The following is a 288,358-nucleotide window of genomic DNA, read 5'->3' on the forward strand; positions in this document are numbered from 1 at the left end:
GCCTCCTGATGGAAGAATACAGCCTCATTAGGCACCTGTTCATACACAGTGTCCACACGCACAGCTGCTTTTTCTGCACAAGTAGTCCCCAAAGCTCCCTTGCTTTTCTCTGAGCTGTGAATGATGGACTTTGTACATTAGCTCAAGAGCCATTCTTGGGCCTGTCTGGGGACCTGGGTATCTGTTGTCCTCAGTGGTTCCTGTAGATACCAGTTATCCCTGGAGTAAAAAGGTTCTGTGTTAGGGGAGGAAAGTTTCCTCTACTGTAAACCCTGTTCTTTTCTGTCTTCCTGTCTCCCAGCACCGTCACTGCCTGACAGGACATATGCCATTATGTTGGACTTCCTGTGTTTGTGTCTTGCAGGAATTTTGTCATGTTACGTATTGCCTGAATTAGGTCACCCTCTATTTGGTTAATAACATTGGTTAAATTGAACTCTTTTGAAATGACATTCATTTGCTGTGCTGGCATTTTGTCCGATGTAGCACATCTGGATAGACTACACAGTATAGAAGGGACTCCAATGTTCATGCTTGGTCCTCTTCATCCCCACAAGTAGCTCTTCAGCTTTTATACAAAACAAAAAAATGAGGGAACTCATTTTCTCCCGGCTGGTCTACGTCATGCATTCAATTCCACACACAGATATTCAAATCACTTCAGATCCAGGCACCAACCTCCATGAGGGATGTATAAAGCCAAGCCACACCTAGTCCCCAATACTGGAAGCAACAGTCAGTAAATGTGCACCAGCCTCCCTCGCCATCTTGGCTCAAATAATTAGTCTCATTACTATCTTAATTATACGAGAGTCTCTTGTATAAAAATCTACCTCCAAATACATATGCACACAAACTATGTGATCATCCAACTTCTCCACCGTAGATTTCTTCCCATCTGTAGGCGCTGGGGTGTCAGTATCTAATAATTTGGGGACTATTATTCTAGACATCCCAGAGTTGGTTCATTTTTCTTGGTGCCGGGGCTTGGACACAGGGCCTTTTGTACATGCCAGGCAAAAACTCGATTAATGAGCTATACCAATTCCATTTTTTTTATTTTTTTTGGTTCTGGGGGATTCAATCCATGGGTGCTATACCCCCAGACCTTAATTTATTTTTTATTTAAATTCTGAAACAAGATCTCACTAAGTTTCTGAGGCTGGCCTTGAACTTGTGATCAAGTAAAGGCTGTAAACTGTCTTATAAATTAAAGGGGCTATTGTAAAGTACTTAATGTAGACACTGTAATATACTTATATGCTTGAACACGTAGCTTTCTACAGTGAAGTACCAGGCAACTGAAAAGAAAAAAACTCCTGATCTCTGAACTGACATTGATTTTCAGCACTGAGTATTTATTTTGGGGTACACCAGGGATTGAACTCAGGGGCATTCACCACTGAGCCACATCCCTAGCCCTACTTTGTATTTTATTTAGAGACAGGGTCTCACTGAGTTGTTTAGTGCCTTGCTTTTGCTGAGGATGGTTTTCAACTGTCGATATTCTCAGCCTCCCAACCCTCTGGGATTACAGGCATGTGCCACCACGCCTAGCCTAAGTATTTATTAAATAATAAATTTACCAATATTAAATATCTTGAGTTTGATAAGTGAGAGATACTTAGGTAAAAGACCATCCTTTTCCTAAGAGACAAAGGCTGAAAGAGAGCGAGTGGGACAAGATGTTAAAGAAGTGTGAATCGGGTGAAAGGCTGTGGAGTTCACTATACCAAACTTTTCTGAATGACTAAAATTTTTCAAAATAGAGGTTAAAAAAAAAAATCAGGGCTCAGTTTTCCTATGCAATATTTATTATAATTTTTGGCAGAAAGATAAATCTAGACTCTTAATCCTTGCACATACAGCTTGTTAAGCCTTCACATTCCCTAAGATGCAAGAACCTGGTTCACTGCATAGAAGCTTGCAACCATGTTTATTAGAAAAATATTACCATTTGGAAATTCCTTCCGTTGAAGGTTTAAAATTTGCTCCAGGGCATCACTCTTTCTGTTCTCCTCAAATTTCCATTGACAAAGCAGAAGTTCCAGCTCTGGATGCTCTAAGACAAAGGGTGGCTCAGTCCCGCCACAAACCCCACACAACACTGGGAGTCATGCAGCAGCACCGCGAAGCTCGGCCTGTCATTTCCACCCAGATGGTTCTAGGAACAACACAGTTGGGGGAATGAGACAGCAGAACTCCTCAGTGACTGTGATCGAGTCTGCCTGCAAAAGCTCACACTTCACCTTTTCTTCACAAACTTCTTTCGAGAGGCATTGGGATTTAATCGTCTTCGCCCAGCTCCCAAAGTGCTGTCCCGGAGCTGCAGGGTAGCTGAGCGGCTGGAGATGTCATTCTCTGCAAAGGGAGAGACCCCTGCTATGTAGTCAGGGGCAAACACATCGGTCTTCTGCCTGGCCTTGCGGGAGAGTCGCAGCTGAGGGAAGCGCTGATCCTCAGTCAGGTGGGGGTTGATGGCATATTTGCCCCCTTTGGGCATGGGAAGTGAGTACTGCAAGAAAGAGGAGGGAAGGCTGTCAAAAGAGGGAGCCAGTCACATGTTTATAGACTCTGTGTACCACTCTCACAATAGGAAGTGTGCATGAGCAGCTCTGAAATGGCAGTGTGTGTTCTAGGGCCACGCAAATAACTTAAGAGTGATGGGAAATGGTTCTAACGGGTATCATTCTGAACATGGTTGGGCAGGGCTAGGATGCACTCTGTGATGTGGGGTTGACATTGAATGTACCCAGGCCCAGATCTTTGCTGCTAAAAATCATTCTCTGTAAAAAGGAGCAGAGCCGGGCTGGAGTTGTGGCTCAGTGGTAGAGCGCTCGCCTAGCGAACTTACGAGGGCTTGGCTTCGATCCTCCGCACCACATAAAAAATAAACAAATAAAATAAAGATGTTTAAAAAAAAAAAAAAAAAAAGGAGCAGAGCCCCTGAAAGAAATGGCTGACTCTAGGTTAGGGCAGGAGAGCCTGGGAACAACTTCCTATACCAGAAAGTGAGAACCTGTTCAAAGAATAATTGGGACATGTCAAAAGGACACAGAAGGCAGCTTGAAGGGGCTCTCGGTGATCAAACATGAAACAATTTGAGCCTCAAAATGATGACTATAGTAGGATCACAGCCAGTAGATTAAAGTATAAATTCACAGGACCATACTCATAAATGGAATAGAAGTATAAGTTCCTCTTTATGAGTAAAACACTAATAATAAACAGAGAAGAGTTGATGGAATTAGAAAATCACCATTTGGGACTGGGGCTGTGGCTCAGTGGTAGAGCACTCACCTAGCAGGTGTGAGGCATTGGGTTTGATCGTAAAAATAAATAAATTATACGTATTATGTCCATCTACAACTAAAAAAAGAAAGAAGGGGGATAGGAAGGACAGCAGAATAAAATAGCACTACTATTGCTGTATGTATATACGTAATTGTAAGGCCAATGTGATTCAGCAATCTGTACACTCAGAAAAAGGAGTAATTATACCCCATTTGATTCAAATATATGTCAAGATCACTGTACTGTCATGTTTAACTAATTAAAACAAATTAAAAAAAAAAAAAAGAAAATCACCATTTGGCAATCATCACTGAAATAAATGATTTAGGCACCTTTAACTAGAGTATGTTCCCACAGATAAATTATTAATTATAAATAATTTTCTTTTTGATAGTGGAGATTAAACCAAGGATTGTTTTACCACTGAGCTGAGTTCCCAATTCTTTATATATTTTTTTTATTGTGACGCAGGGTTTCATTAAGTTGCTGAGGGTCTCACTGAGTTACTGAAGCTGGCCTTAAACTTTGTGATCCTCCTGTCTTAGCCTCTTGTGCCACTAGGATTACATGTGTATGCCACTGTAATTAAAAATAATTTTACAATGTATCTATTAGAAACTACCTTAACCAAGTGATCAAAGTTAATATCACCAGTAACTATGCAACTAATGTACCCTCTGCTATAATGCACGAGAACACAATATTATCACTTTGTGGGTATTCCTGACCAACATGCATATAACCTGAAATGATGAGTAATATCAGACAAATCCGAGAGAGGGGAATGTCAAGGTCATGAAGGATGAAAGATTTGAGATATCACTCCAGTTTAAAAGGGACTCAAATGCGAGGAGTCATGGTAACACCTTAACTCCAGCTATTCCAGAGGCTGAGGCAGGAGGATCATAGGTTTCAGGCCAGTTTGGGCACCTTAATGCAACCCTGTCACAAACTAAAAATAAAAGAAGGGCTGAGGTTGTAGCTCAGTGGTAGAACACCCCCAGGTTTAATACCCATACTGTATTTTTTTTTTTTTGGTGGTGGTGCTGGGGATTTGAACCCAGGGCCTTGTGCATGTGAGGCAAGCACTCTACCAACTCAGCTCTATCCCCAGCCCTCCATACTGCAAATTTAAAGTTGCAAAATAGTGCAGAGAATTAATACTCTCCCTTCACCTGGATGTCTGTGTTGATCTTTAACTATATCTGCTCTATCATCTTCTTTCTAAATATATATACACATGTCTATTTTTTTCTGAACTACTAGAGTGTATACACATAATGATCTTTTGCCCTTAAAACAAAGACTGATTTTATATACTGTGTTACAGTACAGTTATCAAAAATGTATATTTCTGTGTTCAGCTTTTCAACTTACCTATAAATCTAAAATTACCTCAAAAACAAAGTTAAAATATTCTCCTCAGGTACTATTGGCACATTTGCTGCTTGGGGGACACTGGTGTCAAGGTCACCTGACCTTGTGTTTCCCATCTCTTCATTCACCTCTCCAGATTTCCTTGCAACAAATCTGAGGCTGCTGTGTCCAGCCCTGGCCTCTCTTCCATGCAGGGCCTTCACTGTTCCCTTCCTTGCTGCTTTATGGGGCTTCTGCAGATTGTGCCCATCCCCCAACTCTTGTACCAGCCTCCTCTGTATCCCAGAGGCTCTCCAACATGTGGCCCCTCAGCATTCAGTGCAGAGTTACTAGCTACTTCTCATTAGATTGCGAACTCCTCAAGAAACGCATGAGGCTGGCGCACACTGCCTATTGGATACCCACGCCACAGGCTTTTAAGCCTGTATCTCCTGGACATGGCTGGACCAGCTTTTCTTCTGTCCTCTGGTCATTCTGATTCTGGTGTTAGTGGCATGAGGAACATGTGACTCACCTGGAGGCCTCGAGGATTCAGCACCTTGGGGTTGCGGGAGAAGTGCATGTGCAGGGTGCCGTCGTCACTGACCGTCACAGACACTTTCTTCAGCGTCTTGTTCCCACAATGTGCACAGAACTCTCGGCTCATATCAGACGTTGTCCTGGGAGACCCAAAAGGACATGTTGTATACTGGCAGCACAGGTAGCAAACTCAACCCATAGCACAAGGCGAGTTCATGCCTTTTAAATGGAGAAAAAGCTGAACCACATTATTCTTGTCTTTATAAAAACAAAGGCCGCTGATCTCCTGAATGAAGATACAAGTGAAAAGCTGCTGTCTTCCTCAGAGGGGAAAGGCAAATGCCACATGGAGCAAGTCACCATGAAAACCAGCAGGATGCTGTTACATTAATAACGAACTTTTACTAAACGTTGCCAGGTTCTATTTTCCAAGTTTAACGTCAAAATAATCCTGTGAGGTCCATACTATCTCAATTTCACAGAAAGGGAAACTGAAGCAAGCTAAGGCACCCTGCTGAAGGTCACATCACATGGCTAGTAACCAGGCAGTCTGGCTGTAAAATGATAGCTCTCGACATCGTTGTCCTTTCTCCAAGTGCATATTATCTACCTTGTTCCCAAATGTCAGTTTGGGCGTTAACTCGGGAGGTGGCAAGAATTTCTTCTTAATGCATCGCAGAGGAAACACTGTGTAACCCGGCATGTTGATGAGTGTGGGTGCAGAAGGCAGACCCGAGGCCTGGCCTCCTCCTCTCCGCTCAAGCTCCTGAGGAGGACCTTGGACAGTAAAACTGCTATTGTCAAGGGCTAGGCAGGAGCCTGCATCTGTCTCTCAGGGCTCCCCACGAACTCCTAATGGTCTGATGAGGGCTGTGTGAACTGGCTGGAGAAGCCAATTCCCTCATCTGCAGTCTCCTGAGTGAACTCAATGCCTCTACACAGATGCTGGAACTAATTATTCCACGTAAGAAACCATCTAGTCATTGTACTAATCTCACAAATATGCAGAATACTGCCAAGCATTTCTAAGAACGAGCATTAAATATGGGAATAAGGGCTTTTGTACAAAGGACAATGGGGGAAATTGGGATCTTATGAAGCAAGCAGCTTTACTCTGAAAAGTGTGGTTCATTTAGGTACGAGGAGACAGAAAAATTAAAGGAAGGTTCAGAAAAAGCATGGGCTGATGAAGTCCCTGACAGAACTGCATAGGATGGTGGTGAGCTGGACCTCTGGGCCATCAGGGAAGGGTAATTTTTAAGCCTCAGGGAAACAAAGTCACACCAGGTTACTCCCCAGTGCGGCAGCTTTGGGGGCCCAGTGAGAGACACCTTGATGTTCCAGAACTGTCCCTCACAGGCCTCTGCAACATACAATCTGTAAAATGACCAGTTCCAGCCACAGATGTGGGATGGCTAGAAGCTAGCCCAGGCTAAGTCCCTTCTACTCCAACCAGAACCCTGCCCACAGAATACTAGTCCCACCACAGGAAGACAATTGGAGCCTGGAAAGAAATGCAGAGAAAGGAGCAGTCAATAAACTACAGTTCACCCGGAGGGAGCACTTCCTACGTGCCAAATACCCTGCCAAATTCTTTAAATGATCTACCTTCCTAGTTCCTCACAACCCTTTCAATTTTATTTAAGAGGAATCTGAAGCAGAGAAGGGAAGCAACTTTTGAAAATCACACAGGTAATAGAAGGGATCTGGATGTGAACACACATACTCTGGGTTCTTCCATCTAATAGAAAAATTTCAGGTATAGAAGCAAACAGAAGAGCAAAATGACCTCCAAGTACCTCTCACAACTTTATCAACTACCAACTGATGGCTCATCTCACTTCATCTCTACTCCTACCCACTCCTTCCACTTGTGTATTATTTCAGAGCAAATCCTAGACAGTCCATCCACAAATGTTTCAGTACATATCTCTAGAGAATCAATGTTCTTTTTTCTGGAACCCACATCCTTAATGCTAATATCACTGAAGATAAGGTGGGAGGTCACTGGCAACCTGTCCCAGGGCTTCACTGGTGGAAGTGGAACGCAGGCCACATAGGAATGATGAAGTGGAAGGAAAAGACCTATAACACAGGGTTCTCTTTCAGGAAGTCTGTAGTAGGGGTAGGAAGAGAGTATTCAACAGAGGGGCCCTGGCCCCAGATTATCAGCTACCTACTTGAAACAGCCATGACAGCGCAAAATGTAGCTCCGAGCCTCCCGGATCAGCATGCCGTTCACCGCCAGCACATGCAGCCCCATCTGCAGCAAGACATTCTGCAACCAACAAGTTAAAGAATAATGAAAATAAGTTTTAACAATGGCTTTGTAAACTAGTTAAGTGAACTCTGCATACACTGATTTGGCTTGTGATCTGTGGCTTTTGTTAAGGGAAGTGAGCTTGGCATGCCTTGATACAGAGAGGAGGACCCAGGTTTCTCTCTAGCTGCAACCACTGGAGCCTGTGCTCACCATTAGCAATCCTCTCAAGAGAGACGTTTATTTTGTCAGGGGAAAATATTCTCCCTGTTATCGTTACATACCTAAGCCCGGAACTACACACACTGAAAGGAAAGCATCAACTGACTGTGAATCTTGGTTTGTTTTTTTTTTAATGTATTTAAATTTAAATATATTTTTTAGTTGCAAATGGACACAATACCTGTATTTATCTTTTTATGTGGTGCTGAGGATCAAACCAAGGGCTTCACATGTACTAGGCAAGCAATCTACCACTAAGCCACAACCCCAGCACCCTGTGAAACTTAAATACTAAAAATTCAACATACTGAGACTGGGGTTGTGGCTCAGCTATACAGCACTCATCTACCATGTGCAAGGCCCTAGGTTCGATCCTCAGCACCACATAAAAATAAAAAAAATAAATAAAGGTATTGTGTCCAACTACAACTAAAAAATAAATATTAAAAAAATTTAACACACTACACAAATTTTATTACTATATGATATGATTGTGTGGCCTCTAAGCAAAATTTGCAATTACCAAAGAGCACAGGTGAAGTTTCTAGAACCAGGAAAATTAGCAGGACACAAAAGCAGCTCTGTATACATCACCAATCTCCACAGGATCACTGCTGGTGACAGGCCCACCATCCTACCCACCTGCATGGCGAAGTCTGTAGTCACACAGCCAACCTGCACATCCTTCGGGACATCGCACTGTTCTAGCTCTTGATGGATCTGCTTGATGTTGCTGGGGGTTATCCACCCACCCCCGTCATCACTATCTTCATCTTTCCTTTCTTCAACTCCCTCCTCCTCATCTTCCTCCTCTCTGTCAATCTGAAACATCAATAGAATTCACAAACTGCCAGCCCACAGGAACGGTGAGGAGAATTTGCATTGTTACTAGAAAGAGATTTTAAGTCAGGGCCTTACCAGCAGCTCCTGTAGTTCACGTTCAATATTAGGCAGAGGGTTCTTCCAGAACAAGAAGGAACTGAATTCTAGGTTCTCAGGCTCATCAGCTGGGTGTCTATCTGTCTTTTCTTGTGGGGGTTTAGGCTGAGATTTTAAAAAAATAATAAAAGTAAAAATGGAGTTATAGGTGACTGCATGACATACAAGTCAGACTACACAGAGCTGGACAAACTATGCTGTTGGCCCAGGTAATTCTGATTTGCTATAAACAGACTGTGGCGCTGGGACATGTGGCAGCAAAAAGCCTGATGAATGGGGCTCATCTAAGGAATTACCTTGGAGGGCAGATGAAAACCGGAAATGTGCAGAGGAGTTTCTGGATGCTGAATTGAGGAGCTCACTTTAACCTTAAAATAAATAAATAAATAAATAAAAGTAATTAGAGCTGGGTGTGGTGGCGCATGCTTGTAATCCCGTGGCTCAGGAAGCTGAGGCAGGAGGATCACAAGTTCAAAGTCAGCCTCAGCAACTCAGCGAGACCATATCTCTTAATAAAATATGAAAAAGAGCTGGGGATGTGATCAGTGATTAAGTGTCTCTGGGTTCAATCCCTCATGCATGTGTACCCCCTGCCCCAAAGAGGTAACCAGGAAAACCCACTATTATTTTCCCCTGGTTATAAATATCAAAGATATCTAACATTAGCCAGGTGTGGTGGCACAGGCCTGTAATCCCAACAACTTGGGAGGCTTAAGTGGGAAGATTGCAAGTTTGAGGCTAGCCTTGGAAACTTAGTGAGACCCTATCCCAAAATTAAGCTAAAATAGAGCTGGAGACATAGCTCTGTGTTAAAAAGCATCTCTGAGTTCAATGTTCAGTAACAAAAAGGGAAAACATTAAAAAAAAAAGGGGGGGGGGGAATAACAATATTCAGTGATCTTAACACCACTAAAATGAGTACTTCAGAACTTTTTTTTTTTTTTGCATCACTGGGGACCTCACCCAAGATCTTGAGCATGCTAGGCAAGTGTTCTACCCATTGAATTACATAACCAGTCCTTTTAAAAATTTATTTTGAGACAGGGTCTGTGAACTTATGATCCTCTTTCCTCAGCCTCCCAAATACGGGTGTGTGCAACCAAGCCTTGGACACCTGTTTTTTAACCATTATACACAGACCTGTAACAAACATGATTACCTGTACAATTTGGTTAAAATAGTTAACATAAGTGGCTTAGAGTGGAATTGCTCAGTTAAAGGATATGCTTTTGATATGGAACATGTAATTCTTTGCCAAATGCTGTGGAAAAGGATGACTTTTAGAAATCATAGTTGGGGTTGGGAATGCAGCTCAATGGTAGAATGCTTGCATAGCACAGCATGGATAAGGCCCTGGGTTCAATCCCCAGCTTGAAAAAATATATTAAAAAAATAAACCAGAGGTTGACAGTTACCAACCAGCTACACTGTGTTCAGAAAATCAAAGTCAGAGTTTATATAAAACCACTAAAATATTCCCTTCACCATCATCCTGCCAAAATGTTGTGGAAACACAAAAGTATGTATTCTAGGACTTTAGACTCTGGATTGGAGAACTCTAAACCTGCTAAAAACAAGCGAGGACAGTTATGAATAGGTACAAATGTGCGCCACCAAAGTCTTAACGACAGAGGAGATCAAGCAATTCTTTGTCAACACTATTAGAATTAGATTATTACTGTTCATTATTTGGTTTCCCCAATCCTCTGGCCTGGAAAGAGGTAATGGGACCCAAGCACAAATATGCCATCACTCTCTTCAACCTAACCAACCTCAACAGAATCCACAGTTTTGAAGGTAGGAAGGATTGAAAGAAATGGCAAGTACACGGTGCTCCTTCTTTTTTACTTCCAGAAAGAATTCAGTGATAAAACCCCCAACCCTCCTGATTTACCTTTTCTGGTTCTTGTTTTAGATGAGACACCCCAACAAATTCTGCTTCCAACTGGTAAGTGAGTGCCAGCACTTGGATATCTGTGGCAGAGAGGCTGGGATAGTCTCCAGTTTTCTTTGAAAATTCAGTCACTGTAAACAAGAAACTGACATTAGTTAAGGGTGAAAAACAATACAACCTTGGGTAACCAAAACAAGTATGAGAAAAATCACTATCACATAAAAATGCCAACACTTTCATCCATTTTCTAACTTATTTCTAATTATGACTAAAAAATTTGTATTCTCTACCAAGAGTTAGGCCAAATAGGTTTACTATAACATACTTATCAAGCGCAGATGAAGGAACAGAAGAAAGTTAATAGAAACTCATTGAAAGCCAGCATAATATTTGACCATGATTAGAGTTCCTTACTGAAGCTTTGGTATTACCATTATTTTTGTGATAATGAGGATTCAACCCAGGGGTGCTCTAACCCCTTTATTTTTTTGAAATAGGGTCTACATTGTTGAGGCTGGCCTTGAAACTTGTGATCCTCCTGCCTCAGCCTCTCAAGTCACTAGGATTATAGGCACACACTGCTGTGCCCAGCCTGAAGGTTTGGCATTATGTAAGCCCTCTTCTCCCCTACCTCTAAAATTCTTTGATTCTAAGTATAACCATCTACATTTAAAAAATGGACAGTCATATTTCAAAAAAGAGTAGAAAGCTGATTCAACCATATGTATAGTCTGATGAAACAAAAATATTTAAAAACAGCCAGTTTTTTGAAAAAATAATTACAATATGCACAATACATAGTAAATGCCAGCTATTACTACTGTATATACTGTATATACTGACAAAACACAATAAAATATTCTGGTAACAGATGCCTTTTGCTACAACAACACAAAGAACAAGTACACTGATAATATTTTCTAAAAAAGATAAATAGCAACTACAATTTATTGTCCACTTACTATGTACTAGATACCAAGTTGAAAGCTTTACATGTTAATTTCATTCTCAACCAGATCCTACTAAGTACTATTAGTACTTTCTCAGAAAGATTAAGTACTTTGCAAAGATCCCACAGCTAGTAATCTGGGGGAAATCAAACTAGCAGAGAAGCAGTTTGAGCAGCCTCCCAACCGCTAAAATACTTCCAACCACAGACAACCTTTCTTGAATATCACTGCTTATTAAGCCAAGGGATAACTAGTTTTTAAAAAAAATCTAACGCAAGGCTTAGCAATATTCCTTTCTCTGGGCTGAAGCTGACCTCCTTAACAGCTATCACCCTAAGGAAATGGACAAGACTGAGAGATCTGTGTTCTTTGATTTATTTAATTTTTGCGTGGAGATGGAACTCAAGGCCTTACCCATGCTAGGCAAGCCATCTGCCATCTTCTACTTAGAATCCAAATTAGTTTAATGCATTCTTACAAAGTGCTGGACACGGTGCCAAGTGACAAATTACTCATTTAACGTCCACAGCAACCTGGTTGGAAGGTGCTATTATTCGCGTTTTACAGTTGAGGCCCACAGTCTGAGTGATACACCCGACAGCACAGAGCTAGGCAGTGGTAAGGCCGGCTGAGTTCGGGCCTGGGAAGCCTCTCTCACAAGGGTCTAGAACGTGCTGTCGCCAAGTCAAATACTCTGACAAAGCAACCAGATCCGCAGGCAACTCGCACCCAAGCAAGTCGCCTGTGGACTCTGGGCCCCGGCTTCGAGGACGATGCTGAGGCAGAGGCACTCACCCAGCCGCACATACTCCGGGAAGGGCTGTTTGAACCGCAGCTCGTAGGGCAGGACGGCGAGCCGCCGGCGCGTGGCCTTGTCCCGAATCTCGCTGACCACCTCCCGGATGGTGTAGATGTTCTTCCCGATGTCCTGCGGGGAAACCAGCCCAGCTCAGCTCACGCTCGCCCGCTCCAAGTCCCGCCCCTCCCGATCCCATGCGCTCCCTCAGGGGTTGCCAGCTGAGATTCCACTCTTCGGGGCTGGAGCTCCCGTACCTGCAAGGCAGCGTCCCGCAGGAAAGCCCCAGCATCCGCCACAACGTGCTCCACCGGCGCCATGTTGCTGGGGCGGGCACGCAACGCGCTTGCGCCCGCCCCTACATCGCAATCCAGGCCTCGGGAACCGGGAGGTGCGGCCGCGATTTAACAGCGCCCCCTGGCGACCACGCCCACGTCACCGGACTCAGTGTTCCCTTTGCTCGTAAGCAGCGACTCTCCAACCCAGCTAGGGAGGTGAGGGGCAGTGTTCAATCTTGGGATTTGAGGGAAGGGACAACTAAGGAAATCTGCTTCAACATCCACTCCTCAGTACTTTTTAACTTTTTTTTTTTTTTTTTTTTGGTACCAGGGATTGAAACCAGATATGCTTAACCCCTGAGCCACAACTCCATACCTTTTTATTTTGAGACAGGGTCTCAGTAAGTTGCTCAGGGACTTGCTAAATTGCTGAGGCCAGCTTTAAACTAGCAATCCTCCTTCCTCAGCCTCCCCAGTCTCTGGGATTACAGATGTAAGCCACTGTGCCTAGCAGTAACTTTCTTAAAATTTCAAGTAAATATATACAGATATATATTCAAGTACATATATACAGATATATAAAAGTTAGTCAATACAGACCACCTAATTTAATTGTAACGATCCTATGAGATAGGTACTATTTTCAGGTAAGTAATAGTTACTTAAGACCAAGAGGCCCAGATAACTTACCTAGGAAGTGGTGGTAACCAAGTAATCCTCAAACTGACTTGGTGATACATTCTTATCCATTATGCTATATGGCCAGTGTTTATGTACCCCCACTTCATTTTGAGCAACTCAGGTTCAGGGTCTATGTTTTATTTATCTTAGTATCCTCATCCCACTTCCTTAAGCAAAGCACAGAATTTGTTAGAAAATAGTTTCTTACTGAATTGAATGGAAGGGATAATAGTTTCCACATTTCCTTTCAAATTAGAGAGTCCATAATTATGAGAACTAGCCTAATACATGCTAGCAATTTTAGCAGAATGTTGACTTGAGTCTGTATATTCTATCTTTATCCAAAATCTATTCATCAGGTTTCCACTCCAATTTTATATCTTACCTGTGATTTATCTGACCTCAAAAGTCCTTTGGTGCCCTGATAGTATTCATCAGCAGCTACCCACATCCCTTTTCCTTCCTTTAACTTTTTCTGTATCCATCTTTCTTAACCCTCAAGTCAGTCTGTCTGTCTGTCTCTCTCTCTCTTTTGTAGTAGGGATTGAACTCGGGGGTATTCAACCACTGAGCAACATCCCCAGCCCTATCTTGTATTTTATTTAGAGATAGGGTCTCACTGAGTTGTTCAGTGCTTCACCCTTGCTGAGACTGGCTTTGAACTTGGCGATCCTCCTGCTTCGGCTTCCTGAGCTGCTGGGATTACAGGCCTGCGCCACCATGCCCAGCTCAAGTCTCTTCAACCTCTAGAGCCTACCTGTGCTACCTACCTATCCTAAAACAGTGCAGCTAAAGGCGATTTCCAGTTTTCTAGTATATCCTGCTGTTTTGTTTTTTTATTTTTCAGCTTTCCCAGATTATCTGCAGGATCTGAAATTACTGAGCACCTCCTTTCTCTGAATTGTCTTGCTTTGCCTGGTTTGGGTGATTCTTTGTGATCCTGGTTTCTCTGCCTCATGGATGGCTTTTCACCCTCTTTCATTGACTCTTTTTGTCTTACAACCATGGTACCCTCCATAGAACCATCTTAGCATTTTTGTTTATCCACCTCTGCATTTGTTTCAGCAATACTATCTATCTCCAAGACTTCAATAATCACATTTGAGGATCTCTTTTCCCAAATCATCTCCTCCTCCTCCTTCTTTTCTCTCTGCCCCCGCCCCCTGCAGTACTGGAGATTGAAGCCAGGAGCACTCTACCACTGAGATCTATCCCCAGCCCTTTTTCTTTTATTTTTGAGACAAGATCTTGCTAAGTTGCCCAGACTGTGCTCAAAATTACAATCCTCCTGCTTCAGCCTCTCCAGTTGTTGGAAATACAAACTGTGCATCAAGGTGCCTGGTAAACTCCTCCCAAATTCTTTGTCCAATCCCTGTCTTATTTCCTAGCCCTCTTTTCCATGAAACTTCCATCTGAAAACTTCTGGCATCTTCACTCAGGAGGAAAGTTTAAACTGATATAATTATCTGTTCCCCTCAAGCTTTTTACAATTGCTAGAGTCCCTATTTATTATCATTATTATTAAAGGCATTACCAACCAAAGCATTCAAGTTAAGAATCTCTGAGTCATCCTCATCTCCACCCTCACTCTCAACCAGTACTCATTTCTCTCAGAACACTGTGTTGACGCCACTCTGAAATGTTTGTGGTATCTGGATCCCTTCCACATCCATTACCATTACTCTAATCGAGTTTTTATCTTTTTCCCAGAAAATAAAATTCCTTCAACACTACTATTGCAGTCTCTAATTTCTCCTTTCCCAGTTGATCATCCACATTGACCTAAAAGTGGAGGAAAGATGTGGGAACTTGACTCCCTACTGAAGGAGAGTTATTGAAATTTGCAGGTTATCGCTTTAAATGCTAACGAATGATCTAGGTTTGTGATTCTCAAACTTGAGCATCAGAATCACCTGGAGAGCTTGTGAGAACAGATTACTGGCCCCCATCCTCCGTTTTGGATTTAGTAGGTCTTGGCAGGACTTGAGAATTTGCAATTCCCTTAAGTTTCAGGGGATGCTGATGCTACTGACCTGGGGGCCATAACTGGAGAGCTACCTTTTTTCTCCCTTTTGGTGCTGGGGCTTGAACGCAGGGTCTTGTGAATGCTAGGCAAGTGCTCCACCACAAAGCTATATTCTCAACTGAGAGGCCATGTTTTGAGATCTACTGATTTAGATGAATAATCTGAGAAATTTCAGATTTGAGCTATTTCCTAGTAAACACTAAGAATACTTAATATAAAGGATTTCTTGGCACTTAGAAACTTCTGTAGTACTTTTTTGTAGCATTTTAATCCCTTTTCTGTTTCCCTTTAACATTTTACAAGCCCCGGAAAGCCTTGGCATTTCCATTTATTCAACAAACATGTACTGAAAGCTAATACCGTGATAGATAAGCTTATATAACAGCCATGAGCAAATGGATAATTTGTGCAATGTCTAGGGGCACCTTCAGAGTTTTTGAGTTTGAAATTGGATCTTGAAGCACTACCAGGGTAAAAGCACTACTGAGGTGTGAATGTTCAGGGAATTAAGGGTAGTACCTCTGGGTAGCACAGGGTATCTGGGGGAGAATTTCTCAGAGGGTGGGCCCCTGGGACAAAAATTGTTTTTTTTTTTTTTTTCCACCAGGGATTGAACCCAGGGGTGCATAACCACTAAGCCACATCCCCAGACCTTTTTAAAAAATTTATATTTTGAGATGGGGTCTAAGTTGATGAGGTTGGCCTCAAATTTGAGACCCTCCTGCCTTAGCCTCCCAAATGCTGGGATTACAAGCATGTGCCACAACGCCCAGCACCCTGGGACAATTTTTGAAGTTTGTGGCTTTTTAGAAGGCAAAGGACTCTCAAAACACCACTCCCAAAATTATGATCACTTAAAAAAAGTTTGCTTAGGGCTGGGGATGTGGCTCAAGTGGTAATGCACTCTCCTGGCATGCGCGGGGTGCTGGGTTCCATCCTCAGCACCACATAAAAATAAAAAAAAATAGAGATGTTGTGTCCACTGAAAACTGGAAAAAAAAAGTTATTTGCTTAACAAATAACTAAGGATCCATCCAAACTTGAAGACCCAAAAGTAATGAAATAATTAGTACATAGTCCTTAAGACTAATCAGATGGTTAATATTAAAATTTTAATTTTTTTTTTCAACACTGGGGATCAAACCCAGGGCCTTGAATGTGCTAGGCAAGTGTCCTACCACAAAGCTAGATCCCCAGAGCCTCCCTCCCCTCCATTTTAAATTTTATTTTGAAACAGGGTCCAAGTTGCCTGACTGGCCTGGAACTTTGGATTCTTCTGCCTCGGCCTTTCAAACAGCTGGGATCCTAGCATGGACCACCACACTTGGAGATTAGTATTAATTTTAATCAGCGTGACTAAAGGTGAGAAATTGAGCCCATACAACTCATCAATGTTGAGGGTCCAGATCATCAGTAAAGAATGTTGATTCAAAATGTTTTACTAATTCATACAGATCTATGTACTCTGTAAAGGGAATGGGGTTGGCTTGGTGTGGCAGGTTATTTTATGGACCCAGCCAAGTGTTTTGAAGTTTTTAAATTTTTGTTGCAAGAACTGATGTGTCACAAAGTCCTGGACTTTTGTTTTTAGAGCCTAGGACAAAGCTTGACACATGGTAGGTGAAAAGTTGCCAGAACTAGCAAATGCAAATAAGAGATAATTAAATTTGATTTTCAGATAATCAGCAAATACTTTCTTTTGTATAAATATGTCCCTTGCAGTACTTGGGACATGTTTTACATTCTTGTTTATATGAAATCAAACTAAGTACGTCCTGTATTTTATCTGGCAACCCTACTAAGGAGCTCAAGTGATGTCTTAACTGGAAGGTCTTCTCTCACCTGGAACACGGGGTTAATAATTGTACCCGCCCCCATAGGGCTGACAGAAAAACTAAATAAAGCCCGTGGCACTCAATTTACATGATTGCTCGGGGATCACCCATCGAGCGCAACACCTTTCCGCTGGCGAACACTCGGGCGATAAGAAGGCGGCCTTGGGGGTCACAGGTTCCTGGGCCCAGCCTAGGTTGCCCGCACCTGCGAGCCCGGCCAGCCTCTTCCGGGTCAGGTGACCGCGCGCGGCCACGTGACCCGGCCCGAGTGCGGGCGGTGGAAGGCGGAAGTGGGAGAGGAGTTGGGCGCCGCTTCTGTGGCCGCGGCAGGTAGCGAGCGCGGGCGCGGGGGGCGCGGTGGCGGGCGGGCGGCGCGAGGCGGGCCGGGGGCGGCGGGCGGCGCGGGGTGGGCCGGGGGCGGCGCGGCCCGGGCGCCGGGGGGCGGCGGCTTCCTGTGGGAGGGGCCTGGCGCGGCGGTTCCGGCCTCCGAGGAGGGGTGTCCCGACTCCCGCCGGAGCGGGGTGGGCGCGCCGCCGGCCGTGCGGGGGCAGCGCCGGAGCGGGCGCCGGGGTGGCCGCTCTTGTAGTGGAGAGCGAGGGCTTCCGGAAGGGGAGAGGAGCGATCTTAGTGGAGGGATCGGCACCCAGGAAGGGGCGACTTGGGACCGAGCAGGGAGGGGGTGCCTGGGAGTGGGCGTACGGAAGGGAGCGACCGGGAGAAGTCGAGAAGAAGATGTGGCCTGACCCTCCTCTGAGAGTGTCTGTCTTCCTTCCTCTTCGGAAATGATTGCTACCCGCGACTTTGATTTCGGTCCCATTCAGTTTTTAAACTTCAGGAGGGATCACAGCATCTTGATCATCTTCCTTTCGTCACACCCACTTAGTCCTGCTGGTGTAGGGTTTTTACTTCTTGGAAAACTAGCCCTTCGGATCATATTTCTTTGAAAGATTTTCCCCTGATCTGGTCATCTTGGAGGCTAAAAACTAAAAAGGTGTGGGCACTTCGCTCTAGTCATAAAAAGGCTTTTAACCTACAATATTGACCGCGACCTACGCAAGTGTTAGCTCAGCAACATAGAGGTTGTTGGAATCTTGGACGGAGAAGTGTCAACCTATACTGCTTTAAGACTTTTCCGCTTTCTTAGGCTTAAATTATTCAGCTTTTCTTACCATGTGACTGCTTATCTTGACAAACTGTAACTAGATAGGGTGACTGAAAGGTCTGCGTTGTGTTCTTTAGAATTGTGACCTGGATCATGGTTTTGAGGCTAAATAGCTGTGTTAAATTGTTCCTTCTCCTTTCCATTCGTGTTTGCTAAAATTTGCAGAAACGAAATGACTTTAACGAATGCTTTATAACTGCAGTGAGTGTTCAAACTGAACTCGCGCAGGAGCCAGAGTCGTTTTGGGTTACAAGTAGGGGGAAAGAAGTATTTTGCTAGTGTATTAGGAGTTAAGGTTTTTTTGAGTATTTGACAAACATTTAAAAAGTTAATATTTGTGGCAGCCCCTAAGAGTTAGGTTGGTGAAATGGTTATTTCCATTTCACAAGGAACAAATAGACCTAAGAGAACTCACTTGATTTTTTTTTTTTTAAACAATTAATTGCTTTCTTGGTTACTAGTCTTTCTTCCTGCTAGACTGCATATCCTTCAAGGGCAGGGTTTCATTATTTGGCTTCCTTGGCTACTGCTCTGGTGCTTGGTATGTTGTGGGCACCTGGTCAATGTTAGGTGAATAAAGAGTTTTTAAATCATACAGCTGTAAGTGGTGAATAGGAATTCCAACTCAAATCTTTTGTTCTTTCAGCACACAAGCTTGCCATTTTCTGTGTTATTGGACCATGTGAAAATGATAAGGGTGAGAAAAAGGCATGGATTGACTTGTCTCTCACTTTTCCATTTGCAAAGATCTTATACTAACATCTCATTTAATCTTCATGATCTTGTGAAGGTTGGTATTGCCTTTATTCTAGAGATGAGGAAACAGGCTTATTGGAATCCTTTGTTTAGATTCCAGAGCTAGTAAGTGAGCAGGGACTCAATCCCAAGTCTTTTCAATTTATAGGAACAAGAGAAAAAGTTTTATTTTTGAATATTTTTCAAGTTAAAAAGTATGATATTTTATGGAAAAATTAGTGTTGGTCACTAAAAAAATTTTAAATGTGTCTGAAGTTTAGAAAATCCTTTATTGAACTTTCTTAGTCCTTTTTGTGCTGCTACAAAAATCCCATAGACTTGGTAGTTAATAAACAATGGAACCTTATTTGGCTCACAGTTCTGGAGGCTGGGAAGTCTGAGTTCAAGATTGTAGGGGCTGCATCTGATGAGGGCCTTCTTGCTTTGTCATCCCATGGCAGAAGGCATCACAAGGCAAAAGAACATGTGTGTAGGGGAAATGGAACGTGTGTCCAACAGACTTTTTTTAAAAAAAATTTTTAGTTATTGACAGACCTTTATTTTATTCACTTATTTATATGCGGTGCTGAGAATCGAACCCAGTGCGTCACACATGCAAGGCAAAATGCTATACCACTGAGCCACAATCCCAGCCCCTGCAACTGACTTTTATAAGAGACACACTTTCAAGTTGACATAATCCACTCATAACCTAGTTAGCTCTTAAAGATCCCATCTTTCAAAACCGTTGCACTGGGATTAGGTTTCTAACGCATGAACTTTGGGGACACATTCAAATCATTGCATACACCATAGTTGCCTCTTCCTGGGAAAATATTGTTTCATTCAGTAATAACATAAGCCTCTGTCCTCCTATGCCAGACATTATTCTAAAGTTGAACTCAACTGTCCAGTATGGTGTCCACTGGCCACATGAAGCTGTTGAGCAAGAGATATGCTGTGAGTGTAGAGTACACACCAGATTTTGAAGACTTGGCAAGAAAAATGAAAATGTCTCTGATATTTTTTATAGTGCAGTAAAATAATCGTATAAATATATGGTGATATACAAATACACTATAAATGATAACATTTTGGATTAGATTAAGTATAATATGTTTAATTTCGCCTGTTTCTTTTTAATTTTTAAAATGTGTTTCATAGAAAATTTATGTGGCTCCTTTTTTATTTCTATTGCACAGTGTTCTACTAAATACTGGGAATATAGCAGTACACAAGAAAGGCAAATGTCTCTGCCCTTTTGGATTTTTTTTTGGTACTGGGAATTGAACCAAGGGACACTTTACTACTAAGCTACATCTCTGGCCCTTTTTATTTTTTATGTTGAGATAGGCTCTCATTAAGTTGCTTAGGGCTTTGCTAAGTTGCTGAGACCGACCTTGATCGTTTGATCCTCCTATCTCAGGCTCCTGAATTGCTGGGACTATAGGTGTGTGCCACTATGCCCGGCTGTGTGTATCTTAAATTGTAGTGGGGAAGGACTCAATAAGAGAAATAACTAAGTAAAATGTTTATTATATTGTAATAAAGCAGAGAAAAGGGATGTGGAATGTTGGGTGGGGTTGCAATTAAATTTTTTTTTTTTTTTTTTGTACCAGGAATTGAACTCAGGGGCACTTGACCACTGAGCCACATCTCCAACCCTATTTTGTATTTTATTTAGAGACAGGGTCTCACTGAGTTGCTTAGCACCTAGCTGTTGCTGAGGCTGGCTTTGAACTCACAGTCCTCCTGCCTCAGCCTCCTGAGCTTCTGGAATTACAGGCATGTGCCACCGTGCCTGGTGGAGATGTAATTTTAATTTTTTTTTGGTAGTTGTGTATGGACAACATGCCTTTATTTTATTTGTTTTTATTTTTATGTGGTGCTAAGGATCGAACTCAGTACCCCACACATGCTAGGCGAGCACTCTGCCACTGAGCTACAGCCCCAGTTCCTGGAATTGTAATTTTAAATAGGGTTCTTAGAAAAGTTTCTTTGAAGCCAGGTGCCAGTGGTGCATGCTGGTGTAATCCCAGTGACTTGGGAGGCTGAGGCAGGAGGATTGCATGTTCAAAGCCAGCTTCAGCAATTTAGCTCTGCCTTAAGCCACTTAGTGAGACCCTGTCTCAAAATAATAATAATAATAATAATAATAATAATAATAATAATAATAATAAAAGGGCCAGGATGACATGCAAATTCATGGAGTGATCCACATTTTTAATAAATTATAACAAACTGTTAAAAAGAATCAGGCTCAGTGGTTAAGTGCCCCTGGGTTCACTCCCAGGTACCCCCCCCCAAAAAAAAAAAAATCTGAGAAGGTGACAGTTGAGTAAAGATCTGAAGCATGTAAAGGAAGGGGCCACGTGACTGAATGGGGGCAGAGTGGCCCAGGCAAAGGGATGGGCAAGTTAAAAAGCTGGGAGGAAGGAGCTCACCTGGCGTGTTTTGAGCCAGCCAGGAGGCTAGTGTGGCTGGAGAGGAGTGGTTGAGCGAGGAATGAATGGGATCAGATCAGAGTGGTATTGGGTGTGGGATAAAAGGTGGGCAATTGTTAGAAGGCCTTGTAGGCCATGAGAAGGTTGTTGCTTTGCCCTTGGGAGGTGGGTTCATTGGAGGGTTTCTTTTTTTGGGGGTGGGGTGGGGTACCAGGGATTGAACTCAGGGGCACTCAATGAGCCACATCGTCAGCCCTATTTTATATTTTTTAATTTGGAGACAGGGTCTCACTGAGTTGCTTAGCACTTTGCTTTTGCTGAGGTTGGCTTTGAACTCTGGCTCCTCTGACCTCAGCCTCCCGAGCTGCTGGGATTACAGGTGTGTACCACTGCACCTGTCTCCACGGGAGGGTTCTGAGGAGTGGAGTGGACACAATTCATCCTGCCTTTTCCCAGACCCACTCAGATTGCTATGTGAAGTAATGGGAGCCAGAATAGAAACAAGAAGAAAGTGAGGAGGACACCGTCACACTCTCAGTAACAGATGCCTCCTGGATGTGTTTTGAAGCACAGCAAAGGATTTGTGGATGAATTGACTTGATTTAGAGTATTAGAGGAAGAGAGGAGCTGGAGCTAACTCCAAGGTCTTTGGCATGAGCAGTTGGAAGAATGGAGTTGTCATTATGGCGGTGGAAGCCTGTAGGAGGAGTGGGTGGGGGCTCAGTTTTGTTCTTACTGATTGTAAAATGCATAATGGAAATTCAAGTGAAGATACTGTGGGCAGTTAGAAGTAGAAGTCTAGCAGTGATAGGCCTGGGCTAGAGATGTACATGTGGGGCAGTTCTATGGATGGTTTGGAAGTAAGGTGGATGAGGTCACTCAAGAAGAGTGCATCTTGCTAGAAATAAATCTCAGTTGATACTCTTATACTAGGAGGCTTTTTAAATACAGCAAAACATTGTACTATGTTTCTAGAAACTTGGGTTTCTCTCCTTTTCACTTCTCATTTAAAGACCCTTTTGAAAACCACAAGCTAATGGGTTCTTTTTTCTTAAGGAAGCTGTTCTTCCAACAGGGCATCTCTGTAGTGCCACTGCAATCAATTCAGTTGCCAATTTCTGGTGGGTTGGCAACCAATTTAGAGACCTCTGGGGAGGGTGAGAAGGAGACACAGCCAGGCAGCAGGGATAATGGGTTGTTAATGTTTAAAATATTGGTTTCACTGAATAGGTATTGAACATAGCTTTTTGTCACATACCCCACCATTTTATAGATTTAACACAAATAGAACCAACCCTAGGTGAAGTGATCTGTGTGAGGTCATGTAGCCAAGAAATAGAAGAGCTGGGATTTGAATCTTGAACTTGTGAGTTCGGAGCTGATGTTTCCATGAATAAGACAGTTGGTAGCAGATGTCTGAACATCATCTCCCATTGGGATCAAATCTGTGAGCTACTTTTGAGTGACTTTGAGTCACTTAGAACTATTATGGGTTCTGGAATTTCTGAGAGGTGGGAACAAAAGGGAAGATTGTGTTTCCCTTAGATTTCAATTAGAATCTTTTTCAGAAGGCTGCAAGTTCCCTGTTTTTTTTTTTTTTTAATTTTTTATTGTTGGTTGTTCAAAACATTACAAATTTCTTGATATATCATATTTCACACTTTGATTCAAGTGGGTTATGAACTCCCATTTTTACCCCATATACAGATTGCAGCATCACATCAGTTACACATCCATTGATTTACATATTGCCATACTAGTGTCTGTTGTGTTCTGCTGCCTTTCCTATCCTCTACTATCCCCCCTCCCCTCCCCCCTCCCCTCCCCTCCCCTCCCCTCCCCTCCCCTCTTCTCTCTCTACCCCCTCTACTGTCATTCATTTGTCCCCCTTGTATTATTTTTCCCTTTTCCCTCACTTCCTCTTGTATGTACTTTTGTATAACCCTGAGGGTCTCCTTCCATTTCCATGCAATTTCCCTTCTCTCTCCCTTTCCCTCCCACCTCTCATCCCTGTTTAATGTTAATCTTCTTCTCCTGCTCTTCGTCCCTACTCTGTTCTTAGTTTCTCTCCTTATATCAAAGAAGACATTTGGCATTTGTTTTTTAGGGATTGGCTAGCTTCACTTAGCATAATCTGCTCTAATGCCATCCATTTCCCTGCAAATTCTATGATTTTGTCATTTTTTAATGCAGAGTAATACTCCATTGTGTATAAATGCCACATTTTTTTTTTATCCATTCGTCTATTGAAGGGCATCTAGGTTGGTTCCACAGTCTTGCTATTGTGAATTGTGCTGCTATGAACATTGATGTAGCAGTGTCCCTGTAGCATGCTCTTTCCAGGTCCTTAGGGAATAGACCGAGAAGGGGAATAGCTGGGTCAAATGGTGGCTCCATTCCCAGCTTTCCAAGAAATCTCCATACTGCTTTCCAAATTGGCTGCACCAATTTGCAGTCCCACCAGCAGTGTACAAGTGTCCCCTTTTCCCCACATCCTCGCCAGCACTTGTTGCTGTTTGACTTCATAATGGCTGCCAATCTTACTGGAGTGAGATGGTATCTTAGGGTGGTTTTGATTTGCATTTCTCTGACTGCTAGAGATGGTGAGCATTTTTTCATGTACTTGTTGATTAATTGTATGTCCTCCTCTGAGAAGTGTCTGTTCAGGTCCTTGGCCCATTTGTTGATTGGGTTATTTGTTCTCTTATTGTCTAATTTTTTGAGTTCTTTGTATACTCTGGATATTAGGGCTCTATCTGAAGTGTGAGGAGTAAAGATTTGTTCCCAGGATGTAGGCTCCCTATTTACCTCTCTTATTGTTTCTTTTGCTGAGAAAAAACTTTTTAGTTTGCAAGTTCCCTGTTCTTGTCCCCAATCCCCCTAGCTTATAAAGAGTCAGTGATTTAAGAGGTAATAACTACTGGGAAAATACCAAGGACCAAGACAGGGAAATCCTGACCTGAGGCCAGTTGTCTCCCTCAAGTCACCTGTGCCTTTTGCTTCTTGTTTTGTTATGAGATTGGTTTTCCTATCTCTTTTATTTTATTTATTTATTTTTTTAAATATTTATTTTTTTAGTTGTAGTTGGACACAATACCTTTATTTTATTTATTTATTGTTATATGGTGCTGAGGATCGAACCCAGGGCCTCGAATGCACTAGGCGAGTGCTCTACCGCTGAACCACAACCCCATTCCCATCTCTTTTATTTTTAGTTTGTACTTTCATTGTGCTTCAAATGCTATTCCTCCCCATCCTCCCCCACCTCTATTTTTCTGTGCTTTGTCTTTGTTCTGGTGTTATTTGGCAAAGTTCACTTCTGTTTGATTATTTTTCAATATGGGCCTTTGGAGAATGGACAGTAATTCAATCCTGGACAGAGGAAAGAGGCCAAGAAAGAAGCCCTAGTATTGGAAAGACCTGGAAAAGCATGAGAGTATAAAGGAAAGGAGAGACTTTTGGATAAATCCTTCTATTGCAAATCTTTCAAGAAGTGGAGGCAGGGTTGATCTATAGTTAGAAATAAGCTCTGCCTTTTTCTGCAGCTGGTTAATTAGAAGGAAAATCTTGGTGCTGTTGGGTAGTTTTTGCTTTTTCCTGGTTCATTTTTCTGCTCGGTTCTTTGCATCTCAAGATCAGTGTTTACTGTTTTTTTTTTTTTTTTTTTTTTTTTTAATTCAAAGCTGGGTCAAGGGTTTAGCAATTGAGGTTGAGTTGCTGTATTCTCAGAGTCTAGAATTTTGATCTCAAGAATAGTAGTGTGTGGATGGTATTTCAAGAATACTTCGTAAGAGCTGCCTCTTTACTTGAACACATTTAATTGGCACAGTAATCTTATGAACTAAGTATTCTTTTTTCCCCCAGGACTGAGGACCAAACTCAGGGCATTGCGTGTTAGGCAAGCGTTCTGCAACTGAGCTAAATCCCCAACCCTGAACTAAGTATTCTTACAGATTCACTTTTCAGTTGAGGAAACTAAAATTTAGAGAGAGTAAATAATTGTATCATTCAGTGGCTTCTGCATGGTTAAGCCTGTTTAAGAGATTGGTATGAAAGTTTCTTGCTTTAAGAATGGAAAAGCACGATGCTGAGAGTGTGGCTCGGTGGTAGAGCATTTGCCTAGGATGGGGAAGGCCCGGGGTTCAATCCCCAGCACCAAAAATAAGATCAACCCATTCTTACAGTCCAAATGTTCATCAGCTAATGAATGGATATGCAAAACGTATATCCATGCAGCTGAATATTATTCAGCCACAAAAAGGAATGATGTTCTGATATATGCTGCAACAAGAATGAACCCCCAAAACATGCAAAGTGAAAGAAACCAGTCCAAAAAGACCACATATGTGTTACATGATTCCGTTTATATGAAATGTCTGGAATAGGCAAATCTAGAAAACAGACAAATGGTTTCCAGGGTCTGAGGACAGGGAAAAGTAGGGAGCGACGGCTGATGGTGTAGACTTTCTTTTGGGGTGATGATAGTATAACTCTAAAATAAAGTAAAACCCACTGAATCATATGCTTTAAAAAATGAATGTATTGCATCTGAATTATATTTCAATAATAAAGAATGGAGCAAGCTTTGTGCAGTGGTGCATGCCTGTAATTCCAGTGACTCGGGAGGCTGAGGCAGGAAGATTACAAGTTTCAGGCCAGCATCAGCCGTTTAATGAGACTCTTAGCAATTAAGTGAGACCCTGTCTCAAAATAAAAAGGCCTGGGAGTGGGGTGGGGGGATGTAGCTCAGTGGAAAATGGCCCTGGGTTCAAACCCCAGTACCCACACAAAACAAACAAAACCCAGAATGAAGTAGTCTTATTTCAAATGTGCCCTCTGTGTTCTGTGGAGGCCCAGTCAAGATTCTAGTGAAGAGACTGGGGTGTGGCTCAGTGGTAGAGTGCTTGCCTAGCATGCACAAGATTCTGACTTCCATCCCCAGTACTGCCAAAAAAAAAAAAAAAAAAAAAATTTAGTGCAACACCAGCAGCCTCTGCCCTTCTGGGTTCTGTGACACCACAACACGTGTCGTTTTCCTTCCTCTATTGTTTCCAGTAAATACATTAAAAGTTTTTTCTCCTTGCTCTTTTGACCTTAGATATTTCAAGTTTTTTTGACCAAGAACAACTGTGATAGGTCTCTGTTGTCTTTCTGGATGTCTGTGGAAACTGAGCAAGTAGGTGGACCTTGAAGTGCTTCTTTGTGCTAATGAGAAAGACTGTTCTTTTTGCCCCCTACCCCCTTAAAGGAGTTTCTTACTTAAAAGTTGAGGTGTAGGGGCTGGGATGTGGCTCAAGCGGTAGCGCGCTCGCCTGGCATGCGTGCGGCCCGGGTTCGATCCTCAGCACCACATACAAACAAAGATGTTGTGTCCGCCAAGTACTAAAAAATAAATATTAAAAAATTCTCTCTCTCTCTACCTCTATCTCTCTCTCTCTTTAAAATAAATAAATAAAAAAAAAAAACAGTTGAGGTGTAAGGCCACTATTTGTTCCCTTCAGCTGATTAGCCCTGGGCTGTATTTTGGATCTGGACTGTGCTCCAAAGCCCATGTGCCCAAGACTTGGTCCTCAGCTTGGTGCTCTTGGGAGGTGCTAAAATCTTTAACAGCTGGGGCCTTGTAGGAGGTTTTGTGGTCAACTGAGGGTGTGCCCTTGAAGGGGATGGTAGGACCCATCCCTTCTTCCTCTCATTTGTGTCCAGCCCATGAGGTGAGGGGCTTTGTTCCACCAAGAGCTCCCTGCCATGATATGCTACGTTGACCCTTAGTCCAAAAGCAACTGGTCAGCCGCCTGGACCAAAACCTCCAAACTGTGAGCCAAAGCAAGCTTTTTCTCTTTAAAAGTTGACCTCAGGTATTTGTTAGAGTGACAGGCAAGCTGACTACCACAGTCTGAAGTTGGTGGTTCATTCAAGATGATTCCATGGTCTCTCAACCAGGGGGTGGGGAGCAGCTGCCTTCTTGGTGGTGGGCCCCCATGATATCCACGCAGGGCCTGGGGTATATTTATGACCCTGATGGGAAAGGAAGTTGGAGATAAGGAAGGAGTAGACAGTGGGAGTGACAAGGAGTCCTTTGTGTGAAGACCAGAGACAGGCTGCCTGCTGTCTACCAGAGCCCTTCATGCTTCATTCTGTTTCCATTCATTAAAATAGATATTTTGTTCTCAGATTCTCTGAGAGTCCACAGCAACATGCACGGTTGTTGGGTGTGGCATTATGCTGTAGTGAAGCTGACACTTGTGCCCCGCTTCTCTCATGGTTTGGGACTTGTACATATGATTAAATTCACATCTTTCAAGTATGAGGGAGCATTTTAGAAATATATCATAACTTATCCATTCCCCCACTGATGAGCACTTAGGTTTGTTTACAGATATTTGCTATTGTAAGCATTGTTTCTTCTGCCTGTATTGGGAATCCCCCAACCCCCTTCAAATGCCTGGGGATGGAATCCTGGGGGTGGGGGTTCTGTATATGCATCTTCAGTGCTTCCAGAGGTTCTGAGGTGTCATCTAATTGCCATGACCTCCAGAAGCCTATGAGACTTCTCACCAACACTTATTGTCAGACTTCTAATCTGATGGTTAGCTGAAAGAGTTGATCATTTTACTGCTTTCCCAAAAGAAATTCAGTCTAAGGGAGTAAAACATTTTTTTTTCCTCATCTTTGTGAGGCTCTGGGTTTAATTCCCAGTACTGCCAAAAAACCAAAAAAATCAAACAAAAAACAAACAACAACAACAAAACTCCAAACAAAACAAACAAAAACCAAAAAATAACAACCCCAGCCCAAAATGATGCAGTGTTAAGTGTTTTTGTAAACAGAATATATCTTATAAATAAGGGAAATTCTATTTTGCCAAAAATCATAAAGCATAAAATTGTTTGACTTAAGCTGTGGAGAAAGTGTCAAGGTCAATGCCGCTTTGCTGTAGATACATTTAATTCTCATTATTTAATTCTTCCTGGGGCTGGGGATGTGGCTCAAGCGGTAGCGCACTCACCTGGCATGCGTGCGGCCCGGGTTCGATCCTCAGCACCACATACAAACAAAGATGTTGTGTCCGCCCAGAACTAAAAAATAAATATTAAAAAAATTCTCTCTCTCTCTTAAAAAAAAAAAAAGGACTTCCTTTCTTAGAGTAATATTGAGGGTTAATAATCATGTTTAGGGGCTGGGGTTGTGGCTCAGAGGTAGAGAACTCGCCTAGCATGCATGAGGCACTGGGTTTGATCCTCAGCACCACATAAAATAAAGATCTTGTGTCCACCTATAACTAAAAAATAAATATTAAAAATAACCATGTTTAGGCCAAACAACTCATTAAAATAGGGCTTTAAATAAATTTCTAAAATAGATTGAAAGATAGTAAAGGATGTTGAATAGGACTGGAATTTTACAGTGTTTTTATAGCAGTAGATTTCAAGCATGATTATCAGCTATCTGGAGGCCTCCTGGACGCTCTGGGTCTTGCAAGGTCAAAACTATTTTTCATAATAACACTAATTCTTTATTTACCTTTTCATTGTAGTTGTACTTGCACTGATGGTGTAAAGGCAAAGGTGAGTACAACTGTAGGTACCACAGTCGAGACAAAGTGTACTCTTGTCATTGTATTCCTATCTGGACACCTTCTTGTTAAGAAGAAAACATCCAGTTTCCTTTAAGAATGTTCTTGCCTGCTGAGGTGGTGCACACCTTTAATCTCAGGAGGCTGAGGCAGGAAGATTGCAAGTTTGAGGCCAGCCTGGGTAGCTTAGAAAGACTCTTTTTCTCAATAAGAACTGTAGATGTAGCTCACCTAGCATGCCCGAGGCCCCGAGGTTCAATCCCAGCACCGAAAAAAACAATGTCTTTGATAAAGTAGTAAAAGCTATTACTTTTATTAAGTTTTGACTTGTGAGCACACGTCTTTTTCACATTGTGTGTTGAAATGGGAATGGGCCTAAAGTGCTACTAACTCGGATGCATAAAGGCTGCTGGAGAGTAAGCACTCGTACAGTTATTTGAGTCGAGAGCTTAAATAGTGGCATTTTTCATGAAATACCATTTTTACTTCAGAAAACAACTAAGATACAACTAAAGTTACTAAATTTGGGAATTTGGCAGACATTTTCCTCCAAATGAATGAAGTGAGCCTGACACTTCAAGGAGAACAACTGGCAGTGTTTGCTGCCAGTGACAAAATAGGAGTTCTTCAGTGAAAATTAGAATTTTGGAACGCTTACATCTCCACCAAGAGCTCAACAGCTTCCCAAGCTTGGAGACTTATCTGATGAGATCATTGGTGACATTCACAAATGTGATTTTTCTTTGATACCGTATAATTAAATGTGTCAACATTTGGAATATCTACATGGCTCAATGAACCAATATTTTCCAAATGACAAATGACAACATTCCAGAATCTTATTTGAGCAAGAGATCTGTTCAGAGTGCCAGTTAGACTTCTGCTTCTAGATGGAGTGACAGGGACACCCGATGGCTAAGGATGTTTAGTATCTTTTCTTGGGTTTTTTGGCCATTTGGGGATCTTCTTTGGAGACCTGTCTATTCATATCTTTTGCCCATTTGAAGATCAGACTAGTTGTCCTTTTGTTGTTGAGCGGGGGCTTTCTTTTTTGGAGATATTCTGTTAGCCCCTGCCTCCTCCAGATTCTGCTGTAACAGTCCTGTTGCCTTCCTAGGCTACCCCAGGCCTTTCCACATTCAGTAGTCATTGCAAGACAGACAGACAACACCGCTGAAAAGCAGCATGGCCACAGTGGCTTGGATGTTTGTATTTTTTTCTTTGTCTCTTTTTTTGTCTCTGCCTTTTTGAACTTAAATATAAAAATTTAGTTCAATTCGTTGGTCTTCTCAGACAGTCTCTAAACCCACTGTTCTGCTTATCTTGCAGTTTCATGGTGATGATATGGCATCTGCCAGCTCCAGCCGGGCAGGAGTAGCCCTGCCTTTTGAGAAATCTCAGCTTACTCTGAAAGGTGAGTGGCTTTGTGTGAGGTGTTGTGTCATTGGAGGTCTGTCCCAATCTGGAGAAGAGGTAGAATTGCACACCACCTCATGATCTGGAGAGCCAAATTTTCTAAAGTAGCTGTTTATTCTCATAGGATTGTCAGCAGAGCTCTAATTCTTAAAAAGGAAGGAAAATAACTTGAGGAAGATGGGGGGAAAAAAGTAACTGAAATGGTCCGAAATGGTGATTTCTTCATGTCCCAGAGCTGTTTTCTATCTGTGTTCGACCCTTAGGCCATCTCATACAACCTCTCTGGGTTTCAGTTTGCTTGTATACTTTCATCTCTTTTCTCAAAAGTCACCTTCTTTACGGAGGCCTTCCTGTCTCCTGATCTATAGCCACCTCCCTCCCTGACTTCCTCACACCTGTCTCCTTCTCCGTTACATTTTTCTTCTCAGCCCTTGTCACTGTTTAACATACTACACATTTTCATTTTTTGATTTGTCAGCTGTGTCCCTCAATAGAATATAGGCTCCATGAGAACAGAGTATTTGGTCTGTTTCGGTCCCTATTGAGACCCCAGCCACAGTGAGAACTCAGTGTATATGATGGGGATCCAAGAGTGTAGCTCTGTGGAGTCAGCAAGGAGCAGGTGCCTGGAATGGGGTGTGGCACTCAGTACCTGAGTTCAGGCCTGCAGCATGGTCATTGGGAGGCAATTTTTTTTTAAACTATTTTTCATTAGAATTTCTGAGATGTAAATGTTATTCACTTATTTAATACATTCATGTAGTTCAAAATTATTTCCTTTCCCCAGCCCTTCAGTACCCTGCTTGGAGGAAACTAACATTGGTCATTTCTTTTGTGCCCCTCTAAGACATACCCAAGGGGAAGCATTTTTATAATTTTGATCACCAGATTGCCTTTCATGGAGGGAATGCTCTTAGCACTGTGCGAAAGTGCCTATTTCCTCACAGCTTTACCAACCATAGTGTGTAGGACTTCTATTTATTTTGTGGTGCTGGGGATCAGACCTACTGCATGTTAGGCAGGTGCTCGGCCCCTGACTTATGCCCCCAGTCCCTGTTGTTTAACATGTGTTTTTGTCATTTTATTAGTAAAAGGTTGTGTTTTGGGCTTGGGGTGTAGTTCAGTTATGGTGCTTACCTACCATCTGTGAAGCCCTGGGTTTGATTCCCAGCACTGGGGGCAGAAAGATTGTTTTCTCAGTGTAGTTTAATTTCCTACTTCTTTAATTATAAACAATGTTTAGCATCTATCATATTCAATGGCAATCTGTGTTTCCTTTTCTTGTGGCTTGCCTATTCATATTCTTTGCCTATTTCTGATTGAGTTGTTGAGTGTGTGTGTGTGTGTGTGTGTGTATGTGTGTGTGGTCTTGAAACATTTTAACTATTTTTCTGCTGTAGTCCTGTAAGTAGGGAAATGGGTTATAATGAACTGAGAAGGTTTTGACCTTGGGTCTGCAGCCTTTACTGGCTTCCCTAATAATCAGCAGGCCTGGGCCAAAGCAGAAGCCTGCTTATAGAATCTGGTGACATTCCAAGGTCCCTGTTTTGGGGGCATATTATTCATGACACATAATGATTCCTCAATGTTTCTGTGTTGCCTTTCCTTAAGGCAGGTTTTCTTACAAGTGTGGAAAGAGCTAACTTGACTGGTGTGTCTCTTATATGCATTCAGTAGGGATTCCATAGTACCATCCAGGAAAACAGTGGAGAGAGAGACATGACAACGTCATTGACATTGGTGGTTCTTACTCCCATTTCATTGATCCAGCCAATATAGTACAATTGAGGGGCATTACTAAGTGGTTCCCTCTGTTTATCCCGGTTGCCTTGTGTTTCTCCATAGTGAATGTGAGCATAGAGTCTTAAGGTTCTTTTTAAAATGCATCAAGGCCCTTAAACATAAACCATCATTTTGTCTGATATTTAACTCAATTAAAAAATCATAGCATAATAAAGCAAAAACTGGCTACTTAAAACCTCTTGAAAGGTAGTAGGCCAAATACTATCATGGTGCCTTTCTGATAGTATTTTTTCTTTTTACAGTGCTAGGGATTTGACCCAGGGCTTTGGTAGAACACTTGCATGCTAGGCAAGGGTTCTACCACTGAGCCATAGCCCCAACCTTCTAAGAACCTTTTGGGGGTATAAATTTTTGCATTTTTTTTTTTTTTTTTGTATTTGTGGTAATGGGAATGAATTCCATACCTCAAGCATACTAGACAGGTGCTCTCTGTACCACTGAGTACAACCTAAATGAAGATGTGAAGCTGGCATTTATATTTCATGAAACATTTAATAACCTTTCTACATAAGCTTGCTCAAATCTTGAGGCTTTTATTTTGACATATCTTTTGTGTATGTGTGTTTGTGTACTGGAGATTGAATCCAGAGGTGCTGTACCACTGAGGGACATCCCCAACCCTTTTAATTTTTTATTTTCAGTCAGGGTCTTGCTAAGTTGCAGATGCTTACCTTGAACTTGTGATCCTCCTGCCTCAGTCTCCCAGGTAGCTGGGATTACAGTCATGTACCACCATGCTTGGCTATTCTGGCATGTCTTGTAAGAACAAGAAGCATTCAAAACATAATCCCACCAATAACTATAAATTATAGAGGGGAAAAAAGTATCTTTGTACAAGTGGGATTTGACAGACTCTATGCCAACCAAGGGCCAAACTTAGCATCTCCAGTGGGAGGATAACGTAATGTAAATAGGAGGTACAAAATGAAACCTGTGTAAAGTCCTTGATACAGATGTCTACAGTGAGAGGCCAGGGTGTAGCTCAGTGATAGAACACTTGCTCTAAGCATGTATGAGGCCCCAGGTTCCATCCCTGGTCTACAAAATAAGCAAACAAAAAAAATGTACACTGAGGAAAGGATCAGAAAAATGAAAATTTTGGCATATTCTATAAAACATCAAGTCAAGTTTTTAAAAATAATCAGGGGGGTACAGGAATTGTAGCTCAGTGGTAGATTGCTTGTCTAGCATGTGTGAAGCCCTGAGTTCAATCCTGTCACAGGAAAAGAAGGGAGGGCATTGTAGATTTTAAAACATTAAGGAGACAACAGCCAAGTGTAATTTGTGGGTCTTGATTGAATCTTGGATTGGGAAAACCGGTTGTAAAACTGCTTGGAAGAATTGGGGGAAATTTGGATATGGTATGGCTCCCATGACAGAAAGAGTGACTAAATTTTTTTTAGGTATGATAATGGTGTTGTGGTTAGGTGGGAGAATGTTATTAGAGTTGGCATTCTGAATGTATTTAGGGCTGATCCAAGATAATGTCTATAACTTTCTTTCAAATAAAGTATATATATATATGTATATATATTAACATACACATGGACATACATGCCATGTTTCTATAACCTGTCCAATAAGGGTAACCTTTGAAGTCTCAAAGAATCATTTACATTTTAATTAAAATTAAGTAAAATTTAAAATTCATAGCTGACACACCAGCCATCTTTCAAGCTCTCAGTAGCTACATGCATTATCATAGAAGTGCATCAACTGGTGGAATGTTTCAGCCATCAGGGAATTTCTTTTGAATGGTGCTGACGCAGACCGTATAGAAATAGAACAAAAGCAAATGTGGCAAAATGATATCAGTTGGGGAAAGGTAGCCAAATATTTATTCTATTCTTTCAATTTTTCTGTGGATTAGAAACTTCCAAATGAATCTCCTAAATACAACATGTGATCTCAGGGCCTGGACCAGAAAAATAAAACATTTCTTTGTTTTTTGCTGTGATGGACATTGATAGGACAGTTGTAACAATTTTAATAAGGTCTGTAGAGGAATTAATGGTATCATAAAAATGTTAAGTTTCCCAAATTTGGTCATCGTTCTATTAGTTATGTTAAAAAATGTCCTTGTTCTTAGCTGGGTGCGGTGGCAGATGCCTGTAATCCCAGCAGCTTGGGAGGCTGAGGCAGAAGGATCAAGAGTTCAAAGCCAGCCTCAGCAATTTAGCGAGGCTCTAAGCAACTCACTGAGACCCTGTCTCTAAATAAAATACAAACAAAGGCTGGGGATGTGGCTCAGTGGTTAAACACCCCTGGGCTCAATCCCCAGTCCTCTCAAAAAAGAAAATGTCCTTGTACTTAGAAAATATGCTGTGTAGTATTTAGGAGTAAAGGAATACTTCTACTACTTACTCACAAAGTTTCAGGAAAAATTGTTTACAAGCAAGGTAAGGGAAAGGAGTTGTAAGGCACATATAGAAATAGTCAATATTGGTTAACTCTGAGTGATGGTTTAGAGGAATTATTTGTATTTTTCCTGCAAATTTCTATAAGTCTGAATTTATGTCAAAATCTTAAAAAACTTAAGGGAAAAAGGCTAGAGGATAGAAAAAGACACATCAGGATAGAGTTGAAAGATTTTAGATAAGTTATTTCACTTCCCTGAATCTCAGTTCTCTCAATTGTGAATTAAAGGGCTTGTTGATTTTAAAGAGATTGTCAGCCAGGCACAGTGGTGCATGCGTGCTAATCCCAGTGACTTGGGAGGCTGAGGCAGGAGGATCACAAGTTCAAGGCTGACTTCAGCAATTTAGTGAGGCCCTAAACGACTTGGTGAGAGCCTCTCTCAAAAACTAAAAAGGACTAGGGGTATAGTTCAGTGGCAGAGCCCCTGTGGGTTCAGTACCAAAAACAAAACAAAAAGATTATTTAACTCAAAATTATGAGACTCTAATTAATTATATTAAACTATTGCTCTGTTTTTTTTTTTTTGTAAAGGCACGCAGAGCTGATCTCTCACCACCAGGTGGCCTCAGCCAACCTTGGGCTATGTGTAACATGCTGCGTGTTTTTACTCTGGGTCCTACTTCAGTGCTGCAAACCTGGATTCCTAGTACCACCCCCTGTTGCTTCTGAATCTTAGCCACAGCTGGGCGTTTTTTTGTTGTTTGTTTCTTGCTTCCTCCTTGCTGTTCCTTTTGGATCTGGGGAATTATAGCTAAAAACAACCTGGTGGTCCATCTGAACTTTTTAAAATTGTAGGTTTTTATCGGGACTGCCACCTCTCTAAAGGCTCTGGGAGAAAGACTTGCTAACGCTCCCCCTGGGGGAGTTCAGGCAAGGGTGATCTTGTCGTCATGGGCGAGGAACATCATCGAGTCTTCTATTCTGGGGCACAGGATGGAAGGCTGTGACTGGGTTTCATCCTAGTGACCTGGAGCTCCCACCATGGGTCCTACTTGTTAGCAGACGTGTGCTCCTGGGAATAGCACTTGCTTGACTTTGTGCTCTGGGAGTCTTTGGCTTGCTGGTGCCATTTCTGTGAACACCAGAAATGCTGCCACATGAAGGCTGTGAACACAAGAGGAAATGCAGATGGCCAAATAGCGCATGGAAAAAATTCAACCTCACTAGTAATTTTAGAACAGCAATAGGACAGATAAGCAAAGTCTGGCAATGACACACAGTGTTGTGTGGAGTCAGACTGGCTGGGTATACATTCTGGCCCTTGCTCCATGCGTATGTAACCTAGGGTAGTGACCTTGCTTCTCAAGCCCATTTTCTCCTGGGTATAGTGCAGGCGATGATATATTCTCTGCTTCATGTGTTTGTTGAGAAGATTCAGTTAAACCATGTGTGCATACCAGCATGTCTGTAATAAGTGCTCATTAAATCTTAGCTATTTCAAGTTATTATTCTTTAAAGTGTATCATTTGCAAAGAGTAAAACAAAAAAAATAGTACTTAGTGCTTGGCAGCAAAATGGATATGCTCACATAGCCCTGCTGGAAGGCTTCATGGTTTACCCCTTAGGAAAGATTTGAGCAGTTTTAAGAACTTTAAAAATTTTTTCATATCGTTTGGGGGATGCTCAGGGATACATGCAAATATATGCATTTTTGGTATCTTTTCCAGGGCAAAAAACTGAAAGCAATGTTTTCAACAATGAAGAAACATTTAATATATCCATAAAATGGGCTTATATTACAGCCATTTAAAATAGATTAGGGGCTATAAATAAGTGATAGAGCACCTGCCAAGTATGTACAAGGCGCTGGGTTTTTTTTGATCCCCAGCACTGCAGAGGGAAAAAAAAAGGTTTTGGAAAGAAAAGAATATTTAAAGAATTGGGGAACTAAAAGTCTGGAAGAATTACCAGTGATAAATTGGTAATGATAATTATCTTAGTGGTTTCGGGTTAGGAGTGATTTTTTTTTTTTTAGGCTTCATATTTTTTTAGTATGCTCATATTTCTTTGAAAAGCTTATTTGGAATCAGAACAAAACAAAATTTAGTTTTTTAAAAAACAGCCATAAAGAGCCAGAACATCTGCCACAGGGGGGCATCTGGGAGCCCTCTGACTCACTTTGACTTTTTCTTCCTCTCCCGCCCAGTGGTGTCAGCAAAGCCCAAGGTGCACAATCGTCAACCTCGAATTAACTCCTACGTGGAAGTGGCGGTGGATGGACTCCCCAGCGAGACCAAGAAAACTGGCAAGCGCATTGGGAGCTCTGAGCTTCTCTGGAACGAGATCATCATTTTGTAAGAGAAAGTCGCTTGTTTTGGAAAGGGAAGCGTGAAGGTGCTCAGAGGGGTGCAGGGATTCCAGGTTCCTATGTAGCCTTAAGGCTCTCTGCCCTTGGTCCCCAGAGTGCCTGTGTCCAGGTGTTTGTACCTCATCGAGCTCACAGAGTGTTCATTATTAGCTAGAGGATTACAGGCTCATTGTTGTGGGGGAAAGGGTGTGTGTGAGTGTCTTCCTGCTTTGTCCCCCCAAAATTTTAGCAGTATAGTTGGGTTGTTTTCTTCTAAGTTATGGGAGTGACTGAACTTGCTCAGATGTGATGAATCAGGTATTTGTTTTTCAGGAATGTCACAGCCCAGAGTCATTTAGATTTGAAGGTCTGGAGCTGCCATACTCTGAGAAATGAACTGCTAGGCACCGCCTCTGTCAACCTCTCCAATGTCCTGAAGAACAATGGAGGCAAAAGTACGTATGACACGGGTGACAGACGTGATTCATTTGTGGGCTGGGGAGGACATGGCAGGTAAACGTGGTAACACACTTCCCTCCAGGACCCAGGGGCTGCAGTGGTTCTGCCCCTTTGGATGCTGTCCATAAAGTTTTAGGAAGGCTGAGAGCTCCTTTCTCCTTCTACTGGGGTTCAGCCTTCTCTGCCCAGGGCCTCTGGTAGTGGGATGCGGTGCCATGTCCCCTGATCCTTCCTGTGGAGTGGAGACTCCTACCTCTGCCCCTCTTCTGACTCAGACGTTGTGAGATGTTGAGTTAAACTGTCAAAAGCCTCCAGCCTAAATCATTGCTTTTCTCAGCTGAGCCCAGAACAGAACAAGGGAGCTGTGTGTGTGTGCGTGTGTGTGTGCGCAAGAGCGTGCTAGCGTGCTTGTATATACGTGTGTGTGTGTGTGTGTGTGTGTGTGTGTTCAGGACAGTGTTACATATGGTGTCCTGTGCTTAGTAGGTGCTCAGGAGATGGTTGAGATGTGATGGCAGCTCCGTCTTAATTATCGAAGGTGCCTCTGCTGCCTAGTCTTATAAATCCTCATGTCTGTTCCTTGCTGTTTGTGGTCATTGGCGTAACCCGCGCCTGTGGCCGTTGGACCCTCCCTCATAAAGCCTCTATTCAGAGCAGTACCATATGTGGCAACTGAATGCCTCAGAAAGAAAGACTCCTTTTTCTCTTGATGTCTGCTGTCTAGAAAATATTTTCGGAAAGCAGATTCAGCTCAGGAGGGCTGTGGGGGTGGGGGTGTTGAGTTCCAGGGAGAGTATTGCATTAATTCAAGAGTCTTTTCTTTCTGAGCCTGTCCTTTCTGCTGGGCCACTTGAGAGGCGTTTGCACCTCCTCTGGTCTTTTCCTTTCTGCTGGGCATGTAGAAATGTGGTGAACCTTCTCTGGCCTGAGAAATCGGCTAGGATCAGAGATGCGCCTCTGGTTTGCTCCTTCAGGGAGCTCCCCACGCGCATCTTCTGAGTTGACCTTTACTTTCCAGACCCTAGCCTGCTCTTTGAGATTTGATTATCAAGGAATTATCATTATTATGTTATTCGGAAATATACTTGTGAATATTCTCACATCAGGATGTAGCACTAGCACAATTGGTCTTTTCTTTCCTTTTTTGTTTGTCCAGTCAACATTCCTCAAAAATTTTTTTTTTTTTTTGTGGTGCTGGGGATCAAACCCAGGGCCTCATGCATACCTTAAGCATGGCAACTAGTGATAATTATTGTTAATATATATATTTGTGTGTATGTGTATGATACTAGGGATTTACCCTGGGGGAATTCTACTACTGAGTTATTTTCCCAACCTTTTTAAACTTTTTTATTTTGAGATAGGGTCTTCCTAAGTTGCTGAGGCTGGCCTTGAACTTGCCATCCTCCTGTCTCAGCCTGCCGAAGTGATGGGATCACAAGTGTGCACTGCTGCACCCAGTTTATTGTGAATATTTTGATATGTATACCCTTTTGGGCTTTTTATTTCTTTGCATGAGTGTGTATTTTTTTGCATGAATGTGTATTAGTATTTATGACATCACAGAAACAAAGCATTGAGATTATACACAAACATATTGTATTGCAACATGCCTTTTGTCTTTCAAATGTATCCCTATTTATGTTACTATATTTACTTATTTAAAATTCTTTTTTTTTAAACTTTATTTTATTTATTTATATGTGGTGCTAAGGATCGAACCCAGGGCCTTGCACGTGCGAGGCGAGCACTGTACTGCCGAGCCATAACCCCAGCCCCATGTATTTATTTTTAATTGTGATAAAATCTTTCTTCTTAATCATTTTTAGTCTGAAATTGGATGGCATTAAGCACATTGACTCGATGTGCCACCATCACCACCATCCATTGGCAGAACTCTTTCTCATATAAAAAAACTGAAACTTTGCCTCCATTAAATAAACTTTGCTCCCCATTCTCTCTTTCCCTGGCCACCTCTATTCCACTAAAATCTCTATAAATTTTGTATTCTAGGTACCTCTTATAAGTGGGTACTTTACAGTATTTTCTTTTTGTGACAGGTTTATTTTATCAGCTTAATGTCCTTGAGTCTTAATCACGTTTTGCCTGATGTATCAAAATTCTCTCCTTTTAAGGCAAAATGATATTCCACTGTATGGCTATACAACACTTTGTTTATCTGCCCATCTGTTGATGGGCACTTGTGTTGCTTTTCACTATTGTGAATAATGCTGTTGTGAACATTGCTGCAAATATTCCTTCAAGACCCTGCTTTCAATTATTGTGGCTACATACCAGAAGTGGAATTGCTGGATCTTGCGGTACTTCTCTTGTTGTTGTTGTTAGTAATAGTATTACAGTGGTAGGGATTGAATCCAGGGCTTTGTGTGTGCTAGGAAGTACTCTACCACTGAAGTATATCCCTGGCCCTTGTTTTTAATTTTTTGAGGAACTCCTATATTGTTTTTCATACCTATTGCATCATAAAAATATATCAGCATAGTTTTAATTATTTTTATAAAGCCAGTTTTTGATGATTGCTTAGTAGTAGTCTGTCATATAGTTGTGAAAATACAAAGTTGAATGTCAGTAGTTTTTGATATTTATATCAAAATATTTATATAAACTTACAAGTTTATAAATCTTTGTGCTCATTGTTTAAGTTTACTTGGGATAAAATATTGAATATGGACTTGCCAGGTTTAAATAGTTTTCAATGTTTTTGACCCATGTTGCCAGATTACCCTCCAGAAAGTTCTACCAACTTACCCTCTCATCAGCAGTGGTTGAAATTGCTGGTTTCTATTCCACCCTGGCATGTGTTGAATTTTATTTATTTTAAAAAATCTTCTTTATGGCCTATTTGATAATTTGCCAGATTTGCCTCTGCTTCTTTTTGGTCAGAGTTTTAAAAATGATACACATTCAGACATCCTAGCTTCTTCAGCACATGTTGAAAAAAGGACATTTTCTTATATAACTACCATACTGTTATCACACCTAGTGGTATTGACATGAATTCCTTATTTTATGTAATACCCAGTTACATTCAATCATTTTTTGTCTCAAAAACATCATTTTTGCCTTTTTCTTGACCCTGGGCTTAGACAAGCCCACTGACTGCATTTAGTTGTTAGTCTCTGAATCCCCTTCACTTCCACCCCTCTCTTATGCCAGGATTTGTTGAAGGATATTGAATGTTTTAAAAGTGTGTTTATTGCCCTATTAATGTCCTTTGCTCGTTTTTATATTCAAGTGTGCATTTTTCTCTTTTGGTTTTGAAAGAGGTCTTTATATATTAAGCCTATTATTCTTTGTCTTGGAATCTGTAAATGTTTTTTTTTTTTCCCCAGTTTTTCATTTGCATTTTAACTTTGAAGTTTTTTTTTTTTCTTTTTTCCATACAGATGTTTTAAACCTTATATTTTCATCATTATCTTTTATGCTTTGAAAGGTGTTCCCCATTCTGAGTTCAGCTAAATAGTTTTCTCTTGTTTGTTTGTGATTTTATTCATTCACATTTAATTCTTCACCCAAATGAATTTAGTTTTTAATATGGTGATGAGAGATCCCATTTTATTTCCTTCCTTAATAGTTAACTATTTTTTAGCACTAATTATTGAATAATCCACCTAACACTCCCAATGATGTGGGTTTCTACTTTCAGCATATATATTGGGCCTGTTTAGAGACTTTCCATTTCATCCATTGTTTTATTAGCCTTTCCAAATCATGCTATACAAGATTATGTTTTAATATCTGGTAGTTCAAGTTTCTCTTTCTCTCTCTCTCTCTCTCTCTCTCTCTCTTTTTTTTCCCTCAAATCTTCTTGCCTTTTTTCTTTACATGCATGACATTCTCACATTATTTATTTTGGCATGTTCTCCCCTTTTCATACCTGCCTCCAATTTCTTGGGATTTTATTCGAATCCTTTCATTATATTATAAAGTTAATTTAATGGAAAATTTTCATACTGAACCTTTCTACTCAGGAACATAGAAGGTTTCTAAATTTGTTCAAATAAATTTGAAGTTTATCTTTGGATGAACTCTTGTTTTGTTTTCTTTTGGTGTTAAGAATTGAGTCCAGAGCCTTGTACATACTAGGCAAGTACTTTCCCACTGAACTACATCCCCAGCCCTATGTTCTGTTTTAATTTTGACAAAGCTTTGGTATTATTTTCAGTGAGATCTTTTTCTTGTTGGGTCTTCTGACTTAGTATCGCTGCTAGGTGGCTATTAGTTTCTGCATTTTCTTGTTATTACTCTGCCAGTGGTTTTGGCTAACACAAGTTTTCAAAAATTTTCTTTGGAGCTTTCTCAGTAGACATTTATATGGGTCTGAGACTGATACTTTTGCTTGTCCTTCATAATAATTATGCTTCTCTTTTTTGTTAGTTACTTTGTATGCGACCTTGTGTTTTGGTGGTAACTGGAGCAATGCCTCTAGTCACTCATCTCTAAGTGGAAGATTGGGTGTCAGTAACCTTTTTACTTTATTAATTATTGCTTTTTTTCTTCTTTTTTTAATCAGAGAGGGTGTTGAATTTTTATCAGGTATCTTTTAAGGAACCATTCATTGGGGTGATTGCATGATTTTTCTTCTTTAATTTGCTATAGTAATTTCTTAATTTTTTAATCTTAAGTTCTAGAAATTCTGAGACTGTTAGAAATTATCTAATTTCTCAAGGTAGATTATTCCTTGACATTTTTATTAGAATCGTTTATTAAAATTTTATTTGGAGGCTTTCTACCTCCGTTCATCCCTGAGATTTCTCCATAGCTTTGCTCTATTTTTGTCAACCTTGGGCTCAAGGCTGAGCTAGTTTTATGAAGTAAATTGAAGCACTTTCCAACTTCAGGGGCAGACTGCGTAGCCTGGGAATTATCTGTTCCATGAGTGCAGGAAAGAGCTTGACTGGGAAACCAACGAGGTCTGGCATCTTCCTTGAAGTCATTCTTTGATGACTTTTTCAGTTTTTTTCCACCCATAATTATTGGTTTGTTCAACTTTCCTGATTCATCTTGAGTCAGTTTTGTTAATTCATTTTTTTTTCTGAGAAAATCGTTTCATGGGATTTTCAAATTTATTGGTGTATGGATTTTATTTTATTTATTTCATTTATTTATTTATTTATTTATTTAGAGAGAGAATTTTTAATATTTATTTTTTTAGTTTTCAGCGGACATAACATCTTTGTTTTTATGTGGTGTTGAGGATCGAACCCGGGCCGCACGCATGCCAGGCGCGTGCACTACCGCTTGAGCCACATCCCCAGCCCGGTGTATGGATTTTAAATAACATTATCATTTTTTTCAAACTTGTATAATTTTTCTCACTTAAAATTTTTTGTGTTTATATGTTTTTTGGCAATATTTTTCCTTGACTAGCTTGAACAGTTTTGTTTTTTAACTTTTGGTTTTCAATTTACTTTCCACAGAATAGCTTCTTGGATTTATATATTATATTTATTTATTATAGTCCAATATACTATATTTTCTAATATTAATTTCTGTTTTTAACTTAATATTAACTTTTTTCTATTATCTGCTCTAGATATTTTTACATTTTATTTATATTCATTTATTCATTCATTCATTTATAGCTTTTCAACTTGAAAGCTTAGTACATTTGTTTTTTATTTAATTTTATGTAGTGCTAGGGCAACGCTCAACCACTAAGCTAAACCTTTAGCCCTAATGCATTTATTTTTATCCTTTCTTGTTTAAATAATGAAAACATTCTTGCTTTGAATTTGTCTTTTTTTCCTCTCTCTCTGGGTATTTAAAATTTTCTTTTAAAGTAAAGTACATAAATTTGAAGTTTCATAGCTCAACAAATATGTATACATATTCACATCTGTGTAATCTCTTTTTGGATCAAGATACAGAACATTTCCTGCATTTCCAGGAAGTTTCTCATGTTTCTTGCATTCAATATCCCCTTCCCCAGCCCTGAGATAACCACTATTCTGACTTTTGTCATTACTGATTAGCTTTGCCTATTGAATTTCATATCAGTTTTCTTGTGCCTGTTAGCTCATCATTTCATATCCATGAATTTCATCCCTGTGTTTGCATGTATCACTAGTGCTGGTTTTTACAATTTGGTTATACTATTGTTAATTTATGAATAGACCACAATTCACTTACCATTCTTGCATTGATAGACTTTGGGTTGTTTCTAGTTCTTGGCCTTTATGAACAAAATTGCCGGGTACATTCTTACACACATATTTGGAGGTGTCTTAGTCCTGCATCTCTATTGGGTATATATATATATATATTCAGGAGCTTCGGCTCATAAGGTGCATATGTGTTTAGCATTAATAGTTTCCATTAGTTTTCTATTGTACAAATTTGTTATCCCATAAATTTTGCTATATTCTCCTCGCTGTTTGTAATTACTGTTGTGATTTTCTCTTCCAGTCCAGGGTTATTTAGGAGACTGTTTTCCAGTGGTTATGTTGTTTGTGATATTGGTTGCAGCTGTTGCTGCCTCCGCCCTTACTGGCACTAGCTGTAGCGCACTGTATGTGTGGTTGGGTTGGGCAGTAGGCACATCAGATTAGAATCTGATGGAAAATGTAGATTGTAATAGGGCAGTGGGCTGCTTTTTCTTAGAAAAACAAATCTAGAATGACAGTAGCATAGCCTGTGTATATAATATTCTGATCATGTTTCATAAAGCCTTCTGTTTAGAGCAAGGCTATTTCTAGATATATGATTATGTTGCATAGAGAAGTGGTTAATAACATGTAAACTCTGGAGCCAGACTTCCTGGATTTGAATATGGATTCCATCAGCTTTGTGACATTGGACAGTTATTTAATCTCTGTGCTCTTGTTTCCTTATCTGTAAAATGTTTTGAGATTAAATGAGCTAATGACAGTACGTGGCACATGTAAGATATTGTAAGAAGTAGTAGTAGTACTACTACTAATACTACTACTACTACTAGTAATAGTAGCAGCAGCTATCTCTTCTGATATATTTCTTCCCAAAGATTGAAAGGTTTGAGTCCCAGATATGGACAGCAGAGTCCCTGATTTCTGCTTGGTGTCGACCTTCTTGCTTAAATGGGAGGCACTCCTGAATTGGTTCTAAGAGAGAATTCCAAGATTGGACAAATGCAAAAGCTTTGGTGAACATAGAGCACGGAGGCTGTCATTGACTCAGGACATTTCAGCACCATAGACCATAGTCTTGGTTCCTTGCTCTGTCTGGAGCTGTGAAGCCGGAAATGCTTCTAGAGTGGTGTCCAAGTATGAATACAGTTATGTAGGGTAAGTGGGTCACAGTATGTTAGGAACTTCTCCCTGTGGCCTGGTCTTTCTGAAATAGCTTTTTTTAAGGAAAGAACGTAATGGGCAATGGTTGTCCTAACTGGCACTCTTCTGTTCCATGAACATGATTTGTTCTTTCATTTGCTCCCTTGTTTCCTCTGGGTGGACTTGCAAGTTGACTGGGAAACTCAGCTGGCCTTTCATGCCTTCCCTTGGCAGAGGGAGGCAGTGATGGAGGGTTTTGCTGCAGTCTGGCACTTGTGTCTGGTCAGCTGTGGCTGGGTTTCTGCAGGAACATTGACCTGGCTAGACTGCGGAGAGGACTAGACCAAAAAGTACTGATTAGGTTCCTCGGGATAGCTATGGACATCTCTTTGTAGCAGCCAGTTTTTGAGGTTGCATATTGATAGTTAAAACCTTTTTTTTTTTGAAGGGGAAGTTTTAAGCTGCATCTTCATCACTTGGCTTTACAAGTTATCAGTGTGGTTCCTGTTTGCTTGCTTTCTGGGTGACTTTGATTTCTTTCTGAACTGGTGGCCCATAGGGTCCAAGACTCGATGTTCCAGGTAGTTCCCGTCTCCTGCAGCTGGCCTTCCTGTCAGTGCAGACGATAGCACTAGCAGATTCTGTTCCTTTTAGGAGGGAAATATAGCTAGAATAGATTAAAAAAAAAAAGAAACACTTCTTTAAGATAATTTCAAATTCAGAGAAAAATTATAACAATAAAGAACTACTCTCTACCCTGCATCCAATTGTTAATATGTTGATACAGTTGCTTTCACATTGTTTCCATCTGTACATACCTGTAATTGTTTTATGAATCGTTTTTAGTGTAAATTACAAATCTTGTGGTTCTTCCTCCCTAAATACATAAGTATCTATTTTTGAAGGAGGATAGTCCCTGCTCTTATATAGCAAAATAGAATTAACCAAATCAAGAAATTTAACATTTTTTACAGTGGTGTAATCTAATTCAGATTTTCTGATTGTCCCGACAATGCACTTTAAGTGAGTCCTCCCTGCTCCAGTCCAGGATCACTTGCAAGGTATGCAGGCCAATTTGTTATCATGTTTCAAATCTGGGTTAGTCTCTCAGACTGTATCTTTCATGACTTTGTCATTGTTGAAAAGTATAGGTCATTTTGTACAATCCCCTCAATTTGGGTGTGCAAGATTATGTATTTTCCATAGAAACACTCAGAAGGGATGTTACCTGTCTCAGTGCGTCATATCAAGACACACATGACTCAGATGACATTAACTTTAATCATTTGGTTGAGGTGTCAGATTTCTCCAATACACAATTACTCTTTTTCCTTTGTAATTAAAAAGTAATTTATGAGGAGATACTTTGAAACTATGTTCCACTAGGTTTTGCATTCAATAATGATTTTACTGTTATGGTGGCAGATTCTTTCGTTTCTTTGTTCTAGCTTCATCATTCCTTTTGTCCTCACTAGTTGGCACAGTACTGCAAGGAGTTTTCCCTCTTCCTTGGAACTTGCACATAGGTGTGTGTTGTCAGGCTCAAGTCATAGATTCTTATTTTATTCAGAGGAATATGATTTATAAATGCCTTTGGTTTATTGCTAATATTATTCCTTGCACCATCTCTTGAAGAGGATAGAGAGGAACATATTTATTCTTTTCAGGGATGGGTATCTCTTTGAGCTCACTCCTATATCTTTTGAGGTGTCTCCATCGTGTGTGTGTGTGTGTGTGTGTGTGTGTGTGAGAGAGAGAGAGAGAGAGAGAGAGAGAGAGAGGAATTGAACCCAGGGGTGAACCAAGCACTGTGCCACATCTCCAGCCCTTTTAATTTTTTATTTTTGGACAGGGTCTCACTAAATTGCTTAGAGCTTGCTAAATTGCTAAGGCTGGCTTTGATCTTTTGATCCTCCTGCCTTAGCCTCCTGAATCCCTGGGATTATAAGTGTGTGCCACCGTGTCTGGCTGCATCATATGTTTTTGTTCAACTGTAAGCCACTATAGACAGGACTTGCTGTATGGCAAAGGTAGTACTAAAAATTAGAGGAAAAAAAGCATAGGAATGTCACTGGGATCGTCAGCTAACCTAGTGGTTTGCAAAGTATGGTCCTTGGACCAGCAGAAAGTGCATCTCCTGGAAGAAATTTAAATTCTCAGACCTATTCCAGACCACAGATTCAGGAACTGGGGGTGAGGCCCAGCAAGCTGTGTCTTAGCTATCATTCCAGGAGATTGGGATGAGCTCAAGTTGAAGAATCACTACGCTAACCAGTTGAGAAAAAATAAAGTCAGATACCTTCCTTATATCAACATGTGTCATGGGGTCTTGGGGCTCCTGTTATTCAGGTGTTTGTTTGGTGACCAGAGACTTAATCCTCTCCTCAGCAATTTAGACAACTTGCTGAGAACAGTTCTCCCACTGCCTTAAATCCTGAGCCATGGAACCAACTGGAAATGCAGCTTCCTCAAATGTACCAATTTTGCCTTTCCTCCTTGTTATTTAGTTGTTTAAGCATTTAATTCTTCAATATATCTGGAGTTCATTTTGGGATAGGGATCTAATTGTGTTTTTCCTTACTGGGCTTTACACATTCTCAGTTTTCATTGGAGGGAGAGTCCACAGCAGTTGGGATGTTTAAGAACATTTTTGGCTCTTTCTGATGGGCTTTGTTTATTTATTTATTATTTTTGTGATACTGGAGATTGAACGCAGGATGCTCTACCACTGAGCTATAGCCCTATCCCATTTTACTTTTTATTTTGAGACAGGGTCTCGCTAAGTTGCTCAGGTTGGCCTCCAAACTTGGAATCCTCCTGTCTCAGCCTCCTGAGTAGCTGGCATTACAGGTGTGCGGACCATGTTGGCTCTGATAGATCGTACATTACGCATGTGTGCATGTACACACATACGTGCACACATCATAAGTACTCACAAATATGCAAGTCTCTTTCTTTTACGTATTAAACACCAAACCTTCCAGTTCCAATTCATACTCACAGGCTTCCCTTGGTCCTGTTTGAGAGCCTTGGCTCTCAGCACCGTCTGTATGTACTTACTCATTCCCTCAAATCTACCACGCACAGAAGGCCTTTGAGAGTCACTGCACCCATACCATGGAGAAAAATGAAGTAGGCTTCGAAAGGCTTTCCTCTGTGCCCTCTGTATTCTATGTATGGCTCTTTTTTTTCCCCCATGTGTGTCTCTCAGATTGGAAAAAAGAAAGAAAACAGTTCCATATTTATTTAAAAATCTTATAAGCAGAGGCTTGTTACGGCACTTTACCTTCTGAGAACAGGCGGGCTAGTCAGGAACAGCAGCCTCCGCCCAGACTCCTCTGCGAGGATGGAGTGTTCTGGTGGGTGGGCCGCGGGGCCTGAGAGCCCGCCTGACACAGTGCATGCCTTTATTTTAAAGTAAACACAGAACTGTTTTTCTGCCTTTTCAACTAAAAGAGAAATAAAACTACTGAACCTTGGAACTTGATTCAGAGGGAGAAGAGAGAAAAATTTTTAAAAATTTTCATTCAGTTAAAAATGACTTCAAATTTAAATTTGAAAAATTGTTCAATTCTTAAACTGAGGGTGGTGGATTTGAGGGAATGAGTAACTATATACAGGGAGGTCAAGGGACAGAGGAGAAAGGCAATGTGATTCTGTAAGCTGGTAGGGAGGTCATTTAGGACATAACTACAGACCATAGTGCCTTGAGTAGGCTGTGTGGTAGAAATGGCTAAACCAATCCTGCATAGCCAGTTAGTTATTTTTATGAACCTGGTAAGCCACTGCGACCAACTATTTCAAACTCATGAAATGCTCACAATATTAGATTCTGAGAGTTGCTTTCTTGTTCCCGAAACTGAAGATTATTAGTATTTTTTTCTCATCATAAAAGGAATATAAAATTTGGTCATGTGTGTTTTACTACAATTTAAATAAGAAGCAGGAGAAATATAAAAAGTAAAAAGCAATACATCTAAAATTAAAAATATCATTGGTATTTTTTATTATTATTTCATGCTTATTATAAAAAAGGAAACGAAAATATTCTGAGTGTTTAGTGTGTATCAGACATTGTTTTGAATTTCCTCCCTCTGTGTATTTGTTTGTGTAAAAATTTGTATATACATACACATGCAAGTTCTCCTTGATTTATGGAATTATGTCTGGATAAATCCATCGTTCAGTTGAAAATGTCATAAATTGAAAATGCATTTAATTCTAAGCAGTATACTGATATGTCATTCCCCTTGTGATCTGGTGGCTGACTGGCAGCTGTGGTTCTCATCCCTGCCCAAGATCTTGAAAGAAGATTGGACCACATGTCACTAGCCTAGGAAAAGATCCCAATTCAAAATTTGAAATATGATTTCTACTTCGTATGTATCACTCTCCCACCGCAGTAAAGTTGAAAAGTCCCAGTCTGAGGCAACATAAATTGGGGACTGTCTAAACATGTACTCATTTAATGTCCTCCATACTATGAGGGAGATCTGTTGCTATCTCCCTTGTTGAGGAAACAGAACAGTTAGATAGCTTGCCCGGGACCATGCTGTTGGGTTGCAGAGCTGGGATTTAACTAGGGCCTCCTAATGCCAGAGCCGTGCCCAGAACCTCTATACATGCTGCCTTCCAGTGAAGGGGAAGTTAAAATAACCTGAAATTCTGTAATTCAGTCTTGCCACCTATTCATAATTTGTTAAAGATTTGTTAAGATTATTTTTTTCATATAATCATGTTGGTGTATATGTATCCCCAAAGGGAACTTGTTATACATATTGCTTTGTAACTTTTTCCTACCGTTTCCACATCATGGAAATGAGGTCTTTTTTTTTTTTTTAGTTGTAGATGGACATAATACCTTTGTTTTATTTTTTTATGGTGCTGAGGTTGAACTGAGTGCCTTACATGTGACAGGAAAATGCGCTACTACTGAGCTACAACCCCAGCCCCTAGGTCTTTTTTTTTAGTTGTCAATGGACCTTTATTTTATTTATTGATACATGGTGCTGAGAATTGAACCCAGTGTCTCACACATGCTAGGAAAGCACTCTGCCACTAAACCACAATCCCAACCCCCTGGATCATTTTTAATGCTGCAATAATAGAGTTTTTGTTTTTGTAAGAATGTACCCACAGTTTAACCACAGCCTTTTCTACTTATTTATTATTCTAAGCAACACTTTTTGTTGAATTCTTGTAAAGATACCTTTGTGCTTCTGTTCTTTTCCTTTTTTATAATATTTATTTTTTAGTTGTAGTTTGAGGATCGAACCTAGGGCCTCACATGTGCTAAGAGAGTGCTCTACTGCTGAACCACAACCCCAGCCCCTGTCCTTTTCTTAGGGCAGATTCCTAGGCAGGCAGTTGCCAGGTCAGAGGGCAGGTGTGTTTCCAGGTTATTAGTGTCTGCTTTGAAGTCTAGACTGGTTTTCATGCTCACTATGAGTGTGCCTGTGACTTCAGTGGCCCTGAGTACTGTCAGTCTTTTTTACCTTATGCCATTCTGTTAGGAGAAAGCAATTTTCTTTTGCTGTTTTAATTTGTATTTCTTTAAATTTCTTCTTGTTAAAAAAATTAAAAATTAAATTTTTTTCCCATATTTTTGGGTACATTTTATTATCCATAATAATGGGATTTGTTGTTACATATTTGTGTATACACATGATACAACAATATAATTTGGTCAGTATTGTTCCCCAGTATTTCCCTTTTCCTTCTTCTCCTTCTTCCCTCTGGTCTCTTTACTGGTCTTCTTTTGATTTTCATGAGATGACCCCCATCTTTCTTTTCCTTTTTCTTCTCTAGCTTCCACATATGAAATGGAACATATGACCCTTGACTTTCTGAGTTTGGCTTATTTGGTTTAACAATGCTCTCAAGTTCATCCATTTTCCTGCAAATGATATAATTCTTCTTCTTTTTTTATTATTATTAGTTGTTTAAAACATTGCAAAGCTCTTGACATATCATATTTCATACATTTGATTCAAGTGGGTTATGAACTCCCATTTTTACCCCGGATACAGATTGCAGAATCACATCGGTTACACATCCACGTTTTTACATACTGCCATACTAGGATATAATTCTTCTTTATGGCTGAATAAAACTGCATTGTATACATATACCACATTTAAAAAAAATCTCTTCATACATTGACACCTAGGCTGGTTGCACAATTTGGCTATTGTGACTTGAGCTGCTGTAACTATGGGCAGACATGTATTGCTGTCGTGTGATGACTTAAACTGTTTAGGACAAGTACTGAGGAGTGGTATAGCCGGGTCATGTGGTGGTTCCATTCCTAGTCTTGTCTTGTCTTTTTTTTTTTTTTTTTTGGTACCAGGGCTTGAACCCAGGGGCCCTTACCCACTGAGCCACATCCCAGCCCTTTTTTTATATTTTGTGATTGTGAGAGAGAGGGTTTTGTTGAATTGCTTAGGGCCTCGATAAGTTGCTGAGGCTGTCTTTGAACTCAGGATCTTCCTACCTCAGCCTCCCAAGATGTTGGCATTACAGGTGTGTGCCTCCGTGCCCGGCTTCCATTCCTAGTCTTTTGAGGAACCTCTATAGTGATTTCCATAGTGGTTGTACTAATTTACAGCCCCACTAACAGTGTGAAAGTGTTTATTTTTCCTTGTCAGTATTTATTATTGTTTGTTTTGTTGATGGCTCCAGTTAGGTTTTTGTCATTGGGGCTGTGTTACGATTGCTTGTACTCAGTTCAGCGGTGACCTCCATGTTGCTAAACCCAGTGGTCAAGTCTCGTGCTCAACTCACTTGTTTTATAGATAAATACAACTAATCAATTCCTCCTCATTGACATACTTTTTTTCTCTTGATTTTCAGGATGCTACACTCTACTGGTTTTCTGTCTGTCTTTCTGGTCAATCTCACTTAGTATCCTTTGCTGAATTTCCTTTTTGCACATGTTGAAACACCACGATGTTCCAAGCTGGCTTAGTTCTCTGTCCCCTTAGCCTACATGCCTCAATTTAAGCCATGGCTTTAAATTCAATATGGGTGCCTCTGATTCTTAGCCTGAGCCTCTCTTCTGGGAGCCCAGGACAGTTTTTATGTTTGATTAGTACCCTGAAATTAACATGTTAAAATCTGGGCCACCCTTTCTACAGAGCTTAGGCTAAAATCCTTGGTGTCTTCCTTGATGTCACTTTCTGCTACAAAGGAGCCAATCCTTGAGGATGTATTCTGGGATTGGATCATTTCTCACTCTGACTGCTGTATTGCCCATGTCCAAGACACCATCACCTCTCCTCTGTCACTGCAGAGCCCTCTTGACAGGCCTCCCCATCTCCGCCTTTGTCTCTTGACAGTGTGGTTGTGAAGCCAGCAACCAGAATGATCTGAACCGCAATTAGATGACGTCACTTCTCCAGTACTTCCCTTTCTCACTCTGAGTGACAGTTGCAGTCCTTCCTTCACAGGCTAACAGGCCCTCCCTGATTGTCCTGCTGCCTCCTCTGCCTTCTTGCTGGCCACTAGCCCCTCTTACCTCAGGGCCTTTGACTGGCCTTACCGCCTTCCTGAAGCACTTCCCTCGCATCCTTATGGCTTGCTCCCTCACTCTCAGTGACAGTCTACTCACATGACATCTCATCGAGGCCTTCATCACCCTGCTTTTTTTCCTCTTTCTCTCTCTTTTTTTTTTTTCTGCACTGCTAGGCCTTGAAACTGAGGCCTCACATATGCAAACACATGTTCTTCCATTGAGCTGTACCCTTAATCCCAATCACACTGCTTTCTGAAAAAGTATACAACTCGGTGGGTTGTGAAACTAACACCTGTGAACTTTTCTTTCTTCCCAAGAAGATGCCCTGTGCCCATTTCCAGTTAATTCTCATTCCTGTTCCCAGTCCACAGCAACTAGTGCTCTACAGATCTGCCTTTTCTGGACATTTCCTACAAACGGAATCGTGTATATGGTGTGATATATTATGATCTTGACCCCGCCCTGTCTTAACCGTGGCTACCCCTCTCCAACATTCCCTTTTTCCTTGCCCTGCTTTATTTTCATTTTAGCGTTACCTCCATGTAATAAATATTTGCTCATTTTTTTTTCATTTATTATATTCTACAATCAGAACATCAACTCCTTGGAGTGGGGCTTATGTTTTGTGAATTTTGTTCACTCTTGTGTGCTACTTCGCTTGGCTTCAGTGCACATGCATGTGCACACGCGCACAGCATGTGCATACCTGAGGCTAGTTGGAAGATGGACTTGCTTCTCTGGCAAGCCAGTATGAATGTCTTTTCTTGTGACTGAGGTCTTTGTGGCCATGTCTAACTCACCCTGGAGGCAGAGAGTGGGACAGGGGAGTGTTGTGTGCCCACTCTGGGGAGTGTGGGCTAAATCCAGCCCTGGCCCCCAAATGTAAGCCTTTGCCTCATTTTGCCCCCATCTGCATGCGTTTACATCAGACTACTGTTCTCTTGACCGGTACCAGATGTCAGGCTCTGGGATTTAAGCTTGTCATTAATGGTCTCTGAAAAGCCCTCTGTGTGTTGCCCCGTCATCCTGCACCTCAGGCAGATAAGCCCAGGTGGGAGCCTCAAGGAGTTCCTGAGGAAGCCAAAAGCAGTCCCCAGCCCTGGCCCTGCACCCCCCAACTTCTCAAAGTTACAGACCAGGTCCATTTCTTTCGTGGCTTTGGTGTCAACCTAGAGCTGTTGGAAAGAAAGGTCCTTTTAGCTAGGAGTCTCAAAAAGTAAACACACAGGCCCTGAAATGAATGTTCAAACAAACCCGGCTGAGAGGCTGCTTTGTGAAGCCTCATTTGAGGAAAGAAGAAAAGCTTTCTGTTAGGAATGCCTCCCCCTGGACAGCCAGGCTTGGCTGCCACCTCTAGAGTGTCCTGAGAGGGTGTTGGCGCTGAAGCCCCTGAGTGTCCTGTGAGGGTGTTGGCTCTGAAGTCAGTCAGCTTCAAGGGAACACATATTTGACAAAGGGCAATTTCACCCCCCAAAGTGCTGAATGTTGCCTCTCCCTCTTCCTATAGATAACGTTGGGACCTTTTCTGTTTTCCCTAGTAGGTGGTCAAGACATTCCCCTCCTTTTTTTTTCTTCCTTCTTAGACTTAAGAAGTTCTCAGTGTTGGGTCAGGGTTTTGTGTGAGAAGAAATTTCCTTTGTCCCTGCAGAACGTGTTCTTAGGATTGTGAGTCCTGCCTGGTGAGGGAAGGGCCTGAGGTCTGTCTGTCAGCACTCAGAGGTAACTCTCCGTGTGCCAAGCCAGCTGCTAGTGTTGAAGCTGTGGACGAAGCAGAGGACACCACTGTCCTCTTGGAATTAAGAGTCCAGAGAGGAAGCAAACTAACAGTGCAGGCAGTTCCATCTGGGCAGATGGGGGAGAAAGTACTGGGTCCTCTGGGAACCATCCCAGGGACTTCCTCTAGCCTGGGGGAGGAATGTTGTGCATCAGGGAAGGCTTTCCATAGGAAGTGACTCCGGACACCAGAAGGGTGAGAAGAAATTGCCCTGGGGAACAAGAGAAAGCCTTCCAGGCTGAAGGACAGGGTGTGGGAAGCTTTGAGGTGGGAATGAGCAGAGAAGGCCCGAGGACCAGGCAGGGTAAGTGAGAGAGCCTCAAGACAGTGACCAAATATGGCAGGGAATAGGGCAGGCACCAGATCTGGGGAAACTGAATGCAAGCCACATATGTAACTTAAAATTTGCTAGCAGCCACATTGAAAAAAAAGTAAAACAACAGCACTTGTATATACACACACACATACATATCATATATTACTAATTTTATTAATATATCTTACTTAGTTCCGTATATACAAAATGTTATCCTTTTAACACATAATCAAAATTTTAAAACTTTCACTGAGGTATTTTAGTTTTTGGGGAGATATCAGATCTTTGAAATCTGATTTGTTTTTTTACACTCACACCACATCTCAATCCAGAGTAGCCACCTTTCAAGTGCTCAGTAGCCTCATGTGGCTGGTAGTCTCCAGGTGGGACTGTGCAGGCCTAGAGGTTAAGTCAACTAAGGAAGACTTGGGAAACTTCTAACTGTGGTGATTGTTGGGATAGGACTGTACTGTTTGTTCAGTTATAGAAATGTTTTCTGTTCCTCTTGGGTCTGTCCCATGGAGGACCAGGCTTTCTCATGAGGCATGTAGCCTTCACGTTCTAAACTGACAAATGATACAGGCATGAAAAATGTCCTTGAATTGGTGGTAGGAAAATGAGTCTGTTGCCTGGATATGAGCTGTTTCCTTCCCTTGGACAAAAAAATAACACTGAGATATTTTCTCTGGTGTTTAGGCCTCTGCTCTGTGCCCAGAGAGCTGTTCCCTCCAGATTGTCCCTTCCAGTCTCTCTGGATTCTCCCCAGGGGTAGTGGGAAGGTAGAAACAGCTGGAATAGTATAAAGATCAAACCTTGTTTATCTCCATGAAGTGTTTGAATTTTTTTTATCTTTTTCAATCTAGCAATTGGAGTAGTTTTCATAGAATAGAAGAATTACTTTGATAACAGAGGGAAGGGGATCTTGGACCAGAATGAGGGTGCCACAGTTAGGTACTGTAGGGATTTTCACTTCAGTGCCACGCCTGGCCTGGGAGCTGCTATTCATCAAATACAGGCTGGTAAGACATAGTTTCTTGGAATGTGATATGTGTCCTCTTTCCCTCCCTCCCCTTCCTTCCTTCTCTCTCTCAATTAATGTTTATTTATGTATGTAAATGCACATTATCATGTATTATATGAATTCATTCTTTTGGAGGAGTGCACACTACAGGAATGGCTAAATGAGTCTTGAACACTCACTGTCTTGGTCCCCAAACTCGCCTCAGCCAATAGATTGCATTAACATTTTAGAAGATTCATAGACTAGACTACATCAAGTGAAGAATCAGGGGTAGAACATTTTGGTCTTGGATGACCTCAATTTCACAGATAGTTTTTTTTTTTTTTTTTTTTTTTGTACTAGGGGATTAAACCCATGGTATTTAATCACTGAGCCATATCCCCAGCCCTTTTTATTATTTTTTAAATTTTATTTTGAGACTGGGTCTTGCTAAGTTGCTTAGGGCCTTGCTAAGTTGCTGAGACTGGCTTTGAACTCATGATCCTCTTGCCTCAGCCTCCCAGGCTGCTGAAATTTCAGACATGTGCCACTGCACTGGCTCTCGCACCTGCATTTTTTTTTTTTCTTTTTATATAGTATATATTTTATCACACCTGTAGTATTTTTTAATGTGTGCATTTCTGTTAGCATTTGCAGGTACAGTGACTTTATACAAAGTTGTTGAAAAGTGCATGATCCTGTGGGGAAGGGATTTGGAATGTGTGTAATCTTTTACCTTTCTGTATTTTCTGGATTTCTTATTATAGGATATTGTTATTTTTTCAGTTAATTTTATTTATTGTGAAACAATATTGTATAGAATAAATGGGAGATGTTTTAAAAATCTTTAGGAAAATTTCAAACATAAGTTCAAGTAGAGATACCTGTGTATTGTACCGACCATCCTGGATCTATTGCCCAGCTGTGATGATGATCACCGCATGCTCAGTTGCTTTTCATCTTAGGCCTCACTGTTTTGAGGAGTATTTGAAATAATACCTTAGACATCCACTGTCACTTGCTGGCACTTCCATATACTTCTGTAACTAAAAAGGAAATTGTAAAAAGAAAAACAAAACAAAACAACAACAACAATGAAAAACTGTATGCACTATGCAATTAATGGGAATTGAAAAAAAAATAAAACCTCTATTCCTTATCTTACTCTTGAAAAAACAACTTTCCTCCTTGGTTCCTTTATTTCTTTGTCCTTGACCTACTTGTTTTTACATGGTTTGAATAACAGGTTCATCCTATAACATCATTTCTTTTAACTTAACATTGTAGTTTGAATAATTTCCCATGTTGTTTGTACTCTTTAAAATCGTTAATTCAAATCTTAATTGGGGCAAAAATATGTCATGCATCTGAAATTTGAATTTCTAAAAAAAGCTAGTTTTTAAAAAGAGGAATGTTTTAAAAGCAGAATTTTAACCATAAAAATAATTTTCCAGGAGAGCTTGTACGTTTTGCTGTGTAAGAAACTTTTAAAAGGAGGTTTGTTCTTTGTAAGCCTGCCTCTACTATGTTTATAAACATGGCTTTGATCCTGGGCAACTGGGAGAGGTGGTTGTGGTTGCTGAGGTTCCCTGAGGGCAGAGATGAATGATCTGTGAAAGCTGGCTGGCCTGGGAATGGAGATTAATGGCGTGAGGAGGCCTGTCCCTCCCCTTGGGGCAGAGGGGTGCTAATGAGGAGGAAAGGTAGTTGAAGTGAACTCAAGGTTTAGTCTAAAGACTTACCTTTCCAAGATCTGTGTTTATTTCCCATAATTCACTTTTTAGAAATTTAAAATATGCTACAGCTTCACAAACAGGTTTAAGATGAAGCCTTTGATTCTGTCTTTCAGGGATCCTCAGATGGCTCTGGAGACTCTTTGTCTGTTATCTTATTGGATGGAGAAAGAGTCATTGCTGAAGTGTGGATGTCTGCATTTTTTTTTTTTTAAAGTAAAGGAAAACTTGTATAGCTTTGTGGGCTTTTGCTCTTAACTTTCTGACCTTAAATCAAAAGAAACAAGGATGACCAGGATTGTTGGGCCTGTCTGTACCAAAATGAGGATGTGGGGGCCTCATCTATGCTCCTTCTGTCTTGCTGGAGGAGGGTATTGTCCATCTTCTTCTTATCAAGGGGCCAGCTCCCCCTCTGTGCTTGGGGCTGCCCGCCTTGGACTCATTCCTGATTCCCACCTCCTACTTCTCCAGGTATTCTTCTCTCTGTCCCTTGCAAGGTAATTTGACTGTTAAAAGTGACAGTTTCCTACCATTTTGTCCTCTTCCATGATCTCCCCCTCATCCACTCCTTCTCTCTGTATGACTACCGTGTGCAGATGACCCCAGATTTGATCTCTAACTTTGTCCTCTGTCTGAGCCCTGCTTCCATGTAGCTGATGACTCTCTTGGTACCTCTTTGTGGATATATTAGAAGCATCTCAACGTGTCCAGCCAGTATCCAATTTGAAGTTATCACCTTCTCCTGAGGCTTAGTCCTCTTCCAGTATTCCATATTTCAAGGCACAGGCCCTCTATTTGTCCAGAAAGGTCAGTTTCAGAGCCAGGAGTTGTCTTTGAGAACCTCTGCCCCTCTTGCCCAGGCCCCCTTTCTAACTTCACTTCAGATCCTTCATTTCTGGTCTTTCCTTTGCTAACCTGCCTACCTTTCATCTCTCCCTGCATGCTTTCCCTGTCCCTCACATTTTCATCTGAGGCCTTCTTTCTGCTCTGTCTGTGCCCTTCATTCCCTTCAGCTGTTTTCTACACTGCAGACAGAATGATTTTTGAAAATGTGAAGCAGATCTTATCAGGCCTTGATTAAAAACTCTTTAAGTTCCATAGGTTACTCTGAGGATAGAGAAAAATTCTTTAACATGGCTGTCCCGCAAGGCATTCCAATATCTGACCACCATTTAGCTGTCCTCATTCAGATCACACCCCATCCCAGCCCCACTCTCCTCTATTCAGTTTCCTGAATGCAGTCAGCTTATTGTGCCACAGGGCATTTCCTCTGTCTGGAATGGTCTTTCTGGCTGCCCCACCTGCAACCTGCTAGGTGTCTGCATGAAACTTCAGCTCACAGTCGTTGTACTTGGGTTCTTGGGGAATATATCCTGATGGACCAACCAGGCCAAGTGCCCAGCTGCTTGTGGGACCATATATTCTCTGCAGGAAACCTTTTCTCATAGTCGCAACTATACATATGTGAGATCATGTAGAGTTACTTGTGCTTCTTCTTCTGAATCATGAGATTCTAAAAAGCAAGGATCATGTCTCTTTTCTTTTTTGTGTACTGGAAATTTAACCCAGGGGCGTTACCATGTTGGTTTTTTTTCTCCATTATAATCCAGCTTCTAGCTGTGTCTGGTAGATAGTGGGTGCCTGATAAATGTTTCTCAAGTAAACGAACAAGAGAAGTCTAGAAATTGGCTTTGTAAAATGAAGATATTTTCTCTAGAAGAGTTACTGCAATCCTCAGTAGACCAAAACTGTACATTAAACACAATAAAGGGTGGACTCTCAGTAGGAGCAGAAAGAAGAGGGTTTCAAGACCAAGCTCTACACTCTTCCTTACCTGCTCTGTCCTAGGAAGACCCCACCAAGCAAGGCATGAGTGTCAGGGCCGGAGGGGATGTGGGCGAAGCAGAGTGATCCTTGTTACTGCAACAAGAATGCCAGTGTTTACAAGCTTATTCCAGTTTGGTAGGAAAGACTTCACTTGTTAGGCTCTGGCTTTGCTTGGAAACCAGAGAGACCTCGTAAAGGTAAATCCTGGAAGCCTCGACTTCCTTTACTGCAAGGGGATGTGAAAGAGCAGTCTCTTTCAACCTGGGTAGACTCCAGCCTGTGTGTGTCTGAGTTATGGGGAACCAGGGAGTGGAAAGGAGACCATTTACTCTCTGCCCTTCTGGAATTTCCTCCGGTTCCGTTCCTGTGTGCACCAGTGTTTCTCAGTTATGTGTAGAATGAACACTGAGCTGTTAATGAATGCTCTGCTTATTTTCACTTTCTTTTGATGGGCCTATGGGATGAGGGCCGAGGGAAGCAGAAGGGAGGAGGCTGGTTCCACTGAGCAGCTCTATTAAGGCCAAATCAATCCCATCTTCATCAGGCTTCAGAGACTCTTAACCCTCAAATACTTTGTCTCCCCTAAGTGTATCCTACTTTTTTAAAAAATATATTTTTTAGTTGTTGATGGACCTTCATTTATTTATTTGTATGTGGTGCTGAGAATTGAACTCAGTGCCTCCCACATGCTAGGCAAGTGCTCTGCCACTGAGCCCCAGCCCCACTCCCTGTATCCTACTTTTTTTTGCTAATGGAGATTGAACCAGGGGTGCTTAAAACCTTAAGGTCTTACTAAGTTCCTGAGGCTGAGTTTGCACTCGTGATCCTCCTGCCTCAGTCTCCCGAGTGGCTGGGATTACAGGTGAGTGTCACCACACTCCACCGTATCCTATTGTGTGTCATTTCATTTATCTCAGATTTCCAAAAAAAAAAAAAAAAAAACAAAAAAACCCAGTTTTTCTTCCTTTTTTTTTTTTTTGTACCAGGGATTGAAACCAGGGGTACTTAAACACTGCGCCAGATCCCCAGCCCTTTTTGATACTTTATTTAGAGACAAGGTCTTGATAAGTTGCTGAGGCTGACGTTGAACTTGCAATCCTTCTGCCTCAGCCTCCCAAGCCATTGGGATTATAGGTGTGTGCTATCGTGTCCTGCATAGGACCAGTATTTCCTTTTAAAAAATAAATAAGTGTATTAGGGTGTAGGGGTATAGCTCAGTGGTGGAGCCCTTGTCTAGCATGCATGTGGCCCTGGGCTTGATCCCCAGCACTACAAAACAAAAACAAACAAAAAGAGCCCTGTGAACATGCACATACATTTTGTTGGCATGAGAGTGGGGAGAGACTGTGATAATGATAAAAGCCCCTAAACTGGAAAATTGTTTTATACACTACTGTGAAACTGGGCTGGGGTTGTGGCTCAGTAGTAGAGTGCTTACCTAGCATGCACGAGGCACTGGGTTCAATTCTTAGAACCATGTAAATGTGAAATAAAGATATTGTGTCCACCTAAACTAAAAAATAAATATTAAAAACAAACAAACAAACAAACAAAAAAACAACAAAAACCACTACTGTGAAACTGTCCAGGCAACAGTTCTGGATTTCATAATGGAATTGAATTATAGTAGCAGGGTTTGGCAGTTACAGTTTATGTAGTTCTTTTCTTTGTTGGAAGAAGGATGGCAACTTTCATGCCCTATTTATCTATATTTATTAGTACCATATGCAGACAACATGTTAAAAAGTCTAAGTCAAGAAAGGGAAAAAGTAACTTTCAGAAAAATATTACTCATCCTTGTTGCATGTACCAACTCTTTGCAGTAGGAAATTATTAACCTGAAGCCACTTGCAAATGTGAGGTTCTGAAGTGAGGGGAAAAAAGAGTAGGAGTAATTTTCCAAATATTTTCTACTTTTTTTGTTACCTTTTTTTTTTCTTTTCATGACTGAGAACCAAACTCAGGGCCTTGAGTGTGCTAGGCAGGCACTCTGCTACTAAGCTACATCCCCAACTCTTATTTTCTACCTTTTCTGTATTTTAAGCCATCTATGTACCGTTGGATTTTTGTGAGCTTTCTAGTTAGCCTGACCTTGCTGTTGGTGTGTTGGGTGTGTGGGTCTGTGGGGAGGGCGTTATAAACAGAAAATGTGCAAATAGCAGAATCTTGTGGCCCCCTCACCCAGCTCAACAGCGGCTCTTGCCCAACTGGGTTAATTTTGTAAATCCCAGATATATTTCATCTAGGAATATTTCAGTATGTATCTCCAAATATAAGGACTCTTAAAAATCATGTTCTGGGCTGGGGATGTGGCTCAAGCGGTAGCACGCTCCCCTGGCATGCGTGCGGCCCGGGTTCGATCCTCAGCACCACATACAAACAAAGATGTTGTGTGCGCCAAAAACTAAAAAATAAGTAAATATTAAAAAAAAAAAATCATGATCTTATGCTGGGATAGAGGATTTGCCTGGCACTGGGTTTGATCCCTAGCGCTGCAAAAAAATCCTAACCTTAATGCTAGTTTCTTACCTTTAAAAAAATGGTAGTTATTTAATCTTGTCAACTATCTAGCCATGTTTTGTGTTTCTCCAATTGTCTTTTGAAAGTTTCTTTTCTGTGATTGGTCCAATCTGCAGTTGGTTCAGGATCTAAACAAGATCACTGTCACTTATGTCTCTTTTACCCAAGGGTCCCCTTCCTCGTTTTACCCTTTGTAATTCATTGTTGAATAAACAGGACAGTTTCCCACACTCTGAATTTTTGCTGTTTGTGTCCCTGAAGTGTGGTTTAGTGTGCCCCTGGGTTGAGCCTCTGTGCTTCCGTAAACTCATGGTGGATTTAGAGACTTGATCTGTTCTTTGGTCTTCATCTTGGTGTGGTGTGCATTTCTACCAGGAGGCAGCTGGTGTCTGGTTGTTGCTTTTGATGTGCTGGCTAATCCAGGGTTCTCTGACATGGCTCTGAGATTACCCAGATTCTTTCTCCCAGCCTATTGCTGTCTGTCAGCCTCCATGAGGTAGCATCACAAGGTATTGGTAGTTGATTGGCATTTAGAACAGAAAGGTGCAGTGCTTAACTGAAGAATGTTTGCTGACTACTGAAGTTAGCGTGAGCCCAGGCCTTTGGCTTTCTTGGTGGAACTGCAGTCTCTTGCCAGCGGAATATTTTTATTACATATGTTCCATTTTGCCATAATCAAATCTGACTTCCTCCAACCATGCTCTCAGTTGGCCCTTTTTTGCGGTCCCTGCCTATAATTTGAAACTTTGATTCCCAGAGACTAGTGGGCTGTTGGGCCTACAGATGTGCTTGGTGGGGAATTGTGGGTCTCTGCTAACCTGTGCCAGAGAAGAAGGCAAAGCCAAGTTTTCTTAGACACTGTGTTCCTGGAATACACTGCCATTGCCTCAGTCCGGGCCGCCATTTGCTCTCGCCTTGACTACTGCAGTGCCCCGCTCTTGCCTGCTCCCGCCCTTGTTTCTCCCGTAGCCGGAGTGATTGTGCTTCAGAGGAGTCCTGTCACTTCCTTGTCCAGGCCCTCTTGGGGTGCCCCATCTCATGCACAGCAAACACAAAGGCTCTTATTCATGGGCTCAGTCACCGACTGCCCTGTTCCTCTTCCCTCTCTCTATTCCAGGCACACTGGCCTCCCTGCCGTTTCTCAGACAGGCTAGGTGTGCTCTCACTTGGGCCTTCAGGTTTGCTTTTCTCTCTGCCTGGGATGTTCTTCCTGTAGATGTCTACATTCCTTCCCATGTCCTGCTTTAAGTCTTAGCTCCATTGCTACCTTCCTGTGAGACTTTTCCACTTGAAATCGTCTCCCCCAGCACTCTCCATCCCCTATTCCTGCTTCATTTTTTTTTTTTTTCCTACTGCACTTGCCATCTTCTGGCAGATTATGGTTCGTTCCCTCCCTCCCTCCCTTCATCCCTCCCTTCCTCCCTCCCCCCTCCCTCCCTTCCTCCCCCCCCCCTCCTCCCTTCCTCCCTTCCTTCCCTCTCTGGGGATTGAACCCAGGGCCTCACACATTCTAGGCAAGTGCTCTACCACTAGGCTACATCCTTTTTAGTTTATTTTGAGACAGAGTCTTGCTAAGTTGCACAGGCTTGGGCTTGAACTCATGATTCTTCTGCCTCACCCTTAGTTGGGATTACGGGTGTGAGCGTGCACACCGATTGCTTATTGTCTGTTTACTCCCAGTTAGATTATACAAACTCCAGGAACACAAATTTTAGTCTGTCTTGTTCTGTTGAATCACAGTGACTATAGAATAGCAGTACTAATGTGAACTGCTAGAATTCAGATGAAGCGGGACCTGCCAAGGTTGAGAGTAGTCGGTGAGCTTTGTGCTAACTCCAAGTCTAGTTGTGGAAATCGCCCCACTCTACCCACTCTTTCATGGATGGATCCCCCCCATCCCCACCCCAGTGCTTGGGTGTCCTGGTCTTGTCTGCCCCCACCCTCGCTTCTCCTGCAGCTAGAGTGATTGTGCTACAGTAGGATTCCTGTCATTCCCGGAGATGGAGCCCAGGGCCTCATTCATGCTGAGCACTCACTCTACCACTGAGAAACACCCCCAGCCCCACCGGTTTCTTGATTCTTGAGTAATACCCTCTAAAGGTAATAGAAACAAGTACTGGAAGTAAAAGGGCCTTTGTAGAGTTGTCAGTGGCCCAGAGGTGAGGTGGTGGGAGACGGCTATTTATAACTAAGATTCCAGGATATGTTTTCCAGTCACACTTAGCCTTTCAGCCTGCTTGTATGCTCCAGTCTGTCACTCAATTAGCTAATGGTTTCTTTAGTCCCATTATGCATTGTAGGGCTCCCCTGGCTCCGGCTTTTTTTAAAAATTATTTTAATTTTTTTTAAGAAAATAATAGGGTATTCTGTTCTTAGTGGTTTAATTTTTAAAATATTCTTGCCAATTTAAAAAAAAGTTCTTCTTTCCAACCCTTTATTATAAAATTTGCAAACATGCAGAGATTTCAAAGAGTGATACAATGACCATCCGAATGCCTTCCACCTAGATCCTACAGTTGACATTTTACCACATCTCGTACTGGTATGTGTGAGTGTGGGGCTGTATGCATTTTTCCCTGTGAACCATTTGAAGATAAATTGAAAATTCCATGACACTTCACTTCTAATATTTTCAGCCTATTCTCTTGGAGAATAAGTGTGGTATCCTCGTAATCCACTTGGCATCTCCCAAGAATAAGGATGTTCTTATCTAAAATCATAGAGTTACTGTCAAACCTAAGAAAAGTAATAGTAACTTCAGGAACCATCTAATAATATCTAGTCTGTTTGCAAATTTATTTAATTATCCAAAGAATTTTTTTTAAACTAAGGTTTAATACAAATTCATAAATAGTATTTGTTGGTTTTCTTTCTTTCTTTCTGTTTGTTATAAGTTTGTTTTAGTTGTTGGTGAATCTTTATTTTGTTCATTTAAAGAGTCCAAAAGAGTTATCTGACAGATGTCCCATATTCTGGATTTGTCTGGTTGTCTTGTGGTATCATTCAAACTGTTTCTCTAACCTTAGTTCATGTGAACTGGAAAGTAGGTTTAGAGGCTTGATTAGATTCAGGTTAAATGCTTTTAGTAAGAGAACTTAAAAGTGACCTTGTGTACTTCATACTGAATCCCCTCAGGAAACCTGTGGCATCAAGGTTTTTTGGTGACACTAAACTTGATCACCTGCTTATGATATGACCAGAGGGCTCTCTTTGTAGTATAATAGTGGAGGATTATGTTCTCAAAAACTTAATTAAAAGGAAAACACACGTGCTCGTGCATGCACGTGCTTGTGCACGCACGTGCACACACACACACACATACACACACACAGAAACAAAAAACAAAACCCCACTTCTCTCACCGGCTGATTTGGAAGGTAAAATGTGTCTTAAAGTGCTATAAAGTAACTTCTGAGCCTGTAAGAATATGACTCTGCTGAAGACATTAGTGGATAAACTTAATAGAAGAGCTGGATTGGAACTTTAAGATGAGACCATGGAGAGAAAAATTCAAGTTACATCTGTGATTTTAGAGAACCATGGCAGTGTGATCATCATGGAGGGCAGAATTAGTAGCTTAGGCCTTTTGTTCCTCTACCTTTCCATTAAACATTATCATCCCTCCAGGAAGGAGGATAACATGCCCATATTCCATTTACAAATTGATAGGCTTTGGGATGTCAGGGGGAGAATCCAGGGAGCCTTTCTAGAATGTTTATATCAACACAGTTCTAACAGTGGTGCTGTTGAATCCAAAAGGCTGAGTGTCTTTGGGAGGTGTTCTAGGAATAAGACAAGACAGTTTGTCCTTTGGTAGTTATGTGGCTTACCTTGGAAGATTTTGTGGAGTTTGTTGTTATAACCTAATAAAGTCTGAGAAAGGGCTAGAGTGACCATACAAGGAATGCTAAGTTAGACCAAAGGAAATCAAATGATGAGGATGGCAGCATATTAGCAGATTACCAGGTGCTGCTAAGTTCTCGACCTGTGTCTTCTACAGAAGGTGCAGGCAGGGAAATCAATGCTCAAGTTGAGTACTTTGCTAATTGCTACTGAGTACTTTAGTGGTAGCTAGCACTGAGACTGGAACCATGGGGCCTGACTGAGCCTACCCACTCAGTGCTCTTGCTATGTTGCTAGAGACTTAGGTGCTGGGTTGTGCCTGGGGATAGGAGTGGGGAGACACTCCCTGACTTTAATAAATAAATAAACACACACATACTTACCATTGCATAGTTTCAGTGATTCAGGATTTGGCAGCAACTCAGCAGTGTGGCCTGGCCTGGGATCTTGCACACCAAATTGCAGTGACATGTGGACTGAGCTGCAGTCACCCGAGGGCTCGCCTGGGGCCTTAAGCTCCTCAGCCAAGATGGTGCACTCACATTCATGAAGTGGGGCTGGTGGTGAAAGCCTCTCTTTGACTCTAGAAAGAACTGGTTTCTAAGGTACAAGTGTTATTTTATAGAAACATTTAGAACTTACCAGGCCCGTGGCCCAAACTGTCTGAAAATAGCACATGCAAAGAAGAATTGGAGAGATCAGTAGAGGAAAGAGAGATGAAGGGATGGTAGGAAATATCAGGAAAGCCCAGAGCCTGCAAGGTAACTGATTCCTATATTCTGTAAGAGATCCTTGAATTGATTCAGACTTTTCTGCTAAGTTCTTAAGGTAATGTCTGTTTTTTTAGAATTGAAACTGACTTTTTGTTCTATTATTTCTTGGTGGGGGGTGTTTATCCTTGGAAAGTGCTCAAATTCACCTTTATGTTTGTAGAAACACTTACCTAGACACACTGAGCCTTGTTCTGGAAAACACGTAAGTTAGATTGTAATAGTACAGTATCAACTAGGAAATGAAAGGAAGTGGTGGATTGGGTGCAAGGAGGAAGGTTCCAGGGTGTGGCACTTTCTTCCATCGGTTTAGTAAAGCGTGGGCAGGAGTGGGGGGGCTGTAGGCCCATGGAGAGCTGAAGCTGCTGCTTTTGGAGGTTACAGCTCCTGACCGGATTCCACTGAACAGAACTGAAGTGTTCAGTGTGGACAGAATATTTATCTGGATGGAAGCTTTTCAGTGTGCCAGGCCTGGTGGTATGGCTTTAGGGGTGTGTGCAGTAATTTCTAGTCCGCCTAGGGTTAGTGCTTCTGCTGCTTCTTTTTGTTCCATTTTTCTGCCATGATTACCCATCTTTTTTATTTGCCCCCAGGACTGATTCTGCCTAGTAGCCTAGGGGCTGGGTGACCAAACTGCTTCTTACCTGGTCTCATAGTTGGCTGGTCTCTCTCTCTTCATAGGATTGATGACACTGACTTGTCTGTATTGAGCTTTTATTGTTTTAAAAATGTCCTCTATATTCCAAATGTTATTTTGTTTGTTTGTTTGGATTTTGAAACAGGTTTTACTGTGTTGCTGAGGCTGGCCTTGAATTTGCAATCCTCCTTTATCAGCCTCCTGATTAGCTGGGATTACAGGCATGCATCATCATGCCCAGCAGGATTAAAAATTTTAGAAACATTTGGGGCTGGGGGTGTAGCCTAGTGATTGAGCATGTGCTTAGCATACATGAGGCCTAGGATTGCTCCCCATCACCAATAGAACAGAACAAAACAAGACCATCTTTTATCACAAAAGAGAAAAGAATAAGCCTCTAAAGAGGTCTCTTGCTGAAGTTTCCTTAGGGTCTGGCCTGTTTCTCTTCCCTTCATTCTTCTATGGGTAGTGGGATGCTCTTTGCAATCAGTTTCCTCCTTAGCAGGCCATCAATATCCCTACTCTCTCCTCACAGTCCTGCAACTATATGCAAACAAATCAGTCATGTAGAAATTGTGTAGTTAACCTAGTGATAGAAAATGTTTAGGAAAAAAAAAGAAAACTGTTTCCCCTCCAGCTTAATGGAACCACGATTACCATAGGCAGGTTTCTTCCCGCTCTTTATTTTTCCTTCCACAAGATAGATTTGAAGACGAGGGAAAACGTTGCTAGGGAAGCCAGAGTAGGCCAAGTGGAAGGTTCTGATACACAGAATCATAACTCAGGGTGCACTTGATTTAGTCCATCCATGTTGCATTTTGTACCCAACAGTGGAGAACACGCAGCTGACGCTGAACCTGCAGACGGAGAACAAAGGCAGTGTTGTCTCAGGCGGAGAGCTGACAATTTTCCTGGACGGGCCAACTGTTGATTTGGGAAATGTGCCTAATGGCAGTGCCGTGACAGACGGTGAGTGCCGCCCTGTTCCCCAGGGCTGTGCTGGGACAGGGCGGGCCGGGCAGGGGGCAGGAGATGCTGAGAGCTGGGTTCACCACCAGACGTCTTGGTTTGGGAACTGCTTAACCAGTCCTGGCTCACAGCTGGCCCAGACTCTTCATAGCCTCCCAGTTCAAAATCACGACATGATTTTTCAAGGACTGCTTTCTGATCAAGGACCAAAATAAATGTCACATCTTTGTGTTATTGTTTGGATTGAGAGCAGAGAAAAACATCTTTTAATTCCACATGGACTTTGGAAAATAAAACATCTTTAGCAAAAGTGAGTTTGGTCCATTTTTCTTCTCCCAAATACTGTTAAATCCCTGGAGACGTTGAGGGTGTTTTTATGAGATGGTGTTAGCTGGAGAGGGGACTGGGTGCCCTGTAGAGATGCACACTAGCAAAAGACAGGCCAGCATAGGAAAACTGGAGAGCGTTCCCTCCTACCCGTCCTGAATGTTGGTAGTTTATTTCTTTTTCTCTAATCTGAAATTGGTCACCTTTGGATCTAGCAGGAAATTATTTAATGAAGTCTGAGGTCTGATATGGGTTGAATTTCTCCATAATTTTTCTCAATAAATCTTTTGTTAGATGTGACGTAACTGTGGTACTTTTAAGGGCCCCAGAGAGGTGTTCTGTACCTTTAAAGGGGTGAAATTTGAATTCTAATTCAAGGGCCATTAGACGAATCTCAGTGGTTGGCTGGACCTTGGCTGCTGGCAAGAATTCCTCCACTGGGCTGAGCAGTACTTTGGGCACTTTTGGTGCATGGAGAAAAAACCATGTATCAGTCACTTCTTTAACACAGAAATACATAATTGAGCCCTGATGTATACTACGTCTTAGTCCAGGTGCTAGCCAGATGGTAATGGGCAAAATTCATATTATTTCCACTCTTTGAAGTTTATAGTCTACTTGTTTGGGACAGGACTTTTTTGGGAAGTTAGATGTGAAATGAATAAATATGTAAATAATTATCTGTCAGAAGCCGTGGACGAGAAGGCACAGAGTAGTATGAGATTCCTCTGCTCTGGGAGATCTCGTCTAAGCTGGGGGATCAGGGAAGTTTCCTTGAGGAAGTTGAAATCCAGAAGATGAGAAGCTTAGACAGATCAAGCTGGGGGCATGGGGAAGGGGCATGGGGAAAATGCATGGCTGCACCTGTGATGGGAACAGAGGTGCCAGGGTGACTGGACCTGAGAAGCACGGAGGGTGGTGGAGGTGAGGCTGGAGAGGCAGGTCCACTCAGGTCATGCAGCCTAGAGCCCATGGTAGGGGTGTTGAACCCCCTTCCGAGAAGCGGAAAGCTCCTGAAGGGCTTTCAGTAGAAGAGTGTCATGGTCTGATTCAGCTTTAAAAACTCTCTGGTTGCACTATGGAGAAACGTCCCCATTGTTTGCCCCCACTTTGCATGGTTACCATCTGTTCTCTGTCATGCTTGTGAGGTTGAAATTCACTTAATTTAGAAGGCATCTGCCTGTTATTACCTTGGGTGTTCTTGAATGTTTTGGAGAAGAAAAGGTGTTCCTGTTCCATGTGGCAGATAAGATCTCACATAATTGTCCCTATTCTTTCTTGTGCCAGTGGCTACAGCAGGCACCATGTCCATGTTCCATCATGTGGGTGACTAATACAGGGGAGTTCTGTGCCTGGTAGCCAACTTTCAAACGGGTTGAGCTTCTCAATGTTGCCATCCTTTTCTTTGATTGATCCCCTTTCTAGGATCACAGCCACCTTCAAGAGAATCCAGTGGGACAACTGTAGCTTCAGAGAACCGGCACCAACCCCCCAGCACAAACTGCTTTGGAGGGAGATCCCGGTAAGACCCCCCTTGTTGATGAGAAGAGAGTTGGACAGATGCCTGAAGCTATTGAAGAAACACTGGGAAGTTGCAAGAAACAATTTATGTTAGAAACTACTGGAAATTTTCAGATATCTTATACCTGATTTGCTATGATAAAGAGATCCAGAGGGGAGTAGAGACCTCAGGATTCTTCGAAGGTTCATTGGTTCCTTGGCAAAGATTGGGGTTAACTAAATTGGTTGTTGGGATGAAATTTTTTTTTTTTTGTGGTCCTGGGTGCTTTACCACTGAGCTATATCCCCAGTCCTTTTTATTTTTCACTTTGAAATAGGGTTTGTTAAATTGTGATCCTTCTCCCTCAGCCTCCCAGGTCACTGGGGTTATAGGTGTGTGTCATTGTGCCAGGCTGAAAGAACCTGTTGAACAGAGAACTTGATTGTTTTTTTATACATCAGGGGCCATGGTGAACCTAGTTGTCCTTCTAGCATACGTATAAAAGTACTTGGAACATGGTCTTTGGCTGTGAAATTTTCTGATCAAGCATTTCTCTTTTTGGAGGGTGGCCAGTGGATTTTTGTTTAGGGGCAGATAGCAGGGACTGAACCAAGGGGCACATGACCACTGAGCTGCATCCCCAGCTCTTTTTAGAGATAGGATCTTGCTGAGTTGCTTAGTGCCTCACTTGAGTTCTTGATCCTCTTGTCTCAACCTCCTGGGCTGCTGGGATTGTAGGCGTGTGCCACTGTGCCTGGCCAGTGGACCCTTTTGAGTGTTGGTTAAAACCTTGTGTACTTAAGAGTCTGTGTTATATAATAATTGCTATGCATATCACAAATTATGTAATTTCTTTGAATGGAATTCCCACCTTTACTTGAATTAATGGTGCAAAACTCATTTCCATGGCAACCTAATTTTTAGGTAGGAGAATAGCTTTAAGTGTACTAGAGAGCCGCAGAATCGGGTTGGGCCCTGTGCTTGTTTGTTTATAACAATGCACAAAATCCCCAGACATTCAAGGGAAGTTTAAAGAAAAGAATAATCATATGAATATAGTTTGTAAATTTTATTATCTACTAAGAGTGGGTGAATAACTGATAATTTTTTTTTTCCAAATACATCCCAGAGAATGGGAATAATGATTTGAAAAATGGAGTTTAATTTCAGCCAACACCAGTGGCATCTTTTTAAAAAAAAAAAAATATATATATATATATATTTTTAGTTGTAGATGGACACAATACCTTTATTTTAATTAGTTAATTAATTAATTAATTAATTTTTATATGATGCTGAGGATCGAACCCAGTGCCTCACACATGTGAGGCAAGTGCTGTACCACTGAGCTACAGCCCTAGCCCCTACCAATGGTATCTTGACATATTCCTCCGAGGACAGCAATGAACTTCTCCAGAGTGGTGGTTTTGTGGGTTTATGAAGGTGTGGTAACTGGAAAGTGTCTGGGTGGGATGGGCAGGAGAGGATCTTTTGTCTGTAACATCATTGGAAGCTGAAGGGCCATTCCCTGTTGTCATTTCTCCAAGTCTCTGCAAAGGTGTTACATAACACTCTGAAGACCATTCTCACTTTCCATGACTTGCTAGATGGCTTACAAGGTGGAAAAATTAGTCAGGTCTTACAGGGTTAGGATTGGCAATATGATTGCAAATCTTGTGTCAGCAAAGGAATGATCCAGAACTGTTATTGCCTTGGTGTTCTTGAACATCTTGGAGAAGAGAAGTTGTTCCTGTTCCATGACGCAGATGAGATCTCACATGATTGTCTCCTCAGTGGTGGCCAGCTGGGGCAAGGAACGCTCTAGAATTTCTCTTCCCGAGTGATGCCATTTTAGCTTCGGTACTTAGTGACCTCTGCTTGGTTTTTTAGTTGGACTTGGAAAGTTTGTGTCAAACACACTGATGTTAATTTTGCCTCTGGGAGGCAGAGTCTAGCTCTTAACAAGTTTAGACTCTCAATTGTCAACCTATTTGCTAGTCTCTGAATTTCTCTAGTTTATCAACCTTGAAATTCATAGATCCTGATAACCCTTCTTTGCACTGAGGATTGTTGCCTGTTAAAACAGCAGCCAGAGTTCAATGGATGGGATGCACTTGTGCCCATACTGCATGGTAGACGTTATTGGTGGTTAATGTCCAGTGAATTATTGGTGGGCCAGGGACTTCTGGAGAGCTTAGGTGGCATGGGAGTCTTCCTCAGTTGGCTGAGCTGTTGCAGCACTTTAGTGGACCCAGTCTGAATTTTTCACATGTCTCTGACATCTAAATGTTTAGTCTGTATTCATATAGAGCCTGCTGCCATTCAGCAGCAAACATTTTTTGGAAATATGACCCAAAGGCAGTATCTTCTGCATGTGTAAGGTCACTGTGCACATATGCTTACTTCTGCAGTTAATAGAGTAGTCTGCTGGTCAAGAGTATAGGGCTTTGGAACCCAAAAGTGTAGATCAAATCCTGGCCTGTTATTTACTTGCTGTATGGTATTGGAGAAATCACTAAACTTCTCAGAGCCTTATTTTTTTTTTTTTTTGGCATGTAAAAAGGGGATATCACCTGCCTCCCAGGGTTATTGTTGGAATCAGCTGAGATGAGGTGTGTCTTTCTAAGGGCCTCCACCCCCAGGAGCCCTTGATGAAGGTGGCTTTGGTTTTTCTTTGCACCTGGAGGCTATTGCGTGCAAACCCCCCCAAACCTGAGAAGTGAGGCATTGTCAGTGAATTTATCAAGGGCGGAGGGTGGGAGGTGGTGAGTTGAACCTTTGAGATTCAAGGGCAGTACTCTGCTTTCTTACTTCTCTGGGGCAGGGAGAATGATGGGCTTCTGCCTGCTGCTTCATAGACTAAATATTTAGCTTTCACTGTCTGAAGGGTAGGCTTTTCTTGGACTTGGTTCTGTGCACCATGATCAAGCAAAGGTGCTCTGACGTGTCCATGAAGGTGAGGACTGCAGTGTCAAAGCAGCCTCTCCTTTCCTCTCTGTCCTTTGTAGAGCTATGGAACTGGGACTGTGGAGGGTTTGCTCTGAGGGATTCAGCTACCAAACTTACTTGGCAGAGCTATCATCTGCTTGCTGAGCCAAATCTCAAAACTCCCTGGGATCTTACTTTTTTTTTTTTTTTTTTTTTGGTGCTGGGGATTGAACCCAGGGCCTTGTGCATGCAAGGCAAGCACTCTACCAGCTGAACTATATCTCTAGTCTGGTATCTTACTCTTGAAGAACAATCGAGTGAAGCATCTCTAATTGTCTACCATCTGGTCTGCCACATGGAAGCCAGCATGGCACTATAGCACAATTCATATGACATAAATTTGTTTGCAACCAGATAGTGGGTCTGGTTGAATTAATAAACAGTTAATATAACTTGTATGCTTCTACAGTGGAATATTTTCCCATAGTAAATGTGGTTGAAAGTCAGTTAGGTCAACATGGTAGAATCTCAGAAAAATGTGAACACGAGAACTAGATCACAGGAAAAAAAGATTGTGTAATGCCATTTATATGAAATTAAAAAATGCTAAACTAAACAATGCATTTATTCTGGATTCCTTCATAGGTGGTAAAACTATAAAAAATGGATGGGGAAGCTGGCATGTGGTAGTTCCAGCTGTTCAGGCTTGAGCTCAGGAGTTTGAGGCCAGTCTGGGCAACATAGCGAGACCCCATCTCAAACAAAACACAGAGCAGATCAAAGAAATGGATAGGAATAATTCACCCTGCATTCAGGAGAATGATTATCTTGGTGGTGAGGAAATGGGAATGAGGAAAAGCACATAGAGCAAGTTTCTAGGGCCACGTCATTTCTTAGCCTGGGTGGATCTCACATGATCATTTTCTTCTTCTTTAAAAATATATATTTTATATATTCCTGTGTTCACATGTTATATTTTATGATAAAAAAATAAAAGCATTACCTACCAATCTAAGGAAGCTGAACAGCAGTGATGGAGAAATTGTCATTTGCCCTTGAAGAGACAGATTTCAGGCCTTTGGGTTTCTCTAGGTTCAATAATAGCCACCTATTTTTATTCTACCCGGTGTGTGTGTGTGTATATATATATATATATATATATATATATATGTATATTCTAAATCAATACTTCACGTTGGCCTCTGAGCCACACTTTTGTCACTTAGGAATCTTAGATCTGAGAATTTTGGGGGGAACTTGAAGGAATGGGTTCAGAGATAAGCTGGTATCCTGGTCCTGTATCACAACAGCACCGAGCTTGGTGTCCCGAGGAGGCTGGTTTGATGCTCTTCAGTATTTGATTGGAGTGAGGACAGCTTTGTGTTGAACCCCAGGATTATGCCTGTTAATGTGCCATCCTGTGCGGCATCCTTCTCCAGTGTTCCTCACCCTAGGGTCACGGTGGCTATGCCTCTTACATTTTGAAGCCCCTAGAACAGTGTGTGCGGGTTGGCGCTGGGAGTACCTCCAGTACCCTTTAAAGTTCTCTCAGTTTTAGCTTCTTTTGCTGGAACGAGACCCCTTGGGAAGCTTGCCTAAGTGGGTTTGGGCTGTGAAGGTCTTGTGTACCTGGTATTGTGTGTATGCCCCACCAGGAATGTCGGAGCATGGCCTCCACTCTCTACAGTGAGTCTAATCTTCATGAAGTAACAGAGACTTGTCAAACAGGCGAATAAAACTATGGGAGAGAAGAAACCTGTGTGTGAGAGGGGAGGACCAAGGAGAGAGGGGGATGGAAGTTTGCAGAGATGGTCATTCTTGTCCAGTGGTTCAGTACACTGTCTTAGGAGCCCAGTGGAGTGTATATGGGGTAGGAAAGAACCCAGAAGAGGGTCCCTGCTGGTACTGGCCACTCTCTTTGGAGTTACCGTTAGATTACCGATGGTTGTGAAATTTCATGCTGAAGAATGGAAAGCCAGGATGTCTTGAGTGTTTTTGTGGTTTGCTGTTTCTTGGTTACCTGTGACTTTTCTTCCCATTTCCCATAGACTGTCTGTGGCTAGCCATGCTGCCCTCCAGGCACTGCCCAAGGCTCCCTCCAACAGCTGGTTCCTCAGGCTGGAGTTCCTATAAAGTTTCCATAGTCAGAAAGGGAAGCGAATAACAACAACAAAAGGAAGAACACACTTAATTTGCTTTAAGCATCATAAAGTTTTTCATTCATAAGTCTGAAAACAGTATAAAGGACCTTGGTTAGGAAGCTGTATGTGGGGGCTTAACCACCTTATTTTCCTTTATTATGTTCATATGTGATTTAGTATAAAAGTGTAAGTGAATGTGGGGGTGGGGTGAAGGGCTGGAGGCCTTGGATTTGCCTGTGTCCCCCGCCAGCCGTCAGTATTGGCTACTCTGGGTCTAAACCTGCATTTTAACATGCTCCTCTTGGTGATTCTCTTAAATGTGAAAGTTTCAGAACCTCTTGTGATAGTTCTCACTCTTTCTCTTTTACTCTTCTTTGTTGTCCTGCTTTGATGAAAATATATCATATTTATTGTCTGCCTTGCCTTGGCATTAATGATCTCTGAAGATTTAAAAGAGCTATATTCTTGGAGCCTTATAAAGCCCCAAGGTCTCTGGTGAGCTCTAAATAGCTCATCGGCTATGTCTGCAGACAGCCTATCCCAGAAAGGAAAGAAAAATAAACTTGTCCAGTGTGAGCCTGCTGGGAACACTTCAGGAAGTTCTGGAGGGCGGGGGTAGGGGTGGGTGATGTGGATCAGGAAGCATAGCTGACAGGGAAAGAGGGGTGGTTGGGAGCTTGAGCCTTGGGAACTGGGCCATTCTCTCAGTCATTGTTGGCCATTGCCACCCCTTCTTCCTTTGAGACAACTAAAAGCTTTATTTGTAGATACAAAGGAGCATGAAACTGAATGTAGCACCTGTACAGTTTCCATGTGGGCCTCCCGCCCACCAGCTTTTCCTTAAGACCTGGCTGTGGCCTCATTATATAAGAGAAAGGAATCTGCGAAATTCATCTATTCCTACAGTGATAACCAGGACACCATCCCTGCTCACAGGGAGCCTGCACCCTTGTTTCTGAGCAGTTGGTGTGTATGGAGTAGATTCAGATTGTGGACAAGGGCATTCTCCAAGCCACACATTGAAAAGTAATCATGGAAGTTAATCACACATTAAATTATATATTGATATTATTAATTATGAATTAACTATAGTGACGCATGCTGCATGATACATTTATTTACTCAGACCTGTTTTTTTGTAGGTATTTATTTGGCATTTCCTCTGTATGAGCCTAGCGGGATGTGGCGAGTACCAGAAAGCTGGCTAGGAACTAGGAGGAAGGAAGGCAGTTGAAGGCAGTAACCATTTCCCACACTTTGAATGCCAGGTGCTGAGCTAGGTCATGATCACAAAAAGATGAAAAGTCTTGGTTCATGATATCAAGGACTGTCTCTAGCAGGAAACATATTTGGGTGAAAAAAAATCACAGTCCAGTGTGACGGATCCCATGGTGCTGGTATGTACGCATGCAAGAGGGACATTATGGGAAGTGTACCTAAATCTACACTGGGGATTTAGAGATGTTCTCACACACTTGAGCAGCATTTCAAAGGACTTTGCTGGACCAGTGAAGTTGGAGTCGGGGATGACACTGCAGGCAGAGTGTATAGCCTGGGCAAAGGCAAATGGGAGTAAGAGAGCTTGGCATCTTCGAGGAAACAAGAGTCATTTGGTAATGTTGGTGTGGATGTGAATGATCACTATAGAAAACTATGGTTTATTGGCCAAATCCAGCCTGCTGCTTGTTTTTTTTTTTTTTTGTTAATATTTTTTAAGTTATACATGGGCACAATATCTTTATTTTGTTTGTTTATTTTTATGTTGTGCTGAGGATCGAACCCAGGGTCTCACACGTGCGAGGCGAGCGCTGTACCACTGAGCCACAACCCTAACCCCCTGCTGCTTGTTTTTTAAAATATTTTTTTAGTTGTAGTTGGACATAATAACTTTATTTCATTTATTTATTTTTATGTGGTGCTGAGTATTAAACCCAGTGCCTCACATATGCTAGGCAAGTGCTCTGCCTCTGAGTCACAACCCCAGCTCTGCTGCTTGTTTTTTGTTTGTTTTTATTTTTATTTTTTAAGAGCAGTTTTGCAAAGTTGAACAGTAGGAATGGAGTTCCCATGTGCCTCCTGTCCCCACCCATGACCTCCTCTGTTATACTCTTCTCCCACCAAAGAGGTATGCTTATTAGAATTGGCAAACCCACATTGACACATGATTGTCACTCAAAGTTCATGTTTATGTTAGGGTTCCCTGTGGGTGGTATCCATTTTGTGGGTTTTCGCAGATGAACACACTAGTACTGCATCATAGAGTTTCACTGCCTGTGCTTATCTATTCATCCTTCCCTTCCCCCAGCCCTGGTACTGATCTTTTCACTGTTTTCATAATTTTGCCTTTTCCAAAATGACATATATTTGGAATCATGTGATTTGTAGTCCTTTCTGATTGGGTTCTTTCATGTAGTAATATATATTTTTTCCGTGTCTTTTCATGTCTTGATTTCTTTTTAATGCTGAATACTATTTCATTCTCTGAATGTACCACGGTTTATTCACTCATTCACTTGCTGAAAAATATCTTGCTTGCCTCCAAATTTTGGCAATTATGAATAAAAGTCTTATTAATATCTGTGTGTAGGTTTTTGTGTGGAGAGAAGTTTTTTTTACCTTGCTTAGCTAAATATAAAGGAATGGGATCTCTGGATTGCATGGCAGGAGTGTTCTTAGGAATTTTTTTTTTTTCCCCCCAAAGAGACAGGGTCTCTCTGTGTTGCCCTGCCTGATCTTGAACTCCAGGGCTCAAGCAGTGCTCCTGCCTGCTCCTTCCTCAGCCTTCCTAGTAGCTGTGAACATAGGTGCTCTTAGTTTTATTAGAAACTGTCAAACTGTCTTCCAAAATGGTGATGCCATTTTTCCACCAGCAATGAGCAGAAGTTCCTGTTGTTCTACATCCTCTTTGGCATTTGGTGTTGTCAGTGTTCTGATACTGCTATTTTAATGAGTGTCTACTGGTATTTCATTGTTTCAATTGTATGATATATCAAATGAAGCATCTTTTCATATGCTTATTTGCCATCTATGTTTTTTTTTTTTTTTGGAAGGTGTCTATTCAGATCTTTTGTCCCATCTTTTTTTCTTTTTTTTTTTCCCTTCGGTTAATATATCTTAATTATGCAGAGAGTAATGTGTTTTGTTGTGACATATTTATACATGCACATTAACATACTTTGGTCTTTTTGTTCATTTTTTTTAAAAATCAGGTTATTATTGTTGAGTTTTAGGAGTTCTTTGTGTTTTGTATAGCAAACCATTATCAGATGTGTGTTTTATAAATCTTATTATCTTCATTACCTGTTTTTATAAACAAAATTTTATTGGAATTTAGCCATCCTCGTGTGTTTACAAATTGTCTCTTGCTGTTTGCCTGCAATGATGGCAGAGTTTAGTTGTGACAGAGACAGTTATGGTTAGCAAAGCCTGAGAAATACACTGTCATGGTTTGGATCTGGAAAGTCCCTCAGAGGCTTGTGTGTTAAGGTCTTAGTCCCCAATGCAGCAATGTACAGAGGTGGGACATTTGGGAAGTGACTGGATCAATGGATTAATCCACTGATGAAGTTGGAGTCTGAGTGGACTCTTGAGAGGTAAGCGGTGGAAGCTGTAAGAGTGGAGTCCAGTTGCAGGGAGAGGATCCTCGGGGACTGTATCTTGTCCCTCTGCTTCTTGGCTGTTAGAAGTTGAGTAGCTTTTCTCTGCCACACCCTTCTTCCATGATGTGTTCTGCCTTACCTCAGGCCTAAAGCAATGGAGCCAGCCAACCACTGGCTGAAACCGTGAGCCAAAATAAATCTTTCTTTCTTTGTTTCCCTCAAGTATTTGTTCCAGTGACAAAAGGCTGACTAACACTTTTATTTTCTGGCCCTTTACAGAGAGTTTGCTGATTCCTGCTATAGGAGGTGGTAAAAGGTAAAACCAGCTCACAAAGGGCCTGTTAAGTTTTACTGAGGACTTTAGATTGGTTCTTTAGAGATGGGAACCACTGGATTTTGAGCAGTGTCATGATTTTTCAGAAAAGTAGTCTGATGGATGAATTTGAAGCTGTATCAGTTGGGTTAATTGCAGGAAACAAACCATTCTAGGTATTTCAAGCAGAAAGGGATTTAATATGGGGAATTAGGTGCCACTGAGTGGCCTGGTGCAGCAGAAGTGAGGGGTCCTCCCTGGTCTTTGGTTTCAGGGTCACAGCCTTACAGTTGTAATCCATATGTCAGGAAACTGCTGCTACGCCTAGAATCACCTTACATGCATAAAGCTTTTGTCTAGGTGTTGAGGCATTGGGTCTGCTGGAGCCCCTGCCAGTCATTACCTCTTCTGCCATTTGTCCTGTAAGAACCTCTCATTGTCGGATCTAGAATCATCAGATCTAGAACTTTCCTGCAAGGGAGTCTGGAGATCTTCTAGGCCCTAGGTGCAGGGGAGCCATGTGGAATTCCCAGAACAGTGGATGAAGATTGGAATCAGAGACTAGTTAAGAGGACTTTTGTAGTGACTGAGGAATTGGAAACTAGTCTCTGGCAGTGGTAGAATAGAGAGAAGACAGGAGAAATATCTAGAGCTACCTACATGTAGTCATGGAGGAAGTTGGAGAGTGGGGAGGAATAGGAGACCTCCCAGACTCTTGGATTGTGATGTCATTCTTAGAGATGAGAAATGTGGTAGGGGAAGAGCTTAAGGATCTGTCCGTTTAAAAATCATATTCCCTGCTATGGCTGGCTTGGGTGTTTAGCTGCTCTGTGAACAGCAGTGCTGCGTGGCTCTGGGGCAGTCTTTCCTCTGAAAGTATATCCGTAGAAGGAGGATTAAAAGCCGAAATTAAGAGACACAGAACAGAACATTGTATTCCTGACCATGGACAACAGGGCCAAGATACTGATGACCAGTTTAGAATGCAGGAGTGATATTTCTACTTTTACTAGATCAGTGTCTGGGTTCTGGGACTTCTAGTTCTAAGAATTTGTGTCTGAAAGGGAAAGGGTGTAGAGATAAACCAGTCAAACAAACAAACAAGAAAGAGTCTGGATGACTCTTTAGACATGAGAGCTTGGGCAGCTTGGGTATGTGGTAAGGAAAGACCAGAAACAGAACTGAATACAGATGCTTTGGACAGACGTGGATGGCGAAGAAAGGAGTTGCTTGAGCCAGTGCATTTGTGGCTGTGGTTTGGTGTGATGAGGCTGGGCTTTTCCTCTACAGTTCTATTGGAACTAGATGGCTCAGAGTTTCGAGTTCGATGGAGGTGGTGATTTGGGGTTTGGTTTAGTGACTGCCTTTGTGATGGCATACTCGATAGTCTAAGTAGAGTGACTCCTTTTAAATGCTGAAACAACTCTATATTTAGGCTTTTCATTTTGTATTAGATAAAAATAGACACAGAACTAAAACCCAGAATTTATATTGCTTTATGCTTCACATGTGCTGATTTCATAAAGTTAGGTACCTATGACTTACTGGAAATACAGTGGAGGTATTGGTCTCAATATTTTTTGATCCTCTCGTCCTTATTTCCTGTTTGTTATGTCACTCTGGCATCTACTCCTATTATTCTGCCCAAATTGCAGCCATCAAAACCCACCTGATCTATCTGCAAGTGGCCTAGTCCTTTCTGGAAACAGTCTGTGCCTTGACTTCCACTTTAATGCAGAGTGTCTCCCCACCCCCTTCATGGATCTTTGTTTAAAAAATAAGTTCGATTCATGTAAAAAATATATATTCCATAAGAAATGGGTTACAATATTAAGTAGGGCATTTGAGGATGGCATTACGGGTAAGGTGACCTTGTAGTAAAGATTTGAAGAAGGCGAGGGATTTAACCCTAAGGGTAGCTCTGGGGCAGGGGAAGGTTGTTACAGAGGCTGAGATGGAGTGGAAAAGCAGTAAGGAAGCTGGTCCATTTGCAGAAGAGGGGGAGAGAAAGTGATCAGAGGAGGTGACAAGTGGTAAGAGGAGGTGACAAGTGGTAACAGGAAGGACCAGATTGTTTCCATGAATTTCTGCTGTATGTATTTCAAGATTCTTTGACTAAATAGACAGTAAAATTTGGGCTGGGTGCAGTGGCACACACCTGTAATCCCAGCAACTCAGGAGTCTGAGGCAGGAGGATTTCAAGGCCAGCCTCAGCAATTTATCAAGGCCCTAAGCAACTTAGTGAGACCCTGTCTCAAAATAAATAGAGTTGGGATATAGCTCGGTGGTAAATTGCCCCTGGATTAAATCCCGAGGACCAAAACAAACAAATAAAAAACAACAAAACAAACAAAAACACAGTGCAGGGGCTGGGGATGTGGCTCAAGCGGTAGCGCGCTCGCCTGGCATGCGTGCGGCCCAGGTTCGATCCTCAGCACCACATACAAACAAAGATGTTGTGTCTGCCGATAACTAAAAAATAAAATATTAAAAAAAAAAACAAAACAAAACAGTGCAATTTTTAGTATGTCTTATGGCAAATTGAACTTTTATCTTTATCTTGTGATCCTTGTTTTTTTTTTTTGTTTTGTTTTGTTTTTCTTTTTCTTTTTTTTGATGGTGTTGAAATTAAACCCAGGGCCTCTTGCATGCTTGGTAATTGCTCTATACTGAACTATAATTCCAGCCAGTTTTTTTTTCTTCCTGCTTTTTTTCTTATACATTACTTAGTCTGAGCAGTAAAAAGGGACAACCTACAACATGAGTGATTATTACAAACATTATGTTAAATGCGAAAAGCCAGACCCAGAAAGTTAGATTCTGTATGATTCCATTCATATGACATTTTGGGAAAGGCAAAATTATAGGGTTAGAAATCCAATCAGCAGCTACTGTGGGTTCAGGGGAGTGAGTGACTGCCAACAGGCCCAAGGAAATTTTGGGGGTCAATGGAAATGTTCCATGCCTTGATTGTGGTGGTGACAGCATGACTGTATATGTTTGTTTAAATTCATCAAACAGTACCCTTTAATGAATTTTACTGTATGTAAATTATACCTTAATTTTTAAATCTTAAAAAACAAAAAGTATTTGTTTAGAATTAGTGCAGCTGCTCCAACTACCTTTTATTTTGGGCTTTTTGGCATATGTTTTCCTCAACCACTTAGTTTAGCCATTTTGATCCTTACATTTTAGGTGGAATTTCTTTTAACAGCACTTAACTGGATCATTTTCCTGTGGTGCTGAGGATTGAACCCAGGGCCTTGTGCGTGAGAGGCAAGCACTCTACCAACTGAGCTATATCCCCAAACCCCTTAATTTTTTTTTTTTAAGCCAGTAACTTTCATCTTTGTCTATCACAGCTAGTCCATACATGTTTTTTTTTTTTTTTGTTGTTGTTGTTTTGTTTTTTATGATTCTTGGTATCTTTGGAGTAGTTTTTGGCCTTTTGCCTTTTGGTTTTTCTCTGTCCTCTGTTCTTTGTTTTTCTTCACACTAAGCCTGTGATGAGCCTCCCTTTTAAAGAAGAGCCTTGATGAGTTGTAGGCATCTTTCACTCACTGATTATTTGATAGTGGAGTGTCAAATTTTGCACCCATGGGTGTGAAAAGAGCAAGAATTTACTCACTGGCTCCTTGTCTGCAGATTTTGTGTTTCTTTTTTTTTTTTTGCTGACTTTTGGCACATCTGTGGGTTGGGTCTGTTTTGTGTGTTTGCAGATGGCCTTTGAAGATGCAACACTTTAATGACAAAATGGCAGTAAAAATTTTCAATTTTTTTTTTCTTGTGCTTTTGGGGATTGAATCCGAGGCCTTGCAAGTGCTGGGCAAATGCCCTATCACCTAGCCACACCCCTAATCCTAATGGTAAAATTCTTACATGAAAACCCAGAGTAGGATACGGTGCAAATACTTGTTATTTTGTAGGGGAGAAAGAAAGAATAGGTCCAGGTTGATTTTTAGTTTTGTTTTGTTCTAGGATGGAGTGTAGGGCCTTAAGCGCTAGAAGCACATGCTCTACTACTGAGAGATATTCCTAGCCAGAAAAAGTTTTATTTTAAATCAAATCATACAGTTTTTTCTTTACATTTGGAAAAGAATGATGAATTGGAGACTCCCGAGGAATTACTTCTTCTTCTGCCAGTTTGTTGGTTTTGCGTGGGGAGGCATGCGGCGGGAGAGGCTCTTGGCCAAGGAGCATTGAGGGTTGTGTGTGTCTCATTCATCTTTGTGTCTTTAGCAGGACCTAGTGTAGTGCCTTGCTGCATGTAGCAGCGGTTCAGTAAATATTTGTTGAATTGAAAGAAGCTTGTATTCCTGCTCCTCATTTGCCAAAACTTTGGGGTGGGTCTTCTACTGGTTTACATTCCTTGGTGCCCTGGCTCCTGAGGTGCGGTGGTTGCAGGGACACAGTGGGGGCAGGGGGTGCGTTTTATCAGGACTGCCTTGTGCTTCCCAGGCTCTGCCTCACCACCAAGAGGGTGGTGGGTCTCCACTGCCTGTTCAATTCTTCTTGTTTCATCAGGGTTTTTATTCCCCATGATTGATATTTCCATACTGAAGACTTTTCATGGACTCTTCTTTTCAAATCCTTGCAACTTTAAAAAAGTTGATGTTGGAATTAGATGACTTGATACATAAATAAGTCTTCTTTGGGAAAAGAATGTGTGAAGTCCCTGTACTTTAACTCTACCAGAAAAGAATGTTGCTTACTCTCTAAGAATAATAGTATCTCACTTATATATAGTTATTCAAATTCTCATGTGACTGTTGAATCTTGGAAGTGTGGGTCTCATAAAGGACAGGAGAATCATGGCAATGCTGTCCCTTTTTGACGGACACTAGATTCCACAGAGCAGCGCATAGCAAAGGGGACCCTCTCGGCTAGGATGAGATAGGGTGGTCTGCAAGAACTGGGCTGAGGTCATTATCCAGCCACATATTTGAGAGTCGGTAGTTTCCTTTGCATTCCTTCTCATAGCCCCCTCCATCTTCCAGGCAGGAATGGGGTGTCAGATCTCCCCCAGCTTCAAATCTCTCTGATTTTCTCTTGTGCCACTGCTAGAGAAAGTGCTCTGCTTTGAGATGATGCAATTAGATGGGGCCCACCTGGGTGATCACCATTTTTAAGGTCAGCTTTGCCATATGACTTGAGATAACCAGGGACATGGCACCTTCTCATACATTTTAGGCATCAGGGTGGGTATGTTTGAGAGAGGAGATCGTTTAGAAATTCTGCCTGGCATGGATGGCCCCTCTCTCTGTTCCCATGTGTAATCACTTACCTGGTCTTTTCCTGTTGGCATGTGCTTAAAAATCACAGCTGAAATAAAATAAAAACATGCCAAAAAAAAAAATTTGGATTTGGAGGGCTGGGGCTGTAGCTCAGTGGAAGAGTGCTTGTCTAGTATATGTGAGACACTAGGTTTGATCCTCAGCACCACATAAAAATAACATAAAAGGTATCGTGTCCACCTACAACTATAAAATAAATGTTTTTTAAAAAATTTGGATTTGGAGATGATGCGGGCACAATGAGTCTAATGAAATGAGTTTTATTTCTAGGTCCTGATCCTAGAGGATGATTTCACATGCCATTTTGGGTTTAGCCTTTCTGGAAGACACTGGTGGATTGTGAAATTCCATCCTTTGGCACAGTTCTCTTTCTTTCTTTCGCTTGTTTGTTTATTTTTGATTGGTGCTTTCTACATATACATAAAGGTGGAATTCGCGGTGGTGTATTTATACATGCACATAGTGTGATTTTGTTTAATTCATTCAGCATTTCCTCCCCTTCCCCATCCCTCCCTTTCCTTATCCTCCCTTGACTTCACTACTCCACAGGTCTCACTGTACTGCCCAGACTTGAACTCCTAGACTTAAGTGATTCTGTTGCCTCAGCCTCCTGAGTAGATGGGACTATAGGCAGGCCACCATGCCGGCAGATTCCATTCTTTAAAGAAGTGAAGGAGGTGACAAGGGATTGGATTGGAAAGAACATACAAAGTATTAGAGATCACAGGCTGGAGAATGCTTTTGAACCTGACTGTTTATTTCTTGAATGCTCACTGTGGGGTCAGGTGCATGCTAGGTGCTGTATATATGAAGGCACACAAAATAGATATGGTTCTACACTCATGGACCTTTTTGGAAACAGACGTTAAACAAAAAAAAAAACATGCAAACCAATATATTTGCAAATGGGACTTTTTTCTTTTTTGGTGGTGCTGGGATCAGACCTGGTGCCTTGCAAGTGCTAGGCAAGCACTCTACCACTGAACCACGTTCCTAGCCCTCTAAGAAGTTGCCATAGACAGAACAGTTGGGATACTGTACAGGAGAATGAAAATGAATTTCCTGTAGTCTAGGAGATCAGGGACCTTCAGACCAAGCTTTGACTCAGGAACCAGGTGGGTAAACAGTCCAGGGATTAGTATGCCAGGCATGTAGGTCAGCAAAGGGCCTACTGCATTGTCCCCAGAAGGAGCTTAGGGGGCTGTCTTGAGGAATGTCCACCAAACATATTCTTTGTAGAGCTTTCCTCACCCCTGCTGAAATCTTGCCTTTTTGACGTGTCGTGTTGGAACATTTAGAAATAATACTCTAAGATACTGTAGTCCCAAGTACAGTTGTCCCTCACTCTCTGTGGGGGACTGGTTTCTAGGCCCTCCTTGGATTCCAAAATCCCTTATATGAAACAGCATGGTATTTGGTATATTACCTACACATGAATACTAATACTATATACTCCTATATACTTTAAATCATCTCTAGATTACTTATAACACCTAATTACATATAATTACTATTTAAATAGTAATTCTGAATCATTCAGAGAATAATGCCAAGAGAAAAAAGTATGTACATGTTCAGTATAGACACTTTTTCCTGAATATTTTTGGCTCGCAGTTGGTTGAAACCGTGAGGTGGAAGTCAGCAGATATAGAGGGCCTTTCAAGACCCTAGGTATTCCCTCAGGCCTGGGACCTACTTACTGAATGGGGAGGGAGTTGGAAGAAGGTGAAGATGCTTTTCTGTTCCACCTGTAGAAGCTGGTATTCCGCATACCTTTCCAGGCCATCCCCATGCAAACTCCTCCTATGGTAGTGCAGGTTGGTGGCCCCAATACTCATCTCTTTACCTGTCCCATGCACTTATAATTCAGGTTCAGATGGTCTCAGATCATAGGACAAATCACATGCTGCCATCTCAGCTGTGCTGAGTAGGTGAACACTTGCCCTCTGAATCGTGGCTTTCTCTCACAGTTGGGAGGGTATTTGAATGTTCTTTTTAATTAATCCCAGCATCCAGCCTGGAATTAGATTAGATGAGTCACAATTTATTATACATTCTCTCTTAAGGTGACTCTCTTAATCCAATAAAGCCACCACCCTTGAAAGAATTGCTCTGTACTCCAAGTTGAGCAAAAGTAAATCATTTGTCTTTGTGGAATTTAGAATGGACTTGGCAGCAGTTTATTTTTACCTTCCCTGTCATCTCTGAGGCTGGCAGCCTAGAGGGAGGGTGTGGATTGGAGCCATAAATTACCCTGGAAATGGCTAGAATGGTCCCATTTTAACTGTAATTGTGCCTTTCCCAGTTCACCTCTATCCCCACCCCCACTTTCTAACTCACTGCAGAGTGAGGGAGGAGAACCTGAGGGGTGAAAGTGGAGTCCGCTTGCTTGTTGGTATCTAAGTGGTGGAGACCATTTCTTTTCCCATTTTTCTCCCCCGTGCTTCTATTTTAATGCTTGTTTCTTGCTGGTTATGTCTTGCTGGAAGCAGGCCCAGCTCCACTCAAGTTCTTTTCTTTTTTTTCTTTTCCATGCTGCTATTAAAAGACAATGACCAGTTAAGTGTGCTTGCAGGAGAGGGGCAGACAGGAGCCCTCTTGGTTCTGGTAATCCCAGGCAAATAGCAAGTCCGATTCTGTGGTTAGGAATGAAATTGAAGTGAAGTTTGAATTTAAGTTTATTAGGCAACTTTCACTTCTGTGCTTGTTTTATTAAAATGGAGGAAAACCAGTCATCAGTTATTAAACTCTGACATGTCTCTTTCCAGAGCTTGAACACCAACAGGACTGAATCTGAAGTCAAAGAGCCTCCTTCCATGTTCTGGGCCTCTTTTGCCATGGTAGACAGCTGTGCTTGGCACCTCATGTTCAGCCAACTGTGAATTCTTGATATTTGGGAGGATGTGTCCCTAGGCTTTAAAGAATCTCCATATTCACTAATAGAAATGGCTATGGGGGTCTTGGGTTTTGTTTAAATCACAATCTTCAATCTCATCTCGTTTTCTGTGTGTTTGTTTTGGGGTGGGGGGCATATTTTCTCTCCATAGGTTACCTACCTTCTAAAACTTTTGATCACTTTAATTTTTTTCCAGATGTTTTTGTAGTGGATAAGACTCAAATTGATTTTTTTTTTTTTTTAAATTATGAAGTTAAGTTTATTTGGATAAACTTTACAAACAGTAAAATTCATCCTGTGCGGAATATAGCTCTAAGTTTTGACAAAAGCCTTTCAGGTGGTCTCTATCATCACAAGATATAAAAATGCCATCATCCCAAAAAGTTTTCCTGTGCTCCTTTGTAGCTAGTCCATCCTTTGACCCTTAGCCACTGACAAACCCTCATCTGTTTTCTTTCCCCAAAGCTTTGCCTCTTCCTGAATGTTATAAAGATGGATTGACCCACTGGGTAGCCTTTTGAGTCTCTTACTTAGCATAATGCATTTGTGAGTCATCTGCTTTTGTGTGTGTCCATGTGTTCCTTTTATTTACTGCATAGTATTCTACTGTATGTCTGCACCATGGTTTGTCTAATCATTCACCATTAAAAGACTTTGGGTTGTTCATGGCTTTTGGAGACTGTGAATAAAGTCACTAAGAATATTTGCATTACAGATTTTTGTGGAAACATATTTTTCATTTCCCATGGGTAAATACCTTGGAGTAGGATTGTTGTTTATATGCTAATGACTTTGTAAGAGACTGCCAAACTTTTCCATAGTGACCAAACCGTGTTGTATTCCCTCAAAGCAAAGTAAGAAAGAATTCTAATTACTTTGCATTCTTGGCAGGACTTGTTACTGTCAGTGTTTTAAAAAACTTTGCCCATTCTCTAATAGAAATGTAAAGGTATCTCATTGTAGTTTTAATTTGCATTTCCCTAAGAACTGATGATGTCAAATGTCTTTCCCGTGTTTGTTTTCCATCCACAGATGGAATGAAGTGTCCACAGCTTTCAATTATTTTAAAAATTTTGGGTTGTTTTCTTATTGAATTTTGAGTGTTCTATGTAGTCAAGATATAAGTTATTTATCAGATGTGTATTTGCAGCCTAAGGAATGTCCTTTCCTTTTCTTGACAGTATCTTTGGGAAATCAAGAGTTTTAAATTTTTATGAAGTCATAACCCAAACTGCTTGTTTGGGGTTACATTTAATTAGATGTTTTATTCACCTTTCTTCCACATTGCCTTCTCTCTTCAGCTTCTTGCCCCCACCATTCTATTTTAGACCCTATGAGTTTGGTTACTCTTCTGGACAAACCAGAAGATTTGTCCTTCTGTGACCGGCTTATTTCAGTAGCATGCTGTCCTCAAGATTTGTTTGTGTGATAGCACGTGTCAGAATTTCCTTCTTCGTTGAGAATGGGCTGCTTACACCTCTTGGCTACTGTGAACAGGCCGGCTATGCACACGGGTGTACAGACATCTCAGAGACCTTGCTTTCAGTTATTTTGGGTATATATCCAGAAATGAATTACTAGATCATGTGGTAATTCTATTTTTATTTTATTTTTTGAGTTCTAAGGATTGAACCTAGATCCTTGTGCATGCTAGGCAAGTGCTCCTCTTGAGCTATATCCCCAACCCTTTTTTTTTTTTTTAAAGAGAGAGAGAGAATTTTTTTAATATTTATTTTTTAGTTTTCAGCGGACGTTTGTATGTGGTGCTGAGGATCGAACCCGGGCTGCACGCATGCCAGGCGAGTGCGCTACCGCTTGAGCCACATCCCCAGCCCCCAGCCCCCAACCCTTTTTAACATTCAAGAAATTTTGAGATAGGATCTCACTAAGTTGCCCAGGGAGGCTTCAGATTTACAATCCACCTGCCTCTGCCTCCTGAGTAGCTGGGGTTACAGGTGTACACCATCGTGCCTGGCTTTATTTTTAATTTTCTGAGGAACAACAATACGTAGTTTGCCATAGTGGTCCCACCATTTTACATTCCTCCCAACAGTTCATAGGGGTTCCAGTTAATTGATATCCTCACCAACACTGGTTCCTTTGATAGTAGCTATCTTAATGTCTGAGGTGATACTTAGACCTTTGGTTTACATTTCCCTAATGATGATCAGAGTTTAGCATCTTCACATGCTTGTTGGTCATTTGTATACCATCTTTGGATAAATGTCTGTTTAAGTCCTTTATCCATTTTTAAATCAGATTTGTTGTTGTTTTGAGATATAGGAATAAACTGCCTTTTAAAATCAGTTATATTTAAGGTGCAAGATAGATTTATTGATCTCAAATTCTGAGTCACCCCCAAGGTTTGGGTTCTACTTTTTAATATTGAAAAAAAAAAATGTTTTCTGGCTTGGGAGCCATTACTTATTTAGACTTTTTACTTTGTTTTTCCTTAGTTTACTAAGGTTAAGCTTGGCTTCCTTTTCTCTTTTTCTCAAATTGTGGTTAAAAAGCACATAATGAAGTTTACCATCTTAACCATTTTTAAATGTGCTGTTTAATAGTATTGTCTCTTATTGTTGTGAAATAAGTCTTCCTTTTTTAGACCAAAGACACAAGATTTTTCTTTATTTAATTATTCTATATAAATTACTGCATATGTGACCATGTTGACCATGCTGCTTTGAGACGACCATGCTAAGTAGTCAGCTGGGCTCGCTCACTAGCCAAGAGGCTCCCACACCCAGCATTTTATGGTATGATGGAAATCGTGAGCAAAATCACAAATTACTGCATTTCCACTAAGGCATTTAAGCTCCTTGGGGTCAGGGACATTTTCTGCTTTGTTTCCAGCTCTAGAACTGGCCTTCATGCAGGGCAAGAGAAGATGTTCCAAGGCATCTGAGACTCAGGTTGTCAGGGTTCAGGTGAGGACTGAGGCTGGTGCTGTGATGTCAAAGCTTAAGTACCAGGAAGGACAACCAAGAGCCTGCTCCTGGGACCTCATCTGTATCACAACAGCTTTGAGGAGTGTGGAGAAAGAATCCCAGAGCCCTGGCCTCCATGGTCGCTCCTTGGTGGCTTCAGTTCCTGAGGGAGGAACTTAGGTAAGGACACAGCAGCATTCTGGGAAGGATATGCTGTAGAGAGAGCTGAATTTCTGTAACTAGGTGACTTGAAATCATTTGTGGAGTTTGGCCTGGCTGGCACAGTTGGTTGGCCCTCTGCTGACTGCCAGGGGCTGCAGAACTCCTCCCTGCCCCCAAAATGTCGAGGGGGATCAGGCCAAGGTTGAAGTCATTGGCAGAGCTGAAGCCAGACTGTCTGTGGTGGAGGCTAGCTCATCTCCACCCCATCACCCCAAGTTTGTCCTAGTGCTATTTTGGCCTATGGTGTGTGGTTTCAGCATGTGGGCCAGTGTTTAATCACGACGCAATCACATCTTTTAAGGGTTGAGTGAGTCCTGAGAGCGGAAACTGCCTAAGAGACTGGCCTCAACTGTCAAGGCTCCCCTACACTCTCCCAGTATCCTATTTGAAAGGCGATAAAAGAACAAGAAGCTGGAAACTCCAGATTTAGGGCAGGGGGAGAATAGAGAAAGGGTGTGTGTGTGTGTGTGTGTGTGTGTGTGTGTGTGTGTGTGTGTGGCCTGTGTGGCTGTGGGGGCGGCTGTGGTGGCTGGCCTCGGGCAGGGAGGCAGCAATTCATGCAAAGTGGTCCCAGCTGCCCCTGCTTCACGGGCTTAGCCCGGCCCTGCTCCAGCCTGTCATTCAGGGTAAGCTGCTATCATTAGTGGTTAAACATTTCTGAAAGTATTCTCTCAACCCTGACCGCATGCCCTTTTGCGGAAGGGAGGGAGGAGCCAGGAGAGTACTGGGGCCCACCCTGTCATCCTGCCCAGTTGCTCTGTAGATGGACAGGGAGCCCTGGCCACTGGAAGCAATCATGGACTTGTCAGAGGCCATGCATCTGACAGGATTAACATTGCATTTGAGTGCTGCCCACGTGGCTACTGCTCCTTGAGGGGTGCAGCCTCTCCTGGGGGCTGTGAACACCAAGCTGGGGAGGCCATTTTTGTCTTTGTGAAGCAATTCTTGGCTGAAATAAGCCTTGTATTAACCAATTTTACCTCTCGCAAGCTCTGTGCCCTCAATACATACACAGACACATGTTGGCCAGTTGCTAGAGACCGCCTTTTCTTTGTAACTAGTTGGTGTTCATTCTGCTTTCGATGAGAAGTTGTGGTAAAGTGCTTAATACCAATGCTTCTTCCCGTGAAGTGGGGACTTTGCAGTATTTTTCTTTGACTGAGGTATGGTTGACAGCTTTTTGATTTATGAAATTAGCTCAGGGAAAAATACGGTGGAAAAAGAGAGTCCAAACTGAATCTTTATTTCCATAGTTCAGTCTACCCTCTCTCCATTTTTAACTGCCACGTGGTCTTGAGGTACAAAGGGCTCCAGAGTTTGCTGGGAGTTGTCTTTTCTTGGCCCAAGAAAAACTGCTTTTGTTTGCTTGTTTTGTTTTTAAGTTTTCTTTATTCCTCACTCAAAAGTAAACAGGCTCAATGAAGGAAACTGGGAAAATCCAGAAGAGCACAAAAGGCAAAATCAAAATGTCCATGTCCCCAGCATTTAAAGATTATCACTGTTAACATTTTGGTTTATTCTTCTCTTATCTGAAAATTTGGTGCTGCAGGCTCACCCCAATACACTGGACTAGAGGCCCTCACCAGCAGGGGTGCCCTTGCGGGTGTGGATCTCAGCAGGGAACTTTCTGTTACAAGTCTTAGTGTTGCCATTGGTCAAGTGACCAATGAAAGAATAGTCTATAGGAATTCAGCCTAAGCCAAGCTTCCCACTCCATCCTCCAGCCTAGTGTGGATACTTGAAGTCACACCTCCTGGACTTGAATCTGTGTTCTGTGGCTTACTTTCTGTAGAACTTTTTTGCGTGTCTGTGTTCTTACGTGTGAAATGGGAATAGCATTAAGCTACCCATAGGGTGGCCTTGCCAAATGAGCTCATACATGCAAAGTACACAGCTCCGACGTGTGATGTTACAGCTTGATGAATATTGTATATTTCTGAGGTCGTCATTATTTTATTGTTTGTAGTCATCTTACTGCTCCATGTCAGGTAGTTTAAGTTGCTCTCAGGGCCTCTTTCTCTGCCTGGAGAGCAGTGGCCTTTTCTTCACTGGATGGTGTTTAAACCATATCACTGTTGTAAAGTGGTTTATAACTTCTCAGTAGTGGAATAATGCCCTTGGGTGCAACGGCTGAACTGAGGAACAGGGAGGCATAGATGTTGCTGAGTGAGTGAATGAAGGCAGCTACATAAAGAATGCAAGAGCTCACCTTGCTCATCGCCTGTGTGCTCTGAAAGTGTCCGATAGGTTTTCTTCTGCTAGATCCCACAGTGTCTTTGTGATCAAGTCATTTCTGTGTTGGTTCTCACTTACTTGGATGGGCTGTTGAGTCATCTTTTCTAGGTAAAAAACATGTCACCAGACACATCAACTAAAGTTGTTTAACACCCCTTGACTTCTGTTTCCAGGGGAGTCATCTTTCTAGCTATACAGAAAATTGATTTGGAGACGTTTGGGCTCCTTTTGCCTAATGGGAAAATGTCTCCTCTGTAGCCTGTCCAGTGATTCTTGTTTATTTCCAATAAAAATAGTGAGATGGTCACAGGCTATTTTGCCAGTTATTTCAGATGTGGGGGTAAATCACTCCGAATTTGTTTACTTCAAGTGGAAAAGTTTACACAAAGCAGCCTCCTGGGATTCTACCAAGAAGGAGGCTTCCCTGGGCCTCTGCTTGGAGCCAGCTTCTATTGGGTCAAAAACTACAGGGGCTGTTAAAGTCCTGTTTCCAATAAATAGCAAAAGAGGGAGGACACTGGTTTAAGGAAGACATGCTTCTTTCTTTTTCATCATGCCTTATGTCTGTCTGCTTTACACTTTGAACCCCTAGGACACACAGACATTCAGGCGGTTCAGCCAGAACAACCACAACAGCCGGTGAACAAAGTCCTGGTACCAGGAACCGACACCGCCAGCCCATCAAGAACCCAAGCCACAGTGGCCTGGCCAATGGCACAGGTGAGTGATGACACAGCATGCCAGCCTGGACGAAAGCACCGTGCTCTTACCTGTCCTGTTGTGGACTTGGGACTCTGCCTGATGTGTCAGAATATAGGGAGGGTGTGAGAAGACTCCAGTACTGAAGGGAGTTTGAATCCATCAGTCTTTCCATTGGCCCACCTTCTTTGATCTCTGGCTAATTCAGACAGTGTTGCACCTGTCTGAAATATTCCTTTGTGCAGAAATAAAAAATTGTTTTTCTATTCATATCTTATCAATGTTGGATTTCTTTGGGGGAAGATATTTTGTGTACACATGACTCATTTTTAAAAAATTCCTTAATGAAAGCAAATTGTCAAACTAGGGGGAAAGAGAAAACTAAGTTTGTTGCTGAGAGCTGAGTTGGAGAATATGGTAGCACTGTGGAGGGGTCTGGGCACAGACTGGCCACTGTGAAGCCAGATTACCCCTGGGGAGCATGCTGTCCCCACTCCAGTGGGGCCCATTTGATAGTCCTATCCACACACAAACAGAATTTGGTTCTGCTTCCATGTAAGTGGGAAGGGAAAGACCTCTATCAAAACAAATCATTTTTTGTTCTGCTTCATCTGTGTCACATCAGGACAGTATCAGAAAGGAAATTTTTTTAAAAAAATTCATTTTCTAAACTTCTTGAAGATGGTCAAAACTTTAGTGACCACTGGTCTGTTGGTCTTTTGTCTTAATTTGGGGCAGATGGGAAGGGTCATGAATATTTACTTCCATAAGCCATAGTCAGGCGAATGCAGGTGTTTTAATTGATAAGTGACACTGACATAATTTTGTAGTTGCTTGTTGGTGATGGCAGAATTGTAACATGAAGGACAAGAGATCCAGAACTAGTAGTTTTGTCACATATGCATTATTTTTGCATGGGTACTGACCTATGTGTGACAAACTTCCTGAGAAGAAAAAATCCACTTGTCGCTTGGTAAGAACTTTCAGTTCTTAGCAGCATTCCATGAGGGCTCTAGTAGCTTATGTTGCCTGGTTACTTCATTGTCTATAAGGGACAGGTAGTGGGGAATGGCCTGTGTCCAGCAAGGCTGACCGTGAGCACAGTGGCCTGACTTTCTTCCTGGAGGGTGGGACCTGCCTGAAGGAACCAAGTTCACCCTGGGCCTTGGGGATGCAGATGAGCTGCAGGTGAAGAGCCCAGCAGCTGCTGTCTCAGTCTGCCTGGCTCTCCTGTGTCAACCATTGTATCCATCTGCATAAAGGTGACTGTGACCTGGTAGCTGTAGGTAGACTGGTATTGAGAACTGTGTATAGTTTTTTTTTTTTTTTTAATTGTGTAATTTATTTATTTTTATGTGGTGCTGAGAATTGAACCCACTGCCTTGCATGTGTCAGGCAAGTGCTCTACCACTGAGCCACAACCCCAGCACCCCCGTGTGTAGCTTTGTGATCATCAGTAGACTTAGAAAAATAAGTTGCTCATGGAGGAGAGCCAGCATTTACAAATGGAGAAAGGGAACTGGCTTTTTGGAACCAGTTGTTTCCCAGGTGTAATTGCTGAGCTGTGAACCACTTTGTCCTTCCTGGGGTCTACATGTTTATGACAGTGGTTTCCTCTGCTTTTCTTATAAAAACTGTTGGCGAATGGACTTTATATGGCGATGATCTTTAAGTCATTCTCCTTGGAAATTTGAACAGATCTTTATTTCCCCTACATTTATTTTTAGGTACCTTTACTGTTTGTCCTTATATCCAGGAACATTGTGTTCTAACAAACAAGTCAGGTGCCTGGCCATGTCCTCAGAAAGCCACACGTCCCTAGCCCACACTGCCTTGGAAACGTTCTTTGGTGGTGTAAGTGAATGCCTCAGCTGGTCTTACAACCATCTACGAAGGGCAGTGGATGTACTTCAGGGCCTTCTGCCCTCTAGAATATTGGCCCCTGCCTCTCCCCTTTCTGGCATGGGGATGGTTCACCTTTACCTGGACTTCACAGGCTCTTTCATGTGTATCCAAAGGGTGTCTGAAGATCTCCTCTTTCCTGTGGAGAGCAGGCAGAAGCTCCCTCTTAGGCAGTGTAGGACAGAAGGGAGTTTGAGGATGCAAATGGAGATATTTTCATCCCTCAGTGTGCTGCTGGTAGGCCTATGAGGACCATGGTCAGCCATGCCTCCTGAATAAGTGTTCACAGACAGGATTTCTTTAACAGGCCTTTTGGGCTGTGTGCTGTAGTTATGCATGAAAAAGACATTTTGGGCAAAACCAGAGCTGAGTTCCAGGTGGTTTTTTCATGTTGTCACAACTGTAAAGTATCCATTTTCATAAGACAAGAGTGAATGGCAGCCTGTCTATATAAACATAATATTTCTAAGTTTTAGAAGTGGTAGCAATTGAGAAATAGACTAATGGTATAGCACTTCATTGAGACTTTAGAATGATTTATTTTCTAATTTCTTACTGAGAACTTTACCCAAAAAAAGTCATGTGTTACTTCTCCCATAAATGTAATTTCCATGCATGTTGGTCACCCTGGCTGCAGTCAGATCCTGACTACTCAGGTGCAGTATGTAGAGGAGGCCCAGTAACTCTCTGGGCCTTGCTTTTCTCACTTTTAAAGCTAGGGCAAGACTATGTATCTTTTGAGTTGTTACAAACAATATAAAAATGTAGAGTGCTTGGCCTGGTACCTAGCACAGAGAGTTAGTTTATCTTTGTGAATAATTTCCTACAGTGATGGCTATGCAGCATGGATATATGTTTTTATTCACTATGTTATTTTTTTAAACACACTCCATACATCTATGTGGTCCTCTTGTTTACTTTTTTAAAAAGTGGCCTCTTTTTACAGTTAATTTGCCATAATTAATTTAGCCATTCCTCAAATCTTGTATAACTTTTCCTGTCATAAAACAAAATTTTACTGTAAACATCTCTGCATATAGGTTTATTTCTTCTTGCGTGAAATTTATTTATTTTGTAGAGACACAGAGCCTTATTGTGTTGTGCAGGCTGGCCTTGAATTCCTGGGCTCAAGCCAGCCTCCTGCCTCAGCCTCCCTAGTAGTTAGGAGGACTACAGGCATGTGCCAGTGTACCCAGCTCTTGAGTAAAATTCTTTTTTTTTTTTTTTTTTAAAGAGAGAGAGAGAGAATTTTTAATATTTATTTTTTAGTTTTCGGTGGACACAACATCTTTGTATGTGGTGCTGAGGATCGAACCCGGGCTGCACGCATGCCAGGCGAGCGCGCTACCACTTGAGCCACATCCCCAGCCCAATGAGTAAAATTCTTGAGTCAAAAGAAAAGAATTTAAAAAAATGAGATCTACTATGTATTATCACATTATCTTCCAAGAGAATCATTTTTATATGTCCAAAGCAGTATAATATTTTTTTGTAAAGTGATTCATGAGATTTATTTTTTTCTGCAACCTTATAAATATTGGCTTGTCATTTTTGCTAGTGGTAACTCATGATTTGCTCTCACTGCTTTTCCTTTCATCTTCTCTTCCCTTCCCTTTTAGTTTCTTTTCTTTTCTTCCCTCTTCTCTCTTTCATTTTTCTTTTCTTTTTTTGGCACTGGGGATTGAACTCAGGACTTTGTGTATGCTGGGCAAACACTGTACCGCTGAACTACGTACCTAGCCCTAAATTAATTTTTCTCTATATTTGAATCCTATTATCGCAGGACAGCAATTAGTCTTTTTCCACTGTGATTTTGCTTAGTGTTTATTATCACATTCTTATATACAGTGAGAATTTCTTCATTTCTTGTGTTTGAGCAAATCCCATATGGTTTTGATTATTGATGTACTATAATGTGGTTTTTCAATGTCTGTGAGGGCTAAATCTACTTATTACTCTTTCTCTTTGATAGATTTTCAAAACAAATTTTGGACTTTGAGGCTTTGAATTCCTAGAAGCTTCCTGGAATGGAAATGGAAATTGCATTAATCTATATATTAACCAGGGAAGGATTATTTGGGGGGCGGGACATATTACTGGGGATTGAACCTAAGGATCCTCTACCACTGAGCTACATCTCAACCCCTTTTTAAAATTTTTAATTTTGAGATAAAGTCTCACTGAGTTGCTGAGACTAGCCTTGAACCTGTGGTCTTCTTGCCTCAGCCTCCCAAGCTGCTGGGATTATAAGCATGCATGACCATGCCTGAGTACCAGGGAAGGATTTAATTTTCCCATCAGTCAGTTAGGGTGTGCCTTTGTCCATTTTTAAGTCTTTTTTCTTTTTTGCCACTAACACTGTTCTGTGTGAGCCTTACCATTCTATGGCATGCTGACAATGAAATTTCTTTCTAGTTTTGGTTGCTCTCCTGCAGAGCTGAGCAAACATCTGCATTGGAAGTGCAGTTGATTATAAGTCATGGTGAGTGATGCTGGCTGCTTTCCTGCACATCATGTTGGGAGCTTATCTTCTTTTTTAATGAGCCATTGTTGTTGGCAGTTGCTCCCTCATATCCGAGTATGGGGACTGAAGAGACCCCAGGTGTGTGCACCATGAGCCTGTGCTCTACCTCCCAGACCTGAACATCCAGGAATGTGCATCGAGCTGGCATCATGCCAGGATTAAGAAAAAGAATTTCCAATTCCTGATCTTTTTTTTTTTTTTTTTTTTTTTTTGCTACAGTGACTAGAGCGTGTCTTAGTTCTGAGTGAATATGTGATTCATAAAGTGAGTGTTTAGCCAACATTGCAGAGGGAGCTTGGGAAACACCCACAGTTGCAGAAACCAGAAGCTGTTCAACTGCCTTTCACCTACTACCCCAACTACCCTTGGAGCCCAGATTTTCTTCCCATGCAATGAAGTCATCTAAGCCAGCTTCATGTCTCCTTCTCCACTGTTTTGACTTCATGGTGCTCTGGGTGGGCAGCCTGGTTCTGCTGCTTGCTGACTGTGTGGCATCTCTGAGTGGTCCCTCCAGACACCTCAGTTTTGTCCTTAGTGAAATGGGCATTATAGTATCTTCTTCACGAGGCTGTTGGGAGATTACATGAGTGAATAGAAATGTGCTTGCTAATGGCTGTGGATGATACTGGACTGGATGGATCCTGGATCAGAAAAAGGACCCTAGTAGGAAAGCTGGCAAAATCCAAATGATGTCTGGACTCTAGTTCTTAATAATATTAATAAGTCTAGTTATTAATATATTAATACTTAATACGAATAGATTATTTTGCTTTGACATGTGCCATGGTTATATAAGATAGTATTATTAGGGGAAATTGGGTGACGGGCATACCAAGTTTTCAACTTCTAAATATGTTATATTATCCCCCTAGCTTTTCTTTAAAGAACCTGTTTTGCAAACGATAAGTGTCTCACAGTGTCATATATTTTTATTTTGCTAGGTTATTAGGTTTATTGAACAAGTATTTGTTGAATAGATATTTATCAAATGCTATTTTGCTAAACAGATTGACAATGTAATGTAAAAAAGTGTAAGATAAGTCCTCTGCCCTATAATCTCTTTCTGGAAGTTGAAAATACACCTCAGCTAAGTTCCAGCACAGATGTCACAGGGGCTCTGGGATGAGGAGCTGAGACCACAGGGGCTGTGGGCTCTGCATAGGGGAATGACTACTTGGGGCTGCAGTGGTGGGGAGGGGCCTCCAGGGAAGTACAGTTGATTATAAGTCATGGTGAGTGATGCTGGCTGCTTTCCTGCACATCATGTTGGGAGGTAAGAGGTAGAGGAGATGGAAAGGGGAAGTAGTGCAACAGGAGGTAGGCAGATGTGCCCTCACTCCCAAGAAGGGTCTTGGGGCAGATGAAGGGTGCACATCAAATGTTTAGGGTTAGAGGTGAGAAAACATGGACTGTATTAAGCAGAGCGACAAGTAAAACACAGCGGTTCTGCAAGGCGTGATGAAATTGTGACTGTCCAGGTTTTCTCTGTATTTGAAGCCCTGTCGTGCTTGAGTATGTGCCCTGTCACTAGTTTACCAGGGTGATGATATGGCCAGTAGGTACGTTTTATTCTAGCTGGAAGCTGTGATGGGGGTGGATTTACCTCAGAGGTAAAGCTCTCAAGTTCTAAGAATAGGCATATACAGTTACATGTTACTGAAGGATGGTATGCAGTCAGAGAAATGTGTCTGTGATTTCATCATTGGACAGACACTGTAGACTGTACTTTTACACTGAGATGGTTGTAGTGTCACTGGGCAGAATGATCTTTTTTTTTTTTTAGTTGTAGATAAACAGAATGCCTTTATTTTGTTTATTTTTATGTGATGCTGAGGATTGAACCCAGTGTCTCACACTTGATAGGCAAGTGCTCTGCCACTGAGCTACAGCCCCATCCCTAGGCAGAATAATCTTATGGGACCACTATCTTATGCATCCTTCTTTGACTAGAATATTCTTATGTGGTGCATGACTGTCCACCCAAACACACACACACATACACAGTGGAAGAGTGTCAACATAGGTGTAAAAAAGCTCATGAGGGTTAGGATATCTGGCTTTCACATTTCTCTATTTCCAAATCTGAACTCAGGTGTGGCACAGAATTCTTCAACAACTGAGCTCCTCTGGTGAGTCCAGTGGGCAGTTGCAGATCTGCTGGGAACCATTCTAACTAGGTTTGCAGCTGCACGAACAGTCAGATCCAGATCGTGTTGATTAAAGGTGCTTCTGCATCAGCATGCCCTGGACTCTGCTCTTGTCTTTTCCCAGCCAACAATTTCATAATCATTATTTAAAAATAATAGTACATACACATAATTAAAACTTTAAAGGTATAGAAACTTACACAGCATAAAGAATGTTTTCTCCCTGTTTTGCCAGTCTTCAGTTACTGTTGTTTCTTGTGATTCTTCTAAAGATATTCTTTGAATACATCTACATATGTATAGATGTTCTTTGAAAAACCACATATATCTTCACAGTGAAATGTAAAAATCTGCTTAAAGAGAATGGCCATCTGTTGTGTGTTACTAGCTTGGCTGAGCTAGAATAAGGAACATAAATACTACTAAACACACAAATACTACAATGTAGATGTGTGTACATATATGTATATACACACATCTGTGTATATGTACACACACAAACAAATGCATACACTGTTCAGCATTTTCCCATTTAATAGTTTTTCTATAGAACTTGAAGCGAACTTGAGCTTTGCCCCCTTGCTGTGTGCCCACTAGCCACAGCCAAAGATGGGGACAGTTTTAGTATCAATATGAACATTATGGTAATAGATTGAAATACTTTAAATGTTGAAGTCTAGAACTTCATAATGATTTTTAAACAAAGTGAAACTTCGTGTTCATTTTTTTAAAAGTTATTTTTTGTAGTTGTAGTCAGACAGCATGCCTTTATTTTATTTGTTTATTTTTATGTGGTGCTAAGGATCAACTCAGTGCCTTACATGTGCGAAGCAAGTGTTCTACCACTGAGCTACAGCCCCAGCCCCATGGCTCATTTTTAAACAGTGCAAGGAAATCAACTCATCATTCTGCAGACTGGTAAATAAAAGAAAAGAATCAAGCATTTGTTCTGCTTTTCCTTCACAAACTAAACCTCAAGGTGGCCAGAGATTTGCTAAAAGGAAGTTCCTTTTTTTCAAAGTATTCCAGCCAATAAATGAAGACAGCATGATAGAATGAGAATATGACTATTTTGCAAACTCCATTGGATTATTTTAAAAATCTGGTTCTGAGCTTTCTTATTTATTTAATTGATGTCTGCCTGTTCATGCATCTGTATCATGTTTTAATTGTTGCAGTTTGATCATATGTTTCAATACTTTAGAGAATAAACTCCCCAACAAACATACAACTCTCTTCTCCTTTAGAGTTTTCAGGGCTACTCACTCATACATACTTTAGCTTTCCTTATAAATTTGTGAATGAATTTATCTAGCTCTGAAAAAAGCCGCTATGGGATCTTTTTTTAGAAGTTGGAATTGAGTAAAATGTATAGATCTGCCTAAAGAGAATGGCCATCTGTTGTGTGTTACTAGCTTGGTTGAGCTAGAATAAGGAACGTAAATATGAAGTGTTGCATTTATGTTGGGGAAACATTAATGACACAAGATTTATTCATTTACTAAACCTAATTTAGCCCTCACATGGGGAAAAAAGCAAGTGAATAGATCGGAGACGGCTCCAGCTTAAGCTGTAATGCATTTGTTAAGATCAAGCTGGCGTCAGGTCCTGTGAAGACATTTTAGTTTCCCCTGACCCCCAGGCCAGGTAGCCAGTAGGATCTAGTGATTGCTCAGAGTTGTAGTCTAGGTCACACTAAAGGACCTGCAGAGAAGTAGTAGAGTGTAGTGAGTGAGTGACTGGTTTAAACCTTGGAGGCAGACAGCAGGGTGGGAATTAGATGCTCTGTAACCCTAGTGGTTGATTTCCCTCTTTTGTCCTTAGTTTCCTCAATGTAAAATGGGGCTCATCAGTGCTACCTAACTTGTAGGTTTGTGTGTGAAGCTTCAATGGGATAATCCAAAGTGCCTTCTCCTTGTTTGGGATGTACCCCAGTGTTCTGTAAATATTAACTAGTCCCATTTAAATTGGTAATCTGACTCTGCTGTTTTGATGGCATCTGATTTATTATGTTTAGTTTTTATGTTCAGTTCTTGATATCATTGATTAGTAGAGATGGCAGAAGGTATCTATGGGAGAGCGCTAGAGGTTAAGGAAAGGTGGTTTAGAAACCTTGAGGAAGTAGTGAGCCTTCTTACTGGAAAAAAGAAGACTAATGAGAAACAGAAAATATACCACATACTCATTGTGAATTGCTTTGGAGGTGAGAGACTTAGACTCGCTAGTGGAATTCTGCTTAATATTAGAAAAACTTTCTTGAAAGTACATCTGCTCCAGCTGGGTCTGTAGCTCAGTGGTAGAGCACCTGCCTCCCATGTATGAGGCACTGGGTTCAATCCTTAGCACCACATAAAAATAAAGATATTGTGTCCGTCTACAACTTTAAAAAAAAGAAAGTACATCTGCTCAATACTGGACTGGTTCTGTATGCCCTGTCAGAAGAAATGTTTGAGAAGAAATCTGGATACTCTTTTTCTTAGGGAAACTTCAGAATGAATTTCTGAATTAGGAAGATGAGACTAAATGACGATGTTTTCTCATGAAGTTCTAATAAAAACATACACATATGCAGTCACATATGTCTAAAAACTCTGTGCATGTGCCTCCTACAATTGTAATTCCTTGAAACCTTGTTTGATCCTTTTGGAGTATTGCAGTACCTTGAGGTCCTTGTGGGCATAAGTGATTATCAAAGACATGAAGACATGGTGAAATAAGGAGACTTGGGAACTAGCTTATTTCACTTCTATTTCTTTGTCTTGTTGCTACCTTGGAGACAAGACCTTTTGAGCCCCTCTTTTTCATCCAGAGTATTTTCACCTTCCTTCTTGGTAGAAGCCTTTAAAAGACAAGTCCATGATTAGGGCTTGCCTCTTCCTGTGTTTGGAGTTGTTTGAAGGGAGGTGCCATTTGTGTCTAGCAGACAGATGGCAGATTTAAGGAAGAGGATGTGACCCTATAAACTTGGCCTTGGACTTGCTTCATTTGCCACCAACATGCTTCCCTGTTATCTTCATCCTTCCTACTATTTTATTGTAATGAATGTAACCATAGCATGTTAGAAAAACCTAATAGAATTATTTAAAAGATAATAAATACTATATTTATTTCAGACTCATCCTCCAGTTTCCTTCAGACAAGACTTGCTGTATTTTCTTTTTTAATATTTTTTTTAGTTGTTGATGGCCCTTTATTTCATTTATTTACTTATATGAGGTGCTGAGAATAGAACCCAGTGTCTCACACATGCTAGGCAAGTGCTCTACTGCTGAGCCACATCCCCAGCCCTGCTGTATTTTCAGAGTTCTATTTTGTAAAACTTTTTACTATTGGCCTGATCTACCAAGGGTAATAATGTAGATACTTTGTTAGCGAAATAAGCGAGAAAGACCTAGTAAATGTAAATGTAAACAGAATTGTTCTTCTTCATTGACTTTTAAAGTATGGTTGGGTATTTTCAGTGAATGATGAACCCACTGCAGCCTCTGATCCTGAAGAATCTTCTGTTGTTGGTGTGACGTCCCCATCTCCTGCAGCCTTGAGTGTGACCCCAAACTCCAACACAACGTCTCTGCCTGCTCCAGCCACACCTGCTGAAGGAGAGGAACCCAGCACTTCTGGGACACAGCAGCTCCCGGCGTCTGCCCAGGCTCCCGATGCTCTGCCTGCTGGGTGAGTAGCCTTCTGTCCAACAGAAGCCTTATCCTTCTCAAAGACTGAGCCCCCTTCACTGGATCAAAAGAAACATGATTATTTATTACCTAGTAGCCAGTTGTCCCAGGGGAGGCCACTGTGCATAGAAGCAAGGGAAGTGGAAGAACTGCTTGTTCTACGTAAGTCTTAAAAAGAATCTAAATCATCTGGGCAGAATCAATGCTACCTTATGCCATGGCTTGAAATGAACAGCTTTACTCAAAGAGAGTGGCTTTTATGGAACAAGGAGCTCATTTTGCCTTCTTGGATTGTGGGAGGGTGTTCCTCTGAATTCTGCCAGAAAACAGCTCTTTTCTTCAGCTTTATCTTAACAACCTCTGGAAGACTTGGGCTTTAAGTACTGAACATTCGTGTACGTTATTCCCGTAGCTGGGGCTGATGTTAACACGGACTACTAGTTTTCTGGCCATCTTTTAGTTTGAAATTAAATTTGATGCTAAAGACCTTAGATGAGAAGATAATAACCCCAGTAATCCAAAAAGAAGTTCAAGTTTGAGTATATAGTAACTGGAGATTAAGAGCAGGAACCTGGGAACCATATACCTGGGATTGAATCCCCTGCCACCTCGGTTGTATGGCCTTGGCGAAGTGACTTTAAGCATACACATCTCTCCAGGAAATTAAGGGACTTAAATAAGATGGTGTATGTGAAGTGCTTGCCAAAAGATGGGCATTATACCCAGTAAGGGCATTTTTGAAGAGGTTTTTGTGAAGGAGCCGTAAGGAAGAGAATGCCTCTGGCCTGGAAAACAAAGTCTTGGTGACTGCTGATCATAGCCAGAACTGGTCACATTGTCCATCCCGGTTACCAGTTTGGTACTGAAGAAGCCATTGTCCATATTGCTATAATGACTGGTGATCTGGCTGAAGCTGGCTTGGTGGTAGTGTGTGTCCTCTGAGCCCTCATGATACAAGAAAGTTAAGCCTAACTCTGTCATTCACTGGGTTGACTGACAAATACGTGTCTCTCACAAATCAGAAGGATGTGAGGTCTTTTGCTTGATGTGCAATGTGCCATATTGTTCTTAAAGGTGCTTCTGAAAATTCAGTTGTTAAAATATGAAGCATGAGGGCATAGGTGTTTTTAACCCCAGCACTTGGCATGCTGCCTAATTCTTATCCCTCAATAAAGTGTGTCCATCAGACGGAAAGTATTGCAACCCCTGTGAGGATTGGAGGTGTTAAGAGGTAGCTCAAGTTTTTGATTTTGCAAGATGGTTACGATCCAGCTAGTTATGGTTACTCCCTGTGGAGATGTCTTTTCTATTGTATGTGGTACAGAATACTCGAAAGACCTTTCGTTTGTCATCTCAAATCTGTATGGCATAGTTTTGGGGGAAAACAGAGCAGAATCATTTTGGCAGAAAGGAGAGAAAATGGCTGCCTGTGTCCCTAGTGAGCTGTTTGTTTTCTTTCTGCTGAGCCAATGCCTGGAAGGCCGGCCTCACTCCTATGTCAGTCACAGGCAATTAGGGCTAATGGCTCAACATGTCTTTATGTAGGGCGTGTGTGAGGGTTACTGTTCTCCTGGATTGGGCACTTCCTGTTTCCAGGCAGCTGGAAAACTCCAGACTCTGAAAACACTCTTTATTCTCAGTCTGGCAGATTGAGCAGCCCAGGGAAGCCGATTCCCCTCCCTCCTCTAGCCAGAGGCTGAAACACTTTTCTGAGGTAGCTTTTGAATAACGTCTTTTCCTTGGAGCATTTGGAACGTGACAAAGCCCATGTGCGGGTCTGGGGTGGCTGCTGCCTACTTTAACATGTATGATGATCCGGAGGAGGATACCGGAGTGCCACTTTTCCAGCCCAGACAGGCTCTCAGTGCCTTTCTCTGAGTTGACTAGAGTACTCAATACCTTGAGGATTGTCTCAGGGCCTAGAAATGGCTAGCTACCTAACTGGAGTTGGCCACCCACACTGTTGAGTGGATGGTAGTGAGGACAGCAGGCTTTGGTTGGCTCATATGTATTGGAAGCTAGAAAGACATGGTTTCTACAGTGACCCCAGCTATTTACAAGTTTAGAAGATTCAGACAAGGTGGATTATTAATTCATTCCTGGTACCTTGATTTTGGGATGTCAGGGACCAACAAGAGAATGAAATCTATCACACTAACCCAAATACCAGCAGAGATTATGTTGTGGCAGAGTGTCACCTCATAGGAAATGCACCTTTTTGAATTTGCAGAATGCTTTCATCTTTTTTGAGGATATATAAATTTGTAGCATTTAAATTAAACATATTCTAGTGCCCAAGTTCAACTAATGATTTCATATGATCCAGTTTGTCATTAAATAAAATATCGGTTACCATTTCAGAGATGGCAAGTCCAGGGCTGGGCATTGCAAATGCTATGCTAACCAAGAGATGATCATCGTACTCAGAATGTTTTGCCGGGTCTGCTCTGGGCACTCAGTGTTCTCCCTCTGGTTTCCTTGTCTATTCCCTTGCCTTCCTTTGGGATCTGACGCCAATTCTCATTTCTATCTCTCGAGCCCCTTGCTGCACCTGGGTATATTGACCCTAGCTGTCTAAAAAGGAACTTATCATCCTGCCTTCCCCATCCAGGCTAGAATCGGTTCTCTCTTAATAATGCCACCACCATCTGCCCAGGCAACTGTCAGGCCATCCACATGTCACTCCTTCCTGACATCCATCTAGTTATCAAGCCCTGCTTTCAGCTCTCCATGCTTCCTTCCTAGCGTTCATCACAAGTGTAATTAAAAAAATGATGTAATGAGTGCTGTCTCCTTTATGATAGTGTAGGTGCCACATGGGTAGGGATGATGTCTTTTAATTTCCCACTATATGGCTGTGCCTAGCACAGTGCCTGGCACATGGCGGGACCATAGGAAATGGTTAAATGAAAGAATGATTCTCTCTCTTACATAACGTGGCTTCATGTACCACTGCCTGTCACTTAAATGACTGTTCTTACCCTTTCCTGATTTATTTTAACCCTTTAAAATGAAATTCTGAGCATGACTTTACATTGCTTAGAAGGCTAATTTGTCCTTTGGGTTAAATTCCGATAAGACCCTACCTCCCTACCCAGCCCTCAGTGGAAGCCACTCTGCTTTGCTCACGGAGCTGTAGCTATGATAATTTAGTTTGACGAATGCTCCACCCTCTCTCTGGAATAAGGACCCTACCCCAAGCTGAAAAGCGTCCTGGACATTTTGTCCATTTATTCCTGTACATCTTCAAGTCTCACCTAATCGGTAATTCTTCAGGGAATCCTCCCCTTACCCTTGGTAGATGAAGGTAAACCTCCACATGTGTCTGTTTGCGTCTGTAATTGCTTGTTCATGTCTCTGCCCTGCTGTGCTATAAATGCCAAGATGGCAGGGTGCCTGGCACAGAGTAGCCCCCCAAGACATATTTGTAATGAATAAATGAATATATGTTGTTTTTTCCCCTCCTTTCCTCCACCGGGATGAATGTTTTATGCTTCTGTGACGCCTCAGAGAAAGAGCAACTGTGACTAGAATATTGCATTTTTGTCCCTAGAGCAAGAAAGTTAAGCCTAACTCTGCCATTCACTGGGTTGACTAACAAATCCGTGTCTCTCATAAATCAGAACACTCTTCCCTGTTCACAAGAGATCCTCATGTCCTGGCAGATACATGCAGCATGGCTTCTCTTTGCTAAGGCATTTCTGAGTTAAACTAGGTTGCTTTCTAAGGCCTCCAGTGGATTCTGTTTCCAACTTTATCTCCTCAACTCCTCAATCTCTTAACCGAGGGATGGGAGCAGGATTCACTTGGAGATCCCATGGATATAGGTTTTAGATCCCACATTTCCCTCCGGAAGTTTGCACAGAGGGTCATAGGCCACTGAAACCTGGACAGCCTAAGTCCAAATAAAAGTCTCATTCTTTTCTTCTCTCCCTGTCTCTAAACCCTCCTGATTTCTGGAGTTTTTAACTTAATTAGCACAAAAGAAGCCACTGGAAGGGTGTGGAATTTCCAGGTTGCAAATTTCTATTAAAGAAGGACTGGCAGACCCTTTGGGGAGACATGCGAGATAGTGTTCCAGGCAAGGGGCAATGAATGGGAAGTGAGGCCACTTTGGTCCACTGGCCCTGTATCTGGTTTTTGTCAGCTCTGAGCCCACTTTGGGGACCGAATGCTCATTAACAGACTGTGTGTACATGGCTTCAATAAATTCCAAGTGCGCCTTGGTCTCTGCAGCTCCCTCCTTCCCTCGCGCACAGAGGCGCATTATTTGAGCCTGGCAGCCGGCACACTGCTGTGGTTTCTTACATAAGGCAGGGCGTTGTGTTTGGACTGCCGACTTACCTCAGCTCTGCCACTTCACACCAGCCTTTTTCTCCTGCAGTCATTGGCTGCCTTGTCTGTTTCCTGCCTCAGAGTAGAATTAATTGAGGAGGGGTGTTTTCTAGATCTTTGGGATTTGCCATCTGCCCTGTCCCCAAGTCCAGTTATGGAGGTCCAAAGACACTTTCTTGAAGTGGTCCTTAAGACACTATAAAGGGCGACCGTCTCTTAAAAGAGTTGGTACTTTGTTTGTAGAGACACCCTACAACTGGAATTTGGAACTTCTCTGCTAAGCTATAAACCAGCCACTGCCATCAAATTCCATTCCAAACTCAATTTCAGTGGTAGCCAGTCTTACCCAAGGAGTTTTAAAACAGTGCTTCTCAAATTGCAAAGAGTCTGTCCTTTGTTATTATTGTTGCTGTTGTATTGTTTTAATTTTAAATTTCAGTCTGTTGCAAACCCATGCTTTTGTTCTATACTCTGTTTAAGGGGAAGACTCTATAGATTCTATAATTGGATGTTGTGACAGTGTCAAAGCCACCAAAGTTTCTAAGTGCTGAGAACCTTCTATTCTTTTCTGCTTGCAGAACTGAAAGAGTTTGTACTGTGGATTACTTTGCACTAGATGAAAGAATACTATTGGGGAATCTGTGTCTTTCTCTCAGCTTGCTTATTGCTGAATATGGGTTAGTCCTTGATTTTGCAAGGATTATCACAGGCCCAGGGCTTGCTGAAAAGTATGCACTCTGGCTTCCTTTCCTTGTCTCAGAACACACACGCCTTATTTCAGAAGACTCTACAGCCTTATTTTCAAAGGCTCACATGAATGTAATCTCTCATTATTGCTAATTTTCATTTTTGCTGAGCTTTCTTGAGAGCTCCTTCAGAGCAGGGCTTATTGTGTTTCTCTTTCCATCCTTACCTCCAGGGAGATGGAGTGATAAGTGTGCATCTACTGAGTAGATACGTGATTTCACATTTTCAGTTGCCCTTAAAATTTTAGTGTCCTTTTTCATTTGATTATAAAAGCCATTGATAGAAAACTGGAAAAGAAATAGAAGAAGAGAAGCAATGACAACAATGACAGTAACAAACACCCACCCAAATTTTACCATTGGTGTTTTTTTATACAGTTTGTGCACGTTTTTTTCCTGAACCATTAATAAGAGCCACCATTTGTTATAAACCTTTACAGTGTGTTGGGGACTGCTAAGTTCTATATATGGATTATTTCATGCAATCCTCACAATGCTTCAAGGTAGCTACTTTTATCTGCATCATGCAAGTGAGGAAACATCAAGAAATTTGCCTGAGGCCACATATGCAGACATTCACATGTTGGCACACATCTACCAAAATTTGATCACCTTACAGTATGGGCTTTAAAACCGATTTATTTATTTATTTATTTATTATTATTTTTTAATATTTATTTTTTAGTTTTCGGCGGACACAACATCTTTGTTTGTATGTAGTGCTGAGGATCGAACCCGGGCCGCTCGCATGCCAGGCGAGCGCGCTACCGCTTGAGCCACATCCCCAGCCCCTGATTTATTTATTTTTAAAAATATTTTTTAGTTGTCAATGGGTTGATTGATTATTTATTTATTTATTTGTGGTGTTGAGGATCAAACACAGGGCTTCACACTTGCCAGGCAAGTGCTCTACCACTGAGCCACAACTCCAGCCCCCAAACTTATTTATTTTTATGATAAAATATTGCAAACATTCATATAAGAATGGTGATACATTAAAAAGTGCTGAGGATATAGCTTAATGGTAGAGTACTTGCCTATCATGTGTGAGGCCCTGGGTTCCACCCCCAGTACCATGAATAAAAGAAAATTCCTGTGGGCTTGCCAGTTAGTTTTATCAGATTTTAGCTTTACACTGCTTTTGCTAGAGTTCTCCCTTAAAACAACAACAAAGAAATAAAACCCTTGTGAATAAGACCTTGCCAGTACATTTGACAGTCCTGTGAACTCCTCTCTGATCCAATTCCCTATGTACAGTGAAACATGGAACTTGGGACGTCCATTTAAAATTCTACGTGATATTCTGTTGTATGAACAGGTAAAAATGTATCCATTATCTTGTTTCTTCATAATTATAAACAGTGCTGGCAATGATGGTTTTCTGTGCATGCCTTATGGTGTACATATTTGTTTGTTTAATATGTCCTGGAACTAGAATTTCTGTATTGTAGAGGATGAAGATCCTCGATGTCGGCAGATAAACCATCAAGTGCTTTCTCAAGTCAGATCACCAGTTCACACTCCTTTGAGCGTGTGTGAGCATTCCTGCTAAAGCTGAGATTTTTTTCATTTTGGCTGGTCCGATGCGTATTAATGGTATCTTCTATGGTTTTGAGATTCATTGATTACCATTGATATTGAACCTCCTTTTAAGGTTTTTATTTGGTCCTTTGGTTTCCTTTTTTGTGAACTACCTACTCATATATTTTTGTCCATTTTCCTCTTTGGCTTTTTAACTTGCAGAATTCTCCATATATGCTAGATAGTAATCACTTTTCAATTACATGCATTGCACATATTTTCTTTCAGTTCATAGCTTGTCTTTTCACTTTGTTGGGATGCCTTTTATTTTGCAGGAGCTTAAAATTTTAAATAGCCAATTTTTTTCAGAGGCCTCTTGTAGCTTGTCTAAAATTCTTCCTTATTCTGAACTTGTAAAAGTTTTACACATATACAGACACCCCATGTTTTTGTTGATTTTGATAAGCAAGACTTGTTTTTTGTAGGGCGTGTAAAGGTTCTGGCTTGATTGTTCTCCAATGGAGAAAGTGTCTTTTGCTTGAGAGTCATCTTTACTAATGCCCAGTGCCTGGGGAATAAAAAGTGAACAAATTGATGACTAATACAAGTTAATAATTCCCTTACTAAGATTTGAATTTTTGAGCATTCCGACCTGTGCATTTATAAGAATCATTTAAGGAAAATTCTGATACTAACCTGAGTTCCTCCCCCCACGTCCCCAATCATTCCAATTTTATCCCACTTTTGGTGAAATGTTTCTGTCCAAACACAGGAGGATCTGAGTAAGAACTATGTTGACCAGGATGGGTGGATACGTGCTGCAGTGGCAGACCACGGAGGATTAACTTCCTAAAGACCTTTTAGGAAGTCTGCAAGAAAGTGTGGTTCAGGTGACCAGACATTGTCCTTTCAGATAACATAGGATAGAGATGATCTACCTCCTCCTAATGATGGGATTATTTTCTAGCCCTTAACCTTTTAATGGTGGCTATCATTGGGAGATTGAGTGTGGAGAAGATGCACAGAGGAGTAAAGGGCACCCATAGGAGCAAAGATAATTTAGGCAAAATAAAAATTATGTCAGATTAATTGAAATTGGAGACTGTATTTAATTTTTTTCTGACACAAAGACCCCATGTTGTCTACCATCTGACTTAATATTATTTATTGAAGGCCAAAGAGCAACGAGTTGATGGTACCTGAAACAAACCTGATGTTTTAAACCCTGAGAGCATCAAAGAAGGCTATTTAGCAGGAGCAGGTAGGGCCCGGGTGACTGAGATACAGTATTAAGTGAGACCTTTGGGCTGTTAGTTAAAAAGCTTTTTAATCTTAACGTGGAGAAGATGCTATAAGGGACATCACCTTCTTGCTGTGGGGAGACCAAGCCAAGCTAGTTGGAAGGCTTCATCCAGCAGCTACCAAGAAGGGAGAAGCTGGAGGCTCATGTGGCTGATGGTAGAATGACTGTCCGCTGCACATGAACGAAGGGAAGGCACTTGTATGATCTGTGTGTAGCTGGCAGGTCAGGGAGTTAGAAGGAGTTAAGAGTTAGAGGGAGGCAGGCCAGAGAGTAGGGAGGACCCACATGGATGATTAATCTGAACAGGAAATTTTTATAGGAAAAATGTAGATATGAAAAAAGAAGGGAGAAAAGAGCTTGTTTGTCTGATAACTATATTTTTCTGTCTAAGCCAATTAAGAGGATTCATAGAAGGGTGCCAAGATTTGCTGGACAATAGCAGGCACTAAAAGAGAGACTGATTTCTAGAATCAGCTGCAATTAAAGATGGGAAGAAAAGATCTTGTCTAAGCCTGCATGCTCTAAAGAGCTGTTGGACTTTGTGGAATACAAGGGAAGAGGAGAAAACACCGATTCTATTCCTGGCAGTATGTGGCAGTTCCACTGTGCCAACGAAGGACTTTTACTTCGTGGAATTTGAAGTATTATCCTATCTTCAAATTAAAATATTAGCCAAAGTATAAAGAAACCAAGGTTTTTCCCTTGACTCAGATTAAACATAAACAAAGTCAAAAGTGGATTCTTCTTACAAAATGAAAATTCTAACAAAAGAACTTTTTAGATAAAAGAACAATGTGTTCAGTTTTTTTTAAAATCTCAGTTGCTACAATAGATGATTTGTCTTTATAAATGGGCATCTCATCCAAATATTATGGACAGTTTTCCAAATAGTGACTGCAGAATGGGTAAATTAGTGGTGGTACTGGGGTTTTTGTACTAAAAACTGCCTAGAGAACCCGTTTCTAAGGAAGGGAAGGCTATAGCTAGCTTCTTGGGGAATGCTGAAGTGTTCTCAGGTACTAAACTGTACTAGGGTCAGAGGTTTGCTTTCATTGTCTCTAGGAATTTCCATATTTCAACACTCTTTTATTATCTTTTTGTAATATGGGGATTGAACCCAGGAATTCTGTGCCATTGAACTACATTCCTACCCCCCCCCCCTTTTTTTTAAAGTTGTAGATGGACACAATGCCTTTATTTAATTAATTTGTTTTATTAAAATTTTTTTTTTAGTTGTAGATGGACACAGTACTTTTATTTATTTATTTTTATGTGGTTCTGAGGATCGAACCCAGTGCCTCATACATGCTAGGCAAATACTTCACCACTGAGCCATGGCTCCAGCCTATGTATTTATTTTTTTATGTGGTTCTGAGGATTGAACCCAGTGCCTTGCATGTGTTAGGCAAGTACTCTCCCATTGAGCCACATTCCCAGCCCCCTAACTCCTTTTATTTTTTTACTTGGAGACAAAATGTTTCTAAGTTTCCTAGACTGACCTTGAACTTAATGATCTTCCTACTTCAGCCTCCCGAATTGCTGTGATTACAGGCATTAAGCTGTGCTGGCTTTAATGCTTACTTTTAAGCTAAGTATCTTCCTCTTGGCCTTTCTTATTTCCAAATTTGGATGAATAAAAAGAGTATCAGATTTGCTACTTTTTCCTAAGTAGGCAGAAGGTGATTGGTGACTTAGCGAATGGCTCCATGTGCCACCTGCTTTCTTTGCTCACAAGTTCTACCAGATCCTCACAGGTGAGATACCAACCTCTGGAGCTGCAATATTTGTTACTCTTCTTTTTTTTTTTTAAATTTTGAAGGGCATTCAGAGAAAGATCTTTTCCTTGTCTTACATTTTCATCTGCCACTTTGCTAAGAGATTCTACGCTTTTAACAAATATTAATAAAATACCAAATGGGGTCCTGAGGATCTTCCTTGTATTCTGGAAGGAAGCAACGCATCTGGGTCAGGTCCCCAGGAATCTGTCCAGTTAGAACGTGAGCACACATACCCAGGAGAGGAAGTATTCCTGAGTGCATTTTAGTGGTGTCAGTACAGATAAGGAAGTGGGAGATAGCTTGAGACTGTCTTATACTTTGAATTTCTCCAGAACAAATTGCAACTTAACCTAGTGTGTAAACCAACTAAAATATAATTTAGGAGTATATTTTTTGGTAACAGATATTTGGGTTTCAATCAGCCACAGGTAGACAACTGATCAAACTCTGTGTAAATAAGGCAGAAGCCTGGCTGTAGCCCTTCAGATGACTTCTCTACTTTGCACTTGGCCTATTGAAGGTCACTGCTCACAGTGCTGGGCTGAACTCTCTGGTCCCCTTCTGGTTCTAAGTGCTTCCTGATTCATGAATCATTCTTTGTTCAGACAAACTCTGTGATATTTGATTTGTCTAAAGTTTTTCTTTTAACAGTAGCACTCTAGTACTTAGCCCCGTAGCTGACCCCTCTTGGTTGTGTGTGTGTGGAACCACCAGACATGGCTGCCCTCACAGATGGCCCTTCCTGTGATGGAAAAAGTGCAGCTTCTTTCAGTGGATTGTATCTGAGAGGAGGGTTGAGATTAAGACAGCCTAGAAATCAACCCCATGGTCCCATTATAATACCCCCAGCCATCTTGGTCCTGCAGGGTCTCCTCCCTTGATGTCAGTGCTGGGGATACCTCTTTGATTCTGAGATCAGGACGGGGAAGATAACTTGTTTGGTCCCTATACATTTCATTTCTTCCTCCCTTTCTTCCTTTCAGCAAGGTATGGTCAAACTCATGGGCTTCTGGGGCAGAGCTGAGTTGCTCTGAGCTCCAGTTCCCTTGCTGATGGTGGCATTCCCACCAATGGATGGACACAGGGGTTGCGTGGCGGGAAGCATTGGTTCACAGCTCACTGCAGAGTCTCATTCTTTGCTTTAGAAATTTCGTGCATCTCTGTTTCTGAACGAGTTTCTAGGGGCTGACCATGGTAGCATGATGATCATACATCCCTGTTTAAATGAAAAGTGACACTGAACATAGCTAACATCTATCATAGTAGATGCAGCAGGCTTAATAATAGAGTAAGGACATGCTTCAGTATGCAGTCATCTCTGCTGTAGGTAGCATAGGTGGTCCTAAGAATCATCCCGCTAAGCAAAATCACGCAATAAAACCATAGCCCTTCTGGGAAGAAATGGGTAAAATGATTAGCACTCAAGAAATTTGTCAGTGCCACATAAACCATCTAGGAGCTTAATACTAATGGTAGCACAGCTTTACACATGTTCATTGATTAAGAAGTACAGAGCCCTGCTGCCAAATGGCAATTTCCCTGGACAGTTCCTGGAGTTACCATGTGGAAGCAGGTGGTGGGAGGGCAGGGGCTTGTGGCTATTACTGTGAGCTAAGTAACTCATCCTGAAATCAGATGGAACATGTCCCATCCATACCATGTGGGACCATCTGGTGCAGAACTTGAGGAGGTAAATGGAGGTGGCTGGTGGATGACTGCGTTTTGTGTACTTCTGTGTGACCATGTTTAGCAGAGGGAAGTTTCTGTGTTCATCCAGTCTTTCTCACATATAAAAATCATGTATAAGTGAACACATAATTCTTATTATATTATTCTCTCATGTATCAGTTACATTGGAACAAAATGGCATGTTCAAAACAAGCATCATAGCAGAATAGACTGTATGTAAGCTTCCTTGAAAAGGCCACCTTCCCCACAATTCTCACTTTTTCTAATAAACTCCTGCTTGTTACTGTGGGGGAAAAAAAAGAAAAAGAAAAGGCCACCTTCCTCTAGGCAGTACCTAAAGGAGAAGTAAATGAAGTCAATGTAAAACACAAAGGCTCATGGGACCATTAATATCCTTTTTTAAAGTGATAAGCAGAGCAGGCACAGTGGTGCACGTCTGTAATCCCAGCCACCCAGGAGACTGAGGCAGGAGAATTGCAAGTTTTGAGGCCAGCCTCAACAAACTAAGTGAGGTCCAAAGAAACTTAGCAAGACCCTGTCTCAAAATAAAAAGTAAAAAGGGCTTGGGCTTGGGTTGTAGCTCAGTGGTAAAATATCCGTGGGTTAAATCCCCAGTAGCAAAGAGGTGGGGGGGGGTGATAAGCATTATAAAAAAATGTTTGTATTCTCTGTGTATAGATTGCTGTATTCCAGGTTAGTGGTTATAGGGAGGGTGTTTCAGATAACAAGAATGTTGGGGTGGTGCTACTTGGCTGTATTTGTACTGTTCATGCTCATGGTTTCTCTGAGTCACCTGCCACCTTGTCATCCTTCCTTTAGCACAGATGAGCCACTCTTAGCACCCAGTTTCATATTAACTTTCTCATAGACTGGCCTCTTGAGTGGTCAGTAAATAATAGTATGCCGTGTTTCTCGAATCACCTGGATTTCTTGTAAAGATCTTCTGTGAATGAATCCCATGCTTTAAACAAATTTGATCACGAAATATATGATGGTAGGAGAACATGGTTGGTCAAATAATTTGTGCCTTTAACAGAGTGTGTTCCCTGAACAGGCAAGAGGGTCCATAAATAAACTTTGGAGAGGTCCATAAAACCCAGAAATTGCATATGTATTTTTGTCCTAAGTGTATTTTGGAAGGAAAGGAACCTCAGCTGTCATCACCTTCCTAAAGGGATCTTTGACCCTGATATGACCAAGAAATACTGATTTCAAAAATCCACAAATGTAGACTCATGTGGGTGGTTTAGGGGATTTACAGGGTACTTTTTGTGACCCAGTACACTGATCCCACAAAGAGGGGCTACTGTAGTTTCCTCAGAAACGTTCCTGGATGCCACATTTAGCAACAGCAGGGAGCTGGTGTGACCACTGGGTCAGTGTGATGCTTCATCTTTACTGCTTTTTCTAAATTTAGTGGTGAGGGGTTTTCTGGCTGGTGGGCTCTGCCTTACAGCCATGCATCTCATGTCTCCTTGGCTTTGTTTTCCAGATGGGAGCAGCGAGAGCTGCCCAATGGCCGGGTCTATTATGTTGACCACAACACCAAGACCACCACCTGGGAGCGGCCTCTTCCTCCGGGGTAAGGCCTGAGATTCTAGAGTCACTCAGGGGCTTTTCCACCACTTCCTACCACAGCTCTTTCTCCCTGTTCTCTCCTTGGTTTTCTTTCCCTTCCCCATCAACTTTCTCTCCTTTTTCCTCGGTTTTCCTTTCTCTCTACATGCATTGCGTTGGCCATGACTGATGGTGATGGGCTGTATTAAGTGGGGTTCAGAGCTGACATGGAGGTAGGCGGGCAAGGAAAGCCTTCTGGGCCTCAGCGTCTTGATGCCTTAGTCACGTCACCATACAGAGACATCTCCTTAGGGCCAGGTGTTCAGTTCATTTCTTTGAAGGTAGCAAAGCATGGTGATATTGATCTTGGATCATTTGACTTTTTTTTTTTTTCATCCGTTTCCTTAATCCTGCTCTCATTCTTAGAATGGACTAGAATTTTTAGAGAATCTCTGGGGAGTAGGCTCAGTGGCAAAGTGCTTGCCTATAAGGCATTCAACCCCAGGCATCAAAGACAGACAGACACACACACACACACACACACACACACACACACTCACACACTGAAGAGAGGGAATTTCTGAGGGATAAAAAGGCACGAGAAGGTGGATAAAGAAGGCTGATGAGTTTCTCTGCACCAACGTGCCCCAAAAGGCAGAGTCTTCTCATTCAGCTGGACTTGGTGAGAACACAGTTGGGTTCTCCAAAACCAAAGGATGAGAGCGGCTTCCAGGGGAGGGAAGACTGTCCAAGTTCAAGGAGAAGGGGTTAGATTTCCTGTTTGCCAGGGACAGAAAGTTCTTTGCACATGTATCTCCCAGTCCTGAGAAAATGTATTCTGCTGCCAGGAGAGAATCACCCCCGACTAGAACAGCCACGAAAGGTTCCTGAATAAAATATGAGCATTTCCCCTTCCAGAGTGTGCCCAGGAAGGGTGTCAGTGGTAGGGAGACTGGGAGAGCCCCGGTGCTTTGTTGGGCTTAGCTGTCAGGCGTGTGCCAGGCAAACACCACCTCACCTTCTGGCCCTACAAATTTCCATGGATGGGCTGCTTTTAGCTTCAGTTTCCAGTAGAGTGCTTGAGTTTTCCTCCTCTTCCTTGCCCGCCTCAGAATGGAACTCATAATTTGTCATCGTTAGTGCTCACTCTGTTTTCTGCTTTGACTTGAAGTTAAATAAGTTACCAGAGTTAAACATTGACTTCTTAATTTAAAATAATACTAAAACATTGTGTTGTGTGGCAATGATGGAAAATATCGTATTATTTTGGAAACTTTCAAGTATAATAAGCCCCTACAGACTCAACGTTCAGCTTCAGTTATCAACTCATGGCCGGTTTTGTTTTATCTGTACCGGGAGCCAGCACATTATAATGGCATGTGGACAAAATCTGGTCCTCTACCTGCTTTTGTAAATGAAGTTTGTTTTTTTTTTTTATATGAAGTTTTATACAGCCCTATTCATTTTTTGTTTGTTTGTTTGTTATTTTGTTTGCAGTGCTGGGGATTGAACCCAGGGCCTTGTGCATGTTAAGCAAGTGTTCTACCACTGAGCCATATTCCTGGCAGTGCTCACTGTCTAAATATCGTCTGCTTTCATACTTCAAGCAGAACTGATTAATTGCAACAGAGACTGTATGGCCTACAAAACCTAAAATATTTATCTTGTGGCCCTTTGTAGAACAAAATTGCTGGTTTCTGATTTATAACCCTCATCCACCTCCCCAACACTCTGATCTAGATAATTTGGAGCATATCTCATTATATCATTTACCCATATTTTAATATGTATTTGTAAAAAAATTATCATTAAAAATGATAAACCACAGGTTTATTAATAGTATGTTCTTCATATTGTCAAATACCTAGTTAATATTTGAATTTCTCTAATTGTGTAATAAATCAAACATTGACATTAACAGTATGTATCGCACACTTGCACTTTGTGTATTTACAAGGTGTGTGTTTGAAAGCAGTAGGAACTCTATGAACCTGCTGTTACTGCCCCTTAACTCTCTAGTCTGTAAGGTATGTAGACCTTGACCTGGTGAGTGTTTGTATGGAACTGAAGTAAAGATACAATTCTAAGGAAGGTTGGAGATTAAATTTTCTTTAAGTAAATTCAGTTCAGGTGGGACACTAGATGAATCTTTGTTCTTCCTACGACAGTTTTAATGTTCTCCTCCAACTTATTAGTTCTTACTGAGTTTTAGGCAAAGAGCTTTGAGCCTCTGGCTCTTAATTCACTAGTAATAGTAGGGAACCCAGAGAGAACACAGTGAATTCTTACGATTTTATTGCTGAATAATGGGAGAAGTTCTGCCCTAGAGAAGTGTAAACCATAGTGAGAGCAACTTGGAAATTATAGATAGAGCCACTGTCTCAGCAGATTTAGTCACCAAGGAGCAAGATTGAGCAAGAGGATTCACTTTAGTAGGGCCCTCCCTTATAGCAAATCTCTGGGAAACATGTAGGCAGACTGGTCATTTTATCCAGGAGCAATGAATTGGACCTGGTAGGATGAATGTGGTCACTTGCTCCTTAGTCACTCTTAAGCAGTGCTCAGAAGTAAGCAGAGAGAGAGATCACTGTAGAACGTCAGGGTAGGGAGAGCCTCACAGAGAGTGGATCAGACTATTGCAGGAAGGGCTGGACTTACCTAAGAGAATGGTAAGGCGATCCAGGTTGAGAGGGAGAGTGGAGGGGCAGCATGTATGTGGAATGTGAAAGACATGTTTGGGGAATGATGCCTAGAGCAGTTTTGTTGGAGTGAGTGGTTGGTGTGAAACAAAGATGCTCAGAGTGTGTCCAGTGAGGCCCTTGGGTTTGGTGATGCCCACTGGAGTCAAAGATGGCAAAAAGACTGAAGGGGTCCCCAACCACTGTGCCATTTTTATGTATTATGAGTCTGCATTAGATTTCATCTGAAACGAAAGGTGGGTTATGCTGCTTAGAAGTTTGAAGTCCAGAGGACTTCTAGTTAAACATGTGGGTTGAATGTTTGTTTCCATTCTTCTTGAAAACCCACAGAAATGGCAATAAAGGTCTGAAAAAAAAATCAGAAAACTTAAAAAATAAGGACTGAAAGAGGCAAACAGCATATGGAGGAGATGTTAATAAGTTGAGTTGCTGAGAGATAAATGGCAGAGCTGAGAAAGCGGAAACCCAAGTCTGTAGTATGAGGTGTCCAGCAGGAAGCTGGCCAGCATGCCCCGGGGAGCCCTGGGAAACCTCAGCTATTACAGACACCAAGGAGGGCTGTGGAATGAGATTGAAGCCTGAAGGTTGAAAATTTGTGCAGTGAGTGGTTAGATTGTCAGGTTGTCGGCCATCATGCCATTCCTGGCCAACCATGCACACGCAAACATACAGGCACACACAGCCTCCTGCTGACCCTGAGAAGCTCCTCAGAGAGCAGAATCAGCCTTAGGGACAAGCCACAGCTGTAGGAAGGAATGAACTGGAGAAAGGGATTAAGTGAGGATGTGGTATTCAGCCCTCAGGAAAAAGACTAGAAATTTTTTATTGCTAAGAAAAATGATCAGTCTAAAGGAAAGAACTACAGATTGTCATATGTGGGGACCTTTTGATGAAACAGCTGAGCCTCTGCCTGACCACTGTGCAGAGGAGCTACAGTCAGCAGCCCCACCTGAGCACTCTGAGCTTCCAGTCGCATGGTAGTAGCTCTCTTGTAAATGCGAACAAGCAGCCAACAATCAGCAGAAAGGGACAAAAAGGGACTTGATGAAAACAGTATAGAGAGCTGAAAGCAAACAAACTGCAGCAAGGAAAACCCAACTGTGATTAACACCCTCAAAGATTTGGGGAAGAAATATGGGCTCTGTGCAACAAGAACAGGGGGCCATGAAATGATCCCTTCAGGAAGCAAGAGCTGTTAGAAGTTACTATGTGTGACAGCAGAAGTAAAGAATTCAGGGGCTGGGGAGATGGCTCAGTTGGTAGAGTGCTTGCCTCCCATGCAATTCAATCCTCAGCACCACACACACACACACACAAAAAAAAAAAAAAAATCAGGAGAATGACTGAAAGATAAATTTGGAGATAAGAAAATTAGAAGTTGAATTTAGGAGATCTGGCATCTGAATACTGGTTCTAGCAAGATCAGAAATAGGATAAGAAATGATCAAAAAAATTTTAAAAAATCAAGAAAGGATCAAGAATTAAGAATGCTACAATAGCTGTAGAGTGAGTCCATCACAATGCTGACAGAAAATGACTTCCTGTCTTGAAACCAACTTCTAAATCACCTTTTATTCATTTTAACATTGAAGTGTGAGGGTACAAATAAAGGCATCTTTAGATATTCTGGCTTTCAAAATATTAACTTTGGTGTGTCCTTCATGGGAGTCTCCTAGATCGTTTATTCCACCAAATGAGAGGAAGCAGAGGAAGAAGCAGCCATGGGATGTAGGACACAGGGGCCTCAACTGAGAGAACGTGGAAATTTCTAGCAGGAAGAGGAGAGACAGCTCAGGACGAGGATGGAGAGCAGTATACAAATTAGATGAAGAGTGTGGAAAAGATGTGGCTGGGGGGTTGATGCCACCTAGATTATATCTAGACATTACATCTAGATGACATCGAGATTATGTCTAGAGTCAGTCCTGATTTCAAGTGAAGCTGGATCTAGCGGGGCAACGATGTTATGAGGGAGCTGGCTTTTCTTCTGTTCTTCTGCTTTGCCATCCACTGGCTCAGCTTCATATTGTATTTTAATCTGGGGCTGAATTAGTGATAGGTTCTTGAAGCCAAGCAGAAAGAAACAAGGCAGTTCTTACCTCCAGAAGAAAAGCAAAAGAGTTACCTGAGTAGGAAGTGTGTTTCTAGTATTCTGTGTCATCACAATATAAATGCTGAATATTGATTTAATAATGATTTTCCATATTTAAGGATGAGGAGAGGAGATGGCAGTGTGTGTAATGAGGGATAGAATATAATAACTTGATTCTCTTATATAGTGGAAAGTCCATAAGGAACAGGGAACACGGGGAAATAAATAATGGAACAGCATGATGTTTAGAGGCATGGATATACATACATACATACATAGAGGAAGCGGGTGAGAGTCGAAAGTAGTTTCCTCTGGGGACCAGGAATGAGCAATGGGGCTCATATTTTTCATTATATACCTTGTTGTCCTGTTCACATTTGAAAGCCATATAGAGGTGATTTCTTTGATAATAATACAAATGACTACTTTGGAGAAGCTATGAGAGTGGTGGATAGCTCCACATTGTTGTGAGTCTTGAGTGCTAACTAACAGACCTTGGCTTATGGGTGGTAGGAACCTATAGTGTTTTTGAGCAGCAACAGGACCTTGAAGCCAACCCAATGTGGTAGTTCTGATGGCTGTTTATAGTCTGATTCTGCATGGGGAGATTAGCTCAGGTTGGCTGCTGTAGTCCAGGGGTGAGGTGGTACAGGCTGGATATTGAAATGGAAAGTCAAGGGCAGAGAGACAACAAAACAAGAAGCACTTGGACTAAGTGATATTCTGAAGTCAGCAAGGACAATGTGGTACAGTATCATCCCTGGGAAGAAAATGTGGGGAAGACTTAGATATGGGGAGAGCTGTAGCATTTAGTTGAATACAAAGGGACAGTAAGTTATCAAGGTACGGCTGTCTGGTGGCAGGTAGGATCCAGATCCAATCTGGGAGCAGGCCATTGGGTCTGGGAACTGCTTGAGGGGAGACCACTTTTAGTGAGGTCATGAGTTTTAAATTGAAAAGATTATTGAAATGATGGCAAAAAAGCCAATTGAGAGGCTAACTCAGAACATCAAGGATCATTATGAAGGGATCATAATGATTATGCAAGTGACATAAAACTCCAGATGAGCAGAAATGAGAAAGGAGTCAGGGAGCAGGATCTGCAGTTGTGTGGGGTGATACCGTGTAATCTCCATTAGCTTCCCTTTGCATAATCTTAGTCCTGTTTTCTTCTGTTGGTGTCTCTTTCTTTCTTTTTTTTTAATCCTTTACTTCCCTCTTGGTTTTTCAAACTTCTGATGGAAAAGTTCAAGCATATTTCAAACTTGAAAGAGTAGTACAGTGAATCCTTTGCAACCCTCTTCTGGTTCTAACAATTAAAACCATTTTGTCTCATCTGACTTCCTGCTTTTCAGGGGAGGACCTGATGAATTTTAAAGCAAATTCTAGACGTCATATCCATCAATCCCAAAATATATCATGTATGTCTCTAAAAAAAAAATGAGATTTTTCAAAAACACTCATCTCACCCACCACAATTATTAACATTTCTTTATGTTATGTCATACACAGTCATGTTCCGTGTCTCCAGTTGTCTTAAAAATATTTTTATACTTGACTTGTTTGAATCAGATCCAACCCCAAGGTCAACACATTGCTTTTCGCTAATATGTCTCTTAAGTCTCTCTTGATCTATAAGTTTCCCTGTTCTTTGTTATTTTTTTTTTTCAGTCCATTTATTTGTTGAAGAACCTTAGCATTTGTCTTGTAGAATTTCTTTTACTTCGGATATGGCTGATTATGACCTTGTGGTGTTGTGGAATATGTTCCTCTGTCCCTTGTCTTTCCTATAAGCTGGTAGCTAGATAAGCTGGCTTGATTAGATCCAAGCTCACTTTTTAACTCTGAGGTATTATCTACATACAGTGAGAGGCACAGTGCTGTATTTCCCAGGTTTGACAAATGCATTCCCTCGTGTAACCCACCCCCGTCAAGATATAGAAAACTAGCTGGGTGCCGTGGCGCATGCCTGTAATCCCAGCAGCTCTGGAGGATTGCCAGTTCAAAGCCAGCCCCAGCAAAGCAAGGCGCTAAGCACCAGTGAGAAACCCTGTCTCTAAATATTAAAATTCAAAGTAGGGCTGGGGATGTGGCTCAGTGGTTGAGTGTCCCAGAGTTCAATCCCTGGTACTCTACTCGCCCCCTCCAAAAAATAAAAATAAAAAAAGATGTAGAAAACTTCCATCTTGCTGGAAAGTTCCCTCCTAGTTCTTTTGGTCGCTTCTTCCCCATGTGTGTGGAAATCAAGTTATGCTTACCAAGTGCAGCTGAGACTTTCTGCTTTCTGACTGGGGCCCCTCCCTGTCTGTGGGTATGTTAGAACCAACTTTGGAAAGGTCGCTTCCTCACCAAAGATAACATGAAGAGTCCTACTCTTCTTCCCAAGACCATACAAATGTTTCCATGGACACCTTATATTGGGATGATTTCAGTCACAAGTAACAAAAATTAGTATCTAATTGCTTAAATAATGAAGGAAATTTAATGGCTTATATAACTGAAAATTCTAGATATAAATCCTGATTTCATGTGAAGTTTGATCTGATGGCTCAACAGTATTACCCAGGAGCTGGTTTTTCTTCCATTTTTCTGCTCTGCCATCTTCTGGGTCAATTTCAAACTATGCTTGGGTTCAAAATGATGACCATTGGCTCCCAGGACTGTATGCTTCCTCACTCGAAGTTAGATAGACCCAGAGACTATATTTTTCCCCGATACTAGCAAAAGTGCCGAGCTCCATCTTGATTGTTCCAGATTGGATCACATGCCCACTCCCTGTCCAGTTGTTCATCTGCGGCGCTGGGAACAGAATCAGTTTCCCTAGAGCTACAGGGATCCCCAGATGGAAATCAGGAGGCTGCTGGGATAACCACAATCTACCATGATCATCTAAGCCCCATTGGCCTCTGAAGGAGGGGCCTGCCTTGCTGTGCATCCAAGCTCCTGTGCTGCACTTGGCCTTCCCTTGGTCCCTCCTTGACATCCATCCTGAGATTTTTCTAGAAATTGGTGAGGGTGGGGTAGTCCTTATATTCATTCTAAACTGAATATTTCCAGCTGGGAAAAACGCACAGACCCCCGAGGGCGGTTTTACTATGTGGACCACAACACTCGGACCACCACCTGGCAGCGACCAACAGCTGAATATGTGCGGAACTACGAACAGTGGCAGTCACAGAGGAATCAGCTCCAGGGGGCCATGCAGCACTTCAGCCAGAGATTCCTCTACCAGGTGAGAGGACAGGGGCCTGCTACAAGGGAGGGCAGCCTCCCTGCACTTGAGAATGTACAACCTCACGTGTTCTTTGTAGACCCAAGTGGTGAGCACAGAAGCAATCGCTGGAGACGTCAGTGCTCTGACCCTGGGGATTTTACTCATCACCGTGAGATTCCTCAAATTCCAGTGTTTCTAACTTAGAGACTCCATGTCCAGCCTCTGGTTTAAGAAATAAACATGTCTGAAGCTAAATTCACAGACTTTCTTTCAAGACTGACTTTCTTTTCTTTCCTCTTCATTTCAGTCCATTCTCCCTGACTTGAAACCTGAAAGTCAGTTTTGACTTTGTCCATTCCTCACCTTTCTGAATGGAAGCAGTCACCCAGTTCTTCTTTTTCTACTGCTGCTATGTTTTTTTTCTTTAGATCTTTCTATGTGACAGATTCTCAAGGATGGAGGACCTTTAAAACAAACGATAGCCCAGGGGCCAAACTGGCCCATCACTTGTTTTTTTTTTTTTTTTTTGTAATTATAGATGGAACAGCATGCCTTTATTTTATTTGTTTATTTTTATGTGGTGCTAGGGATCAAACCCAGTGCCTCACACATGGTAGGTAAGTGCTCTGCCACTGAGCTACAGCCCCAGCCCCCCCACTACTTGGTTTTGATAATAAAGGTTTTTTTTTTTTAATTTTTTTTTTATTTTTTAGTTTTCGGTGGACACAACATCTTTGTTTGTATGTGGTGCTGAGGATCGAACCCGGGCTGCACGCATGCCAGGCGAGCGTGCTACCGCTTGAGCCACATCCCCAGCCCCAATAATAAAGTTTTATTGGGACACAGTCACACCCAGTTTATATGCTGACTGGGGTTGCTTCCGTGCTATTGCAGTGGAGTTGAGTAGTCATCAGAGATGGAATAGCCCTCTAAGTCTTAAGACATTTATAGAATGGCCCTTTACAAACTTTGTAGACCCTAAGTTTAGATCAGTCTCCTAGCTGGGCATGGTGGGTGCACACCTATAATGCCATTGGCTCCTGAGACTGAGGCAGGAGGATCACAAGTTCAAAGCCAGCCTCAGCCAAAGCGAGGCACTAAGCAACTCAGTGAGACCCTGTCTCTAAATAAAATACAAAATAGGGCTGGGGATGTGGCTCAGTGATTGAGTGCCTGAGTGCCCCCGAGTTCAATCTCTAGTATCTCCCCTTCAAAAAAACAACAACAACAACAACAAAAATACAGTCTCCTATGTGATGCTAAATCTTTCTTTTTTCCTTCCTGTCCAGTTGTCAGAGTCGCCTCTGCTGGCGTTCCCTTGTCTGTCCTGCCTGTTCCCAACCAGAACAGTCTTCAAAAGCCTTACTCTCATTGCATCACTGTGCTGGCTCAAACCCTCTGTGGTCATTACCCACAGAATAACATTTAAACCTTCTAGTCCAGAATTCATGGTGTGCTGGTCCCAATCATCTAATGGTCTCCTACACTATGCCCTGTAGAAGCCCCCAGCCCCACTTCCTGGAGCCTCCATCTCACTGGAGCCTCCACCAGTGACCTGGAACTGGGAGGAGTCCTGCTACATAGGCTCTCTGCCAGGGAGAGGTGGATTTCCAAACTGGAGCTCTGATTGTGTTTTCCAGGGCACCTAGAGCTCAAGGTCAGGTTCATGGAGGCACAGGATGGGTCAGTGTATTGCAGACTGATGGCATTTTGAGCTGGACCAGGCCTTTTAATTACCACGTATAACCTTGTTTCTATTTGGAATGAATTTTAATCCTATAATCCATTTCTAAGTTAAATTCTATCCTAGTTAGATACTCAGAAAATCTTTAATTCTATTTAATTGAATAGCAATCTTTTTTTAAAAAACAAATTTAAATCACTTTTGCCTTCATTTGTGGCTCTTCCCCAATCATCCAAAGCAGGAGCTCCATCATCAGCCTTAAATCATGGGAACATCTCCCTTGGTGACCTAGTCCCTTTTGTCTATGGGGCCTGATTGCTCATCAGAAAGTGAGGAAACTGAGAAGGACCACAATTTGATGAGCAGAAAGTGAGGTATTTATCATATGAAGTTGCTTCCAGGGTCCTCCTACAGCTGCTGATGCCCTGGTGGTCTTGCCAAGTACAGCACTGTTTTTGTCCTTATGCCATGCTGCCCATCCCACAGCATGCCTGGCATCCACTTCTGGCTTATTTCAAAATTGGATGCAATCTCATCACTCTCTGCATTTCAGAGATTGTTCCTCTTGAGCCCATTCCCAAAAGCTTTGCCTGCCATTTTCTTGGGTGGTCCTGGCTGCAAAACTGGAAAGATCTGGAGCATCTTTCTTTTTTGATCTGTCCTTTGACAAGGATACATCTTGGGGTTTCACATGGTTTTCTCTCCCTGATTGTCCAACTTCTTTAATTAAGAAAAAAAATTCCTTTAATGGATACCATACATCAAAGAGGTTCCATAGGTTGACTGAAATGTTTGGTGTTCTAGAGGTAGGATCCACAGCTTCTGGTGCTTACAGCCCCTTGGTCTTTATGGAACATTCTTTGTGTTGCCTGCCTCTCATTTCTGTGACATAATTTCAGGCTTATAGAGGTAGAAGTTTGACTTGGAGGGCTTCTAAGAAGTAAAAATTCAATGCATTTTTTTTTCCCTTAATCTAAAACGGTTTTCTCAGCTCAGCTGGGGACATAGGAGGGTTCTGCCTAGGGTTAGGGGTTACCTTTTCTCTGAGAAACAAGGCTTATATTGAAAAATATGGTGGGAATCTGTTCTTGGTCTGCTCTCAATGTCTCTCTGTTGCTTTTTCTCCCCCTCTGGAGTTGGTTTTCCCCTCTTGTTTGCTATGGTGCCATGTCCTGGTTACAAGCAAGAAGGGTTGCTTTCATACAGTTATTTTGGGGTTTGGCCTTGGCCCAGGGTTTGACTCGGAAGACTTAAGAGCTGATACTGTACTGGCAGTTTCCCCTCCTCCTCCGTTCTTTGCTGCACTGCAGAGAACATGAAATACAGTTCAAAATGGGAGTCAAGGGAATCCCAGATTGCAGTCTCCTGTCGTTCCTTCCTGCTGTCTGCCTCCATGCACATCTTTTTCATGTTCTCTAAGTTGTTGTTCTCCATATTTCTGGCAGGTTTTCCTTCCCTGACTCCTAATGTGCCTGTACTTTTGTTTCACCCTTGCACTCTCCTTTGGTCCCACGTTTGAGTTCCTGCTGTGGTCCATTGAGGATGCTGGCACACATGACTGTGTGCTGTGCCATTGTGCCAGGACCCATCGTGCAGCCTACTGTTTCCAGGGCACCTCTATTTTTATTTCCACTTTGTCCATCTCCCACCTTGTGACTAAAAGAAGAAGCCAGGGTCTGCAGGGCTCATACTGATGGTTCTGGGGCTCCTATCATGTGGAATCAAATTGCACTATTCAGAAACTGACAACTTGCTCCTTATTCTGCAGAGAGCCCCTCAGACGGAATTCTCCAGAACCCGTGTTTTGTTCTGAGTTCACTGAGTGCATCCTGCAAAAAAACAACCCTGATGCCTTCCTTCCTCGTTGCAACCTTTACGCCCTTCCCAGAACCTTTCTTGCCCTCGGCTGTGTTTGCTAGACATTCTTTATTTCTGAATTTGTATCTTAAAATATTACTGGGACTTTGTGCCTAGTTCCCAAGAGACTTGAATTCACGTGAGCTGTTTGGCTCATGGCCTGCACCCCAGATCTGCCAACCCGGGAACATTCCCCGGGAAAATGGTTCAGCTGTACTCCTTTTGAGTTCCAGTCATAAAGGATGCTGACCTATCCCTTGGAATTACCTGCACATCCCAGGATCTTTCTTCTGGTAGTAATCCTCCTTGCTCTATTTGTGCATTTTTACGGCTCTGCACCATGAGACACTTTGGATTCCCTTATTTCAGGGAAGTATGCTTAGAAGAGAAGGGGCTGATGGTTGACTCATCGGAGGCATGGGGTTTTTAACTTTTCTGGCCATGATGGCTTCTTTATTTTTTTGTTTCTCCTCAACTTCTAATTACTTCTTTCCTTCAGGTTTTCTTTTATTTCAAGTTGTAGTAAGTACCTTAGGGAAGAAATATCCAATATAGTCAAGTGCTTTGCTAGTAAAGTCCTAGGAGTAAAGTCCTAGGAGCTTGAGCCTCCATTGATTTTGATTTCATGTTATTTGTGCTCATCGATATCTGGTCTTTCTCTTCCCCATCTGTCTGCTCTTCTCTTCCCTTAAAGGTGGGGAGGGCAGCTAGCAGGGCTCTGATTCGGTGAGAATGGAAGGATACCAAGGAAACTACGTGAAAATTCAATTGAATGAAAGAGAACCAACGTTGTGTGTTGGGATATTAAAAAGAAAGAAAAAAAGACAAGGATCCAGGAAAAGGCTGATAAGCACATGCCTGTAGTCCCATGTGCCCAGGAGGCTGAGGTGGGAGGATCACTTGGTATCAACAGTTCAAGACTAGCCTGGGTACCGCAAGACCAAGTCTCAAGAGGAAAAAAAAAAAAAAAAGAAAGAAAAGAAAAAAACTAGGAGTGGTGGCCTATGCCTCTCCTCTCAGTTACTTGGAAGGCTGAGGCAGGATGATTGCAAGTTTGAGGCCTGGGCATCTTAAGTGAGACCCTGTCTCAAAATAAAAAGTGCTGGGGGTGGAGTTCAGAGGTGGAATGCTCCTGAGTTTGATCCCTAGTACTGTTAAATGGTTTTCTGCTGTTGTTTTTGTTTTTTAAAGGGCAGGGATAGAGAGGCTCAGGAGTAGAGCACTCGCTTAGCATGTGTGAGGCCCTGGGCTCAATCCTCAGGGACAAAAAAGACAGATAAATACTTTTTATTCCTGGTTCAATGCTGTCAGCAAAGACCTTCTGGTCTGTTGATTTGTAGAGTTAAGCAAAAAATGACTATAAGCTCACTGAAGCTCAGTTGGAACCAGGTGGTAGCTGATTTCTCCCCAGAGTTGAAGGAACTTGGATTTGATGAGATGCTGTGCCCCATCACCCCCAACCCCTCCAGCACCCAAACACACACCAAAATGACTGTTGTGAGTTGGGGGGATGCTTTTCAGTAGTTAGATAAATGTGAATTGTGATGGAGATAATTAAGCCCATCCTGGAGGCTGGTGGTAACTGCCCTAAATCCCCTAAATCAATCCCCTAAATCCAGGCCAGCTTTCCCGGCCTTTGTGCAGTATCATTCCATGTGGGAAGGAGAACCTGAGCTGAAAGGGGGCCCTGTCCCATGAAGGAACCTATGGCTTCAAGACTTAAACGTCTTTGTTGGAACTTGCTTGGAAGAGGAGCTTGTGTTGCCACCTTGGAAAGAAAGTTTCTCTGTCCTTTCAGTTGGGATGGAGGGAGGGCTGCAAAAAGGGGTTCGTTGGCAGTCGAGCTCTACCAATGTTTGCTCAAGCCAACACTGAGCTCCATTCATCCTCCTGCCCGTGTGTGGCTCCATCACCCCAGATGGGGCCAGCCCGGCAGTCTGAAGTCTGCATTTAGAACTTGATCCCCTAATATAACGATTAAATTTTAGTAAGTGAAATAAAAATGCTTCGGGGTAGGGGGAGAATAAGCAGAACAATCCTTGTTTTATTTAACTATGAAAAGTTTTTGACAGCACCCCTCTTGCCCCGGAGGATCTGAGAACCTCCATCCTCTGCAGCCCTTCCCCAGAGACCTTGGAGCAGAATTAGGCTGGGGGTGGGGGCTCTAATGTAAACAGCAACCCTGAAGTCCTGGAGCCGACTCCCCCTTCTCTCTCCTGTCACCCTGCCCCCGTCCCCCTCCCCAGACAGGCAGACAGAGAACACTAAGCAACTTGAGGTTCAGGCAGGGAAGAATAAAGGTGCTTTGTGAAGGGGAAGGAAAACATTCCTGGGGGAGGTGAGGGGCTTGGGGCATGAATGTACCCTCAGTCTGGGTGGATGCTGCACACCCAGGAGGCGGTGGGGGCTGGACCTGAGGTAGAGGGAGGAGGGTCCCGCCCCAGCCAGGAAGCTCTGGGCGTGGGCAGGGCTTGTGGGAATGATTTCATTGGAAAGGCCTGCGATATTTTTTCCCCTCCCGTGTGTGGTTCTTGGAGAAAGTTGGAGGTGGTGGTGATTTCAGTCGCCTTGGCCGTCGCGGGCAGGAGCACAGCAGAGGCCGTGGGCGAGCTAGCTAGCTGGGCTGCCCTGCCCGGAGCCCTCCTGCCATGCCCGGCTGGTTCCTGCATCTGCCGCCCTGGCCCACCTTCCTCTGCACACCTCTTCCTCCCCCTCGCTCACCCTTCCCCAAACTCATTTGGGCTCTCTGTGCAGAGTTCTTTTTTTTTTTTTAAACAAAGACTTTCGAGAGGAGCAGATGCCACCTGAGGCTCCCTGCATCCTCTGTGAAGTATTGAAATGTGGAAGTGAGTCATTAGCATTTTTATTTTTATAGATTTATTTATTTTTAACTGGTGGCTTTTTTTTAACCTCTGTGTTCTGCTGTGTTTCTTGTGTTTAGTCTTCGAATCCTTCAGTTGACCATGATCCCCTGGGCCCGCTCCCGCCTGGCTGGGGTAAGTACTGAGTTCTTCTGTGCCCTCAGCCCTTGGTATGAGGACCAGATGCTCTGTCCTCTTCTCCTGCGTGTCTTCTGTCCTTGCTCCCACCCCTAAGTTTCCTGTGTCACTTACCTCCAGCACACACTTTGGGGATGCCCAGCCTGAGCCATGACCAGTAATGGAGCTGGCAGCATGGAGGAGAAGCCAAGCTCCCATGTGCCTCTGTAGCGTTCACCTGCCACAAGTAAAGGAGTGTGACCCTAAGAAAGACATCCCCAAGTAGCTATAGGACTGTTGAGTTTGGGTCCTGAGTTTCTAGGTGTCTCAGGAATCTATCCTGTCACTAAAATATTTTGACACTGATTTCCAGATGGCCATGTTTTGGGTCTGTAACTCTGGCTGGAGGGAGAGCCACCCTCATGACCCTTTCTTTGCCTCTGACATGTTGGAAAACTTCAGCCTAATTTTGACTAATAGCAGCCACTTTCTTATTTGTGACACAGCTCTGAAAGAGGCCGCGGGGAAGCAGATTGAGCACGGGCTAGTGGTTCTGAAAATACAGTGTTGCTAGTTAATAACACCATGCTGGGTTTTCTTGTCATTGCTAGCTCCTCTTACCTCTTCCGAGTCCTGGGTGCAATTTGCCAAGAATGAGTTAAGGGATGGGTATCCATGCTTTAGGAGAGATTACGGGCTTCAAGGCTATTCTAGGAAGGAGTGGCCATGCAAAAAGGGATCATTAAGGATGGTGAGACTGGGGTAGCTCTATGAACTGGGCAGGGTTTTATTCAACCCTGCAAGAGCCCCTGAGCCTGAAGAGGGCAGTTTTCACAGGAATCAGCAGGTGTGATCTTTAATTTATTGGAGAGGCCAGCAGAAGACAGTTGTTGCTGGTTGGTGGTGTTCACAGTTGGTGTTAAGCTGCATTGGGTACTCTTTCCCACAGAGGTGGGCAGGTGTGTTCTGGGAGGAGGACAATGATAGGATGGGCACCTGCCTAGAGAAGTTCTGTTTTGGGCTGTATCCTCTGGATGCAGACACAGCTGCTCTCTGGTAGTAATTTAAGAGGTGAATCAACTCCCCTGAACCCGCAGGTATCACTTAGCCAATTACCACCATGCTCCAAGAGGACCTTCTTCTGTCTTTCCAGTGGGAGATATCAGTTAGTGAGGCTTCCATATGTTTCTTGATTTCCAGTTTGGGAATCCCTGTGCTCACAGATGATCTGCCTGGCTCCCAGGACCAATGGGTGGTCATTGTTATCTCAGGGATTTGCAGCAAGTCTAGTGTGAGAAGGCAAAGCCTCTTCAGTCCTTGCATAGACAGGGAAAGCGCATCAGCCTAAAGAAGAATCTATAATGCTGTTTGGCAGTGGGTGACCTGGAGCCAGGGTCCTGCATTTGTTTCTGGCTCCGTAGAGGCAGGTGGTAGAGCCCAGACAGTGCGTTTATTTCTGTAGCAATTTTGCTAGATGATGGTCACCAGTAAGCCCTCCTAGGTGCTAAGTGGGAAAATATTTGAGATGGGAATAGGGGAGTATTGGTTAGACACTGCTGTTCATAAACAATCGGAAAACACCACATAACGCATGATGGTTCAAAATGAGAAAAAGAACATTGTGACCAGAGTCCAGGAAACCTTCCTTTGGGCTCCATGTTGACATCCCCTGGTCTGTGGCAGGGGTTGCTGCCTCCCTAGGGAGGGGAAGAAAAGATAGAGAGAGCAGCCAGGTCAAATAGAGCATCACTGAAGGCCAGCCTGCTGGTGTTCCTGCTGCCCTCAGATCCTGGGTTCCTTTCTGCCAAACCAGGGAAGACCCCATGGTGGTCCCCACACACTCCTCTGGGAGTTGGGACACTGTGGGGTTAGATCCATGTCTGCACCTGGGCAGTTCTGCCCTTGGGCATGTGACAAATGCTCTGGAGACCATTTGATCCTGGATCCAGGTGGAGCTGTGCTCATCGAAGGGCTCACCTCTCATTGCACACAGTGAGGCTGCTCGGTGGGCAGAGGCCCCTGCATAGAGGCAGTGCCAGCCATGATGAACCAGGCCTCAAGCCTGCTGGACAGATCCCCTGGCCTGGTGGTTGGCCTTGGCTTTGGCCCCTTGCAGAGCAGCCATGGAGGAGCTAGTTCAAAGCAGTAGCTCCTGGACTGAGAGCGGCTTGTCCCTCAGGAACCTCTGGCAAGCCTGCCTTCTGCGCTGGTCCCATGCTGTCTGGTAGGGGAGCTCTGCAGCGTTCCAGCTGCCTCCTGTTCTTTCTACCGTATTTTCCCAGCTTTGCTAAGGTGTGATTGACAAATAACGTCTGTATGTATAGAAATCCAGTTGTGTACTAGATAGCATTAAGGCAGAACGGAGATGGGTTGGGGGCCAAAACTGGGACTAGTGCAGCCTGGTCCTGGGGTGGGGGCTTCAGAAGAAGTTCTGCTTCTTTTCAGTTTTTGGGTTCCCTGTAGTTTCTGGAACTGATTATTGTCTTTTCTTCAATTTCACTCTGTCTTTGTAAAAGAGAGAGAGCCATCAGCATCATTTGTTTCTGGGACAGACTCAGGAAAGGAAGGCTCAGAAACTTCCCGAGGAAGGTGACTTTGTTGGAGTTTGGAGCTTTGCCTCGGTGTTTTCTCCCACCCACTTGGCACTGGTGGCTTACCCCACCCTCTGGGGCTGGGGGGAGGCTGGCAGGGTGTCCCTACTGCACACAGCTGGATGCAATTATGCCTCTGGTTCCGCCAGGCTGCCCCCCTCAGTGCCGCCACACCACCCCTTCCCTCCGACAAACCAAACAGTCGCAGAGGTTGGAACTGTATGTATCCCTCCCGTCAACGACAGGGAAAGATTCTTTTTGTCCTTTATCCCAGAGCCAAGTGTGAGTGAGCCAGGCTTTAGCAAGCTAAACTTCTCCAACAGGTTGACTCCTGGGGCAGAGATTGAGACCCAGCGCCCAGACAGGGGAGCTGAGGGAAGGTACTGACTTATGATGTTTGACTCTGATTGTGCTCGCTCTCCTTTCTTCTCCCATGGCAGAGAAGAGACAGGACAATGGACGGGTGTACTACGTGAACCATAACACGCGCACTACCCAGTGGGAGGACCCTCGGACCCAGGGGTGAGGACTGGGTCAGGCCATGCTTCTGTGCAGCTCTAGCATTGTCCAGGGGGTCTGGGACTGCATTCACCCTGCAATGCCGATGTTGGGAGACTTTAGCCATATACAAGTGCCCTGAGACCCTCAGGATATAGTGTCAGCTTAATGAGAGCTGGAAAGTGTTTCCTCAGATAGACCTTCCCAGTGGGTGGAGGGTGGCCACCAGCAGGTGCTGCAGTTCTCAGTACTGATTGAGTAGGGTGCTGAGAATTTGATTGAAAAGATATGAAGGAACCCCCAGCTTCCACAAGAAGCAGGGCTGGGCACTTGGTGTCATAGGATTTCTGGTGTCCACTCAGACTAATGCCATCCACCCAGGCTGGTATTTTTGCTTATGTCTTAGGTCTTCACAAGTTGGGTCATGCCAGGTACCTACCTTTGAGGGCCCTGTCACGGGCTGTACAGATCCTGATTGAAACAGAGAAGCACTTGGAGGACCCCAGCCTCCTAAACAGAGGCCCAGAAGGTAGGGCTAGCCTTTGCACCCTCTTTTCTTATGCTTCCAGGATGATCCAGGAACCAGCTCTGCCCCCAGGATGGGAGATGAAGTACACCAGCGAGGGGGTGCGGTACTTTGTGGACCATAATACTCGTACCACCACCTTCAAGGATCCTCGCCCAGGATTTGAGTCTGGGTAAGAACTTTCACAGGCAATAGCAGCGTCCTTCAGCACAGGCCTCTGTCCTGTTCAGCTGGCTTGGGGAGGCCAGCTCTGGTTCCCATGACCACTGTGCTGCTCACTGCTCTCTAGTGATCAGTGTTGTTCTCACCTCAAAGGGATGGGAGGAAGGGGCAGTCCTATTGAGGAAGGGGCAATACAAACAGTACCAGTAATATTTCTCTGAAAGCAAGAGGTCTGGCATTGTTTCTAGATATTCTTTTTGACTCTTAGGCGCTCTTAACGGCGGACACTTCCTTTCTCTTTTGCTTTACTGTACTCATCTTTAAATTCACACAGCATCACCTTTCCCTAGGGCTGACAAAGACAGGTTGTTTATATTTTTGAAAAATCACAAAGATTCTCGAACACCTTTGCTCTTCCCAGGACCAAGCAAGGATCCCCCGGTGCCTACGACCGAAGTTTTCGGTGGAAATATCACCAGTTCCGCTTCCTCTGTCATGTGAGTTCTGGTTCTGGGGCCCCGTTGAGGTGGGCTATTGCAGTCTCTCAGCCAAATTTCCCGGCCCAGCTCAGGCCTTGGAATGCCTCTGTCTTAAGGGAGCAAGCCCGTTCCCATCCTTGGGGAGATGCCTATTTCTACAGACAGGAGACCACAGTGAGCAGATACCCCATGGGATTCTGATTTGAAGTTTTTCCTTTTCTTTTCAGTCAAATGCCCTACCCAGTCATGTGAAGATCAGTGTTTCCAGGCAGACACTCTTTGAGGATTCTTTCCAGCAGGTTAGAGAATAATCATGGTGTTGAGATTTGGGGCAGGAGCTAGCCCTCCTTCTGCTAATGCCTCCTCTGTCGCACGACCTGTTGAGCCCACATTGTAGGGTTTCCAGGCCTGAGCCTTGGGAAGCCTGTCTGTTAGACAGTATGCCTCAGTGTCCCCTGTCTCCCCGCGACCCCCGCACCCCCTCCCCTACTTGCTGGCCAGACGCATTCTCTCTCCAGATCATGAACATGAAACCCTACGACCTGCGCCGCCGCCTCTACATCATAATGCGTGGTGAGGAGGGCTTGGACTATGGAGGCATTGCCAGGTGAGCTCGGGTGCCCTGGAAGAGCGCTGCCTCCCTCTTCCCTGTGGCCAGAAGGCCACCTTCACCTTACATTCATTCCCAAAGCTCTTCTGCATCTTCAGTAGGGGACACTCAGGTGATGTTCTAAATGTCACTCTGGCCAGTCCCAGTGGGTGCTGGAGCAGGGTCAGGCATTAGCCCTTTGGTTACTGGGTCCCAAGAGGCTGGGGCTCCTGGGGACGGGCTCAGGACATGGCTCTTTCACCAGCCCCCGTGTTATTGTTTCTATTAACCAGTCCAGCTGTGTCCATGGACAGAGGCTGAGCAGCTGTGTGGATGTCCCTTAAATTTGGCCCTAGACTTCCCTTCCTCTCGAGGCATCCAGAGCAGGGAAGTCAAGTGTCTGAGAGTGCATGGCGTGGGAGAGCTGTCGTGATCAGAGGTCTTGATCTGTACTCAGCTGCACGTCAAGTGTCCGGGGTCAACAAAGTTAAAATGGCTAATGTAACCCTAGAAAGAAGTCAGAGCACTATCTTACCCTCACCCCAATCGACCTGCAAAGGTCCACAGGCTCTCTGGGAAAGCACTGCCTTGGACAACAGGGCACAAGGCTCAACAGAGAGGAGCATCTTGGCCGCGGACCGCCGGGCTCGCTGACCCTCACGGTGTGGGCTGTCTTCTCACTTGGTGTTGGGTTGACTCGCTTCTGGTGCTCTGTTTGCTGGTGGTGTTGCCTTCTGCACTGGCCCTGTGGATGGCCTGTTCTTTTCCCATGGTGACCTCGGTCCCAAGCTCTGCTAGGTGGCTTCTGGTGTGGCTCCCGCCCTGTGTTTCTTTCTCTCTGTGTCCTGCCAGTGGTTTTACCCTATGGTAGGTTACGTCATGCTGTTCTACCACAGGGTAGAACCACGGACAGGATACTGGGGCACCCTCTGCATCGGACTCCTCGTCGACCCAGCCACACACAGCCCAGCAGCCAGGGACCAGCCCCTGGGGTGTCCCCCAGCCGGCTTAGTTCAAGCCCAAAAGGACTCTGAATTCTAACTTGAGGCTTGTACATAGGGTGCAAATAAATGCTGAGGCATGGTGTTGCTTCAGATGCATGTGGAAGTGTGGGAAAGGGTGTGGTGATGGGGTGGGGGTGAGGGGGTGGTGAAGTGTAAGAGCAAGTGGGAATGAGGTCTGTGACCTGGAGGTAGCATGAATCACAGAGTTGTCGTGGTTCAGGACTCGGGAACATGTAACCACTGTTCACCTATGCTGCCTACTCAGGTAGGGTGGAGGTTGCTGTCATATAGCACTTTTGCAGAAAAATTGTAATAAATGTGCATGTCTATGATACTTTAACATAGGGCCCTTTTGCAGTGCACAGCCAACACAATTGTGCATGGTTTATCGGGGTGCAGGGAGCCCCTTTGCCATTGGAAGGTCTGGTTGTTGTGAAAAAAGTCCTGGAATGTACCACCTGGAGCTGACAGGAATGCACACAGGTTTTCCTGAGCATCATCTGAAAGTGCTGTTGTCCTGGTTCATACTTGGTTGAACCAAGTTGGCTCATGGCCCAGCTGATAATATTGCATAGTCTGGGCACTGACTGAGGTGGACTCCGCTTCTCAGGACACGGTCTCCAGACTGCCTGAGACACATGGCAGAGTCACAACTGCTGTGCGGGTGCATGGAAGGCTCCATTGTTCCTGTTTTCTCTCTTCCCTCACAGAGAGTGGTTTTTCCTTCTGTCCCACGAGGTGCTCAACCCCATGTACTGCTTATTTGAATATGCGGGCAAGAACAACTACTGCCTGCAGATCAACCCCGCCTCCTCCATCAACCCCGACCACCTCACCTACTTCCGCTTCATTGGCAGATTCATCGCCATGGTAAGGGGGCCCCAGGAGTGCCTTCCTCCTCCCCTCCCCCTCCTGGTGGAGCATGCCGAGGGCGCCAGGGAAATTCACTCTTCACTGAGGCTCCAGGAAGGCAGCCTCTGAGGAGGCCAGCCCTTGGCCACCCGAGGCAGTCCAGGCCCAAGGAGCAGTCCCATGGACTGGCACCCCCACTGTGGATCGCACCCCTCTTCCTCATAATCTCCTAAGCTGAAAATACAAAGAGCTAGAGAGAGTTCTGGAGAAATCGGAACTGTCAGTGGCACCAGGGGTGGGGTACCAGGGAGTCATTGAAGGATTTCTTGTGTTGATTTGCGTAGGTCCCTGGGCCATGGGCTTCACTTACCTTAAGTGAGTCCCCATGGCGGAGGTGGGACAGTGGCTGAGTGGAGTGAATCCGTAACTACCTCCTACTGCCTGTCTCTGGGAGGTGCCACCGTCTGTCCTGAGCAGTGGGTGGGAGTGTTTGGGAGTGTCCCACTGAGACACTGAGGGATTCTGGAAGGGGATTTGGAATTAGCATGGGCTTAGAATAGAGCTGCTGTAGACAGGTCATGCCAGGTTAGGTGGCACCCATCCTGGGGCAGGGCTCATGGTCTGTGTGTATCTATCTAGAAATAGGGGCTCGGTGTGACTGTGGAGAGAGGGTCATGCCAATTCCCCATAGTGAGCATCTTCGGAGAGCCAGCCCTGCTGCCTGCTGGGTGGCTTGAGATGCTTCAGAGCTGACTTTCCTCCGTTCTTCCCCTAACTGCCTGAGTGTCTTGCCCCGCTCCCCTCTCTGGAGGACCCAAGGGCCCTTAGGGTTTGTGACTAAATATGGTGCTTCCCCTCCTCTGCAAGTTCTTGGCCAAGGTGCTAGGCTCCGGGAGTGGGCACATTCTTCCCAGGTCTAGAGACCTGCCTGGCCCAAAGCTGATGGGACAGACTAGTGAAACCCTAGACTATTACTCACTGCTGGCCGCCAGCTGTCTCCATCCGTGCGTCTGCATTATTTTTGGCCACCTCTGCCACCAGTTCTGAGCACCAGTGAGTCAGGGCTGCCACCTGGAGCTGTTTTGAACAAGTCTTCCCTAAGACCACGGGGCAGGCCACTGCTGGCCTGGGAGTAGCCTGGCTGGCGTGCTGTGCAGGCAATGAGCTGGCTCCACTTGTCCCTGTGGCCTGTAGGGTGGAACGAGAATCCATCCCAAGGTCCAAATCAGGACAGAGTAGTCCTTATTTTCCGGGCCCTCCCTTTGCCTATGAGGCACCTGGCTGCTCGGGTTCTATCAGGGAGGGGAGGTAGCAGTGGCCTTCGATGTGGAGCATCCACGAGCTTGTCCTGGGCGCTGTCCTAAGAAGGCCAAACCTCTTTGCCATGTGTCTTCCTTCCTCAGGCCCTGTACCATGGAAAGTTCATTGACACAGGCTTCACTCTCCCTTTCTACAAGCGGATGCTCAACAAGAGACCAACCCTGAAAGATCTGGAGTCTATTGACCCTGAATTCTACAACTCCATTGTCTGGATCAAGTAAGCCCCTTGTTTGCCCAGGGCTGAGGGAGGCAGGGCTCTGTCTGGGCAGTGGGTACCCGTAACCTTGAGCTCCTCTGGCAGAAGCCGATGAGCACTTGCCCAGCCCCTCCAAGTGCCTATGGAGATAGAAGCTTCTAGGTCCCTTGTAGGATGGTCCTAGAGTTCTCTCCTTGCATCAGGAGATGTCCTGTGCCACAGTTCAGGATTCTAGGCCACCTTAGTTCCCTGTGGGCACTAAAAGTGAGAGGTGGGGCAAGACACAGGAAGACCCTGCTAAGATGGACATCTTCCTCCTTGGCCTACTGTGCTCCAGAGAGAACAACCTAGAAGAGTGTGGTCTGGAGCTGTTCTTCATCCAGGACATGGAGATCCTGGGCAAGGTGACAACCCACGAACTGAAGGAAGGTGGCGAGAGCATCCGAGTCACAGAGGAGAATAAGGAAGAGTACATCATGTAAGTCTCAGCCCCAGGGAGGGATGGGGAGGGGTTTGAACTTTGAACCCAGCAGGTTCTCTCATCTCCTGGGTGCCCTCTTCAACTAGGCTTCCACTGGTTGAAGTGGAGCCCTCCTGGGCTCTTGGACACCCCAGGTTGCAGGAACCTCCCAGTCACATCTGCCTTGGTGGGTGGCCTGTGGCTGGTCAGGTGATGATGCCACGAGGGTTTCTGGAGCCCCAGACGCTTGGTTACCTGCTGCTGGTTGCTCTGCTAGGCATGCGGGGGACTTCCCGACTGCAGGGAATTTCTTGGACGATGCTTAGCTCAGACATTGCCATCTCTCCCCTGATCAGGAAGATGGCTGTGTCCTGTGTTCTTAAATCCATGGTCTCAGTGCTAATGTGCAAACCTCCTGTGTACGACCCTCAGTCCTCTTGGTCTAGTCCTTTAATCTTCCCATTTCCACACACTTGAGGTTCAGCGAGTGGCAGTGGGAGGGGGGACCTCGGGGTCACCGTGAGGTTTGTGAGGCTGTGCCCAGGCCTTCAGCACACTGGTTCTGGTATTTGACTCTCAGAGCCTTTGTTGCTGCTGTGTCATATGGTCACATGGGCAGGCTGGGAGCGCATGGGGTCCTGGGCTCCACCAGTGACTGGTCTTTGGCTTTAGGCTGCTGACTGACTGGCGTTTCACACGGGGCGTGGAAGAGCAGACCAAAGCCTTCCTGGATGGCTTCAATGAGGTGGCCCCCCTGGAGTGGTTGCGCTACTTTGATGAGAAAGAGCTGGAGGTGAGTGTTGAAGGTCGTTAGGACCCGCAGCTCCTGCTCCTTGAGGTGCTCCCTGTGCACCCACAGAATCTCACCAGCACTCTTCAGCAGGATGGAGGCAGCAGGGAAGATGGTTTTCATTGGGGTCCTCTGCCCCCGCCCCCGACACTAGGGCTGGTGTTACCCATGGCATTGAAAGAACCTGCAAAAGTAGCTGGTTGAATAGGCTGGGGACTCTCACCTGCGAGTGAGAAGTGACATGGTGTACGGGCCCCAGGCCCTTCCGGTGGGTGGCGGCTGGCACTGGGGCCACTGACATCTTCCTGGCTGCAGCTGATGCTGTGCGGCATGCAGGAGATAGACCTAAGCGACTGGCAGAAGAACACCGTCTACCGGCACTACACCAAGAACAGCAAGCAGATCCAGTGGTTCTGGCAGGTGGGTCCTGGCTCCTGTCCTCAGTGGATCGGGGACAAGGGTTGTGACAGGGAGGGATATTTTTTTAGCAGTCACCCAGAGGAAACAGGACCTGATTAGACCTCAGGTTTAAGGACCCTTTATCTTGGGCATGCTGTTCACCTCCCCCACTTGCAGAAGGGGATACACCGCCTCCAGCAAATGGAGGCTGTTGTGGCTGGACTGGGGCCAGGACATGTGACAAGAGGTTGGTTATGGTCAGCCTTGTGCTTTGGGGGAGAGTGGGGGGACCTTCATGCAGAAAGTACAGCTGCCATTGGTCATATGGCAGATGAGATGGGAAGACAGGTGTTAGGCTCCAGAGACATGGGATGAGCTTGTCATCCTGTATTTAATGACTTCCGTTCTTTATATGTGTGGGTTCCATTGTTGTTATGAAATATAGCATACCTAAAAAAGAAAAGTAACATATCTTTAGTATATGTGTCTGTATGCACGTGCCCACGTGTGTATAAATTTTTGGGGGAGGTGAAATTCACATAACATTCAGTTCATTTTAAATATCTATGTGTATTTTTTGGTACTGGGGATCCAATCCAGGAGTTCTTTACCAATTTGCTACATTCCAGCCCTTTTTAAAATTGTTTCTTTCTTTCTTTTTTGTTTTTTAAATTTTGAAACAGAGTCTAGCCAAGATGCTAAATCTAGCTGAATGGCTGAGGCTGGTCTCGAATTTAGAATCTTCTTTTCTCAGCCTCCCCAAGTCACTGAGATTACAGGCATGTGCCACCATGCTTGGCTCATTTTAAATATTTTAAGACAAACAATTCAGTGATTTCTAGAACCTCCACAGTGTTGTGCAACTATCACCACTGTCTTGTTCCAGAATACATTATTTCCCCCAAAAGAAACCTTATACCCATTAAGCAGCCACTCCCATCTTTAGTCTATTTTTTAAAGTGGAACTTGGATAGGAAGAGGATGCCTGACCCAAGGTGTCTCATGGACACAACCTCTTAGAGAAGCAACTTTGAGGTTTCCCAGGTTGGTGGCTGTCACCCTGCCCAAGGTGGCTTTGTGTCCTCATCCCCATAGAGGGCCCTGGCTGGGTAAAGCATTGCATGTTAAGGGAATCACAGACCGAGCGGGTTTCTTGACTGTGCCTTGGCTTGTGAAATTGCAGGTGGTGAAGGAGATGGACAATGAAAAAAGAATCCGGCTATTACAGTTTGTTACTGGAACCTGCCGCCTGCCTGTTGGGGGATTTGTTGAACTCATCGGTTCGTTTTCCATTGCCCTCTTGGTGCCTTGGCTGGGGACAATAGTCACTGGAAGCAAGTCATTGGGAGAGGGAAAAGCTGGGGCCCCCTTGAGCTGGACTGAGCATCTGTGGGTGGAGCTGGAGGGCCCTGCTTTGGGAAGGCTACTTCTGTTGATGCACGGTTGTCTTGCCTTGGATAACAGGGAGCAACGGACCACAGAAGTTCTGCATCGACAAGGTTGGCAAGGAAACCTGGCTGCCCAGAAGCCACACCTGGTGAGCATGCTGGTTGGGTGGAAGTGATGGATCCTCACAGACCAGATGAGCTCCTTCCAGCCCCAAATGTGTGGCAGCTCCAGAGCCTTGACTCTGACATTGGCATGGCCATAGGGGTTTGGGTTGGAGAGGTGGGCCGTAACATGCCAAGTTCTACACACTGAAACACTTTTGTTCCAGTAGGCAAGAGCTTCTTCCCCAAGTGCCCACTTCTAGTGTTGTTCCCACTGTCCCATTCCCTCTGCTAACTCCCCGAAGGTCTAGGAACCTAGATAGCACTGGGTCCTGGCATGGTGGGCCCTCTACCGCCCTAACCTGGGGTCTGGCTAACCAGTTCTGCTGGCGCTCAGCCAGGCCTGGGTAGAGCTGTTGGAGTCCTGGCTACATGATGCTACATGCTGCTCTCCCTCCCAACAGCTTCAACCGCCTGGACCTCCCACCCTACAAGAGCTACGAACAACTAAAAGAGAAGCTGCTGTATGCCATCGAGGAGACTGAGGGCTTCGGACAGGAGTAACAAGCCACCTCCATGCCCCAGCACACATGTAGTCCTGAGTCCTACCTGCCTGGAGGCCACAGGCCATGCAGCCCTTGGGAGGCCCCTGTAGATGATGGTCCTGCGTGGAACCACACTGTCGTCATGCTGGTGGCAGAAGAGCCCGACCCTAGGAGGCCCTGCAGCCCCCTCCCTCCTACCCGCTGGTGGTAGTCTGGAATAAAGCCCCTCATCACCTTTGACCCCATCACCCATTGCAAAGTCTGAGGACTGGCCTCTGCAAAACTCCCTCCCGCTCCCCTAGGACCATCCTGGGTGTCTGAGTGTGGAGGGAACACACCCTGCCCTGATGGGCTGCAGCAGAAGCCCAGGCCTCACGGGCTAGTTAGGCGAGGAGGTTGGCTACTCGGGTGGCTTCTTCTGCACTGAGAAAGCCAAGGGTCTTTGCCAGCAAAAGAGGTTCTGTCTTAAATAGAACTTTCCAGGGATCCGTATGAAGCGTGGTTCTGAGGGAAAGCCTGTGTCAAGGCCATCTTCACCTCACTTCCCTTCCTGGCAGGTTCCAGCCACAGAGAAGCCGCAGGGACTCGGTGCCATCAGCTCAGGTTGTCTCTGCCTGGCAAACCAAGGATTGGACAAGCTGCCCGCCTGGGTCTCAGGGGGAGGGGGAGGCAGCAAAGTCCCTCAGACTTTTTTGTCCTTTACATAAACTTGAAGCGTTTGTGTGTAGGGTTGCTTTCTGTTTTGTTTTTGATATGCTGCTGTCACTTTCTGTCAAGGAGCTGGTGCCCCAGATGTCCTGGGGCCTTGAGGGCCCTGTCCCCCTTGGTCCAAGAGTTTCCAGAAGAGCTGCTCCTCTCAGGAGCCTGCTTAGCAGTTCCATGAACTCAGGTGGGCTTGACTCCGTGGCTCCACTGCACAGCGTCCAAGTCCCTGAACTTGAAGGAAAGGGTTGGTGTCCTGAGTTCCACCCCCAATGTCACACCTTTGTTAGAGACAAGATCCCTTTGCTAGATACAGTCACCCCGCTGGCCCCCAGTGAGGAGTAAATGGGTCTGGACTGTCCCTCCCTGATAGCCCCTGGAGCTCCAGGTGGCCTGTTAGTCCCCTGCTTAGAATGAAGCACATCCTGGCCCCGTTGAGTGTGTTCATTCTGCATAGATGTGAGGCTTTATCTGCAGGTGGGAAATGATGCCATTGAAACCCACAGCAGGAGCTCCCAACGCTGGCAGACCAGACGCCTCTGCTTTGGGGATTCTGCTTTTGAAATCTGCAGGTGCTTAGGCTCCTCCCGGATGCTGCAGGAGGGATGGTGGTGTACTCCTTAGTCCAGGCCCCCAGGGTTCTAGGATGATCCCCCAGCTACAGACCTGCTTTCTGAGTCTCCAGGCAGGCTCTCAGACTGGTCGTGGGAGCCTTCTGAGGACATTCTCTCCTTCCCACATCTCATTCTTCCCCAGCCCGTGGAGGTGCAGCCTGTGTCCACCATGTTGCACGTGCTGATTTGAGTGGCTCAGCTCGCTGCAGCTCAGCCCTTTTCCTCCCTTCCAGTCACTTGTAGTACTTCCCAGCGCATGTCACGACGAAGGCTGCTCTGTTGGGTGGGTAGGGATGCAAGCTGCCAGGAAGGTTTGGGAGCATCAGGCTCACGGCTGTTCGTGTGTGTTTGTGTGTGTGCGCGTGCAAACGTGTATATAACTGAAGTGTCTGTGCAGAATGCCCCACGGTAGCCCGGGGTTGGTCACTGGGTTGTTTTGTAATGCCCACCCCTGCCTTGGTATTGCCAGTTTCTTGTGCAATAAACAATCAGCAGCTGTGGGTGGTGTCGGTGTGGCTGTCTACAGAATCACTGTCCTCCAGCCAGAGGCCGCTGGGCCCCCAAGGCCTGCCAGGATAGAATGGAAATTCCCCGGCCTTGCTGGTTCTGAGAAGCGTGCATGCTGTTAACTGGGACAGCCTGCTTCTGAGGTGGCCAGCTGGGATCACTGGCCTCAGCCCTCGGTCTCTGCCTCACTACACCCTTTTGGCAGCCTCAGCCCTCCAGCAGGATGGGGCTGCTTCAGGAAGTTGCTGAGGGAGCAGAGGTCCATTCATGAAATGCTGGGGATGCGCAGGTCCTGGGACGAGTGAGGGACTTCTCATATTGAACTCATCGTCACACACGGGCTTGCTACCCACTTGTTTTTGACACTTGAGGGTTTAAAGGTGGAACAGATCACCACACTGAAGGGTCTTGATACATTTGACTTAGAAATGACTTTGTTGTAGACCAGTTGTCCTCATTGTGCCACTTCTCAGGGATGCAGAAATGTCCAGAGTGGGCCCCCTCCCTGGAGTTCATTGGCTGAATTCACGCCCCCCAGCTCCAAAGCCCTTTTTTCTTTTCTGCCTTTTTGGTGCTGGGGATGGAACCTGGCACCTCATGCATGCCCAGCCCGTGCTCTATCACTGAGCTAGGTGGCCTGCACTTCCAAAACCATTTTTTCACTTGACAGGGCAACACTGTAATTTGACAAAATTATTGAAGAAAGTCCATGTGTTGTGCAGACATCTCATAGTAAGTTAAATAAGAAATCCTCCCGTGGAAATTGTTCTCCCAGGTCTTATCCCAAGGGTAACCGCTATTTGAAGTTGGCTGTGGTCCCTCCAGACTCTTTTGTGTTCATAGATGTGCACATATAATTTTTAAATATACTCATCATATCCTACATGTTGAGAAACTCTTTTCATTAAAAAGAGATATTAGGGATGCCTTTCTATGTTGGCCAGTATAGGTCTACTTAATCTTTCACTGTGTGATGTTCATATCCTACCCCGCTATTGCCGTCCCGAGGTGTGGTGAAGCTGTGTGCAGCAGCTTGCTGCTATCTGCACAGCTTTTGTATAGACCCTTGGGTAGGTGACAGTTCTGGAAGCTGAATCATTGATTATGCCCTTTATTTTTGTTTTTAAAATATTAATGTTCAAATTAAAAGATAGGAAGGCTCTTCAGTAAAGGGCCTCCCTCCCTCTTTCGCCACTCTGATCCCTTCCTGGAGGTAACTTGTTGCAGGCTTTTTTTTTTTTTTGTACTGGAGATTGAACTCGGGGGCTCTCAACCACTGAGCCACATCCCCAGCTCTATTTTGTATTTCATTTAGAGACGGGGTCTCACTGAGTTACTTAGTGCCTTGCTTTTTGCTGAGTCTGGCTTTGAACTCGTGATCCACCTTCCTCATGGTGCAGGCTTCTTTTGGATCCCTCTGGATAGATTAAAAGTCCCGACAGGTTCTACCAAATTGCCCTTCAAAAGCATTCTTGCTAGCTGGTTGTGGTGGTACACACCTGTATTCCCGATTCAGGAGGGTGAGGCAGGAGGATTGAAAGTTCAAAGCCAACCTCATCAACTTAGCAAGACCATGTCTCAAAATTAAAAAAAGGGCTGGGGATGTGGCTCAGTGGTTAACTATCCTGGGTTCAAACCCTGGTACCAAAAAAAAAAACAAAAAACAAAAAAATTAAGCATTCTTGCTTTACCAGCCTCACCATCATCGACAGGGTCTCTTGTCACCTGCTTTGCAAACTGTCCTTTTCCATTTCTAGCTCTGTGCACCTGCCTTTTCACTTTTACACAATCAGGTATTTAAAAAAAAATTTACATTCTATTGTATAATGATAATGAAATCTTCTGTACTTTACCTAAAGGTTTATTTTAAAAGCTGAAAAACAAAGTGTTTCTATTACTAAAATTACAAGGATAGTTTACTAAGTAGTATAATGCCATGATTTCTCACACAGCTCATCCCTTCTAGGTTCATAATTACCTCTATTTGCTTTTATTATGTGCTCTAAAATGTTGAAAATAAAATTAGGTAGGGAGACTCCAACCCTGATAGAATTAGCCATAGAGACACTATTATTTTGGAAGTGAAGAGCAGGAGGACTGCCTTCGGTGCCCAGATGCCAGGAAGCCTGGATAGGAGGCAAGCCCTCACCAACTCTGGAAAGATTAGTTCTCACGCCATACCACTGCCCTGCTAGATGCTGGAGCTCGTGTCACCTTCCTAGGAAAACTTATGCAAAAGATCTATGTGTTTGCATTTAAAGGAGGCCTCATATGTAGTGAACTCTCCTGGTGGTTGGCCAGACTCAGCATCCACAAGGCCCCAACCTCCTCCTAAGGAACCTTGATAATGGGAATTCAGATTCTTAGGGCAGGCTGTAGGGAATGCTCTTAGGTCATGACTTTGGGTATTGACCCATTTTCTGGGGTTGGTCCAGGTAGGTACCATAGTCAAACCCCACTTCCCTATAGTCCGTGCCTATGTGAGGCAGACATCAACTGATGGATTCAGATGGTAGCATGTTTTCTCTTTGACACACTTTCTAATATTTGTAACTTGCACATCATCATGGACCCAGGGTCTAACTTAATCTCAAAGGATTCTAGTGACTCATTTAAAATTTTTTTTTATTGTGATAAAATACAACAAAATTTTATTATATCAACCATCTTTTAGGTGAATACAGTTCGGCGATACTAAATGCATTCAGAATGTGCAGCCATCCCCATCATCCATCTCCAGTGCTTTTTCATCTTATAAAACTGAAATTCTGCATCCATTAAACAATGACTCCCCAGTCCTCCATTCTCCCCAGTCCCCAGCAACCAACATTTTATTCTCTACAATTTTGATTACTCTTAACTACCTCATACAAATGAAATCTCAATGTTTTTCTTGTTGCAATTAGCTTATGTTACTTAACATAATGTCCTCAAGGTCAATCCATATGTAATGTCAGAATTCCCTTTCCTTTTAAAACTGAATAATAATCTGTTGTGTGTATAGACCACATTTTTGCTTATCCATTCTCCTGTAGTTGGTCACTTTGGGGTTGCTTCCGTGTTATATCTACTGTGAATAATGCTACTATGAATATATCTCTTTGAGACCCTGCTTTCATTCTTTTGGAAATAACCCAGAACTGGAATTGCCGTATTACATGATAAGTCTGTTTTTAATTTTTAAAGGAACTGCCATATTGTTTTCCACAGCAGCCCTGCCACTTACATTCCCACCAACAGTGCACAAGTGTTCTTTTTCCCACATCATAGCCAGCGTTTGCTATTTTTTTTTTTAATAGAAACACCCTAATGGGTGTCAGGTAGTATCTCACGTAATTTTGATTTGCCTTTGTCTAGTGTTTAGTGGTGTTGACCATCTTATTAACCATTTATCTTCAGAGAAATGTCTATTCGAATTCTTTGTGACCATTGCTTTCTTTTTGATGTTATAATTTGGTTCCTTTCATTGACTCTGCTGGCATCCCTCTGGATATCTTTCCAACTAATTATACTCCCAACTTTAGTTTTCTTGTCTGAAATAGAAATAACTACTCTGATTGCCCTTTGTGTTAAAAAAATGTATTAGAAATCCAAAAAATGGGATTATTTCAAAATGGCACAGTGAATTCACATTTGATCATCTTCTACAATAAAGGCACACAGGACTGAAAAGACTGGTCCAAAAAGAAGGCAAATGGTTCCATGGGCCAGAAACAGAACCAAAGTGCAACACATTGAGCAAAGTTGAAGCTGTGGCCTGCTGCATCTGGAGCTTGGTGGTGGTGGTGGCTGAGAATTCCTTTCTGTGGGTGAAAGGATCTGAAGAAGCTCCAACATAGACAGGAGATGGGGACAACTGTCACTGCTTCCACCCAGTTCATGAAAGCAGGTCAGCCAGCAAACAAAGGCACACTGCCCCTGCTGTGCATCTGGGCTGTGGCTTTGAGAATGACAAAGCAGATATTCACCAACCCAAACCCATCCTGAGCTGGGTCTGGGCTATTCCCAGGTCACTTCACTCCAGGGCCCCATCTGCTTGCCATTAGAAGATCAAGCTGTAGAGTGTGGATGGCCAGAAGGAAAGGAGGAGGCAGCAGCAAAACCCTTATCAGGAAGGAACAACTGCTTACAATTTTTGGCTCTCCATATGTCAGAGGAAAACAGGCATAGGGTGTCCTTTACCTTCTGGTCCTCTCTATGAGGGTTTTAGGTGGAAAGTGGGCCTTTTTACTGAGGCCCCCAATGTCATTGTATAGGGGTCTCTTGTGAGTGACCAGTTACTCTAGAGATAGAATACTAAGGTTTAAATGTGTCCATGTGTTGGAAAATGTAATCCCCAAATTCTTATGTTCATAGTATTTGGAGTTGGGGCCTTTAGAAGGTGATTGGGATTAGATGAGGCTAAGAGGGTGGGGACTCCATGGTGGCAATAAGTGTCTTTATAAGGAGGAGAAGAGACCCAAGCTGGCAGGCTTGCTCTGTCTTACCATGTGATGCCCTTTACCATGTTATGAGGCAGCAGGAGGGTCCCCACCAGATGCTGGTGCCATGCATTTGAACTTCCAGGTCTCCAGAACCATGAGCCAAATAAACTTCTTTTAGTTCTTTTTTATGTGTGCATGTGGGATGGGATACGGGGATTATACCCAGGGCCACTCTACCACTAAGCTACATCCCCAGCCCTTTTATTAATGCTTTATTTTGAAATAGGTTCTCAAGTTGCTGAGGCTGGCCTCAAACTTGCCATCCTCCTGCCTCAAGCTCCCAGGTTGCTGGGATTACAGGTGTGTGCCCAGCCTAACTTCTGTTCTTCATAATGCTGATTTCCCAGTCTCAGAATTTTTTTGTTTTTGGGTTTTTGTTATATCAACAGAAAATGACAGCAAAGTGAAGAGGAGGAAATCTCTGAGCCAGGGTACACCTGTCTGTGGGCTTCCTGAGAACAAAGAGCAGAAGGGAACTCAGGCCACTGGCTTTACCCTTCACCCCACTCTTCCACCCTGCAGCTTCCCCCCGGCCTGTTGCTTTGACTTGCTTAGGTCCCCAAGTCTGGAGCTCCACTTGACCTCTGGTCTGCTGCAGCCAGGCTGCTGGGTAGAGGAGGACCTGGTGCTCTGCCTTTCATATAGAAACTTGTAAGTATCCTAGTTTTCACTTCACCTCTCTGGCGTATTCCTGCTGCCCTGGAATACTGAGCCTCCCGGGGTTCTGCAGGACTTTGCTCCTTTCTTGTATGCATTTCTCTCTGCAGTGTCTTGGGCTAAAACTTTTGCTAGACAGTACAGTCCTCTACTTTGTTTCCATCTTTTCGAACATTGTTAAACATCCTTATCTATTAAGGAGTCCTTAATGGATTCAGCCTTCTCCACACCTGGGTATGTTGGTGTGTGCCTGTAATCCCAGCTCCTTGGGCTGCTCAGTGGGGAGAACCACTTGAGGCCAGAACTTGAGGCCAGCCTGGGCAACAGGGCAAGGCCTTGTCTCATTAAAAAAAAAAATTTATGTATATATTAAAAACTTTCTATACTGTCCTTTTAGTTGAGCTGGAGAGGGAGAAGAAATGGCTAATCTTTAATCTCATTAAACTTTATTAGATGTGTCTGGGACAGGGACAGCAGGCAGCTGGCAACTGTGCATAGAGGGCTTGAAGGCCTGACTTTTCTATGAGGTTGACTTTCAGCTGCTCTGTGTGCTATTCATTCCATCCTCTGGCAGGTCTGAGCTCTTCAGGGCTCTGTGGGTCTTACCAGAACCTTCCTAGGCTGAGCTCCCTTTGCCCAGCCATTCCTGCTTTATGTCCTCCAGAAGTGTGTTGGAATTCTTTTGTCTATTTCTGAAATACTACCTCTCAGACTGGGTCAGATGGCTATAGCAAAATGGAAAGTCTATTATATTCATTCACTGTCATTTTGATAGGGTCTTGAGGGGAAGAAAAGAGAAATACATGTCAGAATTAAGTTTTATTAATTAGCCAGGACTAAGCCCATCGCACCCCTGCTGTCTGAGAGCACTAACTAGGTTTGATTTGTTCAGGGTGGAGAAGGAGGTGTACTCTGAGGTGGGGGTGAGGGAACTGGGGAATGGGGATGGGATGGGTTTGCTCTGTTGTTGTTGTTTTTTTTTTTTAATCTCCAAAGACATGGTGGTAATGTCATCCTGTTACATATAAGAGGGATGTTTTACTTCTGCATTTCCCACTAACTTTATTCTAATTCTGAGTTAAGTGTTAAAATTAACAAAAGCTCAGTGTAGCCTATTGTTGATTACCCTGGTGAATACCCTAGCAAAAGTTTTGGCCCAAGACACTGCAGAGGGAATTGCAGACAAGAAATGAGCAAAGTCCTGCAGAACCCTGGGGGCTCAGTATTCCGGGGTAATTGCTGATTACCTTGTGTGGTAGGTAGAATTCTTGGATAGCCCTCAGTGATCCCTTCTAGGTAGTCACAGCCTTGTCGTGTGACACCCCTCCCCCTTGAGGATGGCTGGTCTGGTTGTTGTTTCTAACCAATAGAATGTAGCAAAGGTGATGGGGTGTCACTGTGTGTGTGTGTGTGTGTGTGTGTTACTAGAGACTAAACCTAGAACTTTGTGCATGCTAGGCAAGCATGTGCCACTGAGCTACACATCCACCCCCAGGATGTCACTTCTGTGTCAAGTTGTAAGGAATTGTGATCTACTTCTTGCCAGTGGACTCTCCCTGTTACCTTCTGGGCTTATGAACTTTGATGAAGTAAGCTGTCATGTCGGAGGGGCCCTCAGGGCAAGGGACTGAGGGCAGCTTCATGTCAACAGCCAGCAAGGAACCTCACAAGGCCCTCAGTCCAACAGCTATGAGAACTTGAATCCTGCAGCAGCATGACCTTGGAACCAGATCCTTCTCTCGTTGAGCCTTGAGGCCCTCAACCCAGCAGATACCTCCATTGTAGCCTGCAAGCTACCCCAAGCAGAGGAGCCAGGTAAGTCATACCTGGACTCTTGACCCACAGAAACTGTAACATAACAAATGTGTGTGGTTTTAAGTCACTAAATATTTTTTTGTAACTTGTTACGAAGCAATAGGTAATTAATACACTATCCTGGGTTGGATCATATATCCTTAGTGTCTTCCATTTCCTGATTCCTGAATGTGACCAGGATTTTTAATAAATGAAAGAACTATGGCATGGTGATTATCAGTAGATGAGAAAAATCACACTAACCAGAAGTACAATAGAAAGGTAGCAGCCTTCCCCTCCTCCCTTTTCTTGGGGAAAGAGAATACTGGGAAGTGGGTGTCACTTCAGGCCCTTCTCCTGCCCTTGTCCCAACCCCCACCTGGCACCCTTCCCTGGGATTGGGCCCAGCCTGCAACTGCTGCTCCCTGCCTTGGATGTCCTTAGTGCTTGTCTGGGCCTCCAGCCAAACCCAGTTGGCAAGAGTCACGTCCAGTCTCTCAAGGACAATTTTGGGGCTATTTCCTGTGTAATTACAGGGTGAGCTGCAGGGTAGACAGTGCTATTACAGCAGTAAATTAGCCTGAAGGTTGCCTTTGCTGCCCCAGACTCCCACTGAGGGTGGCTTAGGGGCACAGCTCCTGCCTCAGTAGTGGCCTCCCTATGGGTGTCCAGGCCTTGGTGTACCATGAGTGTAGAAGCATTGCTTCTTCCGGGAGAGAATTCATCTCATCACTGAACTCACAGATTTCATGGTCATAGTGGTTTGCCAATTGCCTGTAATTGGTTCACACTGATTAAAAATATGGGATGGGTTCTGCCTCTAATCTCCAAAAGGAGTACATACCCCTTGGCATCAGCTTTAGGAAGCTGCTGGATCAATATAATGTGGCAGGAGAATATGGGATAGTGGGGTGGAGGTGGAAGGGTCTCCTGAACATTGAGTCTTAGGGAAAGCTTCTCTGAAGAGGTGTTTCAGCTTAAAGACCTGAAAGACATGATGGAGCTTAAGGAAAGTGTAGAGGAAGAACATCCAGGTTGGGACCATCAGGTGAAGTTGTCCCAGTGGGAATGAGATTGGTGTGTCCTAGGAGTGGGCAGGGGCTGGTGTGGTGAGAGTGCAGATTAGGGGGGGTCCAGCTCCCATGGGAACCCAGGGGCCCTGGTGAAGAGCTTGGCTTTTAACTGAGAACAGGGGGAGCCCCTGGAGGCCCACACACAGGAGTGTTGTGACTCAGCTGAACAAGATCAGCCCAAAGGCAGGTGCAGTGTGGATGTTCTGGAGCTGGAGGGAAGCAGGTGGGCAGCCAGGCAGTTCTGCTGTCATCCAAGAGAGGCCATGGCTTTGGGTCAGGCTTCGCCTTTGATGTGGGGTGGAAAATGAGCAGACGCGTGCTACCTTTTGGAAGTGGGACTGATGTGATTTTCCCCCATGGATTGGAAATAGGGCATGAGGGACAGACGAAAATCAAGGATGACTTCTGCATTTTCATCTTTTGAGAAATTGTGACTATGACAGTTCCACTTACTGTGATGAAAAAGGTGGGGGACGGGGGATGGTCACTGAGAGAACAAAGCTGAATTCCTCTCCTATATAAACAAGGTGCAGAAAGCTTCATGAAGGTCTTAGCTTGGATGGGCAAAGAGAATGCGAGGATTCACTGGCTGAAGGGGTGGTCTGCACAGTTCGACAAGGTAGAAAGCAGAGAGAGGACTGTCTCAGTAAGTTACGCTGCAGAGGCTGTGCTGATGCCACATGAGCCTCTTGGTCTAACAGAACCCTTGAGCCTCAGTATGTGGGGGCAGCAGGAAGGCAAGGGTGACATTAGGGACTAAAAACAGGCAGAGCAGTTAAAAGTCTGTATGCAAAGGAGCTAGACACCATGTCCTTCCTGGTTCCTGGACCATACACACTCACCATTCTCCCAGCTACAACAGAAAAGAAGTGGACTCAGGCTCAAGGCTTGGAGACCCACAGGGCAGCAGCAGGCTCCGGGAGGTGCGTGAAAAAATCTAGAGGTGACAATGTACAGCTAATCAATATGTATGGATGAGAATAGATTTGGGACCTTGAACTGGGAAGGACTACTGAAATATGATTCACAAAGTACTAGCAGTAAGGAAAATTGATAGGTGTGTCTCCATCAAAGTAAGAATCTTTGTCCCCTAAAGGTTCCTGCAGATAACAGATGTGACCAAGACAGGTGCCACACAAAACTGAAACAGTATTTGAAGTATTTCTATAAATCAACAAGAAACCCAATAGAGGAAAAAATGGGCAAATGATATAAGTAGCATTTCATAGGAGGGGAATTATACATGACCTGGGCGAGGAAGTCCTATCAAGATAACATGGAATACTATTGTATTCATAAGATTTATAGAAGTTGGAAAGGTAATTATGCAGCGTTAGGCCAGCGAGTTTAACACTGATGGTAGAAACAATAGTCCTTTCATAGTGTATAAGTGTGTAGGCTCTGCTCCAAGCCCCTTACAGCTAATACTTTAATTCTCCTGACAACACTATGAAGTAAGTAGTTTCATTATTCCCATTTTACTGATGAGGAAGCTGAGATAGAGAGTTGCCTTAATAGCTAGAAAAGTTGTATGTCTTGGATTTAGAGATGGCAATCTGACTCCAAGGTCCATGATCTAACTCACTGAATTCTACTATTGGGAAAAGTCACTCTCAGGAACTATAAGCAAGAATATAAATTACCTCAGTTTCTCTGCAGTTCACCTTGGCAGTATGAGTGACATCACATATACCTATATTTTATGTTCCAGCAAACTCCTGGCATAGACTCTGTAGAAACTCTTGCTCAGACCGGGGGCAGTGGTGCACACCTGTAATCCCAGTGACTTGGGAGGTTGAGGCAAGAGAATGATAAGTTTGATGCTAGCCCCAGCAACTTAGCAAGCTCCCCTCTTAAAAAATAAAAAGAGTTGGAGATGTAGCTCAGTGGTAGAGCACCCCTGGCTTCAATCCCCAGTACTGGAAAAGAAAAGAAAAGAAATAAAAAGAAACTTGCTCAGGTCCCATTGAGGACATGTGTTGACTTTGTGTTGGTGAAGAGCAGGAGGCATCCCAGGGTCTATCTAAGGAGAGCAGATGAATCATTTCTGGGGACGTTTACAATGGACTGGCCAGTGTAGACTAAATTACGTCGGGTTAATTATGGCTCTGAAATCTCAATGGCTGAACACAAGTAGGTTTTATTTCATGCTTATATCAAGTCTAAGGCAAGGCAAGTGTATATCTCTAGGACATCTCTGCTCCTTAAGGGAACTCAGCAATCAAGCTGTACCCTTATGGAGTGTGTGACATCCCATCTCATCATGTCCCTCCTGTCAGTAAGGCAGGGGGACAGAGGCTGGACAGGCTGTTCACCTCTCTCAGCCTGCTCATATATTTTCACTGTCTAGAACTAATCTTGGGGGCTTCTCTAATAGCAAAATGGGCAGCAAATGTAGTTTACCGAATGTTCAGGAAAGAGGAATTTGAAGGGAAACACATAGAACTGTCTCTCCTTTGAGCAGTCAAAAGCTACGAACTGAATAGCTGTATCCATGCAGCAATGAAGACAGATTTTTTTTTTTTGGGGGGGGTGCTGTGGATTGAACCTGGGGCTCTACCAATTATACCCCAGCCAAAGGCAGATCTGAGTGTTTATGCACTGAGGGTAAGAAGTAGGGATAAAGCTGGAATTGAAAATGAGGAGAGGGACACGAGGCGGACCAAGGATCCTTGATTATTTTGGTGAAAAGAGCAGCCCATCACACTAACACCAAGCAGATGTGGTAGCATATACACACAGGGTGGGCAAGGTGCTAAGCTGCAGAAACTGCAGAGAAGGAATTACATCTATTACATTCTGCGGAGGGTAATAGATGTGGATGTAGGAGCCTAGGTTTGGGGTTTTTGAGCTGGGGAAGGACTGCTTAAATATGACCCAGGAGCATTAACCATAAGGCAAAAATGTGATAGATTTCTCTATATCAAAATAAGTAGATAAAGTCCTTCAGCCAGAACTGCCATCTTCTAGTAATTCACCAAAATAATGAAGAGAGAAGGAAAGAGGTACCTGCTCTGTATTCTGTAGACCTTCTGGAAAATATGAAGTTATTCCTTTGGTCACATACATGTGAATCTACAAAAAAAAAAAAAAAGGTGACGATGTAGACATCGAGGGAATAGGCACTGTTGAAAAAGGTGTGCCCCTCAGATGTCATCTAGGCAAGACTGGAAGAGTCTACAATATGACCCAGCAGCATGTTGTTGGTATTGGAAATAAACAGGGGCAAGATTCTTTTTGTATTTTTTATTTTTTATCTTTTGGTACCAGAGATTGAACCCAGGGGAGCTTAATCACTGGGCCACATCTCCAGCCCTTTTAAAATATTTTATTTAGAGACAGGGTCTCAGTGAGTTACTTAGGGCTTCACTAAATTGCTGAGGCTGGCTTTGAACACGCCATCCTCCTGCCTCAGCCTCCACTGGGATTGTAGGTGTGTGCTACTGCCACCGACAAGGGTAAGATTCTTGCCAAGAGAACATTGAGCATACCAAGCACTCAAAGAGCCAAGATCATGTCTAAAACTCAAGAAGCAAAATGATCAGAAAAAGAAAGAAGCCAAAGGAAAAAATGTGCTAGGTTCACCAGCACATAGCCAGCCTGCTCCACCTAGAGCGGCACTCTGTGACAACACATAGGAAGGAGCCCTATTTGGGCTTATGGCACCTTTGTACTGTGAGTTCATGGTATAATAGGTGGAAAACAAAACAAACCCCAAATCTTTGGTTATACATTAAAAAAAAAAAATCTGAATGGCAGAGAAAACCTTGTATATTCATCCTCAAAGCAGAAGTGGGGGTAGAGTACAGTAAGGGTGGAATTTTTTTCACCCGTACACTCTCCAGATCCCTTTACAATCTTGCCTGGATGGTTACAGCCCAAAGAAATGGCAAGAAGTGACCTCGGGGGCAGCATGGGGGAAGGTCCCCAATTCTAAACTGAACTGGGAATCTAGTATTTCTCTTGCAAAGAGGTGAGGTTGTCAATGGCGCCATCTAGTGTCAAAGAACAGACTGCCTCCAAAGGCAAAAGATTGATTAGAAATCTTTTGGGACCTGGAAACATCATTACTTCTATAGCTGCTTCTTCCTTTCTGCTTTCTTATTTTCTTTCCACACTTTTATTCCCTGCTTTCCGAGTTAATTTTATCTAGTCCTCCAACAAAAGTAGTTATTAATTTTTTAGAAGATCTCAACTTTCTGTTGCTCCCAGGCAAAAATGCATAATGTCAAGAGTTGAATTGGCACATGAATATGCAAATCAGTACTTGTCTGTATTGTCTATAATATTGGAATGAAATTCCTTAGGATAATTGTAGAATTTTTCTGCTGTGGATCACATGAATTATTTCTTCTTCTTCTTCTTTTTTTCTTCCCAACACGTCCCATATTCTTCCCATTTCCTGAGACAGGATAGATGAACTCATTTTGTTGGTGTATTGTAGTTCAACAACCCTAATTTACTCTCAAGCTTTGTAGATATTTTTGTAGAAGAAAATGGCTGCTCATAACTTCTTGTGAACATCCTGAGGCCCAGTGTTATAATTTATTTGAAGTGAAATAATTATATATGGTTGTAAAGCGTGTTCCAGAAATTGGAGTAGAATTCTGGATCTCTAAATCCTGCTGGAAAGATTTGCTTTGAGAAGATTTTGCTTAGCACATTGAAAAATAATATGTGAGTCACACTCAATGATGACTTAGCTTTTGTCCCTTTAGTGATTGATGACCTGAGCCAAATTAAAGAAAGTTAAACTGGACCAAACTCTTGTTCCACTTCTGATAGTTTTCATTTTTTTTCATTAAGGGTAACCCATAAGCTCAGGAATATATCAGATATTTTGAAACAGAAAATGAACTCCCTGTAAGGTGTAATAGTAGTAGCCAGGACTCTTAGTCACTCTGAAGATGTTGGAAAGTGGAGGTGATGCTAATGTGCAGCTATGGAGAGGAGAGCCATCCTTGGGATCTGACTTCTTCCAGGGTACTTATTCGAAGTTCTCAAAAATAACTGAGAAATCTCATTTTGAGACACTGAGACTGCACAAACACAAGGTTCCATTTTAGGTGTGGGTCATGGGTTTTTCAGTTAAATCAGCTGCCTTTTGTAGAAGGAGGACTTCATCAATAGCCTACTAGGCTCATCCTTTTATACACAATGAGAGCACTTTGGCCTAAGTGCCTAGTGGCTTTACTGGCTACAAAATATTTTCTTTAGAACTAAAGATCCTGTTAGGAAAAATATCAATTTTGCCCAAATGTGGGCCAGACTTTTAAATATTAACAAGACCTGGGCATTCTCATATTCTTACACACTCAATATTCCAGTCATCAAACTGTAACAAGCTTTAAGGCTTGTGGTATTGTGCTGTATCACTGAATGTGATAAAGCTTTTTCCTCCAGATTACACTATTAAAGGCACATCTGAATCCTGTGGCCTCAGTTCAGGTGTGCACTAACCACCTTACCCTTACTTACAGGACCCACTCCTTAGGTGACTTTCCACATTCCCTTGCCTCATCTCAGATCCAATGGCCTCCTGGTTCTTCTCCCCATACCTGCCTCACTCATTCCCTGAAAGCCAATGGTTCAGTTTCCCTTTCTTATGTCAGTATGTTCTAAACATGGCAACCAAATCTCAGAAGCTTCTTCAACATTCCCTTGATTTTTGGATCCATCTGATGTTGTTAACACGTGTATTTCACATTTCTTTTATTCAGTTAGCTGTCAATCAACATGAAGTCTGACTGCTAAGAGTCACTCCCTTTCATTTTCCCTTATTTAAGAATCTTAACCTCAGTGACTTCTGCTGTGGGCTGCTTCTCTATTTATATTTATTTATGTAGAATAAAAGCTGAGCTTTACATAGCAACTCCCAGCAGAAGACTAGCTCTTTGGTAGGTCTACAGACTAAAAATTGATGTTTCATCACCTTGAGGCAAATAACTTCATGAACTGGTTTGAGACTCATTTGACTTTTTATTATTTTATGGTATTTTAAAGGTTTTATTTTTATTTATTTATTTCTGGAGATTTAACTCAAAGGCTCTGTACCACTCACCCACATCCCCAGGCCTAAGTTGCTAAGGCTAGCTTTGAACTTGTGATTCTCCTATCTCAGCCTCCCGAGCAGCTGGGATTATACATGTGCATCACTACACTTGAACATTGATAATCCACATGGTGAAGTTGAGAACTTTTAAGGAGGTTCTAACAGCTCAAGAAAGGAAATTAATGATCAAGATGACTGCTGTGTGTCAAATGATTGTTACCTTGATTAATTGGTTTCACTGGAGCCCTGTGCACGCACTCTGGAGAAACTGTTCCATTCTTAGTAACATCCCAGTTAACCTTGAGCCTGATATACTTCAGACCTGTTGCTGTTGCAAATCAATGTGTTTCTGTGGAGCAACTGTTCTATGGTCTTGAATCTTATTACTTCACAGATGAAGAATCTGAGGCACAACCTAGAACCTGGGACTTCCTTGAGACAGGGTCTAAGTTGCTTAGGGCATTGAGGTTGGTCTTAAACTTGTGATCCTCCTGTTTCAGCCTCCCCAGCTGCTGGGATTATAGGTGTACACACTGTGCCTGCAGAACTGGGACTTGGGGACAGTTCTCTCTCTAGCAGTCTGCCTGCTTTATTTTTATTTCAAGGACTGAGACCCTTTCTTTCATAAAAGATATGTCTAAAAGAATTCTTCAAGGCGGTTTTAATTAAACATCATCTTGCTTCTGAAGACAGTGGACCTTTACTCCCAAAGCCAAAAACCACTAGAACACAGACTTAAAAACCAAGCCATTTAATTGTGTCTTTGAAGGTAAACAATACATGAAGCTGGACCCCAAGCCCTGATAATGCCAGAGCTGCAGGTCCAAAATGTGGTGTGGTTCTCAAGAGTTCAGAAGTGTCAGAACTCAAGGTTTACAAGCCAGAGAATGTACAGAATCCACACATTCCGTTTAGCAATTTTGCCAATTATCAGAAAGAGACCCCCCCCCAAGAATCTCTCAAGAGGGGAAAATTCAACTCCTGTTTATAAAGTATGAAGAGTACCAAAAATGTTATGTTGTTGTTTGTCTCTTCACTTTTCTCACAATCTGAAGCCTGAGCTATCATAATCCCCAACGCACAGCAGCTGAGGCTGCAGTCTGAGTTGGAGATCAGTCCCTCTGTCATTTTACATCACATAATGCCACAGCAAGAATGATCGGAGGCAGAGAGCTCTCATCAGGACAGCCTTTTAACAAGCACTGAAAGTGAAAAAGAACCCTCTAGTGGCACATTGATTTAGTTTATAAGATTTTAATTTACAAATTAAAAAAAAGCTACATGTTTTACTTTTTCTCCTTTTTCTCTTCTTTCTTCACATCACTCTTTTCCTTATCTTTATCTTTCTCTTTGTCATCTTTCCTATCCTTTTTGCTCTCTTCTTTTTCCTGCCCTTCTTTCTTCTCTGCATCCCGGTTGGCAATCTTGTTGTTAATGAGGTTGTGCAGGGCAACTACGGAGCGGATCAGCGAGGCCAAGTACACCACCACCATCTGGTCGTTAGTCTTCAGGTAAAAGGCCTTGACAAACTCCTGCAGGCTGACGTCAGGCAGCAGGTTGAAGACGTCCTGCAGCTGGTAGATGATCTGGTGGTTGATGGGCAGCTTGCCTGTGGCTACTTTTTCCAGATAGCTCCTGATATCCAGAAGCTTGGAGTTCAGTCCCTTCAAACCATGGACTTGATTTGTGATTCGCTGGGAAAGAGTGCCCACTGTAGTGTCTTTGATGTCTCTGTAAAACCATCACAAGGAAGGAAAAAGCATAAGGATATCTTATTACTATGTAGGTTTTCACATTCTAAGAAAACACCCAGATTTGTAGGGAAGGGCAAGCTTCAAAGGAAAAAAATGTTTCTTCCCATTTGATAGAGTTGAATATAAAGCAACTCGATTCTGTTTTCATTTGAGGGCCCATATTTTATCTTTCTTATCATGGGACCTTTTTCAAAAGATGCCTGTAACAGCTAAAATGAAACCATTTTTACTTAAATAATTAAAAAAAAAAAAAAAAGATTGTTTAGGCCAACAGTTCAGATCTGCCAATAACTTTCTGGATAACCTTCTTATTAAGGAGCTCGCCACCTCAACTTACCTGTTCCTATGAAGGATAGAATTTTCTCTACCTGCACTTCTAGAATGTGAAGCTTCAATCAGTTATTGTAATTTTCAGAATTAGAAGGCTGACAAAAAGTATGACCCTTTTCAAATAAGGATTATATAGATGAGAGGATTAAAAAAAACAAACAACAACAAAAACAATCCAAATAAAGATACTCTGTAGAAACTGGACTGTTAACTGGAAAGGACATCAAGTAGAGAACAGACCTGCGTTCACTTCACACACCTGCTCCTATTACAGACTTACATTTTAACTCAAGATACATTAGAGCACCTCAATTTATGGGCAAAAACCCAAAGGCCTCAAAAGGGATGGTGATTTGTTCAAAACTAAAGAATTGCTAATGGACAGCCAGGACCAGAACCAGAACCTGGGTCTCAAAACTCTTAAGTCTCTTCTTCACACCCTGCATCATCCTGGGCAGCTAATGATTCTGATGCTATAGGAAGACCTCACCGTAACAAGTGTTCGACCCCAACTTCCTCAGCTTCTTCTGCTCCAATTTCACTGGTCACATGCTCAAATGTTTTCGAAGTTGGAGTTCCATCCTAGCAGAAGAGGCATAGCAGTTGTTATTCACCTCCAACAAGCAAACTGGCATGCATTCCTTTTCACACCTTGAGTCTTCTCTTAGTCAGATAATTTCATGTGCATTTACCAAGCTGTCCACAGCAAGAGTGGGTCAGGTTTACTTTGAAAGCTTAGCCTCAAAGCTAAAATTACCATGTTGGCATTCAGTGTTGAGGTCTGTTGGGGCATCATGGCTAGGTATTTGTCTGTTGTAGTGGCCACTGAATTGTTTTCTGAGGAAAACCTTTTTTGTTTGTTTTTAAGAAAAATTCCTGATAATTCCCTCAATTCCACACTGGAGATGAATGCTCATGGAAGTCTCAGGTTGATTTTCAAAGGATATTGTTCTTTCTAGAATGGACAAAATACAGAGTACTTGAAGTAAGCTCATACTGGAAAATATGAATTTTAGCCACAGCACCAGAAATAATGCAATCAGAATAAGTGGTTTTCTGGTGGTCTTAATGAAAGGATCCATGGAGGATATGGTTCACTGAATCATCTAGTGACTAACTGATGAGATTCAAGGGATACTTTTCTTAGACCTACTGCAACAAAGGGGTATGCATCTCATGTAAGGGCTAAGAAAATTCTGTAGCCAGAATGCTTGGCTTCAAAATCTGGCCTGCCACGTATAAAATAAGGGAGCTGCAGGATCTTGGGCAAGTCACTTACAATATGTGCTATAAACATTAGCTGTTGTTTCTTTTCTGGTCTTACCTTCTCATATGACCCTTAAGTGCCTTTTGTCCTCTATTAAGCAACATCTTCACTGTTATGCGTATGTGTGTGTGTGTGTACACAAACGCAGCCTCAATTCCTTTTCTAAAGAAGCAGTGTTAAAAATTAACTAAAATCAACTGGATGAAGATCAGGGATGAAAGCATTATTGCAACTAGGCAATAACTTTGGATCTAAATTCCCTGGGATTATACAAAAAGAAAAAGAGAAGGATAGGGCTTAGTGCAAGTAACATTTACATATTCTTTTCCAAATTTTGAGAATAAGGATAAATATTACATATCTAAATCCAAAAGCAGTCTTTAATCCATTTCTCAAACTCTTGGCTTTCGAAAGTTAAGTCTGAGCTTTTTGGCAGATACCCTAAATGTGAATATTTTGTGCTCATAACATATTTTTACATCAAGTCCTACCCTAGAATTTAAGTTGTTTTCCTAGAAAGAGGGAAAAACTACATTCTGGCAACTATGCACTTTTATATCAATGCAATTCAGATGTCAATGATCATAGAGGTGTGTCTTGGCAGCTCTGAATTATTCCATTTGGAAACCCAAGATTTAGTCTACAGGAACTGGGAATCCTCAGGGAGAAGAAAACACCAGCACAGAGGAAGCTCCACAGTAGATACTGTATGAGATTAGGGCCAAACTCCCTAGATCCCATATTTTCTTTGCTGTGAATATTTCTGAGTAATCTTTTGACTATTCTGAGCCTCCATTTCATTTTTGAAAATAATTTTAAATTTCCTTGGTCCTCCTATTTCTAAAATTTGGTGATTCAAAAACTCAAGGGGAGATGGGTGTGGTGGTAGGAGACAGGATGATTTTGAGTTCAAAGCCATCCTCAGCAATTTAGCAAGGCACTAAGCAACTCAGTGAGACCCTGTCTCTAATAATAGAGCTAGGGATGTGGCTCAGTGATCGAGTGCCCCTGAGTTCAATCTCTGGTAGCCAAAAACAAAAATTAAAGCAAAACAAAAACAACAACAAAAAAACTCAAGGGGAAAAAAATTCTAAGAGCAGACTGTTAGCAGAAATCAACTATCTTCTTTTTGTTAAAAAGATCTGACTTGGAAATGGAAAAGAAAAATTATTTATCACCCAAATGAGATGCCAGTCTCATTTCCTGAGTTCACAGCAAGATGACTTACATCATGAACTTCTTCCACTGAAATATATGCTTCTGTGGGTAGCCCCAGGTCCTTTGGCTTCACATCAATAATGACCAATACCTGGCAAAGAAACACAACTTAGCCATCTACATTACATTTCACACAAAAGGGATAATTTCAGCCACTCTTGTGATGGTTACTAAAGCTATTTCATTCATTCAATCAGAAATGAGACAAAATATTAAGCAAAAATGAATTTATATTTCAAATTATTCCATTGTTTGCTCACTCTGTATTTCCCTCCATGAAAAAGCTGAGGTCATAGAATGTGGTTGTTGAGCACAAGGAAATCAGAGTTAAGATGGCAAAAATTTCAATCCCCATCTCAGAATATATTAAGCACTGCAAACCTCTGTGTTCTTGTTTATAAAGAGAATATACAGTTACCGAAAGTATTGTCAGTCACATACCAGGTACTTAGCAGGCATGTGTTTACTAAATCCATAAGGCTACAGAATACTGCACAGAATGATAACAATCAACACAACAAACTTACAGAGAAAAGCGCAGTGAACTGACTCACTACCCAAATCTATCTTCAGATGCTCCTGAATTGGCTGGCAAAGAATATCATTCAAGAGTTTTAAAAAGAGAACACTTACTGAGTTAGGGCAGTATCTTTTCATAAGTTCATTGATGGCAATGTCATTCTTATGTAGTTTAGGGCCTGTGTGGTACCATCCAACTATTCTTTCTCTGGCTGGGAAGAAAAAACTAGGTTTTAGTTGTTTCATCACCATCTATACAATTTGCTTACAAGTTATGTCCTTTACCTTTTTGAAATTCCAGACATCTATTTTAAACCTTGAAATTAAACTTATGAAATCTAAAACTCAAAAACAGAATTTTCAAAAAATAGGCAGTGTGTGACCTAGAGATATCTATATCCTCGACTAGTTTACGAGACCAGTCATTCATGAAACAACTAGAGAACAATTCCAAGGCAATATATAAGCAAATGCAAGTTCATGTCACATATGCAATAACTGCAGAGTTGTGGGAATAAAAATTTCCAAAGCAATGTGGCTGCTGGGATGAAATAACATGAAAGTGACATATGTGAGAGAGGTATTTATGCTGGCTGGTGGTATCAAATCCCCTGGGGGCAGGTGATGTGATAGCCCTCGCTTTTCTGATGAAATCAGAGGACTATCTCCCAACCTCCTGCTCAATCCTAGTACACAACCTGGCCATAAATTACTATTGTGGTTTTTCATTACTCTACTTCAACTTCATTGCTCTACTATCACCAATCTTACTTAAGTTTAGCTAACTGAAAGGGCCCTTGACATTAAACAAATAGATTAAGAAAATATACATATACACGCATACATAAGTCAACATCATGCCATAACACCTTCTTAGAAACACTTACCATTAACCTTCTTAAACATTCCATACATGTTTTCCAAATAATCATGATCTAAGAACCAGACAGAATCATCTTTGTCATCTTCATCAAAGGGGACTAGACAGAAAAAAATTAAGATTTAATTTAGGTGCTAGATAGGAATCCAGAATACAAGTCACAGTGAATAGATTGGATTATTTTTACATGTTTGATTTGTCCAAAACAGCATTAAATTTTATTTTATTTAGTCACCCTCAGTAAAAAAAATCTAGATTTTTTTTCAGCTATCTTCAAAAAACTGTTAAGACCTGGCAATTACTGGGTAAAGCCTATAAAAAGGACACATACTCTTCAGTTTTAAGGCCCATCCTTTCCCAGTATTTCTCATTTGGCAAACTGCCTCACTGGCTGGTTCTTTTAGACACTAGAGTTAGTGACTTCTAGTCCAGAGGTCATACCAGTATTTGTTGTTGCTTCTTTGATCATAAAAAAGCACATGTAGTACTGGGCATGGTGGCACAAAGCTATAACCTCAGCTACTTGGGAGGGTGGGGCAAGAAGACTGTAAATTCAAAGGAGGACTGAGTAACTTAGCAAGATCCTTTCTCACAATAAAAATAAAGGGGCAAGGGATGTACTTCAGTGGTACAGTGCTTGCCTTGCATGTGTGAGGCCCTATGTTCAATTCCCAGTACTGCAAACAAACAAACAAAACAACAACAAAAACAATAATATATGGAACATAAAAGTAAAGTTCTTGTAAGGATTCACGGTAAAGTAAAAGGTTAAAGGTCTCTGTATCTCCTCTTGCTCTACCCATGGCCAGGGTTAAAAAGTTTTGTACAGGGGCTGACAGACTACATGGTCTGTTCTAATGGAATACAGCTACATTTGTTTGTTTACACATACTCTGTAGATACTTTATTTTTTTTATTTATTTTTTAGTTACGGGCGGACATAGCATCATTGTTTGTATGTGGTGCTGAGGATCGAACCCGGGCTGCACGCATGCCAGGCGAGCGCGCTACCGCTTGAGCCACATCCCCAGCCCCCTCTGTAGATACTTTTGAACTTCAACAGAAGGAAGAGCAGTTGAAATGAAGACCACAAAGCTTGCAAGTTAAAATATTTAGTGGTCTGGCCTAAAGTGTAGCCTTTGGTCTAGTTCAGCATTATGAAATAGAATCTCAGGGCTGTAATACACAATTGTAATAAGTATTTATTTTGAAAAGTAAATCGACATTTTAATGATGCTCAGAAAAATTTAAACTTTATCTTTTACCTGCAAAACTGTTGGACACATCAAGTACTTTCTTTTGCCATGACCCCAAAAGCACACCAACAACGCGCTTCTGGTTTCCAACCTTGCCGATTCTAAATGAGAAAACAGGTGGTCAGTCTGCACAGACATACAGTTACAGGACCCCAATAGTTAAGATAGTTAATGGCAAATATCAACAGTTCAGATACAATTTGGTTTACTTCATAATTATTCTCTCTAAACAAATGTAATAACATTAGATTAGTATGCAATACTAAATATAAGGAGTAATTCATAAACTTTTGAGCTTTTACTTACCATCGACTGCAAAGTAACTTATGCTTGGAAAAATTTAAACTTTATTTTTTTCTTTACAATTCTCCTATGCGCCTCTGAACTTTCCTCATCTTCTCTATCCTGAAATATCTTCAGGAATAAAAATGCTAAAGTAGTACCGGTATTGTGGCCTGGGTTCTACATTGCAAATTTTCTGGAATGTTCCCCCATGCCTACAAGCCCCAGTAGATTAGATTTACTTTATTCTTTGTAAAGAATAGGTGCTTATAAAGTGATTTCCAAACAAAGGCTTGAGTGTGCTACTTGTGGCCTCTCTTGACTGGTGTAGTGGGGAGAAGTCAGAAGTGAGCTGGTGACTAATCACAACGAGAAGAGGACTGAATGAGTTAGATTTTACTTTAGAATCTCTAAATCCATTTCAAACCTCCTCAGTGATTTTCTAAGAAGCTACAAGTGTATCACTCTTCAAGAATTCTTTAACCATTAGTAAATGTTAAGGCACAACACAACTCAACACTAAAGAAAGACAGAAGCCTACAAAATGAATTACATTTCATAAACAGTTGGTAGTTTCACATTGCTTTAACTGCAGTATTTTTCTTAACATACAGTTTGGTAAACCTATCAGTAATAAGTTTGGATCAAAGTTAAGGATTCTGTATTTCTGGTGGCTCTTATACTTTCTGAAGCTGTAAACACTTCAAAGTTGAGTTTCCACACTTCAAGGGAAACTTCCACTGGCTTTCTTTGGGTCTACAAAAATCCATTAAAAAACAACAAAAAACTTTACATGTGTTATTTGGCACAGCAGCTAGCAGCATCTGCCTGACCTATGCTCTTAACCAAGTGTCTCATGGGAATAAAACAGTAATTACCGTACAGTAGAAAAGTCCACATATCCTGTTAGGCTGAGGCTTCAAGCAATGGAACTGAAGTGGGTTTTGTAAACCTCATTAAGTCCTGAGTTCGTGTTTGGTTCAATTAGTCGTACAAAGCAGGAAAATGGGCACACGGTAACCAAGACTTTACAGCAGATGCTCTCAACTGAGTCTTTCCATTGCTAATTAATTATCTTGTAAAATTTCTGAACGTGTGCAACAGGTCCAGCAGGATAGACAGCTCTAAAAAAGTAAAGGTGGCAGGCACTGGGAGCTTACCAAGTGATCTGTGGGATGTTTTCTCACCTTATTTATTAATGCTCCATCTCTAACTGATCTCGTTGTTCAAAGAGAAACTGACACCTCGTCTACATTTTAAGATAGCATCAAACCAAATTCCCACCTAGAAAATTTCAGGGGTTATCACCACCGCCCATCCAGGATGCTATTCCGGATGCGAGAAAAGAATTCCGGTGGCAGCTCTCAGCGGCTCAGAAGCGCGGGGCTGAAGCGCTTACTAGGACACCAGGTCTTTTTGTTGAAAAGGGATGGGCGAGGTGACGGATAGGCACGAGCCTGGAGGCAGGCGGTCAGTGCCAACCGAAGCCTGCCCTTTCCTCCATACTCTAGCACCATCCAGCTTTCGTTGAAAGGAACAGGCAGCCCGGGCCCCCGAGTGGCGGCGGGGACGTGGAGCCGGGTCACTCTGGCTTCATGAACCGAGGCTGGTCTGCGGCCGTCTCACCTGCGTCCCCAGCCTGGCCGCGGCCGCCGCGCTGTCCCCAGCGTGCCGGTGACTCAGCAGCCCCAGCTCTGCCGGCCCCGCTAGGCCGCCCCGGGCCGTCCACTCACCGGTTGAAATGATCCACCACACTAAGTAGCACCAGGGGGTGGACCACCACCTTCTGCACTGCCAGCTCCGGCATCGTGACACACCCCGCACGCCAGGCTCGGCGCCCTAAGATCCGCAAATACCGGCAGCGGCAAAAACACCCGCGGATCCGCCAGGCCCAGCTCCTCCTCTTCCGGTTCGGCAGTCACCGCGCAGTCTTCTTCCGCTTCCGGAGTGCTTCGCGCAGATTGCCCGTACTGTAGCTAGGGCCGCCATGTTGAAGAAGGGAAAGGGCCGGAGAAGGGCGGAGCTGTCCTGACTTCTGCGGCTGGCGCTTCTCCGGACTTCAAACCTAAAGGGACACTGGAGATTAGACTGGGTTTGGGGTACCAATGATAGAGTGACTTTAATGTAGTCAGGGTTTTTAATGTGTCTGCAATTTGGCTTTCTGTTCAGGTTTTCCACTCTATCTACAAGAAAGTTAGAGTTCTAATCTCATAGTTAGAAACTCAGTGTTATCTTTAATGAGAAATATATAGTCATGTTAAGGGAAAGAGAACCGTGAATTATCGAGTTTATCTATTTCTATAATTTGTCAGTCCTAATACAGGTATTTAAACATTTAATCCTTTGAATTAATGTTTCTGAAACTTTGATTATGCTTATAAATCACCGATAGGTCTTGCTAAAATACAGATTCTGATACTGTAGGGACAGGTTGGGACCTGAAGTTCTGTGTGCCTCACAAGCATTCAGGTGAAGCCTATGCTGTGTTAATAAGGCTTGTAACAACCTTAGGAAGTAGGTATTTTGTTGTTTTACAAATGAAAGATACTGCTCCCAAGGTGTGCTTTTACTGACCACTTTGTTTAAAATTCTATTTTTTGCCCAGTAGCATATGCTTATAATCCCAGCTACCTGTGAGACTGAGGCAGGAAGATTAAGGTCAGCCTAGGCAATTTAGTGAGATTCTGTCTCTAAATAAATAAAAAGGGCCGGGGATGTAGTGCAGTGGTGGACGGTTTTCAATCCCCAGTACTTGAAGAAAAAAAAAAAAATCCATCTTTCTCCCACTACTTATCTCTGCTTTAGTTCTCTATGGAGTATTTACCAGTTTTGAGCAGATGGTGAAGTTTACCTATTCTCTCCTTTTCAGAAGATAAACTCTTGTGCAGTTCACTTTTATATTTTTCAGTGTGTTGAAAAGTGCCTAGCATATACGACGCACTCAGCAATTATTACATGAATGACTGATTAATTATGCAACTGATATGGAAAAAAATGAAGACCCAGAAATCAGAAAGGACCTTTCCAGGATTCCATATCTGGTAAGGATCAAGCCAGGTTTCTGTGATCCCTGTTCTTGTGCTCCTGATTACACTATTCTGAGGCAGAAGAATAGCATCTGTTTCATCAAGATGCTGAATTTCAAACTGTAGCAGTTGTATCTTATTTTACCTTATGTTCACATTGCAAATGTAGATTAAACAAGTTCTTTAGAGACTTCTTGGGAATCTCTAATCCTGATTCACTTGAAACAGTGTGACTTTGAATTTAAAATTCATTCAAGTTACGGGTGATCACTGTGGAAAATGGAGAATATTCAGATATAAGTAAAACCACCCCAAATCTTTCCACTTAGAGAAAAGCCCATTATTGACCATGGTCCAAACTGCTAAACCTCTTCTTCCAGGAACTTGGGTGTTAGCTTCCTAATTGATTTTCCAGCTTTCAGTTTGATCCTGTCCCATCTGCATTGCCCTCTCTGCAGCTGGACTTGTTTAAGAAACCCTTTAATGGAAAATTTCAAGCCTTCAAGAGTAGAGAGAATAGAATAATGAACCCCACAAACCCCCCTCACCCGAGCCCCCAGTTCTTCTCCTCAGAGCTGGTCACTGGTTACTGGTTACCAGTTTCTGGTGAATCCTTCAGGAAATTAAAAAAAAATATGTACCTTTCGGCAACTTTGCACATTTAAATGGAATTAGTTAAAATTCTGAACAATGAAAATTTTGTTAATCATGTATCACCAAGACTTTTTGTTTTAAAACAGCAATTCTAGGTCTATATCATGGATAGATGCATAGAATGGATTGGATTTAGGGGCCCAGCTATAACACCACAACCTTGCAGCCTTTGTAAACCTGGAATGGGCAAAAGCTGTCTCAAAGGTGTGTCTAGAATAATTTTTCCTCTGTCATATAACTCTTTTCCACTCTAAATTTGGTATTCTTCTATAAGGAGTGTCTCTCAAGTTTTTCTCAGTATTCATTTAACAAATATGTATCAGTTACTAACTGTGCCAATGTTTTAAGCACTAGTTACACAGAAGTACACAAAGTTCTTTGAACTTGTGGTCTTGTGGAGGGTGATAGACTGTAAACAAATAATAAATATAAGTCCCATATAATATCCTATATATGGTAGCAGGAGCTATGCCAGTTCAAGTCAGAGCTGCTTGCCATGACTTGCTGTGGTGGCTCCTGACTCTGAGCTTCAGTGTGTGACTTTTTTTTTTTTTCTGACCACTAAGATTAATTAGCAAGTGTGATGCTGATAGAGGATTCAGAAATATTCCTACTTTTCTGCTTTCTGTCTTGAAATGCTTATTCTTGGAACCCTGAGCCATCATGAGAGAGGTCTGTCTACTTGGCAGGAGAGACCACATTGAAAAGAGGAGGAATGTCTGGGGCTGGTTCCCAGCTGTTCCAGCCATTTCAACAGAGATGGTAAAAATGTGAGTGAAAAAGCTCTGTGGATGTTCCAGCCTAGGAGATGCCACACGGAGCAGAAGACCTGTCCAGATGAATTCGACCCAGAGTGTAGGATTCTGTGAAATAATAAATCAATGTTGCCATTTCATGTCATTACATTTGGGTGTTTTTTGATGTAGCAGTAGGTGACAGAAGCACCAGGCAATTTTTGAAATCTCCATGAACCTAAGTTTTTTGACAATACATTATCTGCCACTCAAGGCTTTTTATAGAGTAGCTGCTCAATAAATGCTGTTTCTGGCATTTTCTCAGTGTGCTGTGCTTCTTCCACTTTCTTATTTGAGGGTTATTTAGGTCTGTCACGGAACATTAGTCAGCTCAAGTGCTATACTCTGAAGTTGAAGAGATTCCTAAAGTAGGCAGATTTTGGAAGCTCACTGGAGCATGGAGAAACTGGAGCAGCCATCTGGCAAAGGATAAACTCTTGACGCCTCTGGCATCTTTCCCTAAAAGTTTGCTTTCTTTTTCCTCCTTCTAGGAAGATAGGCAACAGAAAATAGCATGGGCTGTAAGTTAGATACAGATTTGAATTTTGCCTTTCCTATTTACTGGCTATGTTATTTTAAATAGTTGACTCATTTTTCTAAGCCTCAATTTCCTCCTTTGTAAAACAGGGATGATAACAGTGACTGACTCACAGGTGTGGGAGCCAAGATGGTGAGATGACTGCTCTCCTGAGCAGAGGTACATGTCAGACAGTACAGGCTGATTATCCCTAATCTGAAAATCTGAAATCCAGAATGCTCCAAAATCCAAAACTTTTCAAGTGCTGATGTGATGCCTTAAGTAGAAAATACCACACTATGAAACTTCATTTTAGGCATAAAATTATTTAAAATATTGTATAAAATTACTTTTAGGCTATGTGTATGAGGTATATGTGAAACATAAATGAATTTCATGTTTAGATGTGGGTTCTATTCCCAACATATGTCATTATGAATATGCAGATATTCCAAAATCCAGAAAATCTGAAATCCAAAACACGTCTGGACCCAAGCTTTTGGATTAGGGATATTCAAGCTGTAGTGAGAAATAAGCTTTAACTGGTTGGACTGTAAAAGCCCAGAATTTTTATTGTAAGTTAGAAAGTGATATGATAAAATGGTATTTGGGGGAAGATTAGTCTGAGAATAGTATGCAAAATCGATTCAGAGGAGGGGAGCCAGGAATTAGGAGGCATTTCAAGTAATTTTGGCATGAGATGATAAAGACCTGGGGTGGCAGAGGGAACAGGGAAAAAAAAAAAAAGAGAGAGAGACCCACTTCAGAGAAAAAAATGGGGATTGAGTGAAGAAGAAAGATGAAGGAGTGGATGAGTGAAAAGCCTCTTCTAGGTCCATGACATCATTGCTCTCTGCTGATTCCCTCCTTGAACTCATGTTTATTTTTTTATTCTTATTTTTCGACAGTGGGATTGAATCCAAGGGCGCTTTAACCACTGAGCTGCATCCCCAGTCCTTTTTATTTTTACTTTGAAACAGGATCTTGCTAAGTTGTTGAGGGTTTTGCTGTGTTGCCAAGGCCAGCCTTGAACTTGCGAACCTCCTGCCTTAGCCTCCCAAGTTGCTGGGAGGTATGCGCCAGGCTCTTATATCTATAGTTTTTTTTTTTTTTTTTTTTAAAGTTTTTAATATGAGCATTTCGGCTAGCGTTTGCAGGCACGGTGAGTTTATACAAAGTTGTTTAAAAGTGGATGATACTTGGGGCTGGGGATTGGCTCTAGCAGTAGCGCGCTCGCCTGGCATGCGTAAGGCCCAGGTTCGATCCTCAGCACCACATACAAACAAAGATGTTGTGTCCGCCGAAAAATAAAAAATAAATATTAAAAAATTCTCTCTCTCTCTCTTAAAAAAAAAAAGTGGATGATCCTCTGAGGAAAGGAATTGTGTGTGTGTGTCTTTGTTCTGGGCTTCCTAGACTTGATAGCACTTCTCACTTTAAAATTTTTATCCCTCTCAACTTCATAATTAATAGATATAATTACTTACCTATTTTATGTTGGAGTCCCACAACTTCTCAGAAATTTTGACCTCCACGTCTCTGATGAATGACTGGGAGACAGACATGTGCTCTGAATCTTCTCCTCCTGGTGTGTTTAGGGAGTTTTTTTCCCCCTTCCATTTTGTTTTTTACTGGTGCATTATAATTGTACATAATGGTGGGATTTGTTGTTACATATTCATACATGCACACAATAGAACAATATGATTTGACCAATATCATTCCCAGGTTTTCCCCCTTTCTCTCTCCTCTCTGCCCCTGGTTCCTTTCTTCTACTCTCCTGGATTCCCTTTGATTGCCATGATAGTCTCCCTGCCCCACACCTTTCTTTCCTTTTGCCTCTAACCTCCATATGTGAAAGAAAACACATAATCCTGGATTTTCTGAGTTAGGCTTGTTTCACTTAACATAGTGTTCTCAAGTTCTATCCATTTTCCTAAAGATAACATAACTTCATTCTTCTTCATGGCTGAATAAACTCCATTGTGTAGACATGCTAGATTTTATTTATACATTCATCCATTGCCAGGCACCTACGCTGGTCCCATGGTTTGGCTATTGTAAATTGTGCTGTTATAAGGATAGGTATTCATGTATCACCATAATATACTGACTTTAATTCTTTTTTAAAATTTTATTTATTTATTTTTATGTGGTACTGAGGATCGAACCCAGTGCCTTACAAGTTTCAGACAAGTGCTCTACCACTGAGCTACAACACCAGCCCTGAATTTAATTCTTTAGGATAAATATGGAGGAATGTTATAGCAAGGTCATGTGGTGGTTGCATTCGTAGTGTTTTGACAAACATCCTTTCTGATTTCCATAGTAGTTTTACTACTTTACGGAGTAAAAGTGTTCCTGTTTCTCTACATCCTCTTTAGCATTTTTTATTGTTTGCATTCTTGACAGCTGCCATTCTAAATGGAGTGAGATGAAATCTGTGTAGTTTTGATTTGCACTTACCTAATTACTAAAAGTATTGAACATATATTTCTTGACCATTTGTATTTCTTTTTTTTAATATTTATTTTTTAGTTGTAGTTGGACACAATACCTTCATTTTATTTGTTTTTATGTGGTGCTGAGAATTGAACCCAGGGCACTCACACATGCTTGGTGAGTGCTCTACTACTGAGCCACAACCCCAGCCCACCATTTGCATTTCTTTTGAGAAGTGTATGTTTAGTTCATTTTTGTTTGCATTAGTTTTTTTCCAAATCAGATACAAATCTCAAGGCCCTATTGGTCATTTAAAAAGAATTCAGCATTCTCCTGGGAATAGTCCTTTAGATTTTTCTATTACCTCATAAGAAAAGTAAAAAAATAATTAAAACATTCTAGTCCTTTATGAATCAAGGTTGATGACTTACAAGAAAACATCAGGGAATGAAAGATAAGATTTTTATTGGTAATATATATAGGCAAAAAGCATTTTAGAAAGATATATGTGTGTCTTTGAGCACTGGAATGTGATTATGCTATAATGAACTTGTCTATCCGTTTTAATGTATGTAGGTTATTGTATGTATGTAATGGAGGTAACCTTTGGGAAATTATTAACATGCTTTCTGTCTTTTGCTTTTTCCATACAAAACATTTACTCAAGTTTTTTGGAGGCATCCATCTGTGGAGAAGGTATGTATCAAGAAGTAAGTCAGAGAAAATATTTAACTTCAGACATGAAAAATAGAATTATTCAACAAATTAATAGTTTGGAAAACTAGGATGTTGTCCTCAGAAATAATTCTCTAAGTCTTTGTATTCTTGTTTCCATACTAGGTTGACATTCTCAGTTTGTAGGTCTTTCTACAGTTTAAACAAATGCCCTGCATATCACTAAGGCTTAGTTGAAGTCAGTAAAAATGAAGTAGGATGTGAAGGAGTTAAAACAAAACCCCAAAACCATTCCCTTTCCTCCCAAGGGAAGCAAAGAAAGAGGAAGAGCAAGGTTGTTTGATGTGAGAATTTTAGTTTTCCTTGTTTGGGTTTATCTCAGAGAGCAGGAGGTATGTGAGATGGATGAGGGTACCAGAAGGCCAGGAAGAGTTTCTGTCTTGCGCCTTGCTTGGGACTCTAGAAGATCTTAGATTGCTCTTGTGTCCATTGGGGCACGGCTCTGTTCATTTGACAGCACAGTGAGTGCAGTGGAACGAAGACTCAGGTTTGGCTGCCCACAATAGCCCTGGTTACCATGTTGCATGGACAGGACACTCAGATAGCAAAAGTAGATGGCCCTGGTGGTGGGGGTAGATCTCTGCTCTGCCCCTAATTCTACAGCACAGGATGCTTGAGACTGCTCTAACCAGAATCGCACATAAGTGGCCTTGTCAGAAATGTGGATGCCATCCTAGATTTTCTATTCCCTTTTCACAGAAACACAATCACCTATAAGCTCCTGCTTGTCACTTTCTGTCCCTTGTCTCTTCTAGTTTCCTGATGCATCACCTGAATGCCAGCCGTAGTGGAAGTTCCCCTGTTGTGCTTGCTCATACGTGCCTTCATGCCTTTGCACACGTGTTGCCTGTGTGTGTGCAGTGTCCTTCCCTCTGTTGTGTGTATACAGAACCCCTAACTCATCCTTTAACTCTCAGTTCAGGAACATCTGTGAGGACCTTGGCCCCCAAGACAGTTAGACTCCAGCACTTCCCTTACAGTCTTCTTGTGCTTACAGTCTTAGCCAGTCCCTGTTTGTTTGTAGACTCCCACAGTGGAATGAAGGGGAGGGATTTTGTGGTGTTCAATTTTTTTTTTAATCTGCTGTGGTTTGGATATGGTTTGAATATGTTTCCCGTAAGTTTGTGTGCTAAAGTTTGGTCTTCAGTGCGAAGATATTGAGAGAAGATATGAACGGGACTTTTAAGAGGTGGGGCCCATTGGGAGATTAGGTCCCTGGGGGCATCATCTTTAGAAATTAATGTTGTTCTCATGGCGCTCTGGTTAATTCCTGTGAGAGCAGATTGTTATAAAAAGACTGAGCTGGGCGCAGTAGTGCATGCCTGTAATCCCAGAAGTTTAGGAAGCTCAGACAGGAGAATCGTGAGCTCAGTGCCAGCCTCAGCAATGGCAAGGCTCTAAGCAACTCAGTGAGATCCTGCCTCTAAATAAAATGCAAAATAGGGTTGGGGATGTGGCTCTGAGGTTGAGTGCCCTTGAGTTCAATCCAGGGACCTAAAAAATAAAAAACTGAGTCTGGATCCTGAATCTCTCTGGCTTTCCGTCTCATCCTATGATCTCTCCTCTACCCCACCATTGTGATTACATCTGCCCTGAGACCCTCACAAGAAGCTGAATCAATGGGGCTTTTGTATCTTGGACTTTTAGCTTCTAAAAGTGTGAACTAAATAAACCCTTTTCCTTATAAAATACTCAGCCTCATAGTATTGTATTAAGACAACGGAAAATGGACTAAGACAGTATCTCAAGGCAGGCTGATGTCAAATATTTAATGACTCTTGGTCTTAAGTGTTTGTTGAATGAATGAATTTAATAAAGCCATGTTTTTAGAAACTTTTAATATTTTTATGTTTTACTTTTGATTGTTCCCAGGAATGTAGGTAAATTAACATTAGTTTTGCTAAGAGACTTGTGCAAACTGTGCTGATTTTTCAGTCGATTCTGAATGTTTTTAATCTTTCCTTACCTTTGAGGAAGCCTGAATGATTCCATATTTGGCCTTCAATTTGTCTACTCTCCTCTGCTGACAGTTCAACCTCTTTAAGGGTAGGCTTTCTGTTTGGCTGTATATGGTATTGTACAGTGGTGTGGGGCTCTTAATAAATATAAAAAACATGAAATACCAGTTTAAAAATAATACTTTGTGAATACTCAAATACTAATATGAAAACATTACTAGATACTTCTTCAGAAAAAAAGCCCTGAAGGAAATTGATCAAATTATTAACAGTGGTTGTCTTGAAGTAGTGATAACAAGTAATGTATTTCACTTTTTTTACTATTCTGTCTTCTAATTTTTTTCCTAATAATGTTTTCAAATGAAATCACTGAAATTATGTTTTCCTGTTAGAAGGGTGATAAAGGATAGTGGTTAATAGTGTAGCATTTTAACATCCTAAACTGTAAAAGAGGGTAGTGATACAAAGGCTAAACATACTAATATACCTGTGTTTTAGTCAGCTTCTTGTCAACATGACCAAAAAACCTGACAAGAACAACATAGAGGAGCAAAAGTTTCTATTAGCTTCAGTGTCAGAGGGTCAGCCCACGGTTGGCCCACTCCATTGCTCTGGGCAGGAGATGAGGCAGAACATCATGGTGGAAGGGTGTGGTGGAGGAAAGTAGCCCAAGGCATCGCAACAGAAAGCAGAGAGTGCTCTGCTCACCAGGGACAAAATATAAACCCCAAAGGCATGTCCCCAGTGACCCACCTTCTCCACCCACACCCCACCTGTCTACAGTTACCACTCAGTTAATCAGTATCAGTGGACACCTCATATCTGAACCATACCAACGGTATTAGCCAGACCACTCTTGATTGCTAGTAGTGGGCCCTACTCTGATGAGTTAAGACACAAAGGAAAAGTCATTTCTCATCTGAATCCAGAGCTTTACATGAAGTGTCTCTCCTCACCTCTCAGCATCCTTTGGTGTTTTGGCTCCATTTTCAGATCAGTTTCCTACTAATGACCAGGAAACAAATGGCTACAGATAGTTATAGGTTTAGATTTTTAAAGGGAGGGAGACCTTGAACGCCAAACCTTTATTTGTGAAACTTAATTGGCCTTGCCAGAACTGGGGGCCATCTCTAAACTAGCCATTGTGCCTAGGGGAATAGAATTTTTCAGTTTGGAATCAACTTCGGGATGGGCCAACTGGAATGGATTAGGTCACCAGGATCACATGGAATGGAGAAGGGCAAGGGTGCTGACTCCAGAAGGGGGAGTGAGAGTGGGCAGTCAGACAAAGCCTATCCTGTGAGGTGCATAATGAGCTTAGCACCCTTCTTGTTACATGGTAAGAGCTTAACAGATGCTAGACATGGTCATTATTAGAGTGCAGAGGTTTACCTGTTATAACAGGTAATAAGAATTTTGTGTTTTTATTACCTGGTGTTTACTTATTTTTAGTAACTCAGCAGAACAAGAGGTGAAATTCACTCTTGCCTTTACCAAGTATTTCTTTATTTTTTGCCTCAGGTATTTTTAGTTGATGAAAATTGTGTTTTTTTACAGTTCCTTTCTCTAAAAAATTGCACTCATGATCATTTTAATCTTTCCAATGTCTGCTTGTTGTAGAAAGACTTGATTTGTTTAAAGAGGTTTCCTTGTTTCGTGCCTTACTGCAAGTGATGGCCCTATATGTTGGCCTTGGATACTGACGTAGCTGTTATTCCTCTTCCTGTTGTCATATTTCATTTAACTGCAAATTAAAAAGAACTGAAAAAATTACAGCAATTTCTAGTTCACGTCCAGGAAATAGAACTCTCTGCAGGAATCCTTACATGGTACAAATATGTTAGAAAATCATTTCCATTGTGCTTGGAGGGCCTGGATGGTCACCATGGAGCACAGTTCACCTCTCCCAGCTGAAGCCCAGACCGACCGTAGAGCGGAGACTGTAGGAAATCTCCCATCTGAAGAGTTAATTTTCTTTCAGGATCAGTGTTGGAGGCTGCTATGATTAAAACAGGACACTTTAAGAAGATTGATATAGGAACATTTGTAACAGCTGACTATAAAAAGAAAACCCAGGAGGTCAGGTTCAGTTTTGGGAGCCACTTTGACTTGAGTCTTACAAAGCCTTTATTTTGAATTTATCTCTTTCTCCCATTGCACAAGCTTTTGCTTTACTAAAATTGATCCATTAAATTAACATAAATAAGCAAAAAACCCCCTTTTTTTTGGTGCTAGGGATTGAATCCAGGGACCTCTTATATGCAAGGCACTTGCTCTACCACTTAGCTAAGTGCCCCTGGACCATAATTTAGTTAATTTAATGTTTTAAGGTCACTTTAAAAAAATCGTTGTTGCCATTTTGATTCTTTTCAGAGTTGTTATCCATGATTGTATAAAATTAAACAGTTTTTTTCCTTCTCAAGTTTTACCTGACTTTTAGATGTGATCTGTGGATTTGGTACCAAAACAAGTTCAAAGTTTGAAAACAGATAAAGTTTTTCATAACTTTAAAGAAGGAGATGTTTTTCCTTATTTTCTTCAAGATAGTACATGGAAGAAACATTTATTGGTAATTTGAAAACCTGAGCAACAATATTAAGTGACAGCCACTGGATGAAAACTACAATCAACCATAATCCTGATCTCTAATGTGGCGGCTAGTTTCTGGGGCACAGGCACACACTCCTGATTTGATTGGAGTGTACATTTAAGCATCATTTTAATGCAATTAGGAAAACTATTGAGAGGGACTTTGAAGCCATTTAAATCACATTGAACTTGGTGTACTTCATGTTGTGAGTATATTTAACAACATGGTATTTAATAATACCATGTATATTTAATAATATCATGTTGCTAAATATACTGTTTGCTAAGAAATTGGATCTGAATCCTTTTCACTGGACATAAAAATTTAACTATGTAAGGTAATGGCTATATTAATTATCTGATTGTGACAGTTATTCTACAATGTTTGTGTATTTCAAAGCATTGCATTGTACACCTTAATTATATATGGTATTTATTGGTCAAGTATACCTCAGTAAATCTGAAAGAAATAGAACAATGTTTGTCAAAAGTAATGCTAAATTTTTGCTCTTTGCAATAATAAAAAAGGGGGAAAATCTTTTAAAAATCAGTACACTGCTCATATAACTTAGGAAATGTCCTTCATTTTCACACAGAAATCAGAAGAGAAGAAGGAATTAGTATGGGCTCTGGTAATGCCTCGTTATCCCTGACATACTCTCCATTCTTCTAAATTTCTGCAGTTTGTTTCATATCTTAGTAATTATCTGCTGTTTTTTATCATCAAGATTATTGCAGGTAATAATCAGTAATCAATGTCAGAGCTATAAAGTACAAACCAGCTTTATTTAGGGTCTTAGGATTTTCAATTTTGGGAGAACCAGATTTAGGTAAAACCAAATTGTGTTCTGAAGAGAGAGAGCAATCGGCTTGGGTTGAAGAAGGAAAAAGCCTACAGATCTGTGGCCCACAGATGGCTGATTCACTTGGGGTCATGGCTGCAGGCAGCTTGATTCCGGGTCAGTACAGCCTGTGGAATGGTCTCCTGGATCCATTTGCTCTCTCTCTGACCAAATTGATTCCATCTTAGATAGACTTTTCCATAATTTTGCAGTACCTCTTACCTGCACTGTTCCTGCACACTGCCCCCCCCCCCCCCGCCCCCAAAGCCAGGATCTTCACACCATCTTCCTCATTGCTGGCATTTTTACAACCCCCCGCAAGTGAAGTGCTTATGTTACTTCCTTAAAATTTTATTAAAGCCTTTCTAATGCCTACAGGATAAAAATCTGAATTTTAGGAAAGTATCTGGGACCCTTCCCAACCTGATCTCAACCAATCCCTTGGCTTCATTTCCTAGGGAACTCACCCTCTGGAGAACCGATCTGGAATTTCAGCCATTTCAGTTAGTTGCTCCTCTGTGATCATTCAGGGACCCCTTACACCCCCAGAGCTTTCTAGGTCTTTCTGAGGGCTCTTCCCAAAGGTCATCGCTTTAGTTGCAGCTTTCCTTGCCCTCCCCAGGCATCCTCTAGCGGCATAGCACTTTGTGCATACCTCTGTTCAGTTTGCTAGCAGTGGTTCATTATATCTGTGTCTCTTCTGTCCTCTGTGTGTATGTGTGAAGGCAAGGACCACAATCTTATCATCTGCACCAAGTAAGAGTCAGGCATTTGTTAACCATACTGTGTGACTTGGGTATGTTACAAACCACAATATGTCCATCATTGATTCTTCAGCATGCCAAAAAAAAAAAAAAAAAAAGAAAAGAAAAAGAAAAAAGATATTCTCTGTCATTCATTCTCTCTCTCTCTCTGTCTCTCTCTGTTTCTCTCTCTCTCTCTCTCTCTTTCTCATACACACACACACACCAAAACTCATATAAAGTGAGCAAAGCTCTTTGATTAAAATTTTCTTTTGTCAGTGCATGCAATTTTGTATGTACCGATTGTTTCAAATACAAATGATACATGTGGCATGTGAGTAAAAAAAAAAAATAGATGAACCAATAAACCTTTCAAAATCAGAATGGTATATTCTGGGGAACTGTAATTTTTGGAAGGTACTAGGCACAATTTTAGGTTAGTGTCAGATGACCTCCTCACCTTCATTTCTCTTAACACCTTTTATCATAATTTCTGAAGCTCTGCTTTGTAGCTGGAGTTAAAAGTCCTGAGGCAAGCTCTTCAGAACTCCAACATCTGCTTAGGGCTGAACTGGCAGGGGGAGAAATTGAAAAGCAGTGGAGAGTCTTTTTCAACAAAGTACTTAGCATTTTAAACAGTAGATGTGCTTAAAAAATGGTAATGATAGTATTGGAAACTGAAACTGCCTCATGCAGGTAGAGAAATGTGAAACTGTTTAGTGGATCCATACCTTGACTTCTCAAAAACCTTTTACAAAGGCAGTTCAAACTTGGTTTTGATCAAATTAAACTACTAAGAACGTAGACTTTTCCTTGAACATAGATTTATAAATCTCACCCCCTTCCCTCGGACATCAAAGAGAAAGGATTCAAGGCTTTTAGAATCTCATTTCCAATATAGCAAAAACCCTAGAATAATATTTAGAAAATTAAGAAGAGAGTTTTGAAATAACTAAATTTTGGTACTCATTTGCTATTTGGTACTGCATATAAAATACCATATTCTAGGTTAATGGCTATTTGAAAAAGTGTGTGTATATTTAGCTCTTCCTGATCTCTATTATTCCCACGAATTTCAAGAGCTTTTTTACAATTCAGAAGCCTCTCATGGATTTTTTCCAGGTTGTATCTTTAATTTTTGCTTTTTGTTCTGAAACTGGAAATTGTTTCATGTGTTTTTCCAGCAGAGGGAGACATCTGACCATGAACATGGTATTGCTACTTGCCAGGAGTATTCTGTAGCCCATTTTATCAATATACATAAAAAACTCAATGTTCAAATTAACTAGTTCAATAAGTAATTTAGCTCATTGATTTTTGGGCATATCCTAAGTGCCATTACAAGCTACGGATATTTTAAATGCCATTACCTAATAGAAGGAATGTTTTAAGCACCTTTTATTGATTTTATTACTGCTTTATTTTGCTGTCTTGGTTTAAAATCATTTTAACCACTCCGTAATCAAGAAGAAATATATCGTTGGTGAAATACAGTCAATTTCCTAAAAACCTTTGACATCGTTAAATAAGGAATTACAGTTGTTAAATCATGTCAGGCAATAACTGAGGGACAGAAGAGATATAAAATTTGGAGCAGTGGGCCAGCATACCAGTGAGCTGCCCTGACCTCTTGCATTCAGATTCTGCACGTGCCAGTCACACTCAGGTTTGCTTACAGTTTTTACATCAAGAAAGATTTAAAATCCCAGGTAGCAAGGAAGGTGGAAGAAAGATAACAAAATGTGATCCAAGGGCAATTACAGAGTTTTTAATGACCTCTTGTGACTTTCCGTTAAAATGATTCTCTAAGCAATTTTGTAATTTCATTTGCTTTTCTTGCTAGATTATAGCATATTGATATTCTGCATAAGAGGGAACTGGGGCACTCACAGTTTTTTTTTTTTTTAACCACTTCCTTCTTCTGCTCATTTGATTTTATATTAGTGGTATTACTGAGCTGATCAGCTGAGAGACAGACGGGGAATATGGTCCATATACTGCTTAATCAAAGAGGTACAGAAGTGGGTAGTGAGCACTGAAGCTCAATACAAGCCCGCTAATGAGTTGATTGCATTGACATTTGATGTAATTTAACTGTAGAGTGGCAAATATCAATACCTGTATATGATTTGGCAGATGGTTGTTGAACTGTGATTAGAAGTTTAGAATGATTCCTGGTAAAAGACCACCTGGCAGTAACCCAAGAGCAGAGAACTGAGTTTTCCTCATTAAATGGACTAGGTCCAGAAAGTCAAGTGTTTTGATCATTAATAGAATCTTTCCTTTTCTTTTAGCAAATGTTAGCTTCAAGAGGAAATTGATAATTATGCATGGGTCTATTAAACGATCTTAGGGAGAGCTTTTTTCATTCCTTCAAATGAGCTCATATCTACAGTTGCAGCAATTATTCACTGTCAAGGAAAGAAAACTAGTTAAGCACTGATAGGCATCATTTCCAATATGTTGGTGAGGCTGGAAGCAACTGGATGAAATTAATCTATTTGAGGCTGAAAACCAGGTTTGTTTGTAACACAAGTGATTATTATATTTTATAAACTTGTAAATAAGTTGTAAGAGGAAATAATTTAAGCTGTATTAAGCACATGTTTAGGATATGCAAGATGCTGTTGTAGGTGCTCCAAGATGACATCTAGCTTTCCCTCAGCAAAGGGTGACATGTACAATGTATGTCCCATAGGAGGGTAGGAATAGGGATCCAATGTTGTGGCTGCATAGATGGGAGCCATGGAAAGAGGAAATGGCAGGAAAGACCTCATGGAGGTGTCATTCGAAATAATCTTGAACAGTTGGTAATGGATATTTAGAAGTAGACTAGCTATACAAAAGCATAATATACTTTCAAATATTTGGGAGTGAGTTTCTTAAAAAATAAAGATCACTAGCTGGGTGTGGTAGCATACACCTGTAATGTCAGTGACTTGGAAGGGTGAGGCAGGAGGATCACAAGTTTGAGGCCAGCCTCAACAACTGGTAAGAGACTGTCTCAAAATAAAATAAAAAGAGGGCTAAGAATGTAGCTTGGTGGTAGAGTGCCCCAGTACAGAAAGAAAGATCTCTTTTGCTCTGTTTCCTTCTTTTTTTCATTTTAACTATTAAAGTGTTTAGTATACCAAGGATTGTGTGGGTTTATGTGTGTGTGGCGTATAAGAACAATGAGATACAAAAAATGTGTTCATCCCTCAGCTGAGATGCAGAATATTACTGAAACACTGGTGGATTCCTATCTGACTATTCCCTCCCACCCTGTCAATATTTCAAATTAATTACTGTTCTTAGGCCCACTTGCAAAACACAGGAGCATCCATATCTCTCAAGATCCACAATTCTGTTATTCTTACCTTTGGTTAAATCAATGAGAAATGAAATGAAGGGATGGGTTGATATTTGTCTGATGATTTCTAATTTTTTAGAGGGAGGGATAGGGAACAAAGAGAGTCCCAGATAACCTAAGTGGCTGTCAGTATGGTTAAATAAATAAGGAAGTAGCCTGATTTATTCAAATTATAACTTCTGTTTCACTTTGAGCTTTATAGACCTCTCTTTTCTTGCCCAGTGTATCCAGATTGAATGAGTACTCCCAGTGCAGGCTGGTCAAGCCACTAAAGGAGACTCATTCACAATTTTCAAGCATATAGACTTCCATGACATATGGAAAATTCATTTTTTAAAATTTAGCAACTAGTATTTTCGGGCTTTTTAATTTTGCTGGTGGACTGTGCTCTTTCCCTTTTCACTTTCTAGTTTCATAGAGCTATAGGTGTATATGTTCATGTACAGGTGATGGTAGGTAGGGAGAGCTGAACTCTATTGTAAAGTGCTTCCTTCCTTCCTGTCTAGCCTGCTCTGGGGACCAGTTCTTTGCCTGATTATGGATGAACTCTCAGGCTTATCCCTCAGCTTGTCCAGCCACTCTTAGGCTCAAGAAATACTCTGGTTACTTTTAGTCATAAGAATGATCTAATTTCAAAAACAAAAATGACTAGTCCAGTGTAATATTCTGGCCTCCATTCAAAGTCCCCCAGCTTTGGGTGGGGACAGTTGGGTTTCCATTTCCCCTCCTAGTACTTCTGTCCTCCTGGTCCCACCTCAGGGTAAGGGGTTCCTGATGAGAAGGGGGAGGGGCAAAGGACAGGAAGGAGTTCCATGGCAGGGGCTACCATCACTTCCGGGTGTTGTTCTCTGGGCTTGACAGGAGTTCTTACTCTCTAGAGGTGTTTGTGGGTCCCCTTCTGGGAACAACATTTGCGGGTCACATTACTGTCTTCTGGCACATTCTGCCTTCCATCTCCTCTTTTTATTCTGATCTTTTGGGGGTTGGGATCCCCCCTCAACCTTGTTTTTTCTTTTTTCAGTGCTAAGGATTGAACCTAGGGTTTTTTGCATGCCAGGCAAGCACTCTACCACTGAGCCCTGGGATCTCTTTTAAAATGTCCCTCTGATTATTCCTGAAGGCCCTAAACCTCATATATATGATGTCCTACCCTGGGCAAATCATACAGTTGTTGGAAGATTAAATGAAATAATGTATGTACTCTACCTGGCATATATCTATTGAATAAATTCGTGAGTGATTTATTGGGTGCTGTCTTTGTAGGACACTTTATAAACCTTATCATACACTGGTCCTACAAGATAGGTTTAAAAGGACTCAGATACATTAAATCATTTTCAAGGTCACAAAACCACAAAGTGGCTAAGCTTGGATTTGTACCCAGCTCTGTCCAATGCCAGAGTTTCTGGTCCTTTGAATATGGTTCTTATTGTTCCAAACATTGGGAAATCTGGTGAATCCCCATGGATCCTATTTCCATTCCATCTTGTCAGGTTCTTGAACGCATCTAAGGGGAAGCTCTCTTGGACACTTTTACTTGCTCATGCTTATGTGACATTTGGACCGATCTGACTTCCTCCGTATGTATCCTTTACCTCCAGGGACTGTGGCCAGGTTTCTAGTGAACTCAATGTGAGAGTCCAGGAAATTCATCCTGGATTCACACACAACCTAGAAATGCCTCGGCATTCCATTGGAGGCCATCATAAATGCAGGGTTTTGGGTCTTCAGGAATAATCTCTGGAGGGAGGGAGATGGTGGTGGAGAGATAACCCCGTCCTGTGTCAGTTCTTCTGATGGAGTTTAAGCAACCAAAGCTTTGCTGTGCTGAAGGCTGTATAACTCTGAGGGTGACCTGTTCAGATTGGAAATCTCTATAGAGAGCCCCAGAAGAATATGGCTTTGTGTTCATTCTCATTCACATAGGCCAGTGGGTTAAGAATATCTGCTTTGGAAAGAATCAGTTAGACTGGGATAAGTCAAACCATGGAAAGAAACCCAAACCGCCAGAACATTAGCTCTAATTTGTTTCAGTCAAATGTTATTTAATGAAATCCCAATGTCAAATCAGTGTCGTGGATACACACGGTCATGAAATGTGTATTTAGTCAGAATGCTGTGAAAACTACACTATAGTTATCTAGCTTCTTCCCTCTTTTACTTTATGCCTACCAACCAGCAGACTTGGCCATGGGTAGATATTTTGAAAGTCCAATTTTTATTTATTCTTGTTGCTCTTCGACAAAGTGAGGTGGAACCCCAGATTGTAAACTGGTCCATTTCTGGTAGGTGCTCAGCCTGTGTGGATTCTTCACCCTCTCATACGCTGCTGTGGACATCTTGTCAGGAAAATGCCTTTAAAAAAATGTTCTTTTAAACTGTAATATTAAGTGGGAATCTTGTATGAGAAAAAAACTGAATCTAGTCCTGTTTTGGGCTCTATGGAGGATTTAGCAAAAATCAGAAAACTATATCCTTTGCTTTTTATATTTCAGTTTCATCCCCAAGAAATTACAAATGACAAAACCTGCCCTTTTAGGATTTGGTACCATTGTTGTGGCGAAGCATCTGGAGCTCCTTGGAGAAAAAGGCTACTCAGTGAGATAGCATCGTTAGTCCTTTTAAGTCAATTATACTCTGAAATATGATTTCAGAATTTCAGGATCCTAGGACCTGTGATCCAACTGGCAGCTGATCAATTCAGTGGAATTTAGAGTTCTTGCTCTCAACACTGAACCAAAATTTGCTTTGTCTAAACGAGGTAAAGCATACAATTATGGTCAGAAATGTAATAATAAATCTACTGTAACAACCTTCTTTCCACCACATATCTTTTCTGGTATTTACCTGAATATCCAGCTTACAAAACCCAGAAGAGATTGCAATTTCAATAGCGCCAGCCAAGCTGTGAGTATACGAAGCCTTTTAAACTATGGTCTGTTTTTATTTTTCTAATGTGCGTGTCTGAGAGCTTTGCTTTTCTTTCTGCTTTGAAAATTAAAGAAAGGAGACAAACAGTTAAAAGTATGGAAGGTCCATGTGTGCTGCTTTTTCTACACCTTGAGGACTAGCAAAATCTTTAATATGAGACTTTATTTGTACAAAGCAAAACTTCAAAACCACTCAAAAGCTTTTCTTATTAACTGCTGTCAGTCCTGTGATTTACAGAGGCAATAAAGAACTAGAGGGGGCACATTTATCATGGAGTTCCACACACCAGAAGCCATTTTCTCCAGCGGTAAAGGCAAGTGATAAAACGAATTCTTTTGTTCTAAAGGAAGGCGCATTCCCTGTTCCCTGTTCTCTAAACTTGGGCACATCAGGCTCCTCAGGTGGCAGCGTGGCACCACCTCACCCACACTTAGTGATAAATTGTAAGCATGAAACATTGATGACATACCTGGAGCACCTGGCTCTGGACTGAGCTCTGTGTTTCACCTTCTACACATGATGGTTAGCGGCCAACATATCTATAGTATTAATTCTTACTTTACTTTGAACAATACTTGTGTGTTTGTGGGTGTGTGCTTTCTTTCCTTTTGGGAGAGAGTAGATGAGAATGTTAAATATTATAAATTTTTTGTTCAGTTTAATAAAGAACATAACATTTGGATTTTGAGTCCCAGTTTTTTTTTTGTTTGGGTGTTTATTATTGTAGCAAAGAATGCCTCATCTGAATTCTGATGTCAAAATCAAAAACCAGCATCAGGACACATTTTTTTCACTTTGCTTTGTTTTTTGATTTTGATTTTTGTTTTGCGTTCTGGGCAGGCAGATATGATATACAGAGATGCTTTTAAGCTGTCTCTGAGCTTTGATTACACATTTGTGGGCTTTTGAAATGAATTAGGCAGGCATTGGTAAAGCTGGACATAAAGGCTACAACGGTTTTGCTGTTTGAGAGATTTAGAAAAATGGAGAAGTTTTGAATTTTCTATAATTGAGTACATCCATCATCCAATAGTATTTATTAAGCACCCACCTGTGCATGACAATGTGTCAGCCACAAAGATTACTGGGAAAAAATGTCAATGATTTGGAACCAAAGACAACTGTAGTGTTTGTGCTTATGGGAAAAGGAACACAAACGTTAAATTGTGAATGTTATTCCTGATAGAGAAGGTTACGTAGTTAATTTAGTCTCAGAAAAAGACAAGGTTGCTCAAGTAAAATCTCTTGGTATCACCCAATTCTCCAATAATTCACGATGCTCCTTATCAGTGTATTAATGAAAAATAATATGTTCAAAAGATAGGAGTAAGGCAGAGACCATGAGAAATAACAGGAAAGAAAAATTAATGTCAGATAGTACTTTTGTGACTTCTTGGCCATTCTTAAAGACTTGTATCTGGGAAGGAATTTGGAATGGTATTATGTGGGAGTTTCATTTATCCATCCATCCTTTGCAATGTATAATTTAGTGGTTAAATTTTTCTCTTGCTTCTGTCACTATCCGTTGCTTTTCACAGGAATGGGAAATAGGTCCTTCTGTCAGTAATTTGGCAAAAGTGCTGAAAAGCCCATTATCCCTGTTGGAGAGAAAGCAAACCAGCCCTGGAATGTGAGGACTTGGCAGGCTTCGTAGTGATGAGCCCAAGCAGGCAGCTTCCAGGGAGAGCTGGGTTTCTTCTCCTAGAGTACTGACCATTAGACATTCTTCTTGAACCCACCTACCATTTTCTCACAGCAAACTTATTTTCCACCCCCATTCCTTCCTTTAAAAGAAATTCATTGCCATAGAAGGCATGGGATGGCAAAGAACAAAACAGAGCAAAACTCCAGGCATTTGAATAAAGAAGTCCTCTCACCTACATATTTTAGGAAGGGACTGCATCTGTCTGGAGAATGGAGGGAATATATGCATTTTTGTTTTGTTTGTTTCCCATAAAAGATGGGGTCTTTCTATGTTGCCCAGGCTGGCCTTGAACTCCTGAGCTCCAGGGATGCTTGTACCTCAGCCTCCTGAGTAGCTGGGACTATGGGCGTGTACCATAGTGCACCAATGGATGGTGGGAAGCTTAACATTGTTTCATGTTGTGCTTCTCACCATAGATCCTGAGCCAAAAGGAGCAACTAACTGGTAACAGAGAGAAGCATTGTCACCAAGCTGAGCACATGGAAGGATGAAGTTTGGGCTAATTTAGTTGTCTGGGCGCCACTACAGAAATAGTCATAACTATTTGCTGTGATTTTAGCTTCATACTTCACTGTTGGAAAGAAAAACTTTATACAGAGGCTTACTTTTTTATATAACTTTGAAAGGAATTACATTTTATTTCTGACACTTATTGTATTGTAAAATCTCTATGATATTTAAGGTGGAAACTTTTAACTTTCTCTCTTTTTAAAAAAACACACACACAACAGAACTCTTGGGGCTTTTTAGTGCTGTAGCCTCTCAAATAATCCTAAAGCTTTGAAAAATGAAATACTTTATTTTATGAAGCAGTTTTGGGGTCAATTTTTCCCCCTAAAATGTATGCTTTTATGTTGGGTAGTTTAAAGACGAGCTGTTAACTGAAACCAACCGTCCACAAAGTTGCATAGAGTTGTGTTTCCTATTAGTCTTGTATCTTTCCTATTAGTCATTTATGAAAGGATACAGGAACATCTAACAGAACTCCAAAAAAAAAAAAAATTGAAAAAACAGATGTCGAAACCATATTGGCTTGATGGTTCACTTTTTTTTTTAAATAAAAAAGCCCAGTAATTATTAGTGGATTATGAAATAAGCCTTGTTTTGCTAACTTATCACAAAATTGTTCCTAGTAGTGGCAATTGAAAATTGATGTTTTACTAGAATCTCAGAAAATGGGAAAAAAAAAAAAAGGTTGAGGTTTATGCCTGGGAGCACCGTGAAGGAGGAACTCTGACATTTTCAATAGTTGGGCATGTATGAGCCTCTAAAGGTGTGTTTATTATGTTGTCATGGTGAGCAGTGAATTAAAAAAATAACAAGACTGCTCCTTGGGTAGTTGTGACTTATTGGTAGTTATCTTTACAAGAGTTCCATGCTGACTTAAGTAAAGATCTTCAGGGGGAAAAAAAAAAAAAGCAACAAACTTTATTTTTCAAATAAATTCAGCTAAGAGCCTACAGGATTCCATGACACCGTGCTGAATTATTATGAATGTGCACTGCTGCGAGAATAACGCTCGCCGCTGTTTAACAATAACCCCTTCCTCTGGAATTTCAGGAAAGTGGTAGGAAAATGAGAGGCAGATTAATGTGCTGCTGCTGAATTAAACGTGCTGGTTGACGGGCACAACATTTTTATCGTTACTCGTGCAAGGGAGTGCAGAGAGAGACCGTTGCTCGGGGTCAGGTCACATGTGGGATTGGTGAAGCTGTTTGAGAGGCATTTTTGGCAAGCAAGGGCCTTGGTCCTGGCTGAGAAAAGGCCTGTTTAACCCATTGCCTTTACCACAGATGCTCCACTTCCGTCCTTTTCCTGAGGGTTACCTGAGTGTATTTGAAGGCAGGAATGTGATCTTTTGAGGGTCTTTCCTATTGACTTTGAGTCTCTTATTGAAACCAAACATGAGGCACAGCATTGCTCATCAGCCTTTTTAACTTCAGTAGATGTGCTTTGAAGCTCATTGGTGTGATCATAGATGGCTTTTTCATTTGGAATAATCTTTGAGTCAAGGGTCCTCAGCCTACATTCCCAAGTTTTATCAGGAATCTTTCCTTCCCTGTCCCTCTTCTCCCTATGCTCCATCTTCTAGCCATGCAAGACTCCTGTTCTCCAGACATGCTCTCTGACCTCTGGCCTCTGCACTCTCGCTTGTGCTGTGAGTGTAGCAAGGGGGGAACCTACCATTCCACGAGGTCCAGAGCAAAATAAACTCCTTCAGAGAACTGTTCCCACATCCCTGCATCTTATTTTATGGAATATTTTCTTCCCTTCCTCCTCTCCTACTGCATGCTATTTGCTGCGGTGTGATCTCTATTAAGTTATTTATGAGTGTGCTTCCTCTCCTTCCAGGGGTGGTGGCCTGGGGGCAGTGTGATTCCCCTCTTTGTGTCCTACATGTGGTGCACTGGATGGAGCACCTAGCTTGATTACATGTGGTGGATAAATCTTCAGGCCCTGGAATTCCATCTCAGGTAGTGGTAGATTCTTTAGAGCAAGAAACAGTCAAGGAATCCAGAAACCATTCATTGGTCTTTTAAATTGTATTTCTGGGGAGTTGCAGTCTGGTTTTATTGTTTTAAGAAGAAATGGAGACTCTTAGGGTGACAAGTGTCACCAGAGGGTGGTGAGGTTCCTTCTGCTGCCCAGCATCTCCCTGGCCACTCTGGTGTCTGCAAATGCCATGTCAGTACACTTTGTGAAGGGAGGAGGTGATTCAACAATCTGAAAGATGGGACTTTGGACATTTAAAATACTTATCCAAGGTGCATTTCATGCATTTTTCAAGTAATCCTTAATTTCCCACAGATTTATAGGGCTCTTAGAGATCATTTCAAGCCACCACTTTGCCTCGGAAGGGCTAGGCGTTTGCTAGATCTTCCCAAGAGTGCTTCAATATGTTGGTGACATGGAGATCATACTCTGTCGCTTAAAGGAAAACTTGGGAGAAGATAAAAATACTCTTATTGTGACAGTTTCTCCATAGTTGAAGTCACCTTTCCTTCTAGGTTTTCTCTTTTCTGGCCTACATATTTCTAAATTCCCTGTCCCATATCGACTCCAACTCCCCGTTCCATGGAGGCTGTTGGCTCAGAGATGAATGCCTCATCAAAGCCAGCTGTTCCACTGGCCTTTGAGCCACCAATCCAATTTTCTCTCTCCAGCATCTGACTCCCAGACAGAAAGTGTAGGCATTTGGCTGTAGGAGGCTGAGCCGAAGGGTCATGTGGGGTAGAGGCTGAGTCAGCACCATGGCCCGCCTGAAGCCAGAGGAGAGCTGAAGTTGTGGTTGAGCAGAAACCACAAGTAAGTGGAGGCTGATTGTAGAGAGGATGGAGCAGAGCTGCACAGGGAATCAGTGACAAGGGACACACGCAGGCCCAGAGACAGATGGAGAATGGGAGTCAGTCCCCAGAGGTGGGGCCCTGCTGGGCCGGCACTGGGGAATTTCCCAGCAGCATCTGCCACCCTGGGGCTCTGCCCTGGAAAGGGAATGCCAGCATTCCTCTAGAGGCAGTGTAGTGTTCATCTCCTGAGGCGACAGTAGTTTAGGCTCTAGAATCTGGTAGGAGACGCAGGAACCTGGGCATGGAACTATGTGCAACTCTGGGCTGGTTGCTCATTCTCCCTCTGGGCCTTAGTTTCCCGACGTGTAGAATGGGCACAATACTAAGATCTTATCTTAGGGCTGTTGTGGGATACAATAAGTTAAATGTGTGCGGCTTTTCTCTTCAAAAACCAAAATGTTAACTTTTAGTATGATTAAAAAACAAAATGGGAGTTCATAACCCACTTGAATCAAAGTGTGAAATATGATATATCAAGAATGTAATGTTTTAAACAACCAACAATAAAAAATTAAAAAAAAAAAAACAGTTGAAAAAGCCAGATACACTGGCACATGCCTGTAATCACAGCTGCTTCGGAGGCTGAGGCAGGAGGATGGCAAGTTCAAAGCCAACCTCAGGAAGGCGAAATGCTAAGCAACTCAGTGAAACCCTGTCTCTAAATAAAATACAAAATAGGGCTGGGGATGTGGCTCAGTGGTTGAGTGCTCCTGAGTTCAATCCCAGTACAAAAAACAAAACAAACGAACAAACAACAACAACAACAAAACCCCCAGTTGTGCTTATTTTAATGTCTGAGAAGTTATGCAGGCCTTATTTCTGAGAGAAAGTAGAATAACAGTAAAGGTTCTGGATGCTAGAGTTTACCTGCCTGGCTTCAAGTCACACCATTTCCAATTGTGTGACACAAAAACTGTACAACTTGTGCCTTGTTTTCCTCTGTGTTGTACTTACACGTAGAGTTCCTGCAAGGATTAAATGAGCTTATAAATATTAAACATTTAGAAAAGAACTCATATAGAAAAGGTCTCAATAAAAAAAATTACTTTTTTTTTCAATACTGGGGATTGAATCCAGTGGTGCTCTACCACCGAGCTACACCGACAGCCCTTTTTCTTTATTGTTTTTGAGACAGTGTCTCACTAAGTTGCTGGGGCTGGTCTTGAACTTGTGATCTTTCTGTCTCAGCTTCCTGAGATGCTGGGATGACAGTCCTGCATCCCCAAACCTAGCAATTATTACCTTTATGACTTTAGTAAGCCTGTGATCTCATTAAGACAAATTATGTCTACAAAGCTACAAGAGACCTGAAAATATTTGCTTGGATGGAATTCTGCTTCTTCTTTTTCCTTGGGGAGATCAGAGTCTCCCTGATGGCTGCTTTCAGCTGACGTAGGCTGCACCAGGAGTCTCCATGGTAAACCTGAGATGTTTTTGGAGTTCAGGTAAGAGGTCTGGAATAGCGGTATTGACTTGAGTTAGGCAGAGCAGAGGCCATGGAGTGGATGAGATTATGTTGAATGAGTGTTCAGAATGAAAAGAAAAAAGGCTTGAGACAGATCCCTGGAAGGGGTTTTGAGGATGACTGACATTTTGGAGTGGGCTAGAGAGTGACAGGAAGAGATGAGTCAGCAGATAACGTTCAGTGTCATCAGACAAGTGATACTAATAGTGTCCATAATTGAGGCTCATTGTCAGACAGTGTTCTAAGCCCTTTTTATTAATTTATTTAATCTTCTCAACAATTCTTAGGTAGGTATATAGTATTATACTTTCATTTTTAAGACGGGAAAAATTGGCATATGGAGATCTGCCCAAGGTCACAATGCGGGTAAATGATAAAACTGTAGAGACTGAATTTAGATAATCTCATTCTAGATTTCATGATTTCCAAGGCCAAGTAGGACTAAAATTGGAATAAATATGGACTAAGAAGGTGTCTCAGTGTTTGGATTGTTGATGTTCTCTATTTTGCTTCTTTTTATTATTATTTCTAACAAACTGCAAATGGTATTATTTAGCAAGAGTGATTCCATGGTATGTTCAGAAGCAAATGGCTGTGTATTGAGAAATGAAAGTGTATCAGTTAGATTTTGCTGCAGTCATACTGCATAATAAGCAACTCCAAGATGTAGTGGCTTATAACCATAAACAGTTATTTTTTTGCTGATGGGTCTGTGGTTTGGCTGAGGAGACTCTGCTTTTGGCTAATAATTGGGATTCCGTCTCTTCCACATGAATATTAGTTTACTAGGGTTGCTATAACAAAACACCACAAACTGGATGGCTTAAACAACAGAAATTTATTTTCTCAGAGTTCTAGAGGGTAGAAATTCAAGATCAAGGTGTCGGGAGGATTGTTTTTTTCTGAGGCCTCTCTCTCTCTGGCTGGCACATGTCACCTTCTTGCTGTGTCCCCACATGGTCTTTTCTGTGGGCATGAACATCCCCGGTGTCTTTCTCTGTGTTAGATTTTCCTCTTTTATGAAGATACCGTTAATTGTATTAGAGCCCCACCTAATGGCCTTATTTTGACTTAATCACCTCTTGGAAGGCCTTATCTCCATCCTGAGTTACTCCGGGACCTGTGGCTAAGTGGTGCAAAACTCTTTTCACGGCAGAGGGCAAAAGTTCCAGGAGGGACAGGAAGCAAGACATGATACTCCTATGGCTTCAGCTTGGAACCGGCGCGCTGTCCATGTCCATGGTTTAACATAGGTCATAACCACGAAGTTCAGAGTCAATGGAGCGCCCTCTTCCACGGGGGAGCCAGGAGATAAAGGGGGAGGAGAGGAAATATGGAGGGACAAGGACATAATCTGCTATAGAGAGGTAGCAAATCTCTGTCAAGAAGTTTTATTGAAGTAGAAAGCGGGGGTAGGAGCTCTCCAGGGACTCCTGTTCCCAGAAACATGTAAGTGGTGGGTAATGAGATGTTCCACTGACAGCCCAGAGCAGGAAGCTCCTGATGGCCTGGGACGGAGTGGCAGTGCCCTTCTCCTCCAGCCAGGCTCGGCTCCTTGGCTATCCCCGAATGTCTTGTCTTGGCTTATGCTGTTGTCCTTCCTGGACACGTTTGCCCATTTTTCTTTTTCTGGATAATTGTTATTCATCCTTCAAGACTCCGTTTAAAAGTTGCTTTTCCTGTGATATTTCTGTCTCCCTGAGGCAAAGCAGGTGGTTCCTTTCCTGTTTTTCTTATAGCAACTCTGTTTTAGCTTTTATTACTTTTTAAATTATAACTTTGTGTAACTCAGATATCAACTTTTCCTCTATCCTTTGGGTCCTGCATTGTCATAATCAGTTTATGCCTGGAACCCATGAGGATGCCAGGTTCAGCTCTGCTTTGTCACCACAATTAAACCCCAAATGATACCACCACCATCACCTGCTGAATGGAAACAAAAACCAGCAGTAAAAAGTCAAGTTCACATAAATAAAAGCATTAAGAGAAAAGTTTGTTTCAGCCGTGTCTGCTCTGGGTTGGGCAGGGCTGCAGGGTAGTGCAGTCTGGGGTTGCCACTCCGTCAGGGGGATATGATGTATGTGGTGCTCTCTGGGGTTGTACTCCGTGGCCCTGCATCCTCAGGACCCCCAACTGCTGTCCTCTGTTAGGCAGAACAATTCTGCTAGCTCCTCCAGCTGCATCTTAATGTTCTACCCAGGGAAGGGAGAACCAAGGGCTACCGATTTCAGAAAGTTTAGTGACCATTTTTAATTTTAGGATGCCCTTTGATGGACCCATAACCCTAGGGACCCATCCAGGCATTTCCTAAACCTGGGCAATAGCCTCTCATAAGGAATTCTTATTATAGATCCTGGGAGAACACGCTTTTCTCCATATCTTCCTGCCTGTTCCTAGTCAGGCTGTGAAATTCTATCCGGCAAGAATGGTGCTCTATTCATTTTTATATTCCAACATCCAAGACAGTCCCTGAAACATAGTAAGGGCTTTAAAAATATTGGTTGAATAACTAAATGAGTCAAATTCAATGTTTTCTATTTTCAATTATAATCAAGAAGCCAATGGGATGTGAATCAGAAACTAGTAAATATGTTTCCACGTTCCCAGAACTGAACTAGAACTGTTATTTTATTGAACCTGAACTAAATTGAAACAAAGAGCCTTGATATTTTCATTGTAAATCAAAATTGCTCACTGGCTTAAACCAGAGATAAATTGCAGTACTGCTTAACTCAGAGTGGAACTAATCTGAAAAACCTACTGGTTTGATTCTCTAGTTACTTACTAAGTTACTTGAACATTCTACAATTATGAGATTGCCCTTTTTTGGACAATGGCTCTCTCTATATTAACTCATAGAGGAGATCTTTTCCTGTTTCTTCCATTAAAATCACAGAATGACCTTTGGGACCTTCTGTCCTAAGTGGTATTAATTTAGGGACCTCTAAAAATATTGTGGATAATCTCATTTGTCTATACATTCAATGGTTCCTTGCCTTATTGCCAAAAGCCTACTCAAAAATATGATGAAAATCAGTTGTTGAGGAAAAATTGGAGATGGGAGTAGGGAATTCTTTTGTGAGTGTGTGTGGGGTGGGACAAGGAGGTAGCAAACCATAAATTAGGAAAACTAAAATGGAGCCAGCAAAAGATTTGTATCTAACTATGTGCCCAAAACCTTACTTATGTGGTTAAATGATATTATAAAACTTTAATAAAATTAAAATTATAATAAAAACAATAAAGAGAATATGTGGAAACAATGACAGTAAGATGTAGTTAAATCTGATCTGCTAGGAGAAAGTCAGATAAATTATGATGGAAAAATCATTGCATTTGAATTTTAACAACTTTCTTTTTCCTTCTTGTTTTATGAAGAATTTATATTAGTTTACCATTCAAAACACACCAGATGCCTCTTTTCAGTTAGTTGAATTTGATGGCAAAATTAAAATTCACTAAGTAATTTTGGATTTGTACACTGTAATTTAGCTATACAGATCAGTCTATAGAAAACATTTCTTAAGAGCATTTTCCTTCTATTAAAAATAACATACGTAGCTCTAAATGTTCTTTATGGGAAAATACACATTGTCTCACTGGTTCTCACAATCTGGTGATGGTCCCTTTAATTTCCCCATGATTTTATTAGAGTTTAGAAAAGGTTAATTAAGTATCCACTGATCTTAGTGGAAGAAGATTTTAAAAAATATAATATTACAAAATGTCCTCGTAGGGTATGAAGGTAACACCACAAGGGGGTACTATAATTTTATCAAATTTGTCCTGGTAAGTTGGCTCAGAAGGTGAATTGATTAGAGCCTGCAGAGTTAATTTTAATACGCTAATACATCACAGCAAGTTGGGACTTAAATAAAATTATACAATTAATATACTTTTATGGGATGTAGAAAGACTTAGTAAGGTCATTTGTAGATTATATTAGAGCTGCATTTAGACTTATTGGGTTTAAAATTCAGCATTCTTAAAAGAAAGCAGCAGATGTCTGACATATGCATTTTAGTGACCTTTGAATGAAGAAGTGAATGTTGAATTGGGTGGATCTCGATCTAGGCTCTTAAAATAAATTAACTCTCTGGTTTCCCTTCTAAATACTGCTTAGATCAAGCTTTTAGATCTTACTTTCCTTCAAGTTGCAGCACAAAGCGTTACAGTGTGTTAATCCTGGAAGGGAGTTTTTGAAAGGCTATTTAATCATAGAAGACTTCAGTTTCTTAATGTGCCTCTGAAAGTGATTCTACAGTTTTGCTTGGTAATAAATTTGAGTATCTTGGAGTCTTTCAGTCCTTGGTTGGACAGTTCTGTTATTTAATCTGAAATCATTGAAGGTGCTTATATGGCCAATATTTTTTTTTTTTTTTTTAAATATAGCATCCTGGAACTCTGTGTGTTTATGTGCTAATTTCAGCAGATGTTCATATACTGAGCAAGGTAGACTGGGGTATTTGAAAGAAGCTAGTGGTTTATCTTGTGAAAGAACAATCAGGTGTTTACAGAGTGCAAGTAGACTGTTAGGTATTCTGTCTTTTGTCACATACTTACCCAGTGGCACACAGAGGATGCTGGATCAGCATTTAGTATCATGCTAGGATTAACTGAGATAATGTGATGTTAACTGCCTAACACTGAAGCAGGAACAATGTTGAGGTAACCCACAGCCTCAGGGCTGCTGGAGGCCTCTTTGGTTATGCCATATGGCTCCAATCTCATAGCAAAATGCAAGATCAGAGAACTGCCTCTCTACCTCTCAAACATGCACAAATGTTAGAATTTAGTGGTTGGAAAGTAGAGCTGTTTTTCTTGACATTCTTTTATTCAATAAAGTAGGCAATCTAAAGTTTCAAGAATTTGTGCTTTACTCCCCACAGGACTAAATACGGCTATTTTTATTGTGTACTTTACAAAAAACAACCCATAAGGCTTCCAGTTCTCTTAAATTATCCCAGCCTATAAAAGCTTGCTCATGACTTGCTCAAGGACAGAATCTGGCAAGGTTTTTTTTTTTTTTTTTTTTCCTCCCCTTTCTTCCTCCCTTTTTATCTTCAACAAGAGATCTCTATTTAAAAGGCCCTGACTTGCCTCCATCTTTAGAATGATTCAGATCCTGGGAGGCAGCAGATGTTTCATATGTCATCATTGGTGTCTGTGTGTGTTAATCAGTTTTTCCATTCCTGTGACAAAATGCCTGAGAAATTCTGATTATAAGGAAGAAAGGTCTATTTTGACTCAAGGTTTGAGTCCATGGTTGCTTAGCCCTATGACTTTGGGCCTGTGGCAGCACAGTACATCATGGTGGGAGCATGTGGCAGAGGAGATCTGTTATCTCATGGTGGGTGGGATGGAAAGAGAGAGAGGAAGAGGATGGATCTCAGTATCTCCTTCAAGAGCACACCCCCAAAAACCAAACTTTCTTCCCTTGGACCTCCCCTCCTAAAGGTTCCTCCACCCCCAGTAGCACCACAGATTAGTGACCAAGCCTTGAACATGTGAACCTTTGGGGGATACTTCTAAACCATAGATTATCACACCCTCTTCTTGGCCATGAATTCCTTATGCTTCTTTCTCAGACTCTTTGCCCTCTTTGATTTCTTCTACTTCATACTGTTCCACATTTCATTTTTCCTTTTCTCTGTTCTTAGCTGATCACCTAATGCTGGTGTGTGCTGGTTCAGAATCTGAACTCTGCTTGTCCATCTTTCTACCTGTTCTGCCCTGTGCTGGTCTTTGTTAACTTGACTTACCTCTAGTTCCCAGTGTTATTAAATTTTCAGCCCCTGAGAATCAGTCTCTTTATTTTTGAACTTTTATGTTTGATTTGATATAAATGTATCTTTATGGTGAAATAGAAATCGATGACAAAATAGCATATACAGGAACCACCCACGTTTACAAAAATAATAATGCCTGTTATTATTATGGGGCCCCTCTTCTAATAGTGGATCTGAGAAAGAAATGAGCGATTGAGAAACTCCTGTGTCTGATGCACCACTCTTGTGGAAGTCAGAGGCACCTACTTGGAAAAGGATTTTCATTATAGTGGTGGACCTGTAAGCATTGATGTGGAAACTAAACTGCATCAGGCTAACATGAACAGTAAAGATTTGCTCTCTTAAAAACAAAAAACAAAAAACTAAGAAAACATACCCCACAACAGTTTGTTGGGGAATGACAGGAATTGCAATCCAGGATGTGCAGATAAGCCGAGGTGGACTATGGGCATATCCAAGGAGACAGAAAAATGATGAGGATTTTTAAAGGTAGCAGGAAGTTTACCCAAGTTGTTTTGAAACAACTCTCTTTGGCCACAGGATGAAAGTAATATTAGGCAGTGCAATCCCAAGTTACACAGACAGTTGCTGGGTAGGGATCCTAGGACAGCTGTTTTTTGTGCAAGGTTGTGGTGGCTTTTATGCAAGGTGATGGTTTTGGCAGACTTTTGTGATGGTTTTTATTATCAGGCGAATATGCTTGAGGACTCCTTCACGGCCTCCTGATTCCTCTTGTTAGGGTTTGACCTAAGTGACTCCATTTTGATTCTGACAGCTTCTCAATTGTAGGTGCCATGGTGGCAGACATTGGTCTGTTTTGCTCACTGTTGTTTCCCCAGAGCCTCACACATGATAGTCCCCTAAGAACTATTTGCTGAATGAATGAGATGAAGTGCTATCCCTGAGCCTGCCGTGGGACTAATGCATGAGAGATCCAGATTGTTCAGAGGACTCCCTTCAAAGACTTGGCTTTTTCTGGAACACGCATCTTTGATGGGGATCTGCAGCATCATATTGTGGCCCGAGAGGATCTCTAGCATGTCATCTGTCTCTAATCATTTCCTTTCTAGAAAGACTGTTCAGACAGGTGGTTGGCATTGGTACTTCTAAAGGAAAAGGCTTTAATTCTGAAAGGGTCTGATGTTATTTGACCAACCCTAATGGTGTCTAGGGATGGGGGGGATAAGCGATTTCATTTTGCTTTTAACTTCTCCAGCGAACTCATGGACTGACTGGTGCAGAGTAGGTACCCAATAAACCTTGGCTTCCTGGGATGGGAAAGGATTGAGTGTCTCTTAGAATGTGATGAAGGAGTCACAGGAATGAAAAGGGGTAACTGATGGGACAAAGCCCTGGGGAGTCAGTGCTGCGGGGGTCACTGTCACAGGGCCAGAGGCAGAAACACCTTTCCCAGAATCTTCTAAGTCAGAAACTAGATTTTCCCTGCCCTCATCTGCCTCCTTTGACCAGATACCAAATGCTAAGCATTTTCACCTTAACCAGCCTGATCTGGTTCTGATGTCTTGTCTCAGGTTCCCGCTCTCTGTAGCCTGGACTACCAAAATGTGGCAAAATGCTGAACTGGATTTCTCTAGCAGTATCCTTCCTTTCCTCCATTCCAGCCTGACTCAATTGAATGTTCACATGCTGCCTGAATGAACTTTCTAAAATGCAAATCCAATCGTGCCTAATTCCCATTTTAAAAAATTCTACAGTGGTTCCTTATAATCTTCAGGATAAAATCCCCACACTTTGGACTGGAATCGGCTCTTTGTGATTTGGAATAGGCCTACTTGTTTAGCTTCACCTATTACAGCTTCTCTGATCATACCTAGCCACCAGCCATGTATCCTGGGATTGATGCACACTTTTCTCCCTGTTCCTTTATTGGGCAGCTCCTTGAACCTGAGCCATCCTTCCCTGCAGTTTGTACCTCCTTGCTTGGATCTGGCAGGGAGGTCGCGATGGTGGGTATCTTCTCTCCTTGGTGCCTGACTACATTCCATCTCCTGCCTGTTAGTCAGAGGCTCTCTCCCTGCTTCTTCCTGTTTTGAAGTTTGTGCCTCTTAACAGGATTTCTTATTTTCTGGTCTGTTAACCTTTAAAAATTCGATGATTTTTTTTTTTAACAATTCGCTTAAATCGTGTTTTAAAATCTCATTGTAATTTTACAATATCCAAAGTCTCAATCATATTGTAAGAATCACAAAGATGATTTCTACCAGGTGCAGGGTTGTTCTCATGTTCATTGTCAAGAGACAGCCTGTTTCATTTTAGAGTGTTCCCAAGGGTAAGAAGATGAGGCTAACATGTGGTTTGGTATTTGTTAGAGAAAATGGGAAAAAAGAGAGCTGGAGTAGCAAGAGGGAGGTGTCTAAAAACATTTAAAAGGCAAATATCCTCACTGGATAACTTTTTTCTTATGTTAACACTTTTGCACCTCTTTCTGAGAATAGGTATACATATAAAATGTTTCCTTTTTCATTTCTGTAGAGTCCTGATTATCATGGGGTTATTTTTGATGATCTGTGAGGAGCCTTAATTAGAGGAAATAGCAATGTGTTTCTGAAGCAGGAAAGTCATAGGAATAAAAAATACTTCAAATAATTCTCAATAATTTCTATGTAGCAAGATCTGATACAGAGCAGAAATAATGAGAGTGATAAAGTCTAACTGGCACTAGTGAATTTGACTAAAAGCCAAGAGCCACAGAGTCAGGATGCTTATGTTCATGTTTAAATTACTCAAGTGCTTAATTGTATAATTTCAGTTTCAATTACCAAATGCCCTTACTTTTAAAATTAGTCCTTTGAGTATTAGCTGCATGATGTTGTTATTAAAGTTGAAAATCTGCTATTATGGTTTAGAGGATTATTGCAAAGTTGTTGGCATATGTCTTGTTTAATAAATAAGTTTAATTGTGCATGTAATCTGGTAATTTAATAATGATGAATTATGTTTTTACAGAATATAGAATAGCTTTTTTTATTAGGCAAAAACAAAATTACTTTTTAGGGATTTATTTTCCAGAGAAAATATTGTATTATGAAAATATCTAAAATTCCTCTTGCATTAGATAAGTGCCCGTAAATTGTGAGACTTTCAATGGAAAATTTACATTAAAGATCCCCCATCTCTGACCCCTACATGAAAGAGGTTGAGAGCAGGGAAATGAAGTTTAATTAACAAGGAAGCTATGTTTATGTATTTAATGCTTTCTCAGTTTGTATTTCCTCTAGAATATTGAGAGTATGACAAGGTAGCCCATATAGTAGATTAGTGTATTTTTACCCCATGAGGCACTTTCCCATTTGATCATGAACTCAACAGCTGCTATTAATGTTAATGAGCTTTAGTACTCAGGAGAGTCCCTGTGCTCGTCCTGAATTACCTTGGGCAAAACCTTCTGATTGGCATTATTTTGTTCTTGTTTCCATTAGTCTAGCTGTCTCCATTGAATGCTAGGTGGGAAAGAGCCAGTTGTTTTAGATCTTTGTCTAAGAAGAAGACATTTTGGACTTTTAAAGTTCAAGTATATTTTCATTTCTAAATTATATTGGCCTCTCAATTGGTTCTTACGTGAAATCTGCATCAAGAAGGGTTGCTTTGTTGACCTTTACCTTCCTTTGATGGGTGAAGAAACCAAGGGACACGGATGAGTTTTTTGAAATCACATAATGAATGAGAAAGGACAGAAACCTAAGGTTTTTGTTTCTGTCGCCCCCCCTCCCTGCCCCCTTTTATAAGGATCATGGTGTGAACTCTGGGAGGGATCGTGTTTGTAAACCACAGACCACTCCCCATCCTGCTCCTTGGTCAGATGGATTTTGAAAATCAGAATTTCTGGAATATTAGAAAGGTTCCTTAGCTGCATTCCAGTGACAATTAAGGAATAAATGAGGACAAAGAGATCAACAGCAAACAAGAGTTGTCATTCTAACCTTGAGGCCAAAAAAACAGATGGAAGAGTGGTAATTAATTTAGAAGATCAGAGAAAGCTGGAATCTCGTCAAGCATTGGAGGAAAGGCACCAGAGGCACTGGGATTCTGAATATAAGGTTGCAGAGAGGGATAGAGGGCTGGTTCGAGGTCCCCAAGAGGAACATTTGACACTCCTACCTGCAGGTGTCATCAGAAGGCACCTTCCTCTCAAAAGAGAGCTGCTTTTCTGGAGAGTGTGAGTCAGAGAAACTTTGGTCCAGACAGTGTGTGTGTGTGTGTGTGTGTGTGTGTGTGTGTGTGTTTGGTGCTGAACTGAAAATGGAGACTGAGAGGAACTTCAAATGCTGAATTGGTGAAACACCAGATCTTTTCCCACAGCTTCCAGAAAGCCTTGGACAGGTTTTTATGTTCCTGGTTGGAGGCTGGAGCATTCTTCTCTGGGAAAATGGTCCCAAAGAAAAGCCATTTCAGAGTCTGTCAGTGAAGTGGTCAGGGCTCCACCCAATCACCTTTGAGGTCAGTGAGTCTTTCTGACTGGCTCTTACATGTGAATTCACAACTAACAATGCCAGATATCTCAGAAATGCCTGCAAAGAAATGCCTGCAAAAATAGAGCATAATGAAAAAGAGAGAGAGAGAGAAAAAAAGGTAAGCCCCAGGATCTGCAATATGAGCTGGCAAGATGGAGACCCAGAAGAGCCAATGTCTAGCTCCAGCCTGAATCTGAAGGCCCAAGAACCAGGAGGTACAGTTGGAGTCTAAATGTAAGAAAAACCTGATGTTCCAGTCTGAAGGCAGTCAGGCAGGAAGACTCCTCTCTACTCTGGGGAGGGTCAATCTTTTTATTCTCATCAGGCCTTCAACTTATTAGATGAGGCCCATCCACAGTAGGAAGGGTAATGGACTTACAGTTCAATCAATGTTAATGTTAAGTTCACCCAAATGCAGCCTCACAGAAACCCCTGGAATAAGGTCCGACACAATATCAGGATACCCTGTGTCCAATCAAGTTTACACATATAATTAAGCATCCTACATGTTATGTAACCGCTCTATTTCCAGGCAGGTAGAACTTGAGATTCAGGCAGCCTGAAGAAAATATAGTGGGGCTATGAGAGCTCTGACATGCTTTAATTTGATGGGTGGGCAATCCAAACAGCTGAAATCCTGGTTAGCTTATACAAAAAATTGCAACAAATCTGGCAGCTGCCATGATGACATCACTGGTTATACAGGACACATGTGCGCTGTTGTTACGACTTAGAGAAAACATCTTAGTCATTGCTTCCCAGTCTTCCTGGTGAAGATGCTCCTCAAACTCCATTTTCCTTACAAGAAGCAACAATAACAACAAAAAGGATCCCCACTAAGTACATCATCATAAGATTTCCATGGAAAAAGGACAGAAAGATCCTTAAAACCTACAGAAAATAAACAGGTAAACAGAACATCAGAATGGTTTTAGATTCTTAACAGCAGCCTTGGTAGCTGGAAGACAAATGGAAGACTTGGAGAAAATTATTTCTAGACTGGAATTCTATATCCAGCAAGCTAAGAGTTTAGTTATGCATTTATGTTTCATTTATTAAAATTACTATACCTAGCAATTTTATTCATTCACAGTGGAAGAGTTCCTGAAGGTCTCCAGTCTCTTCTGTTGGCAAAGAGTAGGATTTAGGCAGGCCAGTGTTCACAAAGCAATTAGGTTTGTGGTGATAGTGGAAAAGCAGATTCGATACTGGAGATGAGGAAACTCAAGAAAGACCACCCACAACTGTGGCAGATGCTGTTAATCCCTGCCCGTGGTATTCCTCAGACTGCCCTAGTTTAGCTCCAGGTGGCAGAGCTTCTACATATAACACCCGTGGAGGAGGTGGCTGGGCACAGGTGCAGCAGTTTTGGGATGGGGCTGATTCCGTGCTCAACCCTCAGCCATTGAGGGGTGGGACTTGATATAAATGCCCACCTCCCTGCCCTCACAGCTGTTAGTTCTGAGCCGTGTGCTGGGTGTGTTCCAGAAGGTCCAAGTCGGGTATTACTTCTGGAGTCTAAGAGGTAACCCGTTCATTGAGGGACCCTCAGGTTGGCCTGGGACCATCTCTCCAACCTCCTGCAGTCTTCTCAGGATCTGCTTTTGGAGGAACCAGGGATTTTTAAAGAATACTGCATGTGAGTTTTCCTTGCTAAGATACAGAAATATCTCTTTGAATTTAGTTTGAAAGAAAAAAATTAACTTCTTTGTAATTTTAGATTGATTAATGAAGTGTTTTTCTGGTCAATTTTAATTGAATGAAAAATGCAAGAGAAGTGTTGGTAAAACTACCCCTTTCCTTAGTTTTCTATGATAATTTATGTAATTGAATTTTCTTAAAATGTTTTAGAAGTTTCCCAAGCTGTTCTGGTCATTGACCCTGAGAGTAAACTGATAAATCTTTCTAGAGGTTTTCATAGATGCAGTAGTGGTAGCATAAGGGGATACCACAGCGATTATTCAATGCCCAAAGAAGGTGAGAAAATGAGTAAGAATTAATATTAATTCAAGTCTCTATACAGAAAAGGCTACGTTAATTCTGGGAATGATTGTTAATGTGTCTGCCATGTTTCTCTTACTTTTTTTCAGAAACAAAATACCTAAGAAATTGTTTTCATTTGCATGTTTATAGTCCTTTTTTCTCATCTCTTCAAACCCATGTTTATCTTTTTATTTCTTTTGTGGTACTTGGGTTCAACCTCAGGCCCTTGTGTGTGTTAGGCAAGCGATCTACCACTGAACTATCTCCCCAGCCCTTTTAAATTTTAATTCTGAGAAAGGTCTTGCAAAATTGGGGGCGGGGGTTGGCCTCAAACTTGCAATCCTCCTGTCTCAGCCTCTTGAGTAGCTGTGATTATAAGCATGTGCCACTGTGGTGATCTCAAATTTATCTTTCAGCAATTTTCAGAAGTTCTCCAAGTTGAAAAGAATGGAAAATAATCATATGTGTGAATAGCTTCAATTCCTGTTAAAGATTAGTGATGGTTTGAGGTTTCCTTGTTGGTGCTAAAAGGAAGTTTGAAATGAGTGGAGTTGAGTGATTTTGTAAGAGATGGTAGATTTGAACTGGGTGCTGTCCTGGGCGCAGTAATTCAATGTAGAGTTAAATTGTAGCAGCAGAGCTTCTGTTGGTTGAAGGAGGCCAGGTAGCCAGTTAACCAAGCTGTTGCCAATTGACTGGGGGATGGACCAAGTTGTGAAGCCAATTAAGTTGTTTTTCGCCTTAGTTTTTCTAATGCTCTTTGAGCACGTTGCTGGCTGACATTCTCAGGACCTGCTCTGGTTCTAGGACTGCCAGATTGGAGAAGTGAGGTTTTTTTTTTTTTTTTTTTCTCTCCTCCTATTGCTTTGTTTTCCTGTGCTCTGTAAACTCTACTAAACTTAATTGGTCTAAGGAATTTTCCTTTTAGCAGTATCATGGAGGGACAGGTTATGGAGTGGGAGATTGTAGCCTTTAAAAACTCAAATCCGTGGCATTAGCTTGTCCTAACTGTATACACCTGGGCAAATGCTAGTTTCTTGGCAGGGTAGCCCTGAGGATTAAGTGGCTAATCCATATGAAGTACTAAATAGAGTGCCTGGCCTGTTGACGGAGTTCTGTACATGCTAACTTAAAAGGCAGGAGCCTTGAAGTCATCTGAGCAGGATGGATCTGACCTATTTTTTTATTTTTTTTTAACATTTATTTTTAGTTGTAGGTGGACACAGTACCTTTATTTTTTTGTGTGTGGTGCTGAGGATTGAACCCCAGGCCTCACGCTCTATTTCTGAGCCACAACCCCAGCCCCTGTCTTATTTTTGATGGCATGAAACCAACTCTAATTTCTGCAGAGGTGTGGGCCTTGAGCTCGGGGACTTGGGTTGCACCTCTTCAGCCTGCCTCAGTTTATTGCCCACACTTCCTGCCATGATCGTGGGGATGGAACCTGAGGCTGGTGTATGCTAGGCAAGCGCTCACCACTGAGTTACACTGCCAGCCCCATCCAGTCCTGTTGCAAACTTACTCTTGGCTCATTTCCAGGCTGCTCTATTTCAGTGCTTGCCTGGACAGTGTACCTGAGACCCTAAATTCTCAACAGTGGCTCCCAAATTATAACTTAGACCCCATTATATCACCTTGGGGTCCCACATGGCCCAGCTTGTGGAAACAGTTAAGATGTTGCAAAAATGCTGTCAGATTAGATGTTTAAGAGTAGAAAAATCACAAATCTGGGTATCACAAATACCACAAAATTGTTCTTATATTTCTGTGCAAGTGCTTTGTTTTTGATATACTTTAAATGAAGTAGAAAATAGAAAATGTCTTAGGTGCAGCTTATGCAAGACAGTGATGAGCCAGTTTGTGGACTTAAAAAAAAAAAAAAAAAAAAGTTTAAGCTTCCTTTAGAAGTTTGGTGCTAGCAAATATTTCATAGCAAATGATAGATGGCTTGGATGATGGGGAAAAAATAAAGATGTGTACATATTGGTCAGCAGAGAAATTATCCATGGAATGACTTGGTCAACAGTAATCTAAAGGTGATTGAATCGTTTTTTTTTTTTTTTTTTTTTTTTTAGAGTATTGGTGAGTATTTTTACAGTATTGACAAACAGGTGGGAAGGATTGGATCTTACCTATAAAAACAATGGCACAGGTTGAAACCAAGATCCAGGGAAACCTCACAGCATGACCTGTAGCCCTGGAGTTGGAGCTTAAAAATGGCCACTTAAGGTTATTGACTGACCAACAAATCCTAGAGTGTTTAGAAGTGTGAATTATTTGTCTTTACCAGTTTACTACAGCTCACAAAATATGGCACGGATAAACTCTGAGCAAAGAATTTTTTTTATGAAATTGTATATTGTCTAAAGAAAACTGTTGTGAGAAAATACTAAAATGCATCCCTTTCGGTTACTGCTCCTTCCTAGCATGATTTTTTGAGGACCCTGAAAAGGATATAAATGTCATATTTACCCCAGCAAATATAATATCCTTCATCTAGTCAAAAGGTTAAGAGATTCTGCAATGTTTTTAGAACAACACAGGTGAAAAATTGACTTTATTTTTGGAAACAATTGAAGCTAGAAAATGCAGGTAACAGGCTTATCAAGAATCATGAACTTAGCTGGGTGTGGTAATGCACGCCTGTCATCACCGTGGCTTGGGAGGCTGAGACGGAAGACTGCAATTTGAGGCCAGCCTCAGCAATTTAGGCCTGAAGTAATTTAGTGAGACTGTTTCAAAATAAAGGTGGACGGAGATATGGCTCAGTGGTTAAGTACCACTGGGTTCAATCCCTGGTTTACCCCCCCACCCCCCCAAAAAAAAAATCACCAACAGACACCATTTATTTGTTTTAGAGTTTTATGGTTATACACAATGGTTGGATTCATCCCAACATACTCATATATGCATAGAAATTGATTTCAGTTCATAATCCCCCCTTTTCCCTCCCACCATATCATTTATAAGGTAAAGTTGGAGTATAATACCTTCCAGTTTAGCACATATTGCATCTCAGAAAAGTGGCCCAAAATTGACAACTACAGAAAATCCAAATGTACCAGAAGAAGGAAGAGACGTTGTTTATTAGCTGGTTGATCTTAAAGTCTCCAGTGATTTTATTTTTTTAAAGGAAGATAGCATCCAAGAAGGATTGAGGATGACTGTAATAAAATAGATTTTTAAAAAATATTTTTTTAGTTGGAGATGGACATAATATTCATTTTTAAAAATGTGGTGCTGAGGATTGAACCTAGTGCCCCACGCATGTGAGCCAAGCGCTCAACCACTGAGCTACAACCCCAGCCCCAGAAAATGGAATTGTGAATAATGCAGAAATCGTATGCCACAAGAAAGACAGCTGACTAGGAAGGCAAAGATGAACAACTTGTGGCTCTGAATTGTTAGGGCCCAAATCACCCCCTTTCAGTAGCATGGAGGACAGCATGGGCTTACCAGTCAGCAACGTGGTAGCTAAATAAGGGAGGAAATGCACGTCAGCAATAGCATCCCTCCTCCACCCAGTTAACATTCAATTTTATTAAATGAGTGTCTGTTTACATTCAAGGCTAAAATTTAATGTTTAAGATATGGATTTATTTATATTTGTCATTTTATTCATTTAACCGTTTAAAAAACATTTTAGACAACCTGTCAGCCACCAGCTCTGAATGAGATAAAGGGGATACTTTTAAATGCAGAATTTTTAACTGTTACCACTCAAAGCTTGGACCTTCTCAATGGATTCAATAATATGAAAGTAATTTGGTGTTGGGAAACTTGGCCCCCAGCATTTTCTGAATGTCCTGGTAATTCCTTCATAGACCAGAGGCAAGTGTGACTCAGGTATTGCAGGTGACTTGAATCTGTGGTTTTGATCCACAACCTTTAGACTGCATTGGGACATTTCCTATACCAGTGAGTCATTAGGTGAGCTAATAAAAATTGTATAGGTTTATAAGACTCTTAATCTATAGCAAAGCTTTTATGTGCTTCTGTATTTTTGCTCCTCCCCTGCTACCCATCACTTTTGGGCTATTACAGGTTGAGGAGGGAATCCCTTGTGGATTGCTTGAGCTTCAATAAAATAAAGACAGAAGTGATTTGGTTTCACTTCTTTCTTTCCACAGTGAATAGGGCCCAATATACATCACATTTCAATCTACTGAGGATCAATTAAGTAATTCAAATCACTGTATTGGAGATTTTGCACAACTGAAAAGTTTTCCTCCTCCTCCCAGAAATTGCTGATATTCCTGTGGGAGGACTAAATAAAGACACCATATTAAGAGAATCGTTAAGAAACCTGACAAATGAAAACAGCAGACGAGCAGAAGTCAGAAGGAGGCAAATGACTACCTCCTCTGTGACTCTTTAAAAACCCTCATCTGGGATGACGACTAGCAAGCTCATGTACTTTCTAATGTGTTTTTTATCATGACATGATATATTTTAGCAGGCACATTTGTGGGTGTAGTGAGTTTGTCTCTTACAAAAGATTCGAATCACAAGATGGAATATCTATTTAAGCTTTTTTTTTTGGTTGTTCGTAAATGCAATCTTGAAAGATCACAGAGCTAAAACTATACACTAATGGCCTACAAGAAGCCTCCCTCCCTAGCTTTGGAACAGAATAGCAAGGTGTACTGTCACCAGTAAGACAGGACATGAACAGATGACAATGTGGATGTATCTTTCTGAGCTTAAAATAAGAATACAAAAAAACTATCAAGCCAATATTGGTCATTATTTCCCTAGCTCTTTGTGCACACTTTTTAACATCAAAATCCCTTGTTAATATCATGTCACCTTCCTGGTTCCCCTTTGTATTCGAGATGTTCAGTTTCACCCCATTAAAGCCCAGACCATCGGGATTACCCTTGACTATTTGCCTCTGTCCATAATGCTCTGTCAGATTGGGTCATTGTTAGGTACTTGGTAAATGTTGGATGAATACTTTGAATTTCACTCTCTCCTTGCCATTTCTCCCAAGACCCACCTTGCCATCAGTCTTGCTTTCCAATGCACCTTCTAGCATCTTCAGTAATTCAAGTCTCCTGTTGAACCCAATCTGTTTGGTAGAATTATATGATTATCCATTTCAGAGGCACCTTCTCTGGTATCTGTTAGATAATTACCATTTGAAGTTCATCAGGTTTTCTTTAGTTCCCCTTCCCGCTCCTACTACCCATTTGTATAGCATCTAGGTAGATTTCTAACCTGACTTGAGTTTGTCTTTTAAAATTGGCACTTAATTTATTTACATGTGTAAATAAATACTATAGACACCTTTTGTCTTGGGCTTGCCATCTTACATTTTTTTTTTTTTTTTGGTTGTGCTGGGGATTGAACCCAGGGCCTTGTGCATGCAAGGCAAGCACTCTACCAACTGAGCTATATCCCCAGCCCTTACATTTTTTTTCATGTACTGTGTTTTTTCCTTTTCCCTTTGTTGAATTTATGGTTTTCTTTATTTTTCCCCCCAATTTTCCTTTTTCTTCATATTTTCCTGTTTTCTAAAACGTCTTAGAAATTACATATAACTTTTATAGTGGAATTTGAAGGAAATTATTTTAATTTTTTTTGTACTGGGGATTGAACCCAGGGACGCTCAGCCACTGACCCACATCTTCAGCCCTTTACTAAGCAGCTTAGGGCCTCACTAAGTTGCTGAGACGGCTTTGAACTTGTGGTCCTCCGGTCTCGGCTTCCTGAGTTGCTGCGATTACAAGTGTGTTCCATCACACCCGGCTATTTAAATATTCTTAATATTTTTCTTCAGTGGCTAAAATTAATCATTGTACATTACTCAATACAAAACAAGAACCTTACTTGTACTTCATTTTCCCCCACCCCACTCCTTACTATGTATGTTGAGATTTTCTTGAATATTGTTTTGGTTACTTTAGTTTAAAAGAGTATTGATTTTTTTTTAAAAAAATATTTTTAGTTGTAGATGGACAAAGTGCTTTTATTTTTATTTATTTTTATGTGGCACTGACAATTGAACCCAGTGCCTCACATATTCTAGGCAAGCGCTCTACCACTGAGCCAGAACCCCAGCTCAGTGAGTATTGATTTTAAAGTATCAGTTTGGCTAGTTCCTTTGTTTAGCACTTGTGCCCTCACTTCCTCTGTCTTCTGTGCTCTAACCTTCTTCTAGCATAGTCTCATTGCATCATAATTGTATGTTCATTTACTGTCTTGCCGGATGATAGGTGAAGACTCCCTTGCGTATCTCTGGAGTTTGGCCTGAACTGGAAGCATTGCAATTGTTTGAATGAAGTAAAGCCCTGCTCCTGTATTTCTCTTTAGCTCTGTGCTTTGATCAGTTTCCCTGAGTTTCTAGGAATCCTCATTCCTCCTGGTCTAGATCCTTCCATGGTACCAGAAAAGTGAGACTGTTTTGGATGGGGTACAATGTGATAGACATCACAATTATTAGGCAATAGAATGAAACTCTGGTCTCTAGAACATCTCCTGATAGGAGGCATGTTTGCTTTGCTCTTTGGCCCTTTGCCAATTGCTGAAATTTATTTCCTTGAAATCTTACATGCATGGTGATAGAGTACTGTCCAAGGTTGAGATGGTGGAGGGGTAGAGCACTGAAGGAGCAGCTGTGCATGAAGTAGTAAGTCGCCAGATGTACAAACAGAGGTAATGCTCATCTCAGGTGTTGGAGGTGGGAGGAATCATCGGGTGGTGTTTTTATTTGGCCACATAGTCTGCATATGAGGTGCAAGGCAAGAGTATTATCTTTTGAAAAGCTTTGCTAGATACTCTTCCAAAAGAGGATTAATATCCAGAATACAAAGAAATAAAAAAAACCTTAACACCCAAAATACAAATAACCCAATTAATAAATGGGCAAATTAAGTAAACAGACATTTCTCGAAAGAAGAAATACAAATGACCAACAGATATGTGAAAAATGTTCAGTATCTTGAGTAATTGGGGAGATGCAAATCAAAACTACATTGAGATTCTATCTTACTCTAGTTAAAATGGCAGCCATCAAGAATATAAAAATGAATGCTGAAGACTGGAGAAAAAAGGTACACTTTTATATTATTGGCAGGATTGTACATTAGTGGAACCACTGTGGAAATCAATACGAAGGTTCATCAAAGTCTAGGAATGGAATCGCCATATGACCCAACTACACCATTCTTCAGTATTTATCTTAAAGAATTAAAGTCACCATACTTGAACATATGCAAAATACAGATACCCATATTTATAGCACACAATTCATAAAAGCCAAGCTATAGCAGCCTAGGTGTCTGTTAATGGATAAAGAAAACATGGTACATCTACACAATGGCGTTTTATGTAGTCATAAAGAATGAAATTGTCATTTGTAGGAAAATGGATGGAACTTAACATGTTAAGTGAAATAAGCTTAACTCAAAGTTGTATGTTCTCTCTTGTGAAAGCTAGAGAGGAAAAGGGAAAAAGGAGTGGGAATCTCATGAAATTGAAGGTACAGGAAAGGGACTGGGGAGGGAGGAGAAGAGGAAACAAAATACTGGGGAATGATATTGGCCAAATTATACTGTAATATTGTGTGCTTATATGAATATGTAACAAATCCCACCATTATGAGCAATTATAAAGCACCAATTAAAAAATGGAAAAAGTATGTACTGATTGGTCCTGCCTTACTCCGAAGAGAATATTCTATCAAATTTGGAAGTTTACCTTTGGTTTGGAAAGTTTACCCTTGGTTTGGATTTCACCTTGATTAAATTTAAGTTGTCACTAAAGATTCCACACTAAACTTTTGTCCTCTTTTGTTTGTCTTGAAGTTATTTATTGGCTACTACCAAGGCCCCTAGATACCTTGGTATTTAGTCCAGCAGTTTATACTTAATTTTTATTCTTAAATATTTTAATCTTTTTAGTTTGGTTGGTATTTCTACTTTTCTTTCACCTCCCTGGCTTATGTCTATATAATATTGGGTGTTGTCCACAAAAAAGGCTTTTGTTTTTGTCTGGGCTGCTATAATAAAGTGCCATCAATGGAGTGGCTTATGCACAACAGAAACTTTTCTCACTGAGCCTGGGAAGGCCAAAATCATGGCATCAGTACACTCCGTCTCTATTGAGAACCTGCTTTCTCATTCATAGATGGCATCTTCTAATTGGGTCCTCACATGGTAGAAAGGACAAGGAAAGCTCTCTGGCCCCATTTTATAAGGGCACAAATCTTATTAGAGCCTCTTAAGACCCATCCTTCTCCAAAGGCCCTGCCTCCTCACACCACGTTGGTGATCAGGTTTCAACATAGGAATTTTGAGGGGACTCAAACATTCAGACTACAGTCACTGTTTTTAACGAGGTGGAAATAACTTCAGGGACCAAAAGCAATATTGTTATAGGAAAGGATAAGATGGGACATTCACTTAGAGCCCTGGACCTTAGAGAGTGTCCTACAGTCATCCTGGTGCAATAGGAGACCCACAATGAAGTGAATTCCACCACTAAGACCTTCTGGCCTATGTTTGATTTTTCTGCTTTTCCTCTTCCCACCACTTTTACTCTGTCTCCATTCATCTGTGTGCTGTAATGGAATGCCTGAGACTGGGGAATTGATAAAGAATGGAACTTTATTTTTCATACTAGAGACGAGGAAGTCCAAGATCAAGGTGTTGGCATCTGGTAAGGGCCACTCTTTGCTTCCAAGACAGTACCTTGAACACTACACCCTCAGGAGGGGAGAAATGCTGCATTTTCACAAGGCAGAAGGGTGAAAGGGACAAATTCTACAGGAACCTAATGCTATTGTGAGGGAGGAGCACTCGATTCCTGATGTCTTAAAGGTTCCACCTCTTAATACTATCTTATGGATGATGCCTGACTTTTAGAGGAGACAGCCAGGCATGGTGGCACACGCCTGTAACCCCAGTGGCTTGAGGGCCTGAGGCAGGAGGATTGCAAGTTAAAAGCCAGCCTCAGCGACTTAGACCCTGTCTGAAAAAATAAAAAGGGCTGCAGTTGCAGCTTAGTGGTTAAGCACCTCTGGGTCCAATCTCTGTGGAACCTGGGGAACTCGTACACATAGTCAGGCCTCTGAAGCCTCAGGGAGTAACGGTGGTTTTTTGTTTTTTTTTTTTTTTTCCCCTCAATGATCATCGACATTTACCCATAGCCAGCAAGAGACAAGGTAAAAGAAAGCCAGGTTTGCAGTTTTGGAAGGAGACTGTAGGGGGGGTGTGTGTGTGTGTGTGTGTGTGTGTGTGTGTGTGTGTATGGTTTGAGTGTGAGACTTTTTGCTATAGTTGCATGTTCAGGTTTGCAGTAAATAACTTGCTAGTTGGCTGAGCTCTTCTCTCTCTCTGGAATGCCCAGTCTCTGAACTATGTAAAAGATTCAAGCACTTTAAATCCGCACTCACATGAGATTTCACTCAGAATAGGCCTTTATGAATATTCATGTTGAAATATTTAGCCTCAGGGTGTGAAATATTAATCTTTTACCTGAGTTTTACATCTAATTCTTTTTCAATGACACAGAGAAAAATTAAATGTTACCTGCCACCAGGGGCATCATTAGGACGAGCTCTTTGGATTAAAACTCTGAAAGAAGAACTCGGTCTCAAATAATTTTTTGCTGTTGGCCGTCATGCGACAGGCAAAATTTGCAAAGGTATTACCAATTGTTTTTCAACAGTGACTTCTTGTCTATTCATATTTGAGAAGCAAGTATTATTAGAGGTCAGTTTCCGTTGTAAGTTTGAGTCGTCTGTTATTTGTTAGGATTTGTTAAAACAACAACAACAACAACAAAAAAAACCCATGTCCAGAGAGAACAGTGCTTAATAGAGAGAACAAGTACTCTTAATGGAGCAGGAGAAATTAAGAAATGACATTGGATGTATCATTGTGGTGCACTTTTGTCTTTGGTTTTTGATTTTTGCTGGTTCAGATTTTTTTTTTGTAGAGGTGGGATGTCTAAAGAATGGAGGGGAAAAGGCAGTAGGAGGATAATTTTGTTAAAAATATGTCCTTTTTCTAATAAAAATAAATGCTCACTGAAGAAAATTTAGAAATAATGCATAAAATATTTCTGAACCTATTACCAGGGGAAACCACTGTTATCATTTTAGTTTCTAAAAAATTATACTGTCTCTCATTCTCTATTGAAAAATTCAAATATGTGTATTTTACAAAAGCAGAGCCAGACTGTGCTGTTCTGTAATCTATTTTAATCATTTTGATGGTTTTCTTGACATCATTTAAAATAGCTGCATAATAATCTATAATAGGGATGTATCATAATCCATTTAAGCAATTAAACATTTTGGAGACTTAAGTCATTGCAATTTTTTTTTCCCAAGTTTAATTTTTAGTACTGGGGATTCAAACCAGGACCTTGCATACTACATAAGCTCTCTACTGCTGAGCGCTGCCCCTAGGCCTACAATTTTATGTCACAGGTGGCATTTCAGTGAACATCCTTAGATTTCTGCATATATCTGTTATTTCTTAGGATTAATTCCTAGAAATGGAATTGCTTAATCTGTAGGGCCGTTTTAGCACTTTGGATGCATAATGTCAAATTGTCCTTTAGAAATACTGTTCCAGGGCTGGGGGACAAGGCTCAGTGGCCAAGCATTTGCCTGGCATGTGTGAGGCACTAGGTTTGATCCCCAGCACCACAAAAGCAAAACAAATAAACACCATTCTGATTCATGCTTCCATACTCTACCTAGAGCCAGTTGTTGTTATCGTAAGACATATTTGCAAGTTTTTTTTTTTTTAAAGCCAGTAACTCATTGCTGTTTTAAATTTGAACTGATTTAAAATTCCACCTTAATCTCAAATGAAGTGTATTTTTTCTTAAGGGTAATTATTTCTTGATGAAGAATAAAAGAGCAAAAGAAAGGCTTCCTCTTTTTTTTTCTACTAGGAGATAGAATCTCTTCAAAAGAAATGATTACTTCACATCAAGGATTAGTAATAATTCCCTAGCTGTGGAAATCGCTGCATTGGTAGGACATTCCTCTCTTGAGACACAGATCTTTTTCTACATCTTTTTATCGTAATTAAATTCTTTGTGATGGAATTTTACCTGTGCATAATTCACATTTACATTTAAAAAATTAATTTTGGGTTTGTGAAGCGATATTGTCCCATGAGTCTAATGACTGTGATAGTGATTTGGGGTTATAATTAAGAATTGAGTGGGTAGCCTTGGGCATAGGCTAACCAAGAATAAGTGGATCACTTTCATCTTTTGGGTTTAATCCTAGTTGGAGAGAAGAATGCCAGGTAGCATGAAAGGATAGTAACCCATAAACAGTATTTATATTCTTTTGGAAGAATTGCTATTACAATAATGAAGACGTTACTCTGGGCTGCAATATTCGCTAATAAAAGTTCACTAGCATGAACATGAATTGACCTCACTGGCTCAATTCTGAACTCTGATAAAAGGTTATCTCCATTTATTTTGGCAGCTTAAGTTGGAAGATCAGCCTGGGTATTGGGAATTCCAATGAAAAACTGTAGCCTGGAGGCATCTTGCTTATGTGTGCTTATTTAAATGCTCCAGGAAGTCTGCCTGTCTTCATTCTCACTACTGAGGCTGTGATAGCTATTGGGCCAAAAAACGATACTAGATGACTCAGCTGATTTATCACTTTTGTTTTAAAGGATTCTCTTCCCCTTCTCTTCCCCAATGTCACTGTCCCCTGCCAGCATCTCAAGAAGCCCTTTGCCACAGAACATTGAATTTGCTAAATAATACACAGGTCATATCCCGCCAGGCCAAAACTCTTCTGGAAATCTCTGCTGGCTGCCTTTGCCTGTGGAAAGACCTAGTGATGGTTCATCTGCCAATTAAAGGCCACTGCATTCCTGGCCATCGCTCACCTTTCCAGTTTTATCTTTCATGCTTTACCTATAGTGTTCTGTACCCTGAGTAGGAGACATCTTTCCTGTCTTGACAAAAGTTCTCCTCTCAGCCTGGAATGTGCTTTCTCTTCATTTTCACAGATATTCCTGAGACACAAGTCTTGGGAGACCCCTTCACCATCCGTGTTCTGACTTTTAAAACCCAGAGTGTGTACTTGTGGGATACTTCTTTCCCCCTCTGATTTTCTGAGTATTTTACTCATATTTATCTTTAAGATACCTTTCACCACCTTCTGCTTTACTTACAGTAGGTTATGTACCTGTCTTATTCTTATAGACTAAAATTTGGGATCAGGGACTTGAGTTTTATTTTAATTTTTTTAGATCCTTGTACTTCCTAGAACAGTGGAGGGCGACATTATTTTTAAGTGCTTAAATTATGTTGAGAAACTCTTGCCATATAATTTGATTTTGGGTGGGTATTTCATTGATGGCAAATTTTGAGGACCCAGATTATAAATTGGCTGTTTTCTTTCTTTCTTTCTTTTTTTTTTAAATGGCAGTTTGGAAAAACTTGATTTTTAAAAACTGTAATATGAATTGAAGTTTTTTTTTTTTAAATAAAGTTTAGAGGGAAAATTCCTAGTCTTCTACATCAGGATTTAAGTCTGACCTGAGAAATGGCAGTGAAATAGTATGAATTTTCTATTCACCCCACTTCTTGATTCTGTCAGTGTCAGATCAGTCCTACCATAGTCCTATCATAGGATTGAAATTTGTGGCATTTTTATGTTCATATGGTCAACAAATATAACTGTACTTAATTAATCTCTAGACTACAGCTTGTAGACTCATTCCCTTTCCCCAGCTCGGGCTGCACCTGATGGTCTCCCTTCCCCATTCATCCTCACTCTCTGGTCCCTGCAAATCCCCTCTTCAGATTCCTCTGCAGAAGTACATCAATAGCTCTCCCCAGACTCATGGCCTCCTGCTGATAAAATCCAGATTCCAGCTTTGCAGTCCATGCTCTTGCTAATCGAGTTCCATTCGACCTGGGCAGCCTATCTTGCTTTCTTTGGTGGCAGGCACAATTTACTCAGTCCCACATTTTAGGAGTCCTTTACATCCAACGTGCTCAGTCTTTATAAATGATCCCCAGTCTGTGCTGGATATAGCTTGACTTCTTCATTCTTCCTCTATCTACAAATTGACTGTCTACATCCTACTTCCTCCCTGGGAAATCCCTTTCCATTCTGGTCTTTGTATTAACGAATGGGTCTGTTTTGCCCATTTGGGCCTTACCGGCTAGCTATTACACTGTCTCCCCAAATGGTCCGAGTCCTTGCACAAGGTTGGTATTTAGATAAACATCTCAAGATGTGAGGCAGGAATCATGATGTGTTTCTTTTGCATGGCCCTGGCACTGTGCAGTCTGATTGGGATACTCCGAATATCTGTGTCTACCTTGGGGAAAAAGTTATATCTATTATAGGTCAGGCAGCCTTTCAGAAGTTTTAGGACATTTCCATGGTAATTTCATGTAGTATAATGAATTTTTCTCCTTCCCCTCCCCGTTTATAAAACCCTTAAAAAATAATCCACTGAATTCTACCATAGTAGTGTTCATAGGATAATTTCAGAGCATTCAATCAATAAAAAGAAATAGCATCCTCTTGTGGATGGTCAAGGCACATTTGTACCTAAATCACAGTATAAAGTGGCTGGCCATGGAATGAATTTTGTCATTGTATGTGTGCTTCAGGACTTCCAGTCTGCCTCTGTCAATGTAAGCCAACTTCTACAAATTTTCTTAAAAACAGCCTTCGAATCCTCTGACTTTATAGGTGTTACTGATGGTATCTCTGTGTCCTTTGCCTAGGCTGGTCTGGTCCAGGCAGCCCCCATGAGAAGAGATACCATTCTCTGGAGGGAAAAATGGAAATAGGACCAGAGCTTTCTGGGGGCTACTTTGAAAACTCAGCTTCTCTTCCTCCAGTTCCCCTCCCCCTTTTCTCCTGCTCTTTTTTAATCCCAAATTGTTTGAAATATAAATGTCTAAATATTATTAAAAACTCATCATTGCAAATTTTCCCTTATCTCCTATTAGTTTTTTTTTCAGAATAACATCCAAATGAGCTCTACTTGTTACTCAGAGTCTTCATTTTATTCTAATATAACTTTTAATGGGAACATGAGTGGATCCACCCATGACAGTAAACCACATCAATCATGGAAAAGCCATCTGCAAGCCTTAAAAAGTCATCATCGTATTTACATGGATAAAGAGCTTTGTACTTTCTCCACAAGAGGGCAGGAAAGTCTGGGCTGTAAATGTGATTTTTCAAAAAATCTTTATTGGAAGAAGTGCATTACTATTTATACACTTGAAAATATGATTTTTCCTCCCCTTTAACAAAGTTGTACAAATAGACGATTTTTCAAATCTCTTGACTTTTCTGGGCAGTTGCTCGTCACTTTTTGCTTCTCTAGATTCTTATGGTTGGGCTTAGTGTTGCTATGCTGGTCCTCATTGACTTGTGATTTTGATTCCTTAATGGGGGAAAGCAAAAGACGGATGTTTTCCTAGATGTTTCTGCTAGGGAGAAAATAATGCCTTGAGTCCGAGGAAAAGAAAAGGCCTATGAAAGATTTGAGACCAATTCTGATCGCGTATATACGCTCGTGCATTCTCCTGGTTTTATTTTTATTACTCGCCGCTTCCCACTGGCTCCCACCCCCACACTTCTTTTGTCCTTTGTGTTCTACAAGATTTAAATTATAGGCCATGCTACAAAACCCATCTGAATCTGTGATATCAAAAACTGAATGCTTCTCTCTTGTGATCACAACAGGGTTGACTTAATATATTAGGTCTCACTGTGCTGGGATAACAATGGGATATGCAATGGGATATGAAGGAGGAGACATTTGACAAATTCCGTTTATTTTCATAAAAATACAGTTGGTGAAATATTGGAAGGATTTAGAATTGGAGGTTGAATGCTCCTTGAATACCCAGTACCCACTGAACATTTTTTTTTTTCCTTTTTAAAGAGCTAATAGACTATGTGAAAGATAAATTGTGTAAAACAATAAAGCATTAAAGACTCAATTTTTGTTTAAGGCCGATCACGATCCCCCCTGTAGTGCATGAAATTAAAATGTGTGCAAGGAACCAAATGATTGCTTCAGAACCATGTTTTCGGTGGTCTTTGTCCTCTTGAAACAGTTAGTGCCGCTGAAAGGAAGTGAAGTGGCAAAAGATTCATTCAGAGAGGATGTTTGTACAGAAGAATTATTGACAGCTATGGACAAAGTTAGTAGGCAGGGCATAATCAGTGACAGGCATGGCAAAAAGATGGGAGTAGGTGTCACATGGGGACTTCCGGTGCTGCTGAAATGCAAATGCACCCAATATGACTACCTTGCACAGGGTAATCACAAGCAACACAGCCACCCACACGTGCCCTGGATCACCATGTGGCTGTCTAGAAACCAGGAGTCATTTGGCTCCTCGCCCTTTAAGTACCCATGGTGATCTGTAGCTCTAGGAATGGTTTTCTTAAAAAAAATGCCTTACTGCTTCATTCCTACTTAAAGCTATAGATGGCCATGTGGGTTTGGGGGGAAAAAATTAAACTGTAGAACACTTTTAACAGTCCTCATAGGTTATTCCTGTCCTCTGAATGTCTTAAGTGGCTTTTTTTCCCCCTTAACAGCCTGGCATCTTTTCCAAACACTGATAGTGGGGATTATCTATTTTTTTTCTTTGTGAAAGTAATGTAAAGAGGTGTGTGTGTGTGTGTGTGTGTGTGTACACTACCTGAGTATGTTGTTTATATATTTTCCTTTTACATTATAACCCATTTTGCCTGAACTTAACATGGTTAGTCTTGGTCGAGTGATATCGCAGCAATTTTGGCTTCCTTCCCGAAGGCAGCCCTTTGCAGAGGGAAAAATGACAAAGTTGACTAAGAATTCCAGAACACAACGCGAGGAGTAATGCACCGAATGGACTTTACCCAAAGGAAACATGAGGAAAACATCTTATTATAAGATATATATTTAATATGTTTTTCATATTTGGAAAGAAAAGTTAATGTCTGGGAATGTCTTTTGATTCTCTAGCCAGAGGATCAGTGGTGTCCTATGTCTCCTCCCCACACACCCCGTCTTCAGATTAGAAATGATTTATTTACAGAGAAAAGAACGGTACTTTGATATACTACACTAATGTTAAACATTTATGGGGTTTAAAAATATTTATGAATGTGTAAAAGTTATTAAAGTAAATGTGTTTTAAGTTACCTTGTGATCAGGTAGAGTATGAATACAAAACCAGGAAATTTTATAAAGGAAAAAAGACAAAAAAATGCACATGAGTAGATTTGTAAAGTTTAATAATGTTAGGGTATGTTCCTGTGTCTTATTTTGTGTATAATTTAAAAATACATAATCCTGTAAAATATAGACTTAATATACATAGGTACGTTTTGGACTCAGGATAAATTATAATGTTAAAGCTCCCAAGAAAATTTCATTATAACTCTTTATTCCTACTCAGTCAAAGATACAATAAAAATTTTTCTTATTCAATAAAAACCCCCGTAATTTGCTATTTATGGGGAAAAAAAGATCATTTAGAGAATATTAGACTGCCAATTTTTGGGTGGAGACATTAGTTTTAGGGTAAGAGAAATTTTGAAAGTTTTTTCAAGTGTTCTGTTACTTCATAAGAAAAATGTTTGTTAAACTTTCTTAAATTGCACATACAAGGAAGATACAAAGAGCCCAAGGAGTATTTCAAGTTAACCTTAAAGTACATGCTTGGATTCCTTTATTAAGTCCATTTTTTAGGAGCATTTACAGTGCTTAAAAGGATAAATCCCTTCTAGCAACATGAACAGCATATGTAATACAAATCAAGCAAGGTTATCTTTAAAAAAAAATTGTTTTTCGAGGAAATCAAAGACCCCAAAAGTTAATACTTTAAAATAATGAGGTTTAAAGTTCTTTTCTCTTTGCATCGGAGATTTGTAAGCATACTTAAGAAAAAAATCCTGTTTTTTGTGTGATCATCGGATGAGAGTTGAGAGGTGAAGAGACCAACTTCTTTCCTGGTCCTGGCTCTGCTGGGAGTTCAGAGCCAGCCAGGACCCCAGCAAATGAAGGCCTCACTAATCTGCTTTCATCGTGGGTGAGCTGGACACATTCCTGGGACAGCTAAACTTTATTATGCATATCATTTTAATTTTACCACCTTAAATTTTTTCCTAGGCTGTTGATAATTGCTGAGCACTGCAGGCGATTCCTACACACATCTAGGATAGTCATGGTCACTTAGATTGTGCAGGAAATGAAGAGTTTAAGCCTGTGCCCATTATTATAGGATGGGAGGGCCCATAGACTCCCTTTACCATTTTATGGTTTGCTTTGGTGCAATAGCAAATTATTTTAAATATTGTGAAAAGGAGTAGTATATGCAAGGTAGTTAAATTTTCAATTTAAAATATCGATCTGAAGAATGTTACTTAGTTAATCAGGTAGTTGTAAAAATGTGTACAAAATTGACCAATTTCTTCACAAAAACTTTGTGTATTTTAAAATTGACATGTATTTGGGGCTGGGGATGTGGCTCAAGCGGTAGCACGCTCGCCTGGCATGCGTGCGGCCCGGGTTCGATCCTCAGCACCACATACAAAGATGTTGTGTCTGCCGAAAACTAAAAAAATAAATATTAAAAAAAAAATTCTCTCTCTCTCCCCCTCTCTCTCTCTCCCTCTCTCTCCCTCTTTAAAAAAAAATTGACATGTATTTGTAGGGCACACTATAATTCAATATGCATATACAATGTGTAATGATAATGTAGTCATGTTTTAGTTGAATGACCATCAAGATCTTGAGGATTTTTCTCAGTGTTAACTGTTGTTCTGCTACATGGGGAAGTGGAAGATGAACTGACGCATAAAATAAAGATTGGGACTAACTGGGATTTATATGGAAATGTAAGAGTTGTCTTGGGGGGGCTGGGATGTATCTCAGTGATAGAGCACTTGCCTAGCATGTGTGATGCCCTGGGTTCAATCCTTAGTACAGAAAAGAACAGATTTTTTCTTTTTTTTTTTTCAGTGCTGAGGATTGAATCCAGGGCCTTGTGCATGCTAGGCAAGCTCTCTGTTACTGAGTTACATCCCCCCACCACCTTTTTAAAAAACTGTTTTAGTTGTAGGTGGACTCAATACCTTTATTGGTTTATTGTTTATTTTTATGTGGTGCTGCAGATCAAACCCAGGGCCTCACACATGCCAAGCAAGCGCTCTACCACTGAGCTACAACCCCAGACCCCAAACCCTTTTTATTGTTTTTATTTTGGGACAGGGTCTCAAGACATTGCCTTGTACATGCCATCCTTTTGTTTCAGTCTCCTGGGTCATTGGGGTTATAGGCATGAGCCACTGCACCCACCTGGGTGCTTTTTTGTAAACGAGGTTGCCATGAGGTTGCAGTGAGGATCAGCCCCCACTGAAGGACAGGTTTCAGACTAGAACAACCAAGTCGGTGCTCAGCTTTGACTGCCAAATTCAATTTTTGGGAGGCAACAGCAAGATGGCAATCTAGATAGAGACAGAAAAGAGATTTCTACTTTTTTCAAGATTCAGAGACATGAAGTAAGTGCTGAGATCGCGGCCACATGTACAAAGATGGGGAAACCCCACAGGACCCCAAGAGTCTTAAGAGAATAGACCACAAATTAAAACCAGCTGAAGATGTCAGCAGGTGGCCCTGCAGAGTGACCAGGAGGGAAGGTAGAGTGGGGCGTTGAAGGCCTGGAGGACTGCTCAGGGTCTAGCCTTTGAATCCCAACTGTCGCACAAAGAGAGCCCCTGTATCCTTTACTCAGATGTACTAATTTATCACTTTGGCATTCTCTGTACATGTGCTCATCTATTCCTTTAGAATGGGTTGCCCAAATCCTGCCTCTGACCCCTTAGTCTTTCTTATTCTCTTAAATAATCGTGTCCGACTTACGAAGCCCGCCATGGATACACTGCTTCTCTGAAGACACAGTGGGCGTTCAGCTCATCGCCTCTCCCAGTGCTCTTCTTTTTGGCATTTCTCCTCTCCCTTCAGTTCAGCCTTCAGTCCGCGATCACTCTAAATTTAGTTGCACTGTAAGAGCAAGTCATTGTTAAGACAAATTCTGGCCCTCTTTCTCATTCTGCAAACATTACCTCCATCTGCCAGAATAGCAGCTTCAGAGCAAATTTTTTTCCGTGCATATTTATGTGTAGTGCATGTCGATCGTGCTACACACAGCTCCTGTGTCTCCATTACTATTTCCAAACATGCAGGTGAGCTCCCTATGTAGACTCGAGATTTCATCTTGATCCTACATTCTCCATTAGACTTAAAGTCAAGTAGCAGTTGGACTTTTCTCACTTCCATAACCTTTGAGGGTGCTGTAATAAAGTTAGGAGAGGGCTGGGGATGTGGCTCAAGCCATAGCGCGCTCGCCTGGCATGCGTGCGGCCCGGGTTTGATCCTCAGCACCACATACAAAGATGTTGTGTCCACCGAAAACTAAAAAATAAATATTAAAAAATTCTCTTTAAAAAATAGTTAAAAAAATAAAGTTAGGAGAGTCAGGAAATAATTTTAAATAGTAATAGCTACCTTTTATTACATGCACAAGGCACTTAATACACATACTTCAACCTTCAAATACATCAGGTAGGTTAATGTTTCTTGGCCCTAAGACCAGCATCATCTCCCTCCTGCCTGTTCTCATTGCTCTTCATCCACCCAAACCTTTACATTTCTCGAAGTCTATATTCTTTTTCACCCCAGGGTCTGCACAAATGTTTTTTGTCTAGAAATTCCTTCATTATTTTTGAAGAAGCCTAGCTATGGAAGGAAGACAAGAGTTAAAAGGGTCGAGGGAGAGTTGGTGTGTGGGTTTTGTTCACATGTTTTTTAATGGCAACCATTTATTCGTTAGAGCAGAGGGTGTGAGTGGAAGGTGACAGGATGAAGATACAAAGGACAAGGACTCTCATGGAGACTGCTGAAGAGAATGGAGATAAAGGCATACAAGTGAAGAGATGAACTTTTTACAGCTGGGGAAATTCCTGATGCCGCAGTCTGGCTGGGCACAATTCAGGAGCCACTTGTCAAAAGAAACGAACTTTATTTTTAGAACCACACACACCAAACAAAACCGCTCCTCAGGAAAAACCCTCAGAGCCCAACTGCCACCACCAGCTTCCCACAAGCCTCTCCACCTGCCACAATTCTCCTGCTCTTGAGGCCGATTGGCTGGGTCGTGTGGGCGGAGCCAAAAAGTCCCCCAATGAGCAGCTCCGTGGTCTGAAAGGGCAGGGAAACAGCCCAATGAGCATCACTGCAGAGGAGCCAATCAGCTAGATGTTGCTGGGGCGCTGTGAGCCAATCATCAGCTGGCAGTCTGAAAGTTTGCTGGGGCCCCTTTGGCTGTGGCTCTCAGCACCTTGACAGGTATCCCAGAAGTTGAGGTAGTTTATTTCTATTTTTTTTAAAATTGATAGATAGGCACAGTCATTTGCTTGGCTGCTCAGAGTGAGGAGGCTAAAGGTGTAAAGGAGGATCGGAGGTGAGGGTGGATGGTCATTAGGACCAAATCATCAGTCTGAGACCTCTGGAGACAAGGGATACCTGTGCTTCATTCTAGAACTGGAGTCCTGGAAAACATGATTCTGGAAGTATCTTGCACATAGGAAAGTATGGGAACAAAACATCTGTGTAGGGTGCCTGTGAGAGCCTGATGGAATCTTGGGCTGATGGGGGGAACAGCAGAGTTTTCCCTGTGTGGCTAGAGTGGCACAGTTATAATACATAGGGCTTATGGGTAGGAAGGGATGACACTTTGACCTGGGTTGGAAATGAGAACTTTTGGGGGGAATGCCAGTGTGATGGATAAAACTGATCCAGTTGTTGTCCATGCCTCAGTCTAGTTCTAGTTGAAATGATAAAAATATGGGCAACACTGAAGCATTTTCTTCTGAACCTAGATGCCTTAAAAAATATAATTGGCTTATAAATAACACAGGCAATATCTTACAAGGCAAACTGTAGTTCAACTATCTCTTAAATTGGAAACACTTCTAAATGTTAGTGTAACAAGGACTGAATTTGTTGAGAAATTTCCACTGAGAATTGGAACTGAGAGATGTGCAATGATAGAAATGGAAATCTCTCTCTTATGAGCCTTTGGAATATAGACCTTTTTACTTTCCAATAATTTTCTGCCTGAAGCACTGACATGTCTAATTAATAATAATATTCTATTAAACAGTATGATTAATCTGAGAGATCATTATGCACAAGTAGATTAAAAAAGCAACCTAAATCCCCTTGGTCTGATTTAAGATAAAATAAACCTGAATTTCTTATCCAGAGAGATTTTTTTTTTCCTCCCTCCTGTGTGATGTAACTCGAGGGTACATTCTATTTCTGTGATTCTTTCAGGTGTGTTCTTTAGTATCTGATAAACTTAAAGGAGATTTATGAATAAATAGCTCCTATTCAGTTGCCCTCAATTTAATTATAATTTTGTATAAGTTTTCATATAAATATTCAAAGGATTTCCGTTAGGTAATATCTTTCAGTTATATAATAAGGGGCAGAGCTGGTAATATTTCACTAATAGGAACAAAGATTTGAGGGAAATGAGGCAGAGAAGGACCCCATGGGATGTTACGGGGCAAATCTGGAGGCCTGAGACTGTCCGATTCCTGTGCTGGAAGAGTGGCAGTAACATTGTTTTATAAGTTCAGTGATCGAAAACAACATAAATGGTCATGCTTTCTCAAAGGGCTTTACTTTAGGGAAGTCTGTTTTAAGAGTGGTTTAAGAGTAGTTCCTTGAATGTTCCCTTTTTTTTTGGTCATCAATGTGTGTGATAGATTTTCCTGCTGCCAGATACTGGAGTATAGTGATTACAGTCTAGTTTTGGGGGCCCCTTGGCTTCAGGTCTCAGCTTTGCCACTTCTCAACTTTGAGAGTTGAGACATCAACCAACATGTCCAGAGGCTCAGGGTCCTCATTTTCAAAACAAGTTTCGGGCAGAAGCTCCCCAATTGGTGAGTCCCGAGACAAAAGGTCGTTGGTGATCCCTGAGGCCCTGTCACTCCAGGACTCCAGCAGTGGGACAAATCGCATTGATGTCCACATGTGTCCCCTAGTGGGAAAGTGGAGGTGGCACAACTGGTTGTGAGAATTTGAAGTACTTGCTGGATTTCAAGCCTTTAGCTCTGTGCCTGGGGCCTCACAGTTGCTTAATAAAAGCCAGTATCTGTTGTTATTTCGGTTGAAAATTCATTATATTTTTAGACCATATCTAAGTTATTTTTAGGGGCTCTTTAGCCTAGTCAATTGTATTTTACCTGGAATTTAAATGTTAAAGACTTATCTGTCAGCTAAACAAGGGTGTCATATGGTGGTTACCTAAATTTCATAATAGTACTTGAACTGGGATAATATTTTACAAGTTCTCACACCATATTACAGTTTCAGTTTATGGTCACTATTAATTATGAGCAATTTTAGCATTTAACTTTTTAAAAAAATCTTAATTTTGTTTAGTTTTTTTCTTAATTTTAATGTTGTGCTGGGGATTGAACCCAGTCCTCACACATGCTAGGCAAGTGCTCTACCACTGAGCCACAACCCCAGTCCAACATTTGATTTTTGCCTAAACATTATCTCAGGACATCTTGATCATTGACCAAATTTTAGAAGTTCATGAAAATGCCCCTTATGTACATCTTCCCACACATGATCCATCCGTCATATGTCAGTGTATTTTACATACACTGCCCAGATATTAATAAGTGTTGATAAGGATTAATAATTTATACAGTTGGAGACAAAGGGTACCTGTATTTCATTTACTGATATTGGAAATAGTTGTGATAATTCCTCCCAGTAATTATAATAGGGATAAAAAAGAGCCAACAAAAATGGCAGAAATACATCATAATTTAGATCTGACATTTTCAAGTGTAATTGGAAAATGGAAAAAATATTTTCTGAGATGCCAAGATAATAAGAACAACTTTGAAGTGAAAACACATTTGGATACAGTATACTGTCAAGTGGAAGTTGTTTAGAAGACGGGGGTGGGGGGGACAATGTAAAAATTTATGAATGTGAATGCATGCTCTTAGAGTGCAGTGAGGTTGTTCATGTTTTCTTCCCAAATATTTATCTGTCCTTAAAGCGTGCATGCATTTGAGCCAAGTGTTCTTTATGTAAACATCCATGAGCACATACAGACGGACGTGGTCCTACGAACTGTCAGCTACAATAGAAACTCTTTCTGTGACAAGGACAGGGAGTCTAAGAAGTAGCTTGCTCAAGGCCACGCAGCTCTTTCATGACAGAATGGTCAGAACTAAAGCCCAAGGAACTGGAATGGAATTTCCACCCACTCCCTCTTTCTCTGTGGGTGACTTCAGGAGCCCTGAAAACAGTGAGATGCTTTCTAGCTCAGGTAATTCTCCAGTTTCTGTGATAAGCTGGTTAATACCTTTGATTTTTATCACTGCTTAGTGTAGTGCCAGGAACTCGGGCTTTAAAGCCAGATGGACCTAGGTTCAAAATTTAGCACGGACACTCGGGGCTGCCACACAGCACCATCCGGGGACAGCATACAAGTAGTTTATGTGAATAGGCCCTGTGTCAACAGGCAGCTCAGGGAGGGTCAGCCTTCCACACACCTTGACAACTTGTCAGGTGTAGTATCAAATACTGCCTTGTGATTTTTGAGGGCTAATATGAATAGAATTTTTCCATAGTAGGGGCCAAGTGTTAAAAGCCATTCTTTTTTTAAAAAAATATTTATTTAAAAAAAAAAAGGCAATATCACAACAGACACTACAGAAATACAGAAGACAATTAGAAATTATTTTGAAAACCTATATTCCAATAAAATAGAAGATAGTGAAGACATTGATAAATTCCTTAAGTCATATGATTTGCCCAGACTGAGTCAGGAGGATACTCACAACTTAAACAGACCAATAACAATAGATGAAATAGAAGAAGCAATCAAAAGACTTCCAACCAAGAAAAGCCCAGGACCGGATGGGTATACAGCGGAGTTTTACAAAACCTTTAAGGAAGAATTAATACCAATACTTTTCAAGTTATTTCAGGAAATTGAATTTGGCAGAGCTCCTTCTTTTTCTTTCTATGAGGCCAACATCACCCTGATTCCGAAACCAGACAAAGACACCTCAAAGAAAGAAAACTACAGACCAATATCTCTGATGAACATAGATGCAAAAATCCTCAATAAAATTCTGGCGAATCGGATACAAAGGCACATCAAAAAAATTGTGCACCATGATCAAGTAGGATTCATCCCTGGGATGCAAGGATGGTTCAATATACGGAAATCAATAAATGTTATTCACCACATCAATAGACTTAAAAATAAGAACCATATGATCATCTCAATAGACGCAGAAAAAGCATTCGACAAAGTACAGCATCCCTTTATGTTCAAAACATCAGGAAAACTAGGGATAACAAGAATTTATCTCAACATTGTAAAAGCTATCTATGCTAAGCCTCAGGCTAGCATCATTCTCAATGGAGAAAAATTGAAGGCATTCCCCCTAAAATCTGGAACAAGACAGGGATGCCCTCTCTCACCACTTCTATTCAATATAGTTCTCGAAACACTGGCCAGAGCAATTAGACAGACGAAAGAAATTAAAGGCATAAAAATAGGAAAGGAAGAACTTAAATTATCACTATTTGCAGATGACATGATTCTATACCTAGAAGACCCAAAAGGGTCTACAAAAAAACTACTAGAACTAATAAATGAATTCAGCAAAGTGGCAGGATATAAAATCAACACGCATAAATCAAAGGCATTTCTGTATATCGGCGACAAAACTTCTGAAACGGAAATGAGGAAAAACACTCCATTCACAATATCCTCAAAAAAAAAAAATACTTGGGAATCAACCTAACAAAAGAGGTGAAAGATTTATATAATGAAAACTACAAAACCCTAAAAAGAGAAGTAGAAGAAGATCTTAGAAGATGGAAAAATATACCCTGTTCATGGATAGGCAGAACTAACATCATCAAAATGGCAATATTACCAAAAGTTCTCTATAGGTTTAATGCAATGCCAATCAAAATCCCAACGGCATTTCTTGTAGAAATGGATAAAGCAATCATGAAATTCATATGGAAAAATAAAAGACCCAGAATAGCAAAAGCAATTCTAAGCAGGAAGTGCGAATCAGGCGGTATAGCAATACCAGACTTAAAACTATATTACAGAGCAATAGTAACAAAATCAGCATGGTACTGGTACCAAAACAGGAGGGTGGACCAATGGTACAGAATAGAGGACACAGAGACTAATCCACAAAGCTACAACTATCTTATATTTGATAAAGGAGCTAAAAGCATGCAATGGAGGGAGGATAGCATCTTCAACAAATGGTGCTGGGAAAACTGGAAATCCATATGCAACAAAATGAAACTGAATCCCCTCCTCTCGCCATGCACAAAAGTTAACTCAAAGTGGATCAAGGAGCTAGATATCAAATCAGAGACTCTGCGTCTGATAGAAGAAAAAGCTGGCTCCGATCTACATATTGTAGGGTCGGGCTCCAAATTCCTTAATAGGACACCCATAGCACAAAAGTTGATAACAAAAATCAACAAATGGGACTTACTTAAACTGAAAAGTTTTCTCTCAGCAAGAGAAACAATAAGAGAGGTAAATAGGGAGCCTACATCATGGGAACAAATTTTTACTCCTCACACTTCAGATAGAGCCCTAATATCCAGAGTATACAAAGAACTCAAAAAATTAAACAATAAGAGAACAAATAACCCAATCAACAAATGGGCCAAAGACCTGAACAGACACTTCTCAGAGGAGGACATACAGTCAATCAACAAGTACATGAAAAAATGCTCACCATCTCTAGCAGTCAGAGAAATGCAAATCAAAACCACCCTAAGATACCATGTCACTCCAGTAAGATTGGCAGCCATTATGAAGTCAAACAACAACAAGTGCTGGAGAGGATGTGGGGAAAAGGGTACTCTTGTACATTGCTGGTGGGACTGCAAACTGGTGCGGCCAATCTGGAAAACAGTATGGAGACTCCTGGGAAAGCTGGGAATGGAACCACCATTTGACCCAGCTATTGCCCTTCTTGGACTTTTCCCTGAAGACCTTAAAAGAGCGTACTACAGGGATACTGCTACATCGATGTTCATAGCAGCACAATTCACAATTGCTAGACTGTGGAACCAACCCAGATGCCCTTCAATAGATGAATGGATAAAAAAAATGTGGCATTTATACACCATGGAGTATTACGCAGCACTAAAAAATGACAAAATCATAGAATTTGCAGGGAAATGGATGGCACTAGAGCAGATTATGCTTAGTGAAGCTAGCCAATCCCTAAAAAACAAATACCAAATGTCTTCTTTGATATAATGAGAGCAACTAAGAACAGAGCAGGGAGGAAGAGCAGGAAGAAAAGATTAACATTAAACAGATACATGAGGTGGGATGGAAAGGGAGAGAAAAGGGAAATTGCATGGTAATGGAGGGAGACCCTCATTGTTATACAAAATTACATATAAGAGGTTGTGAGGGGAATGGGAAAATAAACAAGGAGAGATATGAATTACAGTGGATGGGGTAGAGAGAGAAGATGGGAGGGGAGGGAGGGGGGATGGTAGAGGATAGGAAAGGTAGCAGAATACAACAGTTACTAATAGGGCATTATGTAAAAATGTGGATGTGTAACCGATGTGATTCTGCAATCTGTATTTGGGGTAAAATTGGGAGTTCATAACCAACTTGAATCTAATGTATGAAATATGATATGTCAAGAGCTTTATAATGTTTTGAACAACCAATAAAAAAATTAAAAAAAATATTTATTTTTTAGGTGTAGATGTATAGAGCACAATGCCTTTATTTTTTTAATGTGGTGCTGAGACTCGAACCCCCGGTCCTGCCCATGCTTGGCGAACGCTCTACCACTGAGCCACAGTCCCAGCCCCAAAAGCCATTCTGAGGAGGGACAAATATGTACAGGAATACATTGCTTTAGTAAATCTCACAAATATACATGAATTGGGGCTTACTACCCCAGAAATTGTAGTGATAGGGATAAAAGCCAGGGCAGTGGATCCCATCTTCTGTCATTGACCTTTAAGAAGTCCTGGCCCCGGGGCTGGGGATGTGGCTCAAGCAATAGCGTGCTTGTCTGGCATGCATGCGGCCTGGGTTCAATCCTCAGCACCACATACAAAGATGTTGTATCCGCCAATAACTAAAAAATAAATATTAAAATTCTCTCTCTCTCTCTTAAAAAAAAAAAAAAAAAAAGTCCTGGCCCTATATTCCTCCTTCCATTTGAGATCCTGGGCTGAAGCTCTGACCACCTCTGATGACATGTTGAGCAGGATGAGCCTCTGAAAAGTTATGAGGTCAGGGAGAGACTGGGTGGTGACAGTGGCAGTAAACAGAGGGTGGAAATGAGGATGGAAGGGGGTCCTATCCCACCCCAGCTCAGGTCCCCATTTGTGAGGCTGGTGAGAACTTTGAGATTCTTCTAAAACCCATTGTCCCTTAGTGTGTAGAATGGCTCTGATCCGAGTCTAGGAATCATTGAGAGAGACTGAATTGTACTTCATGGTGCTTACTGCAAGTCTCTGTGAAATTAAGAAAATGAATTGTTTTCAAATAGTTGCAGAAGAAGCATTTACATATGGACAAGATAATTATGGTGTAACCAAAGCTTGCATTATTTAAGTAGGGGCTTTGGTAGTCTAATTTAGTGGGTGTCTGTATTAGATGGTTTTAATAACAGCCCCCAGTGAATCAAGCCTCCCTGAGTCCACACCCCTTTGTAATGAGATACGGTTGCGCTTCCCTTCAGGAAATGGAATCCCTCTCTAGGAACTCGAATCTGGGTGGCTACATGACGTGTTTTGATCATACCACGTGATCAAAGTGATGTTCTAGACTTCTACCTCCAGGTCTGGTAGCTTCTGTGTCTGTAGAGAGGAGACCCATCCACTAGGTAAAGTGGTCCAGTCTATTCTGCTGGAGGCAGACCCTCGTGCAGCAGCCCCAGCCAGCACCCAGTCCCCAGCCTTGAATCCTCAGTTCCACTTAAACCACTGCTTTGCCGAGTCTACCCAAGTCCTTGACACACAGATCTGTGTGCAAATGAAAGGTGATTGTTCTGAGTCACTGGTGTGGTTTATATACAACAATAGATAAATTAATACAATTATCTACAATTCCAGTTGCTAAGCAGACTGAACTAAAAAGCCTTTATTAAAATGATGGGTCCCATCTCCAGAGAGAAGATTGCTCTTAATCACGCTATTGGTCTTCTGTCTTCTCAACTGGGGGTCTAGTGGGGAAATGGTTGTCTTGGGCCTCTGTAATTCTGCACCCCCTCCCCCATGGTACTTTATAGGGAGAATTCCAGATCTATAGTGAAGTTAAAAGAATACTAGAACCAATATCCAAATACACTTTACCTAGATTCACAATTTTTAACATGATGCCACATTTGTATCAGTTGCCCTGTCTGCCTGCCTTATTTTCTGTAAAATCATTTGAAGGTTGTAGATGGCAAGTCACTTCACCCTCATAATTCAGCATTGATCACCCAGGGAAAGAGCCTTTTCTTCCATAACCATATTACCATTCTCACACCCAAGAGAATTGGCTCCCATTCAGTAATATCATCGAGCCTATAGTGTAGATTCAAATTTCCCAAATTAGGGAATGTCCTTTGTAGATGCGGGGGGGGGGGATTAAATACTGACTCCTTATCAAGAAATCCCATTCCGGGGCTGGGGATGTGGCTCAAGTGGTAGCGTGCTCGCCTGGCATGGGTGCGGCCCGGGTTCGATCCTCAGCACCACATACAAACAAAGATGTTGTGTCCGCAGAGAACTAAAATAAATAAATAAATAAATATTTAAAAAAAAAAAAAAAAAGAAATCCCATTCCTTATTTTCTGGGTCACATCTCTTCTTGTCGTCTTCTCTCTTCTCTATGCATGGCCTCATGATACTAACCCTAACCCCAGCCCCCTCCTCCTGCCTTCTTCAGGCTTCTCTTTGCACCACTGGTCTCTCCCTCTGAGGAATCCTTACCACCAGCATCTTCAGTGACACCTGCCCTGTCGTCTTCCTTTCCCTGACTTCACATCCCCGCCCCCCCCCCATCCCCCAATTGGCTTCATCTGTCCTCCTGTCTGTCTCGACAGAATTTAAATCATGAAAGGGACTGATGGTTTCTTTACATCTTAATCACACTGTTGCTCCTCTGTCTTCTCAACTCCACCAAAATACTCCTAAGGGTCACCAACAACCTTAATCATATCCAAGGCAATGGTCACTTCTGTGTCCTCACATCCCTTCACCTTCCCCTTAGCTGCCCACTCCCTTCTCCTTGGTGACATCACATTCTCTCCTGGCATTCTGCCTCCTCCTTGGTCTCTTTTGCTGGCCTTGGGGCTCCCTAATCTTCAAGTGCTGGAGAGTTTCAGGGATCTTTTGCCTATTAATTTTTCCCTGACTGACCTCTTTGAGTCCCATGACTTTATCTCTATGCACTGAGAGATTTCCAACTTCATATCCAGCCTGGACCTCTCGTGAGTTCCAGTCTGTCATCGCCAGCTGCCTCAGGGGTACCTCCCCATTGATGCTGGGAGGCATTGCATACCTAACTTGTACCATACAGTTTTTGGTTCCCTCCCCAGGGTTCTGTCTCATCTTGGCTGGTTTATCCACTACCCCTAAAGCCAAGGAGTTGACTTCATCTTTTTTCCTCACCCTGCACAACCAGCCCATTAGCAAGACCTTTTGCCACCACCTCAAAGTTTTCTCATCTGTGCTGCTCCCTTTCTTGATAATATTCCAAGCCACTGTCATCTCCGGTCTAGGTGACCATGAGCTTTTGAGGTGGTTTGATTCCTTTTTACTCCCTAATGCCTTTCTCCAATGATCTTTTGTCACTCCTCTGATTAAAACCTGCAAAATTTGTCCACTGTATTAAAGACAAAAATCTAAACTCCTTACCTGGGTTATAAAAACCATAATCTAGCCCTGCTTGCCTGGCTTTGCCATTCCATCTTGCTTACCTGCTGCAACCCAGTTGGCCTTCTCCTTTGAATACCTCAGCCTTGGCCCTTCCTCAGAGCCTCTTTCCTTGCTCTTGCTTTTCCTGTGTTGTACTTCTCCCAAATCTTTGCATGGATTTCTCTTCCCCTGCCTTCAGATCTTGAGTCCGGTATGACTTTAGGAAAAAATTTCTTGACTATCCAGTGTAAAGTAACCTGCCTACCCTCAGTTACTCTGTGTCACATCTCTCTACTTTCTTAAGCACTTACCTGTTCTGATACTGCTTACTCTGCTTACTAGTTTCATTAGCCTGTTTTCTGTTGTGGTAGTAGAATACCAGAGACTGGGTAATTTACAAAGGAAAGGTTTATTTAGCTCCTGGTTTAAAAAAAAATCAAGATGGGGGCAGCTCTGAGTGGTAAGAACCTCATGTAAGGGGCATCACATGGTGTGTCAGAGTGGCAAGTGGGTATGTGTGGGAGAGAGGAGGGGTGAGAGGAGCTGACTCATTTGACAACAAATTCAGAACAGTAAGAACTAATCTAGTCTCAAGAGAAAAACATGAATCCCTCTTGATGGTCCCATCTGAACACTGTTACATTGGAAACCAGATTTCATCTGGAGTTTTGGTGGAGACAAACTATAGGCAATAGTCCATTTGTCCTCTTTACAGGTAGGGAGTTGGCTTAATCTGTGATCTTCTCAGTGTGGTGTCTTGGGTAGTTGGAACAGTGGAACAGTATCTGGGAGGTGGTAAGTAACTATGGAACATAAAGGCATTGGTGGGGGACACCTGTGCTGGAGATCTGGGATGTATCTGACACTTCTGACCAGTAGCCAACTCTTACAGATTTTGATTTTTCTGAAATCAATCTCCTCTATGCCATCTATCTTGTTCAACTCCTTCTGTTGGAATGTAGTGCCTTTGGACACTTCGTTCTGCTTTTTCATACCTAATACCTACCTGTCAAGTAGTAGATAGTCAATAAATATTTGAAAGAAGAGAATGAACACAAATGCAAGAGCCTGGCCAAATGGTGTCATATAAAAGTAGCTCTGAGAAAACAATCCAAGATGTACTAGACAACAAAGCCGTATTTCCAGCTAAAATTTAGACACACAATGTCTAACTTGTGAATTTAAAATACTTAAAAAATAACACACATTATAGTTAAATCTCAGAGTAATGATCAACAGATTGCTTTTGAGGCCACTATACTCTTCATTTCAGTGTTTACAATTCTAACTCTTAATTTTTTAATAATTTAAATAATTTTTAATTTTTAAAATAATTTTATATGCAAAGCTATAAAACCAACCAAAATCCTATTTTCTCTACATACATATAAATGATAAAGATAATTTAAGGCACATAACTGGTTACAATTATTAAAAAGATTTTTTGCCTTTATACCTTATGATATTTTCAAAATCTGTACCACATTACTAAAATAGTAAAACTAGGAGTAAAGCTATCCACACATACGAGGACCCTAATCTAACCTTGGAAGATTTGAGTTTCATTCTTATTTTTGCTACAGTACTCCCTGGGTATCCTTTGTGTTTCTAAATATTGAAATCAGAATACACATGTCCATGTTGGTTAGTGAAATATAGGAAGCTGTAACTTTATAGTATTTTCAGACAATGAATATACTGTATATTTTGCATGTAATTTTTATCTCCTTCATCAAGTGTAACAATATGTTGAATTTGCCATGGGCCTTTAAAGCTTCAGTGTTGTGAAGAGCTCTGCATGAAATTTTAAAGAGACTGGACCTTTCATCTGCACAACAGCAGGGCTCCTCACTACAGGGACAAGAAAGGAAGAGAGGGAGAAAGCACATTTCTGAAGCAATAGCAGAAAAAACAGCAGACGCAATTATTTCATCAAAGGTTGATTTCTTTTTTTCTATTCCATGTATATATTTTTTTCCTTCAAATTTCTTAGTTGGGGACTGCCTACCTTGCTGCCTCAGTCTCCAGGTGTATGTTAAATTTGCAGGTTTCACATGGTCAAAGTGGGAAAATTCATAAAGATGTTTGTTTTAGAGGGTGATGTTATTGATGATAGCATTTGAATGCATTTGCATGGGATCTGCAAGACAGGAATGGTGCAATGAACCAAACATGGCATTCCCTAGAGTCCTGAGTCTGTTTGTCTGCTTGGGGGATATGAACGTCGCAGATGTATTTTGTTCCTGACTTTGCTTTTTCCCTTGTCTCCCATAGCATTTGCTTGTATTTTTGCTCTCAGAGGGCAAGAGAACTTCAAGTTACCATCACTGTGGTTGCTACTGACATGATTTCTTCTTATCTGGGTAAGAGCTGGGCTCTCCTGGTCATGGATTCAGTTTGTAGCATTTCTTGTTGTATTGTTACCAGCAGAAAAACCAAGTGTGGGCCACCACATTGTTTTACTGTGATTGTGAGAAATCATCAGAATGGAATGCCTGGACCTCTCCATGGGCTAGATAGAAACATCTCACTGAAAGCTCTGGAGACTGTGTCTTTGAAGTTGGGGGAAACTATGTCCCCTTCTAGGTGTTAGACCTGGCATTTTCTTCATTGATCTGTTGTTCATCTACTTTAGTCCCCTGGATGAATTAATCTAAACTTTATCTTTCTTCCTCCCCTCTAGGATGTTGGGAGGATGGATAAAATATTTGCCTGGGCTTTGAGGACTGACTGTGGAGTAAACCCTCTTTCTCCATCTTAGTTTCCCACTGGTACTGTAACTAATTATTACAAATACAGTGGCTTAAAAGAATACATTTTAATTTTCCCCTAAAGTTCTGGAGGTCAGAATACAGAATGAATCTTACAGAGCTAAAGGTGTTGGCAGGGCTGTGTGCCTTCTGGAGGTTCTGGGGGAGAATCTCTCTCCTTGTCTTTACCCCCGAATGGAGGCTGCCTGCATCCCTTGGCTCATGGTTCACTTGATCCATCTTCAGAGTGCATCCCTCCCACCTCTGCTTCTGCCATTCTGTGTCCTGTCTATCAAGATCCTTGGTCACAAATACAAAGTTCCTATTACCATGTAGGATAATATGTTGATAGATTTTTGGGGATTAGGACACAAACTTCTTGGGACATTATTTCAACATTTTATTTTTTGTAATTTTTATCTGATTTCTTTCAATTTGTGGATATGCAGCTAATTCCTTCCTTGAATAGCAGTGACTATGAACTTCTTAAATACACAGAGTTTTGTCCACATCCTTTCCAAAGGTCTTCTAAGCATCAAAACTGTTATCAGTTTTAGGGGAGCAAACTTATTTTGGCAGTGGATCCCTAAATAATTAGGACCATTTTCTCTGTATTTCTGGCCATGAGATTTGGAGGAAGCGGATTCTTTTGGGGTTTAATCACTTTGGCTCACTCTGGTCCTTGAAGGTGTGAATGTCACAATCCCAGTTATTAAAAATTTCCTTGCTGAATTTATTAAAGCTCCCTTCCCATTTTTTTTTTTTCACATGGTACCGGATAGAACTGGTTATGGCTTTGGGAAGATCTCTGCCTTCTTCATCACCGCTTCTTCCTCGTGTTCCTGTGGCACTTGGTGCACGTGCGTGTTACAATCCCTGTCTTTGAGGATTGTAGTTTTTCACTTCATGCTGTTTTCCAATCCACTTTCCATTTGATCCTCAAATCTGTTTCTTCTGATGACACATAAGATAACATCTGACAAGGCTGCTGTGTGCTATCCCCAGTACCTAGCACTTTACAGGCCTTTAGTCCTCTCTGTCCTCCCATGTGGTTTATTTTTTACATATAAAAATCCTGAGGCTGTGGTCCGCTGGTCCACACAGCCCGTAAGTGCCAGCTCTGGGATTTGAACTCTGACTTGGGACTGGGACTACCTCTGCCTCCCAAGCATAGCAGTTCCAAAAGAGCTTGCCTTCCCTTTGTGTCCATCATGACCTCCCTCTACTTGGGATTAGGGGGTGAGGGTTTTAATTATGAGGGCTCTTTTTTATAAGTTAGACTCTCAAGAGAACAGGGGATACAGTCACTCTGGAGAACTTCTTGGGAACTACTGTGCTCCCAACCAGATGTCTCAAACCGCTATAACCACAGGTGCCTGTAGACGATTTCCAAAGAATTTAAAGGTTACTTTCAACAGCCAGCACAGTGCCAAACAGAGCCCCAGCTGTCCTTTCCTTCTACCTCACTGGTGTCCAAACCTTTTTTTTTTTTTTTTTTTGGTTGTTAAAAGCAGCAGAACATGTTTTTCAAAAGTTGTTTTTGTTTTTGTGTGTAGACCCTCAGTACATGAAACAGATTCATTGGTGGAAAATTCACATGCACATTTATCTAACCAGAATGGCTGCCAATCTTTCTCAATGTTGAGGACACAGTACCCTCTCAACCTGCACGTCTTCTCTCTTACCCTACTTGCTGATGGTTGATCCTTGTGATGGATCCATCGAACCCTTACCATTTGTCTCATCCACAGCCCAGTTGTGCCAGGGCGGTGGGGTAGGTCCTGGGAAAGCCAGGGAACATGCCTGGAGACAGCATGGGAGACACAGGATTTAATGGGAAATCATACGAGAGGTTGGTGACTGCTCCAGGAAGTGTTCCATGGCACCAGGCTGACAGCAGCCCCCTCTAATGGTGCTATGCCAGGCAGTGCCTGTTCTCCCTTCTAGTGTTTGGTGTCCTGGAAGCTGGCTGGACAAGTGACATGTATCCTTACCACAACACAAGTAGCAGGATAACCAAGCTACTGCCCCCCCCCCCTTTTTTGGTACCCAGGATTGAACCCAGGGGTGCTTAACCATTGAGCCACATCCTCAGCGCCCCCCCTTGCCCCCTTTTGAGACAGGGTATTGCTAAATCGCTGAGACTGGCTTTGAACTTGTGAGCCTCCTGCCTTAGCTTCCCAAGTCACTGGGATTATAAGCATAAGCCCCCTCTTTTTTAGGGATGAGACACCCGTATTAATACATACTGCAAGGAGAGAGCCACGTGGTACCAACACAGAAGCCTTTCCTTCACTGTGGGGGGAAAAGCATTCCATGAATTGTAGGTGAAGGGATTAAACTGAACTGCGTTCAAATCCCTGGGCTACATGTACAAACTGTGTGATCCTTGCTAATTTTCTGTAGCTCTGTAACCCACAGTGTTTGTGAAGATGAAGTGTGATAAAGTGCATGGAAGTCCTTGGTGCTTGGCACAGGGAGATTGTAATTGGCAACTGCCCACTTTGTTATTTCAGGTGGCCTCTCATCTCTCTTCTGACTCACTTTGCAGAGCTGTTTGATTCTAGCTTTCTGAGGCTCATCGTGATTTTCTTGATTTCGGATTCCAGGGGGAAGCTCTCCTGTGGTCCTGAGAAGCCAAACATGGGGCCCCCAGTACAACTCGCAGCTGGATATCAGCTCTTCTGGGATATGGTGGGAATCGGGTCACAGAGACAACCAATGGAAGGAAAAGTTGACGTCTGTATGCAACACCAACCGCTCCACTGGTTTGAACTTGCAGAAAAATCACAACTTTCTCCATGAAGGTTCAACTCTCTTTGGCTCCTTTGTTGAATCCATCTTTGCTCCATCTCTTTCTGCCCAGGTATGTGCAATATAAATAAATCATACACATGTCACAAATGCATGTTTGAGAAAAGGCAAATGTAAGTATGTAAATTATCTTCACTTTGCCAACTCTACTGACCCTATCCTCTGCACCATTTCAATAACTGGCTGTTATTATAGTGTGTATTCCAGACTATTTTGTATGTATTTATATACTTAAATAATGGTATTGCACCAGGCACCTTATTTGGCCAAGAGCCTTCTTAACTTACTGTGTCTTTGACCTTGTCTGTCAGTACGTACAAAATTGTCATATTCTTTTAAATTTCTGCAGAGGTTTCCACACATGGTTGAATCAGTATTTACCATGAGAGTCTTGGTAACGATTTAGCTTTCCAGTTAATATTAAAATCAAGGTTTTAGTAGATATTTCTGGCTTAAAAGGCATGTACCTAAGTAACATTTTGGTAGATACTACCCAACTGACCTAAGAGCTATGCCAGTTGTGCTCCTATTGACAGTGTGCAGGAAGGCCTGTTTCCATATATAAAATAAACCAATAGTGCATCTTTAATATTTTTATTTTTAAGTAATCAGATGATTAAGTATTTTAATTTCTGTTTTCCTCATTGTGTGATTAAGCATCTCTGCTGTTTTTTCCACTTGTTCTTTAGAATACCATCAATATCTTTTTTTCTCCAGTTTGAGTTGTTTACCTTTTTTATATTGCCTTATAGGAGTCCTCTGCATGTTACTGATTTTAGCTCTTTCTCTGTTAAATGTATCATGACTGTTTTCTCCCAGTTTCTGTCTTTTAATGGTGGTGTGGTGTTTTGGTGACTTTTGCAACATATATGTATACTTAAAATTTTATCTAGTTATTTGCTTTGCTATAAAATGTTTTATATTTTTAAGGAATATGGCTGTGAATTAACTTTAAAAATGTCTCAATCTCTGAGACAGGATAGTATTTATATTTCACAAATAAGAAAAGCTAAAGTTCTAGAGCAAACTTAAGCAATTTTCAAATCAAATCAAGTATTTATTGAACACCTATGTGTTTGGTGTGTTGAATAAGAAAAAATATATAAAACATGGTCTCTACTTTTAGTGCAGTTATATTTGAATCACAAAATCTTAGCTAACCAATGCCATGTATAATTTTCTAAGGTATACCTAAGTACTAAATTTTGTTACAGAAAACAACTGGTATCAGAAATTGAAAAGGACTAGGTCAGCAGGTTTGGAAACTAGCATCTGGTAAAGGTTGTGAGCATAATGGAAAACTTGAACTGAGGCTTAAAACCTGGGAAGGATTTAGTTGTGTGGTTATAGAATCATATCAATTTTCTGTTTCTGTATAATAAGTCCCCCCAAAACTTAGTAGTTCAAAAACACACTCATTTAATTTAGCTTGTAATATTGCAAATTAACAATTTTGGCTGGGCTCAGCTGGCTGGTTGTTCTGGTTGGGCTGAGCTTCTGTAATCTGGTCTAGGACTGCTTGTACTCCTTCAGTCATCTGATAGATTGTGTGGGTTGACTGGCTTGTGAAAGCCACATCTGGGAAAGCTGGAATGACGGGGGCCTTTCTCCAGGTGGGCTGTCAACATGGGTTTGCTGCGAAAATGTCTCCAGTTCCAAGAACTGGAGAATGGAAGCCATAAGATCCTTGGAGCCTAGGCTCAGGACTAAAACACTGCCATTTTTGTGCATTATGTTCATGGAAGCAAGCTGTAAGACCAAGGGTGGGAAAAATTCATCCTTCTTCTTAAGGGAGGAGTTAAAATATTATGGCTATTCTTGCAAGCTACTGCAGAATTCCAATTCAGATTCAGGTTGGTTAAGTGACTTAATCCTTGTATGTGTGTTTGATCATGCTTAACTCTGTCTTTGACAAGGCCTGGTAAATATTCAAGTACTAGGAGAGTAGAATTCCAAATACAAAGGGTGTATCTCCATGGCAGAACATGTGTTTTTTGCTTTTTTGGGAAATTTCCTTTTCATCCTGTTTAAAATAGGATATTTGGAAAATGCTGTCTGCTTTTCTAGATTTGCCAGAATGTTGTGTAGGGTGATCTTCTCATCTCCTCCTACCTGACATCTTTTTAAAGCATAATGAAAGGGTGTAGGGGATGAGGTATTCAGTTGTGGGAATAAAAAAATGTTAGGAGTAAACCAGAGAGTTACAGGAGAATGCTCTGATTTAAAAGAGCCAGATTCTATTTTTGTTTTCTTGTATCAATCTTCATTTCCAGGTTAGTTGACCACTTGGGAATTTTTGGTTTAAATGACTGGTGTAATTCCTTTTACTGTGTCTTGGCCTTGTAGAAACGGTTGCAGAAGTTTTATCAATTCTTGTTTTTATTGTCTTGAGGTAAAGGGAAGTAGCCAATAAGTCTGCTGTCCCCCCCTCCTCTTTTTCCCTCTCTTCTAGTAACCTTGAGGGCTTCTCAGTTCAGACAGTAGATGTGTCTTTTGGGTACAGATAAACCTGCTGGTTCACATCTTTACTTATGAAGTTAGGGTCTCTTGGCCAAACCTTTAATTCAGAATGCAGCATGATTAATGTCAGGGTGTAACCTAAAAATCTTTTATTTAAGATGACCCTTTTTAAACAACTCAGGCTGGCTTTCTGTTCTTAGTTCGTGCTTAAAGGTCTCAGACACCTTGAGAATTCTGTGTTGATTCCTCAAAAGCCTGATTCCCTCCAGTTCTTGTACGTGTACAAAGCGATGCTAATTAAAACAAATATGCTACTCAATAAAAGACTAGTGTATCATGGCAGAGCTGTCTGAGCGCTGGAGCCAGAGTCTTGTTTGAATTAGGAGGATGTCTGCTAAGTTGAGGCACCCCATGGAGACGTATAAGGCCAGAGCTTCCAGCAGTCCATACTGTCTTTATTGAGAGACATATTTATATCTTCCAGACTAGCAATTAATCACTCAGTGGGGTTTTGTGGAGGGGGAGTCATATGCTTACAGAGAATCTTTTTGTGCTGCCAGGAACCACAAAGCATGGGCACAATTAAAATGCTGATTTAATTTATTATATGGAGGCATGGAACAAGAATGTTTAAATGATGTTGACAGGGCCAGAATTTCAGAACCACCTTTGTAAAAATAGAAAACAAATGCCTACCCCCTTAAATTAAATTATATTAATAACATGTTTCTGTAAGTTGCTTGGAAGCAAAATAAAGCTCTTGACATTAATTAAAATTTGAAGATGTTGTATCATTTGTTGTTAATGTGCAGCCTTTGTTAGGGGAAATACATTTCAAAGTGATCTATTTATGAAAATTAAACGGGGAAAATTGCCTATTGAGCAAATGTCGGTTAATAAGGCTGCCTTTCTTCGAAATGTGGATTCTTAAGTAACTAAAATGTTTTTATACTTTAATAATGGTTTCTATTTTTGATCCTCTCAAAAATTGCCTTTGTTACTTGAATTTTGATATTTCCACATAGAATTCCATTGTCAGGGGAATTATAAACTTTAAAAACCAGGAAGGCTTTCATATATTTTGGGGGTGTTGGGTAACACGTATTTGGAAAGAGAATTTCATCTAAAATCAATGTGGTTAGGCATGTGGACCTCCTCCAAATACCTCCACAGGACCAGAAGCCAAAGGGCGCCATTAGCAGCCTTTAACTAGTTCTCCTCTAATGAATGCTATGTGCTGCGTCTCAAAAAAACAGCACTTTCCTGGTTTCACAGAAACCAGAAAACGCCATGAGATAATGGGATAGTTGTTCTCCCTGTTGCACCGCAGAGAGGGCAGCTAATAGAGCCACCTCTGTGAGGACCTCACATGCAGATAATATGCTGAAAAGCCACCCATCTCCAGTGTCATGGGGAAAGGGGATTTCTTGCCCCAGGTTAGGATTTTTTCCTTCTGATACTAGTACAAATACATTGGGCTTGGGTTTTCAAAGTTGAAATCTAACTAAACTCTTAGTGTTGAAATAATGCGTTCATCGATGAATGAAATAAAAAAAAAAAAAAAAACCACAAATGCTACATGTTATCCCTTGCCATGTCAGTACTGTGTTTGTGGGGCCTGACAGCCCAATTACGGCTTGGGAATTAACTGGCCTCTGCTGGTCTTGATAATTCTGGAATAGGAGTGCAAATGGAATGGAAGAAATGGAGTAGTTTGTCTAAATGTGCTTCCCCACTGGTTAAAATTCAAGCAGTCACAGTGGAGGCAATATTTATTTTACGAACATTTACATGGTATGAGTTTGCTTTTGGGAAATGTCCCTGTTTTTTGTGGGAAAAATTCTTTTGACTTGGGTAATAAATAATAATCAACCATGGTTGACATTGTAAGAATTGTTTGTCTCTCCTCCCTCTCCTCAATCTTCCACATCCATTTAGTCACCAATTCCTGTCGCTCAAGCTCCTCACTGTCTCAACCTTGTGCTCCCTCATTCCTCCCTACCTCCAGGGGCTCCCCAAATGCTCTCACTCCAAATGCTGATTTGCTCATCTGCTCTGTTGGAGGCCATGAACCACATCTTTTTTTTTTTTTTTTTTTTATATTTATTTTTTAGTTTTTGGAGGACACAACATCTTTGTTTGTATGTGGTGCTGAGGATCGAACCCGGGCCGCACGCATGCCAGGCGAGTGTGCTACCGCTTGAGCCACATCCCCAGCCCCATGAACCACATCTTGTTTGACTTGGCCATAGTGTCTGGCACATAGTAGGTGATCATTATATATTTGACATATTAATGAAGGCTTTTATTTAAATCATTTGTTTTAGTCATTCTGAACAGGGCAGAAGGGTGAGCATAGGTGTGATTATTGCCCCTCCTCACATTTGGCAATGTCTGGAGATACTTTGGGTTGTTACAGCTGAATGGTGTGCGTGGGTGGGGTGTGTTTGTGTGTATTTGTGCGTGTGTGCATGCATGCATACACCATGCTGGCATCTGGTGGATTGAGGCCAGACTGCTGCTAAGAGTGCACAGAATTACAACATAGAATTATCTGGTCCAAAATGTCAAAAGTGCCAGAGTTGAGAAACCTTGCTTTAATTTGTTTTTTCAACATCTCTGTATCTAAAACAGACGGGCGGTGGTAGGTTTCTTCATTCTAGATAGTAGAGGACACACAGGCAGAGATTAAATGACTTAGCCAAGTCCACCCAGTATAAGGTAGTCATAGAACTGGGAGTTGTACCCCAGCCCTTGATTCCAAATCTAGGCAATACTTACAATTTCACTCACTTAAATCCTTACTGTAATTTTTTAATTTATCAATTTATTTCCATATATTTTAGCCTTGGAAATATGTCCATAGTCTTACTCAAAAGTAATAATCAGGAATTAAGGCAGAATTTTTTTTAGTGTGTTCATTTGACAGATAATGCTTCCTACAGAGCCATGCATAGATCCTATTGACAAAGTTCTGAAACATGAAAATGGCTAGATATTTTTATATTACTAAAATTGAGGCCAAAATACCTGAATTAACCGTTAGGTATTTTGAGCTAATGCCTAATTAATTTTTTTAAGCATCATTCCTATTTACATTCGGGAAATAGAACATAGCTGCTTCAACTGCATGAATGTGTTCACATTACCCAAGTTATAATTTGGAAATAAAACTACTGTATGTCTATATCTAGATCACTGTGTATTGTTTGGCCATTGCCTCTCTAGAAATAGCAGTAGAGATGGAATAGGGAAGATGCAGATAAGGCCTCCTCCAACGAAGTTGGTCAGGAGGGTAAAAACAGCTCATTGAAACAAGAGCAGATCATGTGTGCAATAGTTTTCAGTGCCCAAGACCCTGAGGGAGAGACAGATATTTAAGATGTAATCTGTACCTATGTAATTAATGGGTAATAAGTATGCAAGTGTCAAAACTGATGAGGCTGCAGGAGGGCCAAATAAATGGCAGAAGCAGAAAGCACATGGGAGAAGGTATTTATATGGGTAAGGTCTGGGAAGGTGTTAGCCACTAAAAGATGCAAAATGCATTCTTAACCTAAGTTGGAAAATATACCATGGGTCTTGGCATGTTTCATTACAAACATATTCCAGAGTGAATTATTCTAGATATTCTCTTTTGTCAATTTGAAAAATAAGAAATACTAACTCTTGGCTGGTCCAAGTGCAGTAGTGTTTATAAGGACTTGATCACAACCGGTGAAAGATTTCTTTGTTCTTTTTCTGCTCACACTGCTTTACTTGACTAGCCTTGAGAAAGAAAATCCTTATCATAAATCTTTTCTACAATCTCTGTCCTATGTTTTCTCGATATCTAGATGTTATTCAAGAAGTGTATTGAAAGATTTTTATGAACTATTTAAAATCCTTTCCATGTTGGATTGCTGATCCTTGCAGCTGTTGAGTTTGGGTTGTGTAGGGCTGTATGGCCCATCATGAGGGAATGCCAAGTACTTCCCATATAAAACCCCTAAAGCCACTTGAATTACACCTTTAAGAATATTTAGAAAAATGGAAAGCACCATTATCTCCACCTATCTTTGAATATCATCTTTGACTTGGCATGCAAACTCATGGCTTCCTCCCAGATTGGGATGAGGGGCTACTGTAGAAAAGCTAAGTCAAAATGGGGAAAAGATATTTTTGGAGGTAGAGACGAGCATAAGCTTTCAAAAAACTTATTTTTTTATGAAAAAGAAAATATATAGTAGAAAATGATAATTTATTTATAGGAGGGAGAAAGCATTTGAGAATCATTCCACCAAGAGGCAGAAGTAAAATCGCTAATGGATTGCACTTGGAACTTGTCTTTTGAAATCCACATTGTGAATGTTAGAGTGAACCTTTTTGGCTGATGAACACGGTCATTTCATGGTCCAATTTACAAGTGGCTAACTACATAGGACATTTAGCAAATTCCAGTTCTGAAATTAGCAGTTGAAGAAAAATTTGGATACATCCCCCAAACACATCATGAATATTTAAACAAAAGCATCACATTCGTGACAAAATGTCACATTCATGTCAAAATGTGTCACATCCAAGAATTCCAGTGGCAACCAAATAGTTAAACTGTCCATCTGATCGATGATACTTCACTTTGAGATCTTAAAATTGAGAAATCTCAAAATGAACTATTGAAAAGAAACAGGTAACTTCATGATTTCATTCCCCAAATCTTATTAAAAAAATCTTTCAATCCAGTTTATTTAAAGTTCTGCATTTAGCAGGAATGTTTGAACATATTATTCAAAAAAGCAAAATTAAACAGACCTTGAGGTGACATTATTTTACACTGAGATATTATACAAATATTTTTTTAGCTCATGGAATATGGCAGCTGAAAGGATTAATTTTAAATTTCAGTCAAACATGTCTACATTGTAAATAGTAGAAACCGTGGTTTCCAGATCACTTGACATCTTTTATTCAGCTGGATAGAGGAACGCATTATATCCCTTTAAGTAGGACTGGTGTTAAGCAGAACTGTGAAGGGAGGCAAAGGTTATTTTCCATTTGGTTTCAGATTCTCCTTTTTCTGTTCAGTGTCCATTTCTGTCAAGGCCTACTTTCAGAAAAGGGCCAGGCAGACTCGTTCACAGCAGAGGAAAATGTCTGAAATTGACTTTGTGATCACTTTTGGAGAAGAATGACGAGGGGACTAGAAAGTCATATCGGATTGAAGGAAACTCAGCTGCTCCCTGTAGGGCAAGGCAGGGGGATGGAGGTGGAGCATGGGATGTGGGGGGGTAAGGTGAGATGGTGCTCGCAGAAGGCAGCACAGCTGACCACATCAGTGTAACAAGCAGTAATAATGCAGGTTCTTGAATAATAATCAAGGAGGAGGATTTGGTCTATGGGACCAGAAATAGGAAGTGCAGATAGTGATTGATCCTAGGAGGGCACATTTTATCACTCATGAACCTGTGCAGAGAGAATAAAAATTTGAGTCATCCAAAGGCACATACCCAGCTGAGGCTGGGCAGTGTCACACTCTGCTTTCTTGTTTGGTCTGTTATATTGTAAAGAAGTTTTTAAAAAAATTGTGGTCTATTTAGTGCCACATTTTCTGCACTTCTTTTGGTGACTTCGCTGTTTAAAATGCCTGCCAAGCATGGTATTTGAAGTGCTATGTATATTCCTAAGCACAAGAAGACTGCGATGTGCCTGAAGACAAAATTTGTGTTTTATGGGCCTCATGTAGGAATGAGTTATAGTGCTATTGGGTGTGAGTTCAAAGTTACCTTATCTAATAGTATTCATTTGTTATTTGTAAACTGAAACATACAGGGCAGGGTTTTATATTGATAAGTTGATGAAAATGTTGTGACCAGAGGCTCCCAGGAACCCAACTCTTTTTTCCCAGGAGCAATAGTTCAGTGTTTGCTAATTCAGGGTTTTCAGTGACTTCATAGAACATAACTATGAAGAATAATGAGAATAGACTGTAATAACTTGGATGGGTCAAAGAAATTGATTGGACACTGCAGCATTTCTCATCTCTTAAGCTCACATCCTTGGAATTTTCTTAGGAGCAACATATTTTCAAAAGCCCGCTGGCAAATCCTGGTCTTTCGATTTTTTTTTTTGTAAAATAATTATTCTGCTTGTATGGGAAATTGGCAAGCTCAACATTCTATTTATTTAAACATCCTGCTAAACTAATAATTTTAGAATTACATTCTTTGATTTCATAGATATTGTGTGCAAATTTGCTGCATTTCTCTTAAATAGAATCATAGTAAAAGAATGGTTTGAATATCCCCTAATGCCCCCCTTTTCCCTTGGCTTTAAAAAGAAATGTTTGTTTTCATACTTTTTAAGGATAGTCCTTGTCCTCAGCCTGACTCCTGGGGCTGGAATTAGAACCAGGTATGCAGTTTATGAGCTGGGTGTGTGTGGGGGGGTGTCTTAAAACATCTAAAGAATGCTCCACAAAGCATATCTGAGAAAGCTTAGAGGAGAACAGGATATCAAGTGGAGAATAAAGTGGTAGTTGGGGAACCAGAGAGATGAAGACTTCAGGGAATCCCAGATCTGGCCATGGACAGGGACAGATGTAAGGCCAGAAAGGTCAAGTTGAGGCCAGCAGGGAACAAGAGCTGAGCGTGTGGAAGAAGGCCAAGGGGAAGCTCACCAAGGTTAGTTGATGTTGTTACTGTAGGCCCCCTCTTCTGGGGCCTGGGACCTAAAAGTAGCAGGACAGAGCTGGACACTACCTGATGTTCTAATTGTATTAACGTTAGTAACCATGTGTTTCATCATGCATCTGTTGTATATTAAATACTAAATACAGGTTAATCCTTCCTCTGAAAACCTGGAATACAAAAAGCTACAGAATTTGAAGCTTTTTGAGCATTGACATGATGCCACAAATGGAAAATCTCATACCTGACCTCATGGGACAGGGCGCATACAAAATGTTGGCAGACTGAAAATCCTGTATGAAATGATCTTCAGGCTCCGTGTAGAAGATGTATATGAAACGAGTGAATTTTGTTGCTTAGACTTCAGTCCCATCCCCAGGAGAGCTCATGTTTGTGAACATATTCTGAAATCTGAGAAAATCCAAAATTGGAGACCTATCTAGTCCCAAGACCAGATAAGGGACACTGAACCTGTATATATAGTACAGACCTTATTTTGAAGTTTCAGTAGTCTGTGGAGGAAAAGACAAAGTACACACATGAAGTCATACACATACGAAATCATACACAAAGTTGTTTGCATATGAAGTTGTACACAAGAAGACAACACATTGATGATTGTATCTAAAGTTTGACGTGTTAGGTGCTAGGGAAAGAAGTATCCAAGTGGGGAGGATCTGTAATCTCATTTGGCTAAATGTGGAGACAGCCCTACAAAGGTTTTTCATATTTCTCAAAACAAAGGTAGAGAATGGAAAATTAAAGCATCTTGGAAATTGATTTAAAAGTACTCATATAATTTAAGACTACGTATGTCCTAAAAAAAAAAAAAAAAAAAAAAGTTTGCTGATTACATTTAAAATCACGCAAAGTCTCCCAATTTAGAAGTGCTCATAGAATATGTATGCTTTGTCCAGCACTGTGCAAGGGGACAGAGAGGTCACATTAATCAAAGGACAAGAGTAGGGCTCTTTCCTTGAATGTACATTAAGACGAAATTCTGAGTAACTATCAAACGCCCAATGTGAGATGGCAAGATGGCGTTTACAACTTATTTTTGTATAAGTGATGTTTCTTTAGGTTTTTATTTAGTTCTCTTCCTTTAAATATAATATAAATATTTTTTTCTGTCTTAAGCATTTTTCAGCAGTTTGATCATGGTGTGTGGAGGTTTTTTTTTTTTTTTTTTTTTTGAAGAAAATCCTGCTTGGGGTTCTCTGGGACTCTTGGGTTTGTGGCTTGTTTTTCATTAGGAAAAATTTTGATACCTCTGTAGGTACTTACATTTTTTTCTTGAACTTCAGTTACACATGTGTTAGAACAGTCAATGTTGATCCACAGATCTTTTTTTTTCTTATTTAAAAAAAAATCTTATTTTCCTTCTTTGGTCTCTGATTTAGTTTGGAACACTCTCTTAATCTAGACATTGACTATGTTTCATCTTCCAACAAAGGAATTATTAATCTTTAGTGTTTGTTTCTTAAAATTTCTAACATTTCCACTTGAGTTTTTTAACAGGCCCCCATCTCTCTGCTTAAATTCACTATCTGTTCATGCATGTTGTCCATCTTTTTCACTAGATCATTTAACACACAAATCATGGTTTGAGTCCATGTTTGATAATTCCAACATGTAAGTTCTCTGTTTGCTCCTGTTGGTTGGGTTTTCATTTGAAAATGGCTTATTTTGTCCTTTTTGTGTGTCTTAAACTTTTTTTTTTCTTAAATTGATTGCTGTGTGTAGAAGAACTGAGGACAGTGAGTGAAATGGTGTTTTTGCCTTGGGAATTGGGCATTCTGCTGCTGCATCAATGATGTTGGTGTGGAGGCTGAATCAATGTAGTCAGGTGTCAAACTGGATTCCAGGTTCCAAAATTGTGACTGCTGTCACCTTGTGCTTGCAGTGGGATGTGTGCATGGGTTCCTTTTTCTCAGTGCTCCTATTGTTCCCAGCTTGCCTGAGCTACAGAGGGTGACTGTCCTCATGTCCTCACTCTTCCCAGTGGTAAATTACTGTTGCCTTTTAGTTGGCATTGGGCTTGTGGGGGCCCAGCCTGGGTCTCAGACAGGCCCTGTATCGTGGGTTCTAGAATTGGGGTTTTCCCAGCATTCTGTCCTCTCCTCCCATGGCAGCTAAATTTGCCTCATACCTGTGGCTGGTCTTGGGTGGGAGAGAATTTCTTGTCCCTCTACTGGTAGTAGCTGACCTCTGCTTGGCATCAGTGCAGAGTCCTGGGCCCAAGATTTCATTCTTACATGGCAAACACAGGGTTTCTGCTTCTGCCCCTTCTCTAGAAGCAACAGGTCACCTGGGCTCTGGAAACAGAAGAGTTTATTGTGCTTTAATTTTTTTCCCCTTCTTTGCAGCTTAAGTCAATTATCTCATTAGACACAAGGGTCCATGGAGGTGCCTGTTCCTGTCAGCAGATGTGCCACCAAAGGGGACTCTCAGATTTCCTGTCTTGTCCCTAATATTTATTCTGCCTATAGTACCCAGGGAAGTCTCATGAGACTGAGAGTGATTGGAAATGTTGCTTATGTCTGGGAGCTTTAACTGTTTCAAATGGACACGTTAGCCCATACCTGACTTTAAAAAATTAATTAAAATTTTGTCTGATTTCTTCTTACTTGTATCAGGGGACCAGTTCTTTCTCCCTTGCTCTGCAAAAGAGTAGTTTGCATACCCAGTTGCTTTGGAAAGGCTTACCCCTGTTGGGAATTCAGGTTATGTGGTATTATGGCTGCAGTTCTCTGATGGGCTCAAGGATAGTTAAAATTTTGTAGATCGTTTGCTTTTTTGGTGGCTCGTGGTAGAGTGGGAACAGTGTTCTCTTTAAGGCAGTCATTTTCTTAAGTGGAAAGGGGCGGTGGGTGTTGTAGTCAATGTGTATGTATGCAATTACCATATTAATCAGAAAAAAATCGTGGTATCAATAAGAAAGCATTAAAAAAAAAAAGAAACTGAAGGGAAGAACACAAGGACTCTTTTTACTCCTTGGTGTGGGTTGAAGTAGCTGAAAGAATATTCACAGTGTTAACCTTGAACTTCCCTGAAGCTACATCTGACTCCCTAGCCCTAATGTCTTTAAATTCTTCTCTCTTGCTTTTTCCCTCCTCTAGAATAATCAGATGGGAGGACTGAGACTGAACGACTCCTGGTTTAAAACGGGTAAAGGCTTTAGAAGCTGGGTGAGCAATATTGGGGTTGAGGGGGGCTTCTGGCAGCAAGAGAAAGGATTTTTTTTAATCTCTTTATTTTTCAAACAGTGCCTACATATTACAGTTCAAAATCCAATCACATCTTTATCTGGGTCCTATTTTTATCTGTTTTCTAAAGTTTTTCTTTGTTGTAAGCACTTTTCATTTACAAAATCAGTGAAAACACCCAATAAATTACACTTCGTAAACATGTAAGATCATAATGGGGAAGAATGTTTTGGGATATGGAAAGATTTCTGAACATTGAGAGATAAGTTAACTGTCCTTGTTACTTGTGAGATATTTTTCTTCTTTAAAGCATTTATTACACACTCATTATTCTTAAGTAAGTCTTCTATTGTGCTCCTGAACTGGTATTTTGTTGTTAAGTGAAAATACGTATAGAAAGAATTTTACTCTATTTCTTCAAATCTAAGATGCACTTTTTTTCCCATTTTAATTTTTAAAGGTGGTGTGTGTTTTATAGTTGATTATCTGCCATGGATTAATTGGCATTTTTCCCCCTGGCAAATAAAATAGTACATCTTAAAGTTGGTGGAATATTAGGTTTGAGGAAATACAGTATAAATAAGCGATTTTACAGATTAGGAAACTAATAACTTACCTGATTTTTTTTTTTTTTTCTGGTAGAAGCAGGTGGAACCTTCTTGATAAGGAATGATATGTAGCTGTGCCTGAGATGTTTTAAAACCTCACATTTGGATTTCAAAAATGAACTAAATTATATTCACTTTCAACTATGTCATAAAATATGCCTCTGTTCCTATGTGTTTTTATTTTCCCCTCTGCTTTTCATTTTCATCATAATCTTCTGACCACTCTGTTTTTATTACTCCTTTTACTTTCACTACACCTGGTTGCCTGTACTTAATATTCTTCAAGGAATCATCCAGTATTATATGCACACACAGACACTGCGCTCAACTGAGCATTTGATATTCTAGTTCTCTCTCCAAACAGGAGAAACGTTTCTAGAAGATAATATTTCAGTACCATGCATATGATGGCCGAAGCCTACAGTAGGAGAAACTGGTTAGCAACTTCATATTTAAAGCTTGCTTTATTTTTGTGCTGGGGTGGATTGTAATTTCTTGTCTTTGACTCACAGAGATCCAGTTATCTTGATTATGGTGTCTGTATATCAAAAGAGGACTGAGTTTTACTTCCTTTTCTCAAAAGAAAACTGGTAAAATAATTAAAAATTTTGTTTAGTTACAGGAAGCAAAATTAGGTTATATAAAATGTGTGCATGACATTGACATGAAAAAGTACACTTGGGTCTTTAATGGACTTGCTAATTGTCTTTGGTGTTGGATTATAAATGTATATAGGTGGGAGGTCAGATAATTTGGGAAAGTCAATATTCTTTCTATCAACAGAATTCAGAGCTGTTCTTTGAAGAGCTGTCATTTTCATGGGAAAACAAGACCACATAAGGAAAACTATGTCCTTTCCTATGTTGACTTAGAACATTTGATTAGGTTTGGTAGCTTCTTTTGGGTATGGTGTCAGTCACTCCTTCTCATTGGGTGCATTGGGTTCTCCAGTACTATATATAGCACGTTCTTTGATCCAGGTGTTCAGCTCATGAAGAAGAGCAGTAAAATTATGATAAGCAAAATAAATTGATTGACATCAGTTTTGACATGTCTGTGGCCTTCTCTTAAGCCAGCTGGGCTCATTTTTGAGAAAATCTTTTACCTTCAGTATCAACCAGTGTACTAAAGCAGCAACAACCACCAAATTGACTCTCTGTGATATTTTATCACATTGGAATGAGAAGAAAGTTCATAATTGGTGCTGTCAAGGAAATACAAATGCTTCTGAAGTAGCAGTGTGATTGGTTGAATTTTGGACTTGGGTCTTGTCTGTATATTTCAATTTTGGGCATTAGGGAAGTGAAAAGAGATTAGAAATAAACTGATCACACAATTTCAGGGTTTCAGGAATCAGGCGAGATTTGCAATAATTGTTTGGATTGTAGTATAAAGGCATGGGATATGAAGCAATCGTGTCAAAGTTTTGGGAGGAAAATAGAGAATCTATCAGAAATTCATAGAAATATCCTATCAGAGGTCTGGGGTTGTGCTCAGTGTGAGAGTGCTTGCCTTGCATGTGTGAGGCACTGAGTACAATCCTCAGCACCACTACTAGTATTTTTTTTTTTTAGTTGCCCCTCTACAACTAAGAAAAAAAAAAAAAAAGAAAAAAATCCTACCAGAAATCTGTCTTTCCCCTTACATTGAATAATTGAAGTGTAAATATAATCCATAGTGAATGTTTCTATATCAATGTTGTTTAGTTAAGAAATAAAAAATGCAAACAAGGAAGAATTGACCTATTAAGGTATTAGATATGTGTGAAATCATCTTTGGGGTTTATTTTTAAAGGAATTTAAAAGGATAACGCATATCAAGACATGACACCGAAATGGTAGAATGAATGTAAGAGCTTAATCACTAAATATCTATTGTGCTGTAGTTTCAATTTTAATCAAATATATGAGAATGTATTAAAAATAAATGACAAGATTTTACGGCTTCAGTGAAGGTTCATTCAGAGTAGTGGGTGGGTGGGGGGAGCCCTTTTGTAAAATATGGAAACCATCTTGAGTTAAACAAATGCCAGAAAAAATTATAATTGTAAAAATGAGATGTCGACTATCGTTATTACAGTGGCTGTGTTGTTTCCAATAACAATTTGGCGTTTTATTTAGTCTGTAACAATCTACAATTGAAATGTAAAATAAAGATTTTTCTTTTATTTCCTTCTGAAGTTCTGTGCCAAGCTAAGCAGAACTGAATGAAACATCTGTGGGTGATTAAAACAAGCTTTCCTATGGGTTTTGAATAGAAAGTAAACATGGATTTTATCCATAGTCAACAGCATTTACAAATGTAAAGAGAGGAAGCTACTGAGTTTTTGAAGAATGAGCTGCTAGAGAGGAAATGGAAGGATGGAAGGGCAGATGGCGATAATCAGTTCCATACGGGGAAAGACTTCTATGGAAAAAAAACTACAGTGAGCTGCTCTGGTTGGGTGCTACTTTACTGAGCCAATCTTTGTGTCTTATTTGCCGTCTTTGTCTTTCTAGAATCGTTCCCTCTCAGGAGGCCAAACAAATATGATTTTGTTTAGGAGTCTATATGGATCCTCATGGGTAGCATGAGCCTTTGCAAGGGGGTTATCTAGACAGATGCTCACCCATCTCTTCCACCGGGAATTTGACTTGACTTTATTTTTGGGTCAGTTGTAACTTCCCAACTTCTTGAGACTCTGTCATGTAGTGCTAAAGAATGCAGATTGAGGATAAAGCAGGATTCAAATTCTTCCTCCCTCGCTTATTAGCTGTGTAAACTTGAGGAATTACCTAAGCTTTCCATGCCTTTTTTTTTCATCTGCAAAATGAGGACAATTATAATACAGTAGTTCTCCCTTCTATGTGGGGACAGTATTCTAGACCCTCCCCAGAGGTTGCTTGAAACCACATGCAGTAACCAAACCTGACATACACTGTCTAGTACTTACCTAAGGTAAAGGGGAATTTATAAGTGAAGTACAATAAGATGCTAAGAATAAGTAATACAACAGAACATTATGGAAAACAAAATAGAAATCATAACCATATACTGTAATAAGGATGTGTTTCTCGAGTTGAACTAAGCTAAAGGGAGAAGCTCTGAATTCAGCCAGTCAGTATCAGCAGCAAGCAACAAGTACATAAACCCAGAGCTCCTGCAATTGGTTTGGTCTATCCCTGGTGCCTGGGCCAAGGCCAAATGTGAAGTCCTGTTCCCAGTTCCCTGTATTTTGCATCACAACTATGTATTTGTTTCTTTTATCCCTTTCTTCTTGATATTTTTAAATACCTCCAACTGATTCACTGTTTGCAGTTGTGACCTTGACAGGATTCAAAAACTCTTTGTTCTTAGCTGCAAATATCTAAAGCTTTCAAAAAGATACAGAAACCTCTGTATTTAATTGTTGAGAAAGGTCTCCCCACTGCCACCTTATTTCAGTTTTCTTCCTGCTTGGTGATGCTTGCGGCAGCCGCCTTCTGGGTCCCTGACACCCTGCCTCAGTTACGCTGCTTCGACACGCAGAGGTGTTAATCTTCTTTTGTTTCCTCTGGAAGCCGTGCGCCAGCTTTATAATTATCCAAGGTGGTAACAGCTCTTAAGAACATACTGTCACCTTGAAATCAAGTGGGTTTTAGCTGAAAACTGGGGCAAGGGCTTAAAGATGTTGTTTCTTCCAGCTCTGAACAGTGAGGGAGAATTGGAATGTGACATTCCCGGGTTGTAATGATATTTAGATGATGGAATCCCATTACCTTGCATAATGTGGTACGTCGACATTTATTCAAACATGTAATCCTTGTCATTGAGCGTGGGCAGGGAAAGATTGCCACCTGGAGTAGGAGCAATGCAGGATGACACTACAGAAAAATGACATAAAGCCTTAAATAATAGCAATAATGATTTTCTACTTGTCATTTTTACAGTTCCCGTGATGTCCTGTGGAACTGTCTTCACAATTCTAAGTGATTGCTGTGGCTGTGAGCACTGTTCCGGGCACACCTCATGCAGATGTGCTGAGGACACATTAACAGTGATTATATATAGCTGTTAAAATATATATTTTTTAAATCCTCAGAATCACATTTTGTAATCAGAAGAATTTTATTGTTGAAGGACTTGTAGGTGCACTTGCATTTGGATTACACGTATATTTCTTTTACACGTTTGATATGTTGAAGACAGAAAAAGTAGTCACTACTCGATACCAACTTTGTGGTAAATGTTCAAGAACAGTAAGGTAGTGCACTTCGTACTTAGAGATGTTTAAGAGGAGGATTTTTATCAAATTCAAATATCCCATGTATGCCATATGCTAACAATTCATAAATTATTTGAATACTATAAACACAAAAGTGTAGCCAATTCAATCTTTCAGGGCTCTTGGAGGAACATGGCAACAACCTACAATCACATAATTCCATCTGTTGTCCTGAAAAATCACACGGGAGGAAAGCAATATTACAGGGAGAAGGTGGCGCTTGGTGTGAGTAATGAGAAGGCATCAATCAATGAAAATCTATAGGAAAGACCATTCCAGACAGAGGCAATGGTAGTTGCAAAGGCCCTGGGGTGGAAATGAGACCATGTATCAGAGGAATGGAAAGACCATTATAGGAAGGAAAAGGGAGAGTGGTAGGACCTGAGGGAGAAGTAGGCAGGAGCTTGAACTCGCAAGCCTTATGGGCCAGAGGGAGGAATGCACTAGATGGCATTGGAGCCTTACAGGCACCGTTTGGTTCGCCCTGTAAAAGATCACTTTGTTATTGGAACAATTGGTGAAATCTGAATAAGGTCTGTAGATGAGATAATAAAATCGTATCAATGTTAACGGCGTGACTTTGGTAACTCTGTTTATGAGAAAGAATGTTCTTGTTTTCAGAAAATACATCTGGAAGTATTTGGTGGGGGGAGGCTGAGATGCCTCGAATACTTCATGTGTGTGTGTGTGATGGGGGGTAATGATAAGCAAATGTAGTGTTAGTTTTTCTGGGGAATTTTGGGTAAGGTTACATAGGAATTCTTTGTTTTATTCTTGTACTATTACAGTTCTTTAAGTTTGAAATCATTTCAAGATGCAAAGTAAAAAAAAAAAAATCAAGTTGGCCTTGGTGTGAGGAGTGACGGGTGGGGGACAAGTGTGGGATGAGGGAGAGCAGCAAGATGGCTCTACAGTGGTCTAGGAGAGCAACAGGGGGGGGGAGCTGGATTGAAACAGTGGCAATGAAAGTAGAGAGAAGGGGTCAGATTCCAACTGCATACTGTTTCTTGGGCTGGTTGTGAGAATAAGTGGTCGGTGAAGCAGTGGTTGAAAAAATAGCAACAACGTATGACCTTCGGGTTCAAGGATAGGGTGAGGCCACTTCCTGAGATGGGAGAACCAAAGCTGGAGAGAATGTGGTAGAAGCTATGCAGATAGTTGAGGTTTGGGGGTACTAGAGTTGGTGCTAGTGGTACCGAGTTTTTTTTTTTTTTTTGTAATATTAAAGGTTATGCCTTAATCTGGCAAAATCGAGGGTCATGTAGTTTTGCTCTGATTGACGGCAGGGATCTCTGTCTTTGAAAGAAATGTGGTGTTGGAACATGTTGTATAGGTGAATGGATTGGTAAGAGTACCATACTACACTAGCTCACCACTTGGAGCCATTCCTCACTGTTGCTAGTGAGTCCAGAACATGATAGAAGAATAATCAGAAAAATGTCAAGAAAATATATTTAGGTGATCTGCATAATTGGGGCTTGCTGTAATAAGTTCAAACAATATGGGAGGAAGAAAGTAGAATTTCCCTTCTCCCCTAATTCCAAGTCCCAGAAATAACCTCTATTAGCAGCTGGTGGTTTTCCTGTTAGATATTTATTCCTTATTTCTAATCTTTTCTACACATCTATCATGTATTTTCTTTTCATAAAAACAAGACTAGATTAGTTATGCATTGTTGTGTAACAAATTTCCCCCAAATAGAACCACTATCTACCCTCTCATGGCTTCTTTGGATCAGGAATGAGACTGTGCCTCAGCTGGAGGTTCTAAGGTCTCTGGTGAGGACTGAGTCAAGGTGTGCCTGGCTGTGGTCTCATCCAGGACTTCAGAGCGGAAGGGTGTGCTTCCAAACTCTTGTAATTGTTGACAGAATCCAGTTATTCCTGAGGTTGATAAGACTCTGTTGGCCAAAGACTTTCCACAGTTGTTTGTGACATGGGTCTCTCAATCCAATAGTTATCAACATGGTGGCCAAGTTTTGTCAGTAAGGGGAAAGCCACCACCTCATTGTAACCTAATCTTAGAATATGGCAAAAAGATATTTCACTTCTATTAGAAATGACTCACTAGGTTCATCATACTCAGGAGGGCATAAATATGGGACTTGTTGGGGGTTATTTGTAAGACTGGCTTCCATGGGGATCGTAGTGTATCTATAATTATGCAACTTGAATTTTCCACCTAAATGTGCTGAAATATCCTTCCATGTTAACCAAAACACACACATACACACCCCTAACTTAAATTCTTTTAAATCATTTTGTGGTATACTTTTGTATGGATACATTACAGTATACTTAACATTTCTCCAATAGTTAAAATTTAAGTTGCTCTTATTAATTTTACAATGACCCCTACACATATTTTTTTAACATAAATACTGTTGTATGTCTTAGAAATGTCTCACTGAACAAAATGCATACGTATTTAAAGATTTCCTATACCAGATTGTCCTCCCCAAAGACCCTACAATTCCTTGAAGAATCTAAGATTGCCAGCCTGCGCTCGGTGCTGGATATTAACAATCACTTAAATTTTTGCCTATCTGTTAAAAGTGGCATTTCATTGTTGTAATTTCTTTTTACTACTATTAAAATAGAACAAATTTTCATTTGCTTATTGACCATCTGTATGTGGTCTTTCCTATTTTTCTATTTGTATGAGTTTTGTTCATGAAGTAGTTAATTATACCAGATCTTTCCCCCAGCCCCGTGCCTGGAACAGTTCACATAACTAGGCTTGTTGAACTGAGACTCGCCCTCATCAGATTATGTCCTTGGCACCCTCTGGCAGGCCCAGGCTCTTACTCAGTTCTGTTTTTCCCCAGTCTGTATTAGTTCCCTTTTGCTGTTTTAGCACTGAAGAGTGGTTTAAGCAATACAAATTCATTCTCTTAAAAATCTGGAAATCGGAACTCCTAGAACAAAGGTGTGGGCAGAGCTGGCTCCTTCTGGAGGCTGCGGGGTCAGTCTGTTTCCTTTTCTAACACTGAGAGGCTGCCTGCATTCTTTGGCTCTTGGCCCTTTGCCTTCAGACTCTGAGGGAAAAAATCTTAAGATTTTTTCCCTCTATGACCTTTTTCCTTCCCTCTGACCCGGGGACCCAGTGTTTACAATTGGGTTCATTTTCCCAGTTCAAAGTCACAAATGGTATTTTCAAGTACAACCACGTTTTTGAAAAGTCACATATTCACTGGTTTCAAGGATTAGGACCCGGGTATCTTTTAAATGTGTGGGAGAAGGATTATCCAGGCCATACAGCATCTAACATACGTTTTACTTCCTGTGTTATTGCTTATATTTTCCTCATTCACCCTATCACCACTAAAAAAATCAAAGGGGCATGGTTTTGATTTTTTTTTTTTTTTTTAAATTGCTCACCAAGAATAGTGCCTGAAGCCGGGCATGGTGACGAATGCCTATAATCCCAGTGACTTGGGAGGCTGAGACAGGAGAGTGGCAAGTTCAAAGCCAGCCTCAGCAATGGTGAGGTGCTAAGCAACTCAGTGAGACCCTGTCTCTAACAAAATACAAAATTGGGCTGGGGGTGTGGCTCAGTGATTGAGTGTCCCTGAGTTTAATACCTGCTACCAAAAAAACCAACTACAATGACAAAAAACCCAACCAAGAATAATGCCTGGCATGTTAGGTGTTCATTCTTTATATCATGTAATAGCCAGTCAGTACTTACATTCCCCACCTTATCTCATGGATATAAATATTTAAAAATAATTGGTCTATTGGAGTCAGCATCTAAATACAGCCATGTGTCGCATTGGGCCGACGTCTCTCTTCATCAGTTGCATTCCTTTCTCTGCTCTTGGGATTTTTAAACTCTTTTTGGAAAAGAAATGGAGCTTTTGTTCTGTAAGATTTCCCAGTTCCTGACTGGATAGTTTCACGTGGTGTTTAACACGTTTCTGTGTCCTTGTGTTTCCTATTGACTGGTGGCTCTGACTAAAGGCTTGACCCCACTCGGCCTTGAGTTGAAGAGTTTTGGCAGAACTCTGACAGGTGCTGTGGTGTTGAAGCCAGATTTAAAGTTAGGTAGTCAGTGTAGTTAGATAAATCGGGTCTAATATCGAGTGAAATCTAAAATGGAGGAGACCATGCGGAGAATGACTCAGGGAAAACACAGGACAACTCATGGAAGTCCCGAAAAGGCCCTAGGCCAAAGTCCACCTCAAAGAAATGTTAATGAACAGCCCCCAGCGAAAAGGTGCTGACTCAGAAGTCCTTCCTGACCAGATTACTTCTTTGGCCCACCTGTGTCCCACCCCTCGGTCCTTCCCACCTACATTCCATTACTGAAAGAACTATAAAAAGGGGAGACAACATCCCTTCCACGGATTCCACCTCTTGGGTCCCCTTCTTCCTCCGGGAGAAGCCTTTTCTGCTGTCCTTTAATAAACTTCTAATTTCTACTCTGACCTTGCCTCGGCCTGCTTCTTTGGTGTTATTCTTCAACATCGGGGAAGCAAGAACTCGTCACCAGTCAACAGCGGTAACAGTGTGGCTTCTGGTTACATCATATGGAGACACCCACTTTGGTCGTTTCTCTTCTTGTACTAAGATTGACCAGTAGGCTTAGGTGCTCTGAGCCTGATCCACCCATTGTAAGTTTTCCTATCGGTTTACCTAATGGTTTTAGCAGCCATCCATGATCTTTGTCCAGAAACTATCATTTTTGCAACCGTTAATGAAATAACTATTCTATTATTTATTAATATCAACTATATGCTTACCCTGAAATAGATTTTATAAAGGACAGGATAAATTCTTGAATATTTTGTTAACTATTTTTCCAAACAGTGAGTGGGTGCTCCAGAAACCTTCAGAACTGACCTCTTGAAGTGTTGGTATAAATGCAAAGGTTTTCATGTCTTCTGTGTTTGAATCCATTGTAGTCCTGCTTTTTGATATTCACACTGTCCTTTCCTTCATTAGGGGGAGGACCTTTGTGCTGACTGTTAAGTCTTTTCATGTGGCCCTTATAGTCTTTGATAGCTTTATCCTGCTCTGGTGTAACTAGATAGTTCAGGCTTATCTTGTTCAATTTCTGCTCATATCTGGACCCTGTCATTCCCACAAGAAGTTCTGGTTCTTATTAGTGACAAGCATCATTAGTTTCTTTTTTTTTTTAAATTTTTTATTGTGGGTTGTTCAAAACATTACAAATTTCTTGACATATCATATTCCACACTTTGATTCAAGTGGGTTATGAACTCCCACCTTCACCCCATACACAGATTGCAGAATCACATCAGTTACACATCCATTGATTTACATATTGCCATACTAGTGTCTGTTGTGCTCCGCTGCCTTTCCCATCCTCCCCCCTCCCCCCTCCCCACCTCTCCCCTCCCCTCCCCTCCTCTCTCTCTACCCCCTCCACTGTATAACCCTGAGGGTCTCCTTCCATTACCATGCAATTTCCCTTCTCTCTCCCTTTCCCTCCCACCTCTCATCCCTGTTAAATGTTAATCTTCTTCTCCTGCTCTTCGTCCCTACTCTGTTCTTAGTTACTCTCCTTATATCAAAGAAGACATTTGGCATTTGTTTTTTAGGGATTAGCTAGCTTCACTTAGCATAATCTGCTCTAATGCCATCCATTTCCCTGTAAATTCTATGATTTTGTCATTTTTTAATGCAGAGTAATACTCCATTGTGTATAAATGCCACATTTTTTTTATCCATTCATCTATTGAAGGGCATCTAGGTTGGTTCCACAGTCTTGCTATTGTGAACTGTGCTGCTATGAACATCGATGTAGCAGTGTCCCTGTAGCATGCTCTTTTTAGGTCTTTAGGGAATAGACCAAGAAGGGGAATAGCTGGGTCAAATGGTGGCTCCATTCCCAGCTTTCCAAGAAATCTCCATACTGCTTTCCAAATTGGCTGCACCAATCTGCAGTCCCACCAGCAATGTACAAGTGTACCCTTTTCCCCACATCCTCGCCAGCACTTGTTGTTGTTTGACTTCATAATGGCTGCCAATCTTACTGGAGTGAGATGGTATCTTAGGGTGGTTTTGATTTGCATTTCTCTGACAGCTAGAGATGTTGAGCATTTTTTCATGTACTTGTTGATTGACTGTATGTCCTCCTCTGAGAAGTGTCTGTTCAGGTCCTTGGCCCATTTGTTGGTTGGGTTGTTTGTTCTCTTATTGTCTAATTTTTTGAGTTCTTTGTATACTCTGGATATTAGGGCTCTATCTGAAGTGTGAGGAGTAAAGATTTGTTCCCAGGGTGTAGGCTCCCTATTTACCTCTCTTATTGTTTCTTTTGCTGAGAAAAAACTTTTTAGTTTGAGTAAGTCCCATTTGTTGATTCTAGTTATTAACTTTTGTGCTATGGGTGTCCTATTGAGGAATTTGGAGCCCGACCCCACCGACTGTAGATCGTAGCCAACTTTTTCTTCTATCAGACGGCGCGTCTCTGATTTGATATCAAGCTCCTTGATCCATTTTGAATTAACTTTTGTGCATGGCGAGAGAAAGGGATTCAGTTTCATTTTGTTGCATATGGATTTCCAGTTTTCCCAGCACCATTTGTTGAAGATGCTATCCTTCCTCCATTGCATGCTTTTAGCCCCTTTATCAAATATAAGATAGTTGTAGTTTTGTGGATTGGTTTCTGTGTCCTCTCTTCTGTACCATTGGTCCACCCGCCTGTTTTGGTACCAGTACCATGCTGTTTTTGTTACTATTGCTCTGTAGTATAGTTTGAAGTCTGGTATCGCTATACCGCCTGATTCACACTTCCTGCTTAGCATTGTTTTTGCTATTCTGGGTCTTTTATTTTTCCATATGAATTTCATGATTGCTTTCTCTATTTCTACAAGAAATGCCGTTGGGATTTTGATTGGCATTGCATTAAACCTATAGAGAACTTTTGGTAATATCGCCATTTTGATGATGTTAGTTCTGCCTATCCATGAACAGGGTATATTTTTCCATCTTCTAAGATCTTCTTCTATTTCTCTCTTTAGGGTTCTGTAGTTTTCATTGTATAAGTCTTTCACCTCTTTTGTTAGGTTGATTCCCAAGTATTTTATTTTTTTTTTGAAGATATTGTGAATGGAGTGGTTGTCCTCATTTCCATTTCAGAGGATTTGTCGCTGATATACAGGAATGCCTTTGATTTATGCGTGTTGATTTTAAATCCTGCCACTTTGCTGAATTCATTTATTAGCTCTAATAGTTTCTTTGTAGAGCCTTTTGGGTCTGCTAGATATAGAATCATATCATCTGCAAATAGTGATAATTTAATTTCTTCTTTTCCTATTTTTATGCCTTTAATTTCTTTCGTCTGTCTAATTGCTCTGGCCAGTGTTTCGAGAACTATGTTGAACAGAAGTGGAGAGAGAGGGCATCCCTGTCTTGTTCCAGATTTTAGAGGGAATGCCTTCAATTTTTCTCCATTGAGAATGATGCTAGCCTGAGGCTTAGCATAGATTGCTTTTACAATATTGAGGTATGTTCCTGTTATCCCTAGTTTTTCTAGAGTTTTGAACATAAAGGGATGCTGTACTTTGTCGAATGCTTTTTCCGCATCTATCGAGATGATCATATGGTTCTTATTTTTAAGTCTATTGATGTGGTGAATAACATTTATTGATTTCCGTATATTGAACCAGCCTTGCATCCCAGGGATGAATCCTACTTGATCATGGTGTACAATTTTTTTGATATGTTTTTGTATCCGATTCGCCAGAATTTTATTGAGGATTTTTGCATCTAGGTTCATTAGAGATATTGGTCTGTAGTTTTCTTTCTTTGAAGTGTCTTTGTCTGGTTTAGGTATCAGGGTGATGTTGGCCTCATAGAATGAATTTGGAAGTTCTCCCTCCTTTTCTATTTCCTGAAGTAGCTTGAAAAGTATTGGTATTAGTTCCTCTTTAAAGGTTTTGTAAAACTCTGCTGTATACCCATCCGGTCCTGGGCTTTTCTTAGTTGGTAGTCTTTTGATGGTTTCTTCTATTTCCTCAATTGATATTGGTCTGTTTAGGTTGTCTATATCCTCCTGACTCAATCTGGGCAGATCATATGACTTAAGAAATTTATCTATGCCTTCACTATCTTCTAATTTATTGGAGTATAAGGATTCAAAATAATTTTTGATTATCTTCTGTATATCTGAAGTGTCTGTTGTGATATTGCCTTTTTCATCCCGTATGCTAGTAATTTGAGTTCTCTCTCTTCTTCTCTTTGCTAGCATGGCTAAGGGTCTGTCGATTTTGTTTATTTTTTCAAAGAACCAACTTTTAGTTTTGTCAATTTTTTCAATTGTTTCTTTTGTTTCGATTTCATTAATTTCAGCTCTGATTTTCATTATTTCTTGCCTTCTACTTCTTTTGCTGTTGTTTTGCTCTTCTTTTTCTAGGATTTTGAGATGAAGTATGAGATCATTTATTTGTTGGTTTTTTCTTTTTTTAAGGAATGAACTCCAAGCAATGAATTTTCCTCTTAGAACTGCTTTCAATGTGTCCCATAGATTCCGATATGTTGTGTCTGTGTTTTCATTTATCTCTAAGAATTTTTTAATTTCCTCCTTGATGTCTTCTATAACCCATTGATCATTCAGTAACCTATTGTTCATTCTCCAATTGATGTATGCTTTTTCCTTCCTTCTTTTATCGTTGATTTTCAGTTTCATTCCATTATGATCAGATAAGATGCATGGTGTTATCTCTACTCCTTTATATTGTCTAAGAGTTGCCCTGTGACATAATATATGATCTATTTTTGAGAAGGATCCATGTGCTGCTGAGAAAAAAGTGTAACTGCTTGATGTTGGGTGGTATACTCTATATATGTCAATTAGGTCTAGGTTATTAATAGTGTTATTGAGTTCTATAGTTTCCTTATTCAACTTTTGTTTGGAAGATCTGTCCAGTGGCGAGAGAGGTGTGTTGAAGTCTCCCATGATTATGGTGTGGTGGTCTATTAGACTCTTGAACTTGAGAAGAGTTTGTTTGACGAACATAGCTGCACCATTGTTTGGGGCATAAATATTTATGATTGTTATGTCTTGTTGGTGTATGGTTCCCTTAAGCAGTATGTAGTGTCCCTCTTTATCTCTTTTGATTAACTTTGGCTTGAAATCTATTTTATTTGATATGAGTATGGACACGCCTGCTTGTTTCCGAAGTCCATATGAGTGATATGATTTTTCCCAACCTTTCACCTTCAGCCTATGTATGTCTTTTCCTATCAAATGCGTCTCCTGTAGGCAGCATATTGTTGGGTCTTGTTTTGTGATCCATTCTACTAGCCTGTGTCTCTTAATTGGTGAGTTTAAGCCATTAACATTTAGGGTTATTATTGAGATATGGGTTGTTCTTCCAGCCATATTTGTTTATTTCTGTTACTAAACATTGTTTGTTTTCCTCTTTGATTATTTCCCCCCCCCCTTTTACTGTCCTACCTCCCACTGTTGGTTTTCATTGTTATTTTCCATTTCCTCTTCCTGTAATGCTTTGGCGAGGATGTTTTGAAGAGATGGTTTTCTAGCTGCGAATTCTTTAAACTTTTGTTTATCGTGGAAGGTTTTAATTTCATTCTCCATCCTGAAGCTTAATTTCGCTGGATACACAATTCTTGGTTGGAACCCATTATCTTTCAGTGTTTGAAATATGTTATTCCAGGATCTTCTAGCTTTCAGAGTCTGTGTTGAAAGATCAGCTGTTATCCTGATTGGCTTACCCCTAAATGTAATCTGCTTCCTTTCTCTTGTAGCTTTTAAAATTCTCTCCTTATTCTGTATGTTGGGCATCTTCATTATAATGTGTCTAGGTGTGGATCTCTTATGATTTTGCACATTCGGCGTCCTGTAGGCTTCTAGGATTTGGGATTCTGTCTCATTCTTCAAGTCTGGGAAGTTTTCTCGTATTATTTCATTGAATAGACTGCTCATTCCTTTGGTTTGGAGCTCTGTACCTTCCTGTATCCCAATGACTCTTAAGTTTGGTCTCTTAATGTTATCCCATATTTCTTGGATGTTCTGCTCATGGTTTCTTAACAGTCTTGCTGAGCTGTCTATGTTCTTTTCCAGTTGAAATACTTTGTCTTCATTGTCTGATGTTCTATCTTCTAAGTGTTCTACTCTGCTGGTAGTATTCTCCATTGAGTTTTTAAGTTGGTTTATTGCTTCCTGCATTTCTAGGATTTCTGATTGCTTGTTTTTTATAACCTCTATCTCCCTGTATAGTTGATCCTTTGCTTCCTGGATTTGTTTGCGTAATTCGTTGTCGAAGTGATCTTTCATTGTCTGATTTTGCTGTTTAATGTCTTCCTTGATACTCCAGATCATCTGAAGCATGTATATCCTGAATTCTTTATCTGACATTCCATCTGCTGCAGCTGTTACCTCTTCTAAAGTTGCGTTGACCTGCATTGCTTGTGGTCCTTTCTTTCCTTGTCTTTTCATACTGCTTGCGTATCTTTCCTGCAGGTGCGGGCGGCGGCTCTGCTCTCTCCTTATTCCAATTGGGGTGTCGTGGCTACCACGCCGGCAGGTCACTGGGCCTGTTCTGGGAGCTGGCGGCGGCTCTGTTCTGCCCCTACTCCAATTGGGGTGACGAGTGTACCACGCCGGCAGGCCACTGGGCCTGATCCGCCGGTCGGTTGCAGGTTTGCCTACCCTGCAGGCGCGGGCGGCGGCTCTACTCTGCCCCTACTCCAAATGGGATGACGTGTCTGTCGTACCGGCAGGCCACTGGGCCTGTCCCGCTGGTCGGTCGCAGATCTGCCCACCTTTCGGGCACGGGTGGAGGCTCTGCTCTGCCCCTACTCCAATTGGGGTGTCGTGACTACCCCGCCTGCAGGACGCTGGGCCTGTTCCTGGCACGGGAGGCGACTCTGCTCTGTCACTACTCCAATTAGGGTGGTGTTTGTACCACGCCGGCAGGCTCCTGGGCCTGATCCGCCGGTCTGTTGTAGGTCTGCCTACCTTGGAGGCGCGGGCGGCGGATCTGCCCTGCCCCTCCTACCACGCCTGCGGACCCCTGGGCCTGATCCGCAGGTTGATCACTGGTCTGCTCACCCTGCGGGCACGGGTGGCGGTTCCGCTCCGCCCCCACTCTAATTGGGGTCACGTGACCACCACACCGGCAGGGCCTGATCCGGGCGTGGGAGAAGGATCTGCTCTGCCCCTACTCCAGTTGGGGTGACGTGTGTACCACACTGGCAGGCCACTGGGCCTGACCCGCCAGGCTGTCACAGGTCTGTTTACCTTGCAAGCGCGAAGGGCGGCTCTGCCCTGCCCCTCCTACCACGCCCATGTACCACTGGGTCGCGGGTCTGCCCACCTGGCGGGTGTGGGTGGCGGCTCCGCTCCACCCCCTCTCCAATTGGGGTCACGCGGTCACCACGCTGGCGAGCCGCTGGGCCTGCTCCGGGCGCTGGCGGCGGCCCGGCTCCTTTCCTCTGGCTCGAGGACAAATTGAGGAGACTCGGGTGACTGTGCCTCACCCCCCCTACCAGGAGACCAACTGCTTATGTCACCGCTGTTATTGATGAAGATCTCTCCTCCGCCGCTTTCTGCTGACATCAGATCTCTGCCATGTTGGTATCCTATGCGAATGGCAGCATTTCGTTCCCCTTGCCGGGCAACCAAAGCAATGGGTGAGTCCTGACCGGCCCTCAGCAGGACCCAGACCGAGACGCAGTTTCCGCGGGCTCCTAGTCCTGGTCCAGGGAAGTTCCGGGAGCCGGAACTCGGCCGCTCCGTGCTCGGTGTAAGCTCCTGTAAGTGTAAGCTCCAAGAAGCAGTCCCCGCGGGCTCAGTTCCGGAAGCCGGAATTCGGCTGCTTAGTGCTTGGTGTATGCTCTGATAGGAGCAGGGTCCAAGAAGCAGCCTCCGCAGGCTCCGCAGCCCTGAGCCAGGGCGGTTCCGGGACAGTTCTGGGAGCCGGAACTCGGCCGCTCCGTGCTCGGTGTAAGCTCCTGTAAGTGTAAGCTCCAAGAAGCAGTCCCCCCATCATTAGTTTCTAAATAGTCTCCAATTTTGTTCTTAAATGTTGAGTTATTCAAAAGAATGTTTTCAGATTTCTAAGTGATTAGTGTTTTGGCTTTGCATTTGATATTTTTATTATTGCCCACTTGTCAGAGAATGTATGATTTTCTTTACAATTTACCATTAAACCTATTAAAATGTTTTATTGGCATTTGAAAGAATTCTATAGTTGTTAAATAAGTTCATAAAAATTATCATTTATTCTGTTGATTTTTTTTAAAAAGGACTTTTTTTAAACATGTTAACAGACCTTTGTTTTATTTATTTCTATGTGATGCTGAGAATCCAACCCAGTGCCCACACATGCTAGGCAAGTGCTCTACCACTGAACCACAACCTCAGCCCATAGTCTATAGATTTTTAAGATGTTAAAAGAACCTATATTGGGGTTTGTGAATTTTGTTTCTAAAAACATTTTGCCTTATTTTGAAAGACATTATTTGTGTCTATAATACTAGTGTCTAGGTAGAAAATCTAATTTTCATCTGTAAGATGGCTAATTGGAAACAACATAAGGTTAAATTTTCTCTTTATTAAGGAGTAGACTCCACAGAGTATGAACACAAGATTTTTGCTTTTGTAGAAAAGGGTTTGGATTTTCTTGGCAGCTCCAGGAAGAGCTGAAGATACCAGTGTAGGGGCATTAGATGGCTAGTTAGGGGACGCAGTGATTTGGCAGTAGAGTGAAATGCAAGGAGTTAGGTGAACAAGAAGTTACTGGACAGTGGTCAACATAATCATTATCCATTCTGTGTATTTCCTTTTAATGTTACCCCTCCGTAACCCTGTAGTTTCAGGAAAATAAAGATATTTGCAGAATATGAGTGCAATAAGGATTGCCTGTGGTCGTGCCTTTTCATTCCTGGAATGCTGTGGAATTACAACAGCACTGGCAATGAGAAGCCTCGGTGCATCACCTGAACCTCCGCGGTGAGGACAGCCTCCCTCGGGCAGAGGTGGGATGTGTGACAGGTGGTGGTCAGGTGGCATGTCAACACTCTAGACTGTGGCCTAGCAAAGAGAGCCCACCACCTATGAGTCCCCTTCCCTCTCAACTATTTAAAAATACAATTTTACACATTCTTTCATTTTATTAATGAAATGTTATGCTTCAGACCCGGAGGCCTGCCTGCCAGGTGGAGCCTGAGCAGTCTGCAGCTGTGTTTAGGTACAAAGCTTTAACTAAAGAAAATAGAATTTGGGTTTCTTTAATGTATCTCATGATATTTCCCCAAATTTATACCACAGTTAAATAATTTCTAAAGAGATTACTGACGATAAAACTTTTGTCCTTGGGCCAGGACATTGAAAACCTTGTGCTCAAAATGATTGTTTTTGGTTGTCTTTCCAAAAAATTAACCCTAAAATCCAATCCTTACATTTTCTTGGAAATGTTATCCTATATTCCTTTCTTGATACTATATTCTTTTTTTTTGGTACTGGGGATTGAACCTAGGGGTGCTCAACCTCAGAGCTACATAGCCACATCCCAAACAGCCCCTTCCCACCCTCTTAATATATATTTTAAGACAGGGTCCATCTAAGTTACTTAGGGCCTCCTAAATTTCTGAGGCTGGCTTTGAACTTGCGATGCTCTTTCCTCAGCCTCCCAAGTTACTGGGATTATAGGCGTGCGCCACTGCACCTGGCTTGACCCTACTCTTGGTGTACCATCCACTACTCTGTTCTTTGAAAATCAGGCTGGCTCTAATTATAAAACAGACCCAGTTATTTCTCACCCTCCGACGACTACAGCCACATCGAAGCTGCATCCTCTCTTGCCTGGACTGCTGCAGTCGCATTCCACATGGATCCTTGCTTCAGTCCAGACTGTGCCTTGCCTATTCTCAGATACCTATTTTATGTTGCCTCAAGTGAAATCCGGAGCTGTTGCCGAGGTCCCTTAGGCTTTACTATGTTCAGACCCCCTGGATCTCTCCTCCTCTGCCACATCTCCCTTGCTGCGGTGCCCTACCTCCTAGTCGATGATGAGGCGTGCAAGGTCTCTCCTCGGTTTTATTGCAGGTCGTTCCCACTACCTGGCACATCTCTGCTCCACGTGCATGTTTTGCTTCCTTCATTCAGGTCTCCACACAAATTTCACCTTGTCTAAAAGGCCTTCTCAGAAATAGCCCCTTCCCCTCCTGGTTACTGTCTGCCTCCTTTCTTGGGTTTGTTGATTCTTCTCTGCCCATTTACTGACTCAGTGAGTCTCTGATGTGATGTCACCAGTGCCCAGTCAACACTGGGTGAATGAACAGACGAAGGCCAATGCCTGCTGGGTTCTACACCTGGAATTGGCACCCTAGTTTCAGGAAAGGCACAACTCAAGTTCATGATTCTGGAAGGCTGGATATAGCAACCCAAAGCTTCTCTGTATGGGATTATAGTCTCACTATGTGCAGAATGGCATGTTGAATAACAATCTCTCACATCTGCTCAATGTCCCACCATTTCTAAGCTCTTTCCTACATGCTATGGATTGAACATGTCCCCCCTCAAGTTTGTTTCTTGAGAGCACTAATCCCCCCCAGCAAGGTATTTGGAACTGAGCCTTGAGGTGGTAATTAAATTGGGTTGGGCTCGTGACAGTGGAGCCCCACGATGGCATTGGTGAGCACGAAAAGGGATTGAGACCAGCATTCCCTCTTCTGGGGGAGAGTATAGCAAGAAGACAGCTTTTCCAGTATTTGAAGGGAGTTGATAAATGTTTTTTTTTTAGAAGAATTATACATGAAAACTTGTGGCCACTGGGATGTGAACTGCTCTTAGTTATTTAAAACCATTTCTATTAAAAAAATGGGAAAAATATATTCTAAAGATGGATTGGACTATGCCCACCTGCTGATGGAATGGTAAGTGGGACATAAAAGGGGACATTTTGCAGGTGAGATTTCTTAAGGCCCATTCTGTGATGCTAAACAATGTCACCTTCACCACATTTAGTCTAGTCCTGAGAGCAGAGGAGGTCAGAGTCAATCCAGATTTTAAGAGGGGAAGCAGACTCTACCTCTTGACACAGAAATGACCCCCCAAATGGTATTCTGAAAAACCATCATCTTTTTATCACCAGTAGAGAACGGAGAGCTTTCTAAGATCATGAAGAAAATCATCCTTTTGAAAATAGTGGCTTTTCTTCAGTGTATTAAATATTTAAGAAAACCACCGAGTAGTACCCTTATATGCCATTGTTCCTATTGGTTGTGACAGCACTGTTAATACTTTCAAAAGAAAGAGTAACAAATTGTGGAACCATATGGGGAACTCCATATTTCATAAGGGCATAGTTAGTGTTTGTACTTTGCAACAGGAGTTGATGAAACTTACCATTACGTCATTTGTCACAGGCAACTTGGACAGGAGAATGTAAAGCAATTATTGCCACTCATCTCCACTATTACCTGTGTTACTAATACACAATCTCGCCATGTTCAATAAACCTAGAAATGGAGAATGGACCTGTTGGGCTATAGTATTCCTTCAAATTGAAAAAAATAGTAACTATACAGATGGCATTAAATTTATTATTTCTCTGTAACATTTAGAAATACTCATAGCACAGTTCTGGGCATATGGGGAGCCCTGGATACCTTTTTGCAAATGTCAGATGTTTTAACTACAAAATTATCTTGTTTGGTTCCAGACTTTTCTATTATGGGAAAGAACATTACTGGGTTCTTGCTCTATTCACAGGAATATGCAGTTGAAATGAAGATAGCATATCCAGTGATTGCTTTTAAATTTACTTTATTACTATCATTTTTGATTTTTGATATTCTGGTCTCCTGTGTTCATTTCTTACCCTGTTCCGCTCCCCCCTAGTTCATCCTCTGCTGTTGGCAGGACACTCTGTCTGGAATTGCTGAGTTAACAGCTTCCTCTGCTGTGATCACGAAATTCTAATCTTTCCCCTCACGAGAGAACTTTCTGTGAATTCTAAGTCCATATGCTGCATATCCCCATTTTGCCTCTGAAGTAAGTTCCAGACACGTGACAGACATGGTCAAACTATTTATAGCAAATGTCCACAGGAGCATTTGCTCTCAGCAACTGGGAAACTGGGTTGATTCACAGGAAAGGTTCTGTTTGACTGGACTGTCATAAACAATGAGATCACAAAAATAAATACTTTACATCTGGCTGTCTGGATTCTGAGTTGCCTGGATATTTCTGGAAAGAAAGAAGCCATGTGGATCATTCAGCATCATATTGTCTACATAATTATAATATGTTCTAAGAAGTACAAAAATTGTTGGCAGGGTCGATTCTGGAAATAGCTTTCACTCTCGCCATAAGTGAGCAGTCAACTTTGTTGGAATCTGCTCAGTGTAGGCAAGAAAGCACTGGGATATTTCAGTATGATTTTGTGATACTGAGTTAGAAATAAGTTTTTATTAAATTCATGGGTTACAGTCTTCTCCCCCTGCCCTTTTTTTTTGGTATTGGGGATTGAACTCCAGTGATTAACAATTGAGCTACAGCCAAAGACTTTCTTTTTTCTTTTTTTGAGACAAAGTCTTGCCAAGTTGCTGAGGCTGGCCTTGAACTTAGAGATCCTCCTACTTCAGCCTTCAGAGTTCCTGGGATTACAAGCATGTGCCACGGTGCCCAGAGGTTAGTCTTACTGCAAGGAAGTTGGTTAGCTGCCTCAGAATATAGTTATCATGTTTTTCTGCGCGCCCCCCCCCCTTTTTACAGGGTGGTTTCATAAGATGCTATTTAATTAGAAAAGAGCTTGTTCACATTCAGAAATATTTCTTGATATTCAGTTTCATAATAAATCTAGGTACACTAATGCCAGATTGATTATCTTCTTATGCATTAACCAAACATTCAAATGGTTTTAACTTTACTGGTTACCATTAGCCATGGAAATATAATTCAGTTAAAGGTTAAAAAATCAAGAATTCTAATAATGGGCCTGAATATGTGTTAAAACATACATTTTTCTTGAAATATGTTTGCATTAGGGATAATCTATATTTGTTGATTCTTTAGCATACTATTTGCACTTGAAATGCTTTTTCTTATAATGCACAGTAATAAAAGGTAATATTATATTTGGAAGTGTGTTGCAAGGGAAACTGGTGGAGTTAATCCAATAACTTGGAGCTCCTTGGAGAAAAGACACTATAGAAACACAAGGTATTATTATCGCTATTATTACTGTGTGGAGCTGGAAACCCCGTTTGCACTTTGTAAAAGCTGGTCATTTAAGAAGAATGCAGAATTGTCATAGAAGGAGTTGAAACAGTTTCATATTTTGAAAAAAAAATGCATGCAGCTAGGTAGTAGGATAAAATTTTTCTTAAGGAAACTGGCTTAGATTTCTTGTTACTGTTCAACATTTTTAAAGGCATTGCTCTGAATGATTATTTTCCAGGTAAATGATTGAATTGAGTGATCTTAATAGTTGGGGATGTTAGTGGTCACCTGGAAATAAGGTCCTTTGTGTTAGGATTTGCAGTATACTGACCATAGGGATTTATTTAAAATTTTTTGGTGCATTATATTCATACATAATGGGTTTGTTGTTTCATAATTGTTCATGTACATAATATCATTTGGTCAATTTGGTCAATTTCATTCTCCTTTCCATTCCATCCCCCCCTCCCTGGTCTACAGATGGCCTGGTCTCCCTTATTTTCATGAAATCCTCCATCTTCATTTGCCTTGGCTCTCTCCAGTTTCCACATACAAGAGTGACCCTTGGTATTTAGATGAACAGATTCCAGGATGCTTAGAAGGATGTCAGTTTCACATTGATCTCAGAACCCTTGTGACTAGGAGTAACAAACATCGGTGTTGGCTTAGGAAGTATCAATATTAGGGAGACAATAAATGTAGTGGAAGAGAGGTTCCTGACAACAGGTTGACTGGTCTACATTCAGATTTTGCCTACTCGCCATGTGGCCTTAAAAACAAGAGCAACAACAAACCATTCCTTTCTCCACACTTCATGTTTTTCTTTTATAAACTGTGTTGGCAAAAACCCTGATGGTGTGGGTGAGGCCTCAGATGTGGAGGTCATGATGCCCAGTAAATGCTGCCATCATCCCAATTAAAGGTGACCTAGAACTACACTGATAGCTAGTAAATAAATTGCTGGTAAGATATTATTTTCTGCGTAATTCAGGTTTCTGTCTTCTACTTTCTGCTTTTCTCTTTGGAGAATGAGAGGGAAAAAATGAAAGGTCATGAAAATTCTCTAAATTTGGAGGCAAGAGGGAAGTGATTCATAAAATATGTTGGTTTGGTGTAAGATTTGACCATGTAAAAACAATGAAAGGAAATGAGATGTGTAAGTTGGGATCATGTTGGCCGAGTAGCTGCAAACCTCCAGTTTCTTGACTGTATCATTGTGGGTACTGATGTTTCCAGTTCTTTGTTGAGTATCATGTTGTAAATGATCTCTTTAGGGCTCTGTTTTAGGATTTTAGTACAGGTATATCTGCTTACTGCAGTCACTTAAATATATATATTATATATTTGTAGTTGGACACGATACCTTTATTTTACTTACCCGTTTTATTTCTTTGTGGTGCTGAAGATCGAACCCAGTACTTCACATGCACTAGGCTAGCGCCCTACCACTGAGCCACAAACCCCAGCCCCTGCAGTCATTTTAGCTCACAAGTCACAAGTAAATATGTTTCAACTTTTTTTCCTCTTGGCAGGTATGTGTCTTGAGAGAGGATATTTTAATGTCCTCAGTTAACTTCATATGAAAGAGACAGATATTACCCAAGTTCATTGGCATATGTGGTCTTGAGCCTGAAAATAATCATGAATACCAAGAGTGGCTTTTTGAAAACATGATAAACATTTTTAGGGTGTCAGAGTGAGGGTTTAAAACCATATTGGTTCAACCACATGTCTGATTATAGCCCTGATGAACATACAGGACTGATACTGGAAGCAACTAACTTTGTGGCTATGGATGGCTCAGCAGGCAAATCTTGATTCAGCCGGGAGAAGTGATGAACCTAGTTCTTCAAGATGGTATTTAAATTGGACCCAGATAAAAATCTTAAGGTAGTTATATTTTACTGAGGACCAACAAATTCTACTTTCTTTTTTTCTTTGTAAAAAGGAATACATGTCTATTCCTGGATGCTCCTTTTCTATATGATTTTATTCCTGGTTTCCCATACATACACACATGTATTCATTTTACTTTTTCTGTTATTATGTTTTGTCAAATTATTTATTTATTCATTCTCCTTTAATTTTTTCCTTGTCTTCTCCCTGCTGGTGTCAGATGAATTCCTTTTTCTGCAGAAGCTCAGCAGGAAATGGATTAATGCAGCTGGAGCACAACTACTGCTGCGTTAGGATGCTGGGGTGACCTCTATATTTGAAAAATAAAGGAAAAGAAAAGTATCCAGCCACTAAAAGTCAGGGGAAAAAAATCTTGATGCATCCTGTTCATTTCCACCATGGAAATGTTTGCAGCATCTCTAAGATACATTGTAAGAGAAAAATCATGAACACACTCCTACACACACTCATTGCCTCCCATGAAGCTTCATGCAGAGGAAAATGCTAAGCACAGATGCAGAGTCTGGGATATGTTTTAATACATCCCAGGTTAGCAACTCACAAGGAACCTAGGATATTGAGGTGCATGCTTGGTATAGCCAAAAATATGGCATTGTCCCTATCCCATGCACTTAAATTGTTTTATTTCCAGCAGTGAAAACCACCTCCCAGATTCATCTTCCAAAGATAGAACAGGTTCACATTTCTAGCCATCTTTCATAATGTCAGACTGATGGTTGATCATTGCCTGGGCATCCTTGCTGCCGAGGTCAACAACAACTAAGCCAGGACTGAGAGGATGTCCATATTCTTTCCTGCTGGGTCACTTGCTTGCCAAGAGTATTTTTTTTCCTATGACTAATATTCAGTGAAATATCTGATGTTTAAAAACATGATTGCGTAGCCTTGCAATTGTTATTAAATTCTTTTCCTGGGCTATAATGCATAGGCTTTGATCTAAAGTCCTACCGTTGCTGGAAAGACTTGTATGATTACGATAATGTGCACTGCTCTTTTTGCTATTCCTATAGGGAAAATAAACCCCACATTAGTTCCATATTAGTACCTGACTTGGAGAAGTTAAAAAGCACCAGAAAAAGGTTAAACAGAGTCAAGTACACATAAGAGAGCAGTGGTTATTAGTGTTCAGGGAGCCATTAAAAAATTCTGCTTATACAGAAGAATTTATTGGTGCTCCTGCTTCTGGCTGCTTTATGCATTTTAATAAAGAAGTAGGCTGTGCATGTGTGTGTGTGTGCTTGCACACATTTTATGGCTGTGATTGAACAAGATCTTAGCTATTTGGTCTGTCGCTAATTTCATCCTTTCTACCCTTCTTCAAGTCTCCCTCTTAACTTTCAGCTTTTCAGACCATATTATGATTCTGAAAATTCAATTCCATTTTTATTAAGGCAATGCAAGAAGTGTGTGTGTGTGTGTGTGTGTAGATACACTGGGAAGACTTTATATTGTGAGATGTTTGAAGATAATTAACCAGAGAAGAAACTAAATACAGTTTCATAAATCAAGAAAACTTCGTGAAATTCTATATTTCTTGGTGCTTTGAAATTTTAAAAAGCTGTCTATTAGGGATGACATGTGGGTTATGGTATAAGGAAGTGATTTAAGCATATGCATTTAACTATCCCTTTTAAATTCTCACTGAAACAACCAAAGGAATATAAAATTAGAGAAAAATGTATGCCTGTGTACTGGAAGCCAGGTTACAGTGCTACTACTTACATTTAGAAACTGGTAGACATTTTTGCAAAATATACTGTAGACAAGACTGAGTTATGAGATGAGAGCCAGCCAGCATGTGAAAGAAATGTTTCCCTTCCAGGAGGAACAGACCCCGAGAAGAACCCAATTGTAAGCTTGAAGTATTAGGGGTTTGAGGACAAAAGTGATCTTCAGGAATGGGAGGCTTGAGGGATGTACACTGATCTATCTTATATACTAGGTAGAGCATTACACAGTGCTCACTCCTAACTTGTATTCGGGGCATGTGTAACTCTAAATTATATAGAATTTGCTGTCACTGTCAGAGCTAACCCTTTACTTTTTTTTTTTTTTGATCCTGGGGATCAAAACTGAAGTACTTTATCATTGAGCTATATCCCCAGCCCTCTCCCCCCAACCCCCAACTTTTTTTTTTTTTGAATTTTGAGACAGGGTCTTGCTAAGTTTCCTAGGCTGGCCTTCAACTTGAAGTCCTCCTGCCTCAGGCTCTGGAGTCTCTGGGATTACAGGCATGTGCCACCTTGCCCAGCTAGCTATCTGTTTTGATATGTTCCTTTTAATGCATTTTTATTGTGGTAAGAGTACATATTTTGTGAGACTTAAATATTTTTATTAAGATTTGTTTTATGCCCCCAAATATTGTTTTTCCCAGTAAATGGTCCTTGTGCTCTTGTCCCATGTGTTTCCTATTGTTGGATGGAATCAACACGTTGGTTGGTAAGTCTTTACTGATTTTTTTTGTTCTGTCAATTCTTAAGAAATGGGTATTGAAATGTCTGTCAATTATGGTTTGCCTATTTCTCCTTGTAGTTTTATCAAGGATATAGGAGTTTTTGTCTCATACTTGGAAGCAGTGCTATTAAGTACATAAAAATTTAATACTTTAGGTTGTCCTAAAAAAATTAGTCCCATAGAGATGTGATATTCTTTATTATGAAATCTGATTTGTATAATACTACTTTTTTGATTAGTTTAGTAATCTTTTTCTTTTTTTCCCATTATATTTATTTTAAATTTTATTTTCTAGGGACTAGGTCTTATTTCATGGTCCAGACTGGGCTCAAGAAGTCCTCTCACCTCAGGCTCCTGAGTAGCTGTAACTATAGGCATGCATCACTGTCGAGCTTATTTTTTGTTTAATCCATCTGTGACTTTGCATTTTAAGTGTTTTTTTAATAGGCAGAATATAGTTAAGTCTTGCTTTTATATTAAATCAGACAGTCTTTGCCTTTTAGTTGTGTGTTTAGATCATTCACATTTAATGTGATTATTGGTTTGGTTACTTTAAATTGTCATTTTTTTGTTATCCTATTTGCCTTATTTTTCTGTTTGAACTAGTTGAACTCTTTAAATAATTCTGTTTAATCTTCATTTGGGTTCATTAGCTGTAATACTTTCTTTTGGTTTTTAGTCGTTGTGTTAAGTTATATAGTACACATATTTAACTTATGATTTGATGTGGTGAATAACATTTATTGATTTCCGTATATTGAACCAGCCTTGCATCCCAGGGATGAATCCTACTTGATCATGGTGTACAATTTTTTTGATATGTTTTTGTATCCGATTCGCCAGAATTTTATTGAGGATTTTTGCATCTAGGTTCATTAGAGATATTGGTCTGTAGTTTTCTTTCTTTGAAGTGTCTTTGTCTGGTTTAGGTATCAGGGTGATGTTGGCCTCATAGAATGAATCTGGAAGTTCTCCCTCCTTTTCTATTTCCTGAAGTAGCTTGAAAAGTATTGGTATTAGTTCTTCTTTAAAGGTTTTGTAAAATTCTGCTGTATACCCATCGGGACCTGGGCTTTTCTTAGTTGGTAGTCTTTTGATGGTTTCTTCTATCTCCTCAATTGATATTGGTCTGTTTAGGTTTTCTATATCCTCCTGACTCAATCTGGGCAGATCATATGACTTAAGAAATTTATCTATGCCTTCACTATCTTCTAATTTATTGGAGTATAAGGATTCAAAATAGTTTTTGATTATCTTCTGTATTTCTGAAGTGTCTGTTGTGATATTGCCTTTTTCATCCCGTATGCTAGTAATTTGAGTTCTCTCTCTTCTTCTCTTCACTAGCATCGCTAAGGGTCTGTCGATTTTGTTTATTTTTTCAAAGAACCAACTTTTAGTTTTGTCAATTTTTTCAATTGTTTCTTTTGTTTCGATTTCATTAATTTCAGCTCTGATTTTAATTATTTCTTGCCTTCTACTTCTTTTGCTGTTGTTTTGCTCTTCTTTTTCAAGGATTTTGAGATGAAGTATGAGATCATTTATTTGTTGGTTTTTTCTTTTTTTAAGGAATGAACTCCAAGCAATGAATTTTCCTCTTAGAACTGCTTTCAATGTGTCCCATAGATTCCGATATGTTGTGTCTGTGTTTTCATTTATCTCTAAGAATTTTTTAATTTCCTCCTTGATGTCTTCTATAACCCATTGATCATTCAGTAACCTATTGTTCATTCTCCAATTGATGTATGCTTTTTCCTTCCTTCTTTTATCGTTGATTTTCAGTTTCATTCCATTATGATCAGATAAGATGCATGGTAATATCTCTACTCCTTTATATTGTCTAAGAGTTGCCCTGTGACATAATATATGATCTATTTTTGAGAAGGATCCATGTGCTGCTGAGAAAAAAGTGTAACTGCTTGATGTTGGGTGGTATACTCTATATATGTCAATTAGGTCTAGGTTATTAATAGTGTTATTGAGTTCTATAGTTTCCTTATTCAACTTTTGTTTGGAAGATCTGTCCAGTGGCGAGAGAGGTGTGTTGAAGTCTCCCATGATTATGGTGTGGTGGTCTATTAGACTCTTGAACTTGAGAAGAGTTTGTTTGACGAACATAGCTGCACCATTGTTTGGGGCATAAATATTTATGATTGTTATGTCTTGTTGGTGTATGGTTCCCTTAAGCAGTATGTAGTGTCCCTCTTTATCTCTTTTGATTAACTTTGGCTTGAAATCTATTTTATTTGATATGAGTATGGACACACCTGCTTGTTTCCGAAGTCCATATGAGTGATATGATTTTTCCCAACCTTTCACCTTCAGCCTATGTATGTCTTTTCCTATCAAATGCGTCTCCTGTAGGCAGCATATTGTTGGGTCTTGTTTTGTGATCCATTCTACTAGCCTGTGTCTCTTAATTGGTGAGTTTAAGCCATTAACATTTAGGGTTATTATTGAGATATGGGTTGTTCTTCCAGCCATATTTGTTTATTTCTGTTACTAAACATTGTTTGTTTTCCTCTTTGATTGTTCCCCCCCCCCCTTTACTGCCCTACCTCCCACTGTTGGTTTTCATTGTTATTTTCCATTTCCTCTTCCTGTAATACTTTGGCTAGGATGTTTTGAAGAGATGGTTTTCTAGCTGCGAATTCTTTAAACTTTTGTTTATCGTGGAAGGTTTTAATTTCATTCTCCATCCTGAAGCTTAATTTCGCTGGATACACAATTCTTGGTGTTTACCTTGCAAGCGCGAAGGGCGGCTCTGCCCTGCCCCTCCTACCACGCCCATGTACTACTGGGTCGTGGGTCTGCCCACCTGGCGGGTTTGGGTGGCGGCTCCGCTCCGCCCCCTCTCCAATTGGGGTCACGCGGTCACCACGCTGGCGAGCCGCTGGGCCTGCTCCGGGGGCTGGCGGCGGCCCGGCTCCTTCCCTCTGGCTCGAGGACAAATTGAGGAGACTCGGGTGACTGAGCCTCACCCCCCTTACCAGGAGACCAACTGCTTATGTCACCGCTGGTATTGATGAAGATCTCTCCTCCACCGCTTTCTGCTGACATCAGATCTCTGCCATGTTGGTATCCTATGCGAATGGCAGCATTTCGTTCCCCTTGCCAGGCAACCCAAGCAATGGGTGAGTCCTGACCTGCCCTCAGCAGGACCCGGACCGAGACACAGTTTCCGCGGGCTCCCAGCCCCGGTCCAGGGAAGTTCCGGGAGCCGGAACTCGGCCGCTCCGGATAGTTTACTTTCAAGTGGCATCGTTTCATGGAGAGCATAAAAATCGTACAACAGAATACTTATGTTTCTCCTTTCCTGATGTTTGTACAGCTATTGTTGAGTTTTACTTTTTGATTGTTGTATGGTATTTGTTACACATGTCAACTATTTTTTAAAGATCTCTAAATAAGAAGAAAAAAACTTACCTATGTTAAAATTTCTGGTTATTTTCATTCCTTTATGTAGATCCATATTTCCATTTAGTATTGTCTTCCCTTTAGTCTAAAGGGCTTCTTTTGACATTTCTTTTAGTTGCATTTCTGCAGGTCTTTATTAACTAATGTTCCCCACAGATATTTTCACTTTGTATAGGATTCTATTTCTCTTAGAGAGTTCACTGGGTGCTGCCCTAGTTCCTCTGCTGGCACTCCTGGCCTACAAACATAAGGCAGAAAGCAGAGGTACTCTGCAGGTTCATCTCATTTGTTTTCTAGCTCTTAGGGATCACTGTTGGCTACTGCCTGGTGACCAGTATCCTTTTTTTTTGATATCAGGGATTGAACTTGGGGTCACTCAACCACCGAGCCACATCCCCAACCCTATTTTGTATTTCATTCAGAGACAGGGTCTCAGTGAGTTGGTTAGCCCCTTGCCATTGCTAAGGCTGTTTTTGAACTCGAAATTCTCCTGCGTCAGCCTCTAGAGCTGCTGGGATTACAGATGTGCACCACCATGCCCCACTTTGCTGAAATACTTTAGTTCTTCATCTTTGTTTATTTATTTACAGAATTTCTCTTCTGTTATCTTGTGACTTTTTTTTTGACTTGTTGGCATATTTACACAAATAGTTATCTCTTTCAAATTTTGACTGGATTCCCAAATGCATGATGTTCATCTTTTCCCCTGTGGTAATCCTAAAAATGTGATTCCATCATCATCTAAGTTCTAGTGTTGCAGGTGAAATGTCTGCCAGCACAATTTCTTTTCTTCCTCTTTTGTAACTTGTGCATTTTATCTTGAAGATGATTATTCTCATCATTGGAGTTGAAAATAATTGGTGAGTGTACATCCTTGCCTTATTTCTGATTTGAGGAAAGATGAATTAAAGTTTCACCATTAAGTATAACGATAAGTCATGAGCAACTAATAAAAAAAATAAATTTAGAGGAAAATGAAAAAAAAGTCAAGAGAGTTTCTATTTTTAATTCTTGAGATCTTTAATCAAAAACAGTGCTGAATATTGTCATGAGTTTTTCCTCACTGTATTAATGTGATATATTGCACTGATTTCCAATACTAGATTGACCTGATAATCTTGGATAGACTGTACTTGGTCATGGTGTATTATCATTTTATTACTGGATTTAATTTGGTAATATGTTAAACACTTTTTTGCCTCTGTTCATAAGGAATATTGATCTATAATTTTTAAAATGATATCTTCGTTAGGTTTCTGTGCTGGCTTTGTAAAATGAGTCAGGAAATACTCCTTCATTCACTATTTTGCTAATGACTTCATATGGAATTGGCAATTAAATAAAATATTGGGTAGAATTCACCTGTAAAGCCATCTGGGTTTTTTTTTAATCATAGGAGAGTTCTTAAATATAAAATTCAATTTCTTTAATGAATATAGGGTTATTTAGACTGCCAATTTCTTTTTTATGTCAATTCTGGTAATTTGTGCTTGTCAAAAAATTTAGAATTTTATCTAAGTTGTTGAATTATTGGCAATTTATCATTTTAATTCTTTAGGATCTATGATAATGACTACTTTATTATACCTGATATGGTAATTTGTATTTTTATTGATTAGTTACTTTGGGGGCTTCTTGATTTTTTTTTTTTTTTTATTATTTCAAAGAACCAACTTTTTCAATTTTTATTATTTTCTATTTTATTGACTTCTAATTTTTATTCTTTTTACCACCTGTGGGTTTAATTTTCTCTGCTTTTAGCTTCTCAAGTTGGAAGCTTAGATTATTGATTTTACACATTTATTATTTCAAAAATGGAATCATTTAAAGCTAAAGCTAAAAGTTTTCCATTCAGCACTGGTTAGGTTACATCCCACAATTTTAATATGATGTGTTTTTATTTTCTAATGGTGTGACTTCTTTGACTACTGGTTATTGAAAACTATTCCATTCAAATACCAAATGTTTGGAAGAGTATTTTATAGACTTAATTGTTTTTTTTTTTTTAAGAGAGTGAGAGAGAGAGAATTTAAATATATATATATTTTTTTTTAGTTTTCGGCAGACACAACATCTTTGTATGTGGTGCTGAGGATCGAACCCGGGCCGCACGCATGCCAGGCGAGCATGCTACTGCTTGAGCCACATCCCCAGCCCCTTAATTGTGTTTTTAATATTTATTTTTTAGTTTTAGGTGGACACAATATTTTTATGTGGTGTTGAGGATCGAACCCAGTGCCCCGTGCATACCAGGCAAGTGCCCTACCACTTGAGCCACAACCCCAGCCCCATAGACTTAATTGTTACTGATTTTTAATATTATGTGGTGATCAGAGAATGTATATGCTTTCATTTTCCCCCCTAAAGCTGGGATTTGAACCTAGGGCTTTGTGCTTGCTAGGCAAACACACTACAACAAAACTACATTCCTTGTTCCTTTTTTATTTTTATATTGAGACGGGGTCTTGCTAATTTTTCCAGGCTGACCTTGAAGTTGTGATCTTCCTGCCCCAGCTTTCCAAGTAGCTGGAATTACAGACCTGTGTCAATACAACCAGTTATATGATTTTAATTTTTAGATATTTGTTGAGATTGATTTTATGATCCAGTACGTCCGTCTTGGTAAATTTTCTTTGTGCTCTTGAGAACAATATGTGTTTTGCTTATAACATTTCTACAATAAAAGAAATTCTATAAAAAATTGTAAGTCACTAATGCTGATAGTTTCAAATGATCCTCTTTTGATAGAATAGCAAAACAGTTGATGTTTATCTTTAGCTCTCTCAGTAGGATTATTTATTTCCTTTTATTCATAAATCAAAGTTTTCTATGCTGTGCTTATCTTTCTATCAGTATTCTTTTCAGATAATTTTTCTTAATTTCATAAAATATTACACTAGCATGTTGCTAGTACAATTTAGGATGATTGCTTATGATACTGGTTTTTTTTTGTATTTTTAAAAGTATATCTCACCTTCCCATATTAAATAAATGAAGTTATTATGTTAGTATTTTAGACTTTAAGTATTCATGGACTCAAATTGCAAGCTTATGTACTGTTATACATAAATATCAGTTGTGAAGCAGATGCCCCATTGCTTGTTTTCATTCACATGAATTAATACATCAACGAAGTGAAAGGAATAAATTTAACAACAGGATTTCAGACACCCTACACAGGCATATTAATGCTCATAGGAATTTCTGTGCCTCCCTGTGTATGTTGAACTTGCTTAGCAGACAGAACATCACATACAAAAGTCCTTTGATGAGAGTGGGCCCGTTTCACTTGAAGTAAGGCTGGAACGTGGAGAAATCAAAGGAGATGGATAAGAAAACAGGGCTTGAACTTACACGGCCTGTGAGTGTTCTGAGGATTTTGATGTTTATCCTGGTAGCAGAGGGATTGTATGGAAGAGATTTAAGCAGGGAGATATAGCGTGCTTTTGAAAGACGGCTCTGGCTAGGTGGTAAAACTAGTTGGAGGGGGTTCAAGAGTGAATGTGGTAAAAGATCAGGGAAAGGATTGCCAGTGTTTAGGCAAGAGATAATGATAGATTAGGTTATGGTGGTGATGGTGGAGATAGAACTGGAATGATCGACAAGATCAAAATAAATGTCCTGGTCATAGATTTGCTGTGAGGAGTAAGGGAGAAGAACATGTTAAGAAAAAGACCTAGGTTTCTGGTCTGTCCAACAAGAAACGTGTTTGTGGGGCTGGGGATGTGGCTCAAGCCGTAGCGTGCTCACCTAGCATGCATGCTCCTGGGTTGGATCCTCAGCACCACATACAAAGATGTTGTGTCCACCGAAAACTAAAAAATAAATACTAAAATTCTCTCTCTCTCTCTCTCAAAAAAAAAAAAAGTTTAATGATACACGAACACATTTTTTTCTTAATATTTTCCCATACAATGGAATTTGGGAAATTCTAATTCTATTATTGGTGGTGGTGGTTGTACTGAGAATTGAACCCATGGGTGCTTGACCACTGAGCCATATCCCTTTTTATTAAGGCTGGATCTTGCTGAGTTGCTTAGGGCCTTGTTAAGTTGCTGAGGCTGCTTTTGAACTTGAGATCCTCCTGAGTCACTGGGATTATAGGTATACACCACTGTGCCCAGAAAAATATTACTACTTCAGGATTAAGGACTAATAAGTAACTGTTAGAATTTAAATGTTACTAAACTATTATCTTCCTAATTTTAGTGACTTTACAAGCCATTGCAAGCCAGAAGATTTAATAGTAAAGAAATCTCTGGTATGCCTTTGACTTTTTTAGAAAAAACTGTTAAGTGTGTGTATTACAATAAAGGAATAACTCATAGCTAACATCATACTTAATGGGGAAAGACTGAAAACTTTTAGGATCAATAAGACAAGGACGTTTGCTCTTGTTACATCCATTCAACATTGTACTGGAGGTTCCTGCCTAGGCATTTCAGCAAGAGAAATCAGCATCCATATTGGAAAGGAATAAATAAAAACATCCCTATTTACAGATACAATTTTGTTTATAGAAACTCTGAAGGAAAACAAACACACATAAATTAAAGCTCTTCAAGGTTGTAGAAAAGATAAGTATACAGAAATCAAATATACTCTGAATACAGCAGTGAAAAGTCTGAAAGTGAAATTGAGAACACAATTACATTAATAGTAATGTGAAAAAGAATAAAATACTTATTTAGAATATCCAAAAAGGTCCACCAGAAAACTTTTAGAACAAATAAATTCAGCAAAGTAGCAGGATATAATATCAATACTCATAAATTAAATACATTTCTGTACATAAGTAATGAATCCACTGCAAGAGAAATTAGGAAAATCACCCCATTTACAGTAGCCTCAAAACAACAACAACAACAACAAAAAACACTTGGGAATCAACAAAAGAGGTGAAAGACCTCTACCATGAAAACTACAGAATGCTAAGGAAAGAAATAGAAGACCTCAGAAGATGGAAAGACCTCCTATGCTCTTGGATAGGCAGAATTAATAGAGTAGAAATGTCCATACTACCAAAACTGCTATACAGATTTAATGCAATTCCTATTAAAAGCACACTGACATTCTTCATATAACTAGAACAAGTGATCATGAAATTTATTTGGAAAAATAAGGACTGCCTTGGCTATTCTGGGTCTCTTAGCAAGAGGAGTGAAGCAGAAGGCATCACAATACCAGACCTTAAACTACAGAGTAACAAAAATGGCATGGTATTGGTGTCAAAATAGAGATGTAGACCAATGATACAGAATAGAGGGCACAGAGACAAGCCCACATAAATAAGATTGTCATACTAGACAAAGGTGCCAAAAACATGCATTGGAGAAAAGATAGTGTCTTCAACAAATGGTGCTGGGAGAACTGGAAATCCATATGAGTGAAATGAAATTAAACCTGTATCTCTCACCATGCACAAAAATCAACTCAAAGTGGATCAAAGACTTACACACAAGAACAGAGACTCTTCACCTAAAAGAAGGGCTGACTTAGAAGGTGACTTCTTTAACAAGACTCCTAAAGCACAAGAAGTAAAACTAAAAAATCAATGGGATGAATTAAAACTCAAAAGCTTCTTAACAAAGGAAACAATCATGTGATGAGAAAGCTTACAAAAAAAATCTATCACATGCATCTCAGAGCACTAATCTTCAGGATATATAAAGAGCTCAAAAAAACTTGACACCAAAATACCCCCAAATATCTCA

General features: G+C 41.4%; 3 protein-coding genes and 1 long non-coding RNA gene across 8 annotated transcripts; 2 read left to right on the forward strand and 2 right to left on the reverse strand.

Moving 5' to 3' along the window:
- Positions 1 to 1,792: 1,792 nt before the first annotated feature.
- On the reverse strand, positions 1,793 to 12,644 carry Nob1 (NIN1 (RPN12) binding protein 1 homolog). Of its 2 annotated transcripts, none has more exons than XM_046435000.2 (9): positions 12,509 to 12,644; positions 12,251 to 12,383; positions 10,506 to 10,636; positions 8,908 to 8,979; positions 8,591 to 8,716; positions 8,348 to 8,494; positions 7,371 to 7,468; positions 5,186 to 5,330; positions 1,793 to 2,515 (listed from the first exon to the last, which is right to left on the reverse strand). In XM_046435000.2, the coding sequence occupies exons 1-9, from the start codon at positions 12,569 to 12,571 to the stop codon at positions 2,246 to 2,248; spliced, it is 1,185 nt and encodes a 394-aa protein (XP_046290956.1). In that variant the 5' UTR covers positions 12,572 to 12,644; the 3' UTR covers positions 1,793 to 2,245. The 2 variants fall into 2 exon arrangements, with proteins under 2 accessions (XP_046290956.1, XP_046290955.1); XM_046434999.2 differs by having other exon boundaries at positions 8,315 to 8,494.
- A 4,647-nt stretch (positions 12,645 to 17,291) lies between these two features.
- Wwp2 (WW domain containing E3 ubiquitin protein ligase 2) lies at positions 17,292 to 144,037 on the forward strand. Of its 4 annotated transcripts, none has more exons than XM_046434644.2 (25): positions 17,311 to 17,401; positions 28,947 to 28,977; positions 30,315 to 30,399; positions 36,769 to 36,916; positions 37,243 to 37,364; positions 67,404 to 67,541; positions 69,294 to 69,390; positions 92,517 to 92,644; positions 102,658 to 102,868; positions 115,732 to 115,821; positions 123,645 to 123,819; positions 130,284 to 130,338; positions 133,352 to 133,433; positions 133,979 to 134,107; positions 134,519 to 134,594; positions 134,804 to 134,875; positions 135,095 to 135,183; positions 136,880 to 137,039; positions 138,425 to 138,558; positions 138,875 to 139,015; positions 139,670 to 139,790; positions 140,103 to 140,207; positions 141,370 to 141,466; positions 141,651 to 141,723; positions 142,141 to 144,037. In XM_046434644.2, the coding sequence occupies exons 3-25, from the start codon at positions 30,330 to 30,332 to the stop codon at positions 142,238 to 142,240; spliced, it is 2,613 nt and encodes an 870-aa protein (XP_046290600.1). In that variant the 5' UTR covers positions 17,311 to 17,401; positions 28,947 to 28,977; positions 30,315 to 30,329; the 3' UTR covers positions 142,241 to 144,037. The 4 variants fall into 4 exon arrangements, with proteins under 4 accessions (XP_046290602.1, XP_046290600.1, XP_046290603.1 ...); XM_046434647.2 differs by lacking the exon at positions 17,311 to 17,401 and adding an exon at positions 17,789 to 18,062; XM_046434646.1 differs by lacking the exon at positions 28,947 to 28,977 and having other exon boundaries at positions 17,292 to 17,401.
- Positions 144,038 to 158,839: 14,802 nt separating this feature from the next.
- Psmd7 (proteasome 26S subunit, non-ATPase 7) lies at positions 158,840 to 167,523 on the reverse strand. The gene is made up of 7 exons (XM_046435108.2): positions 167,344 to 167,523; positions 165,338 to 165,429; positions 164,080 to 164,172; positions 163,307 to 163,404; positions 162,684 to 162,764; positions 160,679 to 160,770; positions 158,840 to 159,835 (listed from the first exon to the last, which is right to left on the reverse strand). The coding sequence occupies exons 1-7, from the start codon at positions 167,415 to 167,417 to the stop codon at positions 159,391 to 159,393; spliced, it is 975 nt and encodes a 324-aa protein (XP_046291064.1). The 5' UTR covers positions 167,418 to 167,523; the 3' UTR covers positions 158,840 to 159,390.
- A 104-nt stretch (positions 167,524 to 167,627) lies between these two features.
- LOC124086677 (uncharacterized) lies at positions 167,628 to 177,979 on the forward strand. The gene is made up of 3 exons (XR_006849871.2): positions 167,628 to 168,651; positions 169,377 to 169,494; positions 169,980 to 177,979. It is a non-coding gene; the product is annotated as an uncharacterized LOC124086677 (long non-coding RNA).
- Positions 177,980 to 288,358: the final 110,379 nt, after the last annotated feature.

This window comes from Marmota monax, unplaced genomic scaffold (assembly GCF_021218885.2).
Source record: "Marmota monax isolate L192 unplaced genomic scaffold, Marmota_monax_Labrador192_F-V1.1 WCK01_AAM20220418_F8-fsc00024, whole genome shotgun sequence".
NCBI classification, from domain to species: Eukaryota; Metazoa; Chordata; class Mammalia; order Rodentia; family Sciuridae; genus Marmota; species Marmota monax.

What these genes read in the sequence shown, in the direction of transcription:
- Psmd7 (XM_046435108.2), bottom strand. Translation starts at nt 167,417, where the DNA reads ATGCCGGAGCTGGCAGTGCAGAAGGTGGTGGTCCACCCCCTGGTGCTA. An exon ending in TGTGTCCAACAGTTTTGCAG is followed by an intron (nt 164,173 to 165,337) that starts GTAAAAGATAAA and finishes TTTTCTGTCTAG; the next exon opens with TCCCCTTTGATGAAGATGAC. An exon ending in GGGGTCGAACACTTGTTACG is followed by an intron (nt 159,836 to 160,678) that starts GTGAGGTCTTCC and finishes ATGGTTTTACAG; the next exon opens with AGACATCAAAGACACTACAG.
- Wwp2 (XM_046434646.1), top strand. Translation starts at nt 30,330, where the DNA reads ATGGCATCTGCCAGCTCCAGCCGGGCAGGAGTAGCCCTGCCTTTTGAG. An exon ending in TGGAACGAGATCATCATTTT is followed by an intron (nt 36,917 to 37,242) that starts GTAAGAGAAAGT and finishes TTTGTTTTTCAG; the next exon opens with GAATGTCACAGCCCAGAGTC. An exon ending in AGTTCCGCTTCCTCTGTCAT is followed by an intron (nt 134,595 to 134,803) that starts GTGAGTTCTGGT and finishes TTTTCTTTTCAG; the next exon opens with TCAAATGCCCTACCCAGTCA.
- Nob1 (XM_046434999.2), bottom strand. Translation starts at nt 12,571, where the DNA reads ATGGCGCCGGTGGAGCACGTTGTGGCGGATGCTGGGGCTTTCCTGCGG. An exon ending in TGCGGGACGCTGCCTTGCAG is followed by an intron (nt 12,384 to 12,508) that starts GTACGGGAGCTC and finishes GTTTCCCCGCAG; the next exon opens with GACATCGGGAAGAACATCTA. An exon ending in TGAATCCTCGAGGCCTCCAG is followed by an intron (nt 2,516 to 5,185) that starts GTGAGTCACATG and finishes TCTTTCTTGCAG; the next exon opens with TACTCACTTCCCATGCCCAA.